This window comes from Numenius arquata, chromosome 22, assembly GCF_964106895.1.
Source record: "Numenius arquata chromosome 22, bNumArq3.hap1.1, whole genome shotgun sequence".
Lineage (NCBI taxonomy): Eukaryota > Metazoa > Chordata > Aves > Charadriiformes > Scolopacidae > Numenius > Numenius arquata.
Window position 1 is genome coordinate 235,881 of NC_133597.1, and position 274,408 is coordinate 510,288.

General features: G+C 57.6%; 15 protein-coding genes across 20 annotated transcripts; 6 read left to right on the forward strand and 9 right to left on the reverse strand.

The window, feature by feature from the left end:
* Positions 1-958: 958 nt before the first annotated feature.
* ARCN1 (archain 1) lies at positions 959-9,487 on the reverse strand. 3 transcript variants are annotated; one of them, XM_074162332.1, is made up of 10 exons: positions 9,388-9,487; positions 7,673-7,936; positions 6,948-7,127; positions 6,525-6,730; positions 5,840-6,001; positions 5,019-5,184; positions 3,683-3,830; positions 3,266-3,374; positions 2,935-3,139; positions 959-2,435 (listed from the first exon to the last, which is right to left on the reverse strand). In XM_074162332.1, exons 1-10 carry the CDS (start codon positions 9,388-9,390, stop codon positions 2,346-2,348), a joined length of 1,533 nt encoding a protein of 510 aa, XP_074018433.1. In that variant the 5' UTR covers positions 9,391-9,487; the 3' UTR covers positions 959-2,345. The 3 variants fall into 3 exon arrangements, with proteins under 3 accessions (XP_074018433.1, XP_074018434.1, XP_074018435.1); XM_074162333.1 differs by lacking the exon at positions 9,388-9,487 and having other exon boundaries at positions 7,676-7,930; XM_074162334.1 differs by lacking the exons at positions 5,840-6,001; positions 9,388-9,487 and having other exon boundaries at positions 7,673-7,930.
* Positions 9,488-9,620: 133 nt separating this feature from the next.
* IFT46 (intraflagellar transport 46) lies at positions 9,621-13,599 on the forward strand. 2 transcript variants are annotated; one of them, XM_074162487.1, is made up of 11 exons: positions 9,621-9,674; positions 9,742-9,954; positions 10,035-10,162; positions 10,816-10,890; positions 10,994-11,087; positions 11,422-11,550; positions 11,951-12,072; positions 12,196-12,262; positions 12,503-12,563; positions 12,776-12,861; positions 13,194-13,599. In XM_074162487.1, exons 1-11 carry the CDS (start codon positions 9,621-9,623, stop codon positions 13,287-13,289), a joined length of 1,125 nt encoding a protein of 374 aa, XP_074018588.1. In that variant the 3' UTR covers positions 13,290-13,599. The 2 variants fall into 2 exon arrangements, with proteins under 2 accessions (XP_074018588.1, XP_074018589.1); XM_074162488.1 differs by having other exon boundaries at positions 9,651-9,674; positions 10,032-10,162.
* Positions 13,600-13,963: 364 nt separating this feature from the next.
* On the reverse strand, positions 13,964-15,518 carry TMEM25 (transmembrane protein 25). Its single transcript, XM_074162271.1, is given in 5 exon segments — positions 13,964-14,037; positions 14,145-14,231; positions 14,333-14,587; positions 14,666-14,984; positions 15,441-15,518. Coding segments are annotated over 5 exon segments (813 nt in total).
* Positions 15,519-15,909: 391 nt separating this feature from the next.
* Positions 15,910-16,814, reverse strand: TTC36 (tetratricopeptide repeat domain 36). Its single transcript, XM_074162516.1, has 3 exons — positions 16,693-16,814; positions 16,424-16,612; positions 15,910-16,324 (listed from the first exon to the last, which is right to left on the reverse strand). The coding sequence occupies exons 1-3, from the start codon at positions 16,802-16,804 to the stop codon at positions 16,065-16,067; spliced, it is 561 nt and encodes a 186-aa protein (XP_074018617.1). The 5' UTR covers positions 16,805-16,814; the 3' UTR covers positions 15,910-16,064.
* Positions 16,815-19,143: 2,329 nt separating this feature from the next.
* Positions 19,144-59,416, reverse strand: KMT2A (lysine methyltransferase 2A). The gene is made up of 36 exons (XM_074162286.1): positions 59,066-59,416; positions 49,116-49,185; positions 45,425-48,096; positions 44,109-44,286; positions 43,459-43,693; positions 42,503-42,567; positions 41,863-42,228; positions 41,218-41,291; positions 40,497-40,625; positions 39,642-39,755; positions 38,423-38,569; positions 38,135-38,230; positions 37,288-37,408; positions 36,447-36,560; positions 35,937-36,121; positions 35,302-35,475; positions 34,645-34,755; positions 34,326-34,399; positions 33,698-33,891; positions 33,169-33,275; positions 32,912-33,049; positions 31,601-31,759; positions 31,261-31,378; positions 31,098-31,176; positions 30,698-30,858; positions 29,705-29,890; positions 24,797-29,093; positions 24,093-24,173; positions 23,621-23,685; positions 23,098-23,268; positions 22,577-22,651; positions 22,093-22,267; positions 21,803-21,910; positions 21,354-21,437; positions 20,875-21,004; positions 19,144-20,526 (listed from the first exon to the last, which is right to left on the reverse strand). The coding sequence occupies exons 1-36, from the start codon at positions 59,414-59,416 to the stop codon at positions 20,251-20,253; spliced, it is 11,880 nt and encodes a 3,959-aa protein (XP_074018387.1). The 3' UTR covers positions 19,144-20,250.
* Positions 59,417-61,897: 2,481 nt separating this feature from the next.
* Positions 61,898-62,569, reverse strand: ATP5MG (ATP synthase membrane subunit g). Its single transcript, XM_074162448.1, has 3 exons — positions 62,457-62,569; positions 62,168-62,328; positions 61,898-62,087 (listed from the first exon to the last, which is right to left on the reverse strand). Exons 1-3 carry the CDS (start codon positions 62,509-62,511, stop codon positions 61,989-61,991), a joined length of 315 nt encoding a protein of 104 aa, XP_074018549.1. The 5' UTR covers positions 62,512-62,569; the 3' UTR covers positions 61,898-61,988.
* A 128-nt stretch (positions 62,570-62,697) lies between these two features.
* Positions 62,698-72,904, reverse strand: UBE4A (ubiquitination factor E4A). Of its 2 annotated transcripts, none has more exons than XM_074162341.1 (19): positions 72,681-72,904; positions 72,415-72,591; positions 71,625-71,737; positions 70,908-71,060; positions 70,628-70,787; positions 70,296-70,498; positions 69,911-70,102; positions 68,948-69,281; positions 68,581-68,707; positions 67,352-67,659; positions 66,522-66,654; positions 65,746-65,933; positions 65,253-65,353; positions 65,033-65,146; positions 64,323-64,497; positions 64,056-64,236; positions 63,778-63,925; positions 63,395-63,552; positions 62,698-63,263 (listed from the first exon to the last, which is right to left on the reverse strand). In XM_074162341.1, the coding sequence occupies exons 1-19, from the start codon at positions 72,799-72,801 to the stop codon at positions 63,125-63,127; spliced, it is 3,225 nt and encodes a 1,074-aa protein (XP_074018442.1). In that variant the 5' UTR covers positions 72,802-72,904; the 3' UTR covers positions 62,698-63,124. The 2 variants fall into 2 exon arrangements, with proteins under 2 accessions (XP_074018442.1, XP_074018441.1); XM_074162340.1 differs by having other exon boundaries at positions 70,595-70,787; positions 72,681-72,801.
* Positions 72,905-76,465: 3,561 nt separating this feature from the next.
* On the reverse strand, positions 76,466-78,353 carry LOC141474401 (G protein-activated inward rectifier potassium channel 3-like). The gene is made up of 3 exons (XM_074162272.1): positions 78,219-78,353; positions 77,085-78,054; positions 76,466-76,877 (listed from the first exon to the last, which is right to left on the reverse strand). Exons 1-3 carry the CDS (start codon positions 78,351-78,353, stop codon positions 76,591-76,593), a joined length of 1,392 nt encoding a protein of 463 aa, XP_074018373.1. The 3' UTR covers positions 76,466-76,590.
* A 1,855-nt stretch (positions 78,354-80,208) lies between these two features.
* Positions 80,209-80,886, forward strand: CLDN25 (claudin 25). Its single transcript, XM_074162492.1, has one exon. The coding sequence runs from the start codon at positions 80,209-80,211 to the stop codon at positions 80,884-80,886; it is 678 nt and encodes a 225-aa protein (XP_074018593.1).
* Positions 80,887-83,294: 2,408 nt separating this feature from the next.
* On the reverse strand, positions 83,295-106,040 carry USP28 (ubiquitin specific peptidase 28). The gene is made up of 26 exons (XM_074162387.1): positions 105,997-106,040; positions 102,545-102,622; positions 101,668-101,800; positions 100,669-100,768; positions 100,389-100,551; positions 99,461-99,547; positions 98,521-98,658; positions 98,031-98,104; positions 97,436-97,512; positions 96,999-97,138; positions 94,921-95,048; positions 94,665-94,760; positions 93,866-94,036; positions 93,033-93,235; positions 92,734-92,804; positions 92,139-92,367; positions 90,582-90,779; positions 89,944-90,083; positions 89,612-89,770; positions 88,826-88,921; positions 87,997-88,175; positions 87,840-87,918; positions 87,601-87,680; positions 86,538-86,661; positions 85,862-86,060; positions 83,295-84,392 (listed from the first exon to the last, which is right to left on the reverse strand). Exons 1-26 carry the CDS (start codon positions 106,030-106,032, stop codon positions 84,217-84,219), a joined length of 3,354 nt encoding a protein of 1,117 aa, XP_074018488.1. The 5' UTR covers positions 106,033-106,040; the 3' UTR covers positions 83,295-84,216.
* A 6,948-nt stretch (positions 106,041-112,988) lies between these two features.
* Positions 112,989-118,246, forward strand: LOC141474467 (5-hydroxytryptamine receptor 3A-like). Its single transcript, XM_074162379.1, has 9 exons — positions 112,989-113,055; positions 115,126-115,289; positions 115,445-115,489; positions 115,792-115,901; positions 116,423-116,592; positions 116,789-116,949; positions 117,185-117,395; positions 117,545-117,775; positions 117,948-118,246. Exons 1-9 carry the CDS (start codon positions 112,989-112,991, stop codon positions 118,244-118,246), a joined length of 1,458 nt encoding a protein of 485 aa, XP_074018480.1.
* A 3,085-nt stretch (positions 118,247-121,331) lies between these two features.
* On the reverse strand, positions 121,332-180,328 carry ZBTB16 (zinc finger and BTB domain containing 16). Of its 2 annotated transcripts, XM_074162381.1 has the most exons (6): positions 179,070-180,328; positions 151,756-151,853; positions 142,771-142,857; positions 126,759-126,929; positions 124,442-124,609; positions 121,332-123,838 (listed from the first exon to the last, which is right to left on the reverse strand). In XM_074162381.1, exons 1-6 carry the CDS (start codon positions 180,326-180,328, stop codon positions 123,609-123,611), a joined length of 2,013 nt encoding a protein of 670 aa, XP_074018482.1. In that variant the 3' UTR covers positions 121,332-123,608. The 2 variants fall into 2 exon arrangements, with proteins under 2 accessions (XP_074018482.1, XP_074018483.1); XM_074162382.1 differs by lacking the exon at positions 142,771-142,857.
* Positions 180,329-199,879: 19,551 nt separating this feature from the next.
* Positions 199,880-202,031, forward strand: NNMT (nicotinamide N-methyltransferase). Its single transcript, XM_074162414.1, has 3 exons — positions 199,880-200,281; positions 201,175-201,382; positions 201,483-202,031. Exons 1-3 carry the CDS (start codon positions 200,107-200,109, stop codon positions 201,916-201,918), a joined length of 819 nt encoding a protein of 272 aa, XP_074018515.1. The 5' UTR covers positions 199,880-200,106; the 3' UTR covers positions 201,919-202,031.
* A 3,830-nt stretch (positions 202,032-205,861) lies between these two features.
* On the forward strand, positions 205,862-208,846 carry RBM7 (RNA binding motif protein 7). The gene is made up of 5 exons (XM_074162385.1): positions 205,862-206,007; positions 206,176-206,338; positions 206,906-207,008; positions 207,404-207,497; positions 208,034-208,846. Exons 1-5 carry the CDS (start codon positions 205,912-205,914, stop codon positions 208,427-208,429), a joined length of 852 nt encoding a protein of 283 aa, XP_074018486.1. The 5' UTR covers positions 205,862-205,911; the 3' UTR covers positions 208,430-208,846.
* A 258-nt stretch (positions 208,847-209,104) lies between these two features.
* On the forward strand, positions 209,105-214,038 carry REXO2 (RNA exonuclease 2). Its single transcript, XM_074162386.1, has 7 exons — positions 209,105-209,244; positions 209,328-209,411; positions 209,787-209,864; positions 211,486-211,597; positions 212,377-212,485; positions 212,801-212,854; positions 213,618-214,038. Exons 1-7 carry the CDS (start codon positions 209,113-209,115, stop codon positions 213,745-213,747), a joined length of 699 nt encoding a protein of 232 aa, XP_074018487.1. The 5' UTR covers positions 209,105-209,112; the 3' UTR covers positions 213,748-214,038.
* The last annotated feature ends 60,370 nt before the right edge of the window (positions 214,039-274,408 follow it).

Consider the following 274,408-nt stretch of genomic DNA (forward strand, 5'->3'; position numbering starts at 1 on the left):
GGGCTTGGGGGGTCCCGGATTGGTCCCTGGCACGACCCCATCACCCAGCCCCGCGCTGGCCCGGAAAGGGGCTGGGGTGAACTCCACCTCTCTGAAACAGGCATCGCTCTCTCACTGTCGGGGAGCTCCGTATTGTCCCACGGACCCCATCCCCCTGCAGCCCCGCGCTGGCCAACGCGTGCGTACCTGGAGTGGCCAAAAATGCACCCGGGCAGAAGCCCTCAGGTCCCCGCGGCGAGGGGTCAGCCCCTGCCCGGTCCCCGGAGCGGGCCGGAGGCTCGCAGGGGGGGAGAGCGGGCGGCCCCTCGGCGCGGCAGCTGGAGACCTTCTGGGGCTGCCAAATTCCCGGGGCTGCGTCTGGAGCGCGTCCGGAACAAACGCGGTCCCGCCGGGAGCGGGGTCCCGCCGGGCCAGCGCCCCTTCCCAGGACCCCGGGAGCGCCGCCCCCCGGGAGCCGCGGCGGGGTCTGGGCACGGGGGCCCTCCTCCGCCCTCCCACGGCGGGGGGCGGCTGCCCTCCGCCCTCCCTCGCCACACACTCGCCCCCGGGGCGGGCCACCGGCTCCGTCCGCAGCCGCCGGTACGCCCACGCCCCCGGGAGCTGTGCGGGGACGGGGCGGGAGCTGCAGGGTCTCCCTGCCCTCCCGCCCGCCTCCCTCCTCGGGATCCCCCCGGGCGGACCGGGACCCCCTATCGCTCCCTCTGGCCTCCGCCGTCGCCCCCGGCTGGGCGTCCCCGTGGGATGAGACTCCCCAGTGAGGACAAGGGGTGCCCGGGGGTCCCACCGCCCGTCGGTTCCGGCCCCCCCGGCCCGCTCACCTCCGCTCCGTCCCGGCTCCGCCGCAGCCCCGTCCCCGGCTCCGCCGAGTCCCCGCCCCGCCGCCGGCCCCCTCCCGCCCCCGGGGGGGAGGGACAGGCCGGTCCCGGCTCCGGAAGGACCCCAAGACCCTCAGCCGGTTCCTTTGACAATACTTTATTTGATTAAAGACTGGATTTCTGTGTACACTGGAATGTGCTCTATGCCCTAGGCCAGTACGGGACAGCGTTACAAAAAGGAGGGGGGTCTCGGCTCGGTTTAAACATTACCCTCTGAATTCCAGAAAAAAAAAAAAACCAAAAGCTCCGTGGCTGCTCCAATTCACCCCGGCTCCAATTTAAAATCGGACAGACACGCAACTCTCCAACACCAGCGTTAACAGGGTTTGTCACCTACTCCTCTGGGGACAGGGTCTGTTCCCCCCAGCAGGGTCAGGGCCCCCGCGAGGGGGAGACCACCAACTTCTTTGGCAGAGGCCCTGGAGAACCCTGACACCCACTCAGGGGCACGGCCCAGGGGGCCTCAGGGAATTTGGGCCCTCGGGACCCTCGGTGACATCAGGAGTGTCCCCTGCAGAGCTCACTGGTGGCTGGGGACACGGGTGAGGATTTGGGGGGAGGGGACACACAGCTCTGAGACAGCCCACACCACACCGGAGGTCCTGCCTGCGCTGGGATCAGCCCCCAACACCCTCTGGAACCTGCATTTCCTTCTCCCCAGGGAGATCAATGGGCCAGGCCACCAGCTACTGCCTACCAGACTGGCTACCCCATCTCCAGGGGGGCAGGCAGAGCCCCCCCAAAGCACCAAAACGGCCCAGAAAGGACATGCAGCCGGTTCTAACCTCATTAAACGGCCTCCAAAGCCCACCCGTGCGTGGGGCAGACCCTTCCGGACGCTCTCCCCCCTGCAGCAGGAGCGGGAGCATCCGGAGCCGCAGCCTGCGCTACCCCGGAGCCCCCTGAGCCCAAGGGCCACCCCAGTCTCTGGGCTGGAGACAGCAGGGACCGTGTGGGGTGACAGGAGCCCAACCCTGAGCCCCCATTCCCCACCCCAGGCCCCTGCCGTAACCCCCCAACCTTCAAAACTGAGGCCAACTTGCTCCGCTTCGACCATCCGGGGGGGTCCAGGGGAGTGACGAGCCCCTGGTCCAGAACTGGGACACCTTCAGCGACGGGGAGGAGAGTTGGAGGCTGAGGAGAAGTTAAAACGGCAGCACCAGGGAGCAGCGTGGGGCCAGAGCAAGGAGGGGGATGGCGCTTGGGGGGGCCGAGCCGGGGTCTCTGCCGAGATCTTGCCTTTCCGCCGGCTGGGAAAAATCTGCCGAAGAAAGGTGTAGCCTTTCCCCCCGAGAGCACGGCAATTCTCTGCCAAAAGTGTCCGTGGCCCAGGAACGCTGTGGATGACGGAGCCACGCGGCTCGGCAGAGGGGGGGCTGCGCCTCCCCAACATTCTCAATAAACTTCGGCCTCTTTTTTTTTTTCTTTTAATTTAAAAATTTCTTCCTCTGCGACTCCCCACGGCCGGCGTTACAGGATCTCGTACTTGTCCACCAGGAAGGTGGTTTCAGTGGAAAACCTGACAGGGCTGTTCCCATCCACCTGGGTGACTTTGGTAACCTGCAGGGGCAAGGGGCAGAGTCAGCTCCGCACCCCATGCAGCCGCACCGCACTGCGTCACAACGGGGGGCACAGGGACAGGATCAATCCCCCCTCCTGAGCCACCCCCCAAAGAAAGTCCTTTGCTCCCAGGAAGCCTGAGAAGAGGGAAATGATTTTCCACGGGAGCTGCATGGAAAGCAGCCAGGGAGGAGGTCAGCAGCGGCTCGTGACGGCTCAGCGTGGAAGGACGGACGGACACGTGCCAAGAAGCCTTTTGGCTGGGGAGGGTGGGCAAGGGACTCCCTAACAGGGGTCTGAGAGGAGGCACGAGGGCACAACCCAAACTGCAGCCAAGCCCTTGGAGTTGCCCGTGCTCCCTGAATCCAGAGAACACAGAGGAGGCAGAGCCGAAGCCAAAGGCTTTGGGGAGGGGGAGGGCAGGGCCCCCCATGCCATGGCAGGGGCGACCGAGGCAGATCAAAGAGGCAGAAGGACATCCCGCCCGCAGCAACCCTACCTGTATGTTGCAATAGTTCTTTTTGGAGACGAAGGAGACCTGGACGGGGAAGAAGTCGCTGGGCTGCCCCGCGATGCTGAACTCCAGGCTGCCACTTTTGGCTTTGGCGTCGATGACGGGCAGGCACCATTCCAGGAGGTTCCTGCGGCTGTCGTGGCGGTACTCCCCATCGATCTCCCCGATCACGGGGGCGCCCACACCAGACCTGCAGTGAGAGGCAACCATAGCACCACGCCAAGGAAACCTCTGTGGGGCCCCTTGGGGCAGGGAGGAACCGGGGGGACCCCGGACGGCACATGTGGGTGCTGCCCGGACATGCAGTGCGACTTACGGCAAGGGGATGGTGATGACGACGTCATTCAGCTCCAGGCTCTCCTCTTGCAACTCGTACTCGATGTTCACGTCACAGTTGCTCCCGCTCTCTGAGGGCCAGCAGTTAACTGGGGGCACAGAAAGGGCATGCTGAGCCAGGCAGGGTGTCTGCCTGCAACTGACTCCCAAAAAAAGATGCGGTTAGAAACGCAAAGGCACCCCCAAGAAACTCCCACTTTAAGAAAAAAAAAGCTTTTTGATTTCTTTAAGAGTGTTACAGAAAACACACGCCCCGAGGAACAACAGGCAGTGTCTAACGGCACCTCCAACACCTCACTTGAGGGCCAGCCATGAGGTGGGCTACCAGCCAGCTGCCCGTGGCCACACACACACCAGTCTTTCCCACCCGAGCCCCCCGGCGCTCGCTAGCACCCACTGGTCAGGGGGATGAAGGACTCCTCCGTGGTCTGCAGCCGCCACTTCAGCACGCCCACGTCGCTGTTGATGGGGAATGACTTCTCCGGGTTCTTCAAACCGATCTGTGACTCAGCAGTGAAGAGCTTCTTGTCCACGTTGGGGTGAGTCTGAAAGAGGAGCAGAGGTCCCGGTCATCCCCAGCCCAGCGACTGGGTGTCACCAAAGGCAGGTGACACGGGTTCTGACACCACAGCCCTACACATCCTGGGGTATTTTCCTGCAGAAAAGGCACATCAGGTTTGCTCCTTGCTCAGAAGCCCAACTAGAGCACATCTGTTTCTCAACCCAGGATTCCTTCCAGAAAACACTGATCCACCGAGAAAAATCCACACCATGACCATTTTTACTTGCTGCTGTGCCAGAGACTCTCGCAAAGCCAGACTGATAACCTGGAGACCAACCTCGACAACTCTTAAAATCCCAAAGAGCACCCTGAAGACCCACAATGGACATTTCTCTTGAAAAAAAATCAACAACGTAATGATGCTGTGAGGAACACCTGAAACCACAAAATATTGCTTCCTCAGCAACCTCAATACAAGAGCAGCCAAGCTCAGTTTAAACACTCTCTCTCCCCACAGCAAGAGCAGCTCTTTAGCAGCAGAGATTTGTGCAAGGTAACGCTCAGGTGACACTAGAAAGCCAGGAGTCAGCGCTGGGTTTGGTCTTGTCTCCACCCCAAGCAGCTCATGTGGGAGCCTCATCAGGAACTTGCTGATAAGACACTGATAATGAACCTACTCCTGCCTGAGCAGCCATGGCCAGCAAGGTGCAGAAAAGCTCATGGCGAGGAGGAGGAAGAAGGAGAAGAGTGTGTCAAAGCAGCACGACCTGCAGGGCTCAGAAGGGTCACACAACTGGAGAGAGAAAGGGGAGGACTCATCTCTGAGCACCTTCTGAGCTGCCATTGCCGACTGCAAACATGGGCTCCGGCTCCAGGAACTGTCTGGGGGCCGGACACAAGCGATCCCAAGAAGAAAGGGCTTTCTAGATAATGAATTAATTCCTCCTCAGCACAGAACTTCATTCGAACGCTCTCGCTCAACAACTGAAGCTGGCACCGCATGAACAAGCTTCCCAGGCCCCTGCGGAGTCCCCCGGGGCAGGGAGAGGAGAGCACGAGACGGGAGTTCTCCAGTGAACTTCAGTCTCTGGAGCGTGCCTTTGTGCTGCGGGAACATCTGCGGGGACTGCTCCCTGTCTCAGCCCTGACTGGGACAAGAACTCTTTCCCAGCACCCGCCCGGGGGAGCAGGGGCAGTAGGTTCCCACTGCAGGAGACCACCTGGGCTTTACCTGGAGCTGCACCCCCCTCTTGTCTTCGTTCTCCACATGCAGGCGAATCCGCGCAAACTTCTCGTCTGAAATGTGCAACATGATCATGCCGTGCAGCTCCATGTTCTGCAACCCGCCGTCACGGCCACAGGTCAGGGAAATCTTCTCCTCTATTTTCATGTGGACGCTGCAGAGACAGGAAAAAGGCAAGTGTCTCAATCCTGCACTTGGCATTGAAGAGGCAAGAGGGGAGAGGAGTGCTCCGCAAGGACAGGCCACGTGCAGTGAGCTCCCATGAGTGTGGGGGCCCCACACGGAAGGCGCACGGACACTGCTGCTCTGACGGGATAACTTGGGGACACGTGGCCCTATGGACACAGATGAGGAAGGACGGGAGCCCAAATAAACAGCAACAACACAGTGTCTCCACACGCTGTACACTCAGAACCCTCTGCCCTACAGCTCCCGGCACAACAAGGCTCTCAATCGCTGCATTTAAAACAAACCACGAACACTCCCACCCTAAGTCAGAGAAAGGCAGGAACTTGGGAAAAATGGCAGCTATTTTAAGGGAAAAAGGCACAGGAAAATTCCCAGCCTCAGCTAACATGGGAGATATGTCCATTGTTTAGCTGATTCCTACTCTATCTGCTTTTCTGCTGCTGGGCTTTCCAAGATTGTGCCCACCATCTTTCAAAATTCACAGCTTGAATGACCACACAGGACCCCAATGGCAGAAAAAAGCCCGTTCTGAGCACTGAAACAGAACCTGGCTCACGAGGCAACACGTGTACGGCAGAGAGGGGCGAGGAGAGCGCTTCCTCAGCGAGGGGGATACCCACCTCTCCGTGTTAACGGGAGGAGCAAGGACTTTGGCTGCTTCCGTGGAGCGCTTGCCTACAGACGTCATGATGTTTTCTCCTTCCGATTTCAGCTTGTCCACGAAGTTGTCTACCTCCTTCCCCTTGGCGCCAAGTTTCAAGGCTTTACTAGGACCTGAAGGCCTAAACAAAAGGCATAAGAGTCTCCGAGTCAGCCCAGGGCAGCAGATTCAGTTCTCCGAGTGCTGTAGCCTGACTATCCCAATGACACAGCCTCCACCTCTGCAGCCTTTTTTGGGGAGAATGTGCTTGAAACTGATGATCTTACGTGTGGGGTGCCTATACGTAATCTGGTTTCTGTTCCCAGTATTACCAGTAGCTAGGACCTCTTTTTCCACACTGACCGAGAAGCCCATTACCCCATAAAGCCTCCAAAGAGACCATAGATGCTCCTGTGCAAACACTCCTCGATAATAAGAGGGGGGTGTCTGAAGAATATACAGCATAAACCGCCCTACAAGCACCCCAGTTACAGGCTCGGCGGTCAGCACACACCAATGGGAGGTTTCCTGAGGGCAAGATAACCTCTACCCATCCAGTAACCAAATGGGGGCAACACAAAGAACCCCTCAGAGAGCCTTGATTTGGGCAGGGGGCTCCAGCCCCAGCGGGTTCCCGGGAGCACTGGCTCCCACCACACACTGACCTGGCTGGCGCTGGCGCCACTTTGGGCTTCTCCGTTTCGATGATGGTCTCTGTGATCATCGCTGCCGTCGTACCCCCAGACACGGCTGAGCTACCGAAGCCACCAAAACCGGGAGCCTTTTTGCCCTGTCTCTCCGCGTCCCGCCGGGCCTGCTGCAGTTCCTTGGCTTTGCGGCGCATCTCGGCCTTCGCTTCGCGCTCCTGAGTCTGAGCACAAGAGAAGAGCGATAGAGCTTTGTGATCTCTGTCTTACTCTGCCCAGGAACTAATGCACTCACTCACAAACGCTTTGTGAAGGCCAAGGGAACAAGAGATGGGCACTCAGTTTACAGAAAAGCTACATAATTGGTGGAGCAACGCCTTTGTATAAAATACAGCAGCATGTCCCGCTGGGGCACCGGCCGCAGCAGTCCCTCCCGCTCACCTCTCGCACAGCTCGGAACACCTTCTCCTCGTGCGAGTCCATCTCAGTGAAGGTCCGGATCTGTGCCAGGTTGACGTTCTCGCGGTAGCCCAGGGCAACGATTTCATCAAAGGCAAAAATCAGGTCGAAGCAGTGCTCGGAGATCTCGTTCTCCTCCAGCGCTCGGCAGTACTCGGGGATCTAGGGAGGGAGGGAAAAACATTTCAGAGGTGCACTCGTAAGAAGGTGAAGCTTTGTCATTATTAGTTTTTCTACACTAAAATACTGATACAACTCTTGGCTCTGTTGTAACGCTGACTCGGAGGAAGCTCAACACACCGAGACCCATGAACTTCCTGAAGACCCTTTGCTTGCACAAATGCAGCTGCAGGAACTCACTGCTCAGAAACGCAGGTGAAGTAGTGCTGTGCCTCTGACACTCACAGGCTCTAACACCACGGTATTTTTAGAAGGAATATGGGTGTTATCTCAAGAATACAGGGAATATTTAATGCTAAATTCACAACATCATCCCTTTGGTCTCACCAGCGGAACTGCAACTGAGGATTTTTTTTTATGTGTATTCAAAAATACCACGAAACGTCAAAGCTCGCTTCCAGGGCAGGAAGAGGCTCTGGAGGATGACGCTGCCAGGTGGGGGCAGACAGCACTCTATCACCAGCCTACCACAGCGGGCACTGTTGCAGGTGACACACACAGACTCTGCATTGAGGACGGGTCCTTACCACTCTAGAGAAGAGTCGGAGTGTTTCCAGGTCTTCCAGGATGTTGCTGTTCTTGGTGGTGATGAGCACCATGTAGAGCTTCTCCATGGGCTGGTAGACATACCGCACACTCTCTGTCTCCACGAAGGTGTGCTGCTTCCCCGTGTTCATCAGCTTGGGGAAGGCTGCCAGCAGCCCCTCGATGCGGGTGCGGGTCATCTCCACGAACTGCCGGGAGACGATGGCCTTCCCCGCCTTTGTGCAGACGGCAGCTGCCAACAGCACCTGCGAGGGCCAGACCCACTCAGCTGGACCCCCCGGCACTACCCACGCCAGGACAGGATCACCCCCAACCACGTTTCACCTTCACCTTTATTGCACAACCACCCAACTCTCCTTAAACATGATTTTCAGTCTTTTTTCTGTGGCCAGCATCAGGAAATGGACTCCTCTAAGAGCAGACCCACCTCTGCTGCTCTCTGGCTTTCCGTCCTAGCGTTATCCTGAGTGAGCTCTCGGGGCTCCAGGTGAACAGACACCAAGAACCAGCCCATTCCCTGCCCCCCAGAGGGGTAACAACCCTCTCCTGCCCGAACGCTTCAGGGGAGGCTCTAGTTACTGAGTTTTCTGGCCCCAGCTTACAACGAAACACAGAAATGCTGTGAAATTTGACATTCCTTCCCAATGCTACAATTACAGCATAGCCAGGTTAATAAAATATTGGCAGCTGCATTAATCACCACCCAGGGACGACTCCCCTGGGCACTTCAGAGACGTTATCGCACCAACAATAAAAAGGCAGGAAGGCAACTGCCAACTTAGATTTTCTCATTCTCTCAGATGACCCAGACTTCCTCCTCCCATTTCTCTCTCCCAGATCAGCTTCTTAATTAACTTTGTCAGGGTAAGGCCGTTTCTGCACTTAAGATCTTTGGAACCCCCAACCGTTGTTACTACCAGCTCTCCAACACCTTGGGAAGTCTCAAATACGGACCGATGTCACGCCCCAGGCTGACAGTGCTGTGTGAGCACCTCAGTCACAGTGCCGGGCTCTCTCTGGACTGCCCTGGGGCCCTGCAGCTTTACAGCCGTACCCTTCACAGTACTTACAGGGTAGAAATAAATCTCCTCATCGTAAGCACTCAGACCATGATGGATGAGAACCGGAGGGCACCGGGTCCCTGCTGCTCAGCGAGCACCCAGCCCTACCCTTTAACAGAGCACCGTGACGGTCTTTGCCGACCGAGACCGCCGCGAAACACGGATGCGGATAGGCAACACGGCGCAGAACGAGCTCGGAGAAACAGCCCCCGGCGTTACCCTCTGCACCGACAGAGGGACAGCCCCAACACACCGAACGGCCTTTGAAACCAGCGGAGTGCTGTGTGCCCCCGGCTGCGGCCACCAGCCCCGCCGCTGAAGGGGCCCGGCGGCTTCGTGAGCGCTGTTCTGCCGCCTGCAGGCCCCGGAGCCGGGCTGGGCCGGCGACCCCGCGCCCCCGCAGCCCCCCGAGGGCTGACGGCCCCCGCCCCGAGTCCCCAGGCGGCCGAAGAACCTGCCACGGCGCCCGCTCCGCCCCGACAGGCCACGGGGCTCCCGCACCGGCCCGCGCCCGGGCCTGGCCCAGCGGCGGGCCCACAAGTCGGGCCTGGCCAGGCCCGTGCTCCCCCCCAGCGCTCCCCCGCGTCCCCCTGTGCCCCGCAGCGGCGGGCAGCAGGCGGCGGGCAGGCCCTTACCATGGCGGCGGCAGCGCTGGGCTCGGCGCCGGCTCCGCGGCCGCTCCGCGTCCCCTCCAGCAGCCCCACAAGATGGCGGCGCCGGGCCACGTCCCCAGCCGGAAGTGGCGTCACGCGCGGGGCGGGGCGGGCGGGCGGGCGGTGGCCACCCCAACCCCTCCCCGCCGCCAGGGGGCGCCGCGCGGGCAGGGCCGCTCTGGCCGGCCGGGGGCGAGCGAGGCGGGCGAGTCGCCATGGCGACGGCGGGGCCGCGGCGGGGCGGCATGGCGGAGCGGCGGGCGCTGGAGGTGAGCGGGGCCGGGGCGCCGGGACGGGCCGCACCGGGCCGGCGCCTCACACTCCCCCTCTGCTTAGACCCGCCTCGTCGAGAACCAGCCCTACGACGAGAGCCTGGAGCTGCCGGAGGCCGAGGAGGCGGGCGGCACGGCGGGGAGGCCGGCCGGGGCCCGCTCGCCGCGGCTGGGGGGCGCGGGCCGCCCCCGGGGCTCCCGACGGCCGGGGATGCCCGGGGCGGGCGGCGGCGCCGCCGATCGCAGCAGCGACGAGGAGGGCGGCGGCGGCAGCAAGGTGGGCGCGGGGCCGGCGGCGGGCGGGGGGCCCGGCCCCGTGAGGCGGCCCGGTAAGGCCCGGTCCCTCTCGCCTAGGAGGAGGCGGCCGGCCCGCCCCCCCCCGCCGCCCTCAGCGAGGACGAGGACTCGGACGACTCAGAGGAGGATGACTCCTCCGAAACAGACTCGGAGGACGACTCGGAGGAGCATGGGGCTGCGCTGGAGGGGTAAGCGGCGATACCAGCCCGAGGAGCCGGGGGCCGGTGCTGGCTGGGTGCCGTTTGGGCCCGTTTGGCTCCGCTGGTGTGCTCGCTGTTGGCATCAGGACAGGCAGCTCCTTCCTCCTCATACCCAGGTGGCCCAGGAGAAAGAGGTTCCTTCGTGTGAGGAACCGCAGCCAACCCTGGGGCTCCTCGGATGCTCCCCGTCCCCCTTTGCTGTCCCCAGGAGAGACACAGCTGGGAGCGACCCCCCCGGAGCAAGGCAAAGGTGTCGGCCAGCCCCCAGTGTCGCTGTCAGTCAGTGCCCAAGAAAGAGAAGGAACATCTCAAACACATCATTCACCTCCTCAAAAATCCTCCTCCCTTTTCCCCTGTTTCCAATTCCGAAACCATCACTAACCCCCCTGGTGGTGGTCCTTTGTCCACATCACTTATCTACCCTTTGATGTCCGCTATAATCAACTGTCCATCACTCAAGTGCTTTTTTTTGGCTGGGAGGCCCAAGGCAAAGCCTGGCCCAAGAGTGTTTTTCACGTGCAAGAAGTCTCTGGAGCAGAGGAGTGACTGCCTGCCATCTCAGCTTCCCTCTTGGTTGTTTTGTGCAGTCAGGTCCCAGTTCCTGCCTGTACCCACCTTTCTGTTTCTCTTCCTTTCTTTAGCGACTTCAATCTGGTGGATTTCGACTACCTGCCCGTGTCTTCTGAAATCAAAGAGCTCTTTGAATACATCAAGAGGTGAGCTGAGGGGGGTTTCACCCGCTCTTCCTCCCCTTTGTGCCAATTATTGTGGCAGGTTTGGCACGACAGGTCACAACCGCCTGCACTGTGGTTTTCCCAGGTACACTCCCAAAACGATAGACATCGAGTACAAACTGCAGCCTTTTATTCCTGACTTTATTCCTGCTGTTGGGGACATTGACGCATTCCTAAAGGTAGGGTTGTTTCAGGCCCCTCTGGACCTGCTGCTGCAGGAGCTGAGGTTTCGGTGCACGAGGGGCACCCTCGCCCTGCGCTGTCGGAGAGAATGTTCTAGAGAAATGCCCGGGGTTCAGTCACCTCCCAAACAACTCATACAGGATTTGGGGCGAGGGCTGTGGTTCCCCTTGTCCAACACCTTGTGCTCCTCGGGCTGTGCTGCACTGACAGCTCATGTTCCAGAGAGACCCTGCCTTTTAGGGGCCAACTTTTAAACCGCTCTGTACAAAGTAGCCCCGACTGCCCCCGCGCTGGGCTCCCGCAGGAAGGAGGGTCTGTGTTGATCTGCAGGTGCCCCGGCCCGATGGGAAGCCCGATAACCTGGGGCTGCTGGTCCTGGACGAGCCCTCGACCAAGCAGTCGGATCCCACCGTGCTCTCCCTCTGGCTGACGGAGAACTCCAAGCAGCACAACATCACGGTGAGTGTTGGGGAAGGAGAAGGCGCGTCCTCTGCAAAAACACGGAATTTTACTCTTACTTTTGTCTGTGGGACCACAGTGTCGCAGCACAACTGAGAACTTGGCTTTAAAGGCAGAAACAACTAACCTTTTCCTTTAAGCTGCAGTGGATCTCAGCCTTGCTTCAGGCGAGTCTTGGTACGGGCTGTGGATCCGCTTCCTTCAGGTGAAGCTCTGCTTCCTTGTGTTGCCAATGCCTGGTTTTAGGGAGCGTTTTGTGTGGCAGCTGCTCCTCTGTCCCAGGAATCGGTCAGTGCAGGGCACTAGGAGAGAGAAAAGCTCAATCAGCACCGGGGACAAGGCTGGCCAAAAAGCCCCAAAACCCCACAAAGTGCTCCCAGGTTTATATTTCTGTTCACAGCAGCAGATAAAAGTGAAGAGTTTGGAGAACGCTGAGAAGAACCCCAAAGCCATCGAGAACTGGATTGAAAGCATCAGTGAACTGCACCGCTGCAAGCCCCCGGCCACCGTCCATTACACCAGGTGAGCCGTGAGGCCAGCCCCGCTCCACACCCTCGTCTGGCCTTGGCACGGGTCGGCGGCCCGAGGGAGCTGGTCCAGTTGCCCATAATCCCAAAGTTCCTTTTTGCCTCTTCCCCCTCGCAGGCCGATGCCCGACATTGAGACCCTGATGCAGGAATGGTCACCGGAGTTCGAGGAGCTCTTGGGGAAGGTACGTTGTCTGTGTGATAAGTAGTTAGTTTGCGACATTAGGAACCGTCTTCTGTGGAAGCTGGGCTCCTGCTCCTCAGCAAGCTCTGTGCCCGCAGCCTGGCCTGCTCAGGTGTGGCCCCAGTTGCCACCTCTCCCTTGCCAGGAGGCCGGGAGCAGCCCAAGGCTGGGATCGCAGCTGGGCTCAGCCGGAGCTCTCGGGCTGGTGCCGTGTGGGAGCTGAGGGCCCTTAATGTTCCAGGTAGGGCTCCCCACAGCAGAGATGAGCTGTGACCTGCCTGAGTACATCGACATGGTCTGTGGTAAGCTGAAACACGGCCTGCCCCTGTCCCCCTCGACATGAGACCTCTGGGTGCAGGCTCAGCCCTGGGGGGCCCACACCACCCTCCGCTGCCCTCGGCAGGGAGCGGACACTGGTCCCTCTGAGCGACAGGGGGTGCGGGGAGGCTCAGCCTTTCCCCCAGTGCCCCAGTGCCGCCCGGAGACACTCGGGGATTTCCACTCTCTCTTGTAGCCATTCTGGACATCCCCGTCTACAAGAGCCGGATCCAGCCCCTGCACCTCCTCTTCTCCCTCTACTCCGAGTTCAAGAACTCGCAGGTACGTGGCCCCCGGCAGGCGCTGCTCCAGCTGGAAGCACCGCAAACCTTCTCCTCTTTGGCTTTGCTGTGGGTGTTGGTAAAGGGCTGGGAGGCCATGAGAAAGGGGCCCAAAGAGCATTTTCTAAGCTCTCGTTTGCCTTGTACCCCCTGTTACCTCTGATGTGCCCCGAGGCTGGGAGGCCGCCTCATTTCGCAGCCCAGACGGCTTTTCCCACCACAGTGGGGGCTGAGCAGCAGCTCATGCAGAGCACAAGTGGCATTTCCAGCTGCACGCAGGCACTCTAATTAACAAGAGTGGAATCATTGCCCTAACACATTCTTTCCCCGCAGCACTTCAAGCCCCTGGCTGAGGGGAAGAAGGGCCGGAGCCCGCCCTCCAATCCCCCCTCGCAGGTGGCAGAGGCGGAGGTGTTGAGCTTCTCTTGATGCTTCACATTAAACCCTGTCTTCCGCATCGATGCCCACCCTGGACCCCCAGGTTTGGTCCCAGCAGCCCCCGGAGCAGCACTCACCAGCCCAGAGGCGCCCCCCGCCCAAGTCATACAGGTGCTGCCAAGCCTTTCTGCGCTCAGAGCAGGGCTTCACCCGGTACGGTTATGGCAGAAGCTGCCCCGTCGCTCCATCTTTGCCCGTCTTTTGCCCCAGCAGTTCACCCAGTGCCAGGCTCCCTGTGCCACAGATGGGGCAGAGGCTTTGCCAGTGCAGCAACTGGGAATAAATTCCATGCTCAGACACCACGCTCGGATCTGCCCGGTGTGTTCTGATCCGGGGATCTCCGGTCCCCTCTGCCTTCTGTCATCGAGCCCCTTTGCAGGTGCCAAGGGCAAACAACCAGCGTGGCACCACACGGGTGACTCTTAAGTTTAGTTTATTGCTGTTGGGCCAACTCTCCAGCCCCCACCGCGCTGCCTCCCTGCCCGCCTGCAGCAGCTCTGGCAGGGGACGATGCTGGCCATGAAAAGTGCTCGGGCTACATAAAACCAGGCCTTGGCTAAAGGCACGGCTACCGCAACCTGCAGCATGCATCTTCCCGTACAGCCCATCGGCGCCCACCACCCGGCACAGGCCTGGCTGCGCTCCCAGCACATACCTGGCACCGCTCACAGCCAGATCTCGTCGCTGCTCACACTCGGCACTTTGTAGATGCGCCCGGACATCGGGAGCTGGACAAAACCTGCAGGACAGAGACAGCTCGTTGCCAGCGCCTTTTGGGGTGGCCGTGGAGGCCAGTGTCCCCACAGCAGGGTTTTTGGGGCTGCTTGCCCTGCCGTGCCCCCTCACCGAGCTTGCTGAGGACCAAGGCATTCTGTGGCCCTGGCAGGGGGTTCTCCTCTCCCCAGGCTCTGGCTCCTGCGTCTTTGGAGGCAGCTGTGAGGAAGGAAAGGGGTGAGAGCAGGACATCAACCCTCACCCAGACAGGACCCATGGCCCCACGTGTCCCCCCCACACTGGCCCCTCTGGGGTCTCACCTCTGTCCTCCCGCACCAGGTCGTTGAGGCGCAGGTCGGGGGGCAGGGACTGGCTCTGGTGGGGCAGACGCTGCGGGAATTGGGAGCCACTGCAATGGGGGCACAGGATGAGGGGGCTGCCCCCCGGCACTGGTTTGCCACGGCGACACATCAGACAGACCAGGCAGGAACCCAGACCCAGCAGGGTGCCCAGGGCCAGCGCTGCTCCCACAGCCACGCCGAGCAGGGGCAGCTCCACACGGGTGTCCAGCAGACCTGCACAGCCAGCGCAGCTCCCTCAGCACCCGCCGCGGGGCCGCTGCTCCGCACCCACCCCCACCCCCCAGCACCTACCTGGGGGCAGGAGGGAGGCCGTGGTGACGCCCACGCTGTTGGCGGCACTGATGGAGAAGTTGGCCAGCCCCGGGTAGCGCGCAGCGCCCAGGAGGAGGATCTCAGAGGCATTGGCCATCACTTGCCTGTCCTGGGCCACTCAGGCGATGCTGGCGGGTGGGTTGACTCGTACCAGCACAGGGAGCAGCAGGAGGAGCCCTGCGGCCTCCACCTGCTGGTAACGGGCATCTGCCCGCGGGAGCCCCGGCTTCTCTGGGCAGTGAACAGGCAGTGAGAGGGCAGGGGGGATGAGGGCAGCGCCCACGGGGGCAGGATTTGCCTCCCAGGAGCCCCGAGCGTTCATCGGCCACAGTCACCCAGGATGGGTGAGACTCTGCCCCGCCACAGCCCTCACAGACACAGGCCACGGGCAGCAGCCCCATGCACCCTCCCCGCACCCCGGGCCTTACACTGTGCATGGAGGAGGAGGGAGGCGTTGTAGGTGTCCCTGGAGGGTCAGGGAGAGCCAAGCAGGCAGCGACTGTGCTGGGTGGTGAGGCTGAGGGTGCCGGTGGCTGAGCTGTTCCCTTCTGGCTTGTGGCGGTCGAGGTACCGTGTTAGCGCGGTACTGGGGGCCAGCTGGGGGGCATGGCTGGTGAAAGCTCAGCTCTCCTCCTCCTCCCGCAGCGCCCACGCTGCCAGCGGCTGCCCATTGGCGGTGGGGCTCCCCCAACCCTGCCAGAGATCTCACTGCACATCAGAGATGCAGCGGGGTCCTGCTGCTGGAGCGGCTCACCGGGCAGAGCACCGGGCAGCTGAGCTGCAGCAGCAGCCGGGCAAGGGCAGCCCCCGGCTGGCCCCCAAGGTGCCCCATGGCCAACCGGCCCTGCTCAGCGCAGGGGAAGATAGCTGGAGCAGGGATGCAGAGCCCCGGCATGCAGCAGGGCTGGAGGATGCAGCCAGGCTGCGCCTTACCTGGAACATGGACGCTGCCACCGCCAGCCTGGCCCGCACTGCGGCCCCGCATGCGGCGCAGGGGCGGTCCCGGCACCGCCACCGCCATCCCTCCCACTGGGCCCCACAGCCCCTGCAGTGACAGCGGGGTCAGTCCTGGATGACTGCACGGGAGAGCAGCCAGAGACCACCCAGCCGGGGAAGAACGAGACTCCCCCTGCCCCCCATCACCTCCCCTCTTCAGCCGGGGGGCTCAGTGCCCTGCTCAGCCCCTTGCAGGAATCACCCCACACTGCACACAGAGCCCAATTGCCAGGGACACGGGGAGGTTTATTGTGGGGGCAGCAGAGCCCAGACAAAGCCAAAGCCCTTCGGTGCTTCCTGTCCCCCACCGTCCCCCAGGAGAAGGGACAGGATCCTGCTCCCGCCCGGGCCCGGCCGTTCGGCCCTGCCCGTCCCCTGCCCCTCACTCGCCACCGGGGTTGCGCAGCTGCCCCAGCATCTGGCAGAGCATCTGGTTGCAAAGGGCTGAGTAAGGGTTGAGCAGCACCAGCTGCTGCCGGGCAAAGCCGCTGCCCAACCGCGCTGCCCGCTCGAAGTCCTGCCGCGCCTCCTCCTCCCGTGCCTGCAGCCGGTGGATCAGGCCCCGCTGCACAAAGCTCTGGCAGGCAGCGCGGCCGTGGCCCCGGCTCAGCGCGATGGCTGTGTCCAGGTCCCGCAGGGCACCTGGGGGGGGAAAAGGGGAGCCGGGGGGAGGAAAGGGGAGTCAGGGTGGGTTGGGGTAGTAGAGGCCACCCCCATCCCGGCCACAGCGTCGTCACTCACCTGCCACGTCCCCCCGCAGGCGCAAGGCCTGGGCGCGGTTGTTGTAGGCCGAGGCGCGCTGGGGCAGCAGGCGAATGGCCTCCCCGAAGCGCTCCAGCGCTGTGCTCACGTCCCCCGACTCGGCAGCTGAGACCCCCTGCAGCTCCAGGTCCCGCGCCTGCTCCAGGAGCTCCGGCACGAAGCCATCCCCTGTGCAGCACAACAGGGGGAGTTTGGCTGGGGAGCACGGGGAGCACCCGGACACCCCAGGGGCAGCTGTGTCACCTCACCTTCCTCCTGGGCATCCTCCTCCTCCTCCTCGTCCAGCCCTGGGATGTCCCCGAAGGGGGTGCTGGGGTTGAAGATGGTCTGCAGGACGGCCCTGTCGTTGGCTGTGGCCATGGTGCCCCGTGCGCCTGTAGCCTGTGGCCGGTCAAGGGTCACCGTGTGGGCCCCGCCGCCCCCAGCACAGCCTATCCCTGGCCCCGCCGCCCGCAAGGCCCCCAGGCACCTGCCCAGCTGGATGCCCCGCGGCTTCACAAGGTGACCCTGGGCACCAGCCCAGCCCTGTCCACCAGAACCCACCAAAACCCCCCTGCGGCACTGGCCAGGGGCTTCTGTCCCCCGCGAGTCCCCCAGGGGAGAAGTGGTGACCCCGGGAAGCATCCTCTCGGCCCTCAAGAAGAATCCAGAGCCATCCTCTGCAGCAATAAACTTGACATGTTTATTAATTAAACTATCACTTAAATAAAAAAAAGTGCATAGAAAATAAACATGTTTAAAAACTCCTTTGTTTTTTTTGTTTTTTGTTTTTACAACTATGTACACTTTTTTATTTTTACATTCAGTCTTTTGCAGAGCTTTCAGCATTTTTTTAAACTATTAAAGTATTTCCTTCTTCCCTGTGGCAGGGAGTTAACACTGATGGACTTTACACACGTTTCCTCTTTTTCTTTTTTTTTTTTTTTTTGTCTTTTTTAAAAAAAAAAACCAACCAAACAACCAGAAGCTTGGAAGAACACAAGAAAAAAAAGCAGAGATTTGTTATACATGATACGTTGTCAAGAAATGTATTTCTAGAACATAACCTTGCCTTTGCAGAGCTTTTTTTTTTTTTTTTTGCCTTTTTTTTTGCTTTTTTTGAAACAATTACCCACTACCTGTAATTACTAAAGAGACCGTTAAGCTCAATAAAAGAAACACCACAAGTAATAGTTCTGGGCTGAGACAAAGCTACTGCACCTCGATAAGAAGATACCAGGAAAGCACAGAGCACGGTTTTCCTTGGATGCAGGTGGTTCCCAACACTTGGAACCGTGACGAGGGAGGGAGCGGGGGGGGAGGGGAAGGGCCAGGCAGGGCCCCCCTGGCCCCATCAGCGACGGCCACACGATCGTACGACGGTGTTGGGGGGAAGCAGAAGCCATGGGGCGAGACAGGGCGTGGGGACGGGGAGCGTCACTACAGCAGTTCCTATATATACGGTATTTATAGTTGGCCCAGAGCCCGGCGGGGGGGAGGGGCAGCCGGGGGGGCCCGCGGCCGGGCCCTGTATTGCTTGGGGAGGGAAGGGAGAGAGGAGACCCCCAGCCCTTGGCAATGACCCGCTTTTCCTTAACGCAGAACACGGCGCTTCGTACAGAGAAAAATAAACGCCCGAAGGTTCCTCTTGGGTTTTTTCAAAATTTCCAGATCCCCTGATCTGTCAGTCCTTAAAATATACATTCATCGGGGGACGCTGCGCTCCCACCGGCTGGGCAGCAGGACAGCACCCACCCCGCGCCACCACGGCTGGTCCCTGCCCCACGGCCCCCCCGGGGCCCGGTACGGACTGTCCCACCAGCCACAGCAGCGAGGGGACCGCAGGGACGGCGCTCGGGGGGCTCCCCGGGCCCCAACCCCCTGCCCCAAAGGAGCCCCCGGGGTGCGTTCGGCCAAGGCGGGGGCTGACCCCGCTGCTGCCGTCAGAAACGGGGAGGAAACGGGCTGTGCTGGGACCCCCGGGCCCAGGCCCCCGGCCCCCCCACGTATGTGCGTTCCCAACTGTCAGTGCATCAAATCTCCTCAGTAACGAATGCAGCGGCAACGGGACCCCCCCCAGCGCTTATCGCCAAAGAACCACCACACAGTGCAATAACGAAGGGGAACCGGCAGCGCCTGGCGTCCCACCTCGCTCTGGGGTTGGGGGGAGAGCTCCCAGTGGTCATCCCACCCCCTCCACACCAACGGCGACACCCTCCCGGAGCAGCCCCCGACCCACCGCAGGGACCCCTGGAAGCGCAAGGGCAGTTCCTGCCTCCCCTTCCCCATGGCAAACCCCTCTGTGGGACGCAGGGTGCCCAGAGCAGCCTCCCCCCTGCAGGGACCGAGGGTCCGGGGTCTCACTTCATCTCCCTTTCCCTCTGCAGGTGCTGGTGCAGGGATGGGGACACTCAGAGCCACCCCCTCCTGGGCCGGGCCATTCCCCTCCTGACCCCCACGTGACAGGGAAATCACGATTCAGGTCCAGCCAAACCTCCTGGAAACAGTTACTGAAGTCAAAAAGGCAGAACGAGAGTAAAAAATCAAAAATAAAGTGTACCCCCCTCTCTGGAGAAAGGACCCGGCCGCGTCCGGCCAGGCAGTTCCTAGAACCGTCCTATGAAAATAAAAAAATCATTAAAAAGAGATTCTCTTAAATTAGGATAATACCACTGTTTAAAAAGCCTCGTCATAAGTGCTCTCCCCTATGAAGTGCTTCTCATAGAAAAATATACAAAATATATTTACATTTATAAAACCTTAAATACTAAACTGTAAACAGAACAGAGTAAAATCCAATGTCTTCACCCGTCACCCTCGGGGCTTCTCACCGTCCTCGGCTCTTGCTGGGGGCAGGCCCGGGAGGAGGGGGCGACGCTGCCTTAACCGGGCACCAGGGGCTTCGGGCCACCTCGAAGGGGTCCCTGGGCTACCACCACTGTCACCCTCCCCGCCGGCCCCGGGACTCCGCAGAGCCCATCCCACGGGACTCAAACCCTCCCCAGCTCCTGCCCCATGGCCAGCGCCCACTCCCCACCGCTCCCCTCAAGACCCCTGACCCTTGGAGCAGCTCCTTGGTGACAGTGACCACTGGCTGGGGGGCTGGAGGTGCCCCCCGTCACTGGGCAGGGGGGGAAACCTTGGGAGGCAGGACCCAGCTCTGGTCCCAGTGACGCCCAGCACCCCCACCGCTGGCACCAGCCCTGTCTCTGCAAGAAGAACCTGGGACCCCACAGCAGAGGGGCTGGGTTTGGGAGCCCCACACTGGCCAGACCCCCCCAGCCCCCCGGGGGCTCCTCTGTCCCCGCTCTGCCCCGTTCTGGGGTGTCACCAGCCCAGCCAGACCCAGGGAACACACCGGCCGCTCACAAATGGTGTGTGGACACGGAGCACAAGGGACCAGAGACACACATGGTCCTCGGGTATTGGGGCACCATCACTCCCCCTCGGGGGCAGCTCAAACCCTGCGCCACCAACTCCTCCTGACGCAGCCCCACACCGAGGAAGAGGAGGAGGAGGAGGAGAAGGAGGGGAACCCCAAGCTCAGCACGGAGCCGAGGGACAGGACAGGCCACCACTCCCCATGCTGAGGCTGAGACACAAACACTGGGGCTGGGGGGAAATAACAACAAAACCATCACCACGTCGAGGGGCTTCTCCCGCGTCTCTCCCGGGGTGGGTGTGCGCATGCGGGACACAAACGCATGGGTTCCGACACAAACACAGTCCCCGAGCCCAGCCTGGCTCCATCCCTGCAGCCAGGGCGGTCTCTCGGAGCTCTGGTCCCCCCCAGACTCCCCAGGGCTCCCCTGCAGCTGAGGGAAGGTCTAGTTTAAGAACTTCCTGCACTTCTTGGCGCCGCAGTTGCAGGGCAGTTTGTTGCTGGCGTCCTCGATGGGGAACTTGTAGTCGTAGGTGAGCTCCTCGCCGCGGTAGATCTTGCGCATGGCGAAGATGACGATGTGCTTCTGGCCGTCGATGTTGATGACGCGGGAGTAGCAGTTGGGCTCGCAGGAGTGGTTGATGAAGCGGGCAGCGTTGCCGTGCATGGTGGCGTCCACCACCTCCGAGTCGTCAATGCGGAACATGTAGCAGCCGATCCCCTGCACAGGGGGAACGGGGGGGTCAGGGTGGGTCTGGGGGACGGAGACACCCCGGCTCAGCCCAGGACCAGGCCTCCAGCCTCTGACACCACCCACAGCTACCCTTCCCTCCTCCTCAGCAGCTCCTTTCCACCCTAAGACTGGACCCAGCCCCTTCCTGGCCCTCTGGGGGTGGGAAGCAGCAGCCCCCACGCTCCAGCAGGGATGGGAATATCCCCACGGGTCCGTAATCCCAACTCGTGACCTTCCAAAGGCATTTCTCACCCGGCCTCGGCCTGTCCTACCTTCACAGCCACCTTACAGTTCTCCCCAAGCCTTTAAGAGCTTCTCCAGGAGCCCATGACTCACCTTACTGTCGTAGTATTTCTCTCGTTTGTCAGTGAGGATGGAGCGAATGACATTGCCTGAATATTCGATCACCATCTCACCTGCATCGATGTTCCTTTTGCAGAACAGACCCCGGCCGTGGATGGGAGACCTGGAAAAGCACCGGATGAGTGAGGATTTCACCGGTACAAGCACAGAAGAGGAGGTTCCCGGCGCTGCCGAGGACAGGCTGCCTCAGTACAAGGGTCACCACGTATTATTCCTCTCCTCCAACATCACATGACAAGAGCAACACCAGGTTTCTCCTGCCCACGCCTGAGCACATGCTACCACCGAGGTCGGCCCAAGGCACAAGCAGCTCGTGCCGAGGATTTTCCTGATTTGGGAGGGGAGAAGGAAGAGGGAAAAACCCCAAACCCGCTTCTTCCCCCTGGTTTTGCAGCCTGAGCTCACGGAAGTTTCCCGACTCCCCCTCCCTCTGTCCCGGAACCAAAGCGTACCTGTAGACACCGACTGCCTCCTTGGAGGTCTTCTTCAGGTGTCGGAACCGCATGGGCATGGGCAGGTCCATACTGGTCGCCCTCCTGGAACAGAGACGCTGCTCAGGGACCCCTGCACTGGGAAGTGCAGGCCTGGGACACCTCCCAGGTAACTCAGACACCGACATGCTGCAGCCCAGCGAGAGCACAGCCCTGATCAACGTGGTGGTTTTCTATCTAAGAACGAGAATTTCCTCCCTCTTCTGCCCAAATTCTCATCAGAAAAGCAACATCCAAAGGAAGACCGGCTGGTGGCCACCCCCAGCCACTGGCCCTCTCACTATGGGAGGAGTCTTCCCCACATTCGCTCGTACCCGGCAGCTCCCAAGTTTTAAATACAATTGAGCCCCATCAGCTCGTTCCAACACCGCAGCATCACTTCCCCCTTGAACATTCCCCCTGCTCCATACCGGGCTGACTTCAGCTGCACTTCCTCCTCTTCCTCATCGTTTGGGTTGTATTCCGGTGGCTGCCGGTGTTTGGAAGCCAAGAAATTGAACATGTCGAAGGCAGATTTCCTGCAATGTAGAGACCAGAGGCAGTTTGTTCCACTGGCCACAGCCAAAGCTGTGGTTGCCACGACAGCTCGAGACGTTCATGGCGTTACCCCTTCTCCCACCCATCCTCTCCCAAAGCCTTCTCTGCCTCGGCGTGAGGACAGCCCTTCCTGAGCCCCAGGTAAAAGCATCCCCACACTTGCCTCAGGTGGACTTCGGCCCTGGCCGAGCCGTGCGGGTTCAGAGGGGGCTCGTTGGCCTCCTCGGGCTTGTGGAACCGGAATTTGTAGTTGTGGCAGTGCTTGGCCCCGTAGAGCTGCTCGATCAGGAACACAACTGTGTCGTGGATGATCCCCAGCATCCTCAGGCCGTTCACCCCTGGAGGGAGGAACAGCACGACACCCAGCTGACGGCATGGCCTGAGAGCTCCTCACACCCCAGTCGTGCCCACCATCGTCACAGGGGCCCTCCATCAGCCACTTCCTTCCACTGAAGGCAGCGGAATCCTCGTTCCAATAGGGATTTTCTATCATTTCATCGGGAGAAACTGTCCTCCCTAAAGCAGCAGCTGAGCTGACACCCCCAAGTCCCTCACGCAGAGACGTGTTTGCTCCCCCAGGTCCCACAGGAGCAGGAGCAAGCCTGGCCCCGGGTTCCCCACGGAGGAGACTCTGGCCCCGGCGTTACCTGCAAATGAGAGCTGCTTCAGGCGGGCATTGGAACGGGCCTCCTGAACCTTGTCTGTCAGTGACTTCCAGGCGTCTGCGGAGGCACAAAGAAGGGAGAAGGGAGTGAGCGAGTGTACGAGCACCCAGGACTGTCGCACCCCTTTCATGGGCAGGAATTGACACCCTTGGATCCAATTGTCCCCTCCAAACTCCACTTTGCCATGAAGGCAGGTAAGTGCCTTCAGCCCTCAGGCTGGAGGAGGAGCCTGGATCCTGGATCCCCCACTCCCTGAGCCACGTGGACTATCCCTTGACAAAATATGGTTCAACTCCATTGGTCAATTCATACACAAAATGGGACAATGATTAAAAAAAATACACAACCAAACTTTTCCAATACAATCCAGACATTGCCAGGAACCAGGATTGCTCTAGGGCTGCAAATCAACAAGTTTTTTAAAAACCTATCAAAAAAGCAAGTACCAGATGCCCACAGCAAGGGAAGCCCAAGGCAGCCAGAGATGAGTGCCCGGGTCTCACCTTCGATGCTTTCTGCGCAGATCTGGAACCCGTCGTCGCTGGAGATCTCAAAAACCAAACCTTTCTTGGGTTTCTTCTCGCCGAGACACTCCTTCCTCTTCTGCTCCTGCTGCAGCCAGAACATGAGCGGGGAGCTGAAGGTGCTCTCCTCCTCCTCCAGGGCTTTGGGGCCTGCAACAGACAGAGGCAGGAGGATGGGAACTGGGCAGGAGGTGTGTTCCCACTGGCCGTTCCACCAGTGACCAGGAATTAACCAACTGGCCTTTTGGCCCCCAAATCCGTCCCAGAAAAAACCTGGAGAGTATTGTAGTGAGAGGGTGAAATCCCCACAAGCTAAAACCAGAGACACGGTATTTGTACAATATCCACTAACAGGGACCAAACCCTCCCTCCCCCTGAAGCAACACCAGGACTACAGCTCCAAGCTCTCCTGAGAAAACCAGACACAAAAATCCAAGCTTCAAGGTACCCATTTCCCCTCCCGGAGGAGTCCCAGCCGGGGGCTCTGGAAGCAGCGACGTACCTGCGCTCTCTTGCTCATTGGCTGGGTTCGGGGCTGGCTGAGGCTCCGGGAGAGCAGCCGTTGGCCTTGTGAGGGAGGAAAGATGGGGAGAAGCGGTTACCAGCCGGCCTCACGTCCTCGCCAGCCCCAGCACTCACCTGCACACCCTGAAACAGGGGTGTGAGACCCTTCTCCCGAGCGGGTGTTCCAACACCAGCTCAGTTGGAGACAAACACACAAAACCATTCTACTTGGTAGCGTTTATGTGGGGGGCTGAGGGACCCTCAGCCAAAGCCGGACAAGGCTGTTCCCAGCTCGCAGGGAGCTCCTTCACGTAAAGAGTGGCCCCGTAAGGCAGCTCCGTGTGGCCCCTCACCCCGACTGAAGGCTCCCAGGACACCTGAACTGGCCAATGACACCCCTCATGTTCTCTCTGTCACTGTCCTTGAGCCCAAGCGCGCAGCTCCGAGGCCAAGGCCCGTGCCATGCTCACCCTGCAGCCGGCCCGCACGCCTTCTGCGATGGCTGCTCCGCACTTGCTGCGTCCTGTGTGTCTGCCTTCACGCCGGGAGTCCTGCAACAGAGGGATTGGGGGAATTCACAACCCCTGCCCACACCGCCTGTGCCACCAAGGAGCCCAGAATCCTCGACTGACAAAGAAGAGAGGGGGATTCTCCCCGTTCCCCCAGTTCCGCCCCTGCCCCTCCTGCCCGTGGGGATAAAGAGGGGGCAGGGAGAGCCCACCCCAGACTGGAGAGACTGAGCTCACAGGTTTAACCTCCGTCATCACAGTGACGAAGGGGACACCGTAGCGGTGTCACTGTGGTGCCCGGCACATGACTGGCAGGGCACAGTGAACTTCTAGAGCACTTACACCAGTAACAACATCAACCCAAGGAACCCGTCACCCATTGAGCACCACGTGCTCTACTGATGGCTCTGAAACACCGGTTTCCCAGAGCTGCCAGAGATGAATAAACTCCTCACAGCCCTGATCCTCAGAGCCTTGGGTTTCCAATCCTTCCCCCCCTAGAGGTGACAGTTCTACTAACGCCTTCAGAGATTTGCTTCCTGGTGGCAGCTGGGGTTTTACCTTAGGAATTACCATTCAAAAGGAAAATGTGCTGTATAACTAGTGTGAGATTCTTATATTGTCACAAAACCCTGGGGCTGAGCAAAGTCAAAGTCTCCTCTTACCCTGCAGCGGGGGGCTGGGGTGCAGCAGGGGCCCCTCTATCCGGAGTGGGCACTTCCGAGGAGCCGCTCCAGGCATGGGAAGTTTTGTGCTTCTTGCCGTTCCCTTTGTCCAGCGAGGGCTGGATGCGCTTGATTTTGGGTTTGGCTTTGGCGGGCCCCAGCAGGGAGCCGGTGGCCGACTGCTGGCCCGAGGATGGGGACCCCCCGGGAGAGGCCGAGCTGGCATGAATGGCCGAGGCGGGGGCCTTGCTCTGCTCCAGCCCAGCGTTGCCGGGAACGTCCACCAGCTGGGGGAAGCCGGACAACTGGGGGGTGGCTGACGCCGTGCCGAGGTCCAGTGGGGAGGAAGCCGCCCCGGGTTTGCTGGCCAGGAGCTGCGTCATGTGCTGGAGCTGGTAGGAGCCCTCCGGGTCGGCAGCCGAGGGAGCCACCGTCATGCCCATGGTCTGCGCCGAGGGCAGGACACAGATGCTGGAGGCAGCCGTCATGGCGGCCGTGGAGGGCGGCTGGGAGGCCCCCAGCTGGGAGAACATGCTGGAACTGGGCGGCAGAGCCATGTGCTGGTCCTGCAGCCCCAGGCTCTGCTGGCTGGCTTTGATCAGCAGGTTGCTTATGGAGCCCAGGTCCCCCAGCAGCCCGGGGCTGCTCAACGTCACCGAGCTCTGGCCCAGGACGTGGCCGGGAACAGAGCCGCCGCTGGCAGGGGCTGCCGTGGCCTGCATGGAGACCACATTCAGCACTGAGGAGCTGGAGGCCAGCCCTGAGACGGGCCCCGTGGGGAGGTGACCGGCCTCCGGCCCGATGACGCTGGGGGACGAGCCCACCGCGGTACTGGTCCCACCCTGCGGCAGCAGAGACGTCTGCTCAAAGTACATCACCCCTGACTTGGACCGTTTGATGATGTTGGGGACGGTTCGGTGGGATGTCGAATTGGTGATGGTGCCCAAATCCAGCGGGTGGTTGGAAATCTGGGAGGGAGCAAAGTTAATTAAGGTCATGTTGGAGACCATATCGGGAGGAGCGATGGCCGAGGGGGTTCCCGAGGGAGCCAGCTTCTTGTTCTTCCGCGACTGCAGGCGAGAGATGGGCCGTTTCTTGCCCAGGGCAGCAGCCGGTGTGGGGGCGGTGGACCCCAGGTCCGTCCTCTGACTGGCTTCGGACACCAGGAGCTGGGGGTCGGGGGGCGGCTGCACCCCAATGAGAAGGCCTGGCGAGGGGCTGCTGATGTTGGGAGGGAAGCCCGTCTGGCCGGCAGCGAAGGGATGGATGTGCTGGTGGTGAGACATGGGCAGCAGCCCCTTGCTCGTGGGAGGGAACAAGGACTGGGAAGAGGGCAGGCTAGGGTTCAGCCCCGTGGCCAGCGTGAGCCCACTGCCCATGGGCCCCAGCACCGGGGCGCCCGTCTCCATCACACTCTGCGCAGAGCTGACGGAGGGCGTCAGCTGGATCTTCTGGGTGACGCCGTTAGGGAGTGTCTGGAGGACGTAGAGCGGCTGCATGTTTTGGTTGACCACCAGAAGCTTCTCTGCGGCTGGCTTGAGGTGTGGCGGGGTGGTCTGCACCGCGGCGTTGGAGATCTGCGAGGGGCCGGGGCTCTCGCTGGAGTTTGGCACGTACTTCTGGCTCTGGAGGGGCACGGTGGGCGACACTGGGATGCCCGGGGTCCCGCTGTTCCTCGTCAGGTCCTGGCTGGCGCCGTGGCCTGGCTCCACTGGGCCACAGGGCGGGCTGGCGATGTGCTCCGCATCGATGTGACCCTGGATGAAGTGGTCAGGCGTCATGTGGCCTTCGGGGCTGGGGGCCACCCCCGGGCTCAGCAGAGCTGCCTCGCCTTCCCCTGAGGCTGCCTTCTCGGTGACAGTCACCCTCTTCTCCCCAGACTCGGCAGAGGGCAAGGCCAGCATGGCCCTCTCCCCTGAGGAGGAGAGCGAGGACTCGGGGATGACGGCCAGCCGCGTGTGGTTCTGGCTGGGCACCGTGGGGCTGCGGGTGGTGAGGACGGAGAGGTCGGAGGGAAGCTCCAGCGGCAGCTCGAACTGCTCCTCAGCTGATATGGAGGAGGAGACGCTGCTGTCCACCGGCTCGGCTGTGGGCAGCTGCTGAGAGAACACCTCGAACAAGCCCATGTCCTTCCCGCGGTTGCTGTCCAGGCCCAGGCCCTCTCCCAGGGTGAGGAGCTCGGAGGAGGAGGACTCGGGGCTCTCCCCCAGCGCCTGCATGGACGGCGTGTTCTTCAGCACGAAGTCCATGATGTCGGAGGGGAGGATGTTGCCGCAGTCGTCGCTGTTGTTGTTGTCTGAGTCGGATTTCAGCAGCTCCGTGTTGAAGGTGTCCAGCAGGTTCTTGTCCGAGGGGGTGCTGGCGTGTGCCCGCCGGCCCGTCTCCAGTGAGCTCAGCTGCGCCTCCAGCGCGTCCTGCCCCTGCGCCTTCACCCTGCTCACAGGGTGGCAGTTGTCCAGCTTTGGGTCCCCTTTGTGGACGGCAGAGCTCTTGGGGACTTGTACCTTCTCTCCAGCTTCTTCGCTCCTGTCCAGCTTCAGGTTCTCTGTCCCATTCTCCTTGCCGCTCCGCTTCGTGACCTGGGTGACCTTCCTCGTTGAGGCCGTGACGCTGGTGTCGCTCTCCGTGCCGTCATCCACCCCATCCAGCTGGGAGATCTTGGGGAGGTCGCACTGCTCCTCCTCCCTGAACAGGCTGTGGGAGGCCAGCCTGTCCTCCGCGCTGGAGGACACCACTGTCCTGGTGAAGTTGTAGTAGTACAAGTCGTCCTCGTCCGAGGTGCTCAGGTCGTCAGCGCCGTCCACTTGTCCCTCCGCAGACCGCTTCCCCCGCTTCTTCCCGGTGGAGTTGCTGTAGAAGGGGATGTCCTCCTCACCGTAGGACCGCACGCCGTACAGCGGGGTCAGCCCGAAGAACATGTTGGACCTGGCCCGGGCGCTTCTCCGGGGGTACCTTCGCTTGTAGGAGCCCTCCTCCTGCGCCTTGGCTCCCTCCTGCAGCAGCAGGTTGTTATCCTGAATGGGCAAGCTCTCAAAGGTGTTATTGGGAGGCTCCGCTGCCGGCGCCTCGTTTGGGCTCCCCTGAAGGCCGGGGTTTTCCTCTGGGCTCTCCGAAGCTGAGGAGGGCTCCGCCAGAGCGGCCAGTTCCCCTCCCGCAGCCGGGGGCTCAGCGTCGCTCTCCTGCTGGGAACTTTTGGACTGATTCTCGCTTTCCATCTTGAGAGGAGTCAGAGTGACCTTAACGGTGCGTTTCCGAGGTGCCTGCGGCTCCTTGGGGGCCGCTTCCAGGGGCGCTACAGAACCTTTCGAGGGCCCCTGTGATGGCGGGGACTTCTCGCTGGCCTTTTCAGCAGGAATATTGTTACACAACCTCTGGCTAATTGGTTCGGTCGCCAGGCCCTGATTGCCGAACTCTGGCTTCAGGCTTCCTTCGTCGCTGCCGGCCGCCTGGCTGGATTCTGTGGCGGGTTTCAGGGGATGCTTCTCTTTAAAACTCTCTTTCGGGAGCTTTTTGCCCTTGTGCCGCCTGTCCCGGGGGGCGGAGGCCGCCTGCTCGCCAGCCGCAGGGGATCGGCTGTTGGCTCCGGTGGATTTCGGGCCCTTCCCATCCATCTCCTCACCCCCTGTCGCTCTCTCTGGCTGCACGGGCTCCAGGTGCTGCTCCCGCTCCTTCCTCGAGCCCCTCTGAAGCAGAGGAGGGAAGGACATAGCTTCTTTGGGAGAAAAGGAGCCTGAGCACTCCTGGAAGGTTCCTATTTTCACATTCATTTCCGCACCCGAGGAACCGCTTGGCTGAGTGGATGTTTTGTAGTTTCCTCCAGGAGCCAAGCCATGAGCTGAAAAGTCCGGGTCCTTTGAGGTGGGCATTTTCCCCTTCTCTCCCTTCACAGCTGCACCTTTGGTGACCAAATCTGAGCTGCCGGAGTATTTGCCTTCCGCAGGCTGCGGGGGGTCCAGCTGGTAGGATTTACCCCCGCTCACAGCTGTGGGTTTTGGGGGGCCTGAGCTGGTGGAGCAGCTCTGAATGGGGGCACCGGGAGCCCCCACGCTGCCTGGCCCCCCGAAGCGCTCGGCGGCCCTGGGCTCGTGCTCTGAGGAGGCGGTGGTGCCGGGGAGCGAGGAGACGCTGTGCCTGGAGTAGGTGTTGCCGGGACGCGCGGGGGAGACCATGCGGAGCTTGGGGTGCTGCTGGGAGAGCGAGGAGGTGCTGTGCCGCCGGGAACCGATGCTCTTCAGCCCTGAGGACAGCAGCGGGTCCCCCACTGTCACAATCTCGTGGGTCACCGGGGTGGGGCTTCCTGGGAAAACAAGGCAGAGACAGCCATCAGGGGCCTGAGACCTTCGCAGTCAACACCCCCCCAGATCCTTCATAAAACCCACAAAAATCCACAGCCACAAGACCCTTTTGGCCAAACATCATAATGTAATGATGATGCTTGAGATGGGTGTTAAAGATCTGGTACCACCAATCAGTACCCCCTGTGCAGAGCTGCCACGTCTGTGTCTGGGGGTGCTGCACCCCCCTTCAGATGAGAACTCCCAACATCAGTTTGAGACAAAACGTGACACATTTGCACAGAAACAGCAGCTGAATGACAACAGCAGATTTCCGACTCTCCCTGGGAAAATAACCCCTGAGATGATAAATCCCCAGCTCCCCCCAGCTCCTGTGTCCCTGCGGCTGTGTCGCCCCAACACCCCTTCCCCATTTTCGTCCCAGTGGCCCGTTTCCCCACAGCCGGCTCTGCCGCCTGTTTCCAGAACTTCCCTTCCCTCAAACCTTTCACTGTTTTCTCCAGAAACGGAAAACTAAACACTGTGCTCCCAATGAAGCCAAAAGAGACACAAACCAACCCAAAAAGTATTTCCCAGACAAAAACCTCCCCCAAACTCCCAGCCCATTAAATACCTGCGGAGGGCAACGGCCTGGAGCCGGGAGACCTCTGTGCAGAGGGGTAACTGGGCGCCCTGGCCCTGGCCCCCTTGGCGAGCGTGGGGTGGTGACAGGGACCGGAGCTCTGAGGGTGCAGGGGCCGCTCGGGGGATGGGGGGGTTGGGATCTCAGCGGCGTTCCGGCTGTCCTTGGGGAGAGGGTCTGTGGTGTAAGAGAAACAGCAGCGTAAGCCCTCACTGAACCCAAACACTATGACCTGATCGGGTACATATCGCTGTCAGGGCTCCCATGGGAGATCGGGGGGCTGTTAAACAAACACAAAGATTAGGGCTGCTCAGCCAGTAGAGCACGGTGCCTTTCTCCTCCCAAGGATGTTGTCAAGTGCTGGCAGTGACACAGGCACCTCAGCTGGCACATGAGATTCCAGTACGTTTTAATGAAGTTTCACATTCCATGTTGATAATGACCATTGACAATAATTGTTGATGTCAACAGTCAACGTTGACAGTTATTATAAACATTTTAACAATATTCCCCAGCCTCACCTTCCAGGAACTGAGAAGGAGAGGGTGGAGATTAATTTTATTTTTTTAAAACCCACCTGTGGCTACAGAGAAAGCCATTTGGGCCCAGAGCAGCAGCACAGGGCTACTGCTCAGCAGGGTAATTAACAGCCCCTGTACTACGTCCCAACACTGGCACTCGAGTTACAATTTGAGATTTCAGATGACTAGAAAAATCTCCGCTCTGTGGAGCGGGAAGCATGACCAAATGGTTTCCCTTTGGCTCCAGTTTCCAAAGCTCCCAGTGCACTCAAGAGCTGAGCTGTGTTTTTATCTCTATTTTTAAGTCTTGAGATGCAGTACTGTCACTGGGAGGCCCGAGGTGGATTCCAGCCCAGATGGGTTTGCGAGAGACAGGTCCCACCCACTCCCTGACCTTCTGCTCGGGACACACCACAGCAGAACCGGGTGGAGAACGTGCTCTTCGGAGGGCGCTGAGGGTTACCTGTGGGGGTGCCGGGGCTGTGGGCGATGGTCCTGTTGTCGTCGTGCTCCACCGTGCTGTTGATGTCGGGTTCCAGCAGCGGGGGCCGGCACTCCATGATCTTGCAGGTGTAGACGCAGCGCTTCCTGGCGTCGGTGGTGCTCCAGTAGACCCGTGAGCACCTGGGGGGTTCCCACACCTCACCGTTACCGCGCAGCCCCGCAAACCCCACCATTCCCGGCTGGAACATCCAGTCTCGCAGCGTTTCACAGGACAAAGCCTCCTGGCCCAACCCGCTGCACGCCCCAAGGTTCCTGGCAGTGTACAAACGCCACCATCCCTTTGTGCAGGTGTTGCTCCAGTGCGGGTTTGGCACCCAACACGCTGCAAGCCACCTAATCCCAGAACAGCTGATACTCACTGATAGCCGATGGGGAACAGCTTGTCCTCGCAGTCCGAGAGGTCATTGAGGATCCCTAAGCAGTCTATGGTCATCGAGCCTGGGCAGAGAGAGCAACGGAAAAGGTCCGTGAAGCAGATTCCAGCACCAAAGTGGGGTGAAGGCTCCAGAGAGAGGCTCTTACCAATCATCATGTGGATGTTCTCCGGCTCCAGGCCACTCAGGAACTTCCTTCTCAAACTGATCCCTTCAAAGTCCACAAAAACTCTCCTGAGAACCTCAAAGCCATTCTCCGGCACCACCTGGAACAAGAACCCACCAAAGGAGTGGTTAATTTTGAAGGAACCCCCACGTGTTTGCTCCGCAGTGCCTCTAACTCCATCCTCGGCTTGGCCTTTTGGTCTCTGAGCTGCCACACGGTGACAGTCACCAAACTTCCCTGTGATATTAACAGCTGAGCAGTGTTCACAGCCACAGGATAACCCCCTCCAGGGGAGGCGGGGGCAACGGGGGGGGGGTCTCACCTCTCCTTTGATGAGGTCCCGGTGCCGCTGGCAGTAAACCTTCTTGTCGTCCAGGAAGACGCAGTTCTTGGCGCGCGAGCACATGAAGTGGTAGTTGCTGGTGCAGGAGGTGAGGCAGCAGCCCACCGTGGCACCCGACTTCTGGCAGAACTCGCACCTCTGCGGAAGGGAAACAACAGTTAATGACGGACCGCTTCCAAAGGCAGGCAGCCGTCAGTGCTGTCGGTCAGGTTTTGGGCGCAGAGAGGGGTTCAGAGCAGGGCCTGACCCTCCAGCCCATCACTGTGGCATTTCCCCACCAACACACACACACAGTGAGACACGGAGGAGGAAGAGAGAGGAAGGGTCCCTCACACAGAACACCTTCTGTGTTTGCAGCCTGGTTCCTGCAGGCCTGACTTTCCTGCTCAGACTCCAGACCTGAGTCAAGTATTTCCCAGCTTTTCCCTGCCTGGAGCATTCCCCGCAGGGACGGCTCACTTCTGGTCAAGGGCAGCCCTTCTCACTGCTGCTGCCACTGTCTTAATCCATATGTAGGACCAAACGGTGCAGGATTAAACCAAAATGTGGACAAACTCATTCCAAGTGATGCTCCTGGTCTCATCATTTTGTCCTTCTGGGAAGTGAGCAGCCGCCAGCTCACAACAGAAGATCATTTCGCTCTCTGGGACCGCTGGGGAGCTCGGGAAGGAGACCCCACCTCTCTTTTTGCAGCGTGTAATGGAGCAGCTGCCAACAACCTGGATGTCAACATCCTTCGTCTACGCTCCAACAGGAAAACGCTCCCTGATCAACACTTTGAACTGGGCAACACTCGCCTGCCATTTGTGTTTGTGTTATACCCATATCACATTTAACCCAGGCACAGGCCTGCTCTCTCTCCAAGCTCCTCTGCTGCCATTGGGGCTGGAACAGAGACCTGGGAGGCCCCTGGACTAGGGAGGTGTCAGGCTGTAACGTGCCATCGGGCCGGGCTTTATCTAGATGTTCCATGTGGTTTTTAAACCCAGGCTGTGAGTATGGATATGGCATTGGCTGCCTGAGGCACTACCTGGAAAGCGAGGACCTTCCGGAAAAAACACAGCTCCAGTTCTCCCGTTACAAGTTCCTTTTGGTCTCCATGATATTTCTCAACTGAGCAAAGATTTTTCGGGTACCTTTGGTCAGGTCTATTATATATAGCGTAAAAAAAACCCTCAAGGAGGGGATAGAGCAGGAAAACTACAGAGAAGGAATCCTTTAGCCGGGTTCCTGGGCTGGTTGCGTGTCCATCAGCTGAGGTCTAAGGAAGTGCTCCTCAGGGATACCCACCAGCTGCTTCCCCCGGATCACAGCCATGTGCACGTTCTTCAGAGAACCGTCATCATCCTCAAACACCTCCGCTGACCACAGAGCACAGTTCACGTGTGTCCACTCGTTCTGGCCGATGTAGAGGAGACGCCCAGCGTCCTGCAGAAGGGGAGGAAACGCTCTTTTCAGAGGTCCCAGGAGACACAATGAGGCACAGGAGCATCCCAGCCATCCCCAGTGCCAAGTGCTGCCCACATCAGCCCAGCTCCCATACTCACATTGGCGCTGTCGTCACCATACTTGAGGCAGAGCGCGCACTGCCGGTTGTCCTCCACGTCCGGAGGGGGGTTCAGCTCGGGACTGTCCTCTCTGCTCCTCTCCGAGCCTTACAGAAAAAGGGGAGAGAGAAAACACTGTTTGTTCTTGGAGCCCAGGGAGGGAAACGCTCGTCTGGAAGGGCCACCACAAGGGGAGCAGGGCAGAGTGGCCCAACAGCAGCCCTCAGTTTTCAACAGGCACCTCCTAAAGCCAGGACGAGCACCAACCAGCCTCCCACAGCCCTTGTCCTGGGAGAAAAGGGGCAAATGCACTTCTGGGCCCACACTCGGCTCAGAACCATCTCACGTGGAGCAGCCCCTGCAGGATCTCAGCTCAGGGTCTCCAAAATCCTTCAGTCACACACAGACCTAACCCAGCCCTCCCGGAATTCACAGAACTGCCGAGGCTGGAAGGGACCTCTGAGATCACGGAGTCCTCTCTCTACTACCGAGGGAACCGCTCCGGGTTTGGGGTGATCCGTGTCCTTACTGGAGAGAGGGGGTGTGGGAGGATGCAGCGGCGTGGGTGAGTCCGGCTCTCCCGGCCCCTTGGCTTTGGGAGCTGGAATGATTTTCTTCATCAGAGGGGGCTGCTCGGCGCGGCTGTTCTCTTCTCGCTCCTGCCACTGAGCATAATTATGGTCAAGCGATGGGGGCAGCACCGCGTTTGGCAACATCCCGCTGCTGAAACGCAACAAGGAGGTGGCTGTCAGAGCCGGCCGGGCCGCGGGGCTCCTGCACCGCTGACACCCAGCACACAATAACCACTCCTTTGGGTTAATTACAGTCCACACATGCTCTCAGCAAAGGCTACGACCTGTCACATACAGGGTACGGTCTGTGGTGCAGCTGCCTGTGTGTTTGGGCGGCAATGGATGCAGAAGGGGGGATGCAAGGAGGAGGAGGAGGGGGGGAGAGGAAAGACAGGACAGACACAACACACCCGGTTCTGAACAGTGGTTTGGGTTCCTCTGCTTTAGAGCAGGGAAGTGTTTACAGAACCAGGGAACGGGATTTAGTGTCCAATGTCTTACAAAACCCCCAGAACAGCAGCAAACCCCCCCAAACAGGCTCCTCCAGCGGCACGGGCCACAGCCGCACACACAACAATCACTTACTTGCTTGTTACTTTATTGGGCTCCCAAAATCTGGACTTTTTTACACTGAACCATGGAAAAACACGCTCCATTTGCTGAAGGAAAACAACACTGCATTAGAAAGGTCATAGTACGCACCCAAAACCTCACTGATGTCCAGCCCAGACCCACTGTCAGTGCCCAACTCTATGGTCTCACTGACACCAACGGCTCCAACAATGTCTTATTTTATCCCTGGGAACACCCAAGCAACAGTAAGTGCGACAGACCCTGCGGATTTCAAGGGCAACAAGCCCCGGTGACACCGAGCAGATCCCAGAGTAACAGTGGCGCAGCTCACCCGGATAAAGAAGGACTTGACCATGCTGTTGGCCTTCTTCACCTCGGGCTGCCCTCCGTCAGAGTTGATGGCCGCCTGGATGATCTTCACAATGTCGTCACTGAAATCCAGCTGGAAGAAAGCCACGGAATGCCACATTAGCAGCACTGTCTCTGGCACGGCTACACCCCCCGCTCATTTAAAGCATCCAGGTGACGAGAAGAAGGAACCAGAGCATGGGCTTCAGAGCAGAAAAAGAATTTGGCTGGAAAGAAACCCTTTGGGAAGCAGTGGAACTGCCACCTCCAAACCAGCTGAATTTCCAGCTCCCAGCTCCTTGCCTGGCCTCGGCGCTATCTGGGTCTCAGTCACAACGTGCACACGAAGGATGACCCGTCCCGGTTCCGTAAGGGACACGTCGAAGAGCAGAAACGGTTTGATCGAGTGTACCCGCTGGTTCAGAAGGGCCACACCACCACATAAACCACACGGCTCTGGGCCCACGTCACCACAAGTGCCAGCCAGGAGGACTTTCAGCAGTGTGTAAACCCGTTTCCGTGCCCATACAGAAAAGGCTTAAGCCTGCTCCGTTATAAACCCCATGTTTATAACCCCCCCATTGCCATAAAGCAATTCCCAGGATCTGTTCTACAGTGGGAGCACCAAGCTGTGACGTACCACGGAAGTGTAACCTCCTTGGTCCATCCTCCTCTTCACCCCTTCCAAATCCAGCGGCTGCTGCTCCTCCTGTTTGCTGACCTCCGTCAGGACAGGTGGGTCGGGGCCCTCGGGGGAGCTTCGGGAGGGGATGCTCTCCTCCGGCTCAGGGTTTAAATCCGGCGGCTTTGCTGCCTGTGAACAGCAGCGACCAGAGAGAGGGGCGTGGGCGACTCATGGGGACATTTATGGGCACAGAGACTCTCACCAACGTGAAAGAAATGAGACTTAAGTTCTGAACTCCTGTCCAAAGTGTAGGGACTCCAACAGAACGATCTTGCCCAGCTCAGCACAGCAGAGCGACCAGTTGTAGGGATCACGCTCATTTGCAGAACTCATATTTCTGAATATGTATTTCAAGACTAAGATCCTGTTCTTTTGTCAAAAAGGCACCTTCACCACCACAGAGCCAAACCCTTCCGCTCCTTGGAGGGATTCCTTTACCCTATTTCTTTCTCACAAGCTGTGTTATAGATACCCACAGGAATGGACCAAAGCAACCGAACTTCCAGCCCCTGCCGTGCTGAGGAGGACACGGCCAGGGCTGCGGTGTGGGGCACAGCAACACCAGAGCTCCACCAATGCCCCCCCCTCACCTGTCTGTAGCGCAGCAAGTGGCTGGTGGTTCTGGAGTTTAGCAGGGCTGTCAGGACCTGCCGCAGGGAGACCTGCAGCTCCTTCTCCAGTGCCAGGCGCCACTCGGCGGGGTGCTGCTCCGTGCAGTTAATGCAGGTGTAGGCCACGCTCTCGGGCAGGTTAGAGAGTATCTCATACATCTCGTCTGCAGACAAAAACCAAAAAAAATCCCCAATCTTAACTACTTTACTGAAGGATGGAGACAGGGAAAACCCTACTCTGCAATTCCTGTCAACTGAAACACTTTTCACGTAACAAAAGCATCTTGTGGGTCTCAGTGATGCTGCGTTTGAGGCAATGCTGAGCTTTGGGATGTCACTGGCATCAGCCTGTGGCCTGTGGCCATTTACAGGTGGGTTTTGGGTAGGTCACAAGAGGAGAGGGTGTTGTGGAAAGGCCCAAAGTGGGACTGCTCTGGTCTCCTCACTGCCCCACGCTTTTCGTGCCGAGGAGGCGAGGGTTCTTCTTACCAGAGAGGTTCTCACACTTGGAGTGGACCCAGCGGTCGCACTTCCCGCACTGCATCATCTTGCTCTCATAGTCGTCATCGTCATAGCATTTGTCGCAGAGAGGGCAAAAATTGCCTGCAGACAAGAGGTGGTTTTAGTCAGAGGTTCAGCTGCCAGAGACACCCCGAAGGCTGGGGGTCACTCACTGGAGTGTGAGAAAGCAGCTCTCGGAGCCCCACCGCCAAGCTCCCAACAGTCTCATCTAACACCACAACCAATGGCCACAAAAACAACCTGTCTTCTCTGGAACGTCATTACAGGGTAGGGGGTGGGGTGAGACTAATAAAATCCTACACACAACTAGCTTTAGAGAATAAAACGAAAGGCAGGAAACTAGATGGGACACCTGAGACTCTCTCTCCTGAGCTTTGTCCCCCACAGAGCCCCTCCCAGATTCAAGGCTGTCACAGATGGTAACTAACGCAAGAAGGAACAATCACTTTACAGTAGGAATTTTGCTGCTTTTAAGTCAGGAGTCCTTTAAAACGTCTTTTTCTTCACTACTCCTGGACAGCCCTGGCCAACAGGTGTGTGAACCTGCTTTGCATGGCACAGCACTGAAGCTGTGAGAGCCCCAAAGTGACACTGAACCCTGGTGCCCTTTGTGACCCATGGCACCAGCTCAGAGCCTCCCTTCCCGCAGAAACCACCCCCCTGCTCTCATGCTGGCCCCAGCACTCGCTGTCCCTCCCACCTGTGCTGTGACCAGCCCACCGCGGCCCCCTGTCACTGCTCTCTGTTCCTGCCCTGCTCAGCCCCAGCGCCCGAAGGGCTCCTGCTGCAGAGTCACCACCCGCTGTACCTTTAGCAAAGAGTTTGGCACAGTCATGGCAGAGGGAGAAGTCGTGCGACCACTGGGCGTCCCAGCCCTTGCCCGGCGTGGTGGAGCCACAGCTCTTGCAGCGGACACACTTGGTGCAGATCTGGGAGAGGAAAGGGAAGAGTTATCTGCTGTTACCCAGAGCCTTCTGTGCTCCAGAACTAACCAAACATTTCACAGCCTGTATCATTTAACGACAGCAAAGAGCTTTATATGACAGAATAAAGAGTTTCAGACACCAAGACTTTCACTGAAAAGAAAAGAGCTCCCTCCCTTTATGGAAAGACTGTGATAATGCAACAAGAAAAATATCAAAATAAATCACAGTGTAGTTTTTCTTCAAATTTGCATGAAAGAAAATACCCCCTTTCCCTTCACATAAACCAGCACGTGCAGCTGTGACATCTCTTCTGACCTGACACAAGGAATATAAGAACAGTTTTCCAGCTCTGAGGGTATTGTAGCAGAGAACACCTGAAGACCCTCAATACTGAATACTCTACAGGCAACGCCTTCACACTTGTTTAGATCAAAAACGCGAGAGAGACAAAACAGCGCATGAAGTTTGTTAACGAGGGAAACGTTCCCATTACAAAGAGCTCCTTCCGTGTCCTAGGACTACGGTCAGGAGAATTACTAAAAGAGGTGTGATCTCTCTAAAACCTGCTTGTTGAGAACCTCAGCAACAACCCCCTCACCATATGTCTCCAAACGCACCTTCCGAGGCGACAGATACCCTGCCCTCAAAGTCCTGGCAATGGCCCCGGAGCTCAGCCATTCCCCTCACCCAACCTGCCAACTCCCCAACACAGAAATCACAGTCCCTCACCCAAACTTTCTTCTTCTTGGTGGGTTTGGTGGGGTAGTTGGGGCCCAGGCACTCGGGGTGATAGCTGTTTCGGCACTTGTTACACTCCAGCAGCTGCTGTGAGAACGAGGGAAAAACATTGGGAACACAGAGTCCCTCCAAGGGAGGCAAAATCCCACAGGTTTTTGGTTTGTCTTGGCTCAGGGTAAGAGGAGGAAGAAGCCGCCCCAAGAGGCTTCTCTCCAGCACAGCGGAGCCCCCGCTGGCTGGGCTGCGGAGGGAGGGGGGTCCCGGGGGGGCTGAGGGTACCTTGGTGGCCTGGTGCTGCCTCCCACAGACATGGCAGAACTTGCAGCGGCGGCAGCACCAGTTCTCCAGCTGGTCCTCCAGCGGCCGCTCGCTCTCCTCCAGGCAGAACTTGTGGAAGGGCTCGCAGCAGACCTGGCAATACACGAACTGCGGGGGGAGAGGGGGGGCTTAGCGGGGCAGAAGCTTCTCCCAAGTCCCACAGCAGCCCCTGCGCTCCCCATCCCGCTTTACACCAACAGAATGAGGATCTGACACGTTTTAGGGGGGCACTGTGAGTGCTCTAGGTAATCCAGTACATGCTCCTCTACTCAGAGGGGGGGCTGGCACCCCTTATCTGAGTGTCCTGAGCCCATGGGGCTCCTCAGCATCTCCCTCCCTGGCTGGGACACGGCCCAGCCACAGCGGGAGGACTTGGTGCAGCAGGAGGGGACCCACGGGGCAAAGGGAGACAAATCTCCCTCCATCCGTCCGGCTCCGGTGGCCCGTGGGAAACCTCTTCCCATTCCTACGTGTCCCCTACGAGGCTGGTCATGCCAGAAAAGGTGTCTCCTCGGGGCAGGGACACTGCCGGCTCACAGGGACAGAACGGCCTGTCCCCTGGAGCACTGTGACCGAGGAGAGGAGGGCTGTGGGCCCCACTGCACCCTCACAGCCCTCGGGGGAGCCCACATCCTCGTGCAGGACCTCACCCCTTTCCCCAGGTGTTGTTCTCCCGCCACAAGCCCTTCCTGGAGAGCCGTCCGGAGGCGCCCAGAAGGCACCGTCTGTGCCTGGAAATGCATCTAACACATCTCAAGCCCAAATCCAGCTGTTTCTGCAGCACCAGAACCTCCCCAGCCATGTTTCGGTGATGGCTCCAGCTCTTGGCAGGTACAGACATGCTGGGAGCTGCCTCAGCCCTGGGACACCATGGGGCAGCCTTTACTCCCTGGGAAAGGCAAGCAAAGCCCCTGCCCCACGTGGGATTCCCAGCGCAGGGGAGAAGCAGCTGCTCTCGAAGAGGCTGTTCTTTTTGTCTAACAGCTCAGCTCCAAAGCACCGCACACGTTCCCAAACTCATTTTAAATACCCTGCAGTTTAGTATCTTGGGGCTAATTTTAGCAAGGACAGATTTACAGGTGTTATTTTAATTTCTTCTGGGTTAAGGCTGTGCTATGATTTATGTACGCAGGAAGAGGGTGCTGTAAGTCAGCGAGGAGAGCAGAACACAAGGCTTTACCTCCACGTGTCCGCTGCTGGCACAGAGAAAACAGACCACCCTGGGAGTGATGGGGACGGAGGTGACGATGCCCAACCCCCCCATCTCCCAGACATTCTCCACTTCACAGTCCTCCTGAAAGCACAAAAGCAGAGGTCACCAGGCAGAAAAGGGCAACAAACACCAGAACACACAGGGGCTGCTGCTCCGCACACTCCCGAACCGCGGCCACTCCGGGTGCTGCACGAGAGCAGGCACTGGGACAGCCCCAGCACTGCGCTCGCCCCCTGCTACGGAACCGGGCAGGGCTCTCTGGGGCTGCGGAGCTGCCACTGACAGTGAGACTGCGGAAGAGTTAGACCCCAGATTTGTATCAAACACTGATGAGATCTCACTATAGTCTCCGGCATCAACACTTAGAGATGGACTGGAAAATTCTTAGGAAAATATTGATTTTTATTATTTCAACACTGGTTGTTCATAAAAGTACATGATTTTCTCAGTTGAAAACCCCAGATACACCCAAAGTGTGGTGAATCCCAATGTACTAACGTTCTCCCCAGATCTTGTTGGCTCAAGTGCTGGGAAGGTTTTATAGTTCCATCTTAATGGAAAAATTCTTCATAAACCTCACATTCTTGCTCATCCTCACACACTGAGAGTTAAGGTTTTAAAGCTTTAAGTGTCTCTTCGTCCCGTACTCTAATTACAAGAGAAAAAAAGCAGAAGCAGCTTCTAAAGACCAAGCGAGTGACTCTGGGAGGGCTCCTGTGCGCGGCTCTCTCTGCGGGGCACCAGAGACCCCACCTCCCGCGCTCTCGGGCTCCAGCCCTATGGCCAGGAACCACCCAACGCTCAAACCGCTTTGCTCTCTACCTTGAAATCCACCCGGATCCTGTGCACTCCGTCCGGAGGAGGCTTCTGCTTGGAGCCGCCGCCGTTGCTGAGGGTGCTGAGCAGGTTGAGGGTGCTGCTCTCGGGCTTGCTCACGGGAGGGGGCTTCTCCTGAGCGGGCAAAGGAGCCGTGTCAGCCCCGCATGGGGAAACTTCACCAGCAACTACAGCAATTCACATCCAAACCCCCAAACCGCCCCATGAGTGAGGAGTGAGTGAAAGCAGCCGCTCTGCACAGCGTTTCCAGAGGGCACTGCACACCCGGTGTCAGTTCTCTGTCCATTTGCTGCCCTTCCCTCTGCCATCGCACTGTTCTCTCCCCACAGCCTGGGCTTGGGTTGGCAGTGGGCAGCCCCGGGTGGAACTGGTCCCTGTGCCCTTCTCCCACATTTAAATAAGATATTGTTATTATTTTTTTTCCTACTGGAGTAGTTTCTGAGGCAAAGGCAGTTCCATATTTATGGCAAAGCTGCTAAATCCACCCCCACCCCACCACGAAGACAGCTGAGAGAAGGAGTTAACACCTGAACCCAATCCCAGGCAGGTGCCAGGCCCTTGGTACCCAGGTTCTGCCCAGATAAAATCCAACATCTGTGAGCACAAACCCCCACCTGCCCAAGGGTTCAATAACACAGTTCTGCTTTCCAGACAGAGAGAGAAGCCCAGGCCCTTGAAAGGCACTGACCGCACAAACAGAACTCACCTTTTCTTTTGGTTTCTGTTTCACAGGGAAGGTTGGACGGGGAGCAATTTTTTTGGGTTTGCTTTGTTCTGGGCCTGGGAAAGGGGGAAAAACTGTGAGTATTTCAAGTGACTGAGGGCCGCCTGCGGAGAAGAGAAGGGACAGCAGTCGGCGGGGTAAGGCCTGATGGATTTCAGCCCAGAATTTCTCCACCCTCTTCCTCCCTCCTGGAGGCACGGCGAGGGCTCTGCTCTGGGAAAAGCCTGGTGGGTTCTGGGGCAGAACCACCGGGCGCCGGGGCTGCCCCATCGGTGGCTGCGCGTGTGCTCTCTGCCACGTGCAACAGCAGGATGCGCTTTGTACCAACAGCTCATTCCCTGCGTGTGTCACAGCCAGAGTGAGACATCCAACAGGGTCCTCAACACTGAAACCAGACGTCAAGACAGCCATGGCGACTACAGATCCCAGAAGAGGTGACCCCCACCCCAGTACACACCCCAGTTCAGTGAAAGGGAAGCCTGTTCTATGCAAAATTTCCGAAATAATCTGCTGTGACGTCACCAGCTCATAAAGCATCTATCGGTTCTAAAACCCATCAGCTCTTAGTGGTGGCAATATCGCTACTGAACACGACTCAAACACGCTGAGATGAAGAGCCCCGTTTACCTGTTTCTGGCTGGGGAGTGGGCTTCTTCTTCGGCTCCGAGGCGGGCAGTTTGGGCGCTTCTTTTTTGAGGGGTGCAGAGCTGGGCGGTTGCGGTGGTGGTGGCGGCAGCGGCTGGGACTTCCCCGTTTTCCTGGTGGCGGGAACAGGGAGCGGTTTGGGCTCCAGCGCGGGGCCGGGGGGCATCCCATCCTCCTGCTTCTCCTCGGGGGGCCGGCGCGGGGGCTCGCTGCTGCGCTTCACGGCACCCTCCTCCCTCGGCACGGCGGGCGGGGGGGCTTGTTTCTGTCCCGAGTCCAGCTGGTTCTTCCCAGAGTGGCTTTCCTTCTTCTCGTTCGTCTTCGACTTCTTCTCTTTCTTTTTGGCAGCTGGGAAGAAGAAGCGTCAATGAAGCAATGGTGTGACTTCTGGTGATTTATCACCAGGAGAGGGACACTGTGATGGCAGAATGTTGTCATTCTGTCGTACCAAGGAAAAATGGTACTCAAGAAACCAAAAGCATGTTGTCGGTGCACATGGGCTCCCGCTGACATGTGGCTGCACCTAGAGCTCGATGTGGCCACCATGACAGCACAAAGAGCAAGATTTAAGCAATGAAAAGGTCTCTCTCGTGCCAGACCCGAGCCCAGCCTCGGAGCCTACCTTTAGCTTGCTTCTGGAGATAGGCTTTGGAAGGCATCCACTGCAGATTCTGACACTTCCTCATTCTAGAAAGAAAGAGCATGTGAAATCAGAAGGGAAACGCAGGCAGTAAGAGGGCACTCTGTAAATCCTCAGCAGGGACAACTGAGAAACCCGTTATCAACACACCTTTTCCAAGGGATCTTTTCTTCCCCTGTCCCTTCTTCAGAGACACGTGAAAGAAACCTCTGATTTTCCCCTCTATTTCCGTTTTGGTTTCCCACACTCCCAACTCCCAACAGCGACGTTTTATGAACAGCCCCCACACCCCAACCAGCCTTATTGTTGCCGCTTCAGCACCGGCCTCTCCAGGGAGACTGGCTACTCTGGTACAGTCCACTTAATGCAGGAATTAAAAAAGCCCAGGGCTCAGGCTAAGTGGTGTGTGTAAAGAATGAGAGGGAAAATCAGGGCAGAGCAGTGCTTCTCAGTGACACCCAACACCCCTCAGCGCTGTGCCAGCGTTGTCCAACTGGGGACAATAAACCAGAATCACAGGATTGCCTGGGTTGGAAGGGACCTTCCAGATCATCGAGTCCAACCATCAACCTAACAAATGACAAACCACCCCAAAATCGTGTCCCTCAGCACCATGTCTGCCCTGCTTTTCAATCCCTCCAGGGATGGCGACTCCACCACTGCCCTGGGCAGCCTCTTCCAATGTTTTACAGCCCTTTTGGGGAAGGAATTGTTCCCAATATCCATCCTAACCCTCCCCTGGCACAACTTGAGGCCATTTCCTTTGGGAGAAGAGCTGGTAACGAGCACACCTTGAGTCAGGGTCTTGGCTCTTAAAGCAAACTGTTTACAAGCCCCTGCTGAGGTCCAGCCCCAGCCCAGGATAAACCCACTCAGAGCCTGCGTTGGGGGGTAAATCTGCTCGCCCCCCTGCCCCGCTGCCCCAGCCCCATGCTCACTTGCAGCACTGTTTCTTAATGTTGCGCCCGCCGAACTTGGGCTTGTCCAGGCAGTTGGTGCAGACGCCGCAGTCCTCGGGGACCTGGCAGCCCGAGCACTGCCCACAGCGCCGCGAGCGCCGCCCCTTCTTCACCGGCGGCTCCTGCTGCGCCTTGTTCCTAGTCACCGGCTTTATCGGCTTGATGGGGGGGGCCAGTGGTTCTGCCTCTTCTGAGCCCGCAATCGATGACTTATCTACCGAAAAAAGATTTCTAACGTGAATCCACTCATCTCAGAGAATGCTTCAGCAGCATCTGAGTTGCTAAAGGAATTTATACCCCAAAGAGTGGATTTTCATGCCTGGAACACCAGGCTCTCCATCGGCAGAGCCACACAAGGGGTGGTGTGAGCACATGTGCACACACACATGTACACACACACATATGTGCGCACTCACGTGTGCATGCTCCCCTCAGCAGAGCAGAAGTTTAGTGCCGAACACACGTTTATAACGATTACTGAGGGCTAAAAGGATTAACAGCCGTAAGGGAGAGCCCAGAGCCGTTTAACACACTTTCCCTCGTTAATCACTCCAGGTCCCCATCCTCAGCAGTCACCAACCGCCGACTCTGTGCCAATGCCCAGAGGGAACCCACAGCTCCCCCCTCACCGTCATTGCCCATGGAAGACAGAATCTTCTCCCGCTCCTCCCAGGGTAAGGCACTCAGCGTGGGCATGTCATCGGGGAACACGGCTCGCTTGCGGCCCAGCGCCACCGCTGCTCGCCGGCAGACGTGCTTGATGCGCGGGCCTCGCACCGACGCCTCCGACGAGTCACTCTCCTGGCCCTGCAGGTCAGAACAGCACAACAGACACAATTCCTGAGTGAGGTGACAAAGGGAGCCTTGAAAACACCTCACGGAAACCTCTAAACAACCTAAAAAGAGTTAAACTATATCTAGGCTGGCACTTTGTAAGAATTGGGATAAAAATAAAGACTCTCAGCCTTCTGAGCCTCAGTTATCCAGGAGAGGATAAACTCGAAGGAACAAGAGGCTTTACCCGTTTGGAATTACAGGGTATGTTTCTACCTGCTGCTGGGAAGCAAACTGCCTGGGTCACCCCAGGGCACCGACAGCACCAGGACCAGAGTCGACTGGAATTAGACAAAAATTTGGTGCCCCCTGGTCCAGCAGAAGCCAGAGGAAACAAAGCTGTTTGACAGCCATGGAGCTGCTGGCCTTTAAGGTGAGGGGCTAAAAGAAATGTAGCCTTTTAGTGCAATTTTCCACGTTTCCACCATAGGACTCTGAACTATCTCCTCCCAAAAGAACTCTCTCAGAGGTCAGTGTGAGGGCTGGGCTGCAGCGACACCAGGCACACAGAAGTAGGTGCTTGTTCACCTCTGGGACAACAGCGTGGGAGCTGGGGAGCAAGGATAGGGAAAGTTTAACTGAGGTGTGTTTCCCCCACCTTCCTGGCAGGACAGGGGAGCGGGGAGAGGGACCAGGAAAGCGGAAGGAAGCAGACCCCGATCAGGGGCAAAATCCCAATGGATTTTACGCCCGTCCATCAGTGACAGATGGTCCCCGTGCACAGTGACAGAGGGGCCAGGCCAGCTTTACCCTCCCAGGGCAGCTCCACGCTCAGAAACACCGAGGCCAAGAATGACTCCTGCCCTTTGCCGGAGCCACACTTTGCAGAGGGAGTGCCGCTGCTCCCGCTGACCCCTCTGCTCCCATGGATGCAGAGGAACCCAGTAGCAGCTGAGATCTAAAATTGCACACAGCCCCCCTGAGGTGACAGCCCCCCCTCTCCCCCAGCTTCTCCCAGGGCTTCTCCTGCTCGGATCATTGCCAGTGGCTGCTCAGCTCCGCACTGTAATGCTTCATGCTCAGGGTACGAAAGCACCTGGTGACCCCCAGGGCAAGTTCCAGACAAGACACACACCAGCAACACAACCTGAACGTGGCCAGTGGAAAATACCTGGGCTTTCGGCTGGTCTGCTTGTTTGAGGGACTTGCTCTTCTCGATCTTGTAGAGCTGGGCTTTGGCCTTCTTGAGGAGACTGGCCACCCTCTTGTCAGTCATGGGCAGTTTGTCGGCCTGCGCCAGCATGGAGCTGATGGAGGAGGCGGAATGTTTCACGGTGCTGGAGGAGGGGGCAGAGAGGCGCAAGGCTTTGTCCTTCTCCAGCGCGGGCGCCGTGGGGCTGAGCTCCAGCTCCGACTTGTCCAGCCCCCCGCGGCCCTTCTTGGAGGGTTTGGCTTTGACGGCTGCCGGGTCGGCCAGCGCAGCAGCGGAAACCTCTGCCGCCGGATCCGTGGCCATGGACTTCTTCCGCCCGGCGGGCTTTTTGGCAGACGACGATGCTGCAACGTCTTCGCTGACAACTTTTTCTTTGGGCATTTTACCTACAGGGAACAAAGTGGAGCCGCTCTGGATTTCCGAGCCTTTCCTCCTCTTCTCTTTCCTTGACTCCCGCTTGTTCTCCTTTTCTCTCTCTCGGTCCTTCTCTCTGCTCTTGTCCTTCTCCAGGCTCTTGTCAGCCTCTTTGTCTTTGGAGAGATCCTCTGCCACCCGCTCCTTGTTTCTGCCTCGCTCAGTCTGGGGGCTGGACGTGAACCAGGGGAAGAGGGGAGTGGGGCTGCCGGAGGAGAAGGGCTCTGCCTGAGCACTGCTCTGCTTCCTTGGCCTCTGGCTCCTCTCTGCCGACTCCCCAGGCTGCGCCAGGGAATGGGAAGGGAAGGTGAAAGTGGAATTTAAGGCACTAGTGGCAAGAGAACTGACAGAGATGCTAGTGAGTGAGGAGGAGACAGAGGACTGCGGGGTGAGGGCTGTCAGGTCCGAGCTGCTGAGCCTCCCACTCCTCGTCCTCATGGAGTGCGAGGGAGACCTGGGTTCCGAGCGGATGGGGCTGAACACCCTCCTCTTCCTCTTACGGGAGGAGACCCCAGCTGCTGAGGTGCCCGCAGCGCTTCGCCCCACAGCGGACGGCAGGGTGACGGACTCGAAGATGCGGGAGTGGGCCTCGCTGGGGGTGAACCTGGGCGCCCGCAGCAGCGGGCTGCGCTTGTGCACGTCGAACCTGGAGCCAGAGTGCAGGGAGAAGAGCCGCGCCGGCGCTGCAGCTCCTGGTGCCGAGAAGCCGGAGGCGAAGCCCACGTCCTCCGGGGTGAGCGGCGGGGGCCTGAAGTTATCAAAGATGGGTTTGCGGATGAGCCCCTCTTTGGCGTACTTGGCTGAGGAGAAGTACTGCGGCTCTGCCCGGGAATGCTTCAGGGAGGTCCAGCGGAAGGTGGGCTCCCGCAGGATGGACTTGCGTTTCTCCTGCATGGGTGCAGCGGAGGCCGGGAGGAAGGGGGAGGCCAGCGGGATGGTGGGGGGCATGAGCCAGGGGGTATGGTCCGAGATGCCGGACGCGGGCTGCAGCGGCGGTGGGGGGGTCAGCAGGGGAGGAGGGGGGGAGGAGGAGGAGGGCTGCTGCGGCGGCACGCTCGGCAGGGCCGACAGCTTCTTAGCCGTCCTCTGCCCAAAGCTGCGCTCCGTTATGGAAAACCTTCTGTTGCGCCGGTCGCCGGCATCGTTCTCGGGGGACTGGGGAACGGGCAGCGGTGCGTGAACTTCGGGGGTGTTGCTGCGTTCCTCGGAGAGCGCCTGCATCTCCTCGGAAGCCTGGGAGTCGGAGGAGGTATCCACACTGGGGCTGCTGGAGCGCGAGGAGTCAGAGGACATCTGGGAGGAGTGCTGGGAGGCAGCGCTGGACTTCTCACTGGAGCCGCAGGAGGTGGCGCTGAACCTGCTGTTCGGGGTGGATTCCAGTCTGGATATTTTGATGGGAGGATCGTAGTCCTCATCCTCAATGAACCGTTTAGGAGTTTTGATAATCCGGGAGGAGATGGCGCTCACGACCGGCATGATGAACTGCCGGATGTTCTTGAGCTGGGTTCTCCCCTTCCTGCCCTGCAGTTTGGCCGCTTCTTTCTCGATCTTTTTCTGCGCCCCCTTTTTAGCCCGCTGCAGCAGCTGCTTGGCAATGGCAGCATCCGTCCTCTTGGTGGAAGGTATGATCCGAACGGGCTTGATCCTGCGTGGGCTCTGCCTGACTGCGGCCTTCTCCTCCTTGCTGAGCGGCGGTGTGCCGTCCTTCTCTTTGCGCACCCGCTGGGGCTTCTCCAGCTGCGAGTTCATGACTAAGGCGGAGGAAGGCTTCACGCGCTCAGAGGAGGGCGGCCTCCCTCTCCTGCGCACCATCTGAACACTCTTCCTCCCGATCTGAAGTTTCGCCCCAGACTTAAATTTGGACTTCAGGGGGGAGAGCTTACTAGTTCTTAATTTCTTGATTTTAGTTGCTTGCTGAAATGTAGTGGATGGTGACCTCTTGATTTTCTTCAGACTCTCTCTTTCTTCTTTACTGCCCTTCTGGCCGTCCGAGGTGTCCTTTACTTGCGAGAGTTTGAACTTCACACTGGTGAGTGTCGGGGGCCTCCCTCGCCTCTTCTCCCCACTCTTCAGCTCTTTCTTCTTCACCTTCTCCATGGATGTGGTCTCAGACTTGCTGGAGGGGGAGCACACGGACGAGGAGTCTGAGAGCACAGCTGAGCTCCGGTCAGAGCTGCTCCGGGGCCTCCCGCGAGGCTTCCGCGGGCTGGATTTAACTGGGGGGAGCAGAGAACACATACGTGAAACGTCTCCCAGTGTTGGGTCAGCACTACCCAGGTCACCCAAGTAGTCACCCAGCATCACTCACACCGCCCGGGCACATTCCCAAGACATTCCAGGTAATCAACAAATAAAACCACAGTTTGATCAATAGATGTAGAGTTCCCTCCCAACAAACCTCCCAGTACGAAGCAGATCATTTTTTGAAAACCACAAGGCTTTTCACACCAGCTACATGTGCAATGGCACAAACCCACGATCAACCTGATGCTGAGTGGGTAAATAACTCTGAAGGCACATGCCACCTTCCAAACACAGCAAAAGATGTTGGGTTTTGTGTTTTAAGCAGATCACAGGTAGCTGAGAGGAAAAACCCAGTCCTCCTGCAATACCACCCACCTGGCCTGCGGAGGGACAGGCCAGTAAGCCCAGCAAACCCAGCTACTCCCCGTCTAGGTCCCCCTGAGCTGTGACAAGGCTCCACATCCCTCCCGGAACCCCCCTGGCCAGGGGACAGTGGTGATGGGCAGAGGGGTGCGCTGAGAGCCTTTACTGACCAGGACCCTGGCCACAGCTGAGCTCACTCACTGCCCCGTGGGGATCAGGCCCTACAGCTCCAAAGCTGGAAACGCAACAGCTGAGCTACAGTTTCTCCTCAGAGGTTGAGATTTGGAGTGTTTCCAAAAATGCGAAGGTTCCAGTTATGGGTGATAATGAGTCTATTGGAAGATCCTGAAATATTCAAACCAGTCTTAGATCCTTACTATTCCAATAAGTGCCTCTGCAAAACGCTAACGTGAGGTTTCAAATCCCAGGTTCATCACTGTAACTCTTTTACTCAAACTTTCCCTGTTCCCTAACAGATCGGGAGTGAACTGCCCCAAACTGAGTGGAATCCAAGGAGCAGGGTGGCCTTTACAGTGGATGAGGTTTGATTGAACAAACAGGAGGGACAGGGCAAAATGGTCACCAAGGAAGAAAGAGAGTCAACGTCCACCCTGCGAGTGGGACGTACCTGTGGGGGAGCGCGTGGGACTTCGTACTTTGACTTCTTCATCTGAACCAAAACCTAGGAACTGTTCATCCTGCAAAGAGAAAGCGGGTGGGGAATTGAAGATGTGGACATTCACATGAGAATGACCTTGGCTATGATCAAAGCGTGGAAGGGTTCTAGAGGATGGTCCCTCTAACACACTGGTTTGTTCTTCCAGCCAGCGATTGCTGCCAAGGGAAGAGAACTTGTGCACGGAGATGTGAAGCAGCTACAGTTACAGGATGATCAGACAGAGTGATGGGGAAACAAAAGACACGTGTGTGCAGAAACAAACCCCTAATGCACAAAACCCGCTGCTCGTACCCAACCACAGAGCTCTAGTTTTACAAACTGCTATTGAAACCCCCCGAAACCACGCTCCAGCAGGAGAAGCGCTTCCATTTCAGACCAACTTCCTCCAAGCTCACGCAGAAGCCTCTCTGGGTGAGCAGAAGCACCCGAGGTCCACAATTCTGCCTCCACCAAGGCCTCAGAGTTCGCACCCACCACCATGCACCCACCTCTGAGCCTGGCCAAGGACCAAGTCACAGCACAGTAACAGTGCTGAGGGTGGCAGAGTCACCCCCAGCTGCGGGCACTGCCCCTGCACCCCAAGAGCCACAGGGAACCCACTGTCGCACTGAACACCACAAACACCACAGACCAGCGTGGTGGCGGCACCAGCTTCCTCTTGGGGTCACCAAAGCGTGTCCCCTCTCCTGCGGCGCCCAGCAGAGCCACCACCACCACCAAGTCCTCCTTCTGAGGGACCCGTGCTCACTGTCACACCGTAAGGAACGATGGCATCAGCAGCCCTGGAGGTAACATCATAGAATGGCAAGGACAACCTTCTTGAAAATGGACCAAAAGATGGGTTTGTTGTTGGGTTGTTTTATTTATTTTTTTTTAATTCACATTAGACTGTCTTCAGGAGAGATGAGAACCTGCCTTTCCCCCGACAGAGGGATGACATTAATGGCGCCCTGTGCACATGAAGGCAGGTTTTCCAGGGAATCTGCAGAACCTTCAATCCTATTTGTCTGCCACCAAAACAAGTGACACATCTTTGTTCTTACCTTCTGCCTAGGGCAGTGGTTGAGGCACCAACCCGGGAGGTATTCAAAAGGCAGGTTGACATAGCACTTAGTGACATGGGTTAGTGACGGGTTTTATCAGGGTTAGGTTGATGGTTGGACCAGATGATCTGAAAGGTCCCTTCCAACCCACCCAGACAATTCTATGATTCTACAGTTCTATGTTCCAGGTTTCCCAGCCCGATTTTCCCTCAGGTCTTTCTGTTCTCCAGCCTTAACTTTCCCCCGCGATGGCAATTGTTGCTTGTTTCTAGCAACCGCCATGGGCCATGCTGGGAGCAGGACAGGACCTGGGCCCGTTCTGTAGCGATGGAGCCTGCACGGAACCCTGGCGAGAGGCGGCACCACGAGAACGGAGTCCTGAAGTCCCAAAGGCGCCGCACTGACTGGGAGAAGGTGATCTGTGCATGGAATAACCCCGTTTCCCCATGCAGCTCAGGCCTGATAAAAGACTCACTCAGAACAGCACCTTTTTTCCACCTTGTGCTTTCTACGTGAAATCTCCGATTCATCTGCCCACAGGACAGGCCAGGAAGAAAGTCCTGGCTACTGAAACTAGTTACAGAAACTAAACCCCACGCACCGAGACCTGCACCTGCAGGAAAACCATGATGTGACAAAAAGCAGCGGGGATTAAGGCAAACCGTTTCTCTGAACAGTTGTGCTTGGTACCTGTTGGATGAGCCTCAGTGCTGGACGACATGAGCAGAATAAACGCGCTGACCATGCAGCTGGTCATGCTCCCAACACAAACAACGCTCCAGTGAGTGGGACACGACGCGCAGAGGCTGAGGCTGCGGTTCACACCCACTGACAGCACATACACCCGCACGGTGATGGGAGAGGAGGGTCCTGCCCTTCCTCACGCCCCACCGCCCGTCTGCTCTCTGCAGTTCCACCAGCGACGCCGAGAGAACCGGGAAAAGCAACGATAAAGCAATGGAAAAGGAAGAAAAATTAGCCCCAAAGGCATTGTTTCTACCTGAGGAACCTTGCACCCGGCAGATGCTTTCCTGGAAGGGGAAAGCTCCCACTTCTCAGCCTCAATCGTCCAGCAACGAAGCCGGAGCGAGAGGTGGCCACTGCCCACAGGTGGGCTGTGCGGATGCACACACCGCTGTGCCACATGGCCAGGGACAGACCCGGGCTGAAACTGTCCAAACGTGGAGAATGCCAGCAGGAAAATAACGGGTTTGGAATTGCAGAGAGAACAGCTGCTGCCCCCGTGCAATTCCCTCCTTCTGAGCCTCCCAAAACACAGACCTCCGGCATTTCAAACACAGAACCACGTGTGTGCGCTGGGTACGGAGACAGGGCAAGTAACAGGGACACATCCCCCCCCCCGGACACGGAGCCTGCCGTGAGCAGAAGGCTCCTATGGTGGGTACAGCCCCTCGTAGCGGGGCTGAGCAGAGCCAGCAGCAATTTCTTTCCATGGAACAGTTCATTTCCAAGTCTCCAGCCCTCATTAAGCAGCTCCCCAGCTCGTTAGCTGGCAGAAAAGGCTCTGAGCAGGGGCAGCCGCCGGCTGTGCCCCCTGAGCCCCAGGGCTGCAGCCCGGCCAAGGCAGAGCCCCCCCAGTGGTGCCAGCACTGCGCTCCGGGGACCGGTCGCCTTCCCAACACAGCACTGGAAACATCAACCAACCAACCTCATTCATCTCAGGAAGAGCAGCTGACCCAGAAGCTGACTGACCAGGTGAGCTGGACTCCGTCCCTGCCCAGAACGGCAACTTCAGGGTGATCCACACCAAAACCAGCCACTGGCGCCCCACTTACAGGGGTGTGAATTCTCACTGTTGGCCAGTGCCTGCCAAGCTCCTCCCGGCTGACACCGGAGCTGGGAAGGGGCCGACTGTGCCATCAGACCTCAGGAACAGAGAACAAGCACTTAAAGCTGTGACCTGATGTTAGGCCCTGGTCCGATTGTTGGTCTGGGAGTGGTTCGCAATGATTCCAAGGCACCGGAGAACCCACCGCGCGGCTCCAGCCACCCCTCGCCTCTTGGGGCTTTCTGTGAAAACAAAGGGATGTGCAACTTCCTCTGGAACCGACGTTATTTCTACCCCCTCCGTTACCTTCCTTTCCCCGTGGGACACCTTCCTTCTGGCTTCAGCCCGATACCCTGGGAATGACCATTTTTCCCTCCTTTCCTCCCAAGCAGTCACCAGCAGCGGCCATGGGAACAAGGCTCTGCACAAAATCATCCCTTTGGCTTCATTCACAACCACAGGCGGCACGACCCACATGCCACTCGTTTGCTGGGTGACACTCAGGGGCGCATCGGTGACCCCAAAGCAGGCACTCCCACCACCTGGGCAGGCAACTTGGCAGAGAAGATGGAGAAGGCCACCAAGTCCCAGCCCGCACTGGCCAGGCAGAGCCACCCCCTTGGCCGTGGCACCTCCTAATGCAGTTTGGCACAAATGAGGCAGGAAGAGCTTCCCTCCAGTCTCTCCCAAGTGACTACAAAGCACAACAGATGGAGAGTGATTAAAAACCATAACGATTTTGAACGTTACCTCATTTACCTGAGAAAGAATAATGGTACACGGAAAAGGTCAGGGGGGATGATGCATAAAAGGAAGAGGGAAGACTTGTCTCGGTGCAAGGCATGAAGCCCAACAGGTGGGCGAGGGGCCGCCTCCCCATGGAGCAGCTTCCCTGAACATCTCCCCCACACCCCCACCCCATCTCGGCTGGTTTCAGCCCAGAGCCGGAAGCAGACGGGAGAAGTTTTTCCTGAGGGAACCCGGCTCCTGCGAGGACAGCAAAGCTGCAAAGAGCAAATCTCTACTACAACGTCCTTGGGCAAAACTACTTTTCACAGTATTTCTGACTAAAGATCTTGGAGGAAAATCCCCCTTCCAATGAGGAACTATTCCGGAGGTACCACCTGACATCCCCATCTCTGTCTGAGGAACAACAGTACAACCTGCACCACCACGGGCCCAGGAAGCTGCATGGGACGGTCATCCAAGCTGTTCCAACCTGCTCCTGCAAAGGTTGATTTCATTCTACAACAGTCACCTGCAGAAGGCTTCACTTCTCTCCTGGTCACCGCCTTGGGCTTGGCCCCAATTATACAGCGCCTCATCCCTCGGGAAGGAGAAGCTATTCTCAGCAGCTCCTTCAGAAGCCTGATGAGTAACTACAGCACAACGTCCACCAGACTCCTCTTCCAGTGCAGGAACCATCCTCGGGGGGTGGCAATGAGCAGCCCCAAGGTAACGCCGGGCACACTCTGCACTCCTGTTGGTAGCAGAGTGAGCTGAGGGAGCTGCTTCCCAAGTGAGTGCCTGGATACAGCGTCACTAAGAAGCAGTGGAGCTCTTGGGGTTACCATCATGCACCAACTGGCAGAGGGTCCACTTGTCCCTTCAGCCTTTAATTAGACAGAAGCTCTAACGGGAGTGACACAGACTCCGCTGGGGCTTCCCTGGAGACAGCACCAATCCTCACGGTGTGTCCGAAGGGCATGGAACAGCCTGGGCAGATACAGCCCCGTGGGTGGTGCAGCTGGACCCAGTCACCAGAATACAACCCTGATGAGGGCTGCAGCTCCCAGAGTCCCTGGGACAACACCTGATTTTGGGGTTAGAAAGCGCAAGCTGCTCTGGACAGGGCTCCAGCACCAAGAGCGCCCATTCTGACGGCATTACTGAGCGTGCAGATCAGGCTTGCTGGAAGGAAAATGGGAATATCCAGTGTTAGGAGGTAACAGAACAGACAGTCTGTCGCTATTTGGCCAAATGGAGAGTGGCAGAACAGCCTAACAGCAGCCCACCAGCAGCACAGCCAGTCCCTGCTCCCCACAGAGTCCCGGCTCCATCCTGGATGAGAAGCTCCAATTTACAATTTCCCCTCTGAAGGAAGAGGGAGGCTTTTCAGAGCACCTGAAACACTCTCATTCTGGTCACGAGAAGCTTCAGCGCTGCCTCTGAGGAAGGGCCAGCTGAATCAGTACCGAGGAAGAGGCAGATCGCGTGCAGTGAGGGGAAAGCCAGCTCAAAGCTCCCACACCACGGCTAAGAGACCACCAGCAACACACCACTCCTGGGAACTGAAATATCTCTCTCCCCCTAGTCCCATAATGGATGTTTGGAAAGCAAGGCTTCAGCCAGATTGGGACAGCTGGGGAGAGGAAGGAATTCCAGAGCGTGTCGGTACATAACAGTAGACACAACTAAGAGAGCCGCCCAGGGCACCCCAGCGGCAGGGGCAGGACTCCAGACCCCCCTGCACACACAGGCCGTGCTCAACAAACCTCTCATGGGGGCAAACTCATCTCTCGCTCCCAAAGAAACACACACCGCCCGGGAAAGCACAGAACTGTTAGTACAGTCAAACTATGCCTGTAGCTTGGTTGGGGGGAACAGGTCACCCCTCCATGGGAATGTTGTGGCATCCCTGGACCTCCAGGTCCCAGGAGTCACCTGCTGTTGGCGCACGAGATGGCATGGAGGGGACTCTAAGCCCAGAGGGTTCTGTTGCGTGGCCACACAACCCTCTCAATCCAATGGAGGGGATTCAATGCCAGAGAAGCATCACATCTGAGTAGCTCACAAGGACCCACCCTCCTTGCCAAAGTCATGCCCAGCTGCCACCAACGCTGGAGAGAGACGCGAGATGAAGCATCTCACAGTGACTCCCAGTCCGCCCTGCACCAACACCTCACCACAGACCAGCCTGGACCTCACAAGAGACTGGAGGGGATGGGGACGCCTTCCAATAAATGCCAGACACGGTTCCCTCAGGAGCTACAGGGCTGGTTGAGAAGAGATGACTCCGCTGGAGTGACAAACCTTTGCTGGTCTGTGGCCAGCAAAACAACGTTCCTCTGCAGGAATGCTCCTGATTCTGTCCCCTGAAACCAAACCCACCCGAAACCTGGACAAATCGCCACCTCCTCCCAGCTTGGCTTCACATGAGACAGCACCTTCCCCACTTAAATCTCGCTGCCACCAGCAGTGCGGGCAGCAAGTGCTGGCACTGCAGCAGGGAAACCAGTGGCCAGCGTGTCCCCTCACACATGGCTGGGGAGAAAAGCGCCGTGGGAGCTCGTGGAAGCCACTGGCACTGACCCACGAGGAGGCAGCCCCAGCAGGGACGCCCTCGGGAGGCAGAAGAGGCGGAGAATGAGCTACTGACTCAAAGAGCGACCCGGTCTCTTCCCTGGTTTCTTCCCAGCGCGGCACAGCGGAACCTCCAGCTCAGCGCCCTGGTGACAGCACAGCACAGCGAGGTGTCACTGCAGGGTCTGTCCCAGCGGGTCTCCAGCTGGAGGGAAGGACGTTGAAAAGCCCCTGGAGCAGACTGGTCAGTGTGATGCTGCTGCTGCTTCTGAAACCGCCTGACCCACCCATCACCAGCGAGGTGAGGGTGCCACCTCCATCCACAACAGCTCCTCACGGGGAACCCCAACTCCTCTCTGCCCAAAAGCCTCACAAACCTGCCCTGCTGAGGGCTTCCAGCACCAGGTAACGCTGACTGAACGGCAGACACTTACCAGCAGGGTTAAAACACACCCTTTTATTGTCACACTTCTGACAAAGAAGCGCCCAAGTCTTGGGAAAGGAAAAAAGGTGTGAAGGAGCCCCCCCATCTCTGGGGCCAGGATCTGCGTCGCCTTCACTGCGTGTCCCTTGTACCCCAGCACTGCCTCGAGCAGCTCCGTCCCCAGGCATGTGCAGGAGCCGTGCCCCCAGCAGAGAAACCCCCGGGCAAATCCACAGAGACCCCCCAACACGGCTTGGGGAGGGGCAATTTTCAGGCAGAGAGGATTTTGGCGCCCGTGGAGGAGAGAAGGCTCCGTGCTGCCAGCCCAGGCGTGCTGGGGGCGGCTGTGGGGAAGCCACTCCTTCCTCCCAGCACATGGAGCCAGCTCCGCTCCAAAACAAGGCGGCCAGCGACGCGCAGCCCAGCCGCTCACGGGTACCTCCCCACGAATGATGAGCTGTGCATAATTAGGAGAGACACCGCCATCACCGCCACGTGCCATTCCCAACCGCCACTCTCTGCAACTTTTGGGCTGGGGCGGATTTTATGGAGCAAACTGTCAACATGCGCCCACCACGCTCCCAACTTGTACGTCCCAAAGCTCCAGCTGAACTCCCGGGGCCAGGGGGAGCGGGGAACCAACAGGCACATGGACAGTTCACAGCCCCGCACCAGCTTCTTCTACACCAAACATCGACATAACGACCCCAGAAAGCACAACCCAGTTTCCCTCCCGCTACCGCGCCACTCTCCTCCAGCGGGAAGGGTAACGCGCAGCACAAACGCCACTGTCTCAACCAGTTCCAGCTTTACTGTGCAGAAAGTCCCCCCCCCCGCCCCAGCTCTTGCGGTGACAAAACCGAGTCTCGTAACGCAGCTCCCCCAAAGCCAGTTTCGAGATAAGTCAGTGAAACTCTGAGCTGCAGCACGAGGCGAGGGTGCTGCCACCAAAGACACCAGAACCTGGGAGCAAGCAGCTCAGAACCAGGGACCTGTCAGGAAAGAGATGAAGCTACGGACCACAGAGTGGCCCAGGAGACGAGGGAAAATCCAGCGTAACGCTCGTCACGGGCTTCAACTGCCTGCTTAGGTCACATTTTGACAGTAACGCACAATTTCAGCAGGTGCTTGCACAAGTGAACACGGGAACGCAGCATGCCACCCAGAGCTCCCAAAACTCAGAAGGCAGAGTAGAAGCGGTATGTAAAAATATGAGAGAGCTCTTTCCTGAGCACCATGGGCTCCCAGACCCACAGCCTCCACTCTGAGTTTGTTCCCGCTACAGAAAGTCCTCTCGGCTGGAGACCGTGACCACTTCAGGCTTCACCCTCAGCCCTGCGGAAGGGAAGGGAGCGAGCGCCAGACAGTCACTCAGAGGACAGGGCAGCCCTGGTAAGCAGTGGGCTTCTGGAAGCCCCTTCTAGAAGAACATCTCGGCCCAAAGCAGGGAACCCCAGGGGCACCAGGACATGGTAAGGTCTGCGCTGGGGCTGTAACGCTGCACAACAGCTCAACGGGCAGCAGAACTGGGTCCTCCAGACGTTTCTCGAGCATCACCAAAGGGAAGAAACCAGCTCAGGGAGGCAACCAAACCCGACCACTGAGAGCATCCACTCCACAACAGTGACCCAGAGCCCGGGCACGGGCTGCGAGTGGGAGCAGCACCCCAGCTCTGCCCCTTCCCTGCCCACGAGGGGCCAGGTCAACCTCACCTACACATCCAGCCACACAGAACCCACATCGTCACACCCACTGCGTGTGGGAACGTTGTTAGACACGAGTCTTTAGTGACCAGATAGAAACTGATGGAAGAAGTGCCGTTCCTGAGACCCCCGAGATCCCGTCTCCACCAGCACCAAGAACCCATCTGAGCTATTTTACTGTAACGCAAAGATGCCATAAGGGCACAAAGATCTCCCAAAGCTGTTTTAAAGGGGTTTTCTGAGATGCAAAAATATACTGTAAGACAACCGGAATTAAAAAGGACGCAAACCAACCCAATGTCATCCTAGGAAAAAAAAAAAAAAAAAAAAAAAAGACTAGAAAGCAAGCCCCTGGCCTGCCCCCGCCAGCACCTGGGGAGGCGTTAGCCCTGCGGCCGGGCTGGTTACCCAGCTCTCACCCACCCCTGAGCCCAACCAGCTTCTCCTCACACACCCACTCCTTTCAAGGGGACCCGGTGAATTCCACCGAACCTTGTCTATTGCAAACTGAAAAGCCTACTGGTATCCCACACCACAGCCAGGAAAACACCGGGATGGGACCAACGGGTGGCTGGCAGCCAGTCCCAGTTAAAACCCTCAAAAGCGCTCCCACGACCAGCTCCGTGTGTGCCAAACCGATCCCTCTCCCCCCACATCACAGCCGCTGGAGCGCTGCAGCCCAGGAGCGACTCCAGCTCAGGCGCGGGCAACGAGCTCCACTTCACGGCACCCGACAGAAAACACCGGCACCCAGTCGGAAAGACACCAGAAAACTGCATTTTTACGTGCGTTCTGGCAAACTCTGCTATCGCCAGCAACAGGAAAGCAAAGCAACCGGTCTTCAACTGGGCAAAATACAGACAAAGATCCGCTCACCCTCTCCGCAGCTGACAACCTGCCTGGGGCAGGAGAGACAGAACCGGCCTTTCAAAAAAAAAATAAATTGGGCATTTCTGCCACAAAGGACCCGGGGAATTCTCTTCCTGGCGCTGGGAAGCGAGAAGCGGGGAGAGGGGCAAGGGAGGCTGCGGCTGGTAGTGAGTAACACACCCCCATCATGTCTTCCCCGTTCTGTCAATAGGTGGGCTCTTGTCAGACTCCGGCTGCCTCGGAAAGGCTTCAAAATAATAAAAAAAACGAAGGCAGGAAGAAGAGCAACTCGGGAAAAAAAGGAAAAAAAATAAGAAAAGAAAAAAGGGGGCGGTGGGCGCTCGCCCCGGGCTCTGCCCGGTGTCCGGGGCACGGCAGCCCGGCCCCCGCCCCGCTCCCGGGGCCGGCGCTGCGCCGAGCATCCCGGCGGCGGGCGGGAGGAGCCGCCGCCCCCCGGCCCATCCCACCCCCGGCGGCGGGCAGCGCTGCGCACCGGCGGGGCGGGGGATAACGGGCTCCCCGGCGGCGGGGAGGGGCCCGGCCCGGCACCCCCCCTCCCCCTCCCGCGGCCCGGCGGCGGGGCGCGCCCTTTGTGCGGGGCGCGGGAGCGGCGGCGCGGGCCCCGCGGAGGTGTGTCCGGGCGGGGGTGTGCCGCGCCGCGCCGCCGGGGCGGAGCGGGGATGCTGCGGAGCGGGACCCGCGGGCCGCGCCCGCCCTCGCCGTGTCCGTCCCCCCCCCCCCCCTCCCGCCCCGCCGCCCCTCCTCACCTCGCCGCTGCCCGCCTCGGCGCCGCAGGCCGCCCGGAACCGCCGCAGGTTGATGCCGATGGCGGCCGAGACCTGGAGCGCCGCGTCGAAGCCGGGTCCCACCCCGGCCGCGGGGCCGCCGGAGCCGCCGGAGCCCGGCGCTGCCCCGCCTCCCCCGCTTCCCGCCGCCCCGCCGGAGCACGGGCCGCCGCGCTCCCCCTCGCCCGCCGCCGCCGGCGTCGCCGCCGCCGGCTCGGCGGCCCGCAGGCTCCGCACGGCCGGCACCCGCAGCCGGGACCCCCCCAGCCCCCGGCGGCCCCAGCCGCCGCTGCCGGGCCGGGCAGGGAAGCGCCACCGACCGCTGTGCGCCATCTTTACTGTGAGGCGACGAGCCAGAGAGCGGGGCCGGGCCGCGCCCCGCGCCCTGCATAGCGCATCGCCGGCCGGCAGAGGTCCTGCATAACGGCGGGTGCCATGCAGGTTGCGGGGCCCCGCCATCTCGCCGCCCGGGCGCCTGGGTAAGCCATGCGCGGCGGGTGCTGGCCCGGCATAACGCTGGGTGACATGCAGGGTCCCGGGCTCAAGCTCCAGCGCGGCCCGCCGCCCTGGATAGCGCGGCTTCCCGTCGCCGCCCTCCCTGATAACTCGGGGCGCCGTGCAGGCGCGGGGCCCCGGGCGGGCGGGCCCTGAAACCTGACTGCCGCATAAGCGGCTCGCCAGCAGCTCGCATAACCGCGGCGGCGATGCCGAGCCAGGGCGCCAGCCGCCGGCGCCCGGGACCGCGCATACGGCATAGGCCGCTCCTCAGCCCCCTGCATAGCGCCCGGCCGCATGCAGGGCGCGGGGCCGCGGGCAGGCGGCCCCGGCCTGACAGGGCCCCTCTGCCCCGACAGGGCGCCCGGGGACTCCCCGCGGCCCCCGGCCGCGGCCGCCTGTTCCCGGGGCCGGCGCGGAGCCCGGGGCCTGCCCGGGGAGGCCTGGCTCCCGGAGGAGGAATCAGCGCGGGGGAGGCGGCGCCCAGGTACCGAGGGCCGATGGCGCCGGCCCGTCCCCGCCGCGGCCCCCTCGCCCCTCTTGCCTCCTGGGCCGGGCCGGCGTCCCGCCCGGTGCCCGCCGAGGGAGGAAGGTCGTGGCCCTGGGTGTCGCTCGGCCGGCAGCTCCCTCCGGTCCCGGCGCCGCAGCACAGGCTCGCCTCCATCTTGTGCGGCGCAGCGAGAAGGGGGTTAACACCCGACAAGTGCGGCCCCCGGGAGAAACGGCGCCTCCGCCGCCAGCGAACCCCTCAAACCCTCTGCCGGGGGACAGCGGGTACCCGGCTCCTGCGGAGCTCATCGCCCAGAGGGAGGGAGCGACTCAGGAGGAGAGAAAGGCCCTTTGCCCCTCACAGAACCAACCCAACAGCATCCGCCATGCCGAAGAGGAGGGAAAAGCTGCTGAAGGCCTTGGGAGCCTGTGCCCTGACCCCACTGTGAGGCCGGGGCAGGGCTGGGGCAGCTCCTCAGGAGGAACACGGAGAGGAGATGGTCCCCCTCTCTCTCGGCAGAGTGGAAGGGACTGGAGCCCGTCCGAGCTCTGCCAGCTGAGTCCAACCCCCTCCTGCCTGCCAAGGACCCTGACGGGTCCCAGGGACCAGCGCAGCCACAGCCCGGGGCCCACTCCTGAGCACCCACGCCGAGAGTGGCACACAGGGGCTGGAGTGAGGGGCGCGGGGGCAGCTCTTGGGGAGAGGCTCCAGGGCCCAGGAACCTCCTGCAAACTCAGATCATGCCTTAAACCTGCAACCCCTGTGCCTGTCTCTGATGGGAGATGTGCTGCAGACCCCCACCGTGGGGCCCGGCTGGTTCCTCGCACCAGTATCAATCTGCTGAGCCACAGGCCTGGGCAGCCATGAGCCACCAGCTCCTGGGAGGGGCTGTTTGTGGGGCCAGCGTTCCCTCTGGCTGGGCTTCGGCCCCTTGTGAGAGCGTCCCCTCCCCGGCGGGGGCGAGGGACAGCCCAGCCCTCGGGCAGCGATGGAGCCTCCGGCCAGTCCCGGAACAGCAGAGCTTCTCCTGCCCCGCTCCCCGGGGAAGCCTTCACCCTCGGTCTCCCCATCTCTCGCCTGGGAGCGACCAGTCGGGACCCGCAGCTGTGGGGACAGGGACCCTCCTTTTTAGCACAAAAAGAAACGCTTTCCATCGCTGCTGCCACCGACCCTGCAATGTGTGAGCTCACCTGTGCGACCGTCGGGCGTCCCAGGGGCATCCAGCCGGGCTGAGGGGGTCGGCTCCGCCGCGGAGAGAAGAGCAATAGCCCCGGGGATGCCGGGGACTTGGGGGCTGAAGGCAAGGCCCAGGGGCGCAGCTGGTATCACGATAGTCCCGACAAGAAGCAACGGGACCAGGACGCCTCTTCTGAGGCAACACCCACAGCCAGGGCCCCCCCCAGCAGGAGCCACTGCTGCAGCGACCTGGGAGCCAGCGTTTCCCGACGCCCCCCCAGGGCCCATCCCATCCCTCTAGGATCTGCCTCCGGCTGCGCGGGGACGGATGGGGAACGTGCCCGGCAGGGGGTTTCCAGCCGCCCCGGAGCTGGGACTGCAGGTACAGCCCGGCTCTGCTTGCCCCCACAGCCACCATGGCCACCGTGCCCCCGGCCAGCAGAACCGGGGACAGTGCTGCCCCCCCTCCAGCTCGTGCCACGGCCACCACCCCTGGCCAGTACAAGCCCAGCACCGGCTTCTCCCCGGTTCCCACCGGCCAACATGAATCACGGTTGGGAGCTAACAGAGGAGTCTGCGCTCCCAGTTTCGAACTGGGGCCCCTAGTCCTTCCACAGAGCACTGCCCCCCCCGGCCCCAGAACACCACGGACGGCCCGGCACCGGCTCCCGGCTTTATTGTCACTCGCCGTTACGGGGGGGGGGGGACGGACCGCGGGGACGGGGAGGGGAGCGGGGAGGGTCTTCAGACGTTGTACCCGATGAGGCTGCCCTTGCCGATGATCTCCCCGATGTAAAACCACATCAGCACCTCGGTGGCCACCAGCCCGTTCCTCAGCGCCTCCTGCCAGGGGAAAAAGGCCACCCGTTCGGTGCGGGGGGCTCGCCCGGGGCCGGGGCCCGTCCCGCCCCTTCCGCCCTTACCTTGACGGTGACCTGGGCCAGGCGGCCGGTCTGGAAGGCCCTGACCATGGCCTTCATGCTGTCCACGGCCCGCGGGATCTCGGCGGGGGTCGGCGGGGCCAGCTCCACCTTGGCGTAGTACCAGAACGTGGCCAGGCGCGGCTTCGAGTAGGCCAGGGCGGCTGCGGGAGAGGAACGGGCGGTTCCCCACCGGCAGCGCCCGCGGCCCCGGGCCCCCCGCCCCGCTCCCCGGCCCCCTCCGCCCCGCTCCCCGGCCCCCTCCGCCCCGCTCCCGGTGCCGGTGTCTCACCGCTGAGGAGCTGCGGCCCGCGGGCGGCCAGGCGCTGCGCCAGCCCCTGCGCCATGCTGCCGGCACCCCCAATGTCACCCCGCCGCCGCCAGGACCCCGCGGCTGTCCGCGCACCGCCCGCGCCCCGCCCCGACAGGCGTCTGCCGCGGGCAGCCCGCAGCGAGGACCCCGGGCGGGGCGGGAGCCGGGTTCGAGCCCCGCCGCTGCCGCCCCACGCGAAGGGCTTTCACCGAGCCTCACGCCAGCTCTAAGATCATCTACGTTTAATTTCCAAGGCCCCCTCCGGTCCCAGCCGCCGTCTGGGAAATCAAACCCTGCTACACAACCGGCACCGTACGGGCTGGCATGGCCGCCCCATCCCTGCCCGAATCGCCCCCGGGACACGGGGTACGGGGGTTAAACAGGCAGAGGGGGGTTTTTGGTGTCGCTGGAAAAGAGCATGAGAAAGAGAGGACCAGGGCGCCGGGCCGCCCCCGAGGCCCAAAGCTGTAGAGAGCGGAAAGTCTGAGTGTGAAAGAGCGAGTCTGGAGAGGAGAAGGCAGAAGGAGGCGGAAAAGGGAGAGTCCCAGAAGCCCCTAGCAACGCAGAACAGGGGCCAGCTGCAGGTGGGGAGTCGCAGAGCCGCGCTGCAGCCCCCGCCGGGCCTTTCTCAGGTGGGAGCCCGGGTCTCAGCTCAGCCGCTCCTCCAGCTCCTCCTTCTGCTGCTTCCGCTCTGCCAGCCACCGCTGGATCTTCTCCTTGAGCTCTGTGTTGGGTCGGATCTGGTCCATAGTGAGGGGGCTCCGGTTGAAAGGGTCCGTCTGGTCGCTGGAAGACAAAGCCGCGAGGGGATTAGGTGGGGGGTCCCAGCGGTGGAAGGAAAACAGAGGGAGGGGGACTAGGGGGAGTCAGGGGTGAGCGAGACGCATCCCCAGAAGCGCAGAGGCAGGAGGTCACACCTGAGGAGGTGCCGGGCGATCGTGGAGCGGTCAACAGTGACGCGGGAGGAGGGCAGGATCACCGGGTCCGACATCAGGGTGCTCATGATGGGGTCCAGGAACTCGTCACAGGCGTCCGCGTACGTCTCCTCCTCCTGCTGCTGCCGGTCTGCCAGAGACTGGGGGGCACAGGCTGCTTGTAGAGACTAGAGCTCCCCCTACTCTCCAGCGGGGTGTGCTCCCAACTGGGAGCTGAAGCATCTACAGGGTCCCAGCTGCCCCCCCGGAGCCCCCACTCCCAGGACTCCCCCCCCCAGCAGAGATGCTGTGGTACCCAGATGGAGAAGCACCCCAGGAACCAGCTCCACCTCGTCCCAGGGGCTGGGGCCCCCTGGGGCTCTCACCTTGATCCTCTCGGCCAGATTGCTGAAGGACACGATCATGTTGCCGGGCTTGTTGATTTTCTTCAGGACGCGGACAGTCTGGGCAAAGAGGGTGGGCGAGTACGAGCGTCCGTCCTTGGGCACCGTGGCGCAGAAGTTCTCCTCATCCCTGCGCCAGAGTGGGGGGAGAGCAAAGGGTTAAGAATCCCCAGCCACGGGGCTCTGCTGGCCCCAGCGTCCTGGCGTGGCCCCCCCGTGGCTCCCAGCTGCCCCCCTGGGGGCTCTGCCCCATCACCCACCCCAGGTTCAGGTAGATGGTGCAGATGTCGGACACCAGCTGCTGCGGCTTGAAGTCGAACTCACTGAAATCCTTCACTTTCAGAGCGCCCATTTTGGGGCCCACCAGATGTTGGAGGAAGTAGTTGAGCATGGAGATGATGCGCTCGGCCAGGAAGGGGTGCACGAACAGTGACTTGATCTCTGTCAGAGAAACCAGCAGCTCCCATGGCAGCCCCCTCGCCCTCCCAGAGCCCCCAGACCCCGCTGGGGCCGCCCCCTGGCCCTACCCGAGGTGAGGAAGGCCAGCGTGCCGATGGTCTCATTGGACATGATGTTGTGGAAGCGGGCCAGCTGCCCGAACATCTGCAGGCTGGACTCCTTCTCCCGCCGCGCCTCTGGGGACAGCCCGTCCCACTCCCCGCGGTCCCTCTCGATCTGCTGCACCTTGATCTTGCTGAGGTACTGCAGGGACAGCCCTCGGGGAGCGCAGGCGGGGGGTGCAGCCACGGCCACCCAGACCCGCTCAGCTCCACACCGCGCCCACGGAGGCCAACTTGGGGCACAAAAGGCCAAAAGCCACCTCGGAAAGGCCACTCGCACCCAGAACCACCCATTTCCCCCAAGACAGAGCATCCCTTTGGACCCAAACGTCCATGAACGCTCACAACCAGGCGGGCAGTACCCACAGGGCCCACCTCATCTGCCAGCCTCCAGACAAGCAGTTCTATGGGGGGGTGAGAGCTCCCCGAAAAAGCCCTTTCTGGCAGCAAAAGGCAGCTCTGAAAGGGGGAGGGACGGTCAGCGAGCACCAGGGACAGGAGGGCACCTGACTCTCGCCCAGTGAGCCCACAGAACTGCCTGTGGGGCAAAACGCCTGTGTTGAGGTAAAACACCAGTGGAAAGGCCAAGGGGACTCGCTAAAGGGAACCCTGGAGGTCGTTTAGAGCCCGAGCGCCCCCAGAGCCGGGCCCTGGCACCGCCCCACGCCCACCCCCACCTGGATGGCCTCATCCAGCAGGAAAATGGCATCGTTCATCAGCAGGTTGAGGAAGCGCAGGAAGAGTGGGGGGTTCATGGCCTCCAGGTTCTCTGAGGCGTAGTCAGCCAGCGCCTGCGGGAGCGAGGGGGGGTCAGGACGGGGCTCAGCCGGGCACGGAGCCACACACGCAGTTACACGCGTGCTCTGGTGCTTACGTACATATGTATGTGCGACTCACCTTGATGCTGTGTCGGTAGGAGTCAGTGCCCCACATGTACCTGAGGATGGGGTACATGGGGCGGCGGTAGTTAAACTTCTGCTCAAACTGGTGGGGGTCACCTGGGGGTGGGGCAGAGCAAGAGCGCCTCAGGGGGCAGTGGGGGGTTAACCCTTCCCCACAGCGTGTCCGACACAGACCCCTGCTCCCTGCAGCTGGCGAGACCCGGCGCTGCGCTCAGAGCTGATCCCTCTGGGACTGATCACAGGTCCCACGGGGGGTGGGGAGGACACCCCTGAGAAGCCGATTAGCCCCAGCTCTGTTGTTTCCCTTCCCAGACAAACCGCTCCACAGGAGGCAGACATCTGTAGGGACGGAGGCCGGGCTGGGACAGCCCGACACAGCCCAGAGAAGTGCAAATGGGCTCCTGTTTCCACCAACGAACTCCACACCCTGGAGATGTTCCCCTGGAGACGTCCCAGAGGGAAGAGACTGCGTCCCCTGCTGCGCTCACCGGTGAACTCGATGTCCACGAAGACCCTGATGAGGGCCTCGGCCAGCTGGGCGGCGTGGGGGTAGGAGCAGAAGACCTGCTTGCGGTGGAACACGCTGGAGACCAGGGGGTTCTGGGCCTGGTCTAAGTGAGGCATCACGGCCTCCAGCACCTCCGCCAGCTTGGCCCGCAGGTGGGGGTTCTTCATCCTGCGGGGCGGGGGGAACTCGGGCTGGCAGCAGGGACCGGACGGCAGGGACACGCTCCGGGGGCTGCGGGAGCCAAAGCCCCTGCCGGCAGGGAGCCCCAGCCCCGTCTGCCGGGGGGGTGAGAGCTGCCACCGTGAGAAACCCCTGTCTGCTCCGCCAACCCCCTCCCCCTGCTGCATTTACACATGCGCGTGTAAACAAACAGCGGGAGCCTTGCAGACGTGGCCGTGTCCGATCAGGAATAAACTCCTCACTTTTCTCCTGTGCCCTGTTGCTACGGGGGGAGCTCAGAGACACCCCAAAACACCCCCCTCCCCAGCATCCCCCAAGCGGCTCCCGCTGAGGAGGCTCCACATGGTGCCACCAAAGGGGTTCAGACACGGAACGCCCCTGGCCCTCGGGTGAGCCCTGGCCCTCAGGCACCCACTGTGCCCCCCAGGCGGAATTCAGGGTTTCCCAAGGGAATGACCACTCACTGGTGTCTGACCCGCACCCCAACCAATCCCCCATCTGACCCCCACCCCAAACACCCCGACAACCTCCGTCTGTGCTCCCCATGGTCCTGTGCCCCCCCGGGGCCGCCCGCACCTTTCCACGTCGCCCATGAAGACGGTGATGAAGTGCAGGACGTGCTGCAGGGAGTCAGCACAGCTCTCCAGGACGTCATCAGCAAAACGCCGCAGGAAAATGAAGAAGTCGCCCAGGTTATCAGCGAAGAACTCTGCCGGCAGAGAGCGGGGGTGAGCTCCTCCGGCCCCCCAACAGCTCTCCTGCAGCACCCCAACCCCCACGGGGCTCCCAGGGGGTGCGTCCGAGCCCCGCGGTGGGGAGGGATCCCCAGTCTGATGGGACTCGTAGTGCACAGGGCTCACTGTGCACTCCCGGCTCCCCGGGAGTCTGATCCCACAGCGTGGCACAAAAGGGCTCCAGGGAAGGGAGTCTCCAGCCAACGGGAACAGTTTGGTGTGAGGGGAGAACAGTGACTCCGTAAGGGATTTGGTGGAACCGTGCAGGCCAGCAGGGAGTGGGATCAATGCCCTCAGAGAACGTCCCCTCAAAGAGCCCCAGGTTTTGCAGTGACCCTCTCCAGAGGGAACACTCTACGCCAAGGAAGATGCTGCCCATTGTAGCCCCGCACAGAGAAGCGCTTCCTCACACAGATCTCCCAGGGCTCCTCCCGAGGGACCAGCAGCAGCCCCTCAGGGGACTGGGACTCCTGGCCCCGCTGCTGGTGGTTCTGAGGCAGGGGCTGACCCTCCCCGCGCTGCCTCGCACCAGGGGAACCCCTGGGACCCTCCTTTCCTCGGGGAAGGGGACACCCATGTGCCAGAGCCCCGTGCAGAGCTGGGTGAGGAAAGCAGCGTCACTGAGCAGCTTGGGGGACACGGACAGACAGATGGACAGATGGACGAGCTCACCGGGCACATAGGCCAAGGCGCTGTTTTCCACCCGGGGCAGCGGGAAGGTGAGCTCCAGGGGCTCAGTGCCCCGGTTGCCCATGGCCAGCTGGACCAGCAGCACCGCCATGGAGACCTGCAGGTTCAGGCAGTGCTGTAGCATCTGGGGCTCTGTCATGGCCGTCTTGGTGGAGAGATAGATGGTCATCAGGCGTTCGAACTGCTCCCGCAGGCCCTCGGCTGCTGGGCTGGAGCTCTGCTGGGCCTCGCGCCACGCCACTTGCAGGCGGTGGAGGCTTTGGTTTATCTTCACCATCTGGTCGTGCAGCCTGCCCAGGAGAGGAGGAGGAGACGATGGGAGAGGTTTGTGCCTTCTCACCGAGCGCCTCAGCACCAAGCTTTTACCCTGTGGCCAGAGACCACTCTGTCCAGCGAGTCCCAGCCCTTCCCCGCGGGTACCAGGCCCGGGGAGCAGCGATGGGGAGTCCTTAAGAGACAAGAGCTGGGGCTCGGGCAAACACCAGAGTGTGCCGAGGAGCCACAGCCTCCCAGAGCGGCCCCATCAACCAGTGACCACAGCAAAGCCCTCAGCAGGGCCACGGACAAGGAGCCCGCACACCCACGAACCCGCTGGGGCTGCGGAGGTGAGTGATGTGGCCAGTGTGAGACGCCTGCCGGGTGGCACCTCCAGTCTCCCAGCAACCAGCCCCCGCACAACTGTCTCCCCTATTTCTATCTTTAGAGAGTAGAGCGGGAGGGGACGCGTGGGTCAGCGCTGACCTCACAGTCTCCAGGCAACCATTTCCTGAGAAAAACCAGGTGTTCTGGTGCCTAGAACAGCCACCCCGCTCTGCTGCAGGCAGGACCCCTGGGTGGGGGCAGTGCAGGGACCCCCGGCAGCGGCTCTGCCCCCCAGGAGAGACCCAAGACACCAGCAGCTGGTTCCCCAAGGGGATGGGAGGAACCGTGCACCCCACGGACACCCGGCCCTTATGTGTCTATAAGCAAGGTGGTGCCCAGGGGCCTGTGAGGGGTGACTGCAAGCACCAGGGGACAATGTTCTTTCCAGGACAGTTCGCCTGAGGCTCAGACATCAGCTCCCCACTCCATGTTCTGGGCATTTGCTGAGCATTCCTGTGGCCGTGCGTGGGCAGCACACAGCACCAGGAGCTCTCTCATCATTTATCTCATTATTTATCTTGTTACTGACCCCACACGCTCTCAGCCCGGACACGGGGAGCAGCCGGTACCTGTGGAACCCCAGGTGCAGGGTGTACTGGGTGAGGACCAGGTTCTCCGTCACCAGGTTGTAGCTGTTGGCAAACTCCGGCTCCTGCTCGCTGATGGCGGGGATCAAACATGTCTCCTTCTCCAAACCTGGAGGAGAAGCAGCTCCGTGACACGTCAGCCCCGACCCTGGAAGGGAGAGCTCTGGAGGGACCCCCCGGAGACACGCAACACCCGCTGGTGACACCAGTGCTTGCTTTGTTTCCAGCTCCCCCTTGCTCCTCTCTGGTCACTCTGACTCTCCCTCACTGGCAGACACGGAGGAGGCACTACAGGAGGGGTGAGGACCCCAGGAGACCCCTTTCTCGCGCCCCCCAGGTCTGGGCGCACCTTTCATGTGCACGTTCTTGCTCCTCCTCTCCTCCTCATTGAGCTCCTTGAGGGCGCAGTAGGTGGGGTTGAAGGTGAGGAGCCGGGGGGAGCCGGGCTTGCAGAAGGGCTGGCAGAGCCGCAGCAGCGCGGCCCCCAGCCCCAGGAAGAGGGCATCGGAGGCGAACATCTGGAAGAAGATCTCGGGCATCTGATTGGCCCAGATCTTGGTGCGGCCGGCGTTGGCGTGGAGGCAGTTCCCCAGCCAGGAAAGCAGCCGGTGCTTCGTCTCGGGAGATAACTGCAGCAGGTTCTTCAGCAGCTGGTAGATCTTCTCATGGAACTGGGCCATGAACTGGTGCAGGGAAGAGGAGTCACTGGTGGGATTGTTCCTTTGCCTCTCCCACCTGGGCAAGTCACCCAGGACGCCTCCACCCACCCCACCGCAAAGCCCTGGGCCGGCATCAGAAAACGTTCAGGGACACACTCAGAGCACTCTCAAGCTGCTCCCATGGGGGTAAACCCAAAATCCACGTTTTTGGCAGCAACAGCGACCCCGAAAGAACTGGAGGAGCCCTCTCGGTGCCTGGTTCCACCCCCGAGTTCCCTCCTGCGTTTGCTCCCGACCCCTATCCTCACTCACAGAAACCCCTCAGCTGGGGCAGGGAGAGAGAACCTCCCCTGTCCCTCTCTGCCGGGGGGCCAATTAGCCCCTTAATTACAGGGCAGGGACTGACAAGGATTTCCTGTCAGGTACAGCACCGAGGGGGGATTGCCCTTCCCTCACACCTCAGGTTCCACCTGCCTGGGGACGGGGGTGACACCCTCCCCCCATCACAGCCAGAGAATCCCACATGGCTGGAGCCTCCTGAGGCACCACCCACATCATTAAAGAGCCGATGGTGGAGCCCAAGCCCCCATATCCCGCCTTTAGCCCTCAGGCCACTAAGCCAGGGGGAGCGGGACCCCCACGCTGCAGCCCACCTGGTGGATGTTGGATTCCTGCACCTTGATCTCCTGGGGGCTAGACCGGGCCGGGTTCAGGAAGTAGCCATGGTTCTCCACCACCCCGGGGGTCTTCAGCAAGCAGGAGATGTTGAGCACGGTGCCCAACAGGGTCTTCTGGTACATCTGCCCATTGCTGGGGTCCTTGGGCTGGATGTAGCCGGCAAAAACCTACAGGACACAGCAGGACGTGGGGGCGGTTCCACAAAATCCCAGAAAAACCCACACCCGAGGGGTTTGGGATGGGGAAGAGCATCCACACGGGGTGTCGCTGCTGTCACACCGAGCTCCTGGCTCTGACTGCAAGAGAAGAGAGCCCATGAACGTCCCCTGCGAGGGGCTGCGGGGCAGGGGGGGCACCCACCTTGGCTGTGTCCTTCTGCCGGGTGAAGTAGAGCAGCACATCGAGGTAGGAGTAGAGCAGCATCTGGCAGAGCTCCAGGTCCTTCACTCGGCTCAGCAAGATGTCAAACACGGGGACCATCACCTCCCCGAAGGTCCGCACCTCCTCGTCCCCTGTCAGGGCCTCTATCACCTCCTCCAGGAACTCTGTCACCTCCTCGAAGTCTAACGAGGGGAGTGAGGCTGTTACCAACACCGCTCACTGCAGCCCTCGCTTGTAGCAACAAGCCAGAACATTCCCCCCACGAGCTGTAACGCAGCACAATGGCGGCAGGGCGACCCCCCGGCACTTACGCCCCCCTCTCAGCGCCTCCAGCATCAGCTCCACCAGCTGCTCATAGACGTTCTGGTCAACATAGATCTCGGGGGTGAGGAGGACGGTGCGGGTGTTGGACACGGTCAGGTTGCGGCAGCGCACAGCGAAGGGCAGCAGGTTCTCCGGCACCTTGGTGATCTGCGCAGGGAGAGGGAGACAGAGCTTGGGCCCAGCGGCCGCTTCTGGCCCCCAAAACCCCCATCTCAGCACAGAAACGGGGGCGATGAAGCCCTCGCCTTCCCCTGAAGGCGCTCCCACCTCTTCCCTGGCCCTCTGGAAGCAGGCGTAGAGGTAGCGCAGGATCTGCCTCTCCCCGGCATCCCGGTCGGCCGAGAGGTTCTGGGTGCCGCTGGGCGTCATGTGGATGAGGTGGTTGCCCGGCTCCGGCAGCAGCAGACGGGTGAAGAGGGCCTGGGCCAGGGACAGCGGGACACGGCCCCACGGAGGGACAGGCCCCCCGGGGAAAGCAGCCCTGGGTCACCACGGGCTGAATGGTTTCTGCTAGGAAGGGCTGTCCGTGTCCCCCCAGGGCCCCCACGCTGAACAACTTCTGTGCCCTCCAAGAGCCACGGCAGCCCCAAAGGAGTCTCCATCACCATGGAACCCAGAGTGATGGCATCCTGGGAACCTACAGCCACAGGCGCGGCTGCAGAAGCAGCCGAGTGTGTGGGAGCACCCATCACTTTGCTCGGTGGGGCAGGAGATGGCTCACTGCCCCCCCACCAGCAGCACCTGCCCCCCAACACCCCGTCCAGGGCGCGTTTGTTCCCTTCCCATCCCTAGCCCAAGCCCCTGCAGCCCCTGGGAGAGGCGGGGGCTCCGGACAGCACCTTCTGCCCCTTTCCCACCCCAAAACCCTGGGGCTGTTTCCAGCGGCCGCAGCCCCTGGCTCTGGGGAACAGACTGTGTCCCCGAGATGTCCCCCGGCTCTGCAAGGAATGTTCCTGCCCCCATCCCCAGGGCCACCGGCTGTACCTGCTCCACGTTGTCCATGTCCAGCCAGTCCTGCTCCTCCAGCTCGGCAGCCAGCTCCTCCAGGTAGACACAGCGTGCCGGGATCCCGTTCCCGCTCTTCATGCTGGGGTCGCCTGGGAACAGCCCAGTTTTACCCAAACCCACGGAGAACGTGCCGGCGGAACCGGTGGTCAGTGCTGCCTCCCCCCTCCCAGCGCTCCCCTCCCACCTCGGGGGGCCCAGGGTCCCTTTGGGGGCATCCCAAGGCAGGGTGTGGGGCTGTGGGGCAGTTTGGGGGGGTCCTGGGCAATTCCTGTGTCCTGTTATGATTTGTGAGGAAAGACGGTTGATACGGGAAAGGACTACTGTTGACAGTCACAGCTCGGTGCAACCGGGGGTCGTTACCAAGAACCTTCTGGCCCTTCCCGGTGCCTTAGGGCTGTCCCTTCCCCGTCCCTTTCCTGTTCCCGTTGGTCCCAGCGGCACTGAGAGCGGGGAGGGAGCTGCTCTGGAACCAAAGGGGCCCTTTGGCAGCCTCGGGGGGCTCCTCCCAAAGCTTTCAGTGGCCCCTGACAGCGGGGGGGAGCGCCCCAAGGCCTGTTCCCGGCCCCAGGAGCTGCCTCTGAGCCGAGGATGCTCTGACAGCCCGGGGACCCTCTGACAGCCCAGCGCCGAGCGGGAGGAAGCACCGGCCCCCCCGAGCCGGGCTCTCAAAGCCGTGTTTGCCCCCTCCCCCCCCGCCTGGGGCCGGTAGCGGTGGCGATCCCCGGCTGCGCGCCCCCGGGGGTGCGCCCGTCCCCCCCCGGCTCACTGTTGTCGAGGGTGATGAGGAAGATGCGCTGGATCATGTGGTTGGTGTTGAGCCGCTGGCAGAGCTCCCGCTGCGAGCGGAAGGCGCGGCTGATCTCCGCCGCCGAGTACTCGCCCTCGTCCAGGCTCTCCGAGACGCTGTTGTCCGAGTCATCCTGCCCGCCCGCCGGCTCCTCGCCTGCGGCGGCCAGACGGGGCTCAGCGCCAGCACCGGGACCGGCGGGGAGCGGGGAGGGGGGGGGGGGGAGGCCCCGCCGCCCCCTTTACCTGCGGGCGGCCGCCGGCGGAGCTGCTGCCCGGCGGCGAAGTGCTTGGCGTCGGCGAGGGAACCGAAGAGCGCGGCGAAGGGGTTGCCGGAGATGCTGTTGTTGTTCTCCTGGTCGGTCATGGCCCCTCAGCGCCGCGCCATGGGCCGGGGGGGGCTCCGGGAGCGGGACCAGCCCCACCGCTCGCCTCCGCCCGCGGCCCCGCGGCGCCACCGGAACTGCGTCATCGCCGCGCGCCGGAATCCGTCGCTCTTCAGCGAGGGGACACGGAGCGGCAGCGCCCCCCGGCGGCGGGGGGCGGCGGGGGGGTCGGGGAAGACACCGGGACACCGCCCCCCCCCAAACCACCTCCCCGCCGGGTGTCCGAGCGGGGGAGAGGGGCCGGACCGGGGAAACTTTTGAATATTAATGACATGTAAATGAGGTCATTAACATGCAAATTATGCAAATGTCATGCTGGATGATAATTAATATGCAAAATTATTCAGGTCTCATTTGCATTTATAAATGCCTGTTTGCAGTTGCGTAATGAGATTAAATATCGCGGTTTTTTTTTTTTTAATTTTTCTTTTTTTTTTTTTGTTGTTGTTGTTGTTTTGGTTTTTTTTGTTATAAAGTTTCTGGTTTGGGGCGGTTTTGGGAATTTGGGAAAAAAAAAAAACCAGAGAAAAAAAATAGGGAAAAAACCTCCGGGACGGCGGGGGGGGAAGGGGGGGCAGGGGCAGCTCCGCGTGAAAACTAGCCCCACCCGCTGTGGGACGCAGGGAGATGCGGGGGAGGGGGAGAGGAATTTGGGGGGGGGGGGGGGGAGGATTGGGAGGGGGGTGGTAAAGTGTGGGGCTGGGAGTCCCTCTTGGGGGGAGGGAGGGGAGTTTGGGAAATGTGTGGGGCTGGGAGATGCGTGGGGCCAGGGAGTAGTTGCGGGGGCGGGGGGAGGGGGGACGGACGGGGTGGGGTTGGGGGGGCGCAGGATGTTGCGTGGGGCTGGGGGACAGAGGAAGACCATCCTGGCTGAGCAGGAGCTTCGGCTGGAGCGCAGGAACAAAAAGGAACGTTCCTGGACTCTGGAGAAGGGGGCCGGCAACTTCTGAGGAATATCAAGAGGCGGTGACTCTACGCAGGGGGAAAATTTGACCGGCAAAGGCTTAACCAGAATCCAGCTTGGGCACCATGGTTAAAGACAACACGAAAAGGGTTTGTGGTTTTTTTTTTTTTTAAGTATCTGAACAGAAAAAGGAAGGCTAGGGACAATGTAGGCCCTCTGACGAATGAGGCGCGTGCCCTGGTGGTGGAAGAGACAGAGAAGGCAGAGTTGCTGAATTCCTTCTTTGCTTCGGTCTTCGCTGCCAAAGCTGCCCCTCATGAATCCCAGACCCTGGAGACGAGGGGGGAGGTCTGGAGAGAGGAGGACTTTCCCTCTCTTGGGGAGGACTGGGTTAGAGACCACTTGGCCAAACTGGACATCCATAAGTCCATGGGCCCTGATGGGATGCGCCCACGAGTGCTGACAGAACTGGCAGATGTTACTGCTGAGCCACTCGCCATCATCTTCAAAAGGTCATTGAGAACAGGAGAGGTGCCTGAGGACTGGAGGAATGCCAATATCACTCCAATCTACAAAAAGGGCAAGAAGGAGGACCCAGGGAACTACAGGCCAATTAGTCTCAGCTCTGTCCCTGGGAAAATAATGGCAGCGACTTACTTATTCTGGATGTCATCTCCAAACACATTGAAGATCAAGAAGTTATTGGAAGTGGTCAACACGGATTTACCAAGGGTAAATCATGCTTGACCAATCTGATTGATAGCCTTCTGTTGTTACAACTGGATGGCTGGATGAGGGGAGAGCAGCAGATGTCATCTACCTTGACTTCAGCAAGGCTTTTGACATTGTCTCCCATAACATCCTCCTTAGAAAATTAAGGAAGTGTGGGCTAGATGAGGGGGCAGTGAGGTGGATTGAGAGCTGGCTGTGTGACAGAACTCAGAGGGTTGTAATTAATGGAGCAGGGTCGAGTTGGAGGCCTGTAGCCAGTGGTGTCCCTCAGGGCTCAATACTCAGCCCGGTCCTGTTCAACATATTCATCAATGACCTGGATGAGGGGACAGAGTGTATCCTCAGCAAGTTCGCTGATGATACCAAACTGGGAGGGCTGGCCGACACTCCAGAGGGCTGTGCCGCCATCCAGCATGACCTGGACAGGCTGGAGAGCTGGGCAGAGAAGAACCTCATGAGGTTCAACGAGGGCAAGTGTAGGGTCCTGTACCTGGGGAGGAAGAACCCCAGGCACCAATATATGCTAGGGATGGATTTTCTGGAAAGCACTACTGAGGAGAAGGATCTGGGAGTCCTGGTGGACAGCAAACTTTCCATGAGCCAACAGTGTGCCCTTGTGGCCAAGAGGGCCAATGGGATCCTGGGCTGCATAGGGAAGAGTGTGGCCAGTAGGTCGAGGGAGGTCATTCTCCCCCTCTACTCTGCACTGGTGAGGCCACAACTGGAATACTGCATCCAGTTCTGGGCTCCCCAATTCAAGAGGGATAGGGAACTACTGGAAAGAGTCCAGCGAAGGGCAACAAAGATGATTAAGGGATTGGAGCATCTCCCTTATGAGGAAAGGCTGAGAGAGCTGGGGCTCTTTAGCCTGGAGAAGAGAAGGCTGAGGGGAGACCTTATCTATGTTTACAAGTACCTAAAGGGTGGGTTGAAGGAGGATGGAGCCAGACTCTTTTCAGTGGTTTCCAGTGAGAGGACGAGGGGCAACGGGCACAGGCTGGAACATGGGAAGTTCCATTCAAACATGAGGAGAAACTTCTTTCCGGTGAGGGTGGCAGAGCCCTGGAACAGGCTGCCCAGGGAGGTGGTGGAGTCCCCTTCTCTGGAGATCTTCAAGGTCTGCCTGGATGCTCCTGAGTGATGTGCTCTGGGCAACCCTGCTTCGGCGGGGGGGGTTGGACTGGATGGTCTCTAGAGGTCCCTTCCAACTCTGACAATTCCCCGATTCCCTGATTCCGGGGGTCAATATAACTACAGCTCCCGTCCTGCCGCGGGGCGGGGCGCCCGCAGCTGTCACTCAGCGCGGCGGGGCGGGGCCAGCGGCGGCTGAGCCAATGGGACGCGGCGGGGCGGGGACAGCCGCTATAAAAGGCGCTGCTCGGCGGCGGGTCCTGGCCGCGGGGGCGGCCTCAAGGAGTGGGGGGTTGTTGCAGGGCCGGGGCTCGGCTCGTGGGGCAGGAGCGGGGCAGAGGCGCTTCCCGCCGGCCGTGACCCACCAGTGCCACCCCCTGCCCTGGGCAGAGACACCTCCCACCAGATCAGGTTGCTCCAAGCCCCCTCCAACCTGGCCTTGAACCCCTCCAGGGATGGGGCAGCCACAGCTTCTCTGGGCAACCTGGGCCAGGCTCTCACCACCCTCACAGCAAAGAAGTTCTTCCCCACATCTCATCTCAATCTCCCCTCTTTCAGTGTCAAACCCTTCCCCCTCCTCCTAGGGCTCCCCTCCCTCATCCAGAGTCCCTCCCCAGCTTTCCTGGAGCCCCTTTAGGGACTGGAAGGGGCTCCAAGATCTCCCCGGAGTCTTCTCTTCTCCAGGCTGAACCCCCCCAACTCTCTCAGCCTGTCCTCACAGCAGAGGGGCTCCAGCCCTCCCAGCGTCTCAGGGGCCTCCTCAGGTCCATGTGCTGATGTTGGTGGCCCAAGGGCAGCACTGGAGGCGTGTGTGTCACTGCCCCATGTTGCACAAAGATGACACAAACCACTCAGTGATTTTTGTGTGTTTTTCTTTTAATGGAGAGACTTCACTCCTGCCCGGTCCCTCCTTAGGGAGGAGCAACTGACCCCCTGGGGTGATGCCCCGTGGCCATGGCCGGGGGGTGGGGGTAGGCTATGGCACTGTGGGACCCCGGGGGGGTCAGTCCGTGTCCCACGGCTCCGGCGGCTCCTCCCGGCGCTGCCCGGTGCCCGGTGGCCGTGGCGGCAGGAGCTGGTCCCAGCAGAGGCCAAGTGGCAGCGGCTGCAGCTCCTGCCGCTCCTGCAGCTCCTTGGCGCTGGCTGCCGGCGTCTGCACCTCGAAGGTCATCTCGAAGCGGCTGTAGTCCACGTGGAAGGCCCCCTTCTCCAGGGACATGCAGGGCTCGAAGCGGTACCCCCATAGGATCTCGTCCTCCGTGTAGGAGGTGCGGGCTTGGCACGTCATCCCTGCCCCGGGACACGGGCTGAGCAGGGCAGGGGACAACGGGGGGGGAAGGGGACAACGCGGGGGGAAGGGACAATGGGGGGCTCCCGGGCACGGGGCACCATCACTGGTTTCAGCCCTGGCCACCTCTTCCCGGGATGCTGGTCCCTGAGCCCAGCTGGACCCCATGGTGGCCACCCATCCCCTCCCACCCCCTGGCCCCTCCTCACCTGTGGCCTCCACGATGCCCTCAAGGATGATGATAATCTCAAACTGCTCGCGGCGCAGGGACTCAGCTGAGAGGTCCCAGAAGGGGCTACGGCAGTCGATGACGTGGCAGACGATCTGGGGCTCCACCAGGAAGAGCCGGTCCTCCCCCGTTTCATAGCCCAGGTTGAGCTCCGACTGCTCCAGCGGGATGAACTCCCCCTCTGCCGTCTGCCGTGACTTGATGAGCTTGGCGCGGATCTTGGCGTCCACCATGTGGCTGTCCCGCAGGTCCCCCACTCGGAACATGAGGCAGAGCTGCTCGTCCCGCCGGGAGATGACGCAGTTCTTGCTGAAGATGAGGGTCTGGGCGCGCTTCTTGGGGCGGGAGATCTTGACGAACATGCAGCCCACCATGAGGGCATCGATCATGGAGCCCACGATGGACTGGGCCATGAGGAGGATGACGCCCTCGGCGCAGTCAGCTGTCACCATGCGGGCGCCGTAGCCGATGGTGCGCTGGCTCTCCACTGAGAAGAGCAGGGCCGAGACGAAGCCGTCCACGTTCTGGATGCAGGCCCTCCAGGAAGGGTCCCCCCGGTGCGCCACGTCCCCCCGCGCCCAGGCGTCCAGGAAGTAGACGGTGCCGAAGGCCACCCAGGTGAGGATGTAGCACATCATGAAGACGAAGAGGAACCAACGGTACTTGAGGTCCACGATGGTGGTGAAGATGTCCGAGAGGAACCGCTTCTTCTCCTGGATGTTGCCCAGGTTCACCTGGCACTTGCCCACCTTGGTGACGTAGCGCTGCCGCTGCCGCTTGCCCCCCTGGGCCACTGGACCCTCCTCCTCCAGCAGCCGCCGCCGCCGCCCCGGGGGTCCTTCAGGGGTCCGGCTGCGGGTCCCAGGGAGCGGGGGCCAGCGGGTGGCCGGTGTGCAGCGGGGGGGGTCGCTGGGACGGTGCGGGGTGGCTGGGGAGGGCTCCCCACCTCCCTGGGGTGGGGAGGGGTGGTTTGGCATTGGGAGGCTCCTCTCCTCTGCCGGGAGGGCTGGGGGCTCATGCTGCAGGGTGGGAGGGAGCCGGTGGGTGAGGCGTGGCCACTGGGCACCGCCGCCCCCCCCGAGGGACCCCCAAGCCGGGGTGGGGGGAGCCATACCTTCTGGGGGAAGGTGCCGTAGTGGCTGGTGTGGGTGGGGGGCCGTGGCAGGTAGGGCAGCATGTGCTTGGCCGTGGGGGTCTGCGCTGGCGGCACCGAGTTGCTGCGGCCACGGGGCTCCTCAGGCACCACCATGGTGGGGGGGATCTGGGGGGGCTCAGCCCCAGGTCCTGCGTGGGGCACAAAGTGGGGGGTTGGGAAGGTGGGGGGCGGTGGACCCCCTCCCCGCCCCCCTCGGGCCAGAGCCCCCCAAAGGGGATGGGGAGGGGGTCTGGAGGGGCTGCCCCCGCAGCGTGGGCCAGTGGCAGCAGATGGCTAAGCCCATTAGTGGCCATAATTGCATTGACGAGGCCGGGAAACACGGTGGCCGCAGGAGCCCTGGCAACGGGGAACCTCCAGTGGGCTCCATGTCACCCCGAGATCCTGCACTAATTGCCAGCCCAGTAACGAGCTGCGGGCAGGGACAGGGGCCTTCCCGGTGCAGGAGATGGGGTCCCGAAATGGGGCTCCTTGGGCTGGGAATGGCCGGGTCCCCGCAGGTCACGTTCCTGGAAATGCCACCTGGAGAGCAGTGACCCCAGGGACGGGGACAAGGACGGAGAGGTGGGGCCTCTGCCTCCCTCAGGACCCTTGGTCCTGGGTGCAGCCATGGGGGACGTCAGCCCCCGGGACCACCCTCCCGTCCATCTCCCCCAGCCCTGGACCCACCTCATGTCCTGGCGGAGCGGCCTCGGGGCCAGCAAACGTCGTCCTCGGCTCTTGGCTCCCCCGGGCATCATCCCCAGGGTGGGATGGGGGTCCCTCCTGGGGGCTGGTGGGGAGGAGGGAGGGAGGGAGGGAGGGATGGATGGATGGATGGATGGATGGAAGGAGGGATGAAGGATGAAAGAAGGGGGATGAAGGAGGCTGGGGCACTCGGTGGCAGCCGATCTGCCCCCGCGCCAGAAGGCAGCTCGTTAATCTGCCTCAATGCCAGGCACAATTACCTCGGGCTGATTTAATCACGAGGAGCGGGTGCCCTTCCGGGGGCGGGGGCAGGAGGGGCTTCCCAGTGGATTCCCCCGGGGATGACGCTTCCCGGTGGGGAGTGGGAAAGGGCCCCCCGCTCCCTCACCCTGCTCCCGCCTGAGCATCCTCTACCCCCCGTCCCCCTCCTCTGGGTCCCACCTCTGGGTCCACCCAGCGTGGAGCGGGGCCGGACCCCCGGTGCCAGGAGGGGTCAGTGATTTCCCGGGTCCCCCTGTCGATGAGGAAGGCGGCAGATGAAGGAGAGATTAGTCGCTAATCCCCCCGGGAAGATGAATCTCAAGCTGGACCCCGTGGAGGGGACGCTGGGGAGGGTGACCCCACGGAGGGGATGCTGAGGAGGGGACCCCATGGAGGGGATGTGGGGGCAGGCGCAGGGACAAAGCTGGGATGTTCCTGCGGCAGGGCCCATCCTTCCCCCCGTCTTCGTCTTCTCCAGGAGGAGGAGAATGGCTGCTCCCGGGCAGGAGCTTTCCTGCGTTGAGCACCAAGAACCATGTCCCCGGCGAGACGCCAGTGGGGGACGGGGCGGTGGGTGCCCCAAGGACCCAAGGGACACCCCCATCCCGCGTCCCCATCCCCAACGCCCCCTCGCCCGTTGATGTAACAACTGAAGGGGGTCATTAAGCCTCAGGCCCTGCCGAGAAGAGCCTGATGCCGTCTCTCCGCATCCCACCCGGGGTCCCCTCCACGCCGGCTCTGGCCCTGCCAAGGCTCCGGCGGTGCCGGGAGGATTGAAATGCCTGGGCTGAGCCCAGCCGCGGTGGGGGGGACGCCCCCGGCTGCTCCTGCCCGGCTTTTCGGGTGGAAAAACCAACACGGGCTGGGGCGGGCGGTGGCCACACCCCGGCGCGGGAGGAAGAGGCTCCGATCCGCAGCCCCGGGCGCAGACGTGGCCGGCGGAGGGTGGACGCCACGTCCATGAGCGCAGGGGGCCCAGCGGGGCCCGGGGGGCGACCCTAGGATGGCCGGGGGGTGGCAGGTGGCAGCACAGGCCGGGGGGATGCTGCTAGCCCTGCTGGGCTGGGTCTGCTCCTGCGTCACCACCGTCGTGCCCCTCTGGAAGAGCCTGAACCTGGAGCTGAACGAGCTGGAGGTGTGGAGCATGGGGCTGTGGCAGGTCTGCGTGGGGCAGGAGGAGGGGGTGCTGGAGTGCCGCCCCCACGGCTCCTTCCTGGCACTGCCCCCCGACCTGCGTGTCTCCCGCCTGCTGATGTGCCTCTCCAACGCGCTGGGGCTGCTGGGCTGCCTGCTGGCCGCCCCGGGACTGCCGGTGTGGACCCCCTGCCGCCACCCCCCCGCTGCCAAGCGCCGGCTGCTGCTGGCTGGGGGGGCAGCCCTGGGGGTGGCGGCGGTGGCCACCCTGGCACCAGTCTCCTGGGTGGCCTACAACACCGTCCTCGACTTCTGGGATGACAGCGTCCCCGACATCGTACCCCGCTGGGAGTTCGGGGAGGCCACCTTCCTGGGCTGGTTTGCTGGAGCCTTCCTCGCCGCCGGTGGGCTCCTCCTCGCCTGCAGCGCCCGCCCTGCAGGGACCCCCCCACCGATGCCGGCCCCTGCCTGTCCGCAGCACCCCGAGGCCCGGGTGCCCACCAGGGGCCACCACCCACACGCCAAAAACGCAGACCTGGTCATCTGAGAGACTGGGGGGCCCAGCCCCACCGCTAGGACGGCACCCGCGGCTTCTCCAGGATGGTTCACCGGTTCCCAGGGCAGCCCCGCGGATCTTCCTCCTCCCTCCGTGTTTCGGCTCCGCTCCGCCTGCTCCCGGCACGGCGGGAGGGCGTTGAGGCGGCGGTGGCACAGCGCTGGGCTCTGTGGGTGGCGTTGGTGGCACTCACCGATGGCGCTGCCCCGGCGTCCCCCCGCGGGTTCCCCCGCCGCCGAGTCCACTGCCGTTCCCAGCTCCTTCCTCAGCTCCTTCCTCGCGTGTCCCTGTCGCTCCCACGCGCCCCCAATAAACGGTGACGGCGCCGGCAGCCTCTGTCCGTGCTGGGAGCAGGGAGTGGCACCGAGGGGATGGGGGGTGGGAGCCGTCGGGGCCTCGGTCTGTGCAGAAAAGATTTGGGGGGAAAAGACAAGAGAGGAAGGTGGAAAAGGGGGGAGAGGGAGAAGGGGAGCCCGGCGGTGCCCAGGACCCGCAAAGGTGGGGTGGCAGCAGCCGCGTCCCCTGCCCTGACCTCCCTCAGCTCCTGGTGAAGAGGATGGAGCCCACAGACCTTCGGGGAAGAAGCTCCTCGAGCACACCCTCCACCCACGCCTGGGGGCAGGAGCTTTGAGGGTCCCCTTCACTGTCTCTTCCACGCTCTCCCGACGCAGCTGTGAGAACCCCCCGGCAGCGGGACCGTGGGGCTGGATGAACACCCCCGAGTCCCGACCGGAGCCGGCCCCGGGAAGCAGCAGGTTCACGGAGGGTTTAATCCTTGCGGGCTCCCAGACGCCGCGCGTGACCGGCCCTGAGGAAGCCCCTGGCCGACTCCGGCATTCCTGGGGGAGGCAAAGTCCGCCCTCCTCCCGAGACCCTTTGGAAACCTGCCCTTTGCTCGGCAGAAGGGGCAGGGGGGACCGGAGATTCCCTGGGGATTCCTGATGGCGGGGCTCGGGGGGAGGCGGGTGCTGGGTCCCCCCTGAGGGAGAGGGAGGGGGTAAAACAGAGGTCAGGATGGGGGTGCCCTCGGCCACGCTCTCCAAAGCCCCTCCAGAGCTGGGACCAGCCCAGAAGCAAAGAGAGTCCATTCTGACTCTGAGCCCACACCCGCACCCCGGGAAAGGGGGGGACGAGGCACCCGGCGAAGGTTTCCAGCCCTGGGACAACCCCTCCCTCCCAGTCCCATGCAACGCCCCCCCCGGCACCGACTCATGCCCGGGAGAAGCCTTTGCTCTTTATTTTTCAGAGCAGCCCCTGGGCATTTCCCTTCCTGGCAGCGACACAAAGAGCAGGCAAAACCTGACACTCGGGGCAACCGGATTCTCCTAATCCAGGGTTCCCTCCCCAAACCACATCCTCCTCATAGGGACACAAGGGCGGGGACAAACCCACCTGGAAATGCCAAGTTCTCCATGGGCCGGGAACGGTGATGCCGGCTACGGGTCTGGGGCCTCTGCTCCAAAGTGGGACCTTTGGGGGACCTTTGGGGGGTCCTCCTGCCGCCCCTGTCACAAAAATGGGGGGAAAAGCAGAAAAAGCAGCATCCCTGGCCCTGCAGCATCCCCTTACTTGCAGGAGGAGCCTCCACGGGGAACAGCTTCAGCTTCCTCCTGAAACCCCTGGGAGAAAGGAGGAATCTCCTGGGGGAGGCTTTTGGAGCCGCACACCCCCGGAACGGAGGGACCCGGCAGCAACTCCCACCCCGAGACACTGTGCGAATTCCCTAAAATAAGGGATTTCACACTTGGAACGAGTCCTGGGAACATCGGCCTCGCGCTGGGGCTGGCCCCCACCGGAGGGTCCCCTCTTCCTGTGAAATCTGTATCTGGCCCCAGCGATGTTGGGGGCGGGAAACGCTGCCCCGACACCATACAGGTCACGGGAGCAGCTCGAGACGTAATTAAACGTTTCAATTCCCCAACTAATAAAGGAAAGAGATTTTGGCTGCGGGAAGAGAGTGATTTTCCCTCCGCTTTACTAACTTAACATGGATGTTTCCCCTCTGCCGCGGGTTTGGGGACTCCTGAACCCCCCTGGGTGAGCGCGGAGCGGCTTCCCCCTGGGAAAGGCTCCGGGACAGAGTCCTCACCCCAAAAACCTCGACTCCAGAGATCCCTCCCCCAGCATCGATCCCCAACAGGAAGGGTTCCTCGGGCCCATCCTCTCCCTGCTGCCCTGCTGCGCTCGGAGCCCTCGTTTTCCTGCTAAAGAGGTGGAATTCCCACCTGGCAGCGCCCAGCCGGGCTGAGGACCCTGCTCTGTCCCTCGCGCGGCATCCCCGACCTGCAGGAATTCTCCCAATGTTACACTTTTGCCTTTTCTCCCACCTTTTCTTGGTGTCGGAGCCGGGAGGAAGCTGGAGGCGCCGGAGGGAAACAAACACAGGGTGGGAGGGTTTTCATTCTAACGTAGAACAGAGGCTTTTATTGCACTTTAGAGACATCTTCTCAGTCCCAACGGACAGGACCCCCCCGCGCCCCTACAACATTGGGTTTAGAACAACGGCCGCAGCTCCAGCACCCGCACGGGCCGAGGGGACCCCAACGGGACCCCAAGGGGGCACAGGTTTTACACAAAGTCAATTCAAAAAAACCAACCCAAACCCAAACCACCAGCCACTGATAAAGAGCTGATTCTGGGCCTGGCAGGCGCCAGCAGCACCGACGAGGCACAGGGAGCCCCTGGGAGGGGGGAGTTTGGCTCCAGACCCCCAAATGGAACGTCCTTCGGGGTGATGTCCCTGAACAGGCTGCGCCGTCCCCCCAGGATTGACCTGTGCCTTTCTCCAAGGAAGACTCCTGTGTGTTTTCTTTCACCAGTTAAAACACAGAAGGCAAACACTCGCCTGAGCCCCCCGAACATGCAGCCCCCCGCCTCCTACCGAGCCTGACCCCACTCCCAGTGCTCCCAGTGCCCCCTCCAGCTGCCGCAGGGCAGGACCTGGGCACAGAGGAGGATGTAAAGGCCAGAGGAGCCGGAGGAGCCGGCTCTCACTCTGCTGCTGGTGCAGACCTGGGATCTGTCTCTAAAAAGCTGCCAAAACACCCAAACCCGCCGGGGCGGCCCCGGGGACCCCGCAGTGGCTGGTGCTGCCAGGGACCCGGTCCCACCAGAGCTGTGGGCTGGGTTCTCCCCGTCACCGCTCTGCCTTTCCTCCCAGAAGTGCAATCCCGCTTTTCATCCCTTCCTATTTACAAAGAACACGGCTCTGAACGCGAGTCACCCCTCCCTGGCCAGCGCTGCCCGCCGGGGGGGGGGCTGGGGGTACTGGGGGGACACTGGGGGGATGCCAGGCCCCACGGCACAGAGCCTGTCCCTGCTCTATTTCACGGTGACGGCCGAGGCCCCGTGGATGGACTCCATGACGGCTGCGAAGCGGCTGCAGAGGTCGTAGGGGGAGTTGGGGCGGATCTTGGGGGGCTCCTTGAGGACGACCACCTCAGTGGAGCAGTCGAGGAGCCGGGGCAGCAGCTCGCCCAGCTTCATCTGCAGCTTGGCTGTGGGGGGAGAGGGGGACAGTCAGTGCCACCGCAGGTGGCAGAGGCCCCAGGAGCTGTGAGACCTTTCAGAGAATCACCTTCCAGAGCTGAAAACTGCCCCTCTCCCGCCGGCAGGGTCCCACGTGGGTCCCGCTTGGACCTGGAGCCCTGCCACCCACCCAGGGCTGGGGACAGGGGAGTCCCGCTGCCACCCGCCCACCCTGGGGACAGTGCCACGTCCCACCAGGACATGGCCACCTCCTCGTACAAGGCACTGGACCGTTGGCAGGTCAGAAGGAGCCACGTGTCCTCAAGGTGACACTCAAATATTGACTTTGCTTTTGAAGGAGACAGAGCACCTTTGTCACCTGAGAGAACCATAGAATTGTCCAGGCTGGAAGTGCCCTTTCAGATCCAGTCCAAACATCAACCCAGCACTGACAAAACCACCAAAGCCATGTCCCTCAGCACCACTTTTCAGTCCCTCCAGGGATGGCAACTCCACCACTGCCCTACCAAGGCCTGACGGCCCTTTTGGGGAAGACACATTTCCCAATATCCATCCTAACCCTCCCCTGGCACAACTGGAGGCTGTTTCCTCCTGTCCTGTCTGACCTTACAGCCTGGAAGAGCTCAGAGCTCGGCAGGCAAAGGCTGTCCCCAGGAGGGGACAACATCAACGCAGACCTGGGATGGGGCAGAGCAGCAGAAAGGGGTGACACAAGGCAGCTCCCAGGGTCCGGGGGGCACACTCTGCCTCCTTCTGTTCCTTTAATACCTTCCGTGTCAGCAAATGCCATCACTGTGACCCCAGAATGGGAAACTTAAATTTATTCATAAATTTACCCAACTTCCATCCCTTACAACAGTATTTTGAGAATAAGCCTCTATGCTTTTGCCTCATTTTCCTGTACAACTTCTCCCTCTACTAACGACAGCGCCCCATAACGACTCCCCAGCCCCTCACACACAGACCACGGGGGCCGAAACCAATTCCTCTTCACAGAAACGACCCAGAAGGGTTGTGGGAGCCCCACTCCTGGCTCCAGAGGGAAACAGAACAACAGCCACTGAACCGAAATTCAGCCCTAAAAGGACAAACCTCTCTGCAAAACGCCAAGACCCCCTGAACCTGCTCCCCCTTCCAACCTGTTCCCTCTCCTGAAGAGCAGCTCAGCCTGCTGTCTATGGGGAACCCTCCATTGGTGGGACAAACCACCAGCGGACACCTCCAGGTAACGCTGCCCCATCCCTTAGACAGCAGCTTTTCCCGTTCCCGGGCGGAGGAACCCTCCCTCAGCAGCTTCAGTGCAGAAGATGATGAAATTCTTCTCTATTTCATTGGGTGACCCAAATACATTTCTCCTCTCCCACCAGAAACGCCTCAACGTGCCCTGGCACAAACGGCAGGAATTAAAGAAGAGTTTTAGGGGCTCCTTTAACCCCTCCCTGCCCAGCCCCACACCCCGCCCAGCCGCCGTCCCTACCGTCCATGTCCTCCCGGCCCAGGTAGGAGCACCAGCGGCTCCTGGTGGCCTCCAGCGCGTCCAGGTCCTCCCTGGAGACCTCGAAGCTGCTCATGAGGTGCATGCAGGGGATGACCAGCTCGTTGAGGATGCCCATGCCCTCCGCCACCCCACCTTCCTCCCGGCTGACGAAGAGTGATGCTGCCACCTCGTTCAGCTTCTGGGGGGGAGGCAGCGGCAGGGAGGGTCACAGGCTGGGAAATACACACACTCACACACACACGTCTAATTAACTATAGCTGTTATCTCTAATTCTGGTTTTAAGATGCCAAGATCCAGCGCTGCCTTTGCCCAGCCCCCTCAAACAGCACATTCTTTTAGGGAATTATTATTCCCTGTGTTCCCCTGCCCCTGCTGGTGCTTGGCGAGGGGCAGGAGCTGTGCAATGAGCCCCAGAGAGACCGTCGCAGTGGCCGCGGCAACCACCCAGCGTCAACTGAGAACAAATCCCATTTTTATGCTGTTTGCCCCCCCCCCCCCCCCCCCGTGGAAAAGGACACCATCTTTGGCTCAGAGAGAGAAAGCCCTTAATATCAGAAATAAACATTGGGAGGGGGGAGGAAGGGAAGGGACAGAAAATGACCCAAGCAGCAAGTGGGACCTGTCTGCGCCCCCCCCCCCGGGCCCCGGCACCCACCAGGAGGCAGTTCCTGCGGTACAGGGCGATGAGGGGCTCGCTGACGCCGCGGCGCGGCCCCTTGCGCAGGAGCCGGGTGTTGCTCTGGTAGGCGTGAAGAAGGTAGGTGAGGGCCTCCCGGTACCTGCGAGAGGGGCAGCTCAGAGACACTTGCCACGTGGCCCAAATGGTAGCCAACAACAAGTCCAACAGCAAAACCCACCTCCTCGCCACGGCAGAACTGAACAGGCGCCCTACGGCGAGCACTTAACGTTCCTTTTCACCCCAAGTGCAAAAAGTTTCTAGTTTATAAACCCCCAGTGGGAGAAGAGAGCAGGGATTGGGACTGGGGCATCCAGGGAAGCTCCAATGCCTCTGGCCCAGCCTCTCCTCCGTCTGCACTTGGTGGTTCATTGCCCCCAAGCCCAATCCTGGCTCCATCCAGGGACTAGATGACCTTTGGAGGTCCCTTCCGGCCTGGACCAATCTATGAATCTATCTATGAATCTATAATTTGGAAGCCAGGTTATTTTCCGGGCTGGGAAAATCACTTTCCAAACTACAAACCCTTCACAAAATGGCACTGTCCTTCACACCACTGTTAATGCAATATACACTTTCTAAACCAGTAATGACCAAAAAAAAGGCCCCCTTGCAATTGTTAAGAGCCTGGAGCCCTCCAAGCGTGTGCTCACACAAAGCACAGTGTCCAATTCGAGGCAGTTTAACGTTAATACAGGAGTCCAGAGGGAAAAAAGAAGTGATGGCAACTGCTCCTGCAAAGCCACCTCTGGACGTGAGGATACAAAGCTCTGCTTCAGGGAGGGAAAAATGAGGGGAAACACTCGGAAACCATCAGGCAGCCACAGCCAGTCCCTCAGTATAACGTTTAAATCCTTAACCAAGGCTGACTGGCGGTCCCAGAAGGGGCTGGTGGCCAGCGAAAAGCGAGCCCCCTGGCCTCAGGTCCAAGCCTGAACACAAACTGCCCGTCACGGGGCAGGAAGAAGAGGTTCTGCCAAAGTGGCCTCCACTTCTCAGCCGCAGCCGCTCCCGCGCCAGCAGCGAATGGGGAGGCACTCACTTGGCGTTCTGGTAGAGCTCCAGCCCCGTCAGCAGGTACACCGAGACCTTGCGGAACAGGCTGTAGTCCTCGTGCCAGCGCTGCAGGGAGCAGAGAGCAGGGCGTCAGCATCACCCCCAGCCCGTGGGTCTGACACCCACTCCCAAGCCTGTGGGGCTGTACCCTCTGCAGGGTTTGCACCGCCTAACTGACAAACAAGCCACCGCAGCTGCCATGGGAAGGGCTCTCTGGCCCCTCACCTTGTACTCCTCCATGTCCACATCATCGGGGCCGATTTCTTTCAGCTTGGCTCGCGCCACCTTCATGATGCTGATTGACCTGCCCCGTGGGAACAGAGAGACTCAGAACCATGGCCTCCAGCTGGGAAAAGCCCCTCCTGGAGCCCCCGGCACCAACCTCTCGTCATAGCTGAGGTTTCTGTCGGCGAACTGCTCTAGCAGGGTGCGCTCCACCACCTGCTGGGGAGCGTTGTTCTGCAGCAGGTAGATGAGGACGTGCTGCAGGCGGGCATCGTTGCGAGGACTGGGGGTCTCCTTGGCCAGCAGGTAGAGCCGGGAGTACTCCTCGTGGAACGCCTGCGAGGGGACACAGCGGTGACCCCCCTGCCCCAGGAATGCCACGCACCCAGCCTGAAGCTGTCCTGGCACCACCAGATTCCCATGGGAGATGCCTGTCCCTGGTGACGTCCCATGAAGCAGGGAAGCCTGGAAAATCTCCCACCCACCTCCACGTTCAGCAGCGCTCGCTCTGCCCAGTCCCTCCCTCCGAGGCTTCTCGAGGACATGTTTCACGAGGGAGGCCCCGTGAGCATGTTCAGCACCAAACCAAACATTTCACGAGCGCTGGCTTATTTTCCGATGATGCACCGAGGCCCCAGAGATGAGATTCTCAAAGGCATGCAGAGAAAATCTACGTTTCATTACCCAGATGGAGAGAAGTGCCAATACTCAAAGAATAAGCCGAAAAAATAGTGAAAAGTAAAAAAAGAGGTTGCTGTTTCTGCTGCGAGGAGGGAGCTCTTTCTTACAAACTCTGAAACTTGTTTAGAACCAAAGATGTCACAACAGAAGAGCAGCAACAAAAAAGTGGACGGAAAGGCCTTTAACCAGGAGAAAAACTGCACCAATCGTTCCCCTCCCACTCCCGCCAGGTCAATGCCGCATGGATTCCCCATGCCCCGAGAACAGACACCCCTACTCTGGGAATTAGCCAGCAAAGGAGATACCTTAACGAGCCCTGCCTCAGACCCATCGCGATCAAAGGTCTGCCGGGCTTTTGCAATGGCCAGGATGACGCCTTGCATGGCCGGGCTCAGCATCACCTTCCAGGAGGGCAGGAGAAGACAGCCCACCGAGGGAGATGGCCAGGGAGAGGGAGAGAAGAGAAGGCAGGGTGAGAAGAGGGACACACAGACGGGAGAGAGGAGGCGTAAAGGAAATAGTGTGGATATGTGGCGGGACAAGCTGTGGCACACTCCATCCAGCACATGCACCTCACATGCACGGGGTTAGCACCGAAAGGTCCAAAGGGTGGTCACTCTGAGCCTTGAACTCGCCAATTCAGCGGGTGAGAAGGCAAAGCCACATCCCCTCTGCGGCCCAGGCAACAGAAACAAGAGCATTTACTACACGTGTGAGTGGGGTTAGAGTGAGATCCCCCAAAGCATCTCACACTATTCATGCTAACGGCTGCCAGAGAGACACCACGCTCAGTGTGAGGGGAGCGAAGACGCCTGTCGATAAATTAACACCACCAGGATGAATTCTGGTACAGCCGTGCCACAAAGAAGGCTTAAAGGAACAACGTGCGGATTTAATGACCCAGCGCTTCCGTAGAGCTGCTCTTCTGAAGGCAGTCAGAAGAGAAGTGACTGGATTTCTCCATTTCCACAGCAGGGAAATGCACTTTTACATGGCACCAATTCCCTGCTGGACTGTGGCACCTGACGTGCAGGAAGCTCAGTGCCAGGTTAGTGCTGGGCAGTAATTAACCCCTGCGCCGGTATCGCTACCTCCTCATTATACCCATCTGCGTCGGACCTAACGGGGATCTTCCCCACGCTGGGGATCTCCACCTCCGAGAGCCGTGAGCGAGCCAGGGCAGCGGGCTCTGTCTCCGGGGTGTCCCGGGGTGGCTCAGCCTCAACCTTCGCCGGCTCTGCCTCCTCGGGCTGTGGCCAAGCAGAGAAAGAGGAAACAGAGTGAGAAAAACCACAGGAAAACACAGACAGCAGAAGGGACAGAGCTACACCAGGCAGAGAGGCATGGAAATGGGAAAAGCAGAGGTCTGCTGAGAGGAATGACGCAGAGAGGAGAGGGGTTTGTGTCCCGGGCTGAGCCCCACCTCGCAGAGTGCCGCCTCCACGCCGTTCCTCTCATAGGCTTCGGCCGTGTTGGCAATGGCCTGGGCTGTCTGCTCCTGTGCCATCCTGGCGTGCTCCGAGGAGAGGCAGCGTGGGCTCTGCTGGCAGGCCGAGGGCTGGTCTGGGGACAGAGGGGGCGTTAGTGAGAAAACGGTGACATTTCCTCTCCTCTCTTGCTCTAGAACATTCCGTGGCTGCTCCATGCAGGGTTCACCCGCTGCTGCACCCACCCCAGGGCGAGGGCTTGTCACCCTCAGCCTGTGTGTGTCCCTTTCCCATGGGGGTGGCACACGCCATCAGGGATGGCCAAGGGATGCTTCCCTGCTCCAGAGAACAGACCTTGAATGTTTTCTACTCCATAGTTATATAAAAAAAAAACCCAAAAAGGCCTGGAAGTGAAATGAGATTAGCCCATTGTGATTAAATGAGTGGAAAGCAGCATTTCTGGTGAGGAGCCGGGAAGGATGGCCATGGAAAACCAGCAGAAGAGCCTCTCACGTGCCAGGAGAGCCCTGCCAGCTGCAGCCACAGCTTCTCCCAGCAATGCCTCAGGGCTCCGGCAGAGCCGTGTCTCTGACCCTCTGGCTGTCACAGTTTGGGAGGTCAGACGCGGCATCACCTGGTCCTGACTCAGAAGAGAGCTCCTGCGACTCGGAGGCAGGCGAGGGCTCCATCTGGGGCATCTTGCAGGACTGCTCCTCCTCCCACTCCTCTGCCTCCTGCTCCAGGCGCCAGTTGTCCTCCTGCAGGTAGTGCCTCAGCTCCGGGGACAGGGCCTCCAGCTCCCCCTGGGCCTCCGCCGCCCCCTCCTCCTCGCCTGCAAGAGATGGGGATGGAGTCAGGGAGCATGCCGAGCAGGACAGCACCGTCAGACACCATACAGATATCGTGGAAAAGCCCAGGCAAATTGCCTGAGGGATAAATGGGGAAAAAAACAGCTTTCTACTGGCTTGGTAATTTAAGGTGGTTCCTAAGCAAAAGTGCAAAAAGAAAGACAAATCTAGAGTTATCCCAAACAAACCCCAGTTTTGTTCTGCCACTGGATGGCATCTGTGAGAGAGAAATTCCAGAAACGGAGCCTGTCTGTGGAGGAGGTGAGAAACACAGCCCTGTTCCCGGGCTACCCCAGCAGAGAACGGTATTTGCTGCGCCAAGAGCCGAGAAACGCAGAGTCAGCCCCAGACACCGTATCCACAGCACAGGGTGCAAGGGAGGGAGCCGCAGGGATTCCACGGGTGTCCTGCCCGTATTTCTCAGCGCTTTTTAGACGTGCTTCAATATCCAGCTGTAAAATAGCACAGACCCCCAGCAGCACCAGCCCTAGACAGGGCTTAACATTTACTGAAAGCAAACGGCAGTTCTCCACACCAGATATTTCTTATGCACCCCTTGTGAAAGGAGAGCCTCTTTAAAAAACAACAAAAACTGCATTAAATGGGGGAAAAAATGATGGGTTCCTTTCAGAAATGAAACTGTCATAGAAAGACGGACAAAGACCAACCCTCAGATCCTCACCAGCCAAATTCAGCCCTGAACATAACGACGGCTCTCCATTGTTCCTTGCTATTTATTACAGCAGAATGAACCACGTGTGAAATGATGAGGTTCTTCTACAGCTGCTGCCATGGAGAGTGCCACGTGCAGGATAATTTCTGCCCAGGACTATTTATACATTGGCTCCGCAAACGGCCTGAGCCGCTTCTACCAGCGACTCATGCGCAGGAAAGGCTGTGAGAAACCAGAGCTGCATTTGGGGTCGACACAAGGGTATCCCTGAAAACCAAGGTGCTGAGAGAGAAATCGCGATAAAACCGGGAGAAATAAAGTGGGTGTCCCACGCCCTCGGGAAGGAACCTGTAAACTCTGCATGGAGCCGAAGGGCAAGCCCTCAGCAAGAGAGGGGTGTTGGAAGGGACAAAGGGGCAGCTGTAGCATTTACACCGGGGAAAAACACCCTGTTCTGCTCCTCTTCTCACCAGAACAGCTCTTTCACCAGTTTTCAGCCCTACTGGGGATTGAGAAATGAATCCATCATTTCCCTTCTGTCTGGGATGAAGTCCTCTGCATCGTCAGAGGAGAACTGAGCCAAAGTGCAGCCCGGGAATGTAATGCCCACGAGGGCAGGAGGGACAGGACGGCACAGAGGTCTCAGAAGCGGCAGCTGGGGCCACGGTACCTGGGAGGGAGCAGGACACCGAGTCGCTGATGTACATCAGGCAGTAGGCGCTGGCGTTCCTCAGGCCGCCGAAGGAATCCCTCTCCAGCTCCTCCCAGGATGACTCCGTCACCGAGATGTCGTTGTACTTGAGCCAGCTCTTCCGAGGCTGGTGGTAAACAAAGGCCCAGTAGTGCCCGGCGTTGGCCTGCCCCTCGTGCACCAGGACGGCGTGCAGGCGGTAGGGAACCTGCGGGTTGACACCCACACCGCGCGGACAGGAGTTTAGTCAATTAACTCTTCTGAGCCCTGTACAGACACACTCACAGATGTAGCCCGGGACAAGACTCTGGACTCACGTGGGGAGCTTCCTACTAAGTGAGAACTGACTTTCAGGGGAAAAGCAACAAGATATTCATAAAGAATCCTTTCTCTGCTTCATCATAATGTTGGGATATTTTTTACATACAATAAAGTATGTAAAGTCTTGGAACTGGATGATCTTTAAGGTCCCTTCCAAGCCAAACCACTCTATGATTCTACAAAAATGGACAACTTCAGCAGCTACTAACACAGGAGAATATCAGCATTTACCCACCGAGGCGGCGTCTCTCACCTGCTGGAGGAGGGGGTCGCAGTACATGTGCTCCATGGAGAGCTGGACTCTGGCAATGGACTCCTTCAGATCTGCACCCGTGAGAGAAATACAGATACAATAACGAGGATTCCCCAGGCTCTGCCGCCCCTCGCCCTTCAGAGCATGAAGCCGTGCAGTAACCACCCAATACACTCAGCATGGGGCTGAGCTGCACCAGAGCAGCGGCAGGTCAGGGTGTGACAGTTGGGGACACACCAGGAGGGTTGGGGGGGACTCGGGCTCAACAAGAAACCCACAGCGGGGACACTGGGGCCAACCTTGCACGTCCTGCTCGATCTCTGCCCTCCAGCGCTGCAGACAGCCCCGCACGAGGCGCAGCTCCTCCTCGGACACCAGGCGAGGAGCGGGACGCTCCGGCGTCTGTGGGGGCTGGGAGGATGCGCTCCATCCCTGCTGCTGAGAGGGACCGGCCGGGGGCAACGCTCCCTCCTCGGGCCCAGCGTCCGGCCTCTCCAGGACACTGTGGAGCAGAATCCAAGAGATGGACAGGCTTTTCAATCTTTCTTTCTTTTGGAAAAGAATATGAAATAAACCAAAGAGAAGCTGCTCCAGTGCCAGAGCGGGATTTCCCTTCCGGGAGAGTACAAAATGTACAGAGAACAATTAAACTGAGACGTGCCTCTACCTTAACAGAGCAAATTAAAATATTGGACAAATAAAAGCTGAAATTCTCACAGAACCCTGTAAAGACAGAGCCACAAGGAGCAAGTGTCAAAATTCCTTCCCTTACTACTAAGAAACTCAAGTATTTACTCAGCTTAATTTAGAGTGCAAACCACGCCATGCCAGCCAGGCTTGTAATAATCCACTGCCGCAGTAATTTACTGGGTGATGAAGCCAAAAAAGGAGTAGCCTCACCAAAAAGAGCACACAATTGAACTCAGAGCTGATGGTCGGACAAGGAATATGGTGATGTGTTTGGAAAAGGAGAAGGAAAGGGGCAGATGCACAAACAGAGCCCAATTACAAGCGGACTGACTCCTCACATGGGCATCTGCTCGGCACAGCATTGCCGTCAGGGTGCAGACCCCAGCGTTTAGCTGGAAGCAGAGCATTCTCCTGAGAATGGTTTGTGTTTCTGCTCACTGACCCGTCTGGCCCGTCTGGAGGAGGGGGCTCGGCGTGGGGCTGTGGGAGCACTGTCCCAGGGCCCGGCGCAGGAGGGATGGCGACGGACGGCTTCGTGGTGATGAACTCCAGCACGTAGCGCAGCATCTCGGGCAGCGGGAAGCGTGCCGGCCCCGAGCCGAACTTCAGGTACCTGCAGAAATGGGCAAGGTTGTGCTCGGGGGGAGAAACACAACCGTTTGGGACTCCTGGGCGGGGATGGAGCCGGGCTCAGCACGGAAGGAAGGGAGGAAGGGAGGAAGGGAGGAAGGGAAAACCCAGGGGATGCAAAGGGACATGCTGATGGCGCACCCCGAGAGCCCCGAGGCCACGAGAACTCAACCGCACTCCGGTCACAGCAACAACCCTGGAGACACCAAACTCCATCCCAGCCAGGGAAAACCAGTGGGAAACCAAACCTTCTGGCTGTGCACACCTTAGATGTCCGCCATCAACCTCCTGCCCTCCCCAGTAAACAACCCAAATGCCAGACTGGAGGGGACATCCAATGTAAAAAAGAACAGTTTCTTTTTAATGTATTACTGGGCTTCCTCATGCAAAATGCCAACGCAGCCCATGGTGACAATGGTAATAATTAATGAGTTTACTCCTGCCAGGGAATCAGTATCGTCCAGAAGCCGTCACACCCAGGAGCTGGGTTTTGGAAGCCCATTTCCTTGCCACACACAAACCCAGCTCTGTCTCTCCCACTGGGAAGCTCCTGGAGACGGACGGTTTGCAGCTCCCGCGGGGCATACAGATAGAGCTCGTTGGCCACTGACCTTTCCAGCTTCTGCTGCAGAACCACCATCTCCTCCTTTAGTCTCTTCATCTCCTCCCTCTTCCTCTGAACGAGCTCCTTCCTGCAGTAGAGGTACCTGGACAGAGAAACCCAGAGTGTCCCCCGGAGACGTGTTACTTCTCGCATCCCCAGTCTGTCCTCAGTATTTCAGAACCCTTCCCAGCTCACCCACACGACCTTCTTAATTTAATTACAGTGAAGCAGTGGCTGTGGACTTGCCATAGAGGAGAACTCACCTGTCCATGTAGATCATCTGGGGGAACTCCAGCCGGGTGTGGATTTTCTCAGGCTGCCCCAGGGACTGGTTGAACTCGAAGCGGGAGAGCTCAAAGGTGAGGACTGGTGGGAGTTTGGTGAACCAGTGCTGGGACGGAACCAGAAACGCCCCCGGAGGGACTTGCTTTAAGGTGGCTGCTCAACAGCACATTTCCCACCGATCCCAAATGATTTGAGACTGATCCTAAATGTCTGTCTGTAAACACTGATTTAGTCTGTATTTTCTTTAGGAAGTCACTAGTCAGAAAGCCAGATTTTACGAGATTAAAGTTTCCGCTTCCCTTATACATTTTTACCCTGAAAAAGCCTCATCGCAGCTCTCAGAAAGCACCTTTTTCTTGCCTGGCACACCCAGAGAGCCCTTTTCCAGCACGGACACAGGCAGCAATGAAGGACAGGACAGAAGTCCTCGAGCGGTGCCCGGTTCCTCACCCTCCCTCGCTCCATTCACAAACTGCTCCATTCGGGAGACTCCGAGAAGGAACCCACCCTCTGTGCGTTTCACACACAGTTTCCAGGAGCCGAAAGAAAAACCCTGGCTTGGATTTACACCCCCTTTCTCTCCCCGGGATTTCAAATGGCTCCAGCACCCTCTGCCTGAGGATTCCACCCCCCCTCAGCCAACACTCCCTGCGGACCAGCAGGCTCCTTTTCCTCTGCAGGAGCCATTCAGGTGTCCCTGCCACGATAAACCTGCCCCGTGCCAGACTGAAACAGCATGTAAATCTAAAATATTTATATCTACAATATTTCCAGTGAAGGTGAATTTCTTTTTTTTTTTTCATTATTTTTGTAAAATCTTTGGAAGGAAACGGGCAGGTAGCGGGACGCTTTGAGAAGCAGCCCCATCTCCGGAACAAGAGAAGACGAATGCAGAGCAGGAAGGATTCATACTCCTATTATCTAGGAGAAATGCAAGTTCTCATTAACCCGCTGCTGCTCTGCACCTCGGCCACTCTCCAGGCTCTCGAAAGAGAAAATCCATGTTATTCCCTATGGCCCCTATTCCCTCCAGCCACCACCTCCTGGGAAGTGAAATCCAGAGGCAGATTTCTTAGAAATCCCGCCGGAGCCTTTTCCTTCTGTCCGTACGGACACGGAAAGATTCAAACATCTCCACCACCAGTCCAGTATCCCTTATTTTTTGGAAGAGAATGTGGAGGAACTGAAACGCTTGGATTGGGAAGAACCTGCCCAATGAGTTCCCTATGATCCATAGTCTCTGCCGACACCAGCGTCACCTGCAGCGGCTGGAAACGCACCAGGAACGCCAGCAATAAGCCTTTGAGTCCAGAGCAGACAGGGCCCTCTGCTCTGCCAGTTTGACCCCCAGCAGCACATTTTCCGGACATTCTCACGGAGCTGAAGTACCTTTCCCTGCCCCCTCTACACCAGATACATTCCTAAGTGTTATTTCACAGCCTGTCTCTCAGCTGCACACACACACCATAGGATGCTGAACACAATGGGACACCTTCACTTTCTCCTGTGCTGCAACTAAGCATTTACGATTGGTTTGTGATTCATGAGATCTAAACAAAAAAAAATAATCAAAAATAAAAAATAAATCAGCACGGTGAGAAGAATGGAAATGAGGAGAAAGGAAAACACAGAGTGTAAGAGGGAGAGAGACAAATCGCAAATGTCATACCAGAGAGTTAAGCACTGTACTGATACCCTCCGAAAATAGGGAGGCAGAGGTTCTCCCCTGCTCAGGGACCGGTCGGCTTCAACAGAAAGAGAGAGACTTGATCACACGTGCGTCAGAAGCAGACGTCGGTCTTTTCAATTTAAAGGCAGCTCCTCGAGCTGGTTATTCAGGACAGCACATCTTTACAAACAAGCGAAGACTCGGCGTCTCGCCACGTCATACACATTTATGTGAGATTCCGGAAAGTATCATGTATTTAATTCTTAGAGAACATTTACAATTGCCATTTAAAGTTACCAGAATACACTGAGACACCCCCTCACTATGTGTGTTGCATTTTTTTGGCAGCAGGCAACCAAAAACTCAATGAAAACCAGTAAAACTCACCTCCTGTCCGTAGGTGACCGCCTGCGCCCCATCCATCTCCCCCTCCACCATGGCTCCCTCCAGGCACTCGCTCAGGTTCCGGTAACCGTTGACCTGAAGCGGGTACTGACCAAAGGTTTCCAGCTTGGAAAAGGTCTTGCCTGGATGGTGGAGACGATACAAAAGCCATGAGCTCACTGGAGAGAAGAGGCGTTTGCTGTCAGCACCGGTTCAGAGGCGTTACTGGCTGTAATGGACCTGTGTGTCGCTGTGTGCATGTCTGCCAGGGAGCGCTGGTGAGGATTTAATGCTTTCACAAGACACACTTTATAAAGGTTACCGATTATTTGCAAGTTTAAAAAACTGGGCAATTTCATCAGGAACGTGCACAAGAGCCCGTGCCATCGTGGCGATAAACCCAAACACTCCAGGAGTGACTCTGCCAAAGCCTCACTCACCCTCATGGACGCCCTCCGTCAGGAAGGTCCCATAGAAGAGCTGTACCATCGGGTTCTCAGATTTGTCCCCAGGGCTTCTGAAAGGAAGGAAAGGAAAGCACACACTCATTCACAGCTGTAGCTGCAGAAAAACCCCGGTCAGAACCTAAGCCTTTGCCTGGGAATTGTCTACAGCCAAAAGTGAGGTTTTCTATCCAAGCGGGGGAGGGAGCCTCTCATCTGTTTTCACACTCAAAAGCATTTTAGAACACTCACAGGAAAGGAAAAAAAAAAAAAAAAGAAGTTAAGGCACTACCTTTTGAAAAGCAGTTCCAAATGCCCCGATCTTTGCTCTGCAGCAGTGCTCTGAGTTCCCCTAAAACGCCTATTTACTCTCCAGGTCATGGGCACTGAACAGTCCTGCGCTTACGTGCAGGAAATGCAGATACAACACCTCAAAGGTGTATTTTGAGCTTAAGGAGCATCCTCAGTAAAACAGTAACTCCTCCCTCTCATTTACTCAACACTTTCACGTAGAGGCCTCTCATTTATTAAGGCATTTAAACCCGTTTCTCCCCAGTGTGAGGTCCCACTCCCGAGATGAACAGCCACTCACTTGACGTTCACGGCCAGCTGGAAGGCATCCTCCAGCCAGTCCAGCAGCTTGTGTGTGAACTCACTCACGTCTTGCTAGAAGAAAGGGACAAGGGGAGGTCAGAGCTCGCCCCAAGCAGCATTTTTACCCTCTGCTGGATCCCGAAGCTCCAGGAACAACCCAACTGGTGCCGCCGCACCCGCCAAGAGGAGCAGGAAACCCAAGGGCTGGGCTGATTTAGAGCGATAACAACACCCTGCTCGTCTCAAATACAGAGCAGAGGAAATCGCTGCCATTGCGACCCAACCACTCAGCTGGCGCGGGCAGAGCCCTGCTGCGCTGCCGGTTAATTAGTGAGCACATACATCCCACCTAAACGAGCCCAGGCCAGCTGCTTGGCGGCTGCCAACCGCGGGAAGAGGCTCTGGAGGGAACAGCAGGAGGGAGTGGGACAGGATTGCTGGCTGGAGGCTGCTCTGAAGGAAGCCAAGGGCTTTGTGAGGGGTTTTACCTGCTGCTCCTCGGCAGATCGGAAGGCGTCCCGCAGCAACTCCAGCGCCGCAGATGGGTCTACGAACTTTCGGCGCGTCCCCAGCATCAGGGCGAACAGACACTGCAGCTCCTGCATGAAGGCGATGTTTCTTTTTCCCTGCAGGGCAAAGAGAAGAAACGCCAAACCCCTCCTGCAATTCAACAAAGCGGCATCTTGACCCAAAGCACAACAGCAGACCCCGTGCAGGGCCCTGAGGAGGGGACATCAGAAGGGACAAAAGCAGACACATGGGCAGTGCCGTTTCTGGGGATCAATCTGGTCTCCCCATGGATGCAAGGGAGAAAAAATATAGCCGAAACAAAATCTTTAGGGAAAAGAGCGCCAGAAGTAAGAGCTGCTAAAGCAGAAGGCAAAAGCCGGTGAATTTATGAGTTTATTCTGCACTTGAGCTTTGCCAGAGTAGCGAGAGGACACGTGAAAGCACGTAAAGCAGAGTCTCTTAAGTGGCGGTGGCCATAAGCTGGAATGATGCCTGGAATGATGCCACCAATGCCTTTTTCTTTAGATATTTTCTAATTCCCCTCTGCTGACTGCTCTCAGAGGGTGGTGGGGCTCCCGGACCTTCAGACTGGCTCAAACACCAGCTCTGCCACGGTGCGTGTGACCAAACGAATGGTCTGGAGCCACCAAAGAACTTTTATGGGACAAATGTCCCCCTGCCCCACAGTCAGAAGCTCTAGAGAAAAGCTTTATGAGAAGCACCCAATCTTTTCCTACAGCGATTCTGTCTTTGAAAAATATTTCCCAAATTCATCTTTAACGCAGCCTGACAACTGGGAAGACCTTACCACAGGCACAAGGCTCTCAGGTGGCTCCAAACTAAATCTGCTTGGAGGAAGAGCCCAAGAGTTTCCCAGGAGAGAGGGAAAGGGGAGAGCGTTACCCGATGGGAACTTACGGTGCGGCTGCGGCAGCTCTCCAGCACGTGCTGTGGCAGGGAGTATCCAAGGACCAGCCTCCGAAATTCCGGCAACTGAAACAGCGACTGGGAGGGAAGGAGAGGGAAGAGCAGTGGGTGTTTGCGAGGGCTCGATGCCCCGCTGCCACTCTTCTACTCGACAGCTTTTGTTTAACTCCTTATCCTTTGCTGGCCCTTGTGCCACTGAACACAGGCTTACGGAGGGACCGGTGGAGGTGCTGGGCCAGCACATTGGTACCACCACCACCAAAACCTCCTCCCACCATTTCCAGGCTAAAAACCCCCATTTTAGGCAAGTGTTCTATTCTGCATCAGCAAGCTCAGAAAAAGCACCCAGGGAAAAGTCACAGTGGGAAAGGAGCCCGTCTGAAGGTTTCTTACTCCCTCTCCCAGCTGGAGACACCTGATGAACGTCCCTTGGCTGGTGTGAAATGGGTAAGAAGAGACAAATCTGCTCAGCTCCGCTTATTGTCATCTCTCCTTGTTTAGGTGATGGCTAATAATACCCGCTGCCCAGCTGCTTACTCACTCAGTGTGCTCCATCCACTGGAACACGATACACCGGGCATTACGGAGCCAACAATAACTGCAGCAACATTAAATTATCGGCTCCCTTTGCCGGTGGAGCTGCTGTCGCTCCCTCAGCGCTGGGACGTCGCTGCACCAGATGAGATGTGTCGGTGTCTATTTTTACACAAAGTCCATTTAACCACTCTTTGTCCCTTCCTGTGCTTGCCCAGAATAAATCCCAATCACACCAAATAAAACCAGGAGCCTCCTTTGGGCAGGGTCTCATTCACCCCCTGCACCTGGGGCCCACGTGGCAGAGCCGCTGCGTGTTTAGTTCTACCGGACAAAGGTTGTGCCTCCGGGAGCAGCAACCCCAGCAGCTCCCTCATCGCCTCACCTGGATGACGGCGCTGAACCAACACGTGTTGCCGATGTTCTTCATCCCCACGGGCCAGTCGCCCACCCGCCTCCAGTCGCTCCCCTTGGGCTTCTCTCCCCAGACCTCGCAGCGCTTCCTCTTGGGGCGATTCTTGTTCTCGGGGGAATGTGCTTCCAGCGGCCTGTGATGAGAGACGCGCCTGGGCCGTGAAACACCAGCTCCCCACGAGGGTTTACGGCTCTTTTGCCGTTATCAGCTTAATAATCCACTTATGATACCGATTTGAGGATCCACTGACCTTTCCGCAGCCTCTCTTTCCGCAGCTGGAGTTTTGGGCGATTCCTGGGCTCCGAAGGCATCTCCGGCACGGAGCTCGTCCCTGTGGCTGGGGGTGCAGGCTAGAAGCGGAGGCAGCACTCTCGTCAGTTTTCCCCCAGGAGCAGGCAAACTTCTCTTTGAAAGGAACTTCTGGAAATTGTTACACTTCGCAAACAGGATTTTTGGATTTATAAGAACCTGATTTTCCAGCTCAAGTTTTAAATACAAATCCCTTGGCTTGCACTGTGCCAGGGAACCCAAAAAAGCCATTGAGTGAGGACAGAACAGACCCCGCAGCCCTGAACTGGCAGGGTTTCTTCACAGCAAATGCAGAGCCCAAGGGAATGCTCCAAACCTCTGCAAATAATCAAGGGGAACATCAGGGGCTGCTGGTATTTGTCTTGACATCAGTGTTAAGAACTGATGCTGTTTTGAGAAATAAAGGATTTCAGTAAAACCAGCACAATCACAGACTGGCCTGCCTTCGCCCGGCTTTGAGCCATCCCATGCTCAGGGCTGGATGGAGGGAGAGGAGGAGAGAGAGAGGAAAAGCAGCTGTTCTGGAGGAGGCAGAAGCTTCAGGCAGTGGCACAAGGGCAGCCCCACTGCTCCGGCCGATGCTTCCGAGCTCCCAGCTTGGACTTTTGCCTTTATCACCATCCGGTGACAATGTCACTTGGGAACGCTCCAGTTAATGGACATGTCTTTAGCCAAAATGTTTAAAGAAACTATTCTCAGCTCCCTCAGACTGCAATGACATTTTTTACACCTAAGCGTACCAAACTGAGGTTCTGCTTCAGGAGCTTCCTGGGGTTTCCATCTTATTGAAGAGCAAGCATTTAAACTGACGACAGCTTTGTAACTGATGTCTCCTCTACAAACACTACTAAAGCACTACTAAGCCACTTTCCCGTGAAGGTTTCACTCCCCGAACTGCCCCGTGGTGAGCTCTGGCCGAAGCAGGAGCCGTGGGACTCACCAGGGGGGGGCTGTTTGCCCGCAGCGCTCCCTTCCCACGGGGCTGGCTCCGCCGCCGCCGCGTCTCCCGCCGGCCCCTCCGCGCGCTCCTCTGTCAGGAAGGTGACGGCCTCCATCAGGTCCCCATTGGCGGCCTGGCAGAAGGACAGCACGGGGCCAGCGTTAATTCATCTACATTTTCATGACATTTAATGCACTCGCAGCCATCAGCCCGGCTGTCCCCGGCCACAGCTGAGAGCGACCTGCTGGTGACAAGCAGGAGTAAGAAAGGAAAATAACGAAGGGTGGGGTGTCTCTGTCACTTTGGCGTTATTATGGGAACAATCCAGCCTCCATTAACTGATTTTGTTTCCTCCCCAAGAGATGGAGTGGTCGCAGGAGGCCTGAAGCGCAACAGGGAGGCACTTTGGCACTGGGAGAGACTCACAGGAACCAAACGCTCTGGGGATTTCAAGACGTTTGTCTTTTACCCAGCGAGGCCTCTCCTCAGACCATCCCCATGGGCTGAGCGCCTTTACACTTGGTCTGACCTTTTCTGGACATTACTTCTGGATGAAACATCTAAGAATTCCCTTAAATGAATCTCTTTGTGTATTTTCCCGCAGCGCCCTGTCTGCCTCCTGAAGGGAAACACAGGTAGGGGCAAAAACCCGGGGGAGGATTTACCCTCCGGCTCCCCCAGGAACGACCTTATCCCCCACTGCACACACTGTGTCGCTTCCACAGGCCACGCACGGGCTGTTTTAACGAGGACCAGCTCATTATCAGCCTGCAGAGCTTCCAGCGAACATCCAACCCGCGCATCGCCTTTCCGGAGATCCTGAACCCGCCTGGCCTTGGGGTGAAATTCCCACCCAATAACGACAACAGGCACAGACCTTGAGAGCTGCCTGAAGGAAAGCCAAATCCTGGATCCCCGTGATCTCCTTCAGCTGGTTTAACAGCATCTGGCAGTCCTGGGAACAGAGAGAGCTGAGGTGAGGAAGCAAGTGGGGCCGACATGGAGCCATTTCCCCGAGCCTTGCCGAGGGCTCACCGTGGGTTTGCTTCTTTCTTCCCTTTTTATGGCCAGACTGACATGAAATCCCGCTTCACTGACAGCAGCATCAGCTCGAACATCACACTCGAGTTTTTTTTCCCTAAATTCACAGAGTAAGGCCCAGCCCGTTGTCTCTCGGGGAGGACGTTCCCAGGCCCGCGGGAAAGGCGATCCCTGCCGCAGGATGCTCCACACCTGGGGGGGCAGGGGCACCCCGTCCCCCGATGGCCATGGCATGTGTGGCGGGACATATAAGGAGGCGGCAGCTCCCCGGGCATGGGCCACCGGCTATTTCGGGCCCGGCCGCACATGCCATTTGTGCGTGTCATTTCTCCCTGACAATGAGGTGTCAGGATAAGGGCCTGGGGGGCGGCTGTCGCCTCTGCTGTCCCCACACACCGGCAGCTCCAGCTTTGGCAAGATCCTCACTCCAAGCCATGGTCAACAACCTACTCTTTGACTGCTTCTACCACTTAAAAAATCGATTGCAGAAGTTTTCTCTACCAGACCACTGACCTCTGCGGCCTCAGCTCGCCACAGGAGCCGGCTCCGTGCTGACCAAGCCATGGGCAACTCCAGACAAGCAGCCACCATACACATAAATTCGAGCTTCTACTTACTCTCATCACAGGGAAAAAAATTAAGGTGCTTTTGTGCCACTGCAGCACAAGTTCCACCCAGAGAGGAGGAACTCAACGGCGTTCCTGAGCCATCCAGCTGCGCTGCTGGTGGATGCTACTCCCTGCAGAGACAGCACGCACCCGGATCCACAGCGAAAACCAAAAAAATCCTACATTATTTTCTAGTGGGAACTCCCCTGACAAGTTATTCATGATGGTCCCACCTAAAATACTGCTTTTCTCAACTTTTACAAGAAAAAGCGTGTGCGGGTGTGCACACCCCCCCCTCCCTGCCCGTCCCGCAGGCTCTTCCAGCCCTGGGAAAAGCCGGGAGGCATGGGCAGCCCCCGGCATGGGGAGGAATGGGGCCGCGGGGATGCAGGGGGGAGGCTGAGGATGGACAGATCTCACAAAGACAAACCTCTTCTCTCATGCTGCTAATTCTGCTGCTGGTGGCGCCGTGCCCATGGCTCACCCCTCCCAGCGCCGCTGGGCAGACTTTTCTGTTGGAGAAATAAACCACCCCACCACGCTCATAAATGGCACCACAATAATGAGCTCCGAGGCAGGACAGGGCAGGATTTTCAGGGTTTTTCTGCTTCACCCAAAGGAGGCCTCCCGAACCATAAAAACTAATTACTGATCTGCCGTTCCACGTCACCCCGTAATATCCTAACGATCTCCAGCGCGATATCCTGCCTTTGGGAAGAAAGGTGTGAATTGAGAGCAGAGAGCTAATCCCAGGCAACAAGTCTGGCAAGGCTTGTGGCCGACCACCAGCCCACAGGAACCAACAGGAACCACACTCCCTGCAACGACTGGTGAAGTTTTTGGGGAGGGCGCATGGGTTGTTGCTCTGACTCGTCTGGCTGACGGCTGTCTGCGGTTACGCACCGTGGGGCTCGAAAACGAGCTCCAGAGGCAGTAATTAACACCAGCGTGCCGCCGCTATTAATACACAGTGCACTTGAAAACACAAACCAGCCCAAAGTCCTACCTGCCGGAAAAATAACCACCCCAACCCAAATGCTGTTAGTATTAAATTACAGCAACAGGAGAGGCGCACAAAACCGAGAGGCTGAGGGGAAGGAGGGCACTGTGGATAAAAATGACAGGGTGGCCAGGGAGGGGGGAAAGGAAGAGGTTTTGCCATTTTCCTCGCTCCAACGCAACGCACCGTGCTCAGAAGCGGTTTGTTTTGATGAGAACCTGCTGGCAGGGATGGGGGGGGGGGGGGGCAAGGGGGCTCCAGAAATAACAGAGTGAGGAGGAGGAGAAGGAGGAAGGTGGCAGCACAGAAGGGGGAGTCAGAGCCATGGCTTCAGCCTCCGCACCTGGGCTGCCCTTTTTACTGCAGCAGGAAAATGGATATGAAGAGGGCTAAAAAGCCGGAGGCAGCAGCGGGAACAATGCCCACGTTCCCGACCCAGGCTTTTCCGAGCCCATCTCCATCGGGAGGTGAAGCAGCGGCCACTGAGCTCTTCCTCCATCAGCGCTGCACAGTCCTGACACTGACCCCATGTGAGCAGGGAACGGCCGCCACACAAGTGCAGCCTCTAAATGCACAATAAAAAGGCCGGTACCCCTAACACCGGCCTCTCAGGAGCATCCCTCATGTCCTGAGGGGGCAGAGGTGCTACAGAGACCCCTGTGTACATCAGGGAGACACTGGGCTGCAGCCCCCCGGGCACCGAGCATGGCAGAAGAGTGTCCCTGGGGCCTTTTAGAGAGGATTTATGCAGAGCCCAGTGATTTAAGAGCAACAGTTTTTGTTAAGGGGGTATCGGAGGGTGCTGGTTTAGGGAAAGGGAAAGGAGGATGTGAATTCCTAGAGGAAGACCTTGTGAGAAACCATCCTGAGTTATCACGGAGGATACCCTTCCCATGGAGGATCACAGAATTTAGGTGAGATGGGAAGGGATCTTAAAGATCATTGAGTCCCAACCCCCCTGCCCTGGGCAGGGACACCTCCCACCAGTCCAGGTTGCTCCAAGCCCCATCCAACCTGGCCTTGAACCCACCTCCATGGATGGAAGACACCTTCCACTAGACCCAGGTTGCTCCAAGCCTCATCCAACCTAGCCTTGAACCCACCTCCAGGGATAGGAGACACCTACCACCCATCCAGGTTGCTCCAAGCCCCCTCCAGCCTGGCCTTGAACCCACCTCCAGGGATGGGGCAGCCACAGCTTCTCTGGGCAACCTGGGCCAGGGTCCCACTCGCCTCACAGCAAAGAATTTCTTCCTAAATCTAATTTAAATCTCCCCTTTTTCAGCTTAAAACCCTTCCCCCTCGTCTTATGGCTCCCCTCCCTCATGAAGAGCACACACCCCCCCCCCCCAGCTTTCCTGGAGCCCCTTTAGGGACTGGAAGGGGCTCCAAGGTCTCCCCGGAGCCTTCTCTTCTCCAGGGTGAATCCCCCCAACTCTAGGAGGAGCCCTCTCCCTCAGCAGAGGCTGTTTTCAGTGAAACTGACCCAAAACCACGCTCCCTGCTGGGAAGGCCCCGGGCCCCCCTCCTCCGGGGCTGGGCCGCGGGCCTGGGGCGAGGCGGCCGCCTCGCCCCAGGCCCGCGGCCCAGCCCCGGAGGAGGGGGGCCCGGGGCCGGTGGGCCTTGCCCAGAGCAGCCCCCCCCGTCTCCCCACCGCCCCCTGTTGCCCCCCGGTCTCACCCCGCCGCCGCCCGGGGCCTGCAGCTCGGCCGTCATCCCGCCGCCGGGGGAGCGGGGCCGCCGCGGCCTCTGCGCATGCGCCAACGGCCCCGCACCGACCGCGCAGCGACGGGACGGCCCCCCCTCCTCCCCCCCGGTCCCATCCCGCTCCCGGCCCCCCCTCCCGATCCTGGTACCCCACCCCCCTCCAGTCCCGTGTGTCCCCCCCGGTCACGTCTCAGCCCCGGTCCCGTGTCCCCCCCCCGCCCCGGTCCCGGTCCCACCCCCCGGTCCCGTCCCAGCCCCGGTCCCAGTGCTCACCCCCCCCGGCTCTAGTCCTGTGTCCCCTCCCGGTCCCATGTTCCCCCCGCCCCGGTCCCCCCACGGTCCCGTGTCCCCTCGCGGTCCTGTGTCACCCCCCCTCCGCTCTCCCCCCGGTCCCATCCCGGTCCCGTCCCAGCCTCGGTCCCGGTTCTCGCCCCCCCCCGCTCTAGTCCCGTGTCCCATCTCGGTCCCGGTTCCTCCTCCCGGTCCCCACCTTCCCTCCCCTCCAGTCCCGTGTCCCCTCCCGGTTCCATCCCGGTCCCGGTCCCAGTCCCGTGTTCCACCGCCCGCCCCAGTCCCCTCCTGGTCCTGTGTCCCCTCCCGGTCCCAGTTCCTTTCCCCCCTGCTCCAGTCCCGTGTCCCCTCCCGGTCCTGGCCCCCCGCGCCCAGCCCCGTGTCCTCTCACCCTCCGGTCCGCCCCCACCTCGGTCCCTCCCGGTCCCGTGTGTCCCCCCCCAGAGCACCCCCCGCTCCCCATCTCCCTGGTTCCCAATCCCCCGCGGGAGGCCCCAGCCCTGGGGGAGCGTCCTGACCCCCAGTACCCCTCTTTACAGATTAAAAAATTAAAAAAAAAATAGAATTATTAAAAAAATAATAAAAAAGGACATTTTACAACTCCATTTTGGGTCCAGGCTGCCCCACCCTGATAGGGAAACCTCTGTGACTGGAACTGGAAATAATTTGGGTAAATGAGTCCTAAGAGAACGGGAGGGAGGGATCAACCGGACCCAAAACCGAGAGCAGGAGCCGCAGGGGGTGGGCGCCCGGGAAACCTGGCTGGACCCAAAAATGTGTCCCTGAGGGGAACGTGGCTAATTACAACATGAGATATAGAATATAAAATAATACAATAATAATTATAATAAATAATCCCCTCCTCTCAAAGTGAGGGTGCCCCCCTCCACCTGGAGACCCCCACCCCCTGCGCTGGGCCGTACAATTAAGCAACATCGTACCTTTCGTTGATGATGAGGACGTTCCACACCAAGAGAAGGAGTTATAAGCACCACTAAAACATTGATAAACAGTGACTGTGTTAATTACACTAATTTATAATGTATAAACGGGTGCCTGTTCCAATGGTGGGTGCCCTGGCTTTGCGGAGACACCCCCCGGCACCCATTTCTGTGCAGAACGGCTAATAAATAGTTATTTTAACGACTCCAGCCCCCGGCAGCTGCCAAACCCCAAAGCCAGGGTGCTCCAGGGGCCTGCACATCCTGGGGGAAAACCATGAGGAAACGGTTCATAAGAACAGAGGGGGCCAGTCCCCTGCTCGCTGCCTGGCCCAGGCCCTGGGCTCTGGGACAAATTGGCAGAAAATGGGCATTTTCCAGGTGTGCTGAGCCAAAGGGCACCGAGTGCCCTTCCCTTCGCACCCTCCTGCAGACACAGCCCAGATTTCACCTTTCTCTCCAGAAAACAAACCCCGGCCACAAGTGGAGACGCCCCAAACGGGGCCCGGGGTGGTGGGGGATGCGGGAGACTCCGATGTTGTTGGAGAGCAGGACCCCGCGGAGGGGATGGGACAGCGTGGCTGAGCCCCACCTGCCTGTGGGGGCGGCGAGCAAAATGTTCCTCTGTGTCACCAGACACGTGTCACTCATGATGGCCAAGGTGCCTTTATCCCACCCCCGGGCACCAAAGGCACCGGTGGTGGCCTCAATGGTGGCCTCGGTCCCCGAGTGCTGTGGGAGGGAGGGGAGGGAAGGGTCGGATGATGCCACTGGCGCCTCCCCGTTTGCTATTTCCCAGTCCAAAGTGCCCATTCCCGCCGGGGGCGGGGGGACATCTCCCTCGCGTGGGTTTCCCCACAGAGCATCCCCACGTTGTGTTTGGGGAGAGGGGTGGGAATTCCACCATGGCCCTTCACGGGAACCTCTCGGCTCCCACCTTCCCACAGGTGCCCCAGCTCAGGAATGGGGAGGTGGGAGGAGGAGGAGGAGCGAGCCGGCGGTGTTATCCAAATTCCCTGATATGCAGTAAAAAACCTGGCAAAGTCAAAATGCAACGTGAGAAACTGCCCGTTCCCGGAGGCTGGTAACAGCGAGAGGGAAGGGATGTCGGTCCTGGGGGGGGGATTCTGTGCCCTCAGAGGAAGAGTGAGCTGAAGGTCTGCCCTTACCCCACCTCTTCCACGTCCCGAGACCTTTCCACACAAAAGGAAATGATTTGCACTGTAGGTGCTTTAAAAAATGAAATAAGCCCCTGCCAGAAGGTGTGGGAGAGCAGGGGGTGGCAGGGAATTCCAGCAGGTACCGAACACCGCCACTGGAGATGGGAAATGGGCCTGGAAGGAGGAATTCCTCACCCGGATTCAGGAAGAATTTCTCACCCGGGGTTCCAGCCTCTGCAGTGGGATGAGGGGGATTTTGCCGCCCCTCGGTCACACCCCAGCCCCGGGTTGTGTCACCCACGATGCATGATCTTGCCAGGGGCGGTGCCTTCGTGGCCTTCGTGGTGTCCTCCCAAGGGTCCCATTCCTGTTCCGAAACAGAAACAGGGGAAGGTTTTCATCTCCCGCTGGCACAAACCATGCTCTCCAGCTGCCCTGCTTGGCTCCAGCTCCAGCTCAGCACCCACAAATTCCTGCTTCCCCCTGAGATTCCCACCACGGGGCAGGCAGGAGGTGATGCCCAGGGGCAGCCCGGAGATGCTCACCCTCCTCTTGACACCCCGCGCAGCACCCCAGGCACCGGCAGCTCCCTGCAGACAGCCAGCACAGGTGCTCCCAGCCTGGCCCCGGTCACCGTCCCCTCCCCACGAGTTGCGTGGCAGTGGCCAACCTTTCCAGCACCGCTGCTGCCTTGTTCCACATCTGTCCCTGCCTTCCCTCCCTGGACCGGGACCATCCCCTGGATCCACAGCATCCTTGGGCCGACAGCATCCTTAGACCAAGAGCATCTCCTGGACCAACAGCATCCCCCAGGCAAAGAGCATCCTTAGACTAGGAGCATCCCTGGGCCAACAGCATCCTTAGACTGGGAGCATCCCTGGACCGACAGCATCCCCTGGATCAGCCTCTTGCCCCACCACCCACAGAGCACCCCCCCACCCCTACCCATGTTTCCCCCATGGAACAAGGATGGCTTCGTTTTCAAAGCATCCCTGGACCCACTAGGTCTTGGGACCAGGACTTGAACTTCAGGATGGGACCCAGCAGGGCTGGGAACCCTGGCCCCAGCACAGAGCCTGGCTGTGCCCCCCCGGCTACACACTGGGCTCCAACAGAAACAAGAGGGAGGAGGCTTCTCTGCAAGACTTTTCCATGTGCTTTACATCAAAAGCCAACGGCCTTCTCAGCCCAAATTAACCTTTCCAATTTGCTCAAAGTCTTTCTCATTTTCTTTGGAAAATGAAGGGAAAAATACCCCACTGTGATGGCCAGGGTGGTTTTATTAAAACCCAGACGGGAAGGGCTGTGGTTTCTGATTGGAAATGCTCCTTAAAACCCACTGCGGCAGCAGAAGGGCCGGGGAGGAAGGTGAGGAAGGCAACTTGAGAGTTTTATGGAAGGGCAGCCAGGGGGTGCGCAGTCCCTGCCGCAAATCTGCCTCTGGGACGGGGTCTCTGCCGAGACGACGGAGCTCGAGGCTGGAGCCCACCCCCCGCTCCCCCTCCCACTGCCATGGGACTCCTTTGAAAAATACAGAGAAAAAGGAAAAAGAGGGTCTCACAAGAGCGAACACCAGCCAGGTCTGCCCCCAGGAAGGCGATTCTGCCTGGCCCCGGGTGGGAAGGTGCCTGTGACGCGCGGCTGCCGGAGCCGCTCGGGACGAGCTGCGCCTCCTCCTTTAACAGCACCGGGCTGCAGATCCCTTCCCGTCGTCATTATCTCCTGGCTTTAATGGCCAAGGGAGTGCGGCAGAACATGGCTGACACCTGAAGGGTGTCTAATGGAGGGGAGGGCTGCGAGGAAAGCGGTCCCTTCCCTTTGCTGGGGGATTTAAAGGCATCGGGCTGCTTTGCTGGAGGGGTGCAGGTGGGCTCGGTACCTGCGAAGCCACCAGGACCACACCGACCCACAGAAGCAATGACACGAGACAAGGCTGCAGCATCGGGCACCCGCTCTGGTCCCTGCTTCAGTTGTGGAGATCCCCCGCCTTGGACCCAGGGACGCTGAGCATCCCTGAGGACCAGACCTGCGCAGCACTGAGGGATGCAGCAACCCTGAGCATCCCCAGGGACCACTGCCCGCAGGAGGGTAGTTTGCTCTGCTGCCCCCGCACCCCGCTGGCCTGGGGGGCTGCTGCCAGCGCTGGCGGCCCTGCCGGCATGGTGTTTACTGCATGTCTCGCAGCGTTAAATCACAGCAGACATGCAATTCGGGGCAGCGTGAGGCTCCGTAATGGGCGGCCTCGGGCGCCTGATGGGGCCGGCAGCCGCGCTGCCAGGGCTCCCGCGCGATGCTTGATTGCTTCTGACGCTCCCAACGCGCTGGGAAAGGCGAGTCCTGGCTGCTCCCCTCCCCTGCCTGCTCCCCATGGGCACCTGCCACAGCTGAGACCTCCCTCCCTGCTCCCCGTCCTGCGCAGAGCTCGGTGGGTGCCTGCAAAGCCCCCACAGCCCTCAGCACGTCCCAGGGGACAGGGGTGGAAGCTGCCCAGGCCACCGCTGCCATGGGAAAGACACCTGCACGGGGCTCAGTCACCTTCTCGTAGGGGCAGGTTGGGGCCATGGGGGATGCAGAGCATCCCTGGTCCCCTCACAGAGGGGGACGCTGAGCATCGCTCCTTCCATCACGGGTGGGGAGATGCTGAGCATCACTCACCCCGTCACATCATAGGGATCCCATGTCTGTGCTCCTGCACCCTCCCCAGCCTCCGAGAGCACCGTTGTCCCTGGCTGAGCACCAGCTGAAGTTCACTACACCCACCCAGCCCAAGTTCCTGCTCCCAGCATGGCTGCCCGAGGAAGAAGCCCTCAGTCAAGATGAAAAGCTGGAAAATTTGCTCCAGGAGCTACTGGGACACACGTGAACAGGGACTGGGGGTTGCTGCCTGCGATGTCCCAGGCACCGGGGGACACGTGGCTCCCCCGTGACGGCTCCTGGCCTCGGGAAAGGTCTCCATCTCCCCATTCCAGCGCAGAGACGCTGCTGCTGCTGCAGCAGAGCCCGGGCAGGACGTGGGGCTGAGCCCCGGGAAGCCCCCCGACGCCAGGTGCTTCCATTCCCAGCAAAGCAATTACCGCGCAGCAGATCATGGGGCTAATAAAATCCCATTACGCCATTTGGGGAAGTAAATCTGATCCGGGTGCTGCCGATTGATATCAGCCGCCCCACAAGGCGTCCCGCAAGAGCCCCCTGCATGGGCGCATAACAGGAGGCTATAATAGATCACGCTAATTAGATATCCAATAACAGGAGGGCTGAGAGGAACTACATTAAAATCTCTTTAAGATGAAGACATAGAACCCGAGGGAGAAGACCCAGAGCTAATGATGCTGCAGCAGCGGCTCAGCCAGAGCGCTGCCGGCCCCCTCGGCTGGGGGGGGGAGGGGGAGCGGGGCAGGGTCCCCGGCGCTGCCCGTGATTCCCATTACCCGGATCCAATAAGGGGAAAGAGCTGGGAGCTGCCTGCGCGCCCCGGGAGGTGACTCGCCAGCCGCTAACGGAGCCGAGAAATCAAATTATCCCCGTCTCTGCTCCGGCTCTCTCCCCGCCACCGCTGCTGGCAGCCGAGGGGGAGTTCATCAGGGCCGCGCACTAATTCTTATCTCGTTTAAGTGACTCCACGCTGCCATCTGATGCGATTTGCTCTGCGCTGCCGGCGCCGGTCTCTGCCCACCACGTCCCCAGCAGCTTCCCAGGGCCACGGGCACCTACAAGAGAAATGCAGAGATTTGTACATAGGGGAGGGGGGTAGGGGTGAGGGTCCCTGCCGGGCAGGGGGATGCTGCCCCAAGGACACCATGCTCTGACGGAGGGGGGGACGCTGCCCTGGGCAGGTTCCCGGGCACAGGCCAGCGCTGGGCACAATTTTGCTCTCTATCGTACCAGATCAACCTTTGCCCAAAGGCGTTGCATATTGGGGGGGATGGAAAAGGGTGAGAAGTGCCTTCATTTGCTGAAATTTGGGTGCAAACGCCAAGGGCTGCAACGGAAACAGCCCCTGCTCCTGGTGCAGGCTGGGGGTGGCTCGGGAAAGCTTGGGGTGCCAGGGGCCAGTGGGCAGCTTGTCCATCTCCATCGGGACAGATCCCCCCGCCACAGGGTGGGAAGGGGAGCCCGGTACCCCCATTGCCCCCCGTTCCTGCTGATGGAAAACCAGCCTGCACCGGTGCCGTGTCCCTGTCACCTCCCGGGACAGCCCACCCCATCTCAGGGGGCTCCCTCCGCCGAGGAGCTCCTGGCACCCACAGCATCCTCTGCCCCCATCGTGCCCCCCTCTCCTGCCGTACACAGGCACGATGCTCGCAGTCCCAAACCCCACTTTTCCACCTCAGGCGCCTGGTCCGGGGCTGGGGCAGCCCCAGGGGAGCCAGCGGCGCGGGGGTGTCTGGGGGGGGCTCCTCTTGCATCCTCCCAGCCTGAAACTTGATGCAGCGGCAGAGGCTGATGGTGAGATTAATTGGGCGTTCTCAAAACCCCGAGGGACGGGCGGCGGGGGAAGGCGAGCCAGGAGAGCCGCTGCCTCCCTGCCGGGGCTCACTCCTCGGCGGAGCCGCGGCCAGGAGCCGGCAGAGCCATGGTGCCCATCGCTCTGGGGGCTCTGCTGGCCCTGCTGCCCCTCGCCTGGGCGCCGCAGAGCCAAGGTAAGGGGAGGGGCCCGTGGGCAGGGCTGGGGGGCTGTGGGGTGACCGGGCTCCCTGGTGCCACAGGCACAGTGCTGCACCTTCTGAAAAGGTGGGGAATGGAAGGACTGCTTTGTAGAGAGACCTTAAATGCTACTGAAAATCAACGTACCTGGGAGAAAGCCCGAGGGTGGGCTCCAGCTGAACCCCCCCAGCAAGGTCACAGGGTGTTTGAACCCGCCTCGGTGTCACGGGCTCATCCATATGGGGCTTCCAGTAGCTCTGGAAATGTGCAGGGTCCCAGCCCTGAGGACAGAGAGAAACAGGATGACCTCCTGCCTGGATCCCTCTGGAATCCACTGCCTGAGCCCCCCACCCCATAAAGGGGTTTCTCTAATACAAGGTTTCACCCCTCACAGCGCAGAGCGGGGCTGGGGGCAGCAGCGCGCAGAAGCGATGCTGTGCCCGTGGTTTCTCATCCCAGCGCCGCATGGCGCAAACCGACTGCCAAAGCCTCCACGAGCCATCGGCATTGTTTTCTCCTGTTTAAGCTTCCTGGGAAATAGTAGAAAATTTGCTGTGCTGTTTCGCACCAGTGCAGCTGAGAGCTCTCTCAGCGGGTCTGTAACCGGGGTCTTTGGGCAGATACAGCCCCTCTCCTCGGGGCATCCTTCCCAACTCCAACCCCTCCTCCCACAACACACCCAGCAGAGGTGGCAGAAGAGGAGCGGGTGCAAGGCTGCTCTTGCCCTCAGGGTGCTGGGGGTAGGGGGGTGGGAGGGTCCGTGCAGACGCACACCCGTGTGCCAGGGCTGTGCCTGTGTGTGCCAGGTGAGCTGCCGGCACGGGTTTGGTGTCCGTGGCAAGTGCATGGTGCTGCCGGGACGAGCCCAGCCCCGTCCTCCCTCTGCAAAGCCCCAACATCCCGACCCAGAGCAGTGAGGGTGTGAGGAGGAGGAGGAGAGGGTGTGAGGAGGAAGAGAGGGTGCAAGGAGGAGGAGAAAGAGAGGGTGCAAGGAGGAGGAGGAAGAGGAAGAGAAGAGGGTTTGAGGAGGAGGAAGAGGAGAGGGTGTGAGGAAGAAGAGGAGAGGGTGCGAGGAGGAAGAGGAAGAGAGGGTGTGAGGAAGAGCACAGGAGTGAGCCAGCTGCCACCAGCTGCTGCAGTGAAGGCCACTGGGCCCCAGCGCAATGCCGGCAGCGCCTGTTTTCCTCCCCTCACCCTAATTGCTGCCTCTCACCCCCCCTCGCTGCCTCCGTGGGCGAGGACCGTGCGCCCGGCTGGCTCCCCGGCATTACCGACCGCGGGCAGGCTCGGAGGGGCTGAGGATGTTGGGTTTTCCTTTTTCTTTTTTTTTTTTTTCTTTTTAAGCTTAAAAGACCGATTAAAGTTTCCTTCCCAGCAGCTTTTCCCATGATCCCGCAGATCTATTCCAATTAGTCCCTTTCATTAGGTGGGAATGGGACTCTGGGGCTGGACTGCAGAGCAGTGGCAGGAGCGCAGGCAGCGAGGGCTCGGGGGCCAGGAGAAACGTGCTCCGCAATTAACGCTGCCGGCACCGGCAGAGGGGTTGCGTCCACAGGCAGAAAACACCAAGAAATGAAGGTAGCACCCCGGTTCCTCTCCAGCCTCCACCTGCACCTCCATTGAAGAAGCGAGCAGCAGGAACTTACCTGGGGGTGAGGAGTCCCTCGTGGTCCCCCGCTGCCCTGGCGTCCGTCTGGGAGAGGCGGGAGATCGCAGCCCTGTCCTCCAGGGCTGGGGGAAGGTCACAGCCCCATCACCTTCACAGTAGAGGATGTGAATGAAAGATCAGGTGATGGCTCTGACTGGCAGCTCATTTCCAGAATGCTCTGGTTTAACTTTGGTGGGAAACCCCAACTGGTAAGCGAGGGATAGCACACAGCAACGGCTCACGGCACCGCCAGGGTGACTGCAGCCATCGCTCTGGTGCGAGAAGCCCTCCATCCGTCCGTCCATCCATCCATCCCATCCATCTCATCCATCCTTCCCACCCATCCCTCCCTCCACCCTTCCCATCTCATCCATCCCTCCATCCATCCTTCCCATCCATCCCATCCCTCTGCCAGCAGGCTCCTGGGGTGGGGGCCGGACACCAGAGCCTGCCGAGCCTGCCCTACGCCGCCTGTCCCGCTCCCTGCTGGCGCACTACCAGAAGGACACCCGGCCAGTGCGAGACTGGCGAACCACCACCAACGTGGCCATCGACCTCATGGTCTACGCTATCCTCAGCGTGGTGAGTCCTCGATCCCTGCCTGGCGTGGGGGCAGCTTCTGCCTGTCCACAGCAAGGGGAAGGGTACCTGATGGCCACCGCCTCCTGGTGTGCTCTGCCCGTCTTCCAGAGGCCAATAACCCCCTGTGCCAACACCGTGTCCTCTTCTTCCTGCAGGATGAGAAGAACCAGGTGCTGACCACCTACATCTGGTACAGGCAGGTGAGCAGATGGGACCGTGCGCCCTCATCAGGGATGAGCACCCTTGCCGAGACAGGTTTTCCTGTGGGATTGCAGCAAGGCCAAGCCCATCCCAGGGGACGGTGAGAGCCCTGTAAGGGCATGAAAGTCTAGGTGCAGCTCTCCTGCTCTGGGCTTTGCACCACTGGCTGGTGCGAGAGCTGCAGGATGAGCCTTTCCTCGCTTCCATGGATGGCACCGAGGCCTAGTCCCCATGGCAGGGTGCTCACGCGATGCGGTGGGAGGGACCTTGCCCTCCAAGCCCCCTCTCCCTTTTCCCCCAGCACTGGACGGACGAGTTCCTCTGGTGGGACCCGGAGCGGTTCGACAACCTGACGCAGATCTCCCTCCCCGTGGAGAGCATCTGGGTGCCCGACATCCTCATCAACGAGTTGTGAGTGCGACGGGACTCGCAGGCCCCCCTCGCCCACCGTGGGCACGCGCCACCCCGCGCTTTGTATTCCCGGCACAGAGCTGGCAGCCTCCCCACACCGGGCGAGCTGCAGATGGGGAACGGCTCTGCAGTTGGGCCATTTCCAATGCTGGCGAACCGCAGCCCTCCGTAATTACCCGCGCCGTGCTGGGGGTGGGATCCAGGGAGCTGGAGAAAGGCTTTGTGAAGGCAGCACAATGCCAGGGCAGCTGCAGAGCTGCCGGCCCTTCCCGCACAGCCAGCCGGCATCCGTCCCGCTCCGTGGGGATTTAAAATGTTCCCAACTGGCTCCAGAGAGCCCCAGGACAAATGCTGCTGGGGCTGAGAGAGGGCAGCCAGGCCCGCATGGGCACCGCCAAAAAAGCAGCTCGGGGGGTGAAACCCCAGCTCCTGGGCAGTTCCCCTCCCAAACACCGCTCAGCAGGAGGAGACCCCACCAAAGGGGTTCCCCAGCCCACATCTCTGTCCCTTGTGCCCCCCAGCGTGGATGTCGGAAAGTCCCCCCACGTCCCCTACGTCTACGTTAGCCACCATGGGGAGGTGCAGAACCTCAAGCCCATCCAGGTGATGACGGCCTGCAGCCTGGACATCTACAACTTCCCCTTCGACGTCCAGAACTGCTCGCTCACCTTCACTAGTTGGCTGCACCACAGTGAGTGCCGGGACCCCTGCGGCTGGGGGGCTCGGGGGAGCGGGCAGGGCCTCCGCCGGGCCCGGGCGCGGTGCAGAAGGCGGCTCGTCCCTCTAGGTGGCCCCAGTGGATCGGGGATGCGTGCGGGGAGGGCAGGCTCCCAGCCCCGCGCTCCGGGCCGGACATCACCAGTCCTCACCTCCCTTCTGTCCCCCAGTCCGCGACATCAACCTCTCGCTGTGGCGGCAGCCGGAGCTGGTCAAGTTCGACCGGAGCGTCTTCATGAACCAGGGCGAGTGGGAGCTGCTCTACGTCCTCAGCAGCTTCCAGGAGTTCAGTGTAAAGAGCAGTGACAGCTACGCAGAGATGAAGTTCTACGTAAGGTTCTTTGGCCACCGAGCTTGGGAATGGGGCACTAGGGAAAGGTCTTGTTGCTCCATCACCCAGCTTCTCCCTGCCACGGTGCTCCTGCCCAGCTACCAGTGCTGAGCCCTCCTCTTCTGCCTCACCTTAGTGCATCCCACCACCCTCGCCTGCCTTGCCAGAGAGCTGCACTAGCCCAAGCCCTCCTTTCAACCTCCCACTGAGCCTTTCCTGTCTCCCTGTCCCACAGGTAGTCATCCGGAGACGCCCCCTCTTCTACACCGTCAGCCTGCTGCTCCCCAGCATCTTCCTGATGGTTATGGACATTGTGGGCTTCTACCTCCCTCCCAACAGTGGCGAGAGGGTCTCTTTCAAGATCACCCTCCTGCTGGGCTACTCGGTTTTCCTCATCATCGTATCCGACACGCTGCCGGCTACGGCGGTCGGCACCCCCTTGATAGGTAGGATGGTGCTACCTGCCAAGCCAACTGGCTGCAGTGGCGCTGGGCCTGGAGCAGCAGGAGACCACAGGTCCCTGAGAGGTGGGCAGGGAGGGCTTGCTCAGGACCATGCTCTGAGCAGGCCACTCACCTCGCTGACACCTCTGCAGGCATCTACTTTGTGGTGTGCATGGCGCTGCTCGTCATCAGCCTGACGGAGACCATCCTGATCGTGCGCCTGGTGCACAAGCAAGACCTGCAGCCCCACGTCCCCGAGTGGGTGAAGCGCCTGCTGCTGGAACGAGCCACCGTCCTGCTCTGCATCCGGGACAGGGACACATTCAGCCAAAGCAGGACGCAGAGCTCGGACATCTCGAGGCAGACAGAGAATGACAGCACAGGTAAGGGCTGCACAGAGAGGTCCCACGGGAACTGAAGGGACCGGGCCCCACGTAGCCCCACATCTATGTCCATGTAGCCCCCATTTGCCTGGTGATCTGGTGGCCCAGGTCACCCGCAGAAATCCCGGCTCCCTGTCTAAAGAGGTTTTTCACACTTGCCTCTCTTTTGCAGCCAAGCTGAACCAGTACGGCTGTGAGGACCCCCGGGAGTGTGAGATGGTGGGGGGCGCAGGGCCCACGCTGGCCTCTGCTGGCCCGGTGGAGGGGTCCCTGCTGCTGCCCGGCATCCTGCGGGAGATCACTGCCATCCGCCAGTTCCTGGAGAAACGCGAGGAGTTTCGCGACGTGGCCCGCGAGTGGCTGCAAGTGGGCTACGTGTTGGACGTCCTGCTCTTCCGGGCGTACCTGGTGGCCGTCCTGGCCTACACCATCACGCTGGGCACCCTCTGGTCGGTCTGGCGGGACGCCTGAGTGGTGCCCACCCTTGGGCGCAGGCGCGGTGGGGGCCTCGGGTGCTGCCGTGCTCAGAGGCCGCTCCTCGGCTCTGTGATCAGCCGGTGTTTGCTGGCCCAGACCGGGAGACCCACCACCGCCCCCCCCCAGAGCAGCAGCCCCGGAGCAGGGGGGCTGAGGAAGGACCACCGATGGCCCGGACCGAGCCCCACTCCCCCAGCCCCGCCGCCGCTTCAGCACCGCGGACAGCGCCCGTCCCGCCCCGGGGTCCCCGCCGCCCCCGGGGGGTCCCTACACCCTACCCCGCCTGCCCTGGGGGAGCCCCAGCCTCCCTGCACGAAGCCCCGGGGGCCACACGCCCGTGGCCCCTTCTTCCTCCCTCCTCTGCTCACCAGGCTCCACACGGGTCTTTGTTCCCTCCACTCAGCCCCCCTTTATTCTCCTACTCGGTCCCCTTTATTCCCCCCACCCGGACCCCTTTAGCCCCACACTCCTTCCCAGCGGTACAGGAGCCGGGAGAGAACCAGTGCCAGCCAACGGCAAAGGAACTGATGTGCAAACGGGACTGCCTCTGTGGGCATGGGGCCGTCAGAGACCCCTGGGGTCACCCATTGCTGCTGCTACAGCTCCAGTCAACCCCCCCGCTGCCTCTCACCACCCCCACCAGGGCAGAGGCCCAAGGCTGCTGCCAAACGGGAGTGGAAAGAACCACCGGCTGCATCCCAGAGAAGGGAGTTGAGCCCAAACAGCAAGAAGAGTTGCCCAACGTGGTACCCACCTCGTTTCAGAGCTGGGGGTGCCAGGGGGTCATGACAAGAGACACCAATGGTGTTTTCGGGGTGGTCCCCAGCCCTGCTGTGCTTGCCCAAGACCCTTCACACCAGTAACATACCTGAGCAACCAGTGCAGGCACCATCCTCGAAAGCGCTGGAGATGATGGAGGGCCCATTCCTGCTCCAGGAGGGTCTTGGCACATGCTCAGGCTGTGGGCGGTGGGGGAGAGGTGGGTGGGCGGCGTCTGGCTTTCCTACATCTGCCCCAAGCCCACTGGCCTTGGACCAAGGGCCCTGCTCCCTGTCCCGGAGCCGTCACCCACAGGAAAACTCCCTGCTGAGTGACAGGGGGGCTGGGGACGGGCGGAGGGGGCTCCTGGCGGCGCCGGCCCGCGCTAATGCGCTGATGGTCTGTAAGTGGCTGCCTATTGATGAGGTGTCCAGTTAAAGAGTTCGCGAGACACTAAATCAGCCCATTGATCCTGCCGAGATCGATGGTGCTACAGACCTGATCACTGCAGCGGGCAATTAACACCCTCTGGAATGAGCCGCCTTCATGTAACATCAAACGCTCCAACAGACAAATCCGATGGGCCCATTGACCCGGGCGCACGGTGCTGCCCAGCCCCTGTGTGTGACGGGGATCAGGACCCCCGAGCCAGCCTCGCCATCCCCCCTGGACACCCCTCAGGGACCCACCGCCAGATGCTCACCTGGATGCTCCACACCCCACGGACCATGGCGCGGGCGCTTGGTCCTCCGTCCTTGCCCGTGCTGGGAAGCCATCCCGCACCTGACCTAACCCCCTCATCCAGCTCCATGGTCCTGTCCCCCCTGGAAGAGGAGGCTGCCCACACCACAGGAAGGATCCAAGTTCTCCCTTTGCCCTCTCGCTGCTTTGGGAAGCGCTGCATGCGGGGGAAAAAAGTTCCAGGCATCTCTCCGAGAGGAGCCTGGATTTTTCCTCTTTAAAAAAAAAATAAAAAAAAAAAATCAATAAATCTGAATCTAATCTACTAATAAAGGTTTAATGAGGACATAATGTTGATGGAACAGAACATTGTTGCGGCGTAATCGCTCCCAGCTGCTGCGCGAGTGCGCAGACAAAGGCCCGGTCCTACCACAATTTCCCCGTTATGATAATAACGCCTTTGTAGGGGCCAAACGCCGTGAGGGGCTTTGCCCCCCTTCTCCCGGGACGCTGAGCCGGCAGGTTGCTCGCTGCCGGACCAAAGCTCTGCCCAAAGCCCCCCTGCAGGAGCCCTGCTGGGGGCAGCTCTGGGAGGCAGGGACCGTCACCGGGACCTCAGGGTGGGCTCACAGCCCCCCAAACCCACCGGGAATCCATGGGGCATGACGGCCTCAACGCCAGTGCACGTGGTGGCCCAGCACACGCCATCCATCCCTAGGGAAAAAATAAGGGATGCTTTGCATCCAGTGACTCCGACCGGGCCGTAACGAAGGTTCACCTGTGCCGGGGTGCCCCTGGGGCGGGGGGCAGCACCCGTGGGGTGCGGGCACAGCTGGGTGATGCTGGCAGCACCCGCCGGGCCCTGTCGTAGAGTTCTCCACAGCACAAAAGGAGCGCAGGCGCTGCCGGTAATGTAGTCAGTAAATAAATAAAGGAGGGCTTAAGCTTAGTGTACAGCAATCAGTCGGGAACTACAGGATAATTAGCGCGGCGGGGGGCCAGACTACTCCGCAGGCAGGTTTAAATGAACGGCTTCACTTTCATTGAGGCAAACTCGCTCCGCTCCCCAGCGAGCCGCGCAGGCAGCACACGTCCCGGCACAAGGGACGTGGGTTTGGTCCCCATCCGTGGGGACACCGACAGCCCGCACTCCCAGGGCACCCCCCACCCACCGGGGTTGGTTTAGGGATGGGACCCCCATCCCGAAACGCTGAGGAGGCGCCCCCAAACTCACCACTGTGGGTCCCCCCACGGCTCACCACGAGCTGGTGGGATGCAGCCTTCCTCCTCCTCCTCCTCCCCGCAGGCACGGCACAGGAACAGGAGACGGCAGGCCGAGACAACGGAATTAACTTTATTGGTTGTATTTTTGTTTTCTAACTGCAGATTCAAGGTATACAACTGAACATTGCTATTTTCCTTATGAGACTTATAAATAAAAATACAAAAAATGTTCACTACAAAAAAATCTACCGTTAGTAGGATGTAAAAAATATTCTCTTTGCTATAGAAGGCACAAACTTCACTTAGTGACACATGGAGAGAAAAAAACCTGCAGCAGTATATTTTTCTTCTTTTTTTTTTTGCCTTTTTTTCTTTGTTTGTTGTTTTTTTTTTTGTTGTTTTTTGTTTTCCTCTGTCAGAAACACTGAAGTCTTACAAAGAAATGCATCTGAATCTACACAGGACGAAGGCAGATGCGGAGAGCTGCAACTAGGAGACACCACAACTGGGTTGGGTTGATTTTTTTTTTTTCAGTTTTTTTTTTTTTTCTTTTTCTTTATTTTTCAGGAAACTTTTAGCTAACGGCATCTGTGGCCAGGGGGACAGAGAGGACTCGCAAGCAGAACCGCAAGGGAGCAAAGGGCGAGGGGGAGGAGGGAGAAAGTCGTACAAAAAATAGGAGGCGATAGATACTCTGAGAAAACCGAGGGGGGGGAGTGGGGCACCCCCCGCGCCCGGGCTCAGGGGGGTGCTGAGGTAGACGGACGGAGGGCAGCGAGGGACCTGAACCACGAGCGGCAACACAGAGCGGGAGGACGGGCGCTCACGACACCGACACAAGGCAGGGGGGGAGGGAGCCTGGGGCCGTGGGGCCCCACGGGGCGCTTGGTCCTCACTGCTATGATACACATATATATACTTATATATATATGGGGGGGTGGCGGGGGCAAACCCCTGCGGGGAGGGGCGCCTGGGGCACCGCGGCATCGCTCCGGCACCCGTCCCAAGGGTGGCACAGCCCACAGGCTGCGGCACTGGGGCAGTGAGGGAGGGATGGGGACAACGGGACAGGATGGGACAGGAGGTTAAAGCAAAAAAAAGCCACAGGAGCCCGGCCATGCCCCCACGGCCCCGTGGCCGGCAGCGGCCACACACCCCAGAAATTGCAGCAACTTTCCATGTGAAACAACTGGGTCTCTTTAATACTTTTTTTTTCCTTTTTTTTTTTCTCTCTTTTTCTTGTGGTTTTTTTTTTTTTTTTTTTTTTTTTTTTCCTTAGGCACAACAATTAAACAAAGCCGTTCTCCACAGTCACATCCCGGATTGTACAACAGCGGCCTCGGCCCCGTGGGCAGGGGCACACACGCGTGCAAAGCCGGAGCGGGGCACGAGGGAGGGAAGATGCTGCACCCACATCCCTGCTCGGGAGAGGGGGGACTGGCACCCCCCAGCACACTCCAAACCGCACCCCGACACTGTCCCGCTCCTCCTGGACTCTTTCCCCCCCCTTTTCACCCAAACACAGCAAAATGACCAAAAAAAAAAAGCCAGGCCGTGAACGCCGGGCGGGATGGAAAGCGCAGAGCTCACTGCCGCGGCCACGAAGGAGAAACACAACAAAAACAAACACAAGAGGTAGCTTCAGAACCGGCCCCCCCGGCCCTGCGGGGCCGGGCAAAAAACACCAGTTTTGGTAAGGATAATGCACAACGGGGGGGGGGCCGGCAGGGACGATGCCGCCCCTCCACCGCCAGCGCCAGGCATGCGCCTGCCAGGCCATGCCGCCCCCCGTCCCCCCAAATCAATAAAAGCTCATGAGGTCACAAAAAAACGAGGTAATTTCAAGTAAAATGTGCTAAACGCGGAAATATTCCAAAAGAAAGTTCAAAAAAAACGAACAAAAAGCAAAAAAAAAAACCAAAGCGGCGAGCGAAGCCGCCTGCCCCTGGGCCCCCCCGGCTTGCGGGCTCCTGCAGCAGGGACTGGGCAAAACACCACCCTCAGCACCCTCCGGGCGCCCCAAATCAGCAGAACACAGAGGATCCCCCCCATTGGGAGCGACGCCACGCACCGGTGGCACCGCGTCCACCACGCATCACCAAACCGGCAGCATCCCCCGCGGGGGGCTTTGCCCTCGATCCCCAGACGGCGGGGAAGGAAGGGGCAATGCATAGAGAGGTCTTTGGTCAGGGGGAGTGCGGCAGCCTCTGGGTGCGCCCGCCCTGGACCCCGGCTGGCACCCGGGTCCCTGCCCCAAATACCCTCCTCATCCCCCCGGGGACGCTCTCGCCCTGCGACGTCGCAGCGCGGGAACCCTCCCGAAATGGGGGCCGAGCCCACAGGTTGAGCTGGGGTCCTCGGCGGGGCGTCCGCGGCGGGGGCTCCGCGGGGATGGAGGAAACCAGAAACTAAAGCCTTCCCAAAGCACGTCCTTCCCACGCCGTCTTCCCGGCGGCGATGGAGGGGCCGGGGAGCCGGTTCCTGGGGGGCTGCGAGGGGCGAAAGCCGGGTGGGCAGCCAGGGAGGGGGAGCGGATGGGGCTGGGGAAGGGGCCGGGGTGTCCCCCCCGCAGGCTCCCTCCGGTGAGAGGAGCCAGGAGACCCGACAAACAAACAAGGTGGTGGACACTGTGGGTTTGGTGGTGGCTTTTTTTTGGCCTGGTCCTCGGCCCTGCCGCCCTGCGCCACCACCCTCAGACGTAGCAGAGGTAGAGATAAGTCTTCTCTATCCGCCAGTCGGTGGGGATCTCCTCCGGCTTGTGGCCCTTCATGTGCTTCTGCATGGCCGAGAGGCTGGGGCAGTACTCCAGGCAGATGGTGCACTGGTAGGGGGAAGCGCCATTGTGGGTGCGGAGGTGTTTGATCATGGCCGAGTAGTCCCGGGAGCGCTGGTGGCATAGCTTGCACTCGAAGGGCTTCTCGCCTGTGGGAGACGGGGGCGTCAGGGGGGGGCTCACGGCTGCCAGGAGATAATTAACTGCCCGGCATCGACGCTGCCGCTGCGGCGGGTGCAGCCGATGGCCAAGTAATGAACAGCAAAACCGATCGGGCTATTGATCCCCTATTTACAATAGTTACGCGCTGGCGCAGCTGATGATTCCTTATCCCCGGCTGCAGCCCTGGTCAGGGACCAGGTCGGGGACCCAGCAGCCGACGCTGCCAGCATCTCTGCTGGGGGAACCGTGCCGGCATCTCCCATGGGGGAACGACACCGGCATCTCCCATGGGGGAACTGTGCCGGCATCTCCAACCAGGGACCACGCCAGCATCTCCCATGGGGACACACCGCTGGCATCTTTGTCAGGGGACACGGCACTGGCATCTCTGCCCTGGGAATTGTGCTGGCATCTCCCACAGGACAACCGCGCCAGACTCTCTGCCGCAGACCACACCGGTGTCTCCACTGGGGGACATCGCGCCAGCATCTCCCATGGACAAACCACGTCAGCATCTCCACCACGGACCATGCCAGCATTTCCCACGGGGTACCGCGCCGGCCCCAGCAGAGCCCCCCCGCAGCACCCACCTGTGTGGACCCGATAGTGGGTCTCCAGCTGGTGCTTGAGGCTGAATTTCTTGCCGCAGCCATTGCACTCGTAGGGCTTCTCCCCGGTGTGGATGCGCTTGTGGCCCTTCAGCGTGCTCTCGTCACGGAAGCAGCTGCCACAGAACTCGCACTCGTAGGGGTGGTCGCCTGCAAGGACACGCGGGGAGCGTCAGAGCCGCCACCATGCCAAAACCACCCCCTCAGCCTGGATTTACCCCCGGCACCCGCCATGCCAGGAGATGGAGCGTCCCGGCCACCCCAGTGCAGCACGGGGCCCCGTCCCCGCATAGGGGATGCTGGGGTCTGCAGAGACCGGGGTGCCGCCATCCTCCCGTCCCCCGTCCCCAATTCCCAGGTTTTGGCCTGGAATTGCTGGCGCGGCCCCGGGCGTCCCCCGCGCTCCCGAGCGGGCGGCTGATAAATGAACTCCAGTTGGGCACCGGAGGCGGAATGATTTGAAGGAAAGGTGAGGGCTCCAGCTACTTATTTATTACAGCCGCGAAGGCAAGGACAATAAAGATAGATTGATCGTCCGAGACTTTGTTCATGAATATTTAAATATTACTGATTTGTCTTGTCACTGTAATTACAATTTCTCTGTGCCGCATATCCTACAAGCACAGTTTATGGTAAAGAATGGCCAACTGTATTTCACTTGTCCTGCTGCAGATGTGCGGAGCTGCCAAGCGTGTAATGTTCCCCGCATTTCATACATTTTCTTCAGCTGTGAAGGCTTAAGTCATCCACAATGACCTACGTTTTTTCATTATCCCCGTGTCAAACTGCACTCGTGCCTGGGCATAAATTGTCCTTCTCGTTATATACTCACATGCCTGCGCTTTCGCTTCCTCTCTAAAATGATATTTTACTCTCTCCCCGTGTGCTGCAGCCGAGACCTGCGGCCCTGCGCCCCCTCCCACAGCCCCCGGCTGGGGATCGGAGGAGGAGGAGGACGAGGAGCATGCTCAGGATGTGCTCCCAACCCCCCCTATCCCAAGGCGGTGCCCGTTGGCAGAAGCGTTTCACCTCCCCAGCCCCAATCCCAAATTATGGCCTCGGTTTTTGATTTGGTAGTCAGTGATTTTGCAGCCGGGGGGCGGCAGCCTTTCCGTGTGCTGGGATTTTGGGAGAAGCCACATAAATGGGAGTGCTCTGGTCCCCGGAGAAGCATGAGCATCCCACATCCGTGCAGGATGAAGCCCCGCAGCAGGGTCAAACACCCCCAAAGCCCCCCTGGCCCCGTGTTTTCTCGCTGGCGGGAGCTGCTGGGCCAGCAGAGGTTGGGGGGGATGCGCGGGGCCCGACCCGCAGCCCAGGTCACCGGATTAACTGGCTATAAATAGCTCTGGCGCTTGGCATTAACGTGCTTATCGGCAGCGTGCGATTCCTGCTTCCCAACGGGGACCCTGAGCCCAGGGGCACGTGTGGGTCTGGTGGCCACTGGCCACTGCCTGGACCGAGCAACCCTCCTGGGGTGCTGCCAGACCGTCCCCCCCCAGCCATACCTGTCCCTCTGGGGATGGTGCACACACCAGAGGAGGAGGCTGCACCCTCCGCACCCACTTTCCTCCCCACCAGCACTAAAAGCGTAGCCCAGGGGGGCGCACGAGCCCCCAGCGCTGTGGGAAATGGGGGGCGAGGAGCCCCTGGCCCCTGCAGCGAGCCACGGCACGAGCGGCGATGCTTGGCGGGGCCGCAAAGCTCCCCCCATCGCCCTGCTCATCCCCCCAGGATCTGCTTTTTCCTGCACCGGGGGGTTTTGTGGCCAGACCTGAGCAACGGTGCTCATGGAGGCCAGGAGTTCCCTTTGGGCTGGGACCTCTCCCCTGACCCCCCCGGGGTTGTGCCTGGTGACGCCGTTGGAGGAGCCGAGGACACAGCGCGGGGGCTCTGAGGACACGGCCCGAGCCCGCTCCCCTCGCCCGGCCCCGGGGGCTGTGCCGAAGCCCCAGCTCCACCTCGCGCAGGTCGCCCTAATCCCATTAGGGCTGGGCAGCGGCTGATTATGTGCATCTCCTGCCCGTAAGCCGATGAGAGGGGTGCGATGGCACATCCCCTGAGGAGGTCACATGTCACCTTAGACCGGATCAACTTATTACACGCGGCTTTTTCTTTCTGTTTTTTTTTTTTTCCCTTCCGTTTCTTTTTCCAAGCCCAAACAACCTCCATGGCAGCCGCCTCAACACTTTTAAGACAGTTTCACCTCTCTTTTTGCCTTTTTTTTTTTTTTTTTTAAATGACCGGGGAAAAAGCCTGTCCCGGCCGCCCGAGGGGCCCGTGGGCGCTGTGGCCGTACCTGTGTGGGAGCGGAGGTGCCTCTTGAGCGCGGTGTGGCTGGGGAAGGTGCGGTTGCACTCGCTGCAGATGTAGCTGCGCACCCCGGCGTGCACCTCCATGTGCTGCTGCAGCGCACTCTGTGTCTGGAACCGCTTCCCGCACAGCAGGCAGAACACCGCCATGTCCGTACCTGCCCAGGGGGACAGACAGCAATTAGGGACCGGCCCGCAGCCAGGACCCCCGTCCCACCACCCCACTGGGCGTTCAGAGGGTCCCCGCTCCCACCCGGCAGCAGGGATGCTCCCGCAGTGAGGAGGATGCTCCCGCAGCAAGGGGGACCCCGAGAGCTGCAGGGCTCTGGGCATCATTGGGGTCCTGGCAGTGGGACCCCAGCCCTGCCACCACTGGCCCCACAGAGGGAAAGCCAGAGGAGGGAAAGGGTGTTTTTATTGCATTGGAGGCAGCTGGGAGCCCCAGCCCAAAGGTGAGGCAGGTGTGGGGCCGTCACCACACCCCCACGCACCTGGGGAGCTGCCAAGCTTGGACCCCTTCATGCCCAGGGGAAAGGGGACCCCAAGGAACAACCCCTCAGAGCTGCCCCAGGGGCAGGAGGGTGACACGTCCACCCCCCTGCGCTGCCCACCATCCTGAGCCCCAGCACAAACACCAGCCCCGTCCCACCAGACGCGGGTACAAAACCGGCTGCATCGATGCGGCAGCAAAGGCCAAAGGGAAAAAACCCCAACCCTGGATCCTGACACGCTGGCAATAAAAATATCAGACCTCTGTGTTATTAAACAATTTGTTTTCGTTTATGCACAGCTGATTGTTCAGAACCTGTGAGTCAGTGCAAATTGTATTACGCAGGGAGATTAAGCAAATAAACGCAAGCTTTTTGGAGACATTAAAATGTGAGGACTATGGAAATAAAATTATCTAGAAAATTGTATTAGCAATTCATTAGCAGCGGCAAGATGCTGGAGGTAACCGGCAGCTCCGCGCCGCGTCAGGAACAGCCGGGCTGGGGGATGCTGCTGCCAAAACCCACCCAGGGGGACATGGCGGCAATGAGGAGGAGTTGCCGGAGGGAGCCCATGGGGCCACTGAGCCAGGGGCACCCGCGGCGTCGGCATCGCGGTCCCACCGGGGGTGCAGGAAGGTGCCAGCGAGGGATGCGCCCATGGGAAGATGCTGGCAGCATCCTCCTGGGCAGCCCCATGGCCCCCACCTGGGGACCAGCTGGGTGACGGGCATCCCCGAGAGCATCCTGGCATCCCATCGCCCATCCCGGCATCCCACCATGGGCCCAGCATAATGCCACCGTCTGCCATGCCGTGGTGGCCCACCGTGGCCAGCTCTGCCCCCGATGGATGCTCAGCCCCAGCCCCACCGAGGCACACAGCCCAGAAACGCTCCAAAATCTGCAAAAAACCCTACTGAACCGGGAAAAAAAGCAGCAAGAGAGCGGCCCCGCATGGGAGCTGCCTCTCTCCCTCCACAGGGATTTATCTTGGGGGGGGTACGGGCTTGCGCACCCCCCACGCAGCTGTGGACAAAACGCTCCCGAGACAAAAAAAAATCAAAAAAAATGATAAAAAAAAAAGCAGGCAGCTCCGAACGGGCCGTGCGAAGCAAATCCCGAGAGGTATGCGGCCCCGCGGCCCTCGGCGGCCCCGGCGGTGACAGCAGGACGGGTCAAAGGTCCCCGGGGCTGAGCCCCCAGCGCCGTGGCCAGCTGCGGAGCGGAGGCCCCGGCCGGCGGGACGCCGGCCCCGATAAATCTGCCGCCAGCAGCCCCCGCTGGGGCCGGGGACAATGGGCTCCCGCAGGGGCGGAGGGCAGGACAATGCCGCCGGGCCGGCGCGCGGGGCCGTAACAAATCCTCCCTGGCACCGTAGGGCCCTCATTTGTGAAACTAATTGGCCCCCGCTTGAAAAAAAAACGGGCCGGCTCTGGCAGTGATGGGGACGAGCTGCCTCCTGCACGAGGGGGTGCACCGGCCCGTCCACGGGGACAGAGCGGGACCCCCAGTAGATGGGCATCCCACGGGGTGCTGCCTGCCAGGACCCACCGAGGGCAGTTTTAAATTGTATTTATATTTTTCTTTTAGATAATGCATTAGTAAATAAACAAACCCCGTGAATGGGGAGGTGGCCGTGCCCTGACACAGCTGGTGGATCCACCTGGGAGCAGCCGCTCCCCGAGAGCATCCGTGGGGTGCGAAGGCTGATGCCAGCCTGGCGTGGGGGCAGAGGATGCAGGAGATGTCCCCGCATCCCTGTGTCCTCCATCCCTGCATCCTGCATCCCTGCATCCAGCCCAGCCGCGGGATGCAGGGGACCAGTGTTAGGCATCGCCAAGGACCACAGCACCAGGCAGGGTCTGCCGGGCACTGTCCTGCTGTGGGCGCTCAATGAACTTGAATTTCTGTATTATTTCTTTAAGCTGCACGCGCAGCCATGTCCCATCTTTGGAGAGGGAATGGGATATGGGGAAAAAACGGGAAAGCTCGTGAGAGGGTGCCTAGGCTCCCACCCCAGGCACATCCCTGGGCTCCCACCCGCAGCAGCCCCGAGCCAGCCCTCAGCCATCAGAAGAAAAATCACCCCCGATAAAGCAGCGCCGCCGCCCCAAACCACCGAGAGACGGATTTATTCATTTCCCTGACGTTTTAATGGTTTCTCCCCTTTTTGCGGGAAGATGATTACAAATTAAGCGGCATTTAAACGCTTTTTACTGTCAACAATTAAAAGGGGTGAAGGCGGGCGAGCAATTCATTCCCCGGGAAACGCAGCGGCTCTCGGCGGGCGCCGCCGGCCCTTCCCTCTACTGTACCCTGCACAATGGCCCCCAGCGCGCCATTAATTTCGCAGGACGTTCAAAAGCAAATTAAAATATAAAAAGCCCCCTGGGCACAAAGATAGATACCGAGGGAGGGGGCAGCACAGGTCAAGCTCGCAGAATTAAAGTCTTAGCAACCGGGGAGGTGGCGGCGCAGCCCTGTTTTGTGCTCGGCAGCACCCTCACCCCCCATCCCCGGTTTTGGGGATCTCCATCAGACATAGCGCTGGCGGCCGTGACCGTGAATCGATGCTGCCGTGGAGTCCGGGGGCAGGTTGGGGTTCGGATGCTGTGGGGGCAAGGGAGTTTTAAACATCAGATGGTCCCAAATGTGGTTTTTTGGGGATGGATGGCTGCTGGAGGGAGGAGAAGCCCTACGGCAGCATCCTGGAGCCACACACCCTGGGTCTCCGGTGCTCGCTCCCGAAGAAGCACCATCGCCGGGGATGCAAAGATGAGGAAGATGCGACGCGTGACATCCAGGGGTTTTTCTGCCCCGGTCCGGCCTGTGGCAAGGGATGCTGCTGGCATCGCGGCGTCCAGCGTGGCGCCATCCCCCACCCGCTGCCTCCGCCGGGGAAGGAATGAAAACCCGACCCCACGCAGGGCCAGGGGGTCCCATCGGGAAGGAGCCGCGCCGCCACGTTTGGGATGCGGGAGGAGCGCCGGCGGGAGAAAGGCGACACGTCCCCTTTAAAAGGAAATATAATTTACAGTGTGCAGCCAGGCGGCCCATAGTTTCAATCTCGTTTACTATAGAGAAAACTCTGCTAGCTGTTCTCTATCCCACAAATCCGATTTAATCAGACAAGCCAGCCAGCGTGGCTTGAAGTAAAAACGGATAATTAGTAAACAGAGAGCTACTTCAGTGCTTCATTGGCATTCGAGCCGGGCTAGTGTGTCGCATTTAAAATGCAGTCTGATGAAGTTTACAAAATCAAACCATTTGTTACTCCTATTGAAGAGGCTTCAGGCCACTTGCAATTAAATTGGAATTAGTGCTCAGAATGAGATACAGCAAATTCATACTAAAAAGGGATCTGACTTTCAGACATTTGACTTCAAGTTTCCCCCCCGCCCCCTCCCCGTGCCTGTGCACGCGCCTGCGCGGTCCCCCCGGCTCCGTGCCACCACCCGGCACGGGCCCGGACCCCTGGAGCAGGGAACCGGGGGATGCTGCGGCAGGAGGGGAGGGGACCCGAGGGGACCGGGGCCGCTGCACCGGCGAAGCATCCTCTGCCGAGCCCCCGCTGCGGCAGCGTGGTGCCGGCACACGGAGTCAACGCCGGGATGCGCAAACCAAACCGCCCTTCCCTGAGCTCTTCCCGTAATGCTGCCATCTCCCCCTGCCCATCCTCACAGCCACGTCACCGGGCACCAGAACCACGGTGGATCCTCCACCCGCTGCAGCCACAATCAATAGCACCAGGAGCCCGTAATCACCGGCCACGCTGGGAAGGCTCCGGCGTCAGGTGCAGGCACTGAGGGACGCCGAGGGAGCCCACCATGAAACCCCCAAAGCCTCAGCCCCCATTCTGAAAATTCGGGGTCTCCGACGGGACTCGCTCCTCCTTCAACCCCCACATTTCACGCCATCTCTTACGTGATGCACGTGCCAGGGAACTGCACTCAAACCACCATTGACCTCGGGATGGGGGCAGGTGGCTCCCAAACATTCCAGCCGTGCAGAACAGGAACCTGAGGGCCGCTGGCTCCTACCGGATGAGATTTTGGGGATGTTTGACGTGTTTTCGCCAGTGTGTCAAGGGCTCCCCACCAGCCTGCACGCCCCGGGCAGTGCTGCCCGTTGCAGGCGAGCAGGAAAAGTAGTGTTAGGGGAGGGCAGTGGTTTTAGCATCCTCGGGGCCATGGTGGCAAGTGGGTTACACACCCCCAGTGGCTTTGGCACGGGATGGCCACCCACTGCCCAGTGGCAGATGCTGTGGTCGGGGCTGGGCAAGCGATGGCCACCCTGCCAGGACAATGCCTGCAAGGACGGGACCGAGAGCCGTTAGAGCCAGTGGGGCTTAAGGACACACTTAAGGCCCCGGGCTCAGCTGGTGATGCCACGCATGTCCCGCTGGCACTGACCTGAGGAGGAGGAGGAGGAGGAGGAGGAGGATGGGCGAGGAAGGACAGGCAGAAGCAGCGGGCACCGTCACGGCCCTGGCGATGCCAACACTGAGGTTGAGTTTTGCCCCGGGAAGACAGGGAACGTGCGCTGCTCGGGGTAAGAAGATTAACCCAGTTTCTGTGCCTGTTTTCGGGATTATTATGAAACCAAAAGCAGGGTTTTTGGAGGCATCACCGAAGAAAACCCACAGGGCGGAGGAGCCCCTCCCCACACGATGCCTGGACACGCACGTATGGACACAGGGGGTTTTGTGGTGTCACGCTGGGATGGCAGAGCCAGCCCTTCCCGACCCCTGGCAGTGGAACAGAGGTGCCGTTGGGTGGGTTGGCTGGACCCCCCAGCCCCCCCTGGCCCCCGCAGCCTTCGTGGTGCAGCAGAGAGAAGGGGGACACAACCGCCCAACCAGAAACTCACGTTTGGTGCCAGAGTCACCAAATCATCCCGGTTTCAAAGGCTGCCTCTGGACTCCACCGCTCGGCTCGCGTGCTAATTAACATCTTTATGGAAGGCAACTTCTCCCAAGGGGGCAATTGTTGGATTGTTATTATTTACTTGGAGATGATGCAGCTTTCTTCCCAACTTTAACCGACTTTGGGAAATTAATCCTTAAAAAGCGGGCAGCGCCACCTGCTCTCCTGCCGCCGGTTTTCCTGCGGGGCTGGACCTGGCAACAGGCGGGCAGAGCATCCTCCCGGTGCTGCCAACACCAGGAGAAACCCCAGCCTCTCAGAGCAGCTGCACAGCATTTACCTTGCAAGCACAGGGAGTTAACCCCCCCCCCCCAACCCCAAAATGCTTCATTTTCCGCTCCCGAGCGATGCGCGGGGCCGTTTCCCGCCTGGCTGCAGCCCTGCGGGACGCCGGGGAAGAGGATGCTCCGGTCCCGGCGCCCGCAGCAACGCGGGGAGCCCCGAGCCCCAGCTCTGGCGCAGAGGGGTGATTTATTCCAGGGGCCATCTGGAGGCGGGGGACAATGCGGTCCCGCATCCCGGTGACCCGGCGCATTAGTCACACTCTCCCCGCTCGACCCCTTTGAGCGCGGCAGGACGGGAGCATCCCCGTCTCTCCTTCCTTTCAGGGGGCCCTCTGCTCCCCCCTACCCGGTGCCATTGGCGGCACCTTCCTCAACCGCCCTGCCTCTCCATCACCATCATCATCCTCGCCTCCCTTCACTGTGTGTCTCTGCGATTGCTCGGGCAGGAGCGATGAGGAGGGAGTGGGGAGGGCAGGAGCCCGGTGACTATTAGCAGCGGCGGCTTTATGGCAACAGGCACACAGCACATTCGCCTCGTGCTTCGCGGAATATAAAAGCGCCGAAACATTTTAATTTTAAATTCTTATCATTGAATTTACTGCTTTTCTCTTGCAATGATTTGTGTTGCTTTTTAATTTTTACAGTCTCTACAGAAGCCAGATGCTACCGCCTCGGGCCAAAATAATAAAAACCCGCCGCAGTCGCGAGTTACAGAACAAAAAGGAACCGCGCGGCTGACAGAAGTTAATATCTCAATTTAACAGTGCTGCTCCGCTAATGATCCTTTGATATGTGTTTATTTAGAAAGGTCTGATCTTGACCTTGAAAGCAAACTAAACCGCAAAGTCTTTATGAGGGGAGAGAAAGACGTTATTTATAGACGGGCTTTGCGTCAATCACGGCGGCAGCTGGACCCACGCTGGGCCCAAACCGGGTGCTGTTAATCGAGGGATGCGGTTTTTGGGGGGGGGGGTGTCGGCTGCCGAGGAGGACCAGGGTGTCCCCATCCCCAGGGCAGGACACTGAGCCCACACACAGGGACCTGTCTGGGACCCAAGGGATGCGGGGGCTCCTGCCAGGGATGCTCTCCGGGGGGGACAGCATCGGTCAGGGGTGCTCCCGTCCCCAGCAAAGGGGACAAGCGACCCCCCAGCATCTCCTGCCCCAGCCCTTCTCCCCAGCTCCCGGAAAGAGCCGCCTTCGCCCCCCAGCTGCATCCTGCCCCCCCCGACGGTGGTCCCCAGGCGCTGGAAGGATGCTCAGCATCACCCACAGCTGCCCCGACAGAGCATGAGGGGGTTCTCCTCCCGAGGAAACCCAGCGTTGCACAAACCTCGCCTTTGGAAACACAAATCAGACCACCTTTTTCAGGGCAAACCCCTATTTACTGCATTTACACCCCTCAGCCGGGGGAGGCGGGAGCTTCCCAAGCCCCCAGCGCCCGGGAACGCGCTGCGGGGGTTTTGCACCTACGCTGCCCCGCGCCTTCCAGCCTAATTTCTACTTTTTCAGTTCGAACTGCTGTTGGAAGACGTTCGCAAACCCCAAAGCCTTCTGGCTGAAGCTGGAGACAGGCCCTCCTCGCAAAGACATCCCCCAAAGCCTTTTCATTGTACGGAATATCTATCAAAATAGATCAATATAAACTGGCGGCCAAAGACGGAGCCCGTCAATGGGGAAAAACCTTCCCTTTTGAGCACCACGAGGCATTTTGGTGCCTGGGACACCCCGTAACACCACAATGGCGGGATCTGTGCCCTGTCACTGCCCAACAAAGCCAGGGGGAGATGGGGACATCACCAAAAGCCCCTCCGCACCTCGGCTGGGGGACAAACACTGCCTTCAAGCCCCCCTCGGTCCTGCAGCCGAGCCAGGGGAGACAGGCGACATCACACCCTCCCAAACGGTCTTGATTTGGATCCCCAAAGGAGCCGGCCACGGCGATTTGGCCTTAACGCAGGTGTGAAAAACGGCAAGGGCAGAGCCGGGAGAAACTTTTCCTGGGAAGGGGAAAAGCATGTAAGAGCTGGAGGTGTGATTTTCCTCCATGGGGACCCGGCGTGCCCCAGAGCTGGCGTCGCACCAGCAGAGGGGACAACGCTCAGGGAACCGAGTGTGCTCGGATGAGCCTCGAGCATCCAAACCCCTTGCTCTTCATCATCCTCGGCAAAATCCAGCCTTTCCCTCCTTCAGCCCCTGAAGGCACAGATGGAAAAGCCGCCCTCTTTCCCGGCAAAACAAACATCACTCGACCAAAATGCACCAGTCCGGCCGGTACCCACGAGCAGCATCTCCCCGCAGTGACATTCCCTGCTAAGCCCATCCCAGCGTCCTCCATCCTGGAGAATCCCGGACCCATCCCTGCCCTTCCCAAGGATGAGTGCTTCCCCCGGGGCAAATCTCAGCAGTGTTTCTGGCTGCCCGATCAGAAGGGGAATGTCCTCTCCTCCCTGACTCGCCACCACCGCACCAGCTCCCCACGTTTCCTCTGCCCCATCGGAATCTGGAGCTAAACCAGCTGAAAAAATACTTTCACTTTCTGTTGAAAACCTGACATATTTTGCCCATTGCTTTCCCAGTGATAGTTAAATTCATGCATTAGACACAGCTCTGTCATTAAATGCGGAGCTCCAGGGAGGAGACCAAGCCCTCACCGGCATTTCTGCCCCACTGAAAGCCACCCCCCATCTCTTTTTGGACAAATAAACTCCCCTGTGAGCATTTCCCAACCAGCACATGAGTCTGGGCACATGTTTTTCCCTGCCAGGAGGCTTTTAGGGGACAGCAGACGATGTCCCCAGTTGGTGGTGTTATGTCCTGCCCTCCGTGGTGCCCGCACGCTTTCCTGCAGGGCTGTGACATCCCACCCCATGGGAGACCATCACCATTGTCACCGCCATCACCATTGCCACCATCCCACCTGGCACCGAGCATCGCCCGCCCATCGCCCACCCACTCCACCATCCCTCCTGGCCAGGGTGGTACCACTCCGGTACCCCCCGGCCCCACAGATCAAACGTCGATGAAAGGAGCCTTTTGGTGGCCACCCCCGGCCCAGCAGGGCCAGTGGAGCCACCGGCTGCCGCCAGGCACAAAGCCGGGATTCGCAGCATCCACTTATTATTCCTGCACCCCCATCATTTAAAAAAAAAAAAAAAAAAAAAGAGAAAAGATGAAAAGGCCCCCTCGGCAAACCCGGGGAGATGCGAAACGGTACCGAGAGCGGCCTCCCCCCAGTTCTTGAGGGGCTTCTTTTTTGTAAAGCGGGGAGACGCGAATCCCGGGGGGACAAAAGTAGCTGCTAAGGTAAGTTAAACCTTGTCGAGATGAACTTTCCTGCTACTTTTAATTAAAAGTTCTTTGGAATTAAAAAGGACACTATTCAGGAAAGGCTGAAAAAAAAAATTCATTGACACCAGCCCGCCCCCCTCCCCTTTTTCCCAAGGAAAAGAAAAAGCTGTTTTTGTGTGTCTGCTCACCCAGCCCGCACTGTACAAAAGGAAGCGGATTTGCAGCAAGACACACGAGATGACCCCCTGACCCCGAGCCGCTGAAAAGTCCTCAATGGCATAAATACCAGATAATCAATCACATACCAGGAGGGCCGGTCCCCCTGCCCTCGCCCCCACCGCCGGGTTTATGAGCGATGCACTGTAAACGGACACCGGGAGGCCCCTCTCGGCATTCCTCCGCCGGACCCGCAGCCGTCCCTTAGCCGTCCCCTGCCACAGCGCCCACCGTCCCAGGGGAGCCTTTTCCTCCCTGCTCCGCAGCCCAGGAGCCCAGGGGTGCCAGAGGCATCTCCCTGCTCCGCAGCGACGGCCGAGCATCCCCCAAGGCACGGCGGCACAGCCAGTGACCAGAAACCGGGGAAAAAGCAGCCCAACCTACAGAAAATTTGCTTTTTTGGGTGTTTGTCATCTTTTTGAAGGCTCCACGGGTTCCAGCCGTGACTGTACCCCACTGGTTTCCCCTACGGGGGCTCTGACAAGCACCCTGAATGTGGGCTCCCAGGTCCCCCCCCGTGCTCCAGGGGCAACAATGGACCTTAAAGCCTTCAAGGGAGGGAAGGAAAGAAAACACATTTGCTGAGATACTGCACTGGTTTGGTTAAATGGGGAGCCACTCGGCAACTAAATTTGATAATGCTTTTGTCCGCGGGTCAGAGGTTAAATATGTTCACACTAATCCCCTTCATCTAGAATTAAAGGACAAGAAAGATTTCTCCGTAGCTTAGCGAGAGGGCTTTTCTCATCGCGCTTTAAATAGTATTTGCAGAGGAAAATTACAGGCCGGGCACTGGCCGGGACGGGGACGCGCGGCTCGGCCACCTTCCCGTCCCCCAGCAAACCCGCCTTTGGCAAACCCTGCCATGGTGCCAGCCCCGGCCCCACGGCGCTGCCCCCCGGCACCGGGAACGGTCGGTGGGGAGATTCCCGCTGCCAGGAATGCGCCCCAGGACAGGGGGTTCAGGCGCTGTCGCAGGACGTTACTGTCAGACAAAGGGGCTCTGTCCTGCGCCCCCCAGCACCCCCCGGCCGGGGATGGGGCTAATGAGGCTGACGACCCCGCTCTGTGCACTCGCTGTGAGCTCCCGGTGCGCTGCGGCCGCGCTCGGAGGTGGTGGGGGCAAAACCAGTGGGTGCGGGACAGCCGCTGCTGCCGGGAATTACACTGCCAAGTGATGGGGGCTCCCAACGGGAAGCCCAACCGTCCTAGCCTTCGTTTTTACCAAAATAAGCGTTTGCAAAACCCACTTTCCTCTAAAGACATGAACTGGCGTGGGAAGGGGGGTTGGACTAGATGATCTCCAGAGCTCCCTTCCAACCCCATGCGACTCTGTGATTCTGTGAAGGGCACCCGGGGCACGACCTGGGAAGCACCGGAGCGGTGATGGGCTCCAGCTGAACACTCACGCTCGCCCTTCCCTCCCCTTTTACCCTTTCCAGTCCTTTTTGCAAATAAACTTGGCCATGAGAGTATCAAAACCCCCAAGGCTTCACGTTTTGGGTGCTCGGGGATTGCTCCGTCTCGCCCCCCCTGAGCTCATCCCGTCCCTCCTGCCCCGGCTGGGGGCTGGAGCCAGCGAGTCCTGCTCCCTCTCCAGCAGCCGAAACCAAGCATGGAGTATTCTTCCCAAGGTTCTCACAAATCCCTTTGCCGGCGATGCTGCGCACACGATGCCGCATGTGGCACGTGGGGCTCCAGCCAGATGCCTGTACCCAAAAATGTCACAGCAGCCACAAAAGCATCTTCATCACCATTATTTCGTGTTTTCAGCTGCTGCCGAAGCCACAACCCCCCGAGGGTGCCTCTGACAGCAGCTCCCCCAGCACCAAATCCAGTTTTCCCAGGTTGGTGAAGGACTTCCGCTGGGCACTGCCGGCACTGGAAGGTGCCAGGAACAAGGTCTTGGTGCCCTCCACGCACCAACCAGATTCGTTCCCGAACAGCAGCACCAAGTTTCTCTATTCCCGCGCATCACGGGGCATTCCTGCCTCCTCCGTAGGAACCATGATCCTCGTGCCTGACTCCAAGCCCATCCTCAGCCTCCAACCGAGGTGCTGGGGGAGGGCAGAACATGGAGGAGCGATTCCAAACCCCAGCATCCAAACCCCACGCTTGCATCCAAGAGAAATCCCGCGAAGCATCGCCCGGGCATCACCGCTCAGCATTGCCCGCGCTCCCCCAAGCCGGGCCCGGTGGCTGAGGCGAGCACGGGAGGGATAATCACCTCCCCGCTCCTCCACACCTCCACAGTGCGTTATCCCCAGCTACGGAGAAAAATGCCATCCGGCGGAATTTCCCCCAGAAGCCTTGTGGAGCCTCACTGAAAACTCTCAGGAGCGCCGTGAAAGGGCATCAGAGAGCCAGGGGCCACTGGGCTGGTTTCGGCGAGGAATCGCAGCCAGGCACCGCTCCGACCGAGCTGGGGGAGAGGATGCAGCGAGACCGGGGGGAATCGCATCCCCCAGGGACAAGCTACTGGAACAGGGATGTGGCAGACGGCTGCGGGTGGCCAGGGCCACCACCGAGATGAGCTCGGCACATCCTGGCGCATCCACGGATGCATTGGGATCCACGGCCCACGGTGCCGAAAGGAAGGCGAAAGGGATTTATGCCTGTGCAGAATTTAAAGTTCCTGTCACCAAACTTGCACCTTATGTTCACACACTCCAAAACCTCCTTAATTTCCAACCAGGAAAATCCCAGTGTGAGGTACGGCCGCGGCATCACAGGTGTTTTTGGGGCGGGTACCATTTTGAGGCAGAGAAAGTGAAGCAGAAGAAGGGAGATGAAGACAAACAGGTAATTAATTGGCCTAAATGTGAATTTCCCAAGAGCAGAGAGTCGGCGCGTGCCCATGTGCCAGCCCAGCCCCCGCGCCATCCCCCCTTCATCCCCCCCGGCTCCCACACATCCCCCAGCCCATAATGGGGCTGCTGGGATGTTCCTCCATGGAAAAACGCCAAGTGCTCTGGCATTTAAAAAAAAAAAGAAAAAAAAAAAAAAGAAAAAGAAAAAAAATCCCTCTGCGCCTTGTTTAGAACAGGAGCAGAGTATTTTTTGGGGGGGAAAAAGAGTTTCCTGAGCAGCCGCAGGGGCACTGTACCCGGGAGCATCCCGCCGGGTCCCCGCTGCCCTGCACCGAGTTCCCCTCCCTTTGCACCTCCGCTCCCACCGCATGGCTGTTTCGAATCTCTAAAATAATGTGACAAGTTAATGATGGCACAATTATCTAAATGTTTAACAGACATGTTATCTAAGTGAATCGGATTGAGATTCCATCCCGCTGACAATAAACATCAATGGGAGAGCAGAAAGTGATAGGCAAATTATCGCCAACCCTGCAATTTCAATGCTATTAAATTTGGAGGAATAACAGCCCTGAGGCCTGTAAACTCTGAATAAAATAGACCCTTGTGTTTGGCCAACTATTAAATCAAAACGCTACCAACATCCCGGCAAAAAAAAAAAGGCAAAAAAGAAAAAAAAGGCAGGGGGGAAGATTTATAGCTTTTCAATTTTCACTAACACGTTGGGTTTATTAACTCTTTTCCGCTACTCGTGCCCTGGTGCCGGCGTCACTAGGCGGGGAAGGCAAGGGATGTGGGATGAGGATGTGGGAGAGGGATATAGGAAGGGGATGCGGGAGTGGGGGAGAGGGATGCGGGATGCGAGAGGGGATGCAGGAGGGGGATGCCGGCGAAGGCTCCCGCGCATCCCGGGGACGCGCCAACCTCACAAATCAAGGAGTCAACTCCGTGCAGAAGCAGCCCCACTCTGCTGGGCTCCGAGCGTGCCCGGGTGAAGCGGGGTGAGAGTCGGTGGGTGCTGCCCCGTGGACCAGGGGGGCCGCCCAGTGCACACGCTCCCGCACGCTAATGGCCCTGGCACACGGCGGGGAACCCGAGACGAGTCACCTCTGATATTTATAAAAGCGGGCGACAAGCCCGAGCCCCGTTAGCACGAACCCCGAGCATCCCGAGGCCCAGCAGAGCGGGCTGGGGGGGGATCAGGCTGCCTTCTCAATGTATTTTGTTTTTTCCTCTACATTTTAGGAGAAGGGTAAGGAATTTTCCAGGCTCCCCCCACCCCTCCCCGGTGTGGCACCGAGCTTGTGCTGCTCGAAGATGAGCCAAAACAGTTGCTGCTTTTCCTATTGCTGCGGGCTGGGGGCCAAGGACAGAGCGCGCCCGGAGAGGGCGTCACAGCCCCGAGCCCACGGGGCCGTTGGCAGCGCTCAGCCCGCTCCGTGTTTACAAGCACAAACTATTTTTTCCTTCTTTTTTTTTTTTCTTTTTTTTTTTTTTACCTCTGGTCAGAAAGCAGGGCGTAGGTTTTCTGCTGCTGGAGGCAGCACACGTTCACCGGTGCTGCCGGGTTTTGCACCGTCCTTCGGAGGAGCAACGAGGGCAACGGGGGGGAAAATACATGTGATAAAGGGGGGTCCTGGATCCTGACCGTCCACCTGAGAAACCGCACCACATGCTGAAAAACCCACCAAGAGTCCTTTGTCTTGGCCACCCATCGCAGAAAAGCTCCAGCCCACCCAGACAAGCAGCGAGTGGTCACGGACGGGTCCCACATCCACCCCTAAACACCACGTTTTCGAGCAAAGTGGGTGCATTTGGTCAGTCTGTCCCAGACGATACAAAACCCTGTGCAGTTTTTGATGCCACCCTTGAGGGAATCTACCAAAAAACAGCTATTTTTTTTTCTGGGGAAAGCTGAAAGGTCTTTCCCCAACCGACCTGCTGCTAAGGGTGAAGGGAGGGCATCCAAAAAAAAACTCGTTTCAGGGAGATGCCGCTATTTGGGCAGGGGGTTAATTATAGCGCCGCGGGGGGGGGATGCTGCGTGCCAGGGCAGGGCTCTGTGTGCCACTGAGCAGAGGAAGCCATTCATTTCAGTGTTTACAGCTGGCGGCGGTGATGACAAACCCACCCCGCAGGGTTACTGTGCCCCCCTGCCACCCTTCCAGCTCCGGCTCCATCCAGCCCCCAGGACGTGGCGACCCAAGGGGCTCTAATCCCCGAGAAACCGAGTTGGTGACCAGCTCGGCATCCGCGAGGTGGTTTGGGAGAAGGCATCGTCAGGGAGATGCTCAAAGGTGCCTGTTCCTGGAGTGATGCAGCCCTGGGTACTGGGGGGAGCCAGGCTCCCACCGCCCACCCTGGGATGATCAATAGGTCTGGGAAATATATGGAATTGGGGACCCAGACACTGTTTGCTCAACCACCTTCACCTCCCTGCCCGGGCTTGAGTTGCTCATCCCTGAGCAGGGTCTGTCCCTCGGCTGTGCTGGCTGCCCCAGCGCAGCCTCCCCTTCCTCCTCCTCCTCCTCCTTCCACACCATCTGCCTTAAAAAGACTGTTATTGGTAAAACCCGGCCTCCCGTTGCAGGACTCGGGATACAGAGGGCAATTACTTCACAATTTATGGACTGGTGCTGGGCCAGCACGGCTCCGGTGACGGCCGGAGCTATTCCTGCCCCGTGACACAGCAATTCCATCGCTCCCCAAGTCCCTGGCCGGGCTCTCCCTGCCAACCCCAGTGCATTTGTGGCATTTCGCAGGGTTTTCAGTGCTGAAAGAGGAGCTTGTGCTCGGTTACGCCGCTCCCGGTACAGCACGGGGAGGAGCGGGCGCTTTTCCATGCCCCAGCCTGGTTTTTGGGGGGTTTAAAAGGCTCCACCTGGGATGGCCCGGATGCCAATTCCCCCGTGCCCCGTAGCAAACCCTTCCTGGGCAAGGTGGCTTTCGGGAGACACATAAAGGGGTCCTTGTGTGAGGCTGAAGGGCTGGGAAGCACAAGAGCTGAAAGGCGACAGCGGCCGAGTGCCGAGAGCCGCTTGGGGAGGGCGGAGGGAAGAAACCACCGGGCGTTTGCCCCGCCATCGTTCCCACGCGTCAGGGCTGAGCAATAAATTCCACGAGCTGCTGCCTCACACCCGTGTTTGAGTGGCAGGCGACCTGGGGCTCCCTCCCTCCTGCCAACACCGGTGCCAGGACGCCGAGTTAATTGCCTGAGCGGCCATGCCAGGCAGGACTGCCCCCCGGCAACCGCTCCGCTTGGGGCTGTAAACCCGAACGAGCAGTGGGGAAAAAGGTCTTTCTGTGCACAGATGGGTCCTGCCCATCCCAGAGCCCCATCCCCAGGTCCCAGGTCCCCAAGCATCCTCTCTGATGAGCACACCCCCCCGTGCAGACACTCGCACACACCTCGCAGCAGCGTGATGAACCCCCCCCACAGCTCCAGGCGCAATTATCCCTACAAATGCCCTGAGAAACAGGAATGCAACCACCGGCACAGGCTGGGGTTTGCAAACGATTCGTAGCTCATCGCTCTTGGGCTCCTGAGCACCCAAATGCTCCCGACAAGGGGTGTTAATCCCTCGGGAAGCTTCTCTTAAACCTGACACAGCAGGCGAGTGCTGGGCTGCTGGTCACGTTTTGGTGCACGTGGCTTGGGAAACCACGGGCAAGCGGCGTGAGGATGCTCAGGTCATGCTCCTCCTTCCACCAACATCCCTGCCACCAGCCCAGCAAAACCTGACTGAAGTAAGAAGTCGGCAGCAAACGCCCTTTGCAGCCGCCACACACAGACTCAAACACAAACCCAACCCAGAGCCCAGCAGAGAACGTAGCCAACTTACCTCACTCTAATTAAAGTCAAGAAAGGGGCCCGGGCAGGTCGGGAAGCGCAAAGGGTTAATCTCTCCGTGGGGCAAAAGGCCCCAAAGGCAGCCCTGATATCGGTACTGCGCCAGGGCCACGGGGGGGGACAGGGGGCACGTACCGGTGTGCGTCTGCCGGTGCGTCTCCAGGGCGTCTTCCTTCGAGAACTGGGCGCCGCACTGATCGCAGACCAGGGCCTTGGCCCCCGCTGGGAAGAGAGAGGGGAGAGGAGGGTTATTCCAGGGGTTCCCACCCCAACCTGCATGGGGACGTCACTGCTGGCACCGTCCCACCCGTGGGACCTGCGCAATGTGGGGGGTCATGTTCTGCATCCCCCCAGGGGAACCAGCGCCGTGCTTACCCCCCGGCCCTTGCACGTAACAGCACAAGGCACGATGAAGAGTTGCTTCCCAGGAAGAAACTAGATATTTGGGAGTGGGTTTTTCCCCCCCAAAAAAAATCATTAAACATCAATGCGTTTCATTAGCTTTGTAACTGAACTAATTGTGATTGGTTTCCTGCCCTTCCCATGGCAGCCGCTGCTGGTACCCAAGGGGGGTACCCAAGGACGGTATCTGAGGCTGGTATCCAAGGATGGTACCCAAGGGGGGTGCCCAAGGACAGTACCCGAGGATCCATCTGGCCAGAGACGCGGCTGAGACGACTGAGCGAGCAGCTCAGAGGCACCTTCGACCATTGAAGGGACATGTGCTATTGGGGGGAATTCTTAGAAAATCCGTATCAGCTCGTGCTGCTCGTTGGGGGCAAGGCAAACAACAGGATGCCCGGCGGCAGATAAGCAACTTCCAGATAAAAGCAGATGAACGATACACACCCCATCGGAGGCATCGCTGCCGGGACAAAGCTGCGTGCCCATTTCTTAGATTTCAAGGTTTGATTCATCTGTTGAGAGGAGCTGAGCGGTACAGAGCAGCCTTCAGGGCGGGGGGCATGGCTCCGCTGCATTTCCAGGGGTCCCAGCAGCCTCTCCCACCCTCTTCCCACCCCCCGGCCCCACAATGCGATGGGATTTGGAGGAAGGTGCACAGAACCGGCGGTGGGGAGAGAGGGAGGGGTATCACGAGATGCATTAAAAAGAGAATTCCTTCGCCTTTAAATTGTCTGGGTAACGGCTGGCTCGCAGGCAGAAATATTTGGCAGTGGTGAAATTAAAAGTGATAAATTTTCTCGCCAAGCGCTGATCGATAATAGAGGTCTCATCTGTTAATCAATACGACAGTCTGCCTGTTTACTGTGCATATGTTGTTCTCCGCCACCCTCGCCGCGATGTCAAGTTTGCATTCAAAACAACCCGGGTGTGCACGGGCCACATGGGCTGCTCCAAAGGGATAAATACACCCCGAAACAAGGGCTTTGGGGGGGACATGGGGAGGGCGGGGGGGGGGGGCAGCTCAGCCCGCACGTGCTGACAGGGATGCTCTGGGGAGCACCGTGCGGATGCGGGTGCCGCCGGTGGCACCCGGGGCAGGGAGAGGAGCGCGGCGCAGAGGGATGCTGAAGCTGTCGGGGGCCGATGGTTGCCCTCCGCCTGGCACCGGCGATGCGCAGCCGACAGTTGCCAAGGCAATGGCTCTCCATCGCCACTCCACGCCCTCCCGAGCCCCACCGCTGCGAAACGTGGGTATCTGTGAGGATACTGCCACCCACGGCAGCAACAGGTCCCCCCCGGGCAGAGCAGCATCAGAGATGTCAGGGGTCCTGGGCTCCGGTGGGGCCGGGACGCCCTGGGGCTGTGCCAAAAGTCTGGTTTGCCTTTTTTTGCCCCATTTTGGGTGGGGACACAGGTGGTGGTGGTGCCCCCTGCAAGCCCTGCGGAGGCACGGCCAGGAAGGGCAAAGGCGGCCGGCATCTGGCCCGGGGGGGGGATACATAAAAAATTCCTGGCGAGGCAAAAATAAACAGGGGGAAGGGCGGGAGGAGCCGGGCCCGCTCGCTTACATAAGGAAGCACAGCGTGTACCAAAACAGCGGACCCAAAAAAAGCCGGAGCTGTCAGAACAATGAGTACAGACGCGGGGCATTTTACAGCAGGCGCTGCCGTACAGTTTTATTTACAGTACCTCTTATCAGCGCGGGAACAGCACGCCGCCTGCCAATTTCCAAAGGCCAGGACTGCGTGTTCTTTCCCTCAAGTAGATGTGTACTCCAGGCGGGGGAATTTTTTTCTCTCTCTCTTTTTTTTTTTTTTTTCTCATCAGCAAAACAAAAACTGATACGGAGCCAGGATTCCTGTAATGTACACACGCTCGCCGAGAGGGGGGAGGAGGAGGAGGGGGAGGGAGGGCGGGCGGCGATTGAATATGTAAATAGTTCAAGGTTAATTTTACTATGTGAGTCACCGGGAAAAATGTCATCCAACATCTGAGCTTATTATAACAGGGATCAGAAAAAAAAAAAAAAACATCACCACCAGGGCTCGATGTTTGTTATTACGGGGAGTGGGACGTATCTGAGAGCGGCACAAACGGCGCCCGTGTCGGGGCTTCCTTCTCCCCGTCTCATGCATGAATCGACGTCCGGGGGGACCATCAGCCTCTCCCAACGCACACACCGGCTCGGGTGGGGGATATTTTTAGCCTGCGCCTGGTATCGCCCACAGCGCACAGATACCTCGGGATGATCTTCCTGACGGGACGGGACTCCGCGTGCTGCCAAGGACCAGCCGCGGCTCGGCGCGAGCCTCGCCGCTGGCACCCGCCTCCCCGCCGCACATTTATATCCGTGCGAGAAAATTTATAGCTCCTGCCTAATAAAGGTCCCCGTGGCGAGAGGCGGACGAGGAGCTGCTGCCTTTTCTGTCCAGCGCGATCTGCACAGTCATCGCCACCCCAGTGGCCCCCCTGCCGCAAGGTCAGCCCTGCCCGGGGACCGCCGTGCCCCCCCGGCACAGCCACAAGGAGGGACAGGCCTGAGATGACCCAGTTTCCCCCCAAAAGAAAGGCAAGGGGACGGTGCTGGCCAAGACAGGCAGTGCCGTCAGGGTTTAAAGCCGCTCTTGGGAATGGGATGCTCCAAAGGGTGAGCATGCCCGTGAGCATCCCCATGAGGATGTGGGCATCCCTGTGAGCCCAGGTCAGGGGTCCCGGCTCCCTCCGCCCACACCAGGGGGGCTCCGAAGCCAGAGCTCGTGGCGTTTCACCCGCTCCCACCTCCCAGCGCCCATTCTCTTTAATTACTTTATTGGGCAGGAGGAACGGGCTCTCCAGTTTTACATGGTGGGAAGCAGTAAAAGGCCCCGACCTGGCTCCTCCGCCGCAGCCCTGCCCTTAATTGCGGGGCTGCAGCCCCCCATGGCTTCGTTTCCCACCCCTCTCCCCAGAGAGGAGCCCGGGGGGGGGCAGGAGCAGCCGGCATCACTGTCCCCCTCCCCACCAACCCCACCAGGGACGAAACCAGCCTTTTCCAACGCCACGTCCCCCCCAAACATTGATGGGGCTGGGGGCCAATGGGCTGCGGGGAGAGGTGCTCCAAAACCACAAACTAAGGGGGAAAAATAAGGGAAAAGGAAAAAGAGAAGAGGAGGAGGAGGATGGGTAGAGGGGGATGAGAATGGGAAATCAGCGATTTCCCGCAGGCGCACGGGGAGGAGGTCGGAGGGGGAGGACCCGGCCCTTCCCCACCACAATTTTGCCCCCACGGTACAACACGACATCTATTCCTCTCCCTCCCCAGCACAGGGGATTAATAAAAATTTGGGATTATATATTATTAACAGGCTGTAATTGGCAAGAAGATGGAGGGGGGGGGGGAGGGAAATATGGATTAAAAAAAAAATTGCCAAGTAAATTTATGCACTGTCGTCGCTTTACTACCTAATTAATTCAGTAATTTCAAAAACAATTTTATTTATGTTCCATTTACCACATCAAAAGTGCAAAGAAAAAAAAGCACCAAACCACAGTGATGCTAAAATAATACCTCAAGGCATCTATTTTTAATCAGGGGAAAAAAAAAAAAAAAGAAAAAAAAAAAAAAAGAGCGGGCCCCGGTTTCTATACAATCTCTGCCGGGCAGACCACCAACTCGGGAGAGCGAGGCAGCCGAGCCCTGCGCGAGTGCCTTCCTGGCTGCCGAAAACAGAGCTTGTCAAAAAAAAACAAATCCATAATGGCCTGAGGCTCCTCTCCAATCTATTTTCTGCTCAGCTGGTTTTAAATGAAGTTATTATGAGTCATTAAAACACCCGCAAGCCTGTGGAAGTCAGCCAATTACAATTTTAAATTTAGCCTGTTCTCTACCCCATTCTCTTGTTTTCTTCTTTTGCCCACATCAAGCTGCTTTTTGATTTTTATTATTGCTGTTATTATTATTATTATTTCCCTTCTCCCCTGTTTCACCCAAGTGGAAGAGACAGTTGTGAAAATCTCTGTGCTAGAAAAATACGTCGGAGAAAGCCAAGAAGGGCCCAAAAAAGACCCAGCTGCAGAGCGGGCTTGGGCTTCAGGAGGCAAAACCAGCTTTGCCTCCTTTTTTCCCTAAGTGCCATCAAAAGGCAAGAATCCAGTGTGAGGGACAGAGTGAGGCGCAGGCTTTGGAGGGTTCCGAGCAGGTCCCCAACTGAAGCCGGGGGGGTTTCAGCCCCTCTCCTGGCCGAGCACCACAAGCATCCCTGGACCAGGGGCAGCTCTCGTGGGGAGGATGCTCCGGCAGCATCCTCGGGAAAGCACCTGGAATGATGGAGCCGGGGCTCGGGGGTGGGCGAGGGGAGAAAGAGCCACCACCACCATCAGCACCCAACGTTTGCCAGCCGGCGACACCGGCTCCCACGCCAGGAGAGCCGGAGGCATTGTCATATATATAAAAAAAATTTAAAAAATTCATGATTTTTAGCTTGGGCGCCAAAAAGAAGGCAGGTTCTTCCACAATTTCCCCTTCCCCCCCTGCCCCGCCAGCCCTGCTCCCCCCAGCAGCCCCCTCTCGGTGGGGAGAAATGGCCGGAGCCGCTCCGGAGCGAGGCCGGCGCGGGGAGCGAGCCCGGCGCGCTCTGCACAGCCCATAAAACTCCAAACAGCCTCCAGACACTCCCGCAATCGTCCTCCATCAAAACACTTTGTCTTGCATACAGAAATGCGGCGGGGCGCGCGCGGAATACCAAATCAGGCCGTGACGGTGCGGGGAGGCGGCTCCTTGGCAACCGGGGGGGCTCCGCCGCCGCCGCTCGACAGGAAACAAAATCTGTCAAGCCTGTTGGGCAAATGATAAACATTAGCGGTATTACAGAAAAAAAACCCAACCAACACAAAAGCCATGTAAATGGCTGGGGTGCGTGCGGGGAGGGATGGGGGGATCTCGCCACATTCACAGCCCCCCCCCAGCCCAGGGGGGTCTCCAGCGCCATGACCCCACGGGAAGTTTGGGAAGTTCCCCCCATCCAGTGGAAAGGCGGGGGCAGCGGGCGGCGATGGCCACGTAGGGCTGGGGGTGTCAGCACGATGGATGGGCATGGAGGGGGTGCGAGCCACAGAGCGAGGGGTCCTGGCACCCCCCACCTTTGGTAACAAGGGGAAGGCAAAAGAGGCGAGCGGGGAGAGGTGGCGGCGGAGGGTGAAAAATAAATATATTTCATCAGGTAAGGGCAGGGGGGGGGAGAAAGCAGCTGGCGCAGACCCAGCGGCCGGGTCCAGGAACCCAGCCAAAACAGGAGCTAAAAGCAAACCATATTCTTCTGGTCTCAGCTCAGGCTCTCGAGGCAGAGAGGATGGGGAGGGAGGGAGGGGGGGCGAGAGAAATGTATTTTTCATCAGCCAGTGTATAATTTATAAACAGCATTAAACAGTTTTTGTTTTCTTTCTTCCTCTCCCCCGTGTGCGCGGCTTGGCCGGCCGTCAAGCCTGCATTAATTTCTGCTGTGGGTACAGTGTGTTCTTGGATGCACATCTGCGGATGATCATAAACGCGGGAACGCTGGCAGAACATCCAGACCTGCCGCTGACATCACCCGGCACCGAGCGCGGGACGCCCGCCAGCCGGGGCGGGGGGGCCGCCCGGGAACCGCCGCTGGCCCCGGCCGGGGGGCACCCGCCCGCACCCCACCACCCCCACCGCCCCACAGAGAGAACGCCAGGCACGGGGTGACGCTCCTCAGAGAGAGATGGGTGGCGGCAGGATGAGCCCCCTCCCCAAAAACGAGCAGGGGGGATGCGCCCTTCCCTCCTGCCCCAGGTACCGTCCCCCCAGCACCCCCTGACCGGCCCCTCACCCAGTGGGACCTGGGGGCTTTTTTGCCTCCCCCCTCCCGATGACACAGGACGAATTGAGCATATTTGGGTGGGGAAGGACCACTGGCAGCAGGGCAGGGGGCTGAGAGCGTGTTGCCCATGCGCTGCCCACCAGGACCCCCAGTGCTGCCCACCACCATCCCCACACGCTGCCCACCACCATCCCTGGAGAGAAGGGCCACGGCAGCGGCTCCTGTGGGACGGAGAGGCAAAGCCAGGGGGGAAAAGGCAGAAATCTTCCTTCCCTCCCTCCCTCCCTCCTGGGGATAAACGCCCACCCAAAGCAGGCGGTTTGGTAACCACCATCCCAGGACGCGAAGGAGCATCACCACCTTGGGCGAGGACGCCCACCACGAAGCGAGCAACGGGGCTGGGAATGGCCTCCGAGGGGCAAACCGATGGCGTTTCTCAACCCCCACCACAACGAGCCGGGTTTCCCACCCCGCTTTCCCTGGCAATTCCTTTTCCTAGGAGGGGGGCAACACTTACTATCACATTGAGAGGTTTTTGGGAGCGCGTCTCTCCGCAGGCAGCGCGTAGGGAAAGGCTTTGCATGGCATTAAGGGCTTTATATTTACGCTTTATATTGGAGTGCAAACATTTGGCTGCGGATTTGCCTCACACCTGCAAGGCTGCAGCGATAACCCCCCCCGGCACCCGCCACCACGCAGGGGCACTGCGACCCCCCCTCATTAACTTAAATGCACCTTTATCACCAAATATCTCCCAGAAACGCTCGGTCGCGGAGATGCCAACCCCCATTTAATCCGGCATATCCCACCTTCGGCACGGGGGGGCTGCTGGAAAGGGGGTGCTGGGGGGGCACAAGCCATCCCGCCGGGATGCTCTCCCACAGGGCAAACTCCCAATGGAACCCGTTGTCCGTGGGTGCGGGGACAAGGCACCTTGGGAGGCTGCGGTGCCAAAAACAAGCCCTCGCGCCGTCGCTGCGGTGCGACCTGGCCCCACGGCGGGCGGGGGGAGGCGAGGGAAGAGGTGCAAAGGTCTCCTGCTTTAATAAATAACAGCGCTGGAATTCGCCACAAAGGCTGTTTGCAAGCGCAGGGCAGAGCTCTCCCCACCCCCCCCACTCCCCCCCCCGCCCGCCCTCGCCGGATTTAAAAAAAAAAAATAAAAAAATGAAAAAAAGCCTCCCGAGTGCTGCGCGATGAGAGGCTGGCGCGGCCCGCACTGTACATACTGTACCCACAACGCTGGCCGCCCGCCAGCACCGGCCACGAGCCAAAGCCACCGTCACAAACACCAGCCGCGCGCGCCAGCGCCGGGGGGGGGACACCAGCATCCTAGGGAGCAGCACTGGGCAGGGGGGGAGCAGCATCCTGCACCCCAGTCACCCCAGTGCTGGGGGGAGCAGCATACTGGGGAGCAGCACCAGATGGGGGGACCAGGACCCTGCACCCCAGCATCTAGGGGGGACCTACATGCCACACCCCAGCACTATATGGGGGGGGAACAGCATCCCGCACCCCAGTCGCCCCAGTGCTGGGGGGACCAGCACCGCAGGGACCAGTGCCAGATGCGGGGGGGGGTGAGCATCCTGCACCCCAGTCACCCCAGTGCTGGGGGGACCAGCATCCCAGGGAGCAGCACCGGACAGAGGAGGACCAGCACTCTGCACCCCAGCAGCTGGGGGGGACCTACCTCCCGCCTCCCAGTGTCAGGGGTCACCAGCACCCCAGGGACCAGCGCCAGACAAGGGAGGGGGGATGAGCATCCTGCACCCCACCACCGGGGGGGGGACCAGCACCTCGGGGGCCAGCATCCTGCACCCCACTGTCAGGGAACACACCAGCACCCGGGGGTCCAGCCCCAGCAGCCTTTGGGCACCCTGGGGAGCTGGTGCCCATCCCAAGAAGTTGGGGGGGGGGGGGGGGGGGGGGGGAATGGGGTCGGGGCCAACTCCAACGCCCCAAAAAGCAGCACCCCCCTCCTGGCCAGAAGGAGCAAGGGGAGGGCAGCTCTGCGCTGGTCCCTTGGGAACGGGCAAGGTATCTCCCTCCCTGCGCCCCTTGGTACAGATAAGGGGCGGGGGGGGGGGAAGGAAATATGAATATAGGGAGGAAAATAGATTAAAAATATAAAAAAGAAACCAAAATACAATATATCTTCCGTGCAAAGCCACCTGTGAGCACAGCTTTGGCTGCGGTACCTGCCACCCCACCTGATTTGTCCTCAAAGGAGTGGGACGAGGACTCCCACCCCCATCTGAGCAAAGGCGTCTGGTGCTCACCTGCATTTTTTTTTGCATTAAACCCCCCAGCGGTTCATGGAGCTGCCCCCCCCGCGGGAACAGCAGCCGACATTGGCTTGCAGAACACACGCCTTCCCACCCGTGCGGCGTTCCAGCCCTTCCCTATCTATTTAATTAAAGGGCCTGCATCATGTGAACCTGCTCGTTAGATTCATTACGCAGAGAACGCCTCATTCCGCAGCAGTTTTGCTAATGGAGCTGCGGCGGGCGCCGGTAGGCGAGTGTCACGCTGCCGGGACGCGCGCGGGGGCCAGAGCCAAGGCGATGCTCACGCTGTGAGCGGGCCTGGACCATCAGCGGCTGCCCCGAACGCAGGGTCTGTTGGCCCAGGAAAATATTTCCCTAATTAAAGGAATTGAAAACAAACTCCAAAAAAAGAAAATTTAAATAAATCAAATTATGGGCAACTGGAGAACATGTTTGCAACGTGTTGTCCTGGGAAGGGCACAGCCTGCTCCGCACCAGCTCCTCTGGAGGAGATGCAGCGTCTTGGGGTGGGCATGGAGAGCATCCCCCCCATCCCAACCCCCAGCATCCCCCCTGTCCTACCCGCTGGCATCCCCCCATCCCGAGCCCCAGTGTCCCCCCCAACCCACCTGAGTGAGCCAGTAAGTGCATTCGCAGCCGCAAGCTGTCCAGGAACCGCTTCCCGCAGAGCTCGCATCCGTACGTCTTCATCCCGCTGTGCAGCTTCCTGGGGGGAAACACAGGGCGGGGGGGTTAGTCCTGCTGCGCACAGGGGAAACGTTATCTGAAATATTGCCTGGAAAATTCCCCATATTTCACCCAACGGACGCATCGCCCTGAATCGGTTGTGGCTCAAGAGGCCCTGGAGGAAGGGCACGGACAGGAGGCCCCCTGTGACCCCCCAGGACCGATGAGATGACCTTCTCCGGATCAATGTGCGTTAACACAACTATAGTTGGAGTCTTTTAATAAACCAAATAAATCTGAACTCTAGAGTTAATGCAAAGTACGTGCTGGAAAACCTCCTCCCTACGCACCAAGAGCTTTTGAAAAAGGTACTGTACTCAAAAAAAAAAAAAAAACCCAGAAAAATTACGAGGTTGTTTGCCTGCATTTCTAACTGAATCCCAACTTCCATCCAAATCCAGCCTGACACCAACCACAAGCGAAGGAGTCAACCTCCAGCTGCAAACAGGAAACGTGCCACTCACCCTTTCCTGGCACCAGGAGGCACCGGCTCAGCCTCGCCCCCAGCATCACACAACCTCCCGCTGCGTCCCTGTCCCTGTCCCTGTCCCCAATCCTGCATCCCCCATCCCCCATCCCACATTCCCTGTCCCGCGTCCCTGGTCCCACATCCCGCCGAGGGGCTGAGCATCCCCCAGTCCCGCATCCCCATCCCACATCCCACCGTGGGTCCGAGCATCCCCGGGAGCAGGGCTGGGCACCATCACGGGTACCAGGCCAGCATCTCCTCCCCTTGGCCCCCACGGCAAGACCCACATTCTCTCCCTCTCTGTGCCGTGGGGACGGTGATGTTCCCGCTGTGGGGAGCCCACAGCAGGTTGGAGCCCCTTTCGCAGACGGTGTTTGCACAGAATATCGTCCAAACCTACGGCAACTGACACCCCCCCCCAACTTTGCCCCATGAGCCACCACCGCCAGCCCAGGGCAACCCCTCCCAGACCCGCTCCCCCCACGGCAGAGGAGCACCCTGGGGCTGGCTCCCCCAAGACTGCACCTGGGAGGAATCACGCAGCCCCCGAAACGCCTGCCACAGGCGCTCTTCACTGTGTTTCTCCACGTGCTGGTGATAAATGGATGCTTTTGGAACACACCCCAGCTCCCCGGGCGAGAGCAGCACCGATGAAACCCACCCCCCCGAGCCACAAACGCCCCCAGCCACACCTCGGCTCCTGCGAGCCCTTCGTGCCGGGGACAGGGGCACGTGCGGAGTTTCGACATCGGATGCTGTAAACAGAGAAGTATTTGTGTGTGTGAGGAGCAGGGCAGCGAATCGCTGCGTGCCGACCTCTGCTCGCATCCACCATCTATCATCACTCCGCTACAAGAGCAGCATATTTTGATTGCCTTGTTGCCAAAGACAAAACAGAAACGGTCTTGTCCGGAGCTGGACGCCGAACCCTCCTCCCTCGGCCGCTCCCTGGGGAGGGCTCGGCCCCGGCCGGGCTCGGACGGCTGGCCTCCTGCGCACAGCCCGGGCTGGGGGGGACTTCGCTGGGCGGGAGCTTTATTCCTCCCCGGTTTTACTGGCGTGAAGCTGCTGCTGCAGCGAGCCCTACCAGGAGCATCCCTTCCAGCCACAGAGAGCCCAGAGACCCCAGCACAGGGTCCACCTCCCTCACAACTGTCAAAAGCAGCCAGCCTTGCATCCCATACTTCATCCCATCCCACATCCCAACGTGGATCCCATCCTGCATCCCATCCCACATCCCAACGTGCATGCCATCCCACATCCCACCACACATCCAAATGCACATCCCACCCTGCATCCTGCATCCCAACCTATATCCCAATGCGCTTCCCACTCTGCAGCCCCTTCTGTATCCCACTTCCTGCATCCCAACGCACATCCAGTCTTTCATTCCATCTTGCATCCTACCCTGATTCCCATCCCAACCACATCCTATCCTGCATCCCAACCCACATCCTGCCCTGCATCCCATCCCAACCTGCATCCCATTCTGCATCCCGCTAACGCACATCCCACCCTGAATCCTGCATCCCAATGTGCATCCCACCCCACAGCAAAGCCGGAGGTGCCGGACGGCAGGAGGAGACCCTGCGATATCCTGCCCCGAGCAGACGTGGCGGAGCGGGAAGGGAGCGGAGCGGCAGAGAGCAGGAGCTGGTTTCAACTCTCAACTTTGCTGTATAATGTAATTATTAATCAGGCTTGTCCTGAATTCCCTGTGTCATAGCGGAGGATTAGGAGTCATGCACGAATTCAGGCCAAGAAGGTTTACAATCCAGAGGATTTATCCGCCTCGCAAAAATAAATAAAACACCAGCCTCCTGACAGGCTCCTGCTGCCAAGAAGTCACCTAAATAAGTGACAACCTTCTCATTTTGCATTTTTAATTAGGGATGTGCCTGTCACACTTCCCCGGCTGGGGCTGAGCTCCCTTCCGCACTCAACACCAGGTTTAAGCCACTTTGTGCGGAGGAGCAGCGTCCCCCCCGCCAGCGCTCGCCTCCTCGAGCCCAGAACGCCTTCGCAGTGAATTAAAGCGTAATTGGATAATTAGTTCGAGTAAAACTTGGAGGTTTGGGTTTTTTTTTTTTCTTTCTAAAGTGAGTCTCAAGACACAGAGGGGAAACAAAAGGGCCAGTTTCCTCTCTCTGCGTCGCCCAAACCCGCAGAAATAGCGGCAAACCCACCCCGAGGGAGCGCGGGAGGGAGAGGGGGGACAGGGGAGCTGGAAACCCACCTCCCCCCCCCGGCTCAGGCGCTGCCGCTTCCCCTCCCCGCCCCACCTCCCCCTTGTTTTAACGCGCTGGGGTGCTCGCCGAGCAATTCACTTGCAATATCTCTATCAACAAATTTCAGCAGCAACAAAAGTTTTCCATTCGGCGCCGGCTCATAGGAGCGTCTTATCGCGCACCATCTCACACGGTCCCTTTCAACAAGGTCTTAAAGCGCTTTATCTGCTCGGTTTCCCGGTAGCAAAATATGATTGAAATGTTCTATTTCTGCTTGCCGGATTAAGGAGATGTTGCAAAACTGCACAAAAACCTGGCAGATGTAAGCAAGGTATTACGGCTGCTGGGGCTGTTAAGATCTGAGGGGAAAGATCAATATGTGCTTCTAAAGTTGTGCCTCTAGAAAGGGGGGGGGGGAGAGGTTAAGGACGTTAAAATACATCACTGCCGGGCGACGCTGCCCCGACTCCAACCCAAAAACATAAACCACGCTTTATTATTCCAATCTGAGGCTGAAATCACACTCCACACGCTTCTGTTCTCCTGCACGGTCCTCGCAAGGGAATCAGCCAAGACGATGCTTGTGGGACGGGAGGGCAGCGGGAATTGGGAAAAGCACTTTTTTTGGCAAAACACGGTTTTCCTCGGTAATTCCTGCTCAAGGCACACGCAGGCACAAAGCCCCCCAGAAGAGAAATAGGGCTGGAGGATGCTCTGGCGCGGCGAGGATGGGGGCAGCATCCTGGGGCCGGGACCGACCTCCCCGCGGCAGCCCCGGTGCAGAGCTCTGGCGAGGGGCTCTCCGGAGGGATCCGACCCACCGAGGGGCGATGCCCCCTCCCCAGCCAGCCCCGGCAAACAAAAGCCGGGCGGGAGGCTGGCCCCTCGCAAGCTGCCGGTAATTAAAAAGGCCTGTAAATGCCCCGCAAAAAGCACTTCAAAGGGACGGCGATTCCAGCGAGACCGCGCGGTGTAAAAATTATGAGTTTTCCCCACAGGGTGCTTTGTGTGAAAGGGCCGGGGTCGGTGGCAAATGCCGCTGCCCGCTCCTGGGGGACATGGGGGCTCGGTGGAGCATCCTGGGGGACATGGGGGCTCGGTGGAGCATGCTGGGGGACACGGGGGCTCGGTGGAGCATCCCAGGGGATGTGAGGTTTCGGCAGAGCATCCCGGGGTTGGGGGTACCAGCGCAGCTCCGGTACCTGATGACCACCACGACTGGCCCACCACAAGCCAACTCCTGCTCTGGCCACCTAAAAACCGGCAGAAATCCGCCTTCTGCTATTTTTATCTCAGGAGCTCCCGTTGCCCTGGCCCCTTTTGGGAAGTGGGGAGGAGACCCCCTCCCCTCCGCGCCAAACAAGATGCATGGCTTTTGGCCGTTTGATTACTTTTAAGTGTATATTTTCCCCCTCAAACGGAGTGAATACAATGGTTAGGAAATTTGACAGAAAACTATTCCGAGCCATTTATTGCCTTAATGCGCACCTTTGTCCAACAGGCAGTTTTGACAGGAGCGATAAATTCCAAATTTATGTCAACAGAGCATATGTTGAACACCTCATTTCTGAGCTAAAGCGGCATGCTGCCCCATAAATCACCCTTCTGTTTGAAATGAAAGTAGATTACGGGCCCGTGTTATTGAGCAGTTAGAGCCAGAGTCGTATAAATCAGAACTTTTAACTCCAGGCGATCCGTTCTGCAATTAACTAAAGGGCACTTTGTCATCCCCGGGCTGGGGCGCAGCCTGCCAGGGCACGGGGCTACCGGGGGTGGCAACGACCCCCTTATTGCCCAGGGACAGCTCTGGGGCGGCGGTTTGGCTCCAAACCTGTGGACGCTGCGGACCCCAAGGCAGGAGCGAAACCTCGGAGCCCTCGTAAGTTAAAAGCAAGAAGAAAGTACGCATCGGGGCGATGCTCAGAGCCTTGCGCCGACTGGAGAGCGAAGGGCACAGATCCGTCCCTGTGCATTTCGCAGTGGGTTTGCTGGCACCGCCTGATGCCCGTGCGACAGGTCGAGACCCCCACCCCACAGCATTTCCCTCCATCTTTTTGCATTTCCCCCAGTCCCATGGCATTTTGCCCCATGCCACAGCATTTCCCATATGTCATGTGGCATTTTGCCCCGATCCCCTGCAATTTCCCCCCATCTCATCGCATTTCCCACCTGTCCAACTGCACTTTGCCTCCATTCTGTTGCATTTCCCCCCGTCCCTCTGCATTTCCCCCCCATCCCATGGCATCTTTCCCCATCCCACTGCATTTCCCACCCATCCTGTGGCATTTTGCCCCCATCCCCTGGCATTTCCCCTATCTTGTTGCATTTCCCACCTGCCCAACTGCATTTTGCCCCCATTCCACTGCATTTCCCCCCAAACCCGTGGTACTTCCCACCCATCCTGTGGCATTTTGCCCCCATTCTGCTGCATTTCCGCCTGTCCCACTGCATTTCCCCTGTCACACTGCACTTTGCCCCTATTTCGCTGCATTTCCCCCCATTCCATAGCATTTCCCGGGAACGCGGACCTGGGATGCTGCTGCGGGGGCTCAGTCCCACGCCGGAGCCGCGGTGGGCGAGGGGGCAGTTCCCACCCATGGGAGCAGCAGCCACTATAAAAAGATTCAGACGCTAAGTATTTCCTTTCCTATAAAATATTCATTGCCGCGCGCGAGAGCCAGGGAGCAGAAACCTCGAGCGGTTCTAACTTTGTGCCGCAGCAATAACGGAGTTTTATAGGTGTCTTTTGATTTTATTTACGGCGGGCGACGGCCGCGGTGCCCGTCGGAGGGGCGGCTGCCGGGCTGGCAAAGGGGGATCCAGGTGGCTTCGCGCCCCCAGCCCAACCCAGTTAAATAATTCCCCAACCCCCCCACTCCCTGCTGCCCGGGTGGAAATCGATATGAAAATCAATTCATCCCCTGATGTATTTTATCAAGACAAGAGGCGGCGGTGCCACGTCTCGTTTGCAGCGGGGGATCTCGCGCAGAGCCAAGGTCAGCGGGCAGCGAGCCGCCGGCAGAAACCACGACAGACATCCTCCGATAAGAGTTTTACATCTGTGCGGCGCAGAGGGCGATTTCCCCCCAGTCACCCCCCACACTCCCCCCCCCCAGACGGTGATTTACGAGGGTGGGTGACAGCAGAGCGCGGGACACGGGGCTGGGGACGCCGGGCTCCTGCACAGTCACCGCTCTGCTCTCCGCTCCTGGCCCTGCGGATTAAAATAGCCGGGAGAGCTATTAAGGGCACGGGGAAGGGGGAAGGGAGCCCAGACCTTCCTTTTGCTTTAATAAATTAAGAAGGGGGGAAAAAAAAAAACAACAAACCCAACACCAAACCTGCCCTCAAACCACCGCTGCTCCTAAAAAAAAATTGAAATAAATCTTACAGGAGCTGGAAATAAAGATTTTACTATTTCTGAAGTTTAAAAAAATAGAAGGGGGGAGGGGATAGCTATCAATAGAGAGCACTAAAACTCCCTGCCCGCACAATATTTATATTTACCATGAGCTAATTCCTGAGCTTTCACCAGATGCTGTGGCGTGACATCATTTCAGCACGATGCCAACACTTCCCCTTTCCCAAGGAGCCAAGGACAGGATCCCTCCCACTTTCCCTCACCTTACATAAAAAGCAAGCAACCGACGCCAAAAGCACATGTTAAACGTGTTTTTAGCCCCTGCCCACAGTGAAGGTGACAATAGGCAGGGCCCGTGCAGCGCCCCAGGCTCAGACCAGCATTAGTCGCTAATAATTATTATTGCACAGGATGTCCCCAAAGGGATGATCCCCCCAGGGATCCCTTGGTGCATCTCAGACCTGGCACCTCATCCCTGCCCACCTGAATCTGGGGGCACTGAGGGGGCTCGCACTGGATGGGATGCACATGGATGGGAAGCCACTGGATGCATCCCAGATGGTGCAGCTGGACCACGCAGGCTTTCCAAAGGGGATGTGGGATGCGGGATGCAGCCAAAGGTACCAGCTGGCAGTGGGCGCTGATGGCCCCAGGAATGGCCCCCCCATCTCTGCAGCCCCACCACCGACACTCGTGACCCACAGAAAAAATTCCACGATGTCACACTGCCACGGGAGCATGGGCACCAAGGGGTTAACACGTGGCAGCACAGGCAGCCCTGCTCAGAATAACCCTCGCTAATTCCTCGTCCAAAACCATCATCCCCCTTCTCCGCAGCTGGTGACAGTGACTGGAGCGGGGACAGGAGCGTGTGCGGCCCCGGGCAGCACCCACCCTGCGGAGCTGTGCCGGGCACCGCGGCCAGGACGCTGAGCAAAGGTGACAGGGGTGACAGAGGCGCCGGGCAGAGCGCTGCCGCAGCTCCTCCTCAAACATAATACCTGATTCCCACCCAAAAGCAAAGTGACCTTAGTGGCGAGTACATCTGCCGCAGCAGCAGCACGATTATTCACATGTTTTGATTCCTAATTCAGAAATAATAAGCAGTTCACGGATTCCAAGTTTAAAAATACATTCATCATCTGGTTTCCTGAGCAGCACGTGTGCCCATGGAGCACCAGCGCACTCCGCACGCGGCCAGGCGCCGGCCTCGGCCCCTCGTTCCTCCTCGGCTTAAGGGGCAGTCGGGACACGGGGAAAGCATCCGGCATCGGGCGCTTCCCAGAGAGGGGTCCCGGGACGGTCCCAGCAGCATCGTCCCTGGGGGAGAGGGATCCTGCAGCTCCCGGGGCCCTGAGAAGAGGGCAAAAGTCCCCAGGGAGCCAAAAGTGGGGAGAGCGGCGATGCCAACGGGAGGCCGGAGCAAAGAACAGCTCAGAGAGTGGGGAGAGGTTTAGGGGAGGGGAATTTTTTTAAAATTTCCACTCTCTTCAGCGACCCGGTGGCGGGGAGGAGACTGGACACGCGTCAGTGGTACCCGCGGGGCTGACACTGGGATGAGCCAGTTCCCTGGGCTGAGCTCACCCTCACCGGGCAGGGGGGGCATCCCCGTGTCCCCCTCCCACAACGTTACATCCGTGCTATGCTTGGTTTTACTTTCCCCAGGGAGTTTTGCAGGGCATCCCCTTCTCCCAGCCCCGTTTCTCCCCAAGGAGGGCGCAGATATTTCCATGCCCACCTCCCCCCCTCGCCAGCTCCTTCGGGTCCCTCCTGCTGGAGGAAATAAATCCGCAGCAGAAGCTGGGCTGCTCTGTCCCACCAGGGAGATGCTCTCCCCTCGTTACCGAGATGATGCTGGTGGTGCCCCCTCCCTGGCTCCAGCCCCCCCGGGAACCGCAGCCAAGATCAGGCACAAACCCCCAGCAAACACCGTCCCTCCAGCCGGCGGCCGCATCCCGAGGAGTTTCATGAGGTAATCAAATATGCAAGAGATTCAACAAACTAATTTCAAGCACACACCTGGGGTCCTCTGATAATGTCGGTGGTGCCTATACAGCGCAAGGATTAAAATTTCATAGAGTCATGATTTCATCAGTTGCTAAACTACAAAGGATTAATTAACAGCCAGGGAAGAGCTCATGGCTTGGAAACACAGTCTTAGGGAAAATATCTATCTGTGCTCTCCAGATGTCAGCACACAGACCAACGCGGCGCTTTGAGGAAAACGCTTCCTCCTCATTAGCGACTCCAAAATATTGGGGTTTTGCAGCTAGAATTAAGGATGCCCAATTGCAACCCGCTCCGTGTGTTGCACCGTTCCCTCCCGGGGGGGTTGGGGTGCAGGGTCCCGGGATGCGGTCCATGAGGTTTCCCACCAGGATTTTGGGGACTGGCAGAGGTGTCTCCCCCGGGCAGGGCGGGGGAAGAGCCACAGCTCGATCCCGGCCGGGGTCTCGCCTTTGCTGCCGTACAACTCATCTCCCGGAGCGCCTCCCGAAGCATCCCCCCGCCAGCCCTGCTGGAAAAGCCTGGGGAGGACCAGAGCCACAGCAAGGGCTGCTCAGAGTCCCCCCTCCGAGTACATATTCGCAGATGCTGTGACACCCTCCGCCTCGGGACGAAGGCTGGCGATGGCCAAACATCCTCCTCCCACAAACCAGAGCTTCTCCGTGGGGCGTTCCTACGGTGCGGGGGCCAAGGGATAACGCTGTCCTCTACGCAACCCCCTGCCACGCAGCGGGGCTGACCCTCTCCAGCACACGCCTCGGTGGCACCGAGGACGCGGGGCGAGCAGGGAGCGGGTCCCCCTCCTTTTTCCCCCCCGGGAAGATGAATGAGGGAGCTGTCAGCCAGGGACAGCCGCAGCGGTTGTGTTGCTGTAAAGGGGCACTGGAAGTGTCTTTGATTAATGAAACCCTAATACCCGGCTGTTACGCAGCCCTTCTCCGGCAGAGAGAGACGGCCTTGGACAGGCTGCTCCGCCAGGATTCCCGGGAAAGGCTTCTCCCGACCCCAGCCTGCTCTCCCGCTGCCTTCGCCCGGGCCCGCGCCACTTCCTCGCCAGTTCCCAGGGCTGACAAAGAACTAATTATTGCCAATTAGAAGCCGGGAGATGAACATTACGCACCTTGTCAAGCCAGTAAATTAACCTATCTGGACTGCATGAGGCCCCGGCAAGAGCCCGGAGCGCCCAGGGCAAGGAGGTGGCGGCACGAGGAGCGACTTGGAGGTGCCAAACCCTGCCATCGCCAGCTTTCCATCCGGCACCGGCATCGATAACCGGCACCCAGCCGGGGGGCATCGCCGCAGGGCTCCTGTGGGGGGGTCCCATGCCGGGCAGAGGGGTCTGGGCGCTGCCACTGGTGATGCTGGTCACCCCGACGGCACCAATGCGTCCGGCTGGCATTTGGGTCTCACGGTCTGGGGTCATGGGGAGCCACCGGCACCCCCGCAGCCCCACGGTACCAGCTGCTCCCCCTGCAAACGCACGACCAAGACACATATTCCAACTCCAGAAGTGTTTCTCCCCGGCCCTTCCCTCCCCTTGAAGATGGCCAGAGCCCTCCCAGGGATGCTCCAAACCATGGCAAGGGCTGGGATCCCCGGGAACAGCCGTCCCAGAGAACAATGAGCGCGTTCACCCGGGCTGTTTGTGCAAATCCCCCCCATTTTCCACCCAATTTCCCAAGGCGGGGACACGCTTATGATCAGCAATTTAGAGGCACAATTTACCACTGCTAAAAAAAAGCAGCGTGGGGGAGAACGGTGCCCAGTGGGAGCGGGGCAGCATCCACGCGGATGGCTGGGATGGGGGGCTTGGACCGAGGCCATTGCTCTCCATCCAACAATGAAACCTTCCCATGGAAAACCTGGTTTTTCAGGAAGGACTATGGAAGCGGGAGGTGTGAAAATCTGGGGTAGCCGGAGTCCCAGCACGTGGGGGCCGCTGCATTGCCCCCGCGGTGGCCGAGTTGGTTTTGCTCCCTAAAACCCCCCAAAAAACATCTGTGTGTGGGGGAGCAAGTGGCTGCAGGCTGAAATCATGCTGGAAATTTGTCATCTCAGGGAAGAACAACGCGGGTGGGATGCGGGCGGCGCTGAGCCCCAGGATGGGGACCGGGGGGCACGGGACCGGCAACTTTCTCCTTTATTTTTTTTTTTACTTCCTGCCTCAGCAGAAAGGCTGGTGCTGTGACAGGAAGAGCGCTGCGAGCAGCTCTCCCCGGTTAGTTTTGCTCAGCCTACAACATGTTTTCGCTGCAAAAATAAATAAATACCTTGTGGGCGAGCCAAGCCGCGAGCGGGACGCCAGCCCTGACAGCACGCTCTGCTCCCCCCGGCCCCCGCCAAAAGTACGCGCCGTCCCGGACCGCCGAGCCCGGGCGTTGCTGAGCCATCCCGGCCCTCCCCGAGGAGCCTCGCTCACCATTAATTAATTTATGAGCAGCCGCACCCCCCTCCCCAACGTGCACAACAGGTTCCATGCAAATTTGGGAGCTTTTAAATTACACCGTTAATGAAAGCAAATAAAAGCAGTTAAAAGGCAATTTGCTCAATTGGTGTTAATATTTAAGCACAGCATGTGTAAAAACAAGATTGCAGAATTCGGGTTTTCCACGAGAAAACTTTTTGGTCCCGACTTTCCTGCGGAAAGGACGGAGCACAGCCGGTCTCGGAGCCCCTCGGCAGCGGGCCTTTTTATTTAGGAAACACCCCGCATTTCCCCAGCAGCTCCCCAAAAAGCTGGTGGGACGGCAATTCCTCCTCAGCCAAGGGGTGCAATTGCAACCTCCCCAGACCCACAGTGATGGCAGGAGTGGGGGAGGCTTCCCGGGGTCTCCCTACCAGGCATCAAAGCCTTTCAATCCAGCGGCTGCTGGGGAGCGCAGCCCCCTTCCCCTCGGTGGGCAACCCCGGGAGGATCATCTTTACATTCGCTGGGGTTCCTGGCCCTATCCAGTCCTTGGGGGAACGTATTCTGGGTAGGTGGGGGCTCCTCTTGGGCCACCCAGCACCCAGTGGGACACACTGGTCCGTGGGGTGCAACCCTGCAAGCCAGCATCCCCATTCTCCCCCTGTAAACCTTGGGGGACGAGGGGGGGGACAGTGTGAGCCCTCAGCACCCCCTGCTCCCGTGGTACTCGACTCCCCCAGGACAATTGGGCACGTCCAGGCAGAGGAGCTGCCGGCGTTACACCGAGCACCCCACTTCCAGCACATCACCACAAACACACGTAAACCCAACCAATCCCACAATGGGAAGGCAGGGGACACCATGCAAGGAGAAAACCAGTGGCCAGCCCGAGGTACCAGGGGATGCCCGGACTCCAGCATCCCTGCCAAGCGCGCTCCGGGTCACCATTTCCCATGGGGGGATGCGGCGTTGCATCCTGAACGGTAAGAAACTCTTAAAAGAGGAACAGCAACAGTGATCTGGCACCAAAATAAGTCAAGGCAAATAAAGCCAAATTCATTCCCCTTCGTCGGGGAGAGCGGAGCTTTGGATTGCGCAACACAAAAGCGAGGACACGGCGACAGAAACGCTGAGGCTCCTCCGGTTTCTAAAGCGCAGTTCCGGCCAGCGGAGCCGCGGCTGACGCTTGCCCCTCAATTAAGGCCAGCTCCTGGCAATGCCCCGTTCGGTGGGTTTATGATGCTCTCGCATAAATTCGCTTTCAAAACAGGAGCCGCTGGTGAATGAGACCTCGATTTCTAATGGTTGGAAATATTTTGTACACTCTGCTGCTCCCTCTGTCCCCCTTTGTCGGGGCCAAGGTCTGCAGGCTAAAGCGGGTACCAAAAGACCATCTGTAGCTCCCGTCTTTACAGAGAAGTTTAAATAGGGGGATGAATGAGCACAGGAATTAATGAATGATAAAGCCGTATGGTCTCAGTCAGCCTCCTACGCCTGTATGTGGTATTCAAACCCTCCCAGCCTTCTGCCACAAAGAGAGGTTTCTAAGCTGCAAAAAAAAGGGGAAAAAAAAAAAAGGGGGGGTGGGGGAGAGTTGGTGTGCGTGCAGGTTTTTAACAACAAACCCAGCAACTCGCCTCAAAGTTCCCACCAGGTTTCCTGGCTCCCATCTGCAGGAAAGAGGAGGGAAAAACGTGGGGTTTCCCCAGAGCCGGGTGTAAACCCCCCCCCCTTTGGCAGCAGGAGCAGCCCAGAAGAGTCGGCTCCAGGGCTCGTTGGTGCTATTGGGCTGGGGGTCCCGGAGAAGCCACCTTCCACTTCGCCAGTCCCTGGAGTGTCCCCACCGCACAGATCAGGGATGCTCAGTAAAAGCTGACAAAGCCTGAAAGGCCCAAAGGGGTGTTTTAAGCGAGGGGTCGCCGTGAGGATGCGCCCCGTGCCCAGAAACGCATCCATTCTAAAGCAGCTCCGATAAAAAAAAAGGTAAAAAAGGGTTTGAGGAAGACTTGCAGAAAGCAAACCTGCTCGTCAGTGCCGCAGAAAATCAAACCTCCATCCCTTCCCACCGAGCAGTGCAGGGTCCCTGCTCACTCTGGCCACCACAGAGAAGATGCTACAGCTCACGGTGACATCGGCCGGAGATTAAGAGGTGAGATCCAGGGAAAGACAAGGACACGGATGGAATCGCCAACTCTGCTCCCGCCAGCCCCAAACTGAATGCTAACGGGGTAAACCCAGGATCAAACGCCCCAAATCTCCTCCACTCCCAATGAAGAATCAAGGACTGCCGGGGGGATGGTTTCTCTCCAAAACAACCCACCAGAGGTTGAGGAAGCGCAGTGCTGCGACGCTACTTTTATTTTAAGAGCCGTCATGTGTAAAGCATTAGCGTTTTTGAAATTGCATTCTCAAGTTAATTAAATGGACAATCTTTTATACATAAAAAGTGAAAGCAAGCAATTAAAAGCCCTCAAGGAGAAAGTGCCTTTTCGGAGGCAGGCGCTGCCCCTCTGTGCCCACACCCCCGACTCGCGGCACCCCGAAATTCACCCTCGGGATTCAGCCTCACAAAACCCCACACGGGACCCTCCCCTGGGTCCCTTTCCCCTCCCGAAGAGCCCATGGGAACCCCCCACGCTCGGCTCTGGGATTTCCTATGTATGGGCACGTTTAGTGTGAAAACCCGCAGGAGTTATCTTGGCGGCAGTAAAACGCTGACCTTCAGTTTTAGGCAGGAGGTAAAGTTCACCATCGATTGGACCCACCGTAATCTGTTGATAATTACTATTATCTCCGAGTTAATCTTGCGAGAGGTCAACAGTTTTACAGAAATCTTGCAAGCCGCGTCTTTTCCCTCCCAACTTCATATCTGGGGCAAAAGGTCAATCACTGCAGGTCACTAACTTTGGATTTTAAAAAAAACCCTCCCCATCCCAAAGCCCCACAGGTGCAGGGGGATGCGGGTAGGGGGTGGCCCTCAGCGTGGGTGAAACCCCTCAAGCTGCGGGAACTTCTGGGCTCTGAGTTTTCTCGGCTGGGGGCTAATCCCAGTCCCTGAACTGAGCTGGGCTCGTAGGGTGGGAGCTCGGGGCATCCCCTGCGCTCCGGGATACAGTCAAGGGGTCCTCGGCATCGTGCTCCGAAGGCACCAACCTCTTCCTGTAAAGCATCACTCGTTGATGCAGCCACCTCCCTTCTGGGTGCACAAAATGAGTGTTTAACCCCCCGAGCCCTGCTCCGGGGAGGTGACAAATGGGAGCGGAGCAGAAGCCTGCAGGGGGGCCGGGAAAAGCCCCCAGGATGGATGAAGACGCGCCCCCATCTCTCACCCTGCCCGCCCCCACTCGCTCTGCACCACCGAATACCATGACTTGCATTATCGTGCCCCCCGTGAGGGGATGCCCTGGGGGGTCTCGAGGGGTGACACCGCGGTGGGGGGGCGCAGGGCCCCCCTGGCGAGCCGGCGGAGCGCAGCCCGGGATGCGGGGCATCGCTCTGCTGCTCTGCAGGCAGGTGTCATAAACAAGCAGGCACATGGCAAACATATCGATTTCCCAGAGCTTATCGCGCAGCAACCAGTGCTCAGTTACCAGGCTACTTTAATATGTCATTTACTGCGAGGAGGGAGAGCGGGGCCGAGGGCGGCTGAAATATTTACCGTGGGATGGACGGGGCCGTGGGGGGCGTGCGGGGGGCTCGGCCGTGCTGCGGGCGAGCAGGAGGGAAGGGACGGCGGCTCTCGCCTACAGCCGTCCTTAGTATTTTCCAACTATTAAAAAAAAGACCCCTCGCCACCTCGCCTGAGTATTTACACAGATGCTATTAATCTTCTTCTGCAACTGTTTACGCTATGAAAATATAGTCTCAGCTGCCCAGGCTCTCCGTCTCCTTAATTTAAATTCAGATGCTTAATTTCTGTCAAAACAGAGCCCACCGAAATTACCTCCATCCATTTCTGGTGCCCCACTCACCCTGTCCCCCGTGAGCCCGCCCGGCAGAGCACCGAGGGAGCCTGGAAAAGCCGGGCAGCGGCCGCACCGGGAAGACTTTTCTCCTTCATCCCACCTGGGACCAGCCCTGAAGACTCAACTCAGCCTGTTCCGTGTGCCCAGGCTGGGATAACACTGCCATCCTGCACTGGGCACCCCCCGGGCTGGCAAACCCATCAGGGCAGAGGGGATGCTCGCCCCAGTTCGGCCCCCGCAGCCCTGGAGCAAAACCAGGGGGCAACCGCCCTCCCGAAGGCACTGCAGCATCCAAACCACCGCCACCTGCACCGTGTCTTTAACAAAACACAACTCTCCATCCATCAGGTGATGGAAATACACCTATTTCTGTGTGTACGTCACCAGAAGCCGAGCCTCGGGGGTGGGGGGGAGAAGGAGCCACCCCCTCCCTCCTGCCACCTCCAGCCACCTCCAGGTGCCAGGGCAGCAGCGGACGTGATGCTTGAGAGACTGCTGGCACCAACCTTGCGTTTTCAGCATACAAAATTTCAAAAATCCTCTTTATACACTGCCTCTCAGTAGATCTTTTGGAATTTACAAGATAAATACTGGTAATTTGATTCTTATCTTCTTCAAATCCAATTCTAAGGCAATTCTGTGTAAAGGACACTAATTATAGCCCGCAGGGAAAGAAAAGGTAACCCATCAGTGAGAATACACTTGAAACGTTTAAAGGGGTATGGGACACTGAAAAGTTAAATAGATTTCAAATCTGCCCTCGCAAGAACAATAATTTGTTGGGTGAAAACGATTCTCTCTTCCATTCCCACTCCCTCAGCGCAGATTTTCGGCGCTGGGCTCAGATCGGAGCTTGAAACGCCGGCATTTGCTGGGGCTTTGGTTCCCTGCGGATCTTCCCAAGGATTCCCGGCCGTCAGGAGCGACTGAGACGGCGACAGCAGGACCCAGCCTTTGCGCACAGACAGAGGTGTTGCTTTTCACCCTCATTTCCCTGACATTTACTAACAAAAAGGCCCAAGTTTATATGCGCAGGGGAAGGGGATTAGCACCACACACCCAGCGGGGCAAAACCGTTATTCCTTAACCCAAATATTGTGCGTTTTCCTGGCAATCCTTGTGCTGAAACGTGAGCGGGGGCCGTGAGCCCCCCGTGAGCTCTCTGTCCCATGCTGCAGAGCATCCCGAGGAGGAGGAGGATGGTGGGGAGACACGGTCCCAGCGTTACAGCACCCATAAAATAATAAAACCCCAACCCCGGGCTGCGGAGCCAGGATGTGGCAGAAGATGCTGCAGGAGGAATCAAAGGGATCTGGCAATCCCCGGCTGTGTTTAATGAGCGCTGGGTGGGCTGTTGCTCTGCAGAACCCAGGGGAAAAGCCCCTGGACCTGGAGAGGGGCTGGTCCCCGGAGCACCAGTGGCCACAGCATCACCCCGGGCAAGAGCCGAGCCCTCAGTTGGGCTGGACGACCAGGACGGGCACAGCTCACGATGTATTTATTCGCTCTGGGGAGGGAAACCCCAGCCCGCTACAGAAGCTTTAAAAATAGCCCTTTTTTCCCAACGTCGTACGTCGTGTATGCAAACATTCCCTACCACCCCGCTTCCATGATTCAGCAATTCAAGCCCTGGTAATAAAAAGTGTGGCAATCCACACACATGTGCGAAAGAATGGCAAATTCATGCCTTCAATAACTTTTGAGAGCTGCGCTATTAGGAAGAGACATTTTCCTTTTCTCACATTGAAGGGAAAACACAGTTATTTAAAAACGGCAAAAGAATCAGCTCATTAGTTAATAACAGTGACACAAACCCTACCGTGGGAAAACGGAGCAGGTGCAGAACGAAGCAAGAATTAAGCCAGTGTGTGTAAAGAAGGAACCCCCCGCCATGTCCGACAGACGCCCGGCCCTGAACCCTACATCAGCTGGAAGAGGAAGGGATGGCAATGGAACACACATGAGACCCCGGGTGGCCCCCACCATCACCGCTGCCCCCTGGCGCGATGCCCCGATGGAGCAAACCCAGAGTCCTTCCAGCCCAGCCATGGCCCCCCAGCTCCAGCATCCCCCCGCCAGTGGAGCGGTCCCCTGCTGAGCCCCCCAAGGAACGCGGCACCGTGGGGACCACAGCATCACAGGGGGACCAAGGCTCAGCACCATCGGGGGACCTGGGCATCTTGGGGGGATGCAGGGCATCATGGGGACCAGGGGCAGCACGGGGGGGGGAGGTAAGGCATCATGGGGATGCAGGGCATCACGGGGGGAACCACAGCCAGGCTCGGAGCTGGAGCTGGCCCAGGACCCGCCTGGCCTTGTCCGGCTGCTCTTTGTCTGCTGGCCACTGCCCGGGCTCCGGCGTTGTCACCGCTGTCATTTCTCTCGCCCTCCGCTTACTTATGCGGAAAACGTGGTTTCCGCATGAGCCGTCGCAGCACAAAAGAGCCCGTACAAAGACGCATTTGCATGTGTTGCACCCGAGCAGGAAGAAGTGAAATGCCCCAAAACCCCACCGGCAGCAAAAGGAGACGGTGCACAGCGCAGGCACCACGAGGAGCACCCCTTCCGACGGCGGCTCAGGGCAACGAAACCCTGGCACGACTTTGGGCAAGAAATCCCACTTGCATGGAGACACGCCACCTTCTCAGTCGGGCAGAAAATCGTTATCCCGCACCAAAGCCCAAAGAGACTCGGTCCCACAGGGCGTGTTTGACACCGGGGACTGAAATCGCTCATCCACGAGCGCGCCGAGGACGCAAACCCTGCTCGTGGCACATCCATGGGAGCAGCGGCAGCGCTGGGGACCGGCAGCCAGAACTGTCCGACCCGGCCAGGCAAACACAATGCCACGTGGGGTTTTTTTTATTTCTGAGCAAGAAGAAAGTCCCCATCGCTCGCTATAGGTCAGCAATCCCTATCAGCCCCCACCAACTGTATTTGTGGGTGGCACCAAACACAAACCAACGGCGTTTGCCGGCCTCGGCACGGGGTAACCGGTACCTGGGGTACCGGTTGTGCGCAGTGACGTTCGGCAGCCCCCTCCCCGAGACATGTCCCACTGCTGGGAAGCTGCCCGTGCATGGCTGCTTCCTTCACATGGCAACGAAGGTGCTAATTAGGGAGCTGCTCTCCAGCTCCAGCCGGAGGATGATGTGGCACAGCTGCCCGTGCCGGTGATGGCCGAGCCTTTGGTGCTTCCCCCACACAGCCGACCCCACGGGACAAGGAGAAGGAAACCATCCCCCAGTCCCATCCTCAGGAGACACCCGGCTCTGCTCCTCCATTGGGGGCTCAGCCCCCATCACCAGCATCCCCTCTGTTGCCATCTCCTTCTGGATGGGCACAGCCGGACGCGTCCCTCTCCCTATGGCAAGGTTCGACAGGAGCTCTCCTGCCAGCTTGGGCTCGCAGCCGCCTGGCTGGTGGCCCAGGGCCCACCAGAGCCCCCAACTCCCTCCCACCCACGTGCCAGCACCCGCTCCGGGGCAGCAGCTTCCATCCCGCTAAATAATGCATCGGCCAGCCCTAATTAACGCAGGGGAAGGATGATATACATTTCTCGGCTGCTTTAAGTTACATTTGGTTGGACGCTGAGGGAAGAGCCGCCTCCAGCCAGAGGGCCAGATAAGCCAGAAATCAATACAAGTGACGGCCTCTGCATCCTGAGACCCCGGCAGCCCCCCAGCTCCCGTGAACTGGGAGATGCTGGGAGATGCTGGGGGCCCAGTTCCCACCGCAGCACCCCTTTCCCACGGCCCCCGCCCCAGATGCAACCTTCCCTGCTGTCCAGAAACGCAAAGCTCAAAATCCCCCCCAAAACTCCCAACCAAACGCTGCCCTTCAGCCGGGGCGACAACGAAGCAAAATGCTGGGGGAAGGCACAGCAAAGCCTGAGTGGTGTCTCCCCCATCCTTCCCCCCGAGAGCAAGAGGAGACAAGGACCCAGGAAGCAAAAATAACAACTCCTCTCCACTTATTTCCATGGGAAAGGTTTTCATCCAAGTTAAAATTTCCCCCAAAATGTATTCCTGCTGCAGGGTGCGGGGTTTCTGCTGGTTTCATTGCTCACTGCCAGTTCCCAGGCAAGTGGGAGCTGGGTTCCGAGCATCCTGGGGAGGTGGGGCAGCAGCGGGAGCTCCCCACAGCCCCCCAAAAAGTGAGGGCAGTGCAGAGAGAGCTGCCCGAAGGGGCTTTGCACCCTAAAAACGGCTCCAGCCACCGCTCTCGTTCGCAGAAGCACCCTTCCGCCCGCTCTGGGCGCTCGGGGTATTTTCTACGAAGAGGGGGAAGGAAGAAAGAGGAGAGGAAATCACCGCGTGACGGGTAAAAATAACAGAACGCCCCGCAGGGAGGGCAGAGAGGGTTTTGGTTCCAAACGCGGCGCTGATTTGCAGAAAGGGGCCCTGCCGCGCTCCGACCACCCCAGGCCACCGTGCCCCAGCTCGGCATGGGGAGCTGCGCTGGTGCCGGCATCGTGCACAGTGCCGCGGCCTCCGGCAGCGTGGCAGGAGCGAGGCGGGTGCCGGCGAGGCGCGGGCGTTGCTCAATGCCTTATCTCTCCCACGCAAAGGCAGTTGGTGTGTGTTGTGCAGCAGGCAGCGACCGCAGCCCGTGCCCGGACAAAGATAAGATATCCGTCACCGGTGCCGGCAGCGAGCTCCCACCAACAGCCCCAGCTCCCCCAGTGTGAGCCGTTTGCTGGGTCTCTCAGCCCCGAGCATCCCCTTGCCGCATCCCCTCTGGTTTGCCCCGGACCGACTCCAGCATCTCTTTCCCGACAGCCCAGCAAGGAGGATGCCCAAGCTGGCAGCTGTCCCCCAGCATCTCCCCAAAAGCCACCGGAGCAGCCAAAGACACGCCGTAAAAATCTGTGAAGCCATGAGCCGCCCCGAAAGCCCCGCGTCGCCACGCATGCGCTTCCAAGAAGAGCGGCTGGGTTTGGGCTGGAATTCTTTTTAACGTGCAGTCTCTGCTGTGGTTAAATCGAATTTCTTAGAGTCGTAGCCTCCACGGGTTTAGTCTGTGCACGCCAAAATTAGTACAACCTGTCCCTAAACACCATAATAAAAAACACATAGTAAGCGCTTTGCCTTTATTTATGTCAGTGCTGGTTTCAAGGAGGATGAATCACACTTCCTCCTTAGCACTCCTTTCTAATATGATTTACTATAAATAATGCGCAGAGAAAAGAACGAGGGAAGGTGACAAAGGGCAAAGCGCGGGGAGATGTCCCCAAACTCAGCGGCCGGAGCGGAAAAGCCCTTGGAGCAGTTGTGCCGGAGCCACAAACAGCGCCCGGGTGGGATGGGTGCAGCGCTCGGCACGTCAGTGCCGGGCAGGAACAGCATGAAAGGACAGTCAATAGCTATATAGTTTTTTATATATATATATATATATATATATATATGAATTGCATCAGGCCTTTAAACAAGTCCCTGGGAATTACTTTAAAAGCAACGCAGATCCCCATCAAGGAGAGCCTTTGCCCCAGCGTTGGGCGCAGGGATGTCTGCGGTGCCAGGGCTGGCTCTGCCAGCCAAGCGCTGCCGTGCCGGGAGCCGGGCGGGCGTTCCGGTGAGCGGACGCCTTTCTGCCGCTTTTCTGCAGGAAAACAGACCCAGAACTCCTGGTGTTTCACGCGGAAGCTCACCCCGGTGCCCTCCCGGGGTACCCGCCTCCCGGAGGGGGGTATTTGTACTCTTTTTTCCGAGCCCACCGGCGATGGAAACGCTCTGCTGTTTGGGGCTGTGGGGTGGTTTTTTTTGGTTTCTCTTTGTTTTTCCGCTCGGTTGGTGTCTGCCTTCTTTTTAGGTCACCAAGGTGAAAACAGGCGGTGTCGTCCCCCCCCGCCACAGGGAGACAGATGGAGGTGTATTTTTTTTGAGAGGGAGGTGCGGGGGTCCCCTCCACCAGAGGAGCACCGTTGCACCCCCCGTGCGGCATCCTCGAGCAGAGCAGGGGGTTATCAGCCTGGCTGATACAGGCAGATAAAGAGCCCGTCTCCCTCCCGCGCTGACACCGCGCACAAAGCAGGGTGTTTAACGCCGATTTATGGCGGGCAGTGCTGGCCGGGCTCCACGCGCCTGACAGCGGCCGTGCCGGCCCCAAGGAGCCTCTCCTCCATCGCCCATTGCCGCTCAACAACATGCCAAGAAAACAGCAACGAAACGGCGAAGGACAGTGGAAAAACGGAACCCGCACAGCGGGGCACGATTCCAGCCGTAATCTGCTTAAAATCAGTTAAGAACACTACAGAGAAAATGATACGGGCGGCCCTGGCCCCCGGCCAGGGAGAGAGCCCGGGACGCGAAGGCTCCCTCCCACAACCCAAATTTTAGGGTGATGCTTCCCTTCTCCAGCCACAAAACCACCGAGCTGGAGGATGCTCTTGTGGAAAAGAGGAATCCACCCCCCCCCGCGAAAGCGCATGGTCCAACGCTGCTCCCCCGGGGGTGTCTGCTGCTCCCCAATCCCAAAACACCACAAGCACAAACTGGTCCTCAAAACCGATACCAAGCATTTCGGGCGGGCTTTGGCTCAGGTGAGGGTCATCCAGAACAAACACACACACGGTGTCCCCCAACGCCCGCAGCGGGTCTTCACAACCAGCCCTGGGAACAAGGGATGTCCCCACCACGCCGAAAGCCGGCAAAGCCATATATTAAAGGGGGTCTAACAATGCAGATTCACCTGCCTTGTTTGCCTTTATTCATAAGGATGCATAGACCTGCCCCTGTGGCTCACGTTATCTGAATTTCCCCACGTGGTCCCCGTCGCACGGACGCTTTGCATCCCCCGAGTTGCGGCCACCGCGATCCCACCGCTGGCCGGTGGCAGAGCGGGATGCAGGCACCGCGCATCCCCACAGCGGACGGAGCGATGCCCGGTGAAGGACCAAACCTCCCGTAAAGCACCGAGCTGCCTAACAGCGGGCTGGGGGTAAGAAAAGCCCCCCTTGCAGGCAGAGTGAAACAAGCCAGGACTGCCGGGCGAGGGGGAATGAATGGAATAGGCTAATTTACACAGGAAGTGAGCACTTACCAGACCCTTCATCCCAACACACAAAACCCTCTGCCATATCTGGAAGCAATTACACCCAGTTAACATGATCTGCCTGCCACTAAAATTAACTGCAAACAGAAATATTTTTCACTTTTGCAACAGGAGATGCCATGGCCCCGTGTTTGGCTGCCGGGAAATATTTAGTAATTACTCATTTAAACCCTCTCTTGAAGCTGTCAAGGAAGGGGGGGGGGCGGGGGGGGGGAGAAAAAGAAAAATCTTGCTAATTGCGAGCAAAAAGGAAAATGCAGATCGTTTTACTCTATCCAAGGCAAACAGATTTACGCACCAGTGTAACTAAAGAGCCAACGTCGCGCAGGAGCGGGGAAGGCTGCAGGAATGCTCCCTCACGAACCACCCGTGCTGCTCTGCACCGTTTCCACGCAGAAAAGGGGAAAAAAAAAAAGAGTCGGCAGCGTTACCCCTGAAACAGCAGGGGCTCCAGGAGTGTCCCTCTGCGCAGCAATAAATACCTTTTTAACCGACATCACTGTACGAGCCATAATGAGAACTGAAAAGGCCCCGCAACAGTCATCGAACCGCTGGGAGCGACCATCGGGCGAGTGAGCTTTGGGGAAAAAGCCACCCCAAATGCCCTCAGTCAGGTTTTAAGCATCTGGGTCCCAGCCCTGCAGTCAACGGGGATCAGCTGGGGCAGATCCACTGGTCCCAGTCCCGGGGTAACAGGCCAGGCTGGGGAAGGTGGAGGGACCCTGGCCAGAGGGCACGCAGCATCCCCATCGCCCCCCGTGGAAGCCCCCCTCGCCACCGGTGGGGAAGACACAAAGGGTGTTGCTGGGCAAGGGGGAAAGGAAATAAAATTAAAAAAAAATAAATTTAAAATGGGTGTTTTCTGATGGGAATCTCAGAGTTTTGCTTTAAAACGCATCGCCCACCCAACGAAAACAATGCAGAATAATTGACGGAACAAGAGGGAAGCCGAAGGGGGCTTTCCTCCCTCCATGCCGGCAGCCGAGTATGGAAACGGTTAAGTTCCCCCACCAAATAAATCAAAAGTTCAAGGCTGCAGCAGAGCTGGCCGTACCCCCCGCTCTGCCCGTGACAAGAACCAGAGAGCCCCCGAAATCCCAAGCATCCTGCGCGGGGTCTCGGCCGGCGCTCACAGGTTACACGCTCGGGGTCAGCGCCGCGGACCTCGGCGGCAACATTCATTTCCTGAGCGGGGCACGTCCCCCTGCCCATAAAGCTAATCAGGGCTTCCTCGCCCCGCGCCGCGGCCGGCAACCCTGCTTTCCATTAGCCCCTTATGATGCCAGGTGCCGCTAATAAGGCCCATCAGCAAGAAACAAGAGCTGCCAAGTCCTCTTCGGACTCTGGAAGTAATCATGGGCAGAGTTTGGGGGGCTGCTGGCTTTTCTTTTTTTTTTATTTTCCCTTCCCTCCCCTCTTGTTTTCTATTTTTCCTCCTTTTTTCCCCAAGTTTCAGCTGCGGCGGAACATAAATTGCCGAATGCTTAAAATAAAATAAAAAACAAGCACTGTATCAGGCTACCGAAATTAACACTAATAACATCTCACAAAGCACTTGGGATCCGATTTATCACGTTTATTGCTTTAATGGTATAGTGCATCTGTTTCTCACTGTGACATGTCGAGCGGTGCCAACGTGCCTAATGGCATTAGTTGTACGAGGCTGGGCTAATCCAGGCGGAGACGGATGGAGCTGCGGCGGGCAAGGACAGAGCCCAGAGCTGGAACACTTCCCTGCGCCGCCGCTTCGGGCTCGCGACGGCACCATCGGTACAGCTCCGTGCAGGTCCCGGGGATCTGCCGGGGGTTGCAGCCGGGACCTGGATCCTGATGGAAAGCTGCGGTTTCCCTGAGCAGGAGCATCCCGGACCAGCGGGAGCATCGGTGCCTGGTCCTGCGCTGGTCCAGTGTGGCTGGGAGCAGGCAGGTAGCTCTGCCGCTCCTCTGCCCTTCAGGAAGGGGAAAAGAGGGCAAAACTCTGCCTTTCGGGGCACCGCGGCTGGCCAGCAGCCGGGGCGGGAGAGCAAGTCTCCTTATTCCTACCCCTAGGACACCCCACCGGAGCCACCGGCCTGAGGTGACAGCTCAGCCGCAAAACCTCAAAGGTGAAAACTGGAGGGGAGGCTTTTCCCGAGGTGCATCCCCTGTGTGAGAGTGGGGACAGACCCCTTCCAGCCAAAACCACTCCCGGGGGAGCCTTCACCCATCCCCAGCATCCCCAGAGCACGTCCCGTTTCCAGCCCAGCATCCTCCCCTCGCACGGACCCACGGGGTGGGCGATTTCCCGGGGTTGGGACACTCAGCTGTGCCCCTAATAAAGTTGATGCCCTCCCACAGCCCTGCTATCAGCCTTAAAAAAAAAAAAAAATGAAACCACGCCTTTTATAAAGTTTTACAGTATTTAACTTCCTGATGAAAAATCACTCCGGGCTCAGCACGGCGCTGGCGTCGCAGCTCGGGAGGTTTTCCTTCGTACAAACCGACCCAAAAAGGGCCGCTGAACTATGGCTTTTTTGTCTGCAATTAGAAGCGCCGATCGATACTAACATTAGATTAAGTTTGAACTTTGCTGAACCGAGAAGGAAATCTTTTATAAAAAAAATTAAAGAGCCGCCGACTCAATATACACTCAATTAGTCAAAATCATAAGCTCAGTAAAGAAGGGAAAAAAAACACCCCGGATTGTGCAGCCGCCGGCAGGTTCAGGGACCCGAAAACCCTGATGAGAGTCAGCGCCGAGGCTGGCAGCCACTTGGCCACCAAAAGGTCACAGCTCAGCGCTCTTGGCTTGCCCACCTTGCGACGGGGCACAGACGATGCTGCCACGAGGGTGGCCAGGGCAGTTGACCATCCCTTGGGCACCCTCCATCACCTGGGCGAGCAGCCCCCCCGACACGCTTGCCAAAGCCGGCGAAAAGCCAGCCCAGCCCTCTCTCTCCCCTTTCCTGCGTACATTTCCCATACTAATGAAGGCAGGAACAACACTCGGGAGGCTCCCAGACTATAAACATATATATTTATCCTTCTATAGGCAAGTGTGTGTGTAAACAAACATCCCCACCATATGTATACGCTCGCTGCTGTCATGTAAACAGGCGGGGGGCATGCTGGCTCCTCGGGCTCCCTGCAGAAAGAGGGGGGGCTCTGGACGGGTTTGGGCTCTCTCTGTCACCTGCTGGGGCTCAGCACACGGAAGCCACCGTGCTGCGTGGCCAAGCATCCCTTGGGGGTGGCCGAGCACCCCGGGGTGCTGCCTGTGCCGGAGGTGCCCCTCCCTGGCCCCCGCTCACCGCAGCTGAGCCCCCGCCGCACTCGCTTCGGGGTGGGAAAGCAAAACCACAGCAGCGAGAGCAGAGCAGAAAGAGGTCAGCGAAAGCCACCAGCCGGTGAGCAGCGCGGTGGTGCCCCCGGCACATCCTGCCCCCGCCACCGGCCGCGTGGGGAGGGGGTGCCGGGACCTCGGCGTGGGGCGCAGGTCCCCCCAGAACCCCTCTCCATCAGGCACCGGAGCCTGTAGCCAGTGCGTCGCAGCTGCCACTGCCACCAGAACTGCTCCAGCAGGGAGTTACAGATCCCAGCCTCGCGTAGATGCTGTTTAACAGCTCCATAAATACAATAGGATCCCACAAATCCTCCCCAAATGGTAATTTTCACCACGTATTAGAAAGCAAACACCATAAAAAAGCCACATGAGTCCTTGTCTACACACAAACCGCCTTAGATTTAGACTTGGGGGCGAGGAGGGGGGTGAGTTGATTTGAGTGTTGCCCAACGCCTTTCAACATGGACGGCCTTACAGCCCGGTGCAGGAACGGCTTGCGGGATTTGGCTCGCCTGGCAAACTCGGCCAGGGCCAGGTAACCTCCCCGACGGCGAGAACGGCCAAAGGCAGCTCCGTGCTGGCTTCGGCAATCGCCTTCGAGGCTCGGCTCGCGGGGGACAGCTCAGCCCCCTGCCTCAGTCAGAGCCCACTGGGGCACGGCGCGCACCCAGCCCCTGAAAACCATCCTGAATAATTAAGAAATAAGCTCTGACCCTGCAGCCGTGGCTGTCAAAATAAGGCAAAGCCCAGGAAGGCGATGCGAAGTAGGGGCTGCTGTGTCGGGCCACGCTCCCCCGTCTCCCGACCGCGCGGGGAAGGATCCGACCTTCCAGCCCCAGCATCGGTCACAGCTCCGGGCTTGGAGGGGAAAAGGGAGATGGCCACGTCCGTGGCTGAACGGCACGTTAAAATTCTCTCTGAGCCTCCACTGCAGCTCTGCTCCGGTGACGTTCGGTCTGCATCACGGCGCGGCCGGGGACGAGCCGCACTGAGGCAGCTCCGGGCGCGTTCGCCAGCACAAGCCCCCGCTCCGCCGCTGGCCACGCTGGCCACGGGGGGAACAAAGCAGCCACAAAGAGCCAGGGGACCCCTGCGCGGGGCGAGGGCTGCTCAGGGCAGCCACACCGAGGGGCGATGCTGGCAGACCTCCGCGGGGCCGAGAGCCCCGGAGCGGCGGCTGCCGCCCCGCACTGGAAACGCTCCCGGGATGAACGTGCGGGAGCTGCTGCTCCGGCACCGCATCCCGCACCGCTGGCGTGCCGGCACCACCAGCTCCTCCGCCACAGGCGTGTGCCGTCACGGCCACCGTCCCTGGAGCGCCTTATGTGCATCGCAACTAATTAACCTGTTGATTCATTAAAAAACAAAAATCTGAGAGGGTGCACAGCCCAGGGAGGCTGCGAGCACCGAGCACCACACACCGCGCCGGGGCTGCCTCAGCCCAGGCAGGACGCTGCTGCCAGCGCAGTGCTCACCGAAGCACACCTAGCACCCAGGGGTTTGAGTGGCAATGCCGATTTAGGGACGGTAATTAACACAGCTCCGATCCCCAGCCAAATGGGGGAATGAGCTCCGCTCCCCGCAATCAGGAGACAGTAAACGGGAGAGCACCGAACTCCCGTGCCGATAACCACCACCGCGCTCCCACCCCGCAGCAGCTCCCCGAGCACACAGATCCCCCCACCCCGAGCCGGGGAGCCCTGAAATCGCATCGGCAGCTGCTGGAGGTTCAGCCCTGAAGCCATCATCCCCGCAGGGAGCGACCCACGGCTCCGCAGCACCCGAGCCCTCCGTGCTGGCCCCGGCGTCACCCGGCCTGACCTACGTGTCACTTTGTGCAAAGTGCAAATATTTCACAAACCGGGGAGCCGAGCGGCACACAGCCAGCGGGCTGGCGAGGCGCTGCTTGCCACCATCCCCAGTGCCATCGCCGCGGCCGGGCGTGGGGGTCCCACAGGTCTCTTGCCTCCTCGCCCCACAGGGTTGCTGGGCAGGAGGGACCAACTGAGGGTGGGTGAGGGTTGAATGACCCCCCCAGCACCCCTTTACACACCGATCCCTAAACTCCGGGGGTAGGAACCGTGAGCCGTTCAGCGGATGCTGGCCAGGGAAAGCGGCGGGGTTTGTGCTAGCAGGAGAGACCCCCGGCCCGAGCCCCCTCCAGCTGCCCTCCCCAGCTGGCGCTCGAGGGAAGGAACCTTCTGGCACGGCAGCCAGACCTGGAAAAGTTGCCACAGCTGTCCCCCCCAGCACACATCGCTCCGCATCCCCGTTCTGGGGTCCGCAGTGGGAACTCTCACCGACACACACAACGCCCAACTCGAAACCCAAACCCTTCAGCGAGATCCCACCCGCCCGGCGCAGAACGCGGTGTCGGCACTCACCGGTGCTGCTCGAGGGTCTCGTTGTCCGGCAGCTCTGCCCCACACACGCTGCACTGCTCGCCCAGGGCTCTGCTCTCCGTCTTCATGCCGGCTGCCAGCTCCCCCAGCTTGCTGAAGAGCTCCCGCTGGATGAAGCCCTGGGGCAACAGCCCCCCGTAAGCGCTGAAGTCCATGGAGACGGCCAGGGCCGGCTGCACATGCAGGGCGGACGCCACGGCGGGTGGCACGCCGAGCACCGGCTCAGTCTTGTGGTTGGGCAGCAGGGAGTAGATGCCCAGGGGCTTCCCATCCTGGCCGGCGGCAGCGGACGGCTCCGGCCCCAGCGATAGCCCCTGGCCAGGCTCAGGCGGTGGCTCGGTGCCCTCCTCCCGGCCGTAGTGCAGTTCGCGGGCGCTAGTGATGACGCTGCCACGGGTTGGGGTGCCGGGCCCTTCCTTGCCCTTCTCCTCGGGCTTCTCCCCACCGGAGGCACCGGGCTCAGCTGCCCGAGGGCTGTCGCGGTTGGAGGCGTCGTCCACCTGCATCGCTTCGGTTTTCACCTCGGCAAGGCCGGGGGGGCGGCGGGCGGCAGGGCGGGAGTCCTCGGGGGCAGCGGGTGGCAGGGTGCCCTGCAGCAGCGACTGCCCGATGGTCATCAGGCTGTCCACCGCGGCCTTGGTGGGGCTCATGGCGGAGAGGGGGCCGAAGGAAGAGGAGGCGGAGGGGCTCTGCTCTGCCGTGGCCACTGGCAGGCTCTGGCCGGCCACACTGGCATAGCCGCTCTCCTCACCAGCGGGCTTAGAGATGAAGAGGCCCTTGATGTACCTTGACTTCCTCTCCTCCTCTTCCTCAGCGGCGCCTCCGTCGGCCATGGCGACCTCGGTGTCGTTGTCCTCGGAGGCCTGGATGGTCTCCAGGATCTTCAGGCACTGCTCCTCCAGGTACTCAATTTCCAGGATCTCGGCAGCATAGAGGAGGTCGTCCAAGTCTTCGACCTTGGCCTGCAGAGTGGCGGTGTAGGCGTACTCCAGGATCTGCTGGAAGGTCTTTGGCGAGAGGAAGTCCAGGGTGTAATGCTGGCTGTTGCGGTGGAAGAGGATCTCAAACATCTTGCTGGTGCAAGCCAGCACCGTCCGGTGTGCGTGGAACTCCTGGCTGTCCACCATGATGACCACGTCGCACAGCGTCCCCGCCAGGCGCATCTGGTTGGCTTTGTGCAGCAGCCCGGTGGGGTGGCAGGGGTTCTGCAGCTGGATCATGCCCATCTTAGTCAAATCCATGGCGCTCCCGAGGCTCACTCATCAGGGTGCCTCGCCGTTGCTCAAATCTGGGACTAGCTTTGTGTGCCGACTATCTGCGAAAACAAAAGGCGGAGGGGGGAGAGGAGCAGAGCGAGAGGGGAGGGGGGGGAAGAGAGAGAAAGGGGGGAAAAAAAAAAAAAAAAGAAAAAAGCAAAGAGGAGGGCCGGGGGAGGAGGGAGGAGAGGAGAAGAGGGAGGTTAGCCCGCAGCCCGGCGGCGACTCGCCGAAAAGTTTCTGCGCGGGGCTCGGCGGAGGAGCCCGGGAAAGGGGCGCATCCCCCGCCGCCGCCGCCGCCGCCCGCCCGGCTCCGCCGCGCCCCGTCCCGCCCGCGGGGCTCCGCCGCCCGGCGCGACCCCATCAGGTGCACGGCGAGCGGCGGGCGGAGCGGGGGGGTCCCGGGAGGAGGGCGGGGGGGGAGGTGGTGATGGGGGGGCCCGTGGCAGCCCTTTTCGCCCGCCCCCTGCCCGCACTCACGGCGGCCGGCGGCTGCTCCGGCAGTTCGCACTGCCCGCTCTCATCGCCGCCGCCGCCGCTCGCCGCGCCGCGCAGCAAATCACGGCGGCGCCGGCCCACGGGCCGCCCCGCGCCCACGTCAGGCCGCCCACACCCACCCACCCACCCGCCCCCCGACACCCCCCCCGCCGCCGCCCGCTCCATCTTGCGTGCGGGCGCCCTCCCCCGGCCCCCCCGGACCCGCCGCGGCACCTTGCGGGGCCAGCGGGGCGAGCGGAGCGGGGCGGCGGCTGGACAGCGCTGGCGACAACAAACATGGAGGAGCCGGAGGAGCCGGAGGAGCCGGGGGAGCGGGGACCGGCGGCGGCGGCGCGGGGGGGCTGCCCGCCCCACCCCAGACAAAAGCCACCCCCAGGGGGGACACACACCGGCCCCCGTGCCCCGAACCTCCCCGCCTCCACACGCTCCGGCACAACCCCCGCCGAGGGCGCCCCGATGGAAGAAGAGGGGGGAGAAGGGGAAAACCAGCCAGAAAGCCAAGTTGGGGGTTCGGCAACGGATTTGGGCCAGGCGCCGCACGAGACCCCCATAACGCTCATTGTGTCCAGGTGAAACGCTGACCCCACATCGGCACCGCTCACACGCGCTCATCGGACCCTTGCTGCGGGTCCCCAGGGATGGGCGATGGAGGTCTGCCGGCAAAGACCGGCAACGGCAGCCGGGGAGACGGAGCAAAACAGAAACGGCGGCAGCGCTGCGAGACCGACAACACCAGAAAAAGGCAGGGGTAGAGCGTGGGCTGCGAGATGCCCCGCGCAGAGCATCCCTCACCAGGCTCACACGCGCGGTGCCAGCGCTCGGTGTGTGTAAAGACCCCTGTCGTCTTCAGGGGACGGCACGGTAGCGGCACCCCAACCCTCTCCCTCCCCAGCACTGCCCGTGGCACACCGCAGCGGCGCGGGGCCCGGCCTCGTCAGCTAAAACAACAAACACGGCCGGTATTAGTACAAAGATACCCTTGGGGTAAAGCAGCGCAAATGTAATCTAAGGAGAACGTTATGGGGAAGTGTGTTTATAATTATAATGGGATTTAATGTACTTTGGGACCAGATGATAGCAGTCATTTAACGAGAACAGCCTAATAACAGAGGCCGCACAATGAAAGGCGGCGCTGCTCGGGTTATTAGACGCGTGTGATAACGCAGCGCTGGCGGTCGTATACTTAAGGGTAAGGCGTCAGCTACCCCTATTTTTTCGGGGGTTATAACTCTGCCGTTGTAATCGGTGGAGAGCGAAAATGCGGTGCGCAGGCAGCCAGCGTGCCTGCAGGATGGCTTTTTTTAATTGCCTGAAACTCTTCCAGTTCCTCCCCCTCCCCGACTTTTAAATCCCAATGACTGAAGGGGGGGGGGGGGGGGGGGGGGAGGGAAATAGCGAGACAGCGCGGTTTCAGGTGTTTGTTTACCCTCCTCTAACTTTTAAAAGGCTTGATTTCAGGACTGAAATTTTGCAGACGGTTAGGGGTATGTTTTTAGTGTAGCTCGCATGAAATTAAGCTGCATGAGTCCCATTAGCAATAATGGAAATCCCACGGCTAAATTCCCAGGCAGCATCCTGAAAATTAACCCCCCAGTCCTTCCCGTCAACTGGTGCGTTGCACTTTTTGTTGCTCCTCTAATACATACAGTAAAAGCTACCCGGTTGTTTAAGAGCCCGGCTTCCCGCAGCCGCCTTTCCCGAAAGGCACCGACTGGCCTGTCCACCCCGAGCAGGGAATCCGATGTACCCCAATCCCTCTGGGAAGAGCTCTGGTGGCTCTGCAGCCCCCCCCCGCCCCCACCCCGAGCAGCAGAAGGTCTGAATGTGAAGGTTGATTTGCTTTTGGAGGTGACACGAGAGGGAAGAGCTGGTGAGAAGACTCTGGCCACACCATCTTCCCATGAGCCGCGTTTTGTCAGCTATGACCGAAGGGATCCCCCTTCCCCGAGGGGTTTCTCCCCTCATCCACCTCCTCTTTCCAAGCGGGCAGCACCAAAGCAAACTCTGAAAACCCCAGAGCTCTCCCGGGCACTGCAGGGGTCTTTCTGCCCAGACCCGAACCCTGGTTCCTCCCAAACCCTTACAGTCCCCCAAACACCCAGGGAGCTGGAAGATCCCTTCCTGGCAAGGAGGCAAGTGATCATAACATGCATAAAATGGGAAAAAGCTAAAAATCCAAGAGCATCAACTCCCTTTCCCCCAGCAAAGCCCCCCACATGGTAAAGAAACACCATCTCCTCCCTGCAGAGCCTTGGCCGAGGCGCCTGGGACCTCTCTTGCATGGGGTGCCTCAGTTCAGAGCAGAAAGGACTGATCTGGATGCATCCGCAAGCCAAAGGACAAGCAAAAGTAGCCACTTGCCCCAGAGCGGGGAAGAAAAACCATCTCCTGGGTTCTAGCATCAGAGCCTGGTGGCTCCGGGCGGAAGGTCGCCATCAGAGCAGGAGCAGCCCTGTGGGGCGGGGGGCAGTTAAGGGCTGCCCAGCCCCTGCAGCCCCCCAGGTGGGACCCATGGAAGTGCTGAAACGGAGCTCGGGAAGCCACCGCCGTGGCCTTCAGGGTCGTTTCCCCACGCCTGGCACAGGAGTTAATCACCCGTTGCTCCCCCCCAGTCCCTTCCATTTCCCTCCCATCTCTCCCCATCAGTTTCCAATTTATTTACTTTTCTGATCTTAATCCCCACCTTGTAGTGTAACGTGTTTATTAGAAAGGAACCAGCACGTTAAATGAAGCCAAGCTGGGCTCTCGTGTTAAATAGCAGTCACGCCCAAGTGCCTCTCCATGTGCCATTACTCCAAGTGATTGAGGCAATTTCTTCCTCCGCCACGAGTTTCAGTTGTAAATCTCTCAACCAGATACGGGGGCAATGATGTGCTGCCTGGTGCGATTATTATGAACCTCCAGCATTAAACTCGTGAGGCGTCCGTGGTTTCTCGGGAAGGTCTTCCCATGACGGGGCACGGGCATCCTTCCCAGGAAACCTGGGGATCCCTTCAGATCCAACTCCTACCCCCAGCCCTTCGTCTATTTTGGACGGGGAGACTCGAACATCCCCTTTCCCAACACAAATAGCCTGAGGAGCACCATCAGGCCCGCAGAAAGAAAAGGCCCACAAAGCATGGACAAGGCCAGTTAATGGCCTGTAAATGCTGCAAGGGACATGGCAGCTTCAGGCTGCTCCTCCAGGACCCAGGGAGACACAAGGAGGGGACGAGGAGAAAACAGAGAAGTCTCCAAAAGGAAGGAAAGTCCTTGTCCAGGATGGTCAGCTCATAAAACAACCATCACCAGAGGAGACACAGCTTCAGCGAGGAGGTCCCCCAGCATCATCTGTCCGGCAGAAACGGGAGGGCAGGAGGACTCCCCCCTCCTCTCCATCGCCCCCCAAACCCACACGGGGGTAGCTGCTCCACTCCCTCTCCCCCAGGGAAAAGCCCTTTCCCACCACCCGCACCCCTCCAGCAGCATTAGACAGACCCAGCGTCCCCCACTTCCCACCCCAGGGAGGGCTGTGACCAAACGGCCCCCGCTTCTCCAGCTGCCTGGGCCAACAATTCAGTTGCCCCCAGCCCAGATCTGTGCCCAGAGCTCTTCTCCCCACTGCTCCGGCAACGCAGCTGGTGGAGACACGAGCTGCACAGGGTGTGGGGACGGGAACCTTCCTACATCACAGCTCATACATTTTTCTAGGAATGGGTTTGTTTTGGTGTATTGGGAGGGTTTTCCAGTCCCACTGGTGCGGAGCTGGGTTATGAAACAGCAGAACAAGGATTTTGCGCCAAATAAGATCTGTTTTAACTTAAATGAGAAAGCCCTGACTTTTGAAGAACGGGTTTTTGCTATCCCTCTGGACTTTGGAGCATCCAGGCTCTCGCGTGTGCACGCAGCAGCCCAGGAGGGTGTCAGGCGCTGTGGCTTTGCTCGCAGACGGGGTAGAGCTGCTCCACTTTCACACGCGGCAAGCTGACAGCTTATGAAAAGATGATTAAATGTGTTAGACTTTATTTAAAATAAATAAATAAAACCCCCTAACCGCACAAAGCTGTGTGTCAGGGGAGGGAGGAGGGCAGCGGGCCCCTGCAAGGCTGCTCAGCGCACGGCCACGGCGCGTTAAGCTCCCTGTGAAAGCCATTGATTATCACCGGGACCCATGCGAGCCCCGCAGATACCAGACCCGAGCGCATTGTGGTGGCCCGGGGGAGCCAGAACAGGCCCTTTATTGTGCCCCGCTGGCCGCACAAAGGGAACCTGAGAGTCATTGGGAGGATGCAGCTGGTCCGGGGCTGGGGCGGCGGGATGCAGGCAGCTCGGCGTGGTGCTTCGCTGTGGGTGACCCACGCTGCAAGCGATGCCACGGAGAATTGTTGCAGGAAAATGTCTGTACCCAAACCCAGGAGCTGCCCTGCCGCCCTCCCTCTGCCCTGGGAAAGGTGAATGTGTAAAATCTTGTAATTGGGATGGAGCTGGCTTGACGTGCCGGAGCATCATGGGGTGAGCGCACTGCTGGTCCCCCCTTCCCCATTGCCCTCCAACCGACCAGCCGTGGCTCGACAGGGGACAGGGTCCGGCCAGCACTCGAGCGTGCCAGGAAGGCACGGCAGCGGCTACGGGGAGAACTGCATCACCTGCCCCCTGACCTCGGCAGCCTGGTGTGTCCTTGTGCACATCTGTGTCCACAGGCAGCTCCCCGGCCTGAAAAATCCCCCCTGGGCTCTGGTTTGCTGGGTTTTGGTGGGGTTTTTGTTTTTAAGCTTGGCTCCTTTAAGGGATATTGCATCCGAGCAACAAATGGGGGACACTAAAATCCTTACGTTTCTCTTCGTAAGCGGCGCTCTGAGTCACGGCTTCGCTCAGCCGGCGGCGGGGAGGCCGGAGCGACACCGTGACACGGGCTGAGCATCCCTCCTGGACCACCGAGGGACAGGCATCCACGCACAGAACGCCGGTGGAAGGAGACAGGCACTGCCCCTGCCTTCCCCCCACCTTCGCCAGGGTTCTGGATGCGGCGCAGCCCCTAAGACAATGAGGCTAATTAGCGGCTTAGAGCCCCGAGCCCGCAGCCGAGCGGAGCGGTGACTCAGGAGGGCGGCCGCTCCCCGCATTCCTCCCCTAAATCCCCCACACAAAAGGGAGTTTAAGCCACAGTGACTCAGCGAAGGAGCACAAACTTTACAGCCGGGCTTTGAACCACCGTGTTTATGCATCTCCCCCCGCGCCCCCCCCAGCAACGCACTGCCGGGTTAGTAATTACATAAAAATGTCTCCCTCTAGCAGGCTATGACCTAATCATTTGTACAGTACCTATTTTTAGCGTTACCCTTTGTACGTATTTGAGAGCTAGAGCCAGAGGCAGCAACTTTTGAAGTCTTAATAAGCGGGAGGGGGGTTGCCTTTGTTTAATTTACTGTGTCATTATTTTTCCTCTTTTCCCCTTCTCTTAACCTAAAATATTTGACATCCCGCACAGGACAAGGGGAGAGGTGTGCCCAGGCTGTAAATGTCAGCCCTAAGGGAGGGTGCTGAGGAGGCTGCACGCATCCTCGGTAAAGTTCATCCCAGAAAGAAAATTTACTTTTAAATCAAGCAGAATCTACACCAGGGTCTCAGCAACGTGCTGCTGGGGTGTGTGTCACTGCCCACCAACACAAGGGATGCTCTAGCAGGGTTTGTCTCCGAGGTTCACCCTGCTTTTCCTCCATCTCCCATTGGTCTGCGGTTCTCCCCAGGATCAATTTATTGCCGGGGAAGGTGATGGTTTCCGTGCGCCTCCCCCCGGGAACCCTGCTTTGGGGACACTCCTTCTCCAGAGGGACCATGCCCAAGAATTCCAGGGGAGTTAAATACTCATCGCATGCTTTTCTGACTGCGAGATTACCATTCATTAAAATACTGCTTAAACCTCTCCCTGCCTTTAAACGGGACAGTTTGCAAGAGCCCCCGAGTGACTTTGGAGCTGAAAAACCTGGAAGTCCCTCAGAGCCACAAGTGGCATCGGGTGCCCGCTGAAAGCAGCTGGTTTTCATGCCCTGGCCATACTTATATCCATTCACCGGAGCCAAACCCCGAATCCCCATCACCCAGCAAACACCTTTCCCCCTAATTTCATCTTTCCTCTCCAGCAAGGAGACGCTCCATGTCCCATTTCCAGTTGCATGAGGCATCTCTTCCCCTTTCCAAAGGGATATATATATATATACGTGTGTGCAGGCACAGTAAAGGCATTACCACGTTTGACAGTGCAAACAAAAGCCCACACTAGTGAAAGACTTCCCCCCCCCCCCCCTTCCCTTCTCTTCACATCTCTGTGCACTAAATATCCACATGAGATGCCTCCACAGCTGGGGAAACTTCTGCCAAAAGCAACTCCTCCTTCTTCCCCTTCTTGCACCAGGAAAAAAATAAATCTAGTGGCTGAATCACACATCGTACAGATCTTGTTTCCAAAATGTTTCTCAGATGATCTAGCTGCGTAATGAAGGTATTTCAGTCAGATTAAATTCCTGTTCATGTCTTCCATCACCCCTAACACCACTCTAAACCATGCAACTGCAGAATGTACGAGAGAGTCAGAATAAAGTCTGAGGCCAAACATTACAGTCTAGGTTCAAGGTTAGATATTAACTGATTTTATTTTCTTAATAATTACCAGAAGATACAATAAACCCCTGGTATCTTATCTGGTCACAGATTCCTAAGTGACTGAAGCCTCAGATAACATTCGTGCATCAAGACCACTTGCAAACCGCCCTTTTCAGGGAGATATTTATGAATCCCTCACGAAGGTCGGGAGAAATCGGGGTGTCCCAGCTCAGCCGTGTGTGTGTCCATCACCGTGAATCCCACGGGCTCCACAGCCGGGTGGTACGAGGGGCTCGGCGCTGGGACAGGGGACAACGTGGCTTCAAGGGAGGTACGGTGCCCTTGGCCACGGCTGGAAGGAGCTTGGCACGGTCCCCTTTCAGCCACGGCACATTCCCCACGGGAACGGCTCGATCGGCCTCCCAAGAATGAGAGTAAACACTCCTGCAAAGCCGAGCTGGGATAAGAGAGATCCGCCTGGGGCCAGGGCTCACACGTGGCTCTGGGGATGCGAATGGGGGGGACAGGGAGGAGCGCAATGGGGGCAGCTGCTTCCAAAATCCCCCCAAACCCTCTTGGGGTACAAAGTCCCCTTTGAAACCCAGCCCATGGTTTCTCACCAGCGTGACTCCCCTCCACTGCCTCAGGTTCTTCATCCTTAGGCTGGGAAATACCAATTCCACAGCAAATGGACCAGAATTTCATTTCTCTCTGCCATTCAAAAAAAACCAGAAAAGTTCTCCATTCAGAAAAAGTTCTCCATTGAACACCCATATTCAGAGCATTTTTATCACCATCTCACTATGGAAACGGCCACAGCATCACCAGGTTACGGTGGGTCCTTGGTGTTGAGGGACCCACAGGGCGGGCAGGGACCCTGCTCCTGGAGCCACGAAGGGAAACTGCTCTGGGGGGCTCCTGCCCCTGAGGCTTTAAGGGGCACAGTTTGGAAACATCCCTTCAAGGTATCTGAAGAGGGAAAAAACCAACCAAAACACTCAACTCATAAGAAAAGTAATTATGTGGAAGGAGTGTGAAATGGAATAAGGAAAAAAAAAAAAAATGGCAAGGCCTGAAAGCAGAGGAATTCAGAGCCTCGGGGGGGTTTCCTGAGCACCAGCAGCTCATTTCCTACCCCTTTCCCCTGCCGTAGGAGGCAACGCTCTCACTGCAGGACCTGCACCCCTACAGCGAACCAGTCAAGCACCAATTTCCCCCCATGGGTACCTCGTTTGTTGGAAACGCTGCCCAAAGGGACATGGGTGACAGAGAGCGCCCGTCACCTGGCAGCAGCAGGACCAAAGGGGCTGCTGGAAGTGGAATTCACAGACTCCAAAAGGGGCAACAAGGACAGCAGAAAGGGGACATTACAGCCACCATCTGGGGTGAGAGCTTAACCCCAGGGCAGATCCGGCAGAATGGTTCAGTTTGGGAAACAGGACACAGAAAAGAAGGTTTAAAGCCCAGCCAGCTCATCGGCAGATGTATGATAGCGCTGAGCAAGGGGAGTCACTGAAATACAGATTTTCAGGTGAAAAACACCTGGCTCGTTTTGCTCAAGGGTGGAAGCACTGTGGATCTCCAGGTGGTGACCGTGCCCAGCTCTGGGGCCCCATCTTTGGCCACACTCATCCTCCAACCGAGCACTGTCGTTCCCGGGACCTACTTCCCATATGTCCTGCGTTCCATCAGCCACGGTAAAACACACAGCTCACGGGCTCCCCACAAAAAGGGCTTTATTTCAGACCCAAAAAGGCACTGCATCAACCAGCAGGTGAAACACTTCACTGGCGCTGCTCAGGAGTTCAGCTGAGGTGATGAGAAATAATCCTTGCCAGCTTTACAGCCCCTGAGTTTTGCGGTAATACCGCTCCTTGTGGCATCCCTCCCTGGGAAGAGCATTCCCTGGGAAAAGCGCCCAGTGCTGGGCGAGTGCTCTCCTTTCCGCTGCTGATCACGGCAAGAGCATTTATTCTGTACATCCAAGGCGGTTTTGAGGTGGCCATCGCCATGGTAATTACCTGAGAGCATCCTGCTCTGCATCCTGGGGCTCCATTCAGTGCACCTCAGCTTGTGCAGGCACCAAAAGCATCGTTTTCTTCATGGTTTTGCATCTCGTTCAGGTTTCTGACCAGGGCTGCAGTTGCAAAGGATGTGACGTGTGTCCCCAGACTGCTGCGCTTCCTGCACTTGCAGCACTGGATGCTCGGGGCATCCTGGGGCCAGGCTGGAGCCATGGGGAGAGCAGGATGCTGCTCCTGGGGACGCCCTGCATCCCTCCCCAGCCACGCTCTTGGCACTGGGCATCTGCCAGTGAACCCTGGAAATCAGAAAGCCGACAGCAGGAGCATTTTGGAGCAGGCACAGGGGGAACATCGGCCAGGCACCTTGGCACTTTTACTTGTGCCTCATGCCCAGTCTTTTTGACCAATTTCTGGAAATTTGGAGAAATCTTAAATCAGAAAGTCTGGTTTAATCCGTGCTTTCCTTACTACCCCCAATTTAAATCACACTTTGTCAGAATCACCTTTTGGAGGGGTTTATTCAAGGGGGATCCAGCCATGGAGCAGGAATGGAAAAGTACATTTTCCTTCTGTGTCAGCCTCACGGTGCCTGAGATGAGACAATTCACGTCTCTGTGACCTGAAATGCTGTCCCCGTCCCTCGTAATCCTAATCCTGCTGAAAATATCAACCGAGTGCCAGCGTGCTCTGCACAATGCACATAGGTCGTCATCTCCTCCAAACACTGCTAAACAAGTACACAACTCAGATTTTCCTCCCCCCCCGCCTCTTTTCAGGGTCAGAACACTTAATGCAATATTCCACAACCAGGCTCCCGATGTGCTCTTTCCACTGACCCAACTTCCCCCCTTCTGTGTCCCTCTGTGGTGTAGAGATCAATGCCCAGGGCACAGAGATATGAGGAGGTATCGGAGGAGGCTCCCGCAGAGGTGGGTCCTTCTCTGTGGGTGCTCCCAGAAGGTCCGTGCGCGGAGGAAGGAGGAGAGGGGGAAGGAAAGGGGATGAGTGAGAGCGCTGCCTGCTGCAAATATTGACATAACCATTATGGGCATGTATAAAACTCCCATTTGCGTGATGCGAGTGTGATATTCTTTGAATACTTCTGTCTCGAGGAATTCTTTATTTTGCCATAGAAGAAAAATGTTTTCATATTCTCTCCTGCCGTTCAGACCTGCAACCCAGCGAGCCCTTTTGCCCTTGAGAGCCATAACATTATTTGTTAACATTTTTATGATGCCAAATGGTCTGTGCTAGAACGGGTGCCATTCTTTAGCTGGGAAACCATATGGCATGCCGAGTAATAAATAAGGTATTGTGATAGTTAATGAACCTAATTGCTAGCAAAGGCTTTAATACAGAGAATGTGCTGCTGAGAATTTAGCACCACATTAGAGATGCAGCAGAGCTCCTCTGACTTCTGAGGCTTAATTTAAGTTCTATATTGCAAACTCCAGAAAATAATTCCAAACCCTCCTGCTGGAAAAGCAACCTGCTGGTAGACTGTGATTATACTGAATTACTAAAATCGCAATCAATTTTATACACTCAGTTAACCCTTGCTGGGGAACTCGCCTCCCCACGATTTGCGGGAAAGCCGCTTGGAAGAGGTACGGGCGCCCAGCAAGCGGGAGCATCATGGTCACCGTCCTCACCACAACGGTCCCCTCTCCAGCACCCCCCTTGTCTGGGAATCCCCCCTTTCCCCGGCCTCTCCGCCTACCAGCCGAGCCGACCATAGGCAAAGCGGGGAATAAAAGCCATGATTATGAACGGTCACTGCTATTTCCCTCCGTGACTAACTTATTAACTGCCGTCCTGCCATGGCGGCCGCCAGACGGGGCGCGAAGCGCAGATGCTGCTCTGCCTCCCAGCGCACGGGCTCCCGGGAAGCGCTGACACACGGAGACAGCGGCAGGAGCAAACTTAAAAACCAAGTAATAAAAGTTAAACTCGCTTTGACTCTGCAGCCCCAGAGAGAGGAAGAGCTCTTCTGGCCTGATGGAATCCCCAGCATTGCTTTGGATTCTAAAAAATGAGCTCTTTCAGCCCAGAAAGCCCTTAAACTCCCGCCTGCAGAGGGGCACCAGTGCTCGCCAAGAGGCTGCCTGTGGAGCTCGGGTAGGGACCACCACCGCTCCCGCCCTCCGGGCTTGTTAAAGCAGCCGACAGAAGCTCAGGACATAGAATATTCAGCTGATGTACAGCACACCACAATCCGCAGGAAGATGAGGATATACTGGTTTGGGAAACGCTGCTGTGGAAGAGCTGCAGCTCTCCCAGCTGCACACACACTGTCCGGCACGGAAGGGATGTCCCCCGCCACGGGTGACACTGCCTACACCACCTCCGAGGGCTGCTCCGAAACCCTCACCAGCCCTGGAAACCATCACTCGGACTCTGCACATCATCCCCTCAAATTATCTGTCTATGTCGAAAGCTGCTCCGGAGGGCAAGGGCCGCAGCCGTCCCCGAGAGGCGGGGGGCTGGGGAGACCCCAGTGCTTCTCGGAGAAGAGCAGCGCTGCTCTTTCAGCCCCTCCGGAGGGGGGAAAAAGCCAGGTTATTGGTTTCTTCCCTGCTCTGATTGCTCTTGGCCGTCCTGCAGTCACGTCCTCCTGCTGGCAGCGGGCTCTGTCAGGCAGCGACACCCAGGCTGGGAGCGGGAGGGAGGGAGACGGGAAGGTTCCCCAGTGGGGCTGCCCTTCTCCGTCCCTCCGCCCCAGCCCGCGGCCTTGTCCCCTGCAGCCCTCTCCTGGCCCAGGCTTCGGGCCAGTGGCACGGCCACTGTGCGTGCCCCGGTGACGAGGCAGGAGGTGGCTGGGGCCAGTGCCCCGATGGTGGCATCAAATGGGGAAAGCGCGGAGATAAAGAGCTGCGCAGGGCGGATTTAATACTGTACATAAATACACTTTACAATCCGGGGAAGGCTCGGCGCTAAGAGGAAACCATTGGAATATTTTATCGTGATGCAGATCGAGTGAAAAGACTGTGAATAAATAAAAGGGAAGATAATTATTTGATGGAGTTCTCTTAGGATATGCCACAGCGGGGAATACTTACGGAGAATACATATTACTAGAGAGACACAGCTATTCAAGCATCAAACTAACCTATAAATTGTCAGAGGAGAAAATTGGAGGAGAGGAATGGATGGGGGTTTGGGCACCGCTCTCATCAGTAACGCCGGGTTGCGCTTTCCCCCTTCCCCACCACAATTCCTCCTGCCCGAGGAGTCACAGTCCCTGAAAAAGGGAAGGCTGCCTCTAATAAATGTCTCTCAGAAATTACGGCCGAGCCACTACAGTACGGAGATGGCGTCATTTATCTCCCCGCCATCTGCGCGGGCTCCTTGGGCCGGGGAGCCGCAGTCGGCTGCCGGGAACCTCATCTCTCCCGCACTTCTGCGGGGTGAGAAGGTTCATTGGTGTCACCCAACGTGTCTCGGTGACGATTCTACCCTGATCCCTCCAGGCACTGCACTCCCATCTCTAACCACGGCCTCCAAGACCAGCTTTCACCCCATTTCGAAGGGGAACCCCCACGCGAGGAGGTGTTTCCAGCTCTGGGACCAGGCAGCTCCATTCCCTATGGTGCATTTTCCAACATCTTCCCCTCAAGCTGAAAGTTGCCCACAGAGTCCCAAGCTCTTCTGCACTGGGGCTTGTCCCTTGACCACACTTCCCACCCTGAGCCCAGGGTCGTCAAGAAAGCTCTTTGCAAATGCTCACGAGGCTGTGTGCACTCAGCAGCGTTACTTGGAGTGGTTTTCCCCATTTCGGGGAGCTCGGCAGTGATTTCCCCGAGGTCAGAGTGCTTCCTAGAGATAGATCCAGAGAGAACCCGGTGGTCCCACCAGCCCCGGGTCCCTCCACGCCAGTGACAGGCTCACGTCTCCCACTTAATAATTACATATTAATCCAAGCGGCTTCACTCACCGATATCCTTAACGGCCAGCTGCAGCTGTAAATAACCCACAAAATCTCATTTGCGTGATGCAAAAACTGGAGCAGTTGCAATGCCTATTGCATGCTGATTTATCACTTGGAGCCGTCGCTCTGGATGGGCTCCGGAGCTGCGGAACGGCTGGTAAATGCTGGTGATCGCTGCAGACCCGACGTGGCCTGGAGTAGAAACCCACCCCTGAAGTTTCCAAGCAGGTTTGATGAGGTCTTTGTTAGCCTTTCCCCCCCCATCAGGTGAGTCACAGGTTGAAAATATAATCCTATAGTATAGTTCCTGTAGGAAAACCTTCACTGGGCATCAACACCACTGCATTGCTTCCCCAAAGGCTAACTCAGGAACCCTATAAAGAGAGCACAGACAAACTCCAACCCACGCTGACACAGGGTCTGTGGGTAGCAACAGTTTGTTGTACAGCTTGTTTAATAAAGTGCCACTCCGGCATTTCCCCCTTTTCCCAGGATTTTCGGCCCTGTTCCTTACCAAAGCACCCCTTTCTCCCACACCTTCCCTCCCACACGGCACCGGCTCCTGTTCCCAGAGGCAGATGGGGCAGAAGCAAGGGATGGGAGGGGGCTGAGGAAGACCAGGGTCAGCCCCAGCCCCACAGCGGGTACAAATGGCTGGGGACCAGGTCTGTGTGGGTGCAAACGGCTTTGCACCATTTCCTAAGGGGCTGATGTCGTGAGCTCTGAACATCTCACATCTCTCTGGGAGCAAAGGAAACCTTCGGTTCCTTTATGGGGAAGAGGTGAGAGACGCTCGTGTTGCAAATAAGCAGCGTCGTATAATTAGCAGAAGAGCTCATTATTTTAAGCGAGACTCGCCACAGCTTCCAAAACCCTGCGCTGAACACAGGAACCTTTAAGGCTGGCTCAGACAATAAAATCAAAGGCAGAGGATGGCAGTCTCTCTCCCTCCCTCCGCCTGCCAGGAGGGAATTGCTCACTCACCTGCACCCAGAATAGGACTTTGTCCCCGTTCCCGTCATTAATTTATTCCCGGTGAATTAGTGGGGCCCCGGAGACCCACAGACCCACCTGTTCCAGTACCTGCCCCCCCGCGCCCGGCGCTGACATTTCCAGCCTCGGCGGCAGGTACTGGCGCCAGCAAATGGTCCCATAAACCATCCGGTAACACAGCACCTGCCAGCCCCGTCCCCCCCGCAGCCGGGAAACTGGGGTGCCAAGAGGAGCATCACACCCGGCTGGTGGGGACAGACACACGCAACCAGGGCATTTCCAAATTGGCCTTGTTTTTCCCCAGAAAAGCAGCTTTTTACGCTGCAATGGTGGGGATGCTTGAAGACGTGGTGTAGGGCACCCCGGTTCCGGTGGCTGCTGATCTACAGAGATCCCCCCACCCCATTCCATCCTCCCGGCAGAGGTCACGCTCACGTGAGTGTTACTCCATCTATTCCACACACACAGCGCCACTTTAATTGCTGCCATTCTGGACTCTAAACAAATTGGCCCTAAATGCATTTTTGCAAAACAAAACGGATTTTGTTAAAAGGGGAGGGGGAGGATAGTGATTTTTAAAACCGCTATCACCGTAATGCGACGAAATTGCTATGTAGCTCGCAGGGGTCTGAAAGCCGCAATTAATATCCCACACCTTTCCAAATCCTTTGTGTCATGACAGTCCTGGAGAAGCAGTGGATGCTCTGGGTCTGCGGTGGGGGCTGGTCCCCCCGCTCCTCCCCTTGGACCCACGGCGAGCGCCGGGATGCCCAGCACCTCATCCCCTTCCTGGAGACACAGGCAGAGCCGCTGCTGCATAAAAACCCTGTGTACCCCCATTTCCACCTGCAGTTTTTGGCTTGTCTGTCAAGGAACGGTGGCCCTGGCCAGCGTGATACCTGCTCAGCCTGCCAGCTGGGGCTTTGGGCAGTGAGGCCAGTGTTAGCCACATGCAGGGATGCTGTGGGGTTCAGCAAAAAGGTAAGGGAGATTCCCCCCCCCCCTTGGTGCTCCCATGGCAGTACAAGCACAGGGTGGTCATCAGGCACCAGTGCAGGTAGGAAACCCCAGGAAACAGATCCATCTGTCCTCGTCCCTCACACCACGGAGCTGAGAGCAGCCAGATTCATCACTAATCGAGGGGAAATGAAGAGGTTTTTAAGATGTAACCTGTAAACAATCCCTATTAAAGAGAGAACACTCCACCTGAAGCAGCCCACCAAGCACGCAGGGTTCCATACAGCTCTGGCTGGAGCTGCCGCTGCTCTGCTGACTCTGGGTTTGATTCACACCCACGAGGGACACGGCCCCAAGAGCACGTCTTTGAGCAAACCCTTCTCCCTTGGCAGGCATCAGCCCCCAAAGCAGCTTTTTATCACGACGCACCCCAGCTCCGCAGGCAGAGGCTGATGCTGGCGCTGGCAACGAGCGTGGCTGGGCTGGGGAAAGGGGAGCAGGAGGTGACGGCTTCCCAGAGCTCCCCCAGTTCCTACCAGCTCCCACCGCTCTGCCCAGAGAGGACATCGCACCCAGTGGCATCGGGACGGGAGGTGGGCAACTCATCCCAGGGGGATCACAGGGTCCGGTGCGTTCTCTGCTCCGAGGCTCAACCCCCAAGCCCAGCTCACACCCAAACTTCCCGGAGCCATCTCCCACCTCCCCGCAGCCACAGGGATTTGCTGGCCAGGGCACGGATCACCCTTGTGGCGAGCTCCACGCTGTCGGGCGAGGGAGAGACCGAGGGCGGAGATGAATCACAGCGCGATTTCTAGGCAAAGTCCCATTAATGAAACCGCTCAGAGGCGTTGAGGTTTCCAGTCCAGCACTGGAGAGATGGAAGCCTTATTTATGAGTGAGATATATCTGCAGAGGGAGCAATAAACTGCGAAGCAAAGTATGAGGGTTCGCAGCAAACGCTGTAAAGTTTTACGCTGCCGAAAACTAGGAATAAAAGATACACCCATTTAAAACAAAGTGGATGGAAGGGGTTTCCACAGGACTGTAAAAAGCCTTATAACAGTTAATTGCTAGTTTCTCGTTGCAGCACAGAGAAATTTAAACCAGAAAAAGAGCTGTTTCAGTCTCCATCGGAGAGCAGGAGAGAAGAAAGGAGAGGGAGAGGAACAAGAAAGACAAGCGCAGGGGAACGCGAACCTTTTGTTCGGATGCTCTGCACCACGAGGGGGACGAGGCAGCTTTTGTTCCCGTCCCCGGCTGCTCCCGCGCCCCACGGCCAGCAGGAGCCCGGCCTCGGGGGGAGACCTGGACAGGACCCCCACAACACACCTCTTTATTAGTTATAGAGAATTTAGCTACAATCGTATTGATGCACATACAGCAGAGAAATATCACCGAGCATCCCCGGGTGCTCCTGCCCCCAGGAGTAAGGGGGCAGAGGGAAAGGCAGGGCAGCAGATATTCCTCCCAGTGCAATGGGAAGCTCAAAGTGGAACACTTTTGACCAAGTAAAACACAGGAAAAATACTTGAAATTAAATGTTTTCTGCAACAACTGAAACAACCAACCACTGCACTTCCAGCCAACTCCATCCAAAGCAGCGGTACCCAGCGGACGCCCCCCAGGAATAGCCGCGTTCCTGCCACACCATCTCCACCATCCCCCTGCACCGACCCACCCCAGGAACCGTGACGAGGCCAGCGAGAGAAACCCGAGGAGTTTGCAAAAAGCCCCTGAGGAGCTGCTGCATTTCAGAAAATAACCACGTTTTATCCTTTAAAAGCACAATTGCCTCCACTTCTTTCAAATAACCAGCACTTTCCACAAAAGAACAGTCACTCCCTTCTCCAAGAAGTATCAAAGACTAAAAATTTTTGCTTTTCAGGTACATTCTTTACACATATTCCCACAAACACGAAGGGGGAAGGGGGGGGAGCATCTCCAGCTCAGTCCAGCCAAAAGCACATAAAATAGAGAAAAAGCTGCCTTTGTTCCCACCCTCAAAGTGGGTCTCCCGTCCCTTGATGCCAGTGCCTGGGCACCTCCCTTACCTCTCTCCAGTGGGCAAGGAGCAGCAGCGGGGGGTGGGAAGGTCCTGGGGGGGCTGGAGCTGGCTGGGGGGTGCAGAGCCCAGGACCGGCCCTGGGGCTGTAGAGGATGAAACCCCGGTTGATCCTGGGGTTGATCCCGGGGCTGATCCTGCACCCGAGGCACAAACTGGGTGCCGGCAAACGTGAGCACACGCCACCCAGAGCCCAAAGCAGGAGTGCTGTGGGTGCCCAGACCCCCCCAGCCCCCTGCCCTTTAAAACCTCCCCAGGTGCTGCTCGCCCCGCTGATGGGACAGGCCAAGGTGTTCCTCCTTAGGTGATGGGGCACAGCCCTGTTCCATCAGGGAGGGACCCTCCCTGCCCTGCACCTGCTTGCAGGGACTGCTTTTTTTTTTTTTTTTTTTTTTGGCTATTTTTCCTCCCCGTAATGGCTGTTTTTTGTGCATTATGCAGGAAAGTAAGCAGAGCAGCGCGTTCCACAGCGTAAATATCGAAATGCTGTTTATATCAATCAGAGAAGCACTTAGGTAGAGATGACAATGGAGCCCGCAGAGCCCTAATCACACACTTTGATTGAACTAAAAGTACGGGGGAAAATGGAAATCAGACATCTAGAGCCGAGATTTCAATAGAGAGGGAGAGCTGGAGCGGCAGAGCCGTTCGGGGGCTGCTCCCGCCCGGGGGGCCGTAGAGCGGCAGCCCCTGCAGCCCATCCCCAGCAACAGGGGGCTGCTGGCGTGGGTGACAAGGCGTGATGAGCCGGGGCTCGCTGGCCCCGAGGCGATCCACTGCTCCCACTCAGAAACACCCCGAGACACTCTGAGCACCAGCAATTTACACTTTTATCCCCAACCGGTGTCATTCGATGAGCAAAACCAGGCTCTAGGGACTGAAACGCAAGCGCTGTGCCGGCAACGGGAACCAGAAACGACCAAAGCCCCTGAGCTGCAGCCAGCTCAGGGAGATGCTGCTTCATGTACCCCAGACCACTGCCTTAAAAAATAAGAAATGCAGACCCAGGCATGAGTTTGGGCTGGGATTTGGGGCTCAGGCTGCTCTCTGAGCACACCCTGCCACCTTGGCGATGCCCAGCACCGCTGCTTGGTCCCACCCCCGGCTCTTTCCTCGGGGGCACAGACCGGAGCATCACCAAATGTTCACTTTTGGCACCAGCCGTGCTGCTGGCCTGTTCCCTTGGGTGACAGCCTTGTCCTTGCAGCCCGGTGTGCCCAAGCAGGGGCTCAGACTGGATGGCTGCATCCAGGCACAGCACCTCCAACTGGTCCCAGAGCTCCAGGAATGTTATTGGGGGGGGGGGGCAAATTCACCTCCACCTCCCGTTCCTGCTGCAGTGCTGAGATTTCAGGTGGCAGGGACAGAACGCCTGACATCAAGAGGATTTGTCTTAGGGCTTCCAGCGGCAAGGCTGGGAGTGCCCGTGCTCTGCCTCGGGGGCTGACGCTGGTGGCAAATTCACCCCCAGCTCCACTTGCCATGGCTGGGTGAGCTCTTGTGGGTTCGGTGCCTTTGAAGGCCATTTCAGCCCAGGTCCTCAGCTCCGCATTCACAGGGAGCACTTGTTGGCTTTGCTCTCAGAAGAAAACCTCTTTAAGGCCTTCGTCTTGTCAAGCTGACATCCTTTTTCAGCTCTCCCCCTTGGGCAGCCTCGGGTTTGGCACCAGCAGGGCCGGCCATGCACGTGGCACGGCGAGAGAGTTTGTTCAGAGCGTCACCTCGGGACCCAAAATAGCGCTTATTAGTTTGAGGATGATACGGCGGCTCCTCCGCCTGTCACTCCTCGTGACAGATCTTTAAAAAAAGCAAAGGCCAATTATATAGATTCAGAGCTGGTAACGAGCCTGAAACCGTTTGATCATTTTGGCTCCCGCTGGGCGAGCGGGAAGAGGACGAGCTGCTGCGGGGACCCGTCGCCACCAGAAGCGCGGGGCTCTGCTGCCTCTTCGTGGCGGGGACGGCGAAGGAGGCGGCCACCACCGCGTCCCCTCTGTGCCAACCGGGACGGCGGGCGAGGGGCTGCTGGGGGGCTGAGGGGTGGGCAGGGACCCCCTGCAGGCAGGGTGCGGGCAGGGTGCGGGCAGGGCACGGGGCCTGGGGCTGGCTCTGGAGCCAACACCCGGGTGCCGAGGCTGGGAATTTTGTGTTTTTCAGCACAAGGAAGTGAAACTGCAGTTTTCCCAGGGGAAACCTGGAAAAAATAAAAGGAACTAAATCCATGAAAGGGAACGGGAACTTCGGCAGGCGCTTCCCATGGGCTGGACGCGATTCCTCCTTCCCAGAGGGGAGACCTTGTCAGTCCTCTGCCGGGGCAGCTAATGGCCTGAAAACTTCCTTGCCGCGTTACGTTACCGACCCCGTCGGCTTCAGTCCCCGCTGTTGGGAAGCCAAGGTGTCGGCCGCACTAACGCTGTTTATGGAGCTGTGGGGCTGCCGGCGCCTCGCGCTGCGCCCCCTTATTGCCATCAACTACTGTAAAGCCAGGGCCCTGTGACGCAATCCCAGGATGGCCATTAATTACGGCCGTTGGTGCGGGGGATTGCGTGGCTGGGGGGGCTGCTGGGGGGAGCCCGGTGCTGAGTTATTACGGACAAAGTAAAGCTGGGTGCGAGCGCGGAGAGGAAGCCCGGCCGATGACCCGTGGTGTGTCTGGAGGGGTACGAGGGAGGGACGGTAAAACCGAAAGTGGAGCTGGGCAGGAGGAGCGAGTAGCAGGAAAATGGCTCTGGGCGGCATGAACACCCCGGCAGCCTTCACCGGCACAGAGGTTTACCAGCGGAGCTTCAACCCGGGGGAGTACTTGAGAGCGTTTTACACCCTGAGCAACAGCCAGGGGCAGCCCAACACCTTCCTGATGCAAAACCTGAGGAGCCTGTGGAAGATGTTTTCCTTGGGTGAGTGTGAGGGGTTGGGCGGCGTCAGACGCCACCATTTGCAGGGCTGTCCTTGGGCTGCTCGGCGTGTGCCCCCCCAGCAAGCTATTTATACACATGGGCACTTTTAAATATATATATCTACCTGCATGCATGTATATCTGTGCACACAGGGCATTGCCAGCTGGAGTTGTTCCAGAGTTTCTGGAAATACTGTGCAATCCAGGCTGGATATGGGGAGTAGAGGTCAGGAGGGGCCGGGGGCTCTGGCCCCCCTGCAGGAGCTGCCCCCAGGCTGGGCTGCTGCCCAAGAACCCCAGGCATCAGGGGGACAGGACTGCAATGCGGGACTGTGGCACTCGGGGTGGCATTTCTGGGGTAGGGGAAGCACAGCCCGATGGGGCTGAATTAAAGAATAAGGCTAGGTATGGCTTGAAGGTTTGCTTACCTAAGTATGAGTTAGCAAATATAACTTGGCTGACCACAAATAGGGGCCTGCACCCCTGCAGAGCTACGATAAGTAACAAGACAGGAAGGTACCTATGTAGATAGCAATTGTGAGGCCAGCACAATGTTATCTTATCTCTGACAAATGGGGGACTCCAAGAGGGAGGTAGCATATGGTAATGAGTTACTGGAACTAATGAATATGTTAAAACTCCTTGCATGAATATGTATGTATGGTGTGCATATATGTTGTTAAACTGACTCTGTCGGGCACGCACATTTGGAGGAGCTATCCCCTGTGCGTCCAGCGCTGCAATAAAGGATACCTGCTTAATAGTCATCCCGACTATTGAGTCCTGATTTCGTCTTTCATGGCATCAGGGCTCTGGGAGGTTTCTGTCTCCATCTTTCTGTCTCTTCTCTCTCCGTCCTCACCTGGATGGTCTCCCCTCCCGGCCCCGCACCAGAGGGGCTGAGGGGCGAGACCCTGATAGATGTCGGCTGTGGCCCCACCATCTACCAGCTTCTGTCGGCTTGTGAGCACTTCCAGGAGATCATTGCCTTGGACTACACGGACCAGAACCGCCGGGAGCTGGAGAAGTGGCTGAAGAAGGAAGCGGGAGCCTTCAACTGGAGGCCGGTGGTGGAATATGTTTGTGAGCTGGAAGGGGACAAGTGAGGATGGCTTCCCACCACCCTGCCACTAACCAAGCCACAGATGCTAAACAACCACATAACGAGCCTTCTTCTATTTATTTGTTTATTTACTTACCAGGGAGAAGTGGGCTGAGAAAGAGGAGAAACTGAGACAGAAGGTGAGGCAGGTTCTGAAGTGCGACGTGACCAAAGCCAACCCCACGGACCCTGTGTCCCTGCCACCCGCCGACTGTGTCGTCTCCACCCTCTGCTTGGAGGCCGCCTGCAAGGACCTGGCCACCTTCCGCAGTGCCCTGAGGAACGTGGGCACCCTCCTGAAGCCGGGGGGGCACCTGGTGATGGTCACCGTCCTGCGGGAAACCTACTACGCCTTCAACAACATGGTCTTCTCCTGCCTCCACCTGGAGAAAAACGTGGTGGAGGAAGCTGTGGAGGGTGCTGGCTTCGACGTGATGTTCAGCGAGGTCCAGCCGTGCCTCCTGGGTGATGGCAGCGCCGACTGCGAGGCCGTGCTGAGCCTGGTGGCCCGCAGGCGCGCCCCCATCAGTGGGTAGCACCTGGGCCTGGGGAGGGAAACAGCAGCGTGTCTGGGCTCAAAAAGCCCTGCCGGTGTCACCCACAGCCCCTTACCCCTTTATCTGAAAGCAAATAAATCCTTGAGTGCTCTAATGGTGTCTGCGGGCTGTGATTTATGCGACACACACTGCACCAGCAGCCCAGGCTTGGGGTGATCCCGAGCTTGCCTCAGCCCCGAGACAGGAATGGCACCCAAATCCCCTCCGTGCCATCCTCCCAAGTCAGAACAGAGCTCCTGAGAACCTGCCACCCCCTTTCAGCCGTGATGCCCTTTTTTGAGACCAAAAACCTGTAAAAATGGTTTGACAAAATGCTGTAGCCCCCGCACCACGTGCCTGCCGGGTGCCGGCACCGACGCAGGACGAGGGGGAAGGGTGGGCAGGTGGAAATGATGCGCTCCCCAAAGCATCCTCCTCCGGCAGCCCCCCGAGCATCCTCAGTTCTCCCTCCATCACAGGCAGATGGACCTGCAACATAACGGAGAGGCATTTTGGAGATATGCGAGCCTGGGCATTTTTACTAATAATTAATACTGGCACACCCAAGATACCTCGATTCTCAGCAGTTTTTCAGAGCGAGTGTGTGGCATTTGCTGCTGAAGCTCCTCCTTGCCTCGCTCATACAGATGTTCCTTTGGGGTGGTTTTGGTTGAAGGGTGAAAAGAAATACGGAAATAGGAAACTTTCTTGCTGTATAGACAGAGTCCCGTGAGGGAGCGACACAGCCCAGGAAGGACTCGGAAGGCTGAAATGAGTCACAGTCCCCAAGTATCCTACACGCTCCGCAGCAGCCAGAAAGGCCAGGCAGGGCTTTGGCCTCCGCTCTGTCCCATCACCTTTTAGTTTCTTGGTAAAAATCTAATTAAAAAACCCCAGTGATGTCTTTAGGGCTGTGGGGTGACCCCGGCACCAGCACAGGCTCACTAAGGTCGTTAAGTGTAGTTGTATGTGACCCCAGAAGTGAGATGAGGACCACGCCGGTGACACCACCAGCTCCAGCTCTGCTTGGCGTGACCATCCCCGGGGCCACCAGGATGCCCCGGGCAAGCGGCACCGGGAACGGCCTCGTTGCCCAGCTCCAAGGAACAGAGCTGGAAACCAGGGGATGCTCGGCGGTGGCGCAGGACCTGCGCCACTCACTAATTAACGCTGAATCTAATGCTGAATCTAATGGCGCCGCTGCCGTAAAGCCCCCGTGCCCGCCAGCGCAGCGCAGTGAAGGCAGGGAGTCAGCAGCTGCCGGCATCTTCTCGGGCAATAACACGCCCAGGCCTTGTAGCGCCAGCGTCTTTGATCGCTGTTTAACTGTTCCAGCATCGGCATTGCCGGGGATTTTTATGGTCTGTTTCAAAAGCACAACGATTCCCCTCACAGAGGAGTTTGTAGCTACAATTACCTTCTGTCGCCGCCTGACAGGAGCCGCTGATGGCCCTTCCCAGCGAAGAGGCTGGGGGGGTGGAATCGGCTCCCCGACGGAAATCGCGGTGGCACAAGGTGGGCACAGGTCAGAGCCGTGCTGGGAGGAGACGGACCCAGCTCTCCCCTTGCCTGCACGGGCTTTGGGAAGGGCAGGACGCAGCCGATGGGATGGAGAGGGTGTTTCCCGGCCCCACCGCCCCCCCGCATCGGGGTGACCCTCCCCAACTCACCCTGTGCCTGACCCCGAGGGCAAAGACACGAGTCAAACCCAGGGAGCGGAGCTGGGTGTATCCAGCAGCACCCGCGGCTCTCCCTGTCCCTGCTCCTCTCCCTCCTGGTCCCTGCCACCCACCCCCAGGTGCCCAACAGCTGTAATTAAAATTACACGCGGGGGCGAGGTGAGCTCTTACTGCATTAACAGACGTGACCCGTCCTTCCAGGAGAGAGGACCGGTGTTTCCAGCAGCACCGTGGGACTGCTCTCTCCATCGCCGGGTGTCATCACGGGCCCCGGCTTCCTGCCTCCCACTTTGGATGGAGCAGCCCCATCACCGCGGCACCATCGCGGAGGCGGCCGAACAACCGCTCGGGCCGGAGGGAGGGCACGGGTGACGCCTGCGACCGGCGCTGGGGACAGAAATCCGACAGGCGAGAGGGTAGAGCGGCCACCGGGCGACTGTGCTGCAGCGGGAGCTGAGCCGGGGCCTCGGGCTGGGGGATGCAAGGACCCACAGTTTCAAGGTAGTAGCCCAGAAGGCAAGAGAGTAGCCCAAGGCCAAGGAAGAGGCGTGAGGCATGAGGACTAGCAATGACCCGAGGAGGACTAGTGGCTCATTTTGCCTCTGGAGCAGAATTGGTTGAAGTTTCTGCAATATTCCAGAGTGCTTGTATATTAAGAGTGAAAATAGGCAGCTAAGGAACAGGGTTTTGCCCCCAAAAGCAAAAAACTTTCTGCCTTACCAGTTTGCTTCTTTGCAGAGCAAAAGGGGCATCGGATAGTAACAGAAAAAGGGAAAAAACCCCACTGAACTGCCAGGGCACACCTGTGAAAACCCCCAAATAGTTTCCCCATCTCTCCTCGCGCCCTTTGCCCACCCTGGGCCGAGCGAGGCTGCGCCGGGGCCCAACAGCACCTTCGAGGGGTCCCCGAGCGCGGCGGGGCCCGGCCCTGCACGTGGAGCAGCCCCCCCAGGGACGGCACGAACGCCGGCGCCGCTCCCAGCCGAGCCCCCGGGGACCCAGAGAGGGAAAAAAGCGGAGAAAAGTAAACGAGGCTCCAGGGAAATTAAGGCAAAGTGGAAGTCCTGGCAGAGCGAGGTAATAATTTCCTTTCTGAGTGAGTAACTGTTTAGAACGTAACCAGGCGAACACGATTAAACCAAATGAATATAAATTCTAGGTGCGGCGGTAAGTAATGAAGTGAAGAAAATGAACAGCGCCTAATTAACAAGAAAATAGAATCTGCCATAACACGCTGGAACCTAATGAAAAATGAAGGCTCAAACTTTCCCTTTCAAAAGTTTTCCAGATGGAAAACATCCTTGTTTTACATCCGGCACCTTCGGAAACATCCAGGGGATTGGAGTCACCAGGAAGAACCGCGCTTGATCAGAGGACAGGGGAGCCGTTTGGCAAAATAGTTGGAGAGGCAAATAACTGGGAGACGCCACCCAGCGCTGGACCCAAACGTGAACCCCAAAGCGCCCCCTTCACATTAAAGCGTTGACAGGGAGTGCCCCGCAGCCCCCCCGGCTAGTGCGGCCACGGGAGGCACTCATGGGGACGGTGGTGGCCATCAAGCGGAGCATCGTGGCAACAAAACCGAACGACAGCACGAAACGCACTGTTCCGCAGCCGGCTCCCCCTCTGCTCCTTCTCCCTCCGCCGCTCTTATGGCAGAAAATCACATTTATGCTGCCTTCTGGGGACCCGGCGCCGCGACCCAAGCTCACACCGGGCCGGGCTCCTCCAGTAACAGCTTGTAAGAGATAAAAAAGGTCAGGGGCCGGCAGAGAGCCCCTTTCCCCCGCGCATGGCCGGGAATCCTCCTGGGCTTTCCTACCCGCAAACAAGGAATTTTGGGGCTTTGTGATCAGTATGAGAGATTTCACCAGGCAGTGCTTGATCAGAGCCACTCACTTTATTTGAGGGACGCTCGCGATAGTGTGGAAACAACAGAGGAACTGAGAGACCCCTCACACGCCGGGCACTGTCGCGACCCGAACGGCGATAGGGGCGATAGGGGCCTCAGCCCCCCGGCGTTACCGAGGCCCGGGAGGGCGCGAGGCGGCAGAAGGCCGGCCCCCGTCCGCCCCATGCAGGCCGCGGGCCCTCCGAGCCCGCCGTTCCCCGCCTCCTCGCTCGGCCCCGCCGCCCCGAGCCCCCAGGCCCGCAGCTCCCCCACCGCACACCGGCCCCGCCGCCGCCATCGCCACGGCCCGGCCTCCTCCCCCGGGCCCGACCCACCGGAAGGGGCGGGGCGCGCACGCCGACGCAGTGACGTCACGCTGTCGGCGCCTGCGCAGCGGCGTGCGCGGGCTGCCCGGCGGCGGCCATGGGGGCGGCGGCGGCCGAGGCGGATCGGACCCTGTTCGTGGGGAACCTGGACCCCAAAGTCACCGAGGAGCTCATCTTCGAGCTCTTCCACCAGGTACCGCCCGCCCGCGCTTTATCGAGGCCGCGGCCGCCATGGCGGGGCGGGCCCGGGTCGCGGTACGGCGGCCGCCGGCGGACAAACTTCCGAGGGGCCGCCCCGCCGTCGGCCCCCCCCTCCCCCGGTTCAACCGCCGTTTAACGGGTTTTGTTTCTGGCTCGGCAGGCAGGCCCCGTGATCAAGGTTAAAATCCCGAAGGACCGAGACGGGAGGCCCAAGCAGTTCGCGTTCGTGAACTTCAAGCACGAGGAGTCCGTCCCCTACGGGCTGAGCCTCCTGAACGGGATCAAGCTCTACGGGCGGCCCATCAAGATCCAGTTCCGATCAGGTGCCCGCAAAACCGGACTTGAAACAGCTTACTGGGGGGAGACCACAACTGCCGGCAGCTCCCCCGCCCAAAGTCTGACAGATTGATGTTTATTTGGGTAAATTGCGCGTGCTTCCTGCCACACGGTCACTCTCCTGGTGGCCGATGATTCCGTGGAACGAGGGGGCCGAGCAGGCGGCTGCTTTTGTCCCTCTGCTTCCGCAGGGGACCTTCCTGCCCACCGTGGCCACGTAGAATCCCGGAGGCTTCTGCTGTGTGGGTTTTTTTTTTTAATTACTATTCGTTCTGTACCCTTGAAAACTGTTCTAAATTATCACACAAGCAGTAAAAGTGTCACCTGGGGTCAGTTAAACGAGGCACGTTGGCCAGAATATCGCCACCCGATTGCATCTTATTAGGGCAGTTGCAGAGTCGTGTTTTGGAGGCTGGATGGTGTGCTTTGGCAGGGCACTGACAGAGCTCGGGAGCTAATTGTGTGGCAACCGTCAGTGCCTGACAAGGTCACTCCAAACCCAGGTTCCTCCAGCTCCTGTTTGTCAGTCTCATGAAACGCTCGTTTCTCCCCAGGGAGCAGTCACGCATCTCACGATGGGAATCCCTCCTGTTCCCCGCACGGAGCCGCCAGCACCAGCCCCTCTGGCACCCCGCACCCTGCAACCAACTGCAGCCGGTACGACTCCCGTACAAGGTACCCGTGCGGGGTGGGAGGTGGGAAGCAGGAGTCGCTGCCTCCCGGGCTCTCTTTCCCAGCCCAATTTGCTCTTTCTCCCCTGTGGAGTAAGTACTTGCATCCCTGAGGCCCTGCCTGCTCGGTGCCTGAAATCCTGCTGCGGAGAGTGTTGGGTTTTCCCACGAGCGCAGGGAAGGTCCGGTGGGGAAAGCACTGCCAAAGGCACAAGGCAGGCACATCCGCACCAGTTTCTGACCCCGGTGGTGAGCTCAAGGCTGACGCTTGGACTCTTATTCCATTTCTAATGGGAGTAACATGATTAGATGCCAGTGCCCCTTGGACTGCAGTAGTCTCATCTTTAAGGCTAAAATTCCTAATCTTTTTTTTTTCTGCAGATATGACAGGAGTCCTGACAGTATGGGAGCAGCGGGATTCTCCTCGGCACAGCGGTCTCTGCCCTCTGCTGAGAACCTCCAGAGACAAGCGGTGGTACGCTGCTCGCTTGGGCTGACAGACAGCACACGGCAGAGATGTCTCTGCTTTTGAGTCCTCCTTCCCTGTAACGGTTGTGGGAGGCGGTGGGAATGTACTTCTGGAGCGTTGAGAGGATAATTCAGACGATTTATGGCTCCTGGTACTCGGGTGGTCAGTCAGGGAGGGCCTTGAGCTTCAGGAGTTCAGCTCTAGATCACAGAATCATAGAATTGTCTGGGTTGGAAGGAACCTTTAAGATCATCGAGTCCAACCATCAGCCTAACCCTGATAAAACCCATCGCTACCCCGTGTCTCTAAGCACTACGTCAACCCGTCTTTTAAATACCTCCAGCAAAGCAGATGAAGCAAGGGGTAGCAGCTATTCTCTTAAGTTCCTGTTTAGTCTCCTTTCCAAACCAAAACCTCACATTTTCCCTCATATTTACAGCGTGATTAGTGTGCGATTTGGGGCCAGCGCAGGGGTCAGCGTTTCTCTGTGCCCAAAAGGGGCTCCAGTGCCCCCCCTGACCCTTTTCCTCTTCTCTTTGCAGATGAAAAGCGCCGGGTGGCAGCAGCCCCCCTTCGGGGGCAAGTACGAGCAGCCCCCCTTCCCCCCGCCCGGCTACCCCCCCCACACCTTCCACCCGGCCCCCCAGATGCCGCGGCGGCCGGAGCTGCCGCGCAAGGGCCGTCCCAGCGCCCACCCCTACCACCCCGAGGGCCGGCACTTCGGGCGCGAGCGCTTCGGGGAGCGGGGACCCGACTACGGCCGCGGCAAGAGGGAGGAGTACGGCTACGAGGAGAGGGGCCACGAGGGCGAGCACCACTACCGGGGGGGCAGAGAGGAACCCCCCTACGCAGACAGGCACCGGGACGGCTGGAGCCACGACTACGACTACCGGAGGGAGGGCTACAGAGAGGCCAAGTGGCCCCCCTCGCGGCATTAATTAAGGCCTCCGCGGTGGGCTTGAAAGAACTTGATGGCAAAGAAAGTTCAACCTGTTTCTTACCGAGTCTGTGTATAAAAATCCCCCTCGCGCCCTGGCGGTTGCCTTTTAACGTTTGTAAAAGTAGCCCTAGTCCCCGGAACTGGCGCCGCCTTTGAGGTGTTTTAGCTCCGCTCTTCAGGGCTTCGTGCGGGGAAAAAAGAACAGCGTGTGACGGTTGGGGAGAGGCGGCTGCTGTTAATATTGTAGAGCACGATTGTATTTTTGTCGCGGGTGGCCGGGGCCGTCTCCGTGTCCCTCCGAGGCGGCGCCGGGACGGACGGACGCTTCATGGCACCCGAAATACCCCCTGCTGCCAGTTCAATACAGGACATTGGAACCTTCCTTCTCTTGGGAAGAGCATTAAACGTCTCCCTGAAAAAAAAACCCGCGGGTCAACCGTCCTCATTCCGCCCACCGGCTCCGCCTAACGGGGCCGGGCGCCCCCCGGTCCCTCCGGTGTCGCCCGGGGCGGGGAGAGGCCGTCGCCAGTCGCGGAGCCGCTTTGCGGTTACTTCCTGCCGGCCCCCGGACTACAACTCCCGGCAGCCCTCGCGCTCGCCGCCCGTGTCCGCCCGCGGACAGTCGCCGCGGGGCCTGCCGGGAGTTGTAGTGCGGCGGCGGCGCTTTGCGGCCTGGCGGCGATGCTGGGCGGCAGCCGCGCTGGCTTGGGTCGCCTGCGGAGCTGCGGCGGGCGGCTGTGGCGGGGCCGGCGGCGGGCGGCGGGCATGGCCGGCGGCGGCATGGGCCAGCGGATGGTCTGGGTGGACCTGGAGGTGCGGGGCGCGGGCCGGGAGGGGAGGGAGGGAGCGGGGGGCGGCCCGCGGCCGCGCTGACGGTGCCGCTCCCTGTGTGGCAGATGACGGGCCTGGACGTGGAGAAGGACCAGATCCTGGAGATGGCCTGTCTCATCACCGACTCCGACCTCAACGTCCTGGCCGAGGTGAGCAGCCGCCGCCGGGCCCTGTCCCCACGGTCCCCGGGTCCGCCCGGCCCCTCCGGCGGGGAGATCCTGTGCCCAGAGGCCATGACTGCCGGGCTGCGGGCCTGGCTGCCCGGGGCGGCCACTGCTCTGGCCATGTTGGCTCCTGCTGCTCCAGCCCGGGCGCTCGGGGCCCAGAGGGGACCCTGGGGACACGCACCTTACCTTGGGCTGGCAGAGTGGCCGCCTCGCACCGTCCCAACAGCCGCTTCTCCGGCCACCGAGCGTGCTGGGTCACTGCCACGGCCACACTGCGTCTTAAGGCTGGACCTGGGGGAGCAACAGCTGGCTCCAGAACAACTTCTGATTACTTTCGTGGCTTTCTCTTCTCGACAGGGTCCCAACCTGATCATTAATCAGCCCGACGAGCTGCTGGAGAGCATGTCCGAGTGGTGCAAGGAGCACCATGGGAAGGTAACCCTTCTAGAGCAGTCACGCTGCGGTTTCTCTCTCTTTGCAAGGATGAGCGTGACGTATAATTCAGAGTTACTAGTTGCAGTACAGTCACTTAAAAAGGGACAACTCCCATGCTGAGCAGTTTGCAGTCAAACAGAGGAGATAAAGGATGGGAGACACCCCTGTTTTGTACCGAGGAGCTGATGCGTAATGTTTCGCCCAGGCTCTCGCAGGTCGTTGGTGGCACAACTTCCTGCGTCTTTAGTCTTCATCCCGTGGCTCGGCCGCAGGATGGCCCTGCATTTCCACTTTGTAGCCCGGCTTTTCCTAACTTGGGATAGTAGAGTACTCCAGAGCCGGAAAAATGCAAATTTATCCCTGCAAATTCAGATTTTTGGAGAACTAAACAGACCCATTTACTGTAAACGTGGCATTGTCATTTTTGCCTGTCCCCTCAGCACTGTATATCCTCCCAGCCCCCCAGGCTGTAAGCCTCCTGTATTTTTTTCACCAAAAGCCTTACTTTTGCGGCAAGAGATTATTTTTTGTATTATATTTCGTTCTTTCAGCCACCAAAGAAAGCTTCCTCCTTGCCAGCAGCGAGAAAGCAAATGGATTTTCCAATCCCTGATTACGAATTGAAATTCAAGTTAGTTTTCAATTAAGGACTGAAGTTTTGAGACACCCATAACTCCTCCCCTCCTCCCCCTTCGGCATCTCACGCTCCCCGGGAAGGATTAGCAACAGTTTGGAAAAATGAATATTAATTTACCGTGATGGGTGCTTCTCCCCTTCTCCAGTCGAGGACTCCAACTCGGCTTCGGCTCACGAGTGAATTGAAGATGGTAGCATTCGTTATCGCTGCTCCTGAGGAGCTACTTATTTTTAATTGACTAAGAAAAGAGAAGCAATTAGAATACAGATGAAAATGCAGCCACATAATGAATTTTTTAACCACCACTTGGATCTGTCAAGTAGGTTTCTGCGGCAGAGTCGTGGAAATATATAGCGTAGCCAGATGGAAATAAATCACTGAGAACACTTGGAGCAGATTTGACATTTAACTATTGGGGAAAAAAAAGAAGGAAGGAACTTTTCTGATTTATAGGAATCTTGATAAACACTTAAGCCGGGATCCTGATTATTTCTGTTTATTTATACCTCCTGCTCTGTGTGGGGAGGCGAATGCTTCTCCTTAAGCAGAGAGAAATGTAATACTCTCCTGGATGGCGTAGATACAGGTGTATAACGAGGCTGGCATAATGTCTTGCTAATTGAGAAGAGCCCCTAGAAAGTACAGCAACCGGGAAAGAAAAACAAAACAAAAAAACCCCAAAACCAAAATAATCAGAGGACTGTCGGTGGTGTTAGGACTGTGTGGCCATCGCCTTTGCTGGTGTGGATCTGTACTTCCCGAGCGGTGCCCTGCGCGCGTCGGTCAGGCTCAGGGGGATCCCGAGGGGACTAACGGCCAGGAGATGTCCCCAAATGCCGAACCACGGGGCTCAGCGGGTACTTCTGGGCACCCCGGGGAGCAAACGCTGCTTAGAGGGGGCTGCCCATCTGCTGTGGAGCCTTTCTGGAGGTACTTTTTATGGCAGCGTCTTTCTGATTTCTGACGGATGGCTCTTTTTTGCAGTCTGGCCTTACTAAGGCTGTGAAGGAGAGTAAAATTTCATTGCAGCAGGCAGAGTATGAGTTTCTGTCCTTCGTACGCCAACAGACACCGCCGGGGCTCTGTCCTCTTGCAGGTAAAGTGTGTTCTTTCTTAATAATACTAACGATGCCATCCCTCCTGCTGCTCCCAGCTGGGTGCCGAAGCCCCGCTGCTGCACGAGACGGGGATGCTTTAGTTCTCTGTGCCGAGATCTGACATGTGAATCAAAACCCGTTTAGTGAGGAGAGGTTCGGTAACAGCATCACCCCATCGGCAGATTCCCTGCGGCAAATACTGCACGTCGTTACTGCAGGAAACGGCAATTCTTCTTGGCTTTAATGTCTCTGTGTACGGTTGTAATTGGGGCGGGCGACCTCAATGGTGACAGCAACCTGTGACCATAACGTCTGAGCTGCAGACCCCGTGGCGTCTTCTCCTCACTCTGTGTATCGAAGGAAGCGCCAAATATGAATCGTCCAAATGTCCTGGTACCTGGAACCGTGTCCGGGAGGTTCCCAGGGCTCTTGGGGCTGGTGCCGAGGGGAATTAATAGCGACGCCCACTTTCACTTGGCGGAAAACCCGATTCTTGCATAATACTTTGATACTTACCTGTGCGACACAAATTGCAGGAGCACTCACTGAAGAATTAATAGCGGGATTAGGGATGTAAACCGCGTGTGATCCTGCAATGAAAATCTGACAAACCTTTACAATCATATTTACTAGAAAAGGGGATAAGTGAGCTGCTTGCGAGCAGCTTTCCAGAGCCTGTGATCTTTCCCCAGCTCCCTTTGCCGACTGCTCGCTCAGACGTCGTTCGTGGCGCCTTTGTCGTGTCTTGGAAGTAACGTCTTGTTTTATGTCTTTGTAGGTAACTCTGTTCACGCAGATAAGAAATTTCTTGACAAATACATGCCTCAGTTCATGAGGCATCTTCATTACAGGATCATTGATGTGAGCACCGTCAAAGAGCTTTGCAGGTAAATGTTCCCCAAATTAAGCAGTCGTGTGAAAGACAATCCAGGGGCGCCTGGTAAGTGGCACCAACACGGGCTCCTCTGAAACAAGGTTCAGGCTGCAGGGAGAGGGCTGCCCGCAGCTCCTCTGCCGTTCATCCCCTCTGTTTGGGGACACGCAGGAGGAGCCGTGAGGTGACTTCGCAGGGTTGTGGCTTCTCCGGACAGCAGTGAAACCCAAATTCTTTCCCTGGTTGTAACCAACCCACAGCAGCACCCGCCGGATGTGTTTTTGAATCCCAGTTTCCTGTTCTTAAGTGGCATTTTTTCCGCTTGCAGACGCTGGTATCCAGAAGAATATGAGTTTGCACCAAAGAAGGCGGCTTCTCACAGGTGAGGCTTCTGCTTTGGTCTGTAAGAGAGCAGGGCTTGTCGCTGGGAACCGTCCTCCTTGCGAGCAGACCGTGGAGCTCCCTTTGAATTCCTGGTGCCTCCGATGCGGGCGGTGGCGGAGGCTGCGTGTTCCCACTCCCCATCGTACATCTGAGCCCGGTTACTGCAGGGAAAGGGACTGGGAAAGCAGAGACTCAGAACTTCCCTCATCTGTTCCGATTCACTCTGTGCTGTTTGAGCCAAGGTGCCGGTTTGGCGACGTCGATACATCTGGCACTTCTCAGCCATCAGAGTGAGAAATCGGGTGAAAACAGCTTCACAGTGGCTTTTCCCTGTCCTTGTGCCGGGCAGTTGTTCACAGACACTGAAATTGGGAGACGGAAAATGGGGGGATGAGGGTTCTGTTCCTGGCTATTTTCTGGGTTCCCAATGTGTCAGAGAGTTTGTTCTCCCCTCTCTGGAAGGGATTAGTTGTGAGTTACCCTCCTGCCAGCCGCTGAGGCATCCCTCAAAGTCACTGTTGCCTTGAGGTTTTGGAAGGAAAGATTCTGTGCAACATTAAAACGTATTTCTAGAAAGCTACATTTTCTAGTCCTTCCCAAGGGAGGAGACAGCGGGTCCTGTGGGACCCGTGGGCTCTGGTAAATCCCTATATTCTGTGTGCACAGGGTGGGCATCCAGTGTGGGCTCCAGAGCGTTGGAACCCGGAGGCAGCTGGAGATGCACGCAGGCGCTTTGAAACCCTCCTTTAATTCTCTTTCAGAGCACTCGATGACATCAGGGAAAGCATCAAAGAGCTTCAGTTCTACAGAGATAGCATCTTCAAGAGGAAAACGGATGAAAAGAAAAGGAAACTAATAGAGAACGGGGAAAGCGATAAAACTGCCAGCTGATTTCTCCTCGTGCCCTGCCAGCCCGTGGCACGTACCCGATGCGTCTCCAGGTTCTTTTCCGTTTGCCAGTCTCCCGAGAAGCTGCAGCCCTCAGTTACCTCCTTTCTTAACAGCCGTTAAATTGCAGAAGGAAGCCCGAGTTCCCGCTTCTGTTCTGTGCGAGCAAGGAATCGACACACTCGAGCCTTGGCAGCGCCTTTGTACGTCCTAGGTAAACCCTGCTGTTTGATACTCCTCTTCCTCTGGTTTTAGATGCCGTCTTTCACTATACAATAAACACAGTTCTGTTCAAAGAGAGTGATTTCCTACAGCCTTTCTCTCGGGCTCCCCGTGAGCTGCCGGGGAACCGGCCTCTCGGAGCTTTGCGAAGGAAGACGCTCGGGGAAATGGTTCAGTGGTGTGTGCGCCTGGGGGTGGGTGTGCACAGACCCCGACCTGCCGCGGGTCCCTCAGCGGGGGACGGAGGGATGGACACGGCAGCTCCATCCATCTGGAATAATCCCTGGGAAAGGGCCTGTAGCGCTTCCCCTTCCCACAGTGCGCTCATGAGAAACGTGAAAAGCTGCTTCCCCGACCTGAAGGGTGGGTTGGGCTGGCACAGAATGCAGGACTTGCTGCTTTTGAGGTGTGCGGGCCAGAAAAGCGAAGTTTAAAAGGGGAATATGTCGGGAGAAGAACTTTTGCTCCCTTCAGCAATGTGTTTCAGAATACCGGAGTAATAACAAAAGCATTCTTAAAGCATCCAGATTATTACCAGAAGCCGTGACGTAGCTCTGGATAGTTAACAGCCACCTGCAAATCACGTGAACAGGTAAACAATGTGCACAGGTAAACAGCCACCTGCGAACCAGGAGCACATGGAGAGCAGGGACAACAGCGATGTCCCAGAAATGAATGGCACAAGCGGTAAGACCGAAAAAATGAAACTTATTACTGATTATTGGGAAAAACCACATCAGTAATCGAACCGTTCGGTGGCTGTGCGGCCCTGGGGTTTGCTGCACAGTCATTACTCCGGCAGAGCAGCTTCCGAGGAGAAGGTACTGCTGAGGTTTGCAAACGTGAAGCTCTTTGCTAGTGAAAATACCGGTGGGGAAGGGTCTGAAGGGCTGGCCCGGAGCTGCGGCGGCAGCTGGACTGTCCCCTACCAGCGTCACTTCACCAGAGACACAGGTTTTCTTCAGTCGCACAAAGGCAGAGGCCACAGGCAGAGGTGAATCCTGAACACGAGGGGAGGAATCCCTCTACAGCAAAATTTCCCTCATTTTGCCCCTTTTCAATTCCATTTCTGGTGCCTGACTCTTCCCTTGCTCCCCCGGCAGCGCAAATGAATAGGCTGAAAGCTCCCCAAACGCAGCACAAGCTTTCCTGGATGCGCACGAGGAGCCACGTTGATTTAATGGGGGTATTTACCTGCTCGTTGAACCTTGGTGCGAGCTCGCTGTTTTAGGAGGGAGCCCGTGGCCACGGGTTCAGGCTGGGATTGACGGGGAGGAGCAGCCCCCGTACGACACATCACAGCCCGGGGCAGCACGAGCCAATTTCCTTCCCAAATAAACGCATCTTGTGGCGTTTTAACTCGGCCGCATTAGAAAGCAAGTCACCCGTCCTGCATTAACTCATCAGAACCGGAGGGAGTTGGCGATGCGAGAGACGCAGCTCCTCCCCCGGCTGCTGGGGCGTTAAGGCAGCAAAGGTTTGCCTCGGGAAAGGTTTTCACGTGTTACATACATGACTACACACGTGAGGAGGGGCTCCTCAGGGGCCATGCAGGCGGTGACCCATCATGGGGGGACGCAAACAGGCTTTTACTGCGTTACCGACACCGGCACAAGCCCCTCACACCCCCACAGCGGCCAGAGAAATTCTAATTAGTTATCAGCCACGAGCAGGTGAGTCTTATACATCCTGGAGCCAGTTCGTCAGTCCAGGCAGGGAAAAAGATCCCGCACCTCGTGAACAGAGTCGGTTTGAGCTGAAGACGCTGTGGATGGAAAGCCCCACGCTGCTTTTGGGAGCTGTTTTTCGGAGGAGACCTCACGCACCGAGACGCTGCCACCCAAATACCACGCAGGGGAAAGATCATCACACTCACCTTCCCGCACTGAACCAAAACCTCTTGCTTTTCTGCTCGCACCGTGTGTGAGCCGTGTGTGTTTTACATATTGGCCTTTCCTAAGATCATGTCTCAGGCCACCTGGGTGTAAAAATGCCCTTTCTCACGCTGCAGACCTGCTCCTAGCCACACCGGCACCTTACCTGGGTGTGCGTGGCAGAGCCCTCAGGTTGTCGCCGAGACGCACTCTGTGTTTCAGTTAAAATTTGCTGTTTTGCTTTCCCTGCTTTTTCCTCCACCAACTTAGTTGTTCAACTCAAACTCTCCTCACCCCAAAACGCTGCACGGGGCTACTCACCGTAGCCCACACGGTAGCCAGCCCAAGGCACGTGCCGTGGTGCCACCGGCTCCCCACCCACCCTCACCCTGGTTCAGAGCTGGATTAGACGGAGGATGGGGTTGAGCATCGCCCGGCAGATGCTCCCAGAGACCTGCCCGGACCCCAGGGCACGGCCACGCGCCGCCAAATCCGCTTTAATCTTTGATTTTGGTTTTGTTAGTTCCCCCCCCCCGCTTCCTTTGACTCCTCCTTTCTGACCTACTTCTTCTCCTTTTCATATTTCATTCCTTTTAAAGTGGCTTTTATTTTTCTCAAAACATTTTTTAAAGGAAAATATGCCATCTGTGTTTATACATTTTTAAATATTGTTTATTCTTGCTTCTGAAGTCAGCGCGCCGTACGAAGGAGTTTTATCTCATTTTCCTGTATCATGCAGGAGTTTTCCTGCATTCCTGCGCTGGCATCTTTTGAGGTTCCGATTTAGTACAAATTTGTCACGCCTCTCGGCAAAGTGCAGATAAAACCCCCCCAAAGCGGGCGTTCCTTTGCTGCTGGAAGTGTCGTGCGGGGGCTACGGGAGGAGGGGGGACAGGGTGCGGACCCCCCGTAGCCTTGCACCATCCCCTTTTCCAGGGGGACTTACACGGGTCCTTATTTCTGTGCCTGATGCCCTGAAAGCTCCATCTTCCTGCCAAGGTACCCAGGGTGCCAAAAACGATAAGGACTTGCGTTTGCTCACTTTTGAATAAATTCAGGTCCGTAACGCCTGCCCCCCTGCCCAAAACGCAGCACCGGGACCTCACCCAGCTCGGTGGTCCCCAGGCTGTGAGGACAGTCTGCTGCCCCATCGGCGTCCCACCCGCAGCCCCCGGGTCCGGCCACAAGAATAACACTCTATTTTTGGATGTGGTAGTTAAAAAAAAATAATAAAAAATTACTGGAAGGCAAATATAGAGTGCACCCGGGTTTTTCAATTTAATTTAATAAATTATCTTGGCTCCAGTAATTATTTATTTGAAATAGGAATTTGCTGAGAGGCCCAGAGTCCTTTTAATACTGCATTAATAATGGAACCGGGGATTACTGAGACAATTCTAAAGCCAGTTAAAAACCTGCATCGCTTATTCCGCCCGGGTTCTGAAGCCCTTCTGGCCCCGAACGTGCAGTTGCTCCGGTCAGGAACACCCACCCTCGGACGCACCGAAAGGTTCAACAGGAGCATTATCCCGCAGTTAAAACACAGCAAATAGCCCCGGCGCCCCCAAAACAAGCAGAGAGACCCCCCCCGGGCCCTTCCCGTGAAGGACCCGGCACCGGCAGCCCCTGGAGCCGAGCTCTTCCCAGCGGAGGAGGTTTCCCCACAAATAACCCACTTTGTTTGGAAATATTTTGTGCTTCCCTTTTCCAGCGAGAAATCAACATTTCCCCCCTCCCCCCCCACGCTCTGTCAAGCTCTAATTATTTATATCTGGCAAAAAAAACCCTCCCCACAGCACCAGAACAGTTGTCGGCTCCCTCCAGATCCTGCGGGAGGTTTTCAGCACAGCTTGGAGCTCCAGCCATCCCTCTTCCCAGTCCCCCCCAGCTCTCTGCCCACTCCAAAACCAGCATCCTCACCCTCCTCGCCCACAGCTGCCCCCCGACGATGGGGTGGGGGGTTTTCCTTCACACCTTTCTCCATAAGGACACGGGCAGCGGTGCAGGCTCACCAGGAAGCCCCAGCCGACAGCAGCCAAGCTCTTTCCCTGCCTCTTGCTTACTCTCCAGCTCTTTCCGTTTCCAAATCAGCAGAGCCGGGGGGGGGGAAAGCCCCTCCAGCCCACCCCAGGGCATGGACGCACCCCATGGGGAGGGGGCGCCTCCCCCTCCCTCTGCCCAGGGGCTGCTGCCAACCCTCCCCGCTCCTGCCGCAAAAAGAGCCCCACGCCGCCTTTCAAATTCCTGGTAGCAGCGGGGAGGCCACGGATCGATATCCAGCGGGTGGCCAAAGCCCCCGGCCCAAGGGGGAACGGCAGGAGCCCCCGTCAGACGGGAAGAGAAAATGTTTGCGTTTTGATGACATGTCGCAAATGGCGCTTGTGTGATTTCCCTCCAATTCCCCTCGCTCGAGGTGCCCCCGGGCTCCCAATCCATCTCATCAACCCTTTTATTTGCTTCTGCGCTTGGAACAAATATTTTATGCATGTTTATACACCGGTTTTTTTATGATCCAGTCTGCCACTGGGTTTCCAAAGTAAATGAAGTACAGGCACGGCAGTCCTGTGCCGGGGTGAAAGCCATTTAACGTGTATGTAAATCCACCTCCTTGGACAGAACGCCATACAAAGACAGAGAACAGCTCATTAAAACCTCTTTACTGCAGAAGGCAAGTTTGTTTTCTGGTTCGCAGAGCAAGAGTCCCCGCAGCTCCCAGCGCCACCAGGCTGGAGGCTTTTCCGTATGGAAGCTCCTTTCCAGACATGAGACGGCTGAGATTCCCACCATGGCAGAGAGGGCAACTGGTTATCCATCCATCCATCCATCCATCCATCCCTCCCTCCCTCCCTCCCTCCCTCCCTCCCCAACTCTTCTCTGCCCTTCCCTGCACCTCTCACTCTGTTCCTCCTTCCATACTGTACTGTTGGGTGCAAACCATGGAAATCAGGAAAAATACCAGCTCGTGCTACACCGATGGAAAGGCAGAGAGTATTGAACCTTCGAATTTCTCACTTTCCCTTGGCTTCAGGGCGGCCCACTCGAATTCCCACTTTTCCCGGAGAAATCACCGTGCCTGTTCCCCGCTGCTTCTCAGCGCAGCCACCGGCTCTGCCACAACTCTCTGAAAGAGCTGCTGCGCGTGGTCAGCCCGTGGCACGGGCACGACACCACCTTGAATGAGGTGAAGAAACGGCAAAACCCTGAGCCCGTCCCCCTGGTCCATTCCGGGAGAGCGGGACGGCTGCTGGGAGACGGCGGGGACGCCGCAGGCAGCGCTGCCCACCGGCCGTGGGAGATGGTGGGCTGCAGCTGCACGGGCTCAAGGTCGGCTGCAGACAGCCAGGAATAGAAAACCTTCAGACTTGCCTTTTTCTTTTTTATTTTTTCCCACTTTTTTTTTTTTTTTTCCTCCTGCTGCTGTTGATGATACCCTTTTACTGGAATAACTCAGGGATGCTGACAGATAAGCTTTTAGGATAGTGAAATCTCAGTGACACTTTAAGTGCTCTAAATGACAAAACAAGGACGTGCAAAATTATCCCATGTGGACTCGATAAAACACAACTTGTCAGAAACTTGCCTGCAGCTTCATCTGCCCAGGGCCCCAGGGAGGATGGGCCACCCCAGCCCTCCTGGGGGCTGTCCTTGTGGGTGGAAGAGGAAGCAGAATAGTGTGGGCAGAGGAAAAAGAGAGGAAAAGGGCAAAAGACGGGTTGTGGTGAGGAAGAGCTTTTGGAGCGATGGGGATGGAGGCTCCTTCTGGCATAAGAGATCCATCGCTTTGGGCTGAGCTGCCTCTTCCCCACCACCCCCCGGGTGATGGAGGAGAAACAAACGGCTGTAAATTGCCTGGTGCTGGATGTTTTATCCCTTGTGCCGAAGGAGCCAGGAGCAGCGGGCTCGGTGCTACGTGTGGGGCACCCACTGCCCGTCAAGTGCCAAGTGACACGGGGAGGGAGAGGTGACAGCCAGAGATCGGCTCCCAGCCGGAGCCGGGAAAGGGAAGATGGGCGCGATCGGCCAGACGTGATAACGGGTGTGACAGAGCCTGACACAGAAAGTATTTTGAGAGACAAAACAATTAGGCAGTGAGGTGAGCGGCCCCTAATTATCCCCCACGCACTCTGCGCCAAGGGAAAGTTACTCCAAAGGGCCAGGAGAGCTGACAAGTAATTCATGTGAAAACCCTTTTGCTGCCCTCATACACAGCTCATCGCGGAACCCCCTTTCCCGGGCGGTCTGGGGAGGACCCGCACACCGGGGGTGACCCCCCAGGCCCTGCTCTTGCAGCGCGGGGGTGTCCCTGGGGACAAGGATGCTCGGGAGGACCACGCACGGCGATGATGCTCACCCGGCCGGCGGCGTGCGGGAGGCAATTAAGCGACGGGAATGAGGAAAGGCAAGGCCGGGGAGAAGGAGCCGCCCGTCCCCCGGTGTCGGCAGAGCTCGGGCTGGGAGCGGAGACCCCCGGGACCCCCCGCTCCGCAGCGGCTGCAGTTGCGGGCGCCCCGCCGGCGGGGGAGCTCCGAGACCGGCGGAGAGGAGCGGCGGGACCGAGCCCCGCAGCCCGCCCGGGGCCGGGCACAGACCCCTCCCTCCCCCGCTTTTCTCTCTAAAGATGGTCTGCATCAGCCCCCTGAAATGCAATTGCGGTGGAGAACGGTGCTGCTGAAGGGCGGCCCCCAAACCTCACCCACCGGGAAAGGTGTTCTCCTGCTCTTTTCGCGGTGTTTGCTTTGCACTTGGTCACAGAAGTTAGTTTTATTCGTTTGATAAAGTCATAACACCGGAAAAACACACACACACACACAAACACCCCCAATCCTTCTCCTCCATCAAAAACTCCAGCATGGGAAGAAGTTCACCAGTCGCAGATGTTCTCCCCACAGACCCGAGAGCAGCGCCCGGGCTGGGGACATGAATCCCGGCTGCCCCCGAGCCACCTGGGTGTCCCAGGAGTGTCACACCCCCGGGGGGTCCCTCCAGTGCCCCTCAGCAGGGTTGTGCTCCCTCCCTGGGGCTGCCCGCAGGGTAAAGCCCCCCCTGCACACCTGTGGCACCATCACACGTGTTTGGCAGGTATTCGACGCGGATGAGACTCTCTCTTTTCCTCTAAAGCCGATGTTTGCAGAGCGAACAGTGACTGATAGGTAAAGGAGAGGGAACAACAAAAGGCATTGTCCACGTCAATCAGGCTGCGAGAAGTACAGTCATTCTGCACCCGCTTCAATCCGCTGTAATGTTTTACTGATTTAAAAAGAAAATATTTCCTCTGCGTACCCTGAAATAAGGGCACAGCCTGCGGGAAGGGGCAGCCGAGAAGCCGCCCTGAGAACCTCCGCGTCCCCCGGCCACCGGCCCCAGCTCCGTGCGCTGCGCTGGAATGAAACCCCACAACCGTGTGCTCCCGACCCTGGCAGAGAGGACCGCGGGGAGGATCGCGCTCTCCAGACTTTGCAGAAGGGAAATGAAGCACAGAGAGATGAAGTGACCTGCTTAAGGTCGCGTGGGGAATGTGTAGTGGAGCCAAGAACCGAGCAGAGATCTCCAGGGCCCTCATCTACTTCTTCCACCGCAAGATGTTCCTTCCTCTTTCCCTCCAGAAAGCCAAGTTAAAAATAAAACCACCCTGTGTTCCCCTTTGGCGGCAACGTGACTCGTCTGCGAACTGCCTGGGCTGTGGCATCACCGGGATGCTGCCTGTTTCTCTGCAGGGCCCTCGCCTATATATAAATATATATGTATCTTTTTTATATATATATATATATATTTGTGTGCATACATTAATTAGGTTACGTGGCCCTTTCCTCCCCATAATTAAAGCGGAACCTCTTCACAGGTTTGAAGAGGTTTGAAGGGAACCTCTCTTGGTCCAGAGAAATGTTTTCATCAACAGCCGGTGCTCTGCGGTGCCTCCTCGCATTGTTCCCTTCAGTTGGAATAAAACTCCTCCTGATAGGGATGGAGAAAATCGCTCTCCGCTCCCGGCGCTGTCACACGCAGAACCTGCCGGTGCGGGGATGGGAGGGAGCCGCCAGCGGCTCGGGGGGGGGGGAGACTGAAGCGACGAAGGCTTTGATGGCCGGGTGTGATCCATGCAGCGCGAGCCGGACAGGAGCTCCCTTCGGGAAGGGCTGGCGTCATGCTGCCGCTTCACGCTGACATGGTTTGTCGGGGAAACAGTCGGCAGTGATTGCTGTGGGCCCAATTAAGCGCTCTCCGAGGCGCAGGGGTAGGTGTGCGCTACGTGCACCGGTGGCTCCCGGGGGCTGAGCGCTCCTCGCACACTCCCACCCCCACCGGGGGCTCTGGGCTCTGCCCCCTGAGCCATGGCTGTCCCAGCTCTCCCCAATACCGGCTGGTTTGCAGGGTGGGTGCCAAGCCCTGGTTTTGGGGGGGGAAATGCTGGCTTTGGTACCTGCAGCAGCCCCCAGCAGCGCCCGGGGGCTGGAGAACAGCCGGTGACGGCTCCCCTGCCTCGCCTGCTGTTGGCTCCCCACTTTGGACCCGCTCTCATCCCCCCGAGTTCTCCAACCTGTTGTGTCCTTCTGTTCTCTCTCCTCTCCTCACTAACCCCTCTGGGGAGGAGCTGCCTTTTGATCAGCGGGTAAAAGATTTTACCCGCGAGGCGCATCCACAGCCGCCCCCGCGTTTCCCCGCACGAGTTCCGATGCTCGAAGTGCTGCTTACAAACGTCACCCCAAAACAACCCCGAACCCCTTCTCCCGAGCTGCCGCCGCCCCGACAGCATCGCTGCTGTTGCTGCAGTCGGACTTGTGGTGTCTCCCGAGCACAGAGAGCGGCGAGCGAGGCAGAGGGAAGGAAAACAGCTCTTTTTAGGGAGCATGGCGATGAAACCAGGACAGAAACACTGCTCGGAGCCACAGGTTTCCCTTGGGTGGTTATTTTCAGAAGACACAGCTCCCGCGGTCAAAGAGAGGTACTAAAGGTACATATTATCTTTCCAGGTGCAATCCCCTTGCTGCAAAAAGGAGAATCTCCCGCAGGAATGAAGATTGCTTTGTTCCTCGCTTGCACAGGGGAGGAGAGAGAAGCCCTGGCTGCGTCCCCGTGCCGTGTAGGTGTCTGCACGAGCCCGGGACTCGCAGCACGTGTCGGTGGGGAAGGCAAGCATCCCACCTCTCCGATCCCCGCGTGATGGGTGTCAGGAGCTTGACGTTGTCACTCCTGCCTTCTCCCCCAGCTCGGGCCCCTACCCGAGGCACCAGTGCAGCTTTGGGTGACATTTTGGGTCTGTGAGCCTCTGCAGGGGATGGGCTGCCTGTGCCAGAGGTAGCCCAGTGCTCCCCTGGGAGGGGACAGGCTGGGGAAGGCTCGGCGACAGACACGGCCACGCTTGTGTCATTTGTTTAAGGGACTGTTCATCCCAGAACCTGGTGATTTATCTCCCAGGCTTTTAAAAATAAACATATCATCGCTGACTTCTCAGCTCTGTCCTCCATTATGGCACTGGACCAGCACCTGGTGCCTCTTCTCCTGCCTCCTCTCCCTGCAGGGAACTGGCCCAGGAACACAAGGACCACACGTTTTCCCGATAAAAGGGGATTCCAGCTGTACACTCCAAGTGAGACGAGAACTCTGCCATTCCCAGCAGGGCATCCCATGGGAATCTGAACAAGCAGGTGGAAGGCACCTGCTGAGAAGCCAAACCTACAGCCCCGTGGCCCTGCCCCCCGGGGAAATGCGCTTCACATAGTCCTGTTCGCACCTCACACTCGCAAGAACCCGCCCAGTCAAACATCACAGGCGGCTTTAAAAGGTCTGAGTAAGTTTAAGCATCGGCCTTGGCGGGGGAAGGATGCTGCTCTGCCCTGGCCTGCCCAGCCACACTGACGTCCTCCAGCACTTTGCACGGCTCTGTTATCCATCGGGAAATCGGGGCCGGTGGGGTTTGACCCCCCGGGATTCCCAGCACAACGATGCAAATGCAGCCAAAACTTTCCACGTCGGCGCGGGCTCTTCCGCCCGGCTCCCCACGGCAAAGGCAGGGCTGGAGGCAGTGGAAGAGCTTTCTGGAATCATCTGGGATGAGATCTTTCTAGAAAGTCAGCTCTCTCTAATGTATCCACTCTGATTTCAGGCAGCAAAACTGCAGACAATATGTTTGGGGACAATTATTTCCCTTTCCAGAGGGACAGAGTCACTTGGCCCAGGGTCTTCGTTGTGTCCTCTGCTCTCTGCTCTAATTGCCCCAAGATGCTCTACCTGGAGAGAGCCTTAATACATAATTACATACCATTAGCGATGAGAATAACATGACAACTGCTTTGGATAATCACGCAGAGCACAATTTCTGCCAGTCTCCTAGATACCACAGACACATAAGTATTGGTCTCATTTTTTGCAAGAGAGTATTTTGGAAGAATTATTTAAGCCGGTAATAAAAGCTGCAGCCACACAACCCTGGTTTCAGGGGGCTCAGATGAAAACCGAAGGGAAAACTCATTGCAAAGGCCAATCAACTGGTAGGATTTTTAATTTTTAAAAAAAAACACTAATTAAGAGCAGAGTTAAGATAGCAAAAAGGAAGCCAGCCTTCACAAAATTTGCTCGTGTGCTGGAGACCTCGTGGAAATCTGGTGTTGATTTAAAGACTTGGGGAAGCTGTGCTGCCATCCCTAGGTAAACCCTTCTCGTGTTTTACGACCGTGCTGCTGAGAACTTGTCCCATATTTCTCGCCTGAATTTGTCTGACTTCCATTTCTAACTGCCAGGAATAATTTTGCCTTTCCCTATTCCGCTCAAGAGACGTTTGCTGTCAGACCCCCTCTCTCCTCTGGAGAAGGCAAGCGCCCCCCTTGCCAATCCTTATGGGACTTCTCACCCTGTTCTTCCCTTTTCCCAGTAGTTTCACAACACAGAGACTCAGGTGAGTCCAGACTTTTCCAGACCTGTTTATCCCCCCATTTTCTAGAAAATACCTGTACAATTTCACCATGCAAACCTCACTGAATCGCAGGTGGGGACACGCCAAGATCTCTCTCCTAAGGCCATGGCTCTGCCTGGAGATGTCTTTCTTGGCAAAGCACCATGGCAGCTCCCGGCTCCAAGACCCTTTCCCTTCACCCTCCCGACATCATCACCAGGTTTTAGCCCACCAGACGACACACACAACGCCCCAGGACACGTAAAGGCTGCTGGAAGGGTGGTCATCCCCTCCATACCTGGTGCAGCACCATCCAGCCCTCCCCACAGGCTGTGGGGCTTCACCCGCTCCATCGCACTGCTCCGGCTCTTCCCCTCTGAAGCGTTTCTCAGCCTGAAGGATGGCACTGTCAGCCCGTCCCCGCTGAATACACAAAAGCAAACAGCAACCTCCGGAGGTGCTCTGAGCCCCAAGGACAAGGCTGGCTGCTGCCAAGGTCACAGCGCGATGATATTCATCTTCATTCCTCACCATCACCGTTCCCTCTTCCCGGAGAGCACCGGGCCCCTTCCGGGCCGCGCGACTTTAAGGGATGAGGGAGCACAGGATGGTTCAAGAGGAGATTGCTTCGTAAGACAACGGCTGAGCTGATAATGCCAGCTAAAGTCAGGCCACCGGGGACCTCTTACAATTTTAAGATCCAATCAACTTTAAAATATTACTGTCTCAGGCAGGCGGCGAGCCTTGGAATAGAAAACAAGCGATCCTGTTTTATTTACGGGGGTCGGGAGGGAAGAAAGCCTGTTCTCCCTGTCCTCACCCATGTACTGAAATATTCACGGTGTTCGTGTGCGTCCCTGTGTTAACATCCCATTTCCAGAGCTCAATCTATAAATCCTCTGGTCAAAACACTCAACGCCCCGTTCCCAGCTGTGTGGGGAAGCGAACGGTGGAGGGTAGGGACAGCAGGGACACCGAGAAACACCTCGGGGAGAGGCTGCAACCGGGGCGACCGGCACCTTATTCCCTGTCTCCTCCAAGGGAACCCTCCTCTGACTCCACCATCTCCCTGGTGGCCAGACGTCACTGCTCCGGAGTGGCCGGTCCGGCGGCTGCAGAGACCATGACCCTGGGTTAGCCCGTCTGGGGGAACTCCAAAATATCCAGGTGCCTCTGACCTGCCCTCCCCTCATAATGACCGTCCTGCTGTTCCACCCCTGGCAGAAGGTCAGCCTGGGAACAGCCACCCAACAGCAGCCCCACTTGGGTGTCCCGGCTGCCTCCCGCTGAAATCCCCCTATACTTTCCCAGTCCGTGGGGATGCCGTTGCACGGCACGGGAGGCCCTTTGCAAGGAATCCGTGTGCTGCATACCTCTGTTACTGTCTGGGAAGCACTTATATGACACATCATTATTTTGCCTTAGCCGGTAGCCACAGTGGGATGGCAGTGGTGATGAGTGCATTATATATTTTATCATAAAAACAAAAGCAGTGTCTACAAGAGATTCTTAATAAAAATGTGTCTCTCTCGCCGGTGCGGAGCGCGAGTTAAACACTGTGTAACATCAAGCAATTTGTAGCGCCTGCACACGCCATCATGCAAACGTCCCCAAAGTGCCCCATGAAAAAGCCAATAACATCAATAAAATCAACAACATATAAAAAGCAGCCTGGCTCGGCAGCACGCTCTAGCCAAGGGGAAGCGTCTCGGCTGCCTTCTCAACCGGCTTCATGCGAGAAGCATCCCCACCCGGGGAGGGCGAGACACACGCCACGATGAAAATTAATGTTTTTACACATGCAAAACAGCATCATCCCCAGGCCCATCTCCAGCCCTCAGACACGTCACCTCCCGTGGGGCTGGCTGTCCTTGGGGGACATCGAGCAGCCCTGGCACCTCCAGAAGCTATCGCGACACAAGCAACAGGCACGAGCCACCCTTGCGACCGACTGCTTTTTTCCAGGGTTTAAAGAATGTCCCCTAAAACTCTTATTTGCTTCCGTGTTGTCCGAGGTTGCCCAACTCTTCCCTCCTGCCAGGACCCAAGCGCTCTTAAGTTTTGCCGCTTCTTTTCTGCTGTAGCCAGTCATCCGTGCCCGAGATTCAAATTCATCCTCCTTTATGAAGAATTAACTTGTTGGAGGTGATTTATGAAGACTGGCAGGCACCTGTGCTCTAACACCTTCATCATGAAGTCCGGGAGTTATTCCTAAAAGAGCTCATGTTAATGCCGCGCATTAAAATTCATATTTTATTTCTACATAACTAAATGTCTCTCTGCAATCTTTAAGATGTGCCCTTCAGAACCTGGATATTTTATTTATTTATTTTTTCAGGTCAGGGACTGAGGCTACAAGGGTGACATAAAGCAGGGGTGGTGGTGGCACAGGGGGGCAGGTTGTGTGTGCGCCGTGTGTGATGGGCTTCAGGACGGACTGACAGCCAGGGCTTGTCAAAGTACATCCTCCATCAAACGTGACTCATGCTCGTTAACGCAGGTATCGGAACCATTCTCCTTAAGAACGTAACCTTTTCTAATTCTGCTTTTATGAACAAGAGCGCAATTTCAGTGAAAAAATCCAAAGATTTTAGCTTTGTGCTCTCCTGGAGGGAGCGATGGGCAGGAAAGCCGCGCTGCAGAGGGTAAAGTCCTGAAGAGTTTGGTGGGAATATCTTCTCTTCTTTCAACCCAGGCAAATTTCACCCCCGGAATGAACCTGCTGGAACCCACTAAATTTGGCCCAACAGCCCACCTCCGGGCTCCCCTTTCCTCCCCTTCTCGCTCCTCCCTACCCCCGTATCTTTTCCGATTTCACATCTTTGTCCTCATCCCAAGTCCTCGCAGCCTGCTCCCCGCAACAGGACACAACCACCCACGAGCGAGGGACTGACTCCAGCATACTGCTGCTGATCGTAATTGACCACTTGAAGCCTGAGCGCGGGACTAATTTGATAGGGCTGTAATCAGGTCTGTTTCTCACTCTCAGGTGTGAGGAAAGATAGAACCAAAAGGAGTGGGAAAGTTAATCTGAATATTTTTTTGCCCAGCACTGCAGCAGAAAAACTTCATCCCTCCTTGTTATTGATGCTGGGAACAGGTTGCTTTGTTGGAAACCCCTAAATGTGGATACTCCTGCCCCAAAGAAGATCCATCCTCAGCAAGGCAGGGATGGGGGCTGCCTCTGGCACGGCCACTGAGTGGCTTTTCGCTGTCTGGGAGGGACACAGCACTTGCAGGGTGGCTCCGAGCAGGAGAGGCAGCCGCGGGCCAGGCTGGGAGTGCCACGGGTGATGGCCATCACCCAGGCCATCCGGGGAGAGAGCAGATGTCTTCATCCTGCTCCCGGCCCTGGATGCGATCCAAGGCAGATTGAAGTCAGTGGAAATCTTCCTGTTGGCTCCCTCGGGCTTTCAGCCAGGCAGGCGGTGGCGGATTGAGTTCCCAGGATGGCAGACAGACAGACAGACGGAAAGCAGAGCTGCCGTACGACTCCCATGGGAACGCACGAGGGGGTTTTGCTGCGCAGAGGACACAAGCACAGCCCTCAACGGCGCTGCCGCTGCCGGGGAAGCGCTCCAGACCTTCCCTTGGAAATCGGGCATCGCTGGGCACGGTGAGCCCCCCGAGCATCCTCAGTGACGCACCCCTGCCCCTGCATCCCTGTCTGCTGGGTGGTGACACCCAGCCCAGCACCACGGGATGGGACAATCCACGCACCGCCAGCATCCATGGGCCATCAGCGCTGCCGAGGATGGATCCGCTCCTGCTTATTTATTTATTTTCACAGGGCGGTGCAGAAAATGACAGGTAATAAACTGTCTGCCGGTGACCTGCCTTCCCCAGGTCCTTTGAAGCCAAGCGAACCGCCGGCTTTGAGCCCCTCTGTGTGTTACAAAGCTTACCTGCTCCTCGGCGACATAAATTATAGAGCACTGGTAGAAAGAAAAGGAGGAAGATAATGCAGAATGCCCTCCCAACTAACTTTGCTAATTAAACCACCTCTGAAGCCTACCCAAACATCCCTGTGTTATGGCAATGTGAATAGCACATTCCAATGAAACTATTAAATTTATATCGTGCAGATAAAATTCAAATGAGACCATTATTACTCAGTAATAGTGGCTGAGCCACCGCCTCGCACCGAGCCCGAACAAGGCTTTATTCACAGCCCGGGGACGCGCTTCTCTGGCCTCCCCCATCCATCCCTCTGAAAGCACTAACAAAAGACACTCAAACTAGTTTTTCCGGTTATTGAGACTTTTAATTGCTTCCAGTAAATAACTGAAAGGAGTGGCTTTGCAGAGGGTCGCTTACGAGCAAGTCTCCCCCTTCAAAACTCAAAGGCTTTTTCCGACCTGGCGACGCGCTCCCACCTTCCCCACTCACAGCATCCTTGTTTTCAAACCTTTTTCCAGCACAACAGGAGGAGAATTTATTTCCATTATTTTTTTTTTTTTTAAAGGGCTGAAAAAGATACTTTCCAGCAAGCAGAGGAGCCGGCCCTCGGCAGACTCCTGCTCTTGATCCCACTCGTGAGGAGGGGGTTGAAAACACCCTCATCTGTCGAGGGCCCGAGAGCGACTCCTCCTTCCCCCAGGGTGGAATAAAAATGTCACGGGCGGCTCCTGGTGAGTCCCCTCCATTTACTCCAAGGGAGTGATCCCTTAAGACGTGCTGAAGGAAGAGGGATTCCTCCGAGCCTGGGTCATTCCTCCTCCTGCCTGCTCTCGCCCAGACACCCACAGCACCGAGCAAATGCATCCCCACCGGATTTCCCAGAATTAATTGTCAGTGACCAGAAAACGGGAATGGATTGTCACGACCAGAATCATTTCCACTGCAGAGGTTCATGTGCTCCCACAATTAAGTTCCGAAACGCCACGAGTGTCACGAGGATCAGGTGGATTTTGCAAGAGCTTTTTTTTTTTTTGCTAAAATAACCTTTTGGAAACAGGGAGCAGCATCCTCCCCCTCACCCTCCAGTGGCTTCTGTTCTCTGCCAAACATTGATTTTTGCAATACTCCTCATTTTTCCTGCACCAGAAGTGAACCTGACAGCATATTTCTGCAGAGATGCTACAAAGAGAGACAGCAAAGGTAAAGACGTCTGCGTGTCTGAGAGGTCAAACGGGTCCAGCTTCCAGGAGTCCTTAGAAGAGGTTTCAAGCCAGAGCATCGTAGGCACCTTACACTCAGGACATTAAGAGCTGAAAAGAACCTGGCTTCACAGGTACCTTCTGAACGCTGAAGGAGAATAAAGAAGCCCCTGTTTGAGGAGGACGCTGGCCGAAGGGACCAGTGGTGGGAGGACAAATGAGGGGTTATTCGCTGGGGAGGGATGGGATTCAGACTGGGGAGGTGATGCCACCTCGGGTCAGTGACCCAGACAGCCAGGTCTCACCCTGCATCTCCAAAACCTCCTCCACGCCACGACAGGGGCTGCGCTGGCATCACCCAGCAAACCTGATTTCTCCCGAATATCCCTGGGATGATAGCTGATGCTGTACCTCCGTAGCTATTTGCGCTTTATGGGAATAGAGATGACTTTTCCCTGATTCCTCGTGGTCTCTGGGGGAGGCGCTGGGAAGACTCGCTCTCCGGTTTGCAGGAAGAAGGTGCTTTTGTTGCTAACAAAAACACACAGTGAAACCTGCAATTAGCTCTGGTGTTGTTTCTGCAGAGCGGATCTCATCTCCAAAAGGCGAACAAGGGTCTCCTGACACATCAGTGCCGCGGCTGAAAACAGGAGCCCAGCCTTTCCCTGCTCTGTCTCCGTCTCCTGGCCGTCATTCGGGGAGGCGAGGTGGCGGAGGAGCCCTTTGATCCTCGCTCCTCCATGGCTCGGGGGCCGTTGCCACGCTCGGAGGAGGGATGCCACGGGGGAGACCAAACCCCGCAGAGCAGCTGCAGCCGCCCGGTGCTGAGCATCAGGGAGGCATCTTCCCGGAGTCCATCCCTTACCTGCGAGCAACACCCCCAGCGCCACGGTCATTCCCATGGGACGTTCATTTGGGGCTCAGATTAGAGCTCCATGACTTGGCCCCATAAATCAGAGTTCGGGCCCTCCTTGGGCTGGGAGGGAACAGGCAAATGCCACTGGGAAACATGGACCCCAGATCACCGAACACGTGGGATTTATGCAGCACCAGACTGAGGGGATGATTTATAGCATCCCCCCAAAGAGTGGCCATCCTGCACAGAAAAAGCACAATGCGGCCCATCTGTGTCTCCCCTCCGGGTGACCTGTTCCCATAAAAAACAGATAAGCCCCAGGCAGCACATTTATAGCGTCCCGGGGGAAGCAGCACTCCCTGCTAAACGCCGCTTTCCAACCACCCCCCCGAGATAAATGGTGCCACACGGATGAATTCCTACCCGAGCACAGCACCGCGCATTCGTCTTCTCCCCCAGGACACATCATCCGCAAAGCAGAGAGTCCCCAGCAGGGCAGCTGCAGCCTCTTCGCACCGTCCTCTTGGTCGGACAGACCCATAAAGGGAATTTCCTGCTGCCTTTCTCAGACACCCTGCCGAGGCCAGCGGGAGGGGTCCAGGGGGTCCTTTCCTGGTCCCCACGATGGGTTGGGGTCCCCGTGTGCCGGGGAAGCTCCGCGAGCGGAGGGGCTGCAATAGCAATATCCCGCTGCAAATGTCTCTGTTTGCCTTGGGAAGGGAGAGCCCTTGCCCCCCAGGCCGAAGCTCAGCGCTGCAAAGCCTGCTGCCTGGCTTAATTCCTTATTTGTGGCCCGTCGTGTTTTACTGACGGGCGGTCATCGCTCGCCACTGTACGACTAATTAGCTACCAGGCCCCCGGAGCTTTTTTGTCTGACTGCTTTTTGAAAATCGTTATTCCCTCTCAGCAAAGAGCAGACATAAGCAACTTTCCTTCCGTCAATAAGGCACGGTGAGAGTTTTCACTCCAAGCAGAAATGAAAGACTCGGCTGCAGAGGACTTTTGGGGAGGCAGGGGGCTGTTTGGATAACGCTGTGCACCGTCCCGCGGGAGTGCTCGTACCCCCGGGTATTTACAGCGGCCTCTCTGCCTGCGGATCCCAGGTGATGCCGGCAGCGAGCATGCCAAGACGTGATAAGCAACGCTATAAAGGAGAGACTCCAAAGGAAAAAGAAAAAAAAAAATCAACTTTTGCCTCCGGGTCTGGAGCCTGCAACCCCCGAACACACCATAAATTCTGCGAGGGGAAAACATTTCTGTACGGCTGCTGTGCTTACAGGCGCGGGCGGGTTGGAAAGGCATCAGATGGAGCTCTGGATGTTTACTATTCTTTATCCTCGGTATTTTCATGGTGCCAGGAGGCCCCGGGTACTGAACAGCCCCTCCTGCGAGGTACCGTTCACACATGAGAAGGCACATTTCCCCCAAAACCACAAAAGCTAAAAAAATAGAGACTATAGATATATTATCACTAGATGAGAGCTCACCCTAAAAAGTTATATATAACTATAAAACCATTTAATTCCAGACTCAAATGATGAATTTCACGGCCCAGTTTCTATTCTGGAGCCATCCCTCCCCCGCGCCCAGGCTGCTTTTCGGGGGGTGGGGGAGGTCCCTGGAGGAAAACAAGCGCTTTCCCTTCAGATCTCCCCGGGGGATGCTCACACGGGCGCGATCGTTCCTCAGCGGCCTCGGTGAGGCAGACGTACAAATGGCGACGTCTCCCAGTATCAAAGCGGGAGCGGAGGGGTGTTGCTGAGATCAGGCTCCGCTCTGATCTAACTTGCATCTCTCCAGTTTAAAATCTTAATTGAAACGCCACTTGAAAGCCTCCTCCTTCTGAAGGCAAGGAGGGGAGATAAACCCCAGCGTTCGCCCAGAGCGAAAGCAACGGAAGCACAACCAAAGCGCTGTTTTTCTCTGAATATGCCATTTTCTGAAAACAGAACGGTACATTCCCTCTACCCCTGCCTTGCCTGCAGCGCTGCCCGTCGCTGGCAGGGGCATGGATGTGATCCTTGTCCAGAGGGGGACAGGAGGGAGAGGAAAATCGCCCCCCAAAGCCAGCATTGGCTCCAGACACTTCGGCTGGGAAGCAGCACTGCCCTCCCTTCCCCAGCTGCCCTTCTCCGATCGAAGAGGGAGGGGAAGAAGAGGAGAAGAAGAGGAGACCGCCCTGTGTGACGCGACGGTACGTCGTGATACCCCGGTCCACAGACGCCAAGGACGGGCCCCAGCATCCCAGCCACCCCGCAGCGACGCTGCACTTCATCCCGCTCCCTCTAGTGCTCCCAAACCCGGTTTAAATACAAGAAAACAAACATGGAAAGAGAGGGGCTGGAGGAGCCGCGAGCCTCCAGCAAATGTGAATACTGAGCATATCTCTATTTAGTAAGGGGCAATCCCGTACCACGCTGCCCGGCCTCACGGCAAGCAGAGGCAGGGGTTTGCGAGCCCCCCCCCAAGGCTCTGCTCTCCTCTGCCCCATCACGCAGCTCATTTCACCAGAGCGGGAGAGACTGAAGACAAGTATTGATTTTGGGAAGAATTAAGCTTCCCGGCCTCATTTTCCAGGTGTGTCTGGGAATCCCAGCCAAGCCGGGGCACGCGCTGGCCAGGGGTGTTTAAACCAAGGGGCAGCCCCAGTGCCGCCCCCGATGTCCTCCCTCTGCTCAGAGACCCCCAGCATCCCCGGGACCAGCTCCCTGAGCACCCACATTGTGTCCCTCTGCCCACACCGGCTCCCCCCAAACCCAACGCCTTTGCCAGGCGGCTCTTTTACATGCGAGAGAGGGAGAAAAAACCCAAACTGGCCAGAAACCAATTAGCTGGTAATTACATTTCCCAGCATCTGCTACTTGCTACCCTTTGTTTTATTAGTTCTGTTTTAAAAATTGGAATACACTGGATTTTTGCCTTCTGGGACGGCTGAACCGCCTTGAAAAATCCGAGGAGCTCCTCCCCGGGAGTGGCGATGGAGCCAGTGCGGCAGGAGCCAGCCCGGCACGGAGGGAGCCCGGCACGGACGGCTCCGGAGCCACCCCAGCCCCTGGTTGGTGAGAGAGAGTTTGGGAGCAGCAGACGAGCCGTTTGTTCATTTTGGAACAACAGAGCTTAAAAAACAAACGAGGTGCTAAAAGGAGGGAAGTAAAAAGCGGGGCTTTCATCTGAAGGATGCGGCGCGGCTTTGATAGGGCTGGGAGAAAAGCTCTTTTCTCAGGGAGATAATAATTATTTTTTTTGGGCTTTGAGAAGTCCAGTTGGTTGGATCTTCAGAGGCTTTTCGTGTTCCCCTCCCCGCCTCCCCACATTTCTACTTCAAAACCAAAGGGAAGAAGTCCCAAACAGCATCATTTTGTTGATCAACCCCCTGCGCTAAATCCAGCCCAGATGCAGAGAGCAGAGCGGAGCTTCTCATTATGGGCAGATGGAAACGCCACCTCCCTCGGCCCCGGTGGGCACTGCCCCTGCCCCAGCAGCTGTATTTCCTGAGCAGAGGAGCTGTGCCACAGCTCAGAGAAAGCCAGATTATCTCGCTCTGGGCACCAGCATTTAGAAGAAAATGGTTTTCTTTCATGTCTCCAAGTAAATCTCTTCCCAACACTCGTGAGCCCGATTGCTGCCAATTTCTGCTGCAGAAACGCAGCCATTTGGAGGGGAAGGCATTAGTAACTAAAAGATACTCATAACATTTCAAATGAAGCCCTTCTTCCCTTTTTAATAGTTTTTTCCCCCCATCCTGTCTCAGACTGAGCCTCTTCCAGCATTTTGCTACTTGTTCTTTGAGAAAAATAGGTATTTCTCCACTTGAGCTCCATCCTCTGGAGTTCCCTGTGCGAATGTGAAGGTGTTTCTGCTGAGAGGGATGAGCCCCCTTTGCAGCTGGGGCACAGTATATAAATATATAGATGATAGAAAGATAAATTGATGATATATAGATAGTACAGGACTTAAAGCGTCTCCCTCGGTGCTACGGAGCCGCAGTCTCTCCGGGTGCGTACGGGTGCCAGGCTACAACCATTTCCCACTCATCCTTCTGTGCCTGAATATTGCCACACATATGTTATGAAAAATTACCCGCTGCTCGGAGAGCTCGGCGATACAATAAGCTCCACATCAACATTAATGAACCCCTGTCTCTCCTGCGAGAGAAAGCTAATGTAATAACAGCGTTATATTCGGCAAACAAATGCTTGAGACAATTTTTTTAAGCACCAGACAGTAAACAGGACCTAAAATATCATCATGAATTACAAGAGTCTAAAATCCTCTACTGAGAAATTAATTTAATAGCAGTAAATACTGGAGCAATTTCCCCCATGTGAAATGCCACCGCATCGTTCAGTTAAAAACCTTCATCTAAACAGCACGTGGGCACTTGCAGGGGGATGGAGATGCATTTCATTGCAGAATTTGGGGATTTTGGCTGCCTGGGAGAGGAAAAGCCTTCGTCCCTCCCATGCTGGCACCGGGGCGAGGGACGCGCCTTCCCCCGTGGCAGGAGAAGTGCCAAGAAGAGGGAGAGAAAGCTGCAGGGGAACCACAAGGAGAAAAAAATAAAAATAATTTTAAAATTGGGAGCAAATTGCAGGGAATTTTTTAGCGAATTTTTAAAATTTAATTTAATTTTTTTTTAGCAAAAAATTTAGTGATTTTTTAAAAATTTAGCCTCCCTGGCCTTAAGATGGACATCAATGCTGGGTCCCAAGTTTCACCTGGCCACAGAAGAAGGAGAATGTGGCGCAGGGGCTGGTAATTCCCGTGGGGTGTTTGGGGAAGGGTTTGGACCCAGGAGGGGTCTCGTCTCTGAGAAGGGACATCTGCCGAGGTCACCGATGGCATCTGCGCTCCCCGGCCACAGTGAGAGCCGGGAGAGGATGGAGGAGCTGGTGCTGGCCTTTGGGGAGGCAACGGTCTTCGAAGGGAATTATGTTAATGAGAGTAGCCTTCTCCCCGCATCTGTTCGGCTGTTATTCCGGGCAAAATTAATAGGTCTAAGGAAAGATCCGATCATAATGACAATCTGGTCTGCGCAGCGGGAGACTTTATAAAGGAGCTGAACTGTGGCTCATTGAAAACACTTTAAGTAATTAGTTACAGGGCTACTCGCTTTCTTTCATTTTTAATAGTAATAATGGTTATTAATGTTTACAAATTACAGCCGCTTGCTGGAAATGAGAGGACGGCCGGAGCGGATACCCAGGGACAGCGGGTGCTGCGAGATGCAGCGTCCCCGCTCCCTTGGAGACAGGTTTTCTGCTGGGAACAGCCTCTTCCCACAAGGCTGTGGCCACATCAGGGCCGGTGCTCGCAGAAAGGAATCGATTCCGAGTCTAAAAAAGGGATTTGGCACCGAGGAGCGATGGTGCAGCCACCACCTTGCGGGGAGACACCGCGGTCTCTCCCCCAAGACGCCCAGAGAAGGCGAGGAAGGAACCGCTCCACGGATAAATATGTAGGAGAAGCTCAAATCAACCTGAACTTGAGGAAAGGAGAGAAGAAAGATAATTAAAATATAAATAAACATGTTTGTTTCAAAGATTTATGGCAAGCGCTCGGCTCAGCCTGAAGATTAATCAGGGACGTATAATTATGTCTTTGCACAAAAAAACCCAAACCATTCTTACAACCCCTCCCCACCCCAAACAGTGGAGAAGGAGGCAGCTGATGCTGCCAAAGAGGAAAGCCCCTCGGTGCAGGAAAGCCGCCGGGGCCATGTCCCCTTCCCTTGCCCCCAGCCCCAGGTCCCTGGCTCGGATGATGAGGGGAAAACCTGATCTGGAGGCGCTTTCCCTGGGGACCTGGCACAGAACGCGAGCAGAGGAGCGGCCGGGGGGCTCGGGAGGCTGCGCTGCCGACCGGCACCTCGCTCTCCGGGAATAAAGCTCTCCTGAAAGGCAAAGCTGCAGATTCCCAGGCTTGAATTGGTCCAGGAATGGACAAAGACTTTCTTTCCGTTTCTTTTTAATTAACCTCTTTCTATTCCTAAGAGAAAAAAAACCAACCCTTTTATCCTTGTACATTTGACACTGTTCTAATTTCATCGTTTGCTGAAAATAGCCTGGACGCGTCCCAGTAAAGGAAATATTGCAGCTGAAGCTGGTGGGACTGTCTGGTGTCAAAGCAGCTCATCACTCCCCATTACAAACCCATTTCCCATCACTTAGTGACGTCGCCAAGAGAACTGTCTGGGCCGAGATGGGACGCGAGAGGGCCAAGTTCAGCTTAAGAAAAGCACTTGCATCCGCAGAGCGCTCCATTTTGCCACATTTCTGCTGCACGGGAATACGGCAACGCGTGTTTATGGCACAATGCATATACTTAAAGTCATTTTTCCCCCCTCTGTGCACAGTCTGAAGCTCCAGACAGCACCCTGGGGAGGGCTTGAACCCAGAGGCAGGTGATTGTGGTTGAGGAGTGAGGCTTGGTTTCTCGCTGTTTACCATCCAAACACCGCCACTTTTCACCTCTGCGCACACAGACTGCCCTAAATCAACTTTCCCCCCCCAAATATCCCCCTCCACCGGCTGGTCCCCTCCACCCCAGCCGTGTCATTCAGAGTCAAAGCGCTTCGGCGGCTTTTTGGAGCCAGGTTGGAGGAAGCTGGTAGGAAGGCTGTTAACAAGGGGGTCGGGGAGGTCGGGTAAGCGGAGCGGCTGGCACGTTGCCATGGAGTTTGTCGAATTAGACACCGAACACGGAGAAACGGTTAGACCAGCTGACCCCGGTGAGTCCCTCTGCGCCAGCCCGTGGGGAGGGGGGACAGCGATGGGAAACTCTAATGCGCTGGGATTTCCTTGCTTCCCTGTCCCCCCCCTCACACCTCCAAAGCTGTTTCTGGCGATGCAGGGCGTTATCCTGGCAAGGAGACGTTTCCTCCACTCTCCTCCTGCCTGTGTAGCCCCTGCAGACTCTCAAAGGGCATTTCAAGGCATAATTATGGCGCTAAATATTATTGCCCGAGCTCGTGTGACTGGCTCATCATCCTGGGGGTGCTGCTCAGTGAAGCTTCTCCGTAACCCCATTATAGCTCGGGACTCGCAGGACGGAGGGGAGGAGGGGGGAGGTGGATGTAGCACCATCAGCCTCGCGTTCCTCCCCAGGAAGGGATCAAGCGGCCAGGCCAGCGCGGGAGATTGATTTGCAGGGAACTGTGTGTGCGCGTGTGTGTGTGTGTCAAACCATCTGTGACGAGCACAAAGATTTGTTTGACATCTCTTTCCACGCAAGGTCAAGTTGTACTCTGCGGCTGCTGACTCAGGCAGCGGGGATGCTGCCAAGCTGTCCTCCCGGGCTGCCAGGAGGGTGGGATGCTCTCCCAGTACACCCAGTATCACACCCATTGACCAAAGACATGAAGTTTCCCCTCCCTCCTGCTTCCAGCTGTACAACATCAGCCCGGCTGCATCCCACCAGCAGTGACAGGGCGGGATGTACCTGCTTCAACCTCTCTCCACCAAACCTTTCAGTGCTTCCCCCCCTGATTTATTCATGCGGCGGCGTTTGCTCAGAGTTGGGGAAGTTTTCCCGTATGGAACCCTTCAGAATAAGACATCAGAGAGCTGTTTGCCAGCTGGAAACATAAAAGGAGGAAATGCTGCACAAATGGCAAACGTCTTCACAGCCTCAAAGTTGTTCCCTGTTATCGGCTCCCTGCCCCGGGCTGCGCACAGGAGACACTCGCCCCTCGGGGCTCTGATTTACCGGCGGGTCCAGGGCCCCGAGGGACATCTCCATCACAAGGCAGAGCACGTCCTCCATCCGTCGCCTGTGCCAGCCGGGAGATGGGTCCCTGCTCTCCACATTATTTACTTTTTATAGACAAAGCTGTGACCCTGGACTCCTTTTTAAAGCTTATCCATCATGTACTCCTCTCCTCTCCTGCTTATCATCACGCTGAGAGGAGGAGGGTGTGTGGGGAGGGAGGCAGGATTCATTCTGCAGACTCAGGGCCAGCAGCAGGGAATCCCCCCCTGCCCTGCCCGGCGGTGGGACGGGGACGGGTGACCCAGCCTGGATCACCATGTCCCGCAGAGCCTGGGTGACACCGACCCAGCCAAACCGACGCGAGACCACGCACCCACCCCCCCCTCCGCAAAATTCAGGAGGTGAGCAAACAGAAAGCGAGAAATAAGGGAAAGTTTTGCACAGAAATCAAAAAGAACATGCTGTCATCGAGCTAAGCCAGAGAGCCTTGAGTACAGTACATCCAGTGCTTTATTTAGTGTATCTGGAGAGAGAACAGGTAAAATAACCGAGTTCAGGGATGAGGCTGCGGTTCCCGTGGCTTCGGAGAGCTCAGACTATTAATATGAGAGGTCAGAGTGATTTCCATGAATCAGACGGGCGATGCCAGATCCTCTCCTCTCAGCTGGAAAGAGAGGACTGAGAAAGCTTTTTATTTTTTTCCCCTTTCTTTAAATGACTCCCCATCCCCGAGAGAGCCCTTGTCATCTCCGGGCTTTTAGGAATCCCGCCGCACCTGGGGAGCCCGATGGGAAGCCAGAGGCTGCGGTGCTCCCCCTCCTTCCTCCTTGGTGCAGTGACTGCCCGTGATGAGCATCGCTACCCAGATACAGACACACACATCAGGGCGACGGCACTGGCCTCGGCTGGTGCAGCCCAGCGTTGACTTTCAGAGGTGCCAATCTGTCGTCACCTTCTCCTCCTTTCATCTCCGAGCAAACCTCAGAGACACCACGTCTTTGCGAGGAGAGGTGCAGGAACGCTCCAGGCTACCGAGGCTCATCTCTGCTTTGTTTGGTTTCTTTTTCTCTGTGCACAAAGATCTTGCAAAACAAAGTTAGATATAAAATCCCCTAAATTATTTGAGGAATAAAAAGGCCTCGGCGCGTGCCAGGCAGGCTTTAGGGGAGCCGGGGGAAGAGCCAGCCAAAAAGCTACTGCTGAGCATATTAAAGAATAGCATTATCAAGTGGAACAGACAAGACATGTATATAATGCATAAGTAGTGTTTGCTGCTTCTCCAAACAACTCATAGATCACCAGGACACGAGCTCCTCGGAAGAGCAAGAAAAGAAAAGAGAGAGGAATGCGCGATAGCATCAGAGGAGACGTGTCTGCTGCCGAGCAACAGGAAAAACCTTATCGAGACCCGGGATCCGGACGGGGCTTGGGGACGCCTGGGGACTTGGGGGACAACTGGGGAGACCCTGGGTACGGGAGCCCGAGGAGCGAGCCCCGTGCTGGTCCGTGCTCTCCCATCCAGTGCTCTTTAATATGCGGTGGCGGCAGCAGCGCTGACCCCAGATACCAGCGGAGCCCGGGAGCTCAGCATTAATCTGCCAAAAGAGTGACCTTCAACCACTGGAGAAGAAGTGTTTTTAAAAACTCATAAGCATCAGGAAGGATCATTTGCTTTCTCATTTAGCATATTAAAAGGGTGTTATTGCTACAAACAAGAAATCTAAACGAGCCCCCAGTTGCAGCTTTGGATAACGCTTTAGATTAAAGGTGCAGGGTAATGATTAACACGCGGCAGATAAACCATTTATCCTTGGTAAACAAGGCGAGACACACTTTCTCTCACACTAAGCAACGGAAGGTCCATAATGAAGCTGCGCAGAGACAAAGGAATAACACACAGCAGCGGGAAGCGCTGGGGAGCACCCACAGACGTGGGGGCTCTGGCCGGGGTCCCTCCTTCCCGCGGAGAAGCTGCTGTTTGAGCCGCGGCAGCTCAGCTTCCCCCCGGACCCGCTCCGCACACACCACCAGCCCTGAAAGACCGTCCTTCTCCTCCTGCCTTTACCGGGGTCTTCTTTTCTCCTTGTGGATCTGCAAAACCCTCTTTGCCGAAAAATCCGAGCTGTGCCATTTCATCTCTCACCTCCTAAATAGGTTTGTCAGCGCTGCGACGGCCGTGACAGCTCCCGACGCCCGCTCTCACGTTCTGGAGAGCACGAAAACAGCTCAGGGCACAAACCCGCCAGCTCAGAGCTGTGAACCTTTCCCTCACACTATTTTGGTGACAGAGAAGGGGAGAAAGGAGATGGGAAAGGTCTTGCTGATGCAACCTAGCTGGGGAATGAGATTGTTATTATTTGTGGGTTTAGATGGCTGTTTCCAGACCTCCTGGGCTTTCTAAGCCTCTGATGAGGGGTTACCAGAGAGGAGAGGTCCCCTCGGTGGTGGCTGTCCCCGACTCGTGCTGCTCTGAGACAACCCGGCACCTCTCGCTCCTCTCCCTGCTGGAACGCAAGGACGCTGCGGGAAGCGGAGCCTTGGAAAGCTCCTGCCATGGAGAAATCAGTCACTTTAATTACCCCCTTGCACGGTATTTATCTCCATGAAAGGTCCCTTGCTCCTTTGTCACTGACTGGCAGGGTTAGCAAAAAGAAGCAGGGATGATCTATATGTTTATTTATTTATTTCAACAGCACCACTGCAGAGAAAGGAGCCTCTCTCCCGAGCTTTTCCTACGGCTCGTGAGCTCCCGGGCTCCGCTCAGCCCCGATAGATGGGGGACAGGAGCAGGGACAGCAGAGCAGGAGGGTGCTCTGCCTTCCAGGAGGGTGCAGGGCTCCTGCCTGGCTGGTAGCTTCAGAGCTCCCGGGGCAAGGGCATGAGACAAGGGGACTCCTCCTGCATTTGGCAGGTCACCGCCCCATTTCTGTCACTGCTTGGAAGGTGTCTGGGTGCAGGTCCCACCACGCGATGGTGTGGGAAGGATGGGAGGAAGGCGAGGGGGACAGCCCAGCTCCGACGGCCACGCATCCTCAGCAGCAGGCACTACCTGGTGGGTACCAACGAGGGCTCCACGTGCCAAAACACATCTATCAGCTGTGGGTGTTTGCATCTTTTTGCAATAAGAACCAATTGCCACCGCTACGTAGCCCCCAGCCCCCTCCACCAGCCCACGGCGGGTGCAGGAGGGTGTTCTGAAGACCACAACTCAGGGGCTGTATAATAACGTGCCAGAGGAGCCACCCCAAGAGGCCCTTCAGGGGTGCTTGGGATGCAAGGACCGAGGATGCCTGTCCCCCCACTGCGGGAGCCCAGGGACCCCCCAGGTGCTGGCGGGGGAGCGAGTCTGCTGCTGCCTTCCTGTGTGACTGGGCAACAGCAACCAGAGACGTGGCCACGGCCCTTCTCATGGAGAGGAGGCAGCAAGAGCCCCAGGGACGGCTCCAGGAGCCCAGGCAGGAGGGTGGCAGATCTGGCAACCGGGCAAGCATTTTCCCCCCTTTTCCAGGGGGAAAAGGGGGCAAAGAGGAGCTACGTGCAGAGAGAGCAGGCGAGGGGAGGCAGGGAGAGGGCAGCGGGGCTCTTTCCCCGTCCCCGGAGTGCCGCTGTCTGTGGCAGCCCCGGCAGCCAAGAAACGCTTTCTGCTGTGACAGGGTTTTTTCTGTGATTGACCCCAATTACAGGAGTCAGCCCACACGGGCTGAGCGCGTCACTGGTGTCAGCTGGGCAGCCGCTCGGCGCCTGAGAGCTCGGCTACCCAAATACATACAAAACGAAGGGCTGGACCAGCGGCAGGAGCCGGTGCCGGCTGCGGTGCAGCATCCCCGGTACATGCAGAGACCCCAGCACACCCCACATCGCCGCCCGGGGAACACCCCAACACCGCTCCGTCCACCCACCACCTGCGGCACCCGTTTGATTAAAGCTTTTTGGTGAATTTCAGGCAGTTCGGTCATTCACATGGCAGCGTCGCAAAGGCAGAAAATCAGAAAGTAAATCTTCGGGGGAACTGTAGACCCCGCAGCCAGCAGCGTGCTCAGATGGTGCTGCCTGGCACCCGACACAGCCCCCCCTTTCCCCCCACCTCAGGAGGGGTGTTGGGAACAGCCACCACACACAGGGGCAGGGGAAGCCCAGCTGCTTCCCGTTTCTCGGCCGTCGGCAGAAGCATCCCGGGCTCCTACAGGCAGCCTGGGCCGCTCCTGTGCGGTGCTCGGCCACGGGCACCGCTGCCCCCGGCACCTTCCAGAGCCACACGGTGCAAGAAGGAGGAGGAGAAATTATTTGCTTTATTCATTTCAGGGTTTTGATGCATCCGAGCCCTTTAGCAGCACAGGTCACCCAAGAAATCGGCAAACGTGTTTCCGGGGCTTTCCTCACAAACACAGAGGGGTTTTTTGTGTGCAAAGTTTCACAATGACCAAAACACACATCTCCAAACAAACACCTGTGGACAACGTTTGTAAGCGCAGCCCCTGCGCCAAGCCATAACACCGTGCGGTGCCAAACCCAGCAGGTTAATGCGGTTCCTCTAAAAGCTAAGTGCGACGAGTGGCTTTATAAACATTGGGGGGTAAATACACGCTCCCAGCTTCAGCCCCGGCGTCTCCCTCAGCAGCGACCTTGCCTTCCACGGGCGCAGAGCACGTTATAAAGCACGGAGACACAGAAAACTGGAATAACACCCGTACAACCAACTTTCCCAACGCTGCAGGACTTCCCTGCGCGTCCAGCTGGAGCGAGAGCTCCTGGACACAGACAAAAACCACCTCAGCTCTACACCCAGCGCCCTCAGACCTTATTCCTACTACAGTCACGCCTGGAGCTTCTAAGCAAGGTCACCAACAGACAGTGCTGGGGCCTGCACGCACAGGGACTGAAGACATACATCAAATAACCAAGAAAACAACATTTCTGCTGCATAAATGGAGAAATAGAGACCGAGAGACTCACCCAGCTCCCAGGGAGAGCACCACGTCGCAGCCAGCGCTGGTGGGGAGGGGGGTCGCTCCCCACCGCCAGCCCATAAGTAACCTCACCTGCCCCTGGTGAGGCAGCCTCATCACTCTCCTCGTTAGGGGCACCTAATTACTCACCTGCAAGTACCTGGGGCCCTGCCGCCTTCCTCATGATGCTGGGGGATTAACACCCCTTCTGCATCCCCCTCTCCCTCACATCTCCCACCGGGAAACGCTTCTGTGTCTCACGCTGCTCCATCTGCATTTTCTGTAAAACAGAAATTGGGCTCTGCTCAAAGACCCACTTTTGTTATTATTTCATTCTGCTGTTATTAATACCCGATTCGATTCCATTTGTTCCATTTTACAGCCTGTCTCCTGCAATTGCCTGCCTTTAGAAACAGTTTTATCTGAGCAGGTGAGGCAGATTATAAATAAATTTTGTATTGCACCTTGTATTTTAAGCAAATTTGAGACTTTCCTGATTAGGTGCCTTCCACCAGAGAACCTTGTTCAGTCGGATAATTGCAACCTCAATTCTTTATCCTCCCCTTTTGTTCTCTTCCCCCCTCGGCAAAGCCGCAATCTTGCATGGGAACATCAGCAGACAAAACCCTTGAAAATAACTCTCCAGAAGAAATCTAATTTACTTTTTAATCTGGTTCGGAAATTTGCCAGCAAAATTTCCCCCGACAAGCAGAGCCATTTATTACTACTTATCATAGCGGCTGGATCCTCACTCCTGATGTGGGTGACGTGGCAGGGACGGCGGAGCGTGTGTGCGTGGAGAGATGAAGAGAGAAATCTTTTGATATATTATTTATTTGATGCAATCTTCCCCCTGATAAAATCAGTAAGCAGAGGACAAAGCGGCGACCTTATCCGTTTCAACTGCTTATATTACAAAATACCAAGCACACATATATGGTTTCATTTCACTTGTTTTGTTTGGAAGGTTCTCTTTTATTTGTTTATATCTAGACACAGGCACCCATACCTATGTACATAGCATTCCTGCCGGGGAAAGAGCTCATTGCAGTTGTTTCCTCGTGGACTGGAGGATTGGATTGTGTTTGTGATTCGAGGATCCTCTTTCCTGTGATGGATTTGGGAGAGCGTTGCTCGGCTGAGGCCGTTACAGGGTTTGTTTAATGACGTGGCTGATGAACGTCCACCACGAAGGCTGGGAATATGCTCCACGCCTCGGCATTGGGGGTGAAGTGGAGAGAAGGGATATGCCACAATACACAATGCCTGGAGTCTGCAGTTAAATCACTAGGCTAAAGCTTGGGGGATCTGGAGCGATGCAGGCTCTGCTGTCACACACACTCCAAAATAAGCCTTTTCCCCCCCCTTTTTGCTTCCAGCCTGGTGTAATCTGACTGCAGGGACCCGGCTCGGCGGGCTGTCCTCTCCCGGCTACCTCTCCATGCGCTGCCAACCGCTGTCCTCGGCAGCCTGGGACCAGCCCTGCCTTACGGCTTTTCTTAATTAGGTGGGTTCCCTGGCTGAGCCTGGCCCAGACACCGAAGTTTCTGCTCCAAAGTTTCCATCTCTGGCTTTTCCTTCTCCGAACGATGCCTCCTGTGGGAAGTGTAAATACAGAAAGATGACAACATGCGCATTAGCGCTCGTTAGAATGTCATCATTATATCCTGCAAAGTGTCTGCTGAAGGGATCCCTGAAGGACACTTAGAGATGGAGCAGCTGCTCCGGATTTGTTCCAGCTCACATCTCCAGGAAAATGACATTGAGATAAATACGGTGCCTCGAGATTCTTCGCAGCAGAAGGGGGAGAAGAAAGCGGGGCCATCTCCTTCGGCCACAGGTCCGGGGCAGGACCCCAGCTTGGTCCCAGCTGCCTCCCTCTGCCTCGTTAGTGTTAATCATACACTGCAATATTTGCGATGGCACCAGTGGGTCCAGTAGCAGACTGGGGAGATGGAGGGCTGCATGCAGGGGAGTTGGAACAAGATGATTTTTAAGGTCCCTTCCCACACAAACCATTCTATGATTCCATGCCCCAGCCGCCTCCAGCCAGCCAGCTCTGATGCTGAGAGCGTGTGGAGGTTAGCAAGGATTCTTTAAGGGAAAAAACCCCAAAACAACACCCAGACATCTAGAAGATTGCCTGTATGCGACCAAACTCTCCTGCGTATTTTAACCCAGACTGTCATCCAGTGTAAAGCAGCACAATCTCACTTATTACTTCAGTGGAGTGGGGAGATTTTCACACCAAAACCTTTAACACCACCAGATCCCAGGACGGTACCATTTTCTAAGCTGCCTTTGTCTGATCCCAGGAGAGAGGGGAATTCAGGAGGAGTTACGCGTCTGCACAATCATCTCCCCCTTTGCCTGTTTGCATTCAAAGAGAAAGCCTTGAAATCAAAATGCAAACAGTCCCAAGGGCGCTCGCAGCAGAGACGAGAAAGGTTAAGGACTGTGATTGACCATGAGAAGATTCAGACTCTGACGTTACCTGGAGACCTTGCACGCTTTCCCTCTATCAGTGCCCAACAAATAAAGAAAAAGAGCATTGTCTTCAATTTTCCCGTCTCCTAAGAGTCCCTCTCGTGTCAAGTAGAAAAGTCAGGGAGCCGAGTTTCTCCATTTGACAGTAACAAATAGCTCATTTTCTGGGAGCGGCGTTCCCGTGGCTGGCGGAGCGAGAGACCCTCCCCTCTTGCCCCAGTGGCAGAGGGGCTTTTCCACTGCCAGACAGCACCGAGGCGCCCAGGGAGCTGGGAGGCGTCCAGTCATCCAGGGAGCATCCTCAGGTAACCATCGGGAACCCTCGCCGGTTCTGTGCCAGCACTGAACCCACACTCCAGCTATTAAAGGCGTTGAACACACTCTGCAGAAATGAGAAATAGAGAGCCAGGGTCCCCTCGGCAGCAGATGATCCTACTCTCCTGGGTTTGTTTTAGAAAAAACTAATGCCAATCCTGAATATGTGGTACTATTCCCGTTGGCCGAATTACCTCCCGAGCCTCCGGATGTGTTTTGTCATCCGTACAAAGAGATCACCCAATTCTTTGCCGCTTCCTCAAAATTGCCACGCAGAGGTTTTGGACACAGATTAAGCAGCCGATGCCTTCCCTGCCACAGGTGGCTGCGTTTCAGTAATAGCTTCATCTGCCTTCTATGGGAGCTGCGTTTTGTTTTCGATTTTTAATTGCAAAATATCGCCACGCGATTGCCGGGCAGCAGATCTACTAAGATTGCAAAGCGCCCCAGAAAGTTCTCTGGCTGAATGACAGGTGGGCATATCGACTTCCACCATCATTTACCACTGGAGCCTGGGAACCGCGTTCTACATCCCGACAGCTGCCTTTGGATCCGGTGCTTTCTCACCTGCGAGACCCTTTGTGGGTGGATCCTGTTGGGAACGCGCTCGCTTTTGGGGTATTTGTTTCTCAAAATAGCGTTTTGAGAATTTTTGTTGGTGGGAAGTTTTGTTTCCTGCTGTTTCACCTTTTGCTGGGAGACACTCCCCCTGGAATGGGCAGAAATGGGCCCAGAGCCGAGGAGCGGTCCCACGCCTGGTGTTTGCGGAGGCAGAGGGAGGGAAGGAGGGAGGGATGACAAGGACTGCCAGGAGCTGGAATGGGGACGGTGCCAAGTGACTGCCGCAGCGATGGATTTGCTGCGAAATTGCGCCGCTCTGGGGGGAGGCAGACGGTCAGAGCCAGCTGAAAATTTTTCAGAAAACCAGAAAATTCCCATTTGATCTAAATGCAAGCACTTACAAACGCATCCGCTCAGATTCGGCTTCAGAGAAGCAAAGGAGCGTGGAGCGATGCTCGTCGCCGGTGCTGGCACGGGATGCTCTGGGGCTCCCTTCAAATCTGGGCTGCAGGTACCCCCTTCATTGCTAAATGAGCTCAGTTCACAGGAAAAACATTTCATATATACATAAGTACATATAGTACAGATGATACACCTATATTATTTATCTATTTTTACTTACATGTATATATATGCACACAAACAGCAACTCCTCATCCAGCAAAGACTGATTTATTGTAACTAGCACCAGCATTTCCTTGCCAACAAATGGCATCTCATTAGGGTGTTTAGAGACCAGAGAAATTCAACATGATTTCACATCCCTCGAGGCCTGAGGGGGTAAAAAGCCCTCCCGCCATTGGCACAGACAGCGTCAGTACGTACAGGTGTGCGGAGCGATGCCCCCACACTGAAACACCTCTTTGTTCTGAGCCGGGAATCAGACACTTCCAAATTCGCTGTGGAAAAGAGTTCCCCTTCCAACAGGCGCCCGCCAGTGATCAAAACATTGAGTTTCCCGGCTGACATCCACCATTTAACAAATTCCAAGTGAAAAATCTATTTCGCAATGAAATATTGCCACGCCGCAATCCGGCAGCGCTGAAACATTTCAATACTGCTGCAGCACCACCTCCTCCTCCTCTCTTGTTTTTGGCTTAACATGAAATGATCAAAGAAAGAGAGGACCTCAGCGAGCAGCAGAGCTGGGCTCCGTCTGCCCCAGCGCGTGGGCTCCGGGGGACAGGGACGGCCGGGGACACCGATGCTGCCCGGGGCGGGAGGGACGGTACCAGGGTACCATGAGCCGTCCCGTGGGATGAAGGATGCTGTGCTGGGCAAAACTGTCACAGCAGAGCACGGACGGAGCCAGGCCTGGGGTGAGGAACCGGTCAGACAGGACAGGAATACTTGCAGACACCACAGCTGAGGTTGCCATCCCAAGGGGGTTTGCACGGATGGATGGAGGACCAGGTTCAGACCTTCTCCACCAGGGAGAAGGGCGGAAACTATAGGAATGCCATCATTAGCAGCAGCAAGACCCACATCTCTATTCCCTCACGCCATAGGACCTTGTTGACGTGTCCCACGTATGGTGATTATTGTTACCCCTTTTCTGTCATCCTGGGGCTGCCTTTTTCAGGCAAGTGGAGGGGTCTCTCCTCACCACAGCATCTCCTCGACTCCCCTGCCCAGAGTGGTGGCTCCTGGAGATGGCAGGAGGGACATCCCGACGGTGAGTGATAGTTGAGGAATCGCCTGCAGACACTCAGCCGGCCTGGGGTAAGACACAGCTCGGGGAAGATGCAAGATGACTCTGCACAGACAGCTATTTCGCTGGGAACCAGCCTCGTTTGGGTCTTGTTTAACGATTAGAGACCAGTTTAAGCGAAAAGACCTGAGACAGGAATAGATGAAAGGTGTAACCCACTGTGTTTGGTGCCGTCCCCACGCTGGGTTACGAGCACGCCCACCGTTATTTACAGCGCCGCTGACAAACAGCCACTTGTGAAGCTGCGGTAACTGTGTGAGGCATCCCAGACTTAAAAGCATAAACAGGGATTCACGCCAGCTCGGCTGAGCCCAGCGCAGCTCCCTGGATAGAGGAGGCCTCGTTTTCCATCCTCGTTACCTTTATGGAATGGTGACAAACCGGATCCCCCTCCACGGGGGTAGCAGGGACCGGTTCCAACCCCAAACTGCTGTGCCCCCAAGAGGAGACTGCCAAAAATCCTTCCAGCATCAAAACCAGCAAGGGCTGGTTTCTGATTATTATTATTTTTTTTTGAGTCGGTGCCTGCAACCTCACATCTACAAAGCAGAGTTGCCACCTCCGCGAATAGCTGTAATTTCTTTTTAGTTCAATTATTTCTGCACCATACTGTTCGCAACAGCTGAAGCCAACAGTGCTGTTCAGCATATTATGTACTCTGTGTCAATGCACCATGAAATATTAAGACTACAATAGGTCTGAAGTCACAGAATCATAATCCTGTAATAGCTTGCTTCATCTTTGCTGCTGGAAGATGGCAGAATATTTCTATTTTTAAACAAATGGCATTCATTCTAATGAAGCCAGGGCTCATCTTGATACAACTGCAGCTGCAGAGATTTTTCTCTGCTGGGGTTTGGAAACTCAGAGTTCAGCTTGGGGGGGTGGGTGGGCTGCTGACAACTTCTGATAACATTTCACCATGTGGATAAACCCGGGTTTATCTATTTGTTTATAAATCCCTGGTTTACTTGCAGGAAAAATATTTCCCTCTGCATTTTTGCAAACCGCCGCACTGACCAGACTGAAAACAAGGAGACGCATCTCCAGCTCCTCAGCGTTTCTCCGCAGCGCCTCGGGCCGTGGGATGCGGTGAAGCAGAGGAAGATGCTGCTTCATCTCTGGGAGAAGCCTTGGGAGCGCCGGGCTCCTGCCCGCCCCCGGCTTTTGGGAAAACCTGACCCTTTTGGAGGGGTTTTTGCACCTCACTCCAAAAGCGACCCTGGGCTGGGGCTCATGTACAAACCGAGCATGAGAGGAGGGAGGATGGGGTGGTTTTCCAGGGAGACTCCCACTCCCCACATCCCCATTAAATCCCTTTTAGGGGCAGCCATTCGGTGCCTCGACAGAAGTGCACTTGCACATTTTCTCTTAATAGAGAGGAGATCTTTTTTTTTACTGCTTTCTTGTAAATTTGCATATCCCTCCTCCTCTCCTTCCATGGTTAAGCTCCCGAAGTATAATAAATATTTCACTTTCAAATCTAGATTCATTAAAGGATGCCCAGGAGGGGGAAATAATAAGATATCGCTTTACAGCCCAAATAAAACATAGAAAGATACCGCCTATAATGTATATTTCAGGCTTTAGGTTGAGATAATTCATACATCACTCCCGGTTAAGGAACAAAGACGGTGCTGTGTCAGCACATTGGCTGAAAAAATACCTTCTTGTAATATTTTATGCCTTTTGGTGATGTATCCCAGTTACCCTACGTCACCGCACGTGGGAGACGAGGCAGTGCAGAGCAGCAGCCACCTCTGCTCGGGGAAGAGCTGGGATGTTCCCTCCCTCCCTCTCTCCATCCATCCCTCCTTCCATCCATCCCGTGCTGCACCAAAGAGAAAGCAGAGAAACAGACTATTTTTCTGCCGTGTTTTCTGACCGAAGGCACATTTTTTTTGCTCAGGCTGCAGAGCTGAGTGGCAGCGGGGCTGAGCGGGACGGGGGGGCGCCTGTGACAGGCTGGGGAGCGCTCATCTATCATAAGAGCGATTTCCCTACTAATAAAGTGACCTTGCGTAAATAGCTCAACTTTTCACAGCTATCACATCATTAGGACAGGACACGCGTTGATAGATAGAGACCACACCGACTGCTGATCCGGGATGAACTACTGCAGCCGGGGAGTTATTTTTGATGGGGCTGAAGCGCTCCATCATTTCACGACAGAAGGTGCCGGTGAGTAACGCTCCTGGGGACACCATCAATTCTGCCCGCTGTCGATGCCGCGGGGAGCCCAGGCTCCCTTCCTCTGTCCTCACCAACGGCCAACGCTCTGCCCAAAGGAGCCAACATCTCCAAATCACTGCTGCCACAGCAAATCAAGACCCTCAGCAGAAGTGGCATCTGCTGCACGATGAGGTCCCACAGGCAAAATGAGACCTTTGCGTGAGACCCAAAGGGTCTCCTTGGGTACCAGCAGCAAAGCATCCTGCCTTTCGAGAGACTTGTTCATCATGGCTGAACTTCAAATCAATCATTGAGGTTGGAAAAGACCTTTAAGACCATCGAGTCCAACGGAGCAGGACACGTGGCAGAACCCGAGGGAACAGCACGGGGCTTTCACCGAGCCACGGCTGAGGGACCGGCCACCACCCCTTCTCCCTGCGACCCACCCTCCCACTGCTCTGTGACTCTCACATCGTCCCCTCCACTGCCCCAGCGAGTGAAGGAGATGTGTGGGGTGGGAAGGGGCAGGGGACAAGCCTGATCTGGGGGGTGACACTGCAAGGAAAACACGGGTAGGAGGATTTTTTTGTTGTTATTGTTGCTCTCCCATGTATACTCCCGGCTAATCCAGTAAGCTATTATTTATGTGTAGCCTAATTAAGGTTGCGAGTAGCTTGATCTTTGTTTACTTAAGTATATAGCAGAAGATTGCCAAGATTAAATAAAATTATCTGCCGGCAGGCAGGCAGGGCTGTGCGCGCTCCCGCGGATGGCTGCGGGGCCGGGGGGCTGCCCGCCTGCCTTTTCCCATGGAGATCACGTCGGCTGCTGCATCATACACCCTGTTGCCAATTCAAGCTTATCTAATAAAGATTCAGATAAACCAGACCAAACAAAACCCAGCGAAGTCTGAAACCCGCTAATGGGATGTGATTAGCGCTCGTCAGCCTCTGCTTTTACCCGCTACCTGCGGGACCCAGCCCCACTCGGGTGGATGCGGACGTAACGGAATGCACGGGTGATGGGGGAGAAAATAACTGGGCCTCGAAACACATTCCTATAAAAGAAACCTAGAGCTGGACCAACAGCCCAACTGAAATCGCAGCTCAGATGTCCACGACAGTGAGATATCCCCGCTCTCCTTCCCACCAGCTGCACGTCCGTGCTGGCTCTGGAGGAGCCACTCTGGGCTCGCACTGGCCCTCTGGGCAACGCAGACCCAGCCCCTGCTCCCGGCCGCCCCTCTCGCCCCGTGGGATTGATGGGTTCAGACCGGCCCATCAATCCTGATGTCCATCGGCCATCGCAAGGAAGTGGCCGGGACTCTCCGTGTGGGTAACCGTGCCCTGAGAAGAACGAGGGGGTTGTGAGCTGCCTCTCCTGATTTACACCAGCACACGGGAAAGAGATGAACTACCCACCGGTGTCAATTCCCATTGACATAGCTACTCTATCTCAGAGGGGACCGTGGATAACATCGCCTGTTCTGAGCTTCAGGGATGAAATACGCTCATAACATGGCATACATTATGATTTTTATACTTAAGAGGCTGGATAGCTTCCTCTCCTCCTGTCAAACCTCCGGCGCGAGCAGATCCCGCAAGCTGAGCGAGCTAATGAGACTATTACGTTCGCAATGTGCGCTGCCACCCTACGTCTTCCAAACCCTCTCCAAATGGATCTGTTTGGACCCATTTTAAATATAAATATTGCTAGGTTCTGAGTTAAATGTGTATGCAATGCGTTTTACAAAACCTTTAACAAATTCTGTGCAGAAGAATATGTTTTCCCATATGGGCTGCTTAAAGAAAGGCAGATGTGAGGCAATCCAAATCCCTCATATGCTTCTCCTCCTCCTTCTCCCTTTCCTTTTGGCAAACTTCTCAGGCAAAGACAAATATTGTATCAAAGAGTTATGGAAATAAACACGAATATAGCTCAAGGGCATAACTAAAGTTCTGGAATCTTTTCTCGGTGCAATTAATAGGTAGCGTTGCGGGGGGAGCACGAGTACCCAAAACATGCCCGAGGAAGCGAATGTTATTGTGCAGACGGTGCTCTGGGAACCACGGTGCGGGGCTGCGTTGAGCAACATTAGCCAGGATGCTCTGAACAAGCTGCTGAGGAAGATGAGGGACCCCGAGTCAGGGGTTTGAGTTGGGCTGGGGGGAGTGGGAATCCGGGGATACAGCTCGCTCCAAGCCAGAGGGAAGGGGTAGGAGCAGCATCCCCAGATCCGGTGGGTGCGAGGGGTGGCCGACCACCCCCCGAAGGGATGGGAATACCTGGGGGTGGTACTGCTTGCCCCAGACCCCGCTGGCGTGAAGGACACGCTAGGGCAACTCTCTGCCTCGCCATAAATCCCGCAGACACAGCGACGCTGCAGCCGGTGAAGCACCCGCTGTATGGGAACCACTCACCTCGTGCCGGGGGCGATATCAAAACACATGGCAAAGAGGCACCCAGAGATAAATCATCGGTGCTTCCCCCCACCGTGCCCACGGACAAGCCTGATGAAGAGGGCTCCCCAGCACCCAAAACCCTTGGGGAATGAGCACATGGGGTCCCCAAGGCTGGACCTGCAGCTGGAAAACACCAAGCCAAAAGCAGGAGGCGAAACTCGAGCACCCAAGCGGTATTTTCTCCCCGAAATGTACGTTCTTGCAAGAAGAAAAAGAAATAAATACATCGCTCTTCTGCCAGGTTCCTCAGTTCATTAAATAACCCGCAAACATTAAACCAGATGTTGTGTTTTATCGCTTGACTCAGATCATTATGACTTTATTTCTGATGGGCCCGGAATAAATGAAATGCAGTTATAAAGGTTATTTAACTATTAAAACAACTATTAATTAAAGTTTGCCAAGTCTTGGGGGCTCTGAGGACAAGCAGCAGCTAGGTAAATGTCAGTTATTATTTAATAAGTCATTGTTATTGAAATATGCGGCACGTGAGCTGCATTCCCAGCAGGAGCTGGGATCTAACCGGTCCCTGCCATAAATATTTTGCCCGGTGTTTGCAAGGTGGGAGGGTGATTCAGTGCCAGAGCTGGTACCGCCGGGGAGCCAGGGCTCATTTAGCAGAGGAACAGGAGCAGCAGCAGCCCCCGGGACAGGGGGGCTCTGGGGGGCTGGCAGAGCCCCGGTCCCTGTCCTGGGATGTCCATCCGCCCGTGATGATGTGATGAGCATCTGCAACGATCGTGGTCACACCCGACTTAACATTTCAGCCCTTACCTCGCTGCTCGCTCTCGCCCTCCGGGCTGGCTCCTGCCTCCTCCCAGCCTGGGGACACCGTGGGCTGGGGCCACCTCGCGTTTTCTGCCCACGAAGCAACAGCCACGAGACCTGACCTGGGCTGGAGCCCTGGGAGGACGAAAGAAGGCAATAAATCACAAAATAGCAGCAGCTCTGAGCTCATCCAGGATTTCCAGAAATTGCTCTAATGCCAATAATTAACAGAAATAATGCTGAATAAGCCTCCGCGCTCAAGGAGTAAAGGACTTCACTGAGCTGGAACCCGGGAGAAAGAAATATGGAGCTGCTCTTGCATGTTATTCTGTAATTAGGGCTTGCTGCAGCTTTGTCCCCGTCCCCTGTCTGACAGAGCCCACCCGTCCTCCCGCCGGTGACAGGAATTGAGGGGACCGGCCACCTCACAAGTCCCCACTTTGTAAATGTAAACGAAAATAAAACAATAAGTTCATTCTTTTAAGCATGAGGCAGGGGAGGAAGGGAGAGAGAAATGAATATGGAGCAGAGAGCCCGAGCATTAAATCAGGGGATGAAATGCCTGCCAATGTTTTTTTAAAAACAAACCAAGAAAATGAAAGGGCTGCAAGCAACCGCCATGCCGAGACAATAATCACTAATCAAGTCAAAGTTTCACTCTAATCAGTTCAGTTGTTAAGGGGAAAAAATAGAGCAGTGCCGGGCTTGGAGAATTACCATTCATTACCGCCTGCTGCCTGCGGGTTTGATCAGGGCTGAGCCCCCGGCCGCGGGAGGAGCCTGATCCACCCGGATGGACCTTCCCAGACCTTCTCCCACCGCACTGGGCACCGGACCGGGTCCCGGGAGGAAGCTGTGATCACCAAGAGATGTTTCCAGCCAGGAGGAGATGACCAGGAGGGGTTGCCACTAAAAAGCGAGTGGTCTTTCCTGGCCGTGCCACCGCCTGGGTGAGGGGCCAGACCTCGGGCACCGCACGCTGGGCTGTGCTGCAGAGCGAGGGATGTACGAGGGATGGCTTTCCCAGCCACTGCCTGACTCAGCCTTTGAAAAAATCCCACTGAAGGTCATTTCTGTAGGAAATCCACACTCACATAATAAGAGATGCGGATACTTTCGCTGCCAAATCCCACCACAATCTCGGGAATTCAAGTAGCTGTTGTGAGGGATCAGCTGGAAACTTGAAAAGAGCAACTTGCATTTTATGTTTTTTAAGTGGCCAGAACCAGCACACATGGGGACGGGAGAGGGCTCTGGCTAACAGAAAGACTACTTTTCCTGCAAAAGAGGGGAGAACGAGCCGAGGGAGAAGACATGAATGCCAGTGGCAGAGATGCAGGCTCCCGGACGGCTCCGAACGCCCGCCCGGCGCCGTGCCAGCGGCGAGGGTATGGCTTTCAAAGCCACGGTGGCAGCGTGGCTGCCTCTGCGGAGGCCAGGGAAGCTCTGCCACCAGTTCGAGGGGAAGGAAAGCTAATCCAGCAGAGTGCCTTTCAACATACTAATCCTCTCCTGTCCCATGAGCTACATCCCAACAATTATCTCGGCGGCACAGACGGGGACAGGGGCAGTTGCCCGCAGCAGAAAGGGAATCGTTTTCAGAGCTGCCATTTCAACGCACAGAGTTTCAAACCCCAGCTTTGTCCTTGGAGCAGGGTCTAAGTGTGAGACTCGCTCTGAAGCATCGTCCTCGGCTCCGTTGCCAGCTTGTGGCGTGTCCCTAGAGCGAGTCACCCAACCGCCCCACGTCTCAGGGTCCCTCTCTGCCACCCGGGGTACAGGGGACCGGGGACTGCCAAATGCGACCACTGGAAGGCAGGGAAAAAGTAAATCGGACAGGAGATTACTCCTCTCATGTGCAGACATCAAAGTTCACCCCCTTCCTTTCCCACCCACCCCCCCGGTGAACCAGCCCATCTGGGAAGGCAAAGGACAAGTTGTTAGATGTGGCTTGATTTACAAAAAAGAAAAGAAATGATTACACTCCCTGTGATTTACCTTCCCTGTGTTTTACAACCGGAATAAATTGCGATGCCGAATGTTGCTGTGGAATTATTAGTTATTGGGGGGAGCAGCAGTGCCATGAATCTCGCCAGCTGGTAACTCATCCCCGCGGCACGTTGCAGGGACACGGTGCTGGAGAGGTTTAATTGGGGGCACGGCGGAGGCGGGGGGGGGGTAAGGCGTGGGGGGGAAGGACAACGTCACTGGTTGGGAACATCAAGGGAATCAGAGCACAAGGTGGGCAGAGAGACTGTTTCTCCAGTTTGCCAGGCTCCTCTCCAGCTTTCTCTTCCCATTTCCCTACACCAGAGCTGAGATTCCAGGCTGCAAAGTTCCCAGTCGGGCACAACACGACGACCCAGGACTGGGCTTTGTAACGTAGCGGACCCAGACCAGGGCGAAGAACTAACCTGGCCCCAAGCGAAGGCTTCTCCCAGAAGATTTCCTGGAATTCCTGCATTATCCAGCAGCCTCTGGAGTATTTTTTCAGCTACCCCGTTTCGAGCAGCCTGACAGCTCAAAACAGGCATCCCTGAACCCAGGAGCCCCGTAAGCACGAGGGTAGCATTTTAGCCCAATGAACAAAGGTTCCCGTTCTTTATGCAATTTATCTGAAGCAGCGACTCTCGACACCAGGGAGGCAAAAACCCACAGAAGCCTTTGTGCTGAAGGCGCTGGCAAGCGCAGCAGACCGACTGCGAGGCCAAGAAGGTATCTTCTCATCTGGTTTTCTATGAATTCCTCCAAGTACTTTGAAACCAGTAATAACTTGTTGCAGGGAATCTCACAGAGCAATTATATTTTATTCAGGAAAGTATTACTATCATTTTTTCATTTCTCCTGCATCCTTCTCTCGGCCAGAACTCAGCACACGTTTCTGGGTGAGAAGAAGCCATTGCATTAAAATATCGTATTTCCGGGGTTGGGTTTTTTTTTCCCCTTGCCATATGCTTTAGAGAGTATTACCTCTCTTGGCTTTTTAGATTATGGGTGTGAGTGTTTTCTCTAACATAAATGTATATAAAATTCCTGACTGATGGGGTTAACTCAGAACACAGAAACGCGTGCAAATAGCTGGGATAACTGCAATCCCTGTTCATGATTTTGGGCAAACCGAATGCCAGCTCCAGGGCAGGTGCTTGTTCACCAGGCATTACTAGATGTCCTTAAAATTTCCCCACCTTCTATAAACTCGCCCATTCCTAACAGCCGCGTGTCATCTGCAAATTCTGTTCCTTCACAGCTTATTGCTTTTCTAGACCGTTAATGACCACACGGTGCAGTCCTGGATCTGGTGCAGATCCCAGAGGCATGCTACCCTTCATCATCTCCAGCCACAATTTCTCCGCTATTCTCTTTGATGCCACGGCCAGCAAAGCGGGGATAAGAGCAGGGATGGTGGTGACATCGGCACCCCGATGCCAGCAGGGCAGAGCCTGCTCAGGACACACGGATGCGATGGGATGCTGGAAGGGGATGGGAAGTGCAGCCAGTGCCTCTCTTAGCAAGGGTGAGGGAAGGGATGGAGGCAAGGACTCGCGACAGGACAGCAGGATGACCAGCACAACCATGTCAAGGGATGTAACCTGTGCACAAAGCCCCCCGGCAACAAGCTGGAGCCCCGCGGAGCTTACCTGGTCCAGCAGCCCCTCCGGTCACACCGCCGCCTGGGACCCACGGGGGCGGGGATGGAGCCCAGCACCGCCGGCCATTGCCACACGGCTGGCCACCAGTCAGGTGGCCACCAGTCAAGGAGCCATCACGGGCTCTGCCCCACGGCCACCAGGCAGGGGAGGAGGGAAGCCAGGAGAGCTCTGTGGGTGGATGAGACAAGAGAGACATCAGGCAGCTGACCAAAGAGCTCATAAAAATCAGAGAATTGGGCACAAATATTCCCAGCTTCCCAAGGTTTTGCTTTTCTGCTTGTGGCCTGCAGACCAGGGCAAAAGTTCTCAGATAAAGTGACCATTTCCAGCCCAGAATTGTTTTACCACGTGCTCCGCAGAGCACAGTGATCTCCAGCAATGAGCCCCTTGCCATCGCTGCTGGCTCTGTAGACCCTTTCCAAGCCATCATCGGTCCCGAACGGTGTGTTTAATTGCACTGACTGGTCACACGACATCACACCTGTTTCTTGAGTGGTTCTGCAAGGGAACAAGATTCAGTTTCCACTGTGGTTATTGCCAACCTACATTTTTATACAGATTTTTAGTGGCTTTTCCACAATGTGGCTTTTGGTACACGCTGGAGCTCCTGCTTGCAAGGGCAGCAGGAGCAGGGCTCCCCGAGGAGCCGCAGGGTGGGGGATGGCAAGGAAGGAGCCCTCTTCTTCCTCGAGCAAAGGGACTTTCACGGTTTTACTCATAAATCCTTTCTTAGCGGTTCCCTATAAACACAACTTTGCCAGATGGGTCTTTAGCCCAGGGGAGGAGTTTTTTCTGTGAAAAAAGAACAAGGGGGGAAAAAAAAAAAATTTCTTTCACCTCTATTTTTGACTTTGGCAAAAACAGCAGCGAGCAATATGGTGCAATGATTTATTTTTTTTTAAACCTTATTTTCTGGCAGGAGTAATATCTCGTGTCTCTCACTGGTTTAGATTATTGACCTGCTCTGTGCTCAGCATCCAGCGCAGGTGACGTGACAGCTCTGGAGGAATCACTGTCTGGGTTACAAATGCTTTGGCAAACCCCTAACGGCTCCTTTCCTCACGGGCTGAGTTCCATCTGCAGAATAAATCCCATTCAGTTAAGGATGGCCCAGAGAGATGCTCCAGAAGACCAGAGAGAAGGAAAACAGAGGAGAGATTGGGAGATGCTCTGGGATAACATGGAGGCAGCTGCCTCGGGACGGCACTGGAGGTGGCCAGTACTCACCCAGAGACCCCGTCCTCACAAGCCACTGCATTTGGCCGGTGCCACCTGCCTTGGAGAAGAACCAACTCTCAATCCCATCTCCTTGGAACAAGGCCAGCCTTGGCTGTGGTCATCTTGGGTGCCAGCATTTCCATGGCAGCTCGGATGCGGCGTTATCCCTCCTGGCTCCAAACCTTTCCCGTGTCCCTCCATCGCTGTGGAACACATGCAGTGACACGGTACGGGTGCACGGCGCTGCCAGGGGTCACGATGTCAAGATGCTGTGTGCTGCAGGTGTCTTCCCCAGCAATTGAAATGGGAGCTGGAAGTCACCAGAGGGAGGAATTAATGCAAATCCCTAGGGCTGGATCAACGCAGATACTGAGGCTTTTACAGTCTCCCTCAGAAGGTAAAAGCACTTACCGGCTTGCTTATTTCTAGAGTTCACGCCACATAAAAGATCTTGAAATGCTATCAATACCTCCCGAGACACTGGAGAGGCACACGATGCCATCAGCGCGATGAGGAAAAGCCTGCACCAGGAATTCAGACCTGTAGAGCCTCTGTGCGGGGATCCGGGACAGGTTTTCTCTGTGTTTGTTTTGGTCTAGATATAAAAAAAACAAACCCTCAAACATGTTTCTTCAGAGCCAGCCACACTGTCGCTTTCTGTTAGACGTGGGCTACAGGCACTGCGCTAAAACAAACCCCACGGATGATGGTGAATGTCTGGAGCCGTAGCCGGGTACGGAAGGAGGATGGGTGTCCGTCCCAAGAAGTGGATGGATACGGACACCAGACCCAGCTGAGGTGCAGCTAAGGGCCATCAAGCAGCCAGTGGCGCAGCTGACCTTGGTCTGGGATGTGTAGGAAACATCAGCATGTGTGACAGGAGGCAATTTTAGAGCCGCAGAGAGAAGGAAGAAGTCCGGAAGGCAAGGACACTCTTGATTGCTATTATTACTATTATCGCTTACTGAAGGCAAACCGTATGCAAATGCAGCCAAGGTGAAAGCAGATGGAACAGGCAGGTGGCCCCAGACAAGGGATCCCTCTCGATGTACTGCACCCGCAGAAACCATCGTGCACGAGGAGCCACTGAACTCGAGCACTGACTCACACACATAACGATTGGGGGAAAAAAAAAAATCCAACAAAAAAACCCCACTGCCTTTTTTTCCTTTTGAGCGATGAAGAGACAGACTTGGAGGACACAGGCCAGCTCACGTGTGTCCTGCCCTTTGATACCTTCCCGGCCAAGAGTGGCTGGTTCACACATCAAAGAAAAGAAGGATTCTCCAGAAACCAATGCATGAGTTAGTGGAGGTCTGGAAAAAATAAAGTTGCCTTCTGTACTTCTTTCCATATTACCACCAGGAGAAAAGGTTGTCCTGACAGTAACCGCCCTGTCTTGCTCTGGTAACATCCAATAACCTCGATAAGGGCAGGGTGAAGTAGCTGCACAGCAGCGTTAGCTACGGCAGCGAGGCACGAGTGGTAGTGTCTCTCACCAGGGCCATTAACGTTGTTGGAACAGACACAAGCTTTTAAGCACAAGATGATCTTGGGTACCCAAAGGTCTATCTACTTTCTTGTGTAATTTCACCCACTAGACAACCTCAGCTCTTCCTACACGTTCCTAAACTTGCCCACACTCACCTCCTGAGTCCATCATGGTTTCAGCAGACAGGTCTGGACTGGGCTGTCCTGTGGGTCTGGTCCCTCCCTGGGATCAAGCCTTGCATCCACAGGGATGCTGGAGCGGATCAAGTTGGGTTAACACCAGCCATTGGTTAACGGGGCTGCCAAAAGAAGAAAACACATGTCTCACCCTGAGGGTCTCCTGTGGGTGTGGGGAAGGAGATCAGGGTGTCTTCTGGCGAGATCAGCACTTTGCTGGCTGCTCAGGAGGAGACTGATAGCCTGAAAACCTGCCATGTTGCTCTTCTCTCTAAGTCAAGTGTGTTTAATTAAGGCAATCCAATTCAGGCTGGGACTGGTCAAGTTCTCCCCAAAGGTGCACAGTGGAGTTACCAATGTTTTCACAGGATTTAAACTTACAATACAATAGGCAAAATTAAAGCGAGCTCTGTATGTGCTGTTACCACTACCTTTTTTGCATACCATTGAATAAATTACCTTTTGTTATGAAACATTAATCCTCTTTGCTAATGGAATAATTCCCACCTCGGATGCAGCGCGAAGCCTCGGAGCGGAGCCAGGGGCATCCTCTGGTGCAGGGGAGCGGGTGAACCCTGGGAGGGAAGCAGGGACTCCATGGGGAGGTCAAGATGTTCCCTGGTGCCTCCTCAGCTGGGTGGCCAGAGCGACCGGGGGGACACAGATCAACCTTCAGAGGGAACAGAGATGGGAGAGAAAGAGGGAAGCTCACATGAAAAGTGATTTATTGCTGCCAATGACTATTAGCATGACAGGAGTACCACGAGTCGCTGGCCGAAGGTCTCCCTGAGCCCTCCAGCCCCAGAGGGGTCCCTGCCCCACAGAGCTTGGGATGGGAGCAAAGAAGGAGCCATGGCATCACTGGATGGGGCTGGAGCACAGCGACGGGCAGGGTCCCCTCATCCCACCCAAGCACCACAACCCCCCCTCCTCCAGGAGCCTTTCTTTCATGTTGTTACACATCAGAGTTAATTACTGGTCTGGGGAGGAGGTTTTCCCACCTCTCCCTTTCCCTGGCAGGTTTGCTCTCCCCTAAGACACACGCACCCCCCAGGGCTCGGCGCTGGAGCCGAGCGGGATCCATTAGAAGGAAAACTCCACAAATCTCTGTGCGGAGCGACAGCTCCTGACAAAATGAAAGCAAGTATCTGGTTCAGATCTGCACTTAAAACAATCCAGAGGGCCATTAGCATTCATCCCGCGTGATCCAGATGGAGTAATAGCGGCTCTGTGAATACAATTAAAGTCAGAGCTGATGCTGCCTCGCGCTTGGGAAGATGCTGCAGAGCGAAGGCCACGTTCCGGCCGGCGGTGGCTCGTGCTTCGGCGAGGGGCCGGGCCCTCCAATGGTCCCTTTGAGCAGCCCCTTGCCCGAGGAGCATCTCTCCCGCTTGCTGCCTTTCAGGGCCAGCAGCAATTCTGGCCAGAACCCGGGCCTGCCAGGGCATCACACAGCTTAACGACCCGCAGCACACGGCAAATCAATGACTTCAAGGTGTAGCTGAATTTTTAGCAGCCGGTTGCGGCACAGGGAGAGGCTGGTGGCATCCTGGCAGACCGTGTCATGCCAGGGTGGTCTGAGGGGCTCCAGGGCACAGGGGCAAGGAGCATTTTCAGAGGAAGATGCCTTCCTTGGTTTGCACCCCTCAGCAAAGCTCCAGGGGCTTCCCTGAGCACCCCCTTCGTGCAGGAGCCGAGGGGAGGACGGGATGCTCCTCCCGGTGCTCGCAGGAAGAGCAGGGCTACAGCAAGCCCTGCCAAGAGCGCGTGGGGGGCAACGAATCCTCTTACAGCACCAAGCGGGTGAAATCCATAATGTTTTTAACCAGGCTGGAAGTTTCAGACTCTAGTTCATTAATTCAAAGAGATAGAATTGATATCCCTCCCCTTCCCGTCGATGGAGTCAAAGGGTCTCTCTGTGTCTCCTACCCCGGCCATCGTATTCCGATATCCCCACCTGCCTCTGTAGCACCCGATCGTTGCTGCCTCTGGGGACCAAAATCATGGCACACAAACCGACAGGCACCGGGACCTGCTCCATCTCCCCTCCTGACATCCCGCTGCAGAAACCGACCCGGGGGGAAGTGCTGTGCAAGGAGTCTCCGCTTTGATTTTAGCGACACGGTGGCTGTGCGATTCAAAACACCGTTGGCTTTTTTTTTTTTGGCCAAGAGTCCCTGAGCACTATTATTCATGGTTGCTTATGAAACCTCTCATTAGCTCGAGAAGCTAATTGTTGTTGTTGGAAAAAAAATGAGCAGTGAATCTCCAGGCCTGGCACTCTGCCACCCCAGGAACCTGGGCTTATTTACTGCAAGGCACCGCATCCTTTTCTTTTGCAGTCAGAAAAATAATCCCCAGCAAACCCATGCTTTTCCTCCCATAGTACCAACTGTCTTCCCTTTTTTCTTGCATAATTTTAATACACAGGAATATTTAGGGTCACTCGTGGATGCAAACCGGTACTTTGTGACTTGTTTCAGGCAGTTACCCCTAAACTGCCAAAACTGGGAAAAAAAGGTCCTACATCAGAGCCTTCTTCCCACCTGTGAGAGCGGCCCAGGATGGACCTCCCTCGCCTTCCCCATCAGCCTCAAGGAGGAGGTGTCACTTTAGGGTCAGAGCAGCAGCCAGCACGACCAGCAGGTAATAACCCGTCCCTCCCATCTGGCTGCTGGGAGAAATGAGGCTTCGGCCAGGAGGAAGTTATTTTGCAGGTATTGTTTTGCTAACAATAGCAATTCCTGCTCCTGAGAATGCTATTTTGCTTAATACCTTCTTTCTGCAGAGCAGCGACGTGATGGAGTAGTAGCCCTGGGATCAGCAGGAAGGGGTCTGGCTGGTGACAAGAAAAACAGACGGCTCTATCCATCAGAAAAGAAAAAGAAAATAAGTGCAAAGAAAATAAGTGTTCCACATAAGAATCCTCCGACAAGACGAGGTTTTCATCTTCAGGATTAAATGGTGTTTTGATTCCTTACCGCACAATAAATGCATTTGTGGGGGAAAAGGTGCCTATTTCCTTCTCTGGAAGGAGAAAAGGTGCTGGGCTCAAGCAACACGTCACTTGTTCAGAAGAAAACCCAGGGATGTTTTGAAAAGTTACCCAAGAGAGGGGAAACCAAACAGGAATCCCGCGGTCCAGCGCAGAGCACGACTGGCCGGAGCATCCTTCCACTGGTTCCCTGCCCTGTACAGACAGTGGGGGTCACTCAGCAGCTGCACAAATACCGAAAAATTAATTAATGATAAGAAAGCATTGGGCGCAACACGGGCAGCTCGCCCCATGGCAGGCGATGGAGGGGCTGGTCCTCCCCCCCCCCCGGCACCTCCGTCCATCCGCAGCCTTTGAAAACGGCTTCCAAAAATTGTCCGGCGACCCGAGAAATCTCATTATTCACTAACATTTTTCTGAGTTTGTTTCCGTTTCATGGAGAGAGCCGTTGAATGCCGGGCACAAAGTGTTTATGCTGATGAATTATTCAAGTTCTGTAAAACTAGACATCATTATTCTCACACGAGATAAAGGAGCAGTTGCACATATACATGGATGTAGATATAATACCGGCTTTAAAAAGAATTACAATTCTTGGTATTCTCCTCCCAAACAAAACACCCCAAGACACAATGCTCTGTAAAAAAAAAGGAAGAAGAGAAGTAAAGGAGCAAACACCAAGGCCTGCTGAGCATGCTCATAATAAGATGCTGCTGTGCCCCCATAGGAATGATAACCCTTCGTCCACCCGCATCCTTGTCAGGAACCCCAAATAACAAACCCCTGTGAGCAACTATGGAGAGAAACGCAACCTGAGGGACTGCCCAAGGCTGTCCGGCTGCTCCTGTGCCGTCTCTGAGCTTGGCACCAGTGTTTCATACCCTCCTCGCCGAGTGGGAGGATCTGCCACCCCATGAGCAGACTCCTCTGGAATAACAAAGCATCACAACATGCCTGTGGCCCTCAGCAACCCTACATAAACAAGGTGATAAATGCCATCGTAGTGCCCATTAAGCAAAGCGCCGGAGACAGCAACTGTGCCCAGAGCCCCCCAGCGAAGCCCCCCGAGCTGGTGGCAGCGGGGACCACAGCACCCACCCCATACGCAGCCTCCCACTCCAGCCTCTCCAGCAGCCAGGATGCCTGTTGGAGGGCCGAGCTTCATTAACAAAAAAACCCCAAACAAACCACACCAAAATGCTTACAAAAAAGTGCAATAAACAAGAGCGTAAAGGAAAGGGCTTATTTTAAAAACCAGTGAGAAATCCTGTAGCTGCTGTCCTTTTCCCCTCTCCTCGGGGGTGATGGAGGAGGCCTGTGTTCTTATTGATCCGACCCGCGACACCCCTAGCAGAGCTCGTTAAAAAAAAAAAAAACAAACAGAAAGAGAAAAACAATGTTTAGCAACAAAACATCTTGTTAACTTTGTAAGTCGGGGGAGCCTTCCTGCTCCGCGGCAATCATTCGGGCATCGCCGGCTTGAGTAGAGCCGAGCAGTATTGCTCTTAATGGGGTTATTAATAACTGTCACATTCCAAGAAGGTGAAATAATGTGCTTGCTTGCTTTCATAGATTAAAATAAACCTGCGGGGAATTCTCCGAGTCCTGCCACCCCCCGCCCTGTGTATCCCAAAGCCGGTGTGGAGGAACCTGCATCGCCACGAGGGACCTTTGGCATGGCCAAACCCAACCGCCCCCACCAGAACCTGCCCCCCCAGCAGAGACAGAACTCGCTCCCCGACAGCAAGCGCTCTGTAACGATGCCTCCGTTTCTGCTCAAAAAAAATTAAAAAAACCCATGCACTCGCTGCTTTGTTGTAGTTACAGTTTTAGACCTAAATAGAACTAGAAGCCAGAGAGAGGGGAGTGTGTTCAAGAGCTTGTTCGACTGCAGGCAAAAATCTCAGTCCCTGCACGTTAATTTAAAGTTTGAGGTTTTTATATGGATGCTGCTGAGACAGACATAGCTATGAGTAAATATGTCAAAATAATCTGTCAAGTGGAAAGCTGGTCCCTGAGCTGTTCAATGGAAGAGGTAAATTACACAAAGATTATTCCTAGATTTCCAAAATACATTCTAAAGAGAGAGAAAGAAGGGAAAAGGACAAAGTTTGGGGGTCCTCACTAACGCTTAGACAGCTCCCATCCCTTTCTGACTTTACAATGTGTTTGGAAACAGTCATTACTGACTGAGGTTCCCAACCTTTTCCACACTTTTTTAGAGCTCCAAATGATAGCAAAGCCCGTACAGAGCACACAGGAGCCCCGTTGTGATGGGTGCTGCACCCAGGCGAAGGGCTGGGAAGCTCCCGAGGGGACCGTGGGGCTGGTCCCCTTCCCTCCGAGCATCTCTGAGCACCCCCGAGCATCTCCCCACCGATCCGACCCTGGGCCTCCACGGGAAGGATGCTGCGGAGCTCGATTGAGCTGTCCTGGAAAGCTGGGATAAAAGCTACCCTCCCTGCTAGAGGGCTCTTAGTCACTTGCTAGTAGAAGTGCTAAATTGATCCATTTAATAAAGAAAAACCCTGCCTCAAAGAAAAAAACAAAATAAAAAAAAAAAAAAAAATCTATCTGAATAGTACTCCCCTTGAGGCTTACCAGTGCTTCACTTTCCATCACAAAAATACCATACTGTAAAAGACTGATTAGTCAACTGATAATTGAGTTCTTAAATGTCAAAAACAATATAGTATGAATATTCAGCAGATCACGCCGCTGAAACTTACCTGTTCAATCAACAATGACTAACACTTTCTATCCTCATTGTTCTTTTCCAGAAATTATGTTAATTTGACTTTTCAGAGGTGACGAACAAGGCTCTCTTAAAACATACCATCTTGCAGGTTAATGTGTAATGGGCTGCTCAAAAGAAAACTGTTTGGAAGTCGTGCCTGACTTCTATCCCTTCGCATTAGCTTCATCTCGCAGTTCAGGGAGAGGGCCAATTGAATCAGAACTGCGTCAAAGCCGACACAGTTAATATCTCGCCTTCCGAGAAGGAGAAAGCCCAGGACGGAGATGGAAAGAAATGTGATGTTTCCATGCTGCTCCAGGTTAAACGCAGCCCAAGGGTCAAGGTCGCAGCACATTTCAGACATCATTTTATTTAGCGAGCTACATTTCATTAAGGGATATATCTGCGGTTTTTAAAGGGATGCAGAGTGTTACTGGAGCAGCCCAAACAACTGGCTGCTCTCTCTCTGTCGGTACCATTTCTACTCACCAAAATTGCCCCGAATCTTCCCAAATACCCGTTCTTGTAGCCGGAGTGGGTTATCACCCTGGCTGGTACGTGAGCAGGGCTGGGACACTGGCACTCAATACACAAGGACCGGGGGTGACACACACCCCAGAGCCCATTTGCAGAGGTGACAGAGCCAAAAAGGTGGGGGCAGGTTGGAAGGAGCCTTGCAGAGGACAGTGAGGATGATGAAGAGGTTGTCTGTGGGGAGGAGGAGCACACCTACCTACCTGGTGAGGTGACAGGCACGCGATGACAGCGTTCGCTGGGACGCAGAGCCATGAGGAAGAGGCACCAACACTTGGAGTGACACTATGGGGAAGACCTGAGGGAAAGGAAATTAAAGCAGGAGAGGGCATTTTGTACCACCTTCAGGGAATGGGCTGATGCACCTCAGGTGATGCAGCTGAGGGGATGCAGCTGAGTCACCCCAGCTCTGCCACGGGACTCCTGGTCCAGAGAAGCTCAGCATAAGGACCAAGAGCTCAGCAGCTCCCAGGAAGAACCACAGCAGTATTTCCACATCAAAACACTCCTGATTTTCTATAGAAACGCTGACATTTTCACAAAAAGCATCCTTGTTTTCCAGCCAGCTCTCATTAGAGACCACAAGTATTTAAATCACTTGAAATTGATGTGGACAAAGTCCTCGGTGGTAGAGCATACAGAAACACTGGCGTTTTCCAGAGATAATCAGGCCATGGACTGAACCTCCCCTCACCATTTACCTCTGTTGTTTCACTTTATGTCATTCCCCTGTTCCAAATGAGAATGTATTTACCCTTCATCTCACCCTCTTCAGGCTTCCTGTGCCATGTAGACAGAATGAACTTACCTTCTAGGAAAGAGCCTTTCTGGGAATAGTGAGGAGGAGACGGAGGAGCCTTGTGGTCGTGCCGTAAGGCACCATTAAATAAAACCACCTTCTCTGTCACCGTATTCGTGATGGAATGACTCGGGGGGGAAACAAGCCAGGAGCACTGAATCTCCCAAGGCTTCTCCAAAGGGAGGATGGACACATGATGGCCAGGAACGCAACCTCCGGGTGTTTGGGAGCGTTTGTCGTGCCAAGCCCCCGCAGAAACCTGGCACCCGAACCCTGCTCCGGCACAGGCAACGGCCGCACGTTTAAAGACTGAAGGATTACATCCTTCGAAGCGTCTTTTTAATTAACGCACAACTGCGTCATCCTAAAAGGGAGCTGGGAAGCCTGGCTCTCAGTTACCCACACCCAGATTTATGGGCTCTATGTGAAGTGGTTAGCAAAGACATTTAAAAACAATTAGGCTTTCGGAGAGGCAGATTCAGGCAGCCCAGACTGCTCTCATTATGTTGGAGAACGGGAAAATAAAGCCATTAGGCTCACCAGACAACTAGGTTCTTTGTACTATTTTTTTTAATGATTAGTTGCTTTAATAATGCCTTCTGCCTGCAGTGGGAGAAACTCTCCAGCGTGCTTTCGCACACCGAGTTACTGATGGATGACACTCCCATGTGACCAACCAAACCCGATTTCAATGTTTCATAATGCTATTGAAATGAATAAAAAGGCAATTATCCTTTCCCTCCAGCAAAGCCTCAGATGCTGCCGAGCGCGAAGGGGTGCAGGTTCCTTTGCCGGGGACCGTCACGCTCGATTTGTCCCCAGCAGCTGAGCCCAGCTCAGGCTCCCTCGTACCCTGCGCTGCACAAGAAGGGAAAAAAATATAAATCTAAAAGATCCTTTTCTGTTGCACGTGCATCTGCCTTTAGCAAACCAGGACTTGATTCGCAGCACACAGTGCACCACAAAAGGATTACTCCTTTGCGAGGAAGAGTTTTCTTCAAAGGAGATTTTCATATACAGGAACCAGCTTCCAAAATTTCAGCCTTTTAGGAAAAAAAAAAAAAGGAAACTAAAAGTTTAGGGCACTTTTTCCCTCCTCAGCTCTCGCTAGTCCTTACCTAAGTCACTATGTTTAAGGTTGAACCTCCCACGCATGATGCTCTCAGAGGCTTGGGGGAGCAGAACATGAAGCACATCTGGCTGCATCTGGCTTGGGGGTCTCTCCATCCCTCCAAACTGCTGCTCCTCGTGGACATCAGCCTCAGCCTTGGACACCGTGTCGTGTCCGATCTCTTCATCGACTTCTCGGTGATACGGATTGATTTCAGGAGCCATTACTGTGTGTGACATATCAAAGGCCTCCTTAGCGGCTGCTCCGATGGGAGCCAGAACCCCAGGGGAGCAGGGGGTGAGCCTTCCTTTTTAATGTCATCCTTAAAAGAAAAACAATCCGTCTGTAGAAATGGAATATAAAGGACTCTGTTAAAACAGCATTAATATTCCAACTGAGAGAAGCCAGAAATTCAGGGGAATTTCTTTGACTCTTCACAGGTTTGCCATCTCCTACAGAACTCTGCATATTGTCATGGATATTGCCCTGTCACTCATGTAGTTCCAGGATGTCTTGCGGGGGGGAAAAAAAGAGGGTTTTTCTTCCATGCCAGGGTGAGGGAAGGTGACCTCTCCCACACACACCGAGTTAATCACCATCGTGCCTTTCCTTTACTGCCTGGCCCGGTATCCGTAATTATACTAACATATTTTTCACAAGTAAAATGGGAGAGAGTTCTGGAGGAACAGAGCTCCGACGGGGAAAAATTAACCGCCTTCCTTGTGCCGAGATAGAACGCTTGTTTATTTCTCCTGGCGGCACCGTAATTCTCAGGAGAACCGCCCGCAGAACAAGAGTAATAGATGGTGCGAGCGAAGGGCGGGGGGATCTGGCCCACACATACCAGCGATTAAGTTAATTCCCTTTCCATCCTTACTCAGGCAGAGATTTTACCAGGCATCCGTCCAGGCAGCGGTGGACAAAGGAGAAGCAGGACTGTGGCCGGTTTGTGCTCTGAATATTCCCCCGCTCCTGCTTTAATGGGATTCCCACAATCTGGACACACACCCCACTTAAATAAATTACATCTATAGATAATGCCATGGCCATTTCCATGGTCCACCATGCAAGTGGGAGCTGGACGTTTCGCAGACCCTGGGAACTTCACCCCACGAACGTGTGCCCTCGGCTCCTCGTGCTACTTTGAAGTACAACTGTCTACAACCAAGCGGGCAATGGTCCCGTACTACGAGGAACTTCCATACCCTCATCCATGAAACATATTTCAATTACCAAGGCAATTCAAATTTTAATTAGTAAGACCACGGAAGTGTTTCTGACTCACTCGGCTGTGTAAAAAAACATACAAACAACCCCAAAATGAAGCCCTTCGTCACTCCAACAGGTCCTGCCTAAAAAAGCCAGGAGAGGATGGAAAGTTTTAAAAAGGCTGTTGAAGACACGGCAGTTTCTAAGCCCGGCAGCAAAGAGCAACTGCATCAGTAACGACTTTGATTTTCCCTTACGCAAAGGGCAAGCGGAGCGTGGGGGCTCCGGAGGGTGACACCCCCAGCCTCGGGAACCTTCCCCTCGGGAAGGACCAAAACCACCATTCCCACGTGGAAGGGGAGCATCGCCCGGGAGCCGGGCAGCACCCGGCTCACCGACACTGCATCTGCCAGCGCATCTCCCTTTCTGCCTGCTTGGATCTCACCTGATTTATTGCCTTTGCCCGGGTCCGTCATTGATCCCGCGCCCCGGGGGCCTTTCCACGCTCCCTGTCGACAGCCCGGGGGCCAGGCCCTTGTTTTCGCCCTCCGCGGGGCCGCACGCCACCACGTTCCTGCCGCAGGAAGCAGAAAACTAGTTTAACATCTCATTTATTTCGTAGATGAGAAAGTAATTCCCTGCTGAATGATTGTCCTGAACCAACAATTCAGAAAGCAGGAATTTACAGTGCCTGCCAGAGCCGGGAGTGCATTACTGTAGTGCTGCTATATAATGGAGCTGAAATATGTTTTTTTCCCCTCCTGTTAGCCTGAAGAGAAAAGCCATTAAATATGATTAAGGTTAAGAGATTGCTAAAATTACAAACAGCCGCCATTCAATTATTTTGCTCTATAAAATGCAACACAGATTGGAGTTATTTCTCCGAAATGTGTTTTTAGAAAATAACATAACACAACTAATGTGGTTTGATGTAGCAAATCAGGTTTCAGATACTCCTCGTAATGCAAAACTAAAAGGTTCATAATTTAACTCAAAGTTCGTAACTTCGAGTCGTCAGGTACCTGCCGCATAAAAAAAAAGTGGGGGGGGAATAAAAAAAAATCAATCCCACCCCAACTAATATTCTGTGGAGTCGTCTAAAGCCGGCGAGTCAATCAGTTTTATCACCCATTAAAGCAAAAGACAGAAAAACGCAACAACTTGGCATAACAGTCACACATTTTTTATGGAGAGTAAATCTCCCCCACGGTTTCTGCAGTTTTTAATGTGACCCAAGGTGGGTGCGAGGGCTGCGCCGGGGCTGGGGGGCTTCTGCCGGCGGCTCCCCGGGGGCTGCGGGCATGGGCAGCCCCCCCTGCCCCACATCCCACGCACCTGCAGCTCCAACAAACTCTGCTGAAGTGTATTTTCTGTCAGCGCTGTCCAAGGAGCTGAAATAATCGGGAAGTCGGGGAAAAAAAAAGAATAATCTAGATGAGGATATACGAACGGCTAGAGAGCGGAGGTTATTACGGATAATAAAATATGAGGAATGGTGTTATTCTGCTGAAAGCAACACAAAGCTGGGGGGTTCCCCGGAGGCGGCCCCGGAGCCGATGCTAATTACTCACCTGCCAGCATTCGCGTGCCCGTGGGATTTGCAGGTTCCCACCACGATTATCACCAGACCCCAAAGAGCGAGCACGACGCCCATAAAAACCTTCCACTGTGACTTGTCGCCATTTCCACACAAGATCCCTTTGGAGCAGCTTGCAAAGGGTTAACACGTGAGAAATAGATCATTTGGTGAGTAATTGCATGATTAGAACCCAACAGATCGATAATTTCTTATAACTGTATACATAATTCATTCCGCTAATGTGCTTATAATCATCTAACGCACCCACGTGTACGTCAAACGCCATTCATTCATTCACCAGCCCCGCGTAAACCCAAACCTGACAGAGAACAAACACAAAGGCCACTTCCGAACCCTTGCTGAGGCAGCAGCTTTACTGCAAGAAACCGGAAAACTCATTAAAAATAGTATCACCCTTATGAAGATGTCAGCAATGAGCGGCCGGTGGCATCTCCAGCCGGGCAGCAGCTCAGCGACCCAACCCAACCCTTCTCCATCGCCTTGCCAAGCCCTGGGGGGGCTCAGGACGCCTTTTCCCACCTTCACCGTGTCTAATTTCCCCCCAGCTCGCAGCTCCATTTGCATTCCCCGGCATTTAGACAAAACCCGAGTGAGGTCCATACAAAGTGTTAAAATCAGCTCTGCCCACCCCAAACGTGTGGTTTTATCCACACGAGGGACGGCGAGAGCCTTCACGGCGGGTGCTGCGTGAGCCCCATCCACCACGAAGATGCGCCCGAGAGATAGGTCCGGCGTTACCAGACCCCGTTCTGCTGCATCTATCGCCCACCCGCGGTCCTCCCCTGCTCCCCACAACGCTCCCTACATTAAAACCTCTGGGAGATAAATAATCTTATCCTGAACGGAGGAATTAGCGATGGCCGGGGAGATACACCCCCCGCTATTGAAGATAACGCCGTTCCCTGTAAAGCACGGGGATCGCGCTGCCAGCATCCGAGCAGTCGGGGTTCCTGCAGCCGCTGCGAGCGAAACCAGGGCCACGGACGCGATCACCCCGTGTCTCCGAGCACCGACAGCGTCTCCCTGGGTTTTGCCCAGATGCTGGTGTGTGCGTGGGAGCAGCTGGGCCATCGACATTCATCATTCAAGCCCAACAACTTCCCCCCTCCTCACCTGCATCGCCCTTGTACCCGACTCCATCCAGACCTGTCTGAAACAGCCTCCCCTCCCCTTTGCTTTCAGTGCACATGGAATAGTAGATAACTCTTTATCTGACAGGTAATTAGCTGCAGGGAAAAAAAAAAAAAAAGGCAAATTAAAAACAGAGCCCGTATTAATAACAATGCACAAGCACATATTTGTCTGCAGATGCACAATGAATTACTTTAATTTAGAAAAAAAAGCCCGGTTTATCTGCGGATGGCGAAAGATACATCTTCATTTCTGCTCTCTTTTGGGAATGTTCTCAGCAGCCGGGGAGAAAGGCGAGGGCCCAGCACCCCCAGACCCCCGTTTTGCCGGAAAGTGCCATCTCACCAATAGACACCAGCATCATCTCTCCATACCCACGCTGCACAGGCTCTTGGGGGTGAGTCGCATCAGGAAAAAGGGAAAAAAGAGACTAAATTTAAAAGTCCCAGTGAGCCTCAGCCAAGCAGAACCGGAGACCAAGCCGTGGGATGGACTTTCCCTGGGACAAGGGACTCCTCACTCAGGTGGTAGAAACAAGGTGGGAGCTTAGGTGAGCACTGCAATTTCCTTCAAGGTTCATTGCTTTTGAGTTTAATATTTAACACTGAATTTCAATTACACAACCAGTAATATTCACTAAATTAAAAGTAACGTCCTAGCCCTGTGGGCTACAGCTGGGAGGAAGGAGAGTGAGAAGAAGGATTAAGCATCGCTCCTATGAGAAAGGAGCCTTTACTGCCCGTGTCCTAGTCCTTTCCTCGCTCCCAGGATGGTGAGCCAGCGCTGGGGTCACTTGTCCCAGTCAGGACCCCCCCGGTCTCGGTGGGGGTGATAAAACCCGAGGAGAGGGGCATTCAGAGCACACCAGTACGACCTGGCTGTTGTTCTTCTATCCCTCACTGCACAGGAGCTGCTCCTGGCGGCTGTTTTTACTCGCTGCAGTCGTCTCAGGCACTATCATGTTCTGGTGATTTTTATTTTTCTCCTTACAGAAGGGGAGAAAAAAAGCAGCTGGAATAACAGAGCTCCCCTTTGGCCACGGCCTGTACCGCTACAGGAAGAAATAGCACAGCACGAGTCCCTCCACGAACCTGCTCCCAGCAAAGAAACTGGAGTGGATGTAAATCTGGAGGATGACAAGAAGGACCCGAAGCAGGAGCAGGAGGCTGCTGCCTCCCCTCCAAAGCCAGGCTGCCCGACAGCAGCGCCGAGGTCCGCGCTCCCTTCCTGGGCACTCGAGGCTGTTTGAACCCAGACGGCGACACTCAGCAGCTAATAAAAACTCTGGGCCCTCGTTAAGCCGGCGGTAACCCCTGCGCGCAGCAAGCCGCCTGCCGCTCACAAAAAAACCCCAGGAAAACAGGGGATTCCAAAGAAGGAACTCCCCCCAAACCCAAAGGAGAACCAGAGAGAGGAGCGGGAAGCTGTCCCCAGGGCAGAGGGCTGGCTGCAGGAGGCACCGGGCAACCTTTAATGCCTTTTTGCCCCCAGGTGTGTGGCTGGCACGCAGCACCTGCCCCCTCTGGCTTCTAATTGCTTAATTATCTCTTTGCAGAGTGTGTATAACTTGGGCTGGCTGTGAGATGTCGCTCCCAGGTCCCGGGGCAGAGGCGAGCGGCGTCGCAGCATCACTCCGAGCTCTCCTCCCACTCACCCCGCGGGAAAAGCCATTACCTCAGGCTTAGGCTTCCCTCTGATTCCCATCAAAGGCTCTGGCCACCGCCTATTTGCTTAACACTAGACCTTTCAGGATCCATCAAACCTAACACGGCCTGACAGATTCAGGATTAAACACAAAAGCCAAACAAATCCATGCTTTCATAGGAGGCCCCAGTGGATGCAACAGGACAGGCAGGATTAGGAAAAGAGAAGAGGGAAGCAGAGAGAGATGCTCGTGAAATCCGGCTGCTTCTGCTCACACCGGGAGTTCGCTGCCCCAGCC

Excerpts from the sequence above, each read along its gene's own strand:
- LOC141474401 (XM_074162272.1), bottom strand. The coding sequence starts at position 78,353 with ATGGTGGTGCCTGAGGAGCCCCGTGGCCGCAGCAACTCGGTGCCGCCA. Across the intron at positions 78,055-78,218 it reads ACGGCACCTTCCCCCAGAAG|GGAGGTGGGGAGCCCTCCCC; the intron begins GTATGGCTCCCC and ends TCCCCACCCCAG. Across the intron at positions 76,878-77,084 it reads GGGCATCGTGGAGGCCACAG|GGATGACGTGCCAAGCCCGC; the intron begins GTGAGGAGGGGC and ends GTCCCGGGGCAG.
- CLDN25 (XM_074162492.1), top strand. The coding sequence starts at position 80,209 with ATGGCCGGGGGGTGGCAGGTGGCAGCACAGGCCGGGGGGATGCTGCTA.
- RBM7 (XM_074162385.1), top strand. The coding sequence starts at position 205,912 with ATGGGGGCGGCGGCGGCCGAGGCGGATCGGACCCTGTTCGTGGGGAAC. Across the intron at positions 207,009-207,403 it reads CCTGCAACCAACTGCAGCCG|ATATGACAGGAGTCCTGACA; the intron begins GTACGACTCCCG and ends TTTTTTCTGCAG. Across the intron at positions 207,498-208,033 it reads ACCTCCAGAGACAAGCGGTG|ATGAAAAGCGCCGGGTGGCA; the intron begins GTACGCTGCTCG and ends TTCTCTTTGCAG.
- NNMT (XM_074162414.1), top strand. The coding sequence starts at position 200,107 with ATGGCTCTGGGCGGCATGAACACCCCGGCAGCCTTCACCGGCACAGAG. Across the intron at positions 200,282-201,174 it reads GTGGAAGATGTTTTCCTTGG|AGGGGCTGAGGGGCGAGACC; the intron begins GTGAGTGTGAGG and ends GCCCCGCACCAG. Across the intron at positions 201,383-201,482 it reads TGTGAGCTGGAAGGGGACAA|GGAGAAGTGGGCTGAGAAAG; the intron begins GTGAGGATGGCT and ends TTTACTTACCAG.
- TTC36 (XM_074162516.1), bottom strand. The coding sequence starts at position 16,804 with ATGGCCACAGCCAACGACAGGGCCGTCCTGCAGACCATCTTCAACCCC. Across the intron at positions 16,613-16,692 it reads GGAGGATGCCCAGGAGGAAG|GGGATGGCTTCGTGCCGGAG; the intron begins GTGAGGTGACAC and ends TGTGCTGCACAG. Across the intron at positions 16,325-16,423 it reads CCTGCGGGGGGACGTGGCAG|GTGCCCTGCGGGACCTGGAC; the intron begins GTGAGTGACGAC and ends TTCCCCCCCCAG.
- UBE4A (XM_074162340.1), bottom strand. The coding sequence starts at position 72,801 with ATGACCGACCAGGAGAACAACAACAGCATCTCCGGCAACCCCTTCGCC. Across the intron at positions 67,660-68,580 it reads CTGCACCTGGGGTTCCACAG|GCTGCACGACCAGATGGTGA; the intron begins GTACCGGCTGCT and ends TCTCCTGGGCAG. Across the intron at positions 63,553-63,777 it reads ATCTGGCCGAGAGGATCAAG|TCTCTGGCAGACCGGCAGCA; the intron begins GTGAGAGCCCCA and ends TGTGCCCCCCAG.
- ARCN1 (XM_074162332.1), bottom strand. Across the intron at positions 5,185-5,839 it reads CCTCCCGTTAACACGGAGAG|CGTCCACATGAAAATAGAGG; the intron begins GTGGGTATCCCC and ends CTGTCTCTGCAG. Across the intron at positions 3,375-3,682 it reads GTCCTTCATCCCCCTGACCA|TTAACTGCTGGCCCTCAGAG; the intron begins GTGGGTGCTAGC and ends CTGTGCCCCCAG.
- KMT2A (XM_074162286.1), bottom strand. The coding sequence starts at position 59,416 with ATGGCGCACAGCGGTCGGTGGCGCTTCCCTGCCCGGCCCGGCAGCGGC. Across the intron at positions 42,568-43,458 it reads ATTAAGAAACAGTGCTGCAA|AATGAGGAAGTGTCAGAATC; the intron begins GTGAGCATGGGG and ends CTTTCTTTCTAG. Across the intron at positions 23,269-23,620 it reads CAATGAGCAAGAGAGCGCAG|GCCCCAAAGCCCTGGAGGAG; the intron begins GTACGTCGCTGC and ends TGTCTGTTGCAG.
- USP28 (XM_074162387.1), bottom strand. The coding sequence starts at position 106,032 with ATGACGGCCGAGCTGCAGGCCCCGGGCGGCGGCGGG. Across the intron at positions 92,368-92,733 it reads GCGACCCCCTCCTCCAGCAG|GTTCCCTACCGCCTGCACGC; the intron begins GTGAGAGACGCC and ends GTCAACCCGCAG. Across the intron at positions 87,919-87,996 it reads AACCTCAGCTATGACGAGAG|GTCAATCAGCATCATGAAGG; the intron begins GTTGGTGCCGGG and ends CCCACGGGGCAG.
- ATP5MG (XM_074162448.1), bottom strand. The coding sequence starts at position 62,511 with ATGGCGCAGGGGCTGGCGCAGCGCCTGGCCGCCCGCGGGCCGCAGCTC. Across the intron at positions 62,329-62,456 it reads CGGGCCGCAGCTCCTCAGCG|CCGCCCTGGCCTACTCGAAG; the intron begins GTGAGACACCGG and ends CCTCTCCCGCAG. Across the intron at positions 62,088-62,167 it reads TGGCCCAGGTCACCGTCAAG|GAGGCGCTGAGGAACGGGCT; the intron begins GTAAGGGCGGAA and ends TTCCCCTGGCAG.
- ZBTB16 (XM_074162381.1), bottom strand. The coding sequence starts at position 180,328 with ATGGATTTGACTAAGATGGGCATGATCCAGCTGCAGAACCCCTGCCAC. Across the intron at positions 124,610-126,758 it reads GCACCTCCGCTCCCACACAG|GCGACCACCCCTACGAGTGC; the intron begins GTACGGCCACAG and ends GTGTCCTTGCAG. Across the intron at positions 123,839-124,441 it reads CCACTATCGGGTCCACACAG|GCGAGAAGCCCTTCGAGTGC; the intron begins GTGGGTGCTGCG and ends CGTCTCCCACAG.
- REXO2 (XM_074162386.1), top strand. The coding sequence starts at position 209,113 with ATGCTGGGCGGCAGCCGCGCTGGCTTGGGTCGCCTGCGGAGCTGCGGC. Across the intron at positions 209,412-209,786 it reads ACCTCAACGTCCTGGCCGAG|GGTCCCAACCTGATCATTAA; the intron begins GTGAGCAGCCGC and ends TCTTCTCGACAG. Across the intron at positions 212,486-212,800 it reads ACCGTCAAAGAGCTTTGCAG|ACGCTGGTATCCAGAAGAAT; the intron begins GTAAATGTTCCC and ends TTCCGCTTGCAG.
- LOC141474467 (XM_074162379.1), top strand. The coding sequence starts at position 112,989 with ATGGTGCCCATCGCTCTGGGGGCTCTGCTGGCCCTGCTGCCCCTCGCC. Across the intron at positions 113,056-115,125 it reads CTGGGCGCCGCAGAGCCAAG|GCTCCTGGGGTGGGGGCCGG; the intron begins GTAAGGGGAGGG and ends CTCTGCCAGCAG. Across the intron at positions 117,776-117,947 it reads GACAGAGAATGACAGCACAG|CCAAGCTGAACCAGTACGGC; the intron begins GTAAGGGCTGCA and ends TCTCTTTTGCAG.
- IFT46 (XM_074162487.1), top strand. The coding sequence starts at position 9,621 with ATGGCGACGGCGGGGCCGCGGCGGGGCGGCATGGCGGAGCGGCGGGCG. Across the intron at positions 10,891-10,993 it reads CTCTTTGAATACATCAAGAG|GTACACTCCCAAAACGATAG; the intron begins GTGAGCTGAGGG and ends TGGTTTTCCCAG. Across the intron at positions 12,263-12,502 it reads TCGAGGAGCTCTTGGGGAAG|GTAGGGCTCCCCACAGCAGA; the intron begins GTACGTTGTCTG and ends TTAATGTTCCAG.